The following is a 288358-nucleotide window of genomic DNA, read 5'->3' on the forward strand; positions in this document are numbered from 1 at the left end:
ATAGAGTATAAAGTATTATATTGTCAGATCTGCCTTACACTGAAAAAACTCAGGAAACAGAAATTTTGTCTGTCCTCCCTCTCAGGGACAACAACCATCCATTGTTAAAACTCCCCAAGTTCAAACTTTTGAAGTCGTGTTTAATATCACTCTCTTTTTCATTTTCTACTCCAAAGGTTGTAAATCTTTGAAAAATCTCCTATATCCTTCCTTCACTATCCATCTAGGATGTTCTCAAAGCTGTCTTTAATTTGCCCCCTTCACCAGCCAGCCACCTCCTAATCCAATCCTTCTGACACATTGTTGTCATATTAGTCTTCTTAAGCCATTTTGTTTAGAATTCCATTCCCCCACTCAAGAATTACTAATATCTCCTCACTTTCCTGTAGGATAAATTTCAAAGGTCTCCATTTATCTTAGCTTCCATTGCTCCCCTTTATAATTTTTTGTACAAGCAATAAAATCTTTCCTCTTGTCTTGATCATTCCAGTGCTCATAATCTCCAATACTTTGCTTATACTATTTTCTATCCTGGATGATCCTTGTTTTATCCCATTCTGATAAAAAGTCTAGTGTGGTTTATGGTTCTCAACTCAGCCACAATCATTAGAAGAAGGAAGTGATGATTTTTGTCTGCTCGCATAATAACACTAGTTCCATAAACATTTGCTAATGTCCAGCCTCTCTGTACATATGAATCTGGGCAAAATGCTTGATTAGGTATATAAGTACACTTTGTCCTACAAGACTAAGCCAACAAGGGTAAAGGTATTTTACTGAACAAAAACGTTCCATGATTTTAATACTTGCAGCAATCAACCATATTCCTCTCCATTTACAACTAATGTTACGACCAATTAGAGCAATGGAAAAAATTTTGTGTTCTAGAACAGAAAGCAACATTTAAAAGTAGCATAAAGTAAGCAAGAAGAAAACTCTCAGAGAATCATTTTGAGAAGTTATCTTCTTAAAGTATAATTTCAAAAAGTTAAAATAAGACTCATGCAAATTCAAAATTAATATGTCAAAGATTTTGTTTTTTATTTTATTTTACTCAAGTTATTAATTAGTAAGGGAAACAGTAAGATATTAAGACCAGCTCAAAGGAGAATTTGAATATGTATATGTTCATATACATATATATACACAGTCATCCACCACATAATGTTGCCTCAGTCAACAATGGATCTCATATACAACAGTGGTCCCATAAGATTAGAACCATATAGCCCAGGTGTGTAGTAGGCTATACCATCTAGGTTGGTGTAAGTCCACTCTGTGATGTTCTCACAATGACGAAATCACCTAACAACACACTTCTCAGAACATAACCCCATCTTTAAGGGACCCATGACTGTGCGTACATATACATATATATATGGAATTCGTATATCTGAAGTATTTTTGGAATGCTAAAGTCAACTTGCTAATACATATGAAACTGATTAATATTCTAAAACTCAACAAGGTAATGTTTAGGCTGCCCTTTTCTACAGAAATCAATTTTACTTCTACCAGACAAAATTCATTGGCATTGCTATGGATAATAATCACGCACTACAATCAGGTTTTTACAAGTTACCTTCTACCCCTACAGAAAGTCCATAGAAAACCAGTGAAAGGAGCACATCTGTTTACAATCAGACAAACCCCCAAGTGCACACTAGACAACATCCACCTCTCCACTGAAAGGACATACTTCAGTCTCTTGCCCATTTCCATGTCTTGGACAACTTTTCCTGATGATCCCCATGAATAACACTCCACCAACAGTTCTGATAGGGAAAAGAAAGCAGAGTGGTCTTGAGTTAGATCGGTCATGGCCACAGAATGGAAAAATAAAAGGGGCAAAGTTAGAGCTGATGCCCACTGAAGTGCCATGAATGGGCATGGGTGGCTATCCTCCCCCTACCAACTTATGACAGCTTGACATTCAACCCCCTTAAAGGACCTTTCTTACTGTCACTAAGACCTTGCAAACAACAACCTAGAGTCCTATTTGCAACTCCCTAAAAACTTCCCAACACAGTCAGACAATCGAGGTGCTTTGCCACAGTCCAAGATGTGGTGGAGTTCTTGCTGATCCTGTTCAGTTCAGCCTAAACCCAAGGTCACAAGACTTCTGCTCTCACTCACCATGAGACTTACAGACCAGGACACTGCATTCCTTCAGAGGGATTATGGATGTCCTAGGACATCAAGTAAGAGGTAGTTCCACACAGGGTGGGTGGGTGGAGCCCAATCAAAAGTCCTGAAAAGAAAGCCATAACTACCCCTGTCTAGGGGCCATGATCACTGCAAAGGAGCTTCTCTTCAAGAAGCTAACCTCAAGAGCAAGTAACATAGTTCCTCAACCCGAGGATACTCAAAAGGAGAGTAGACATCCTCTGGGCACTGACAACTCCTTTACCGCTCGTGGGTAGTGAGTATCTTGGCTGCTTGCTCAAGCGGAACACTGATGGTCTCCAGATGCCATCTCTTTCTTTCCTGGTGGTCCATCCCAGTTCCACCAAGCTCTTCCCTAATTAGTCGTAGTTTCTCCTTTTCTCTCTCAACCCTCCCAGCCTAAGGAATGTCCCCAAGTTTTCTCTTACCAGACAGTCTTCCCATCTATAGTCCAGTCACTTAAGTTCCTCCCCTTTCACTGAGGCTTAGAGTTTTGAAAGACAAATGCAAAGATTGCCTTCTTTCTAGTTTCTGCTGTGTTTTTCCTACCTTGCTGCAGGGAATGTGGAATGCCCACTTGACTGCGTGGGAGAAGGGCCAGAAGGACACTCCAGAAACAAAACTGGATTAGTTATTATTTCTACAGCATCATACCACAAACATTATTTCAAAAGCATGGATTAGATATGAGACATCAATGACCCGGTCAAGATGAGTGGCAACCTAGCAAACTCCATCCACAACTGCACTTAGAGCCAATACTTATCTTTCAAAATGCTGTTTATTCATTCATTCATTCACCCAATGATGTTAACATTTTGAAATTTTATTTTGTTAACTATTTTGTCTGAGTAAAGGAAGTGTGATGCACAAAATTCTAATAAAATAAGTAAAGAAAAAAACATCACTTTGGAAATGAGCATAATATTCAGAGCCAAGATAGGTCAGAAATAATACTGAATGAGCAAATGTCCAAGTTCAAGTTGTCACTTTGAACTGAGCAAACACTTGTGAGGAACAAAGAGCTCCTTTCAATCGCCTGTCAATGCCATCAGTGGTGACAGAAACAAACTTGTATCTCTATGCAGATAGGGTCAGATATGGAAAATCCACATGCCTCTGAACTGAGCACATATGGTAGTAAAAGTATTTTCCCATCAAAGCCTTAAGTACAAGTACAGTGAGACATCAAAGGAAGAAAATTTCAATGAAAATAAAAGCAGCTTTCCTTCAGGAGAAAACCGGTTGGTAGATAGAGTTGGGAAGTGGGAGGGACTTACTTGCAGGAATCTCATTCACAGAAGCTTAGAAAAGCAGATGAAGAACTTGTGATGAAAACTGCCATTCTCCCAATGTTTACTATTTATGCTATGGCTCATGGATGCCTTCACAAATTTGATTTTTTTAAAAAACTGTGGATTTCTTCTCCACAAAAATGCACAAACACGCAATTTTTAAAATTTATTTTATTTCATTGAAAATTGGTTTGTTCAATGACCTGGTATCAATATTGCATAGGAGAAAGAACACAGAATTGGCTTTGCCACTGACATAGGTGAGTTCATGTAACCTCTATGGATCTGAGTTCCTCATCTGTAAAATGAGGGAGTTGGACTAAATCACCTCTATGTGCCCTTCTAGAACTAACCTCATCTGTGCTCATAATTGAAGGCAAATACAGCATGCCTTAATGGAGGATCTTGCGCTGGAAGCAGGCATTCTTGGTACAAGGATGGCTTGCCCCTTGACTCACTCTTTTCTCACTCTTTCCTCCTGAGTGAGGTCCCTGGTTGATTCTTGCAGCTACCATCATGCTAACTTCAGAAGGACTCTGCATACCCTCAGGCCCAAGATGGACACAGGCCCTTGCCTTAGCTCTCTTGAATAATGCTTAGATAAGGTAGAAACATTTAAAATGGAAATACACAGAAAGAGCAGCATGCATCTAGAATAAATAGACTTATAAGCTGTGAATTACTCACTTTGACAAATCTCACTTTGTGATTCACAACAGGGGTCCCATTCAGTCTAAGTCCCCACATGCCTTCAGGGATGAAAAGGCAACCTTGAGCACTCCTCACCTGAAAGTGTCTTTATGGAAGCCTAGACTCCTCATAGTTCAGGGTGAGAGAATGAGAAAGGCCCAGTTATTTCTTTTATCAACTAAGTTCCTCCTTACAGTTGCTCTGGTCTTATCTGAATACTTTGCCTAGATGATAGAGACCAAGAATGAGCTTTTGGGAAGACCCCACCTTCACCCCCTCCCCCAGTTCAAAAGTCGTGCCCTGGCAGAACTCAGCATGATAGTCATATTATACTAAAACACAACACAGTAACCCCAGCTCTGCTACTGGAAATTAACAGAGTGTGAAAGATATATATGAAAATAGAACAATATCATAACAAGGTAATTGCTATAACGCAGATGTATTAGTCAAGATTAGAGTTGGTACATATAAGAGAAAACCTAAATAAGGGCAAGTTAAACACAATAAATAAACTATTATCTCTCAAGTAAAAGAAGTTCAGAGGAACATAATCCGAGGCTGCTAAGGTAGCCTCACAGTGTCAATCTCAGATTTTTTCATCTTTCAGCCCCACCATCTCTAATGCATGGTGTTTATTCTCAAGGGGACCTCAGGGTCCAAGGTGGGTGCTGGAGCTCCAGCCAATACCTCTGCATTCCAGGAAGTGTGTAAATACAAAAAGGGCCTGTGCACAGCTATCTGTCTTCCTTTTGAGAAGATTTCTTGGATGTCCCACCCAGCATCTATTTGTATTTCAATGGCCAGAGATTGGTCACTTGGCCACAAGAAGTTTTGGAATTGGGCACACTGCCACTCCAAATAAAATCAGAAATCTTTTAAGAGGGAAGGAGTTGAGAATGGATATTGGATTGGCAGTAAATTAGCCACTTTTGCTTCAGCAGGTGTGTACAAAGTATAGCGGGAACTCTGGAGGATGTCTGAGGCAGGTAGGAAAGGCTTCACTGAAAAGGGAGCATTTGAGCTAAAACAAAAGGAACAAAAGAAATTAATTACCTTCCCTGGTTGGTGAAGATCATCCCAGCCTTCACAAATAGGATGTGTAAAGCCAGAGCGCTCGGAATATAGCTTGTAGGGAAACTCCCCCCTGGAGCGGGGAGATAAAGCCGGAATGGGAGATTAGGGCCAAATCATGAAGACCTTGCACGTTGGATAAAGGAGTGTGGGTTTCATCTTGTGGGTAAGAGGGAGCCAATGAGCAATTTTAAGCATGGGAGTGACACAGTCTGATTTTCACAACTGAAAGATCATTCAGCACTTCCACTAGGAAATGTCCATCAGCGAGGGGTTCACATGGAATTCTGTCTCATCCCAAATGGCTCATCCCAATAGAGAGTCACTAACAGATGCTAAGGGCATCTCTGGTGATGGGAGAAAAAAGAGGGAGGAGCAAAGCAAATAACTGTGCTAAAAACACTTTCCAAGGCTTCCTTGTAAAGACAACACATTCACACACACACGCACAACAGACAAACCCAGTATAAACACATTCCATTCTGCAGAAGTTTACAGGGAATCTTGGGGCTCTGATAAACAGAAAGGAAGGAAAAAATTGAGATGAATAAAAAAATAACATTTAATTCTGATCTATTCTTTTGTTCTGTCTTTTATTGATCGGTCTCCCCACCACCACTTAAATCCTATCTCACTCTTAACATAATGGAGAGCCAATTTTTTAATCAAAAGCCATTTTTAGGATCAAAGAGAAACATATTTCTAGGCGGATAGTCCGTTAGTTATATCTTGTAACATCATATGGTGAGGGGTATTCAACTAAAATTAGAGATGATATTCATTGAAACTCTCAAAAAATCAAATGCCTTCCAAATCCAGGGGGGAAAAGTTGAATCTTTTTTCTTCCAGGATATTTTTCTCAAGTACTAGCGGAAGTGCTAATGAGAGACAGGCCTCTTTGCCATCCAGTGACAAATGTAATTGGTTACATGAAACCACAGAAAATGAGTCTATTTAAAAATGTCAGATACAACACTAAAGGAAAACTCTGTCTTGTATTTTTTCCTCTTGATCATGGTCTAATAGAGACAATTCAGAAATGATTTCTTCTGAACTGGTGATATTCATGATTGAAATAGTGTTGCTAATGATAACAATGTGTAGAATTATTACATGGAAAGTACTAATAATGCAAATCATATGGTCCATGGTATGGTTCCCCTGCAGATTTTTTTTTCCTAGGCATATTTGATTACTCAGAGATTAGCATACTAAAACTCAGATTTGTACTAACATACAGAGAATTGGAGTTTATAAGAACAAAATTAGACAACTAACCAAATTTTTACTTATGCCAGCTTTGCCATGTAAAATAATGACAACGTAAGAAAAGGAGCATTGAACCACAAATACTATTTTCAAATATTTTTGGCATCTTATGGTTTTGCTTAGATCTACCAAGAAATCGTGTTCTCTAAGACATAATATTAAAATAATTGTAAAGTAATACGAACACTTGCTAAATCAAAGACACAACTCTTAATCAAAATAAGATGTATGTTTTGGAATCTTCAAATATTACCTGACTTATTGACTATGCTTTCAAGAAAAAATTAGAATATTTTCTTTCTCCTATTTAGAAGAATTTTTTTTAACCGTCTTCATATCTTATCCTGTTTGTATATCTAATGGTTACAGGAGACTATTTCTTTCTTCTGTAAGAGATAACATTTCTAAAGATATATTATGTCACTATGACTACAAGTGATTTCAACTGGTTTTAAGGAGTAATAAAATCAGAATTTAAAAATTGCAAACAAGTAGAGGCAGTATCCTTTTTTCATATTAGTGAATTTTTAGAACTATGTCCCAAAGCTGATGGGTATAGAACAATAGGATTTTCTCAAAGAAACAAAGTTGTAATGGAGGAACATTTTTGACAATAGATTTGATGTCAACCAAATTATGACTATGATTACAAATGTGTCATAAAAGCAAAGACACAACTATAAATTTTTATAATAATTTAATTAGTAAAAATTGCATCTCAAGTCCTATAAAATGTACTTATGCATTATTTGTTCAAAAGACGTTCCTATATCATATTTAGCTGTACATTATATATATTACATGTTATATGTATATATAATATAGTATATAAAGGTACATATAAAGGAATATATACACATACATATAATATATTCAATACATGCTATATCAGACAGTTTTGCTAGCTCATGCTGCAATAACAAACAATCCAAATATCTCAGCCAGTTTACAACAACAGAGATTTATTTCTTGCTCCCATTACATGTCCTTCATGGGTTGGTTCCACCTCTACTCCACGTCTTCTTCATTCGGGGATTCTGGTCAAAGGAACAACTCCAATCTGGGATATACTGATCTTGGGCAAAGAGAAAAGAGGAATGATGGAATTCCACAGTGGCAGATCCCACAATGAACCATTTGTTAGCATTTCATTGTCCAAAACAGGCCAGCCCAGTGGGGTAGCGGTTAAGTTCGCACACTCCACTTCGTAGGCCTGGGGTTCACAGGTTCAGATCCCAGGCACGGACCTAGGCACCGCTTATCAAGCCATGCTGTGGCAGGCATCCCACATATAAAGGAGAGGAAGATGGGCACAGATGTTAGCCCAGGGCCAATCTTCCTCAGCAAAAACAGGAGGATTGGCAACAGATGTTAGCTCAGGTCTAATTTTCCTAAAAAAAAAAAAAAAAAACCATAAAGCAAAATAAGCCACTTGGCCAAGCTTGATATCAATGGGGCACAAAATATAATCTCTCGCCGGGAAGGGCAGAAAATTATTGGGAATAACTTTATTGCTTAAGAGATTTCCTGAAAACATATTTATCCAAACAATAGATCATTCAACTATCACCTTTGCAGGACAATAGATCTCTCAACTGGGCAAATCTGCTTGCTTAGCAAATGACTTCACTCATCAATACATCAGAAACGTGGGACACAAGCAAAGCAAAGCCCAGAGGAAAATTCATAGCTGGAGAATTTATATTTACAAATAAGACTCAAGTTAGGGAAAAAAGAATGCCAAGGAAAGCAGAATGGAAGAATCATAAATAAAAAAGCATTCGCTAATGAATTTAAAAAGAGAAACATGTAAAACTACTATGTAAGTCCAAGAACTGCTTCTTCCAAAATAACTTAAAAATATATAAACATAAACCATTAGGTCATCTGATCCAGTGGGGAAATGGGAGATACCACAAAAGTACAAAAGTTGGAAATGATGATAGAATAACCACAAACACAGAGGAAACTGAAAGATTCATAAATGACTAATTTGCTCAACTCTAAGCAAATAAATTTGAGATCCTGAATTAAAAGTTTGATTTTTAGGAAAATATAAATTACTGATAGTTCCAATATTATTTAAATTGTCCCAGGAGAGGGGAAGTCAAGACGGCGGCATAAGCAGACTCTGAACTCACCTACTCCCATGGACACAGCCAATTTACAACTATTCGTGGAAAAATTACCCCTGAGACAGAACTGAAAACTGGATAAGAGGAACTCCTGCAACAACAAACAATCCTAATTGAGGTGGAAGAGGCAGAAACTCCCTTCTGGAGAGGAAAAACGCCACCTTCACAAGCCGCCAGCTTCATGGCTGCCTGGGAGCAGCTCACAGGTACTCAGCCTTCCCTGGAGGCGCAGGACCCTGAGCCAGGGAGCGCTCCCGCTGTGGGCATTTTGTGGACCCAGCACAATCGAGATGAGTGGCATAATATCTGACTTTGCTGCTACTAAAACATTGGGGAGCACCCCCAGAAAACCTGGCTCGCAAAGAAACCAAAACCGGCTCTTAAAGGGCCCACGTGCAAACTCACCCGTTTCAGAAAGCAACCTAAAATCACCAGAAAGAAAGGTGCACAGTGCTGTGGTGAAAAGAGACTCACCTAATGGGCCCTGGGTGCATCTCAGTGGGAGGTGAGACCTCTCCAGGGACTGGGACATTGGCGGCGGCCATTGTTGTGGCCTGGTGTGGGCGTGCTGACACAGACGCCATTGGAGTTCTCCCTGAGGCCTGCTAGCCCAGGGTCTGCCCCACCCGCTAGAGCACCAATTTAATCCAGCTCAGCCAGGGCAGGCAGCCCACCCTAGAGACTGGCACCACCCAACAACAAGCCCTCAGGCAACTTGTGGGCCTGCATAGATTGGTGACTGGATTCTCTGCAGCCTGGCAACTGAGCCGACTTCAGTGGGGCAGGGTGTCCACAAGGAGCTGGTGGAGAGTATGAGGTGGTGGCGGAGTGGGTGGGGCTCCCGCCGTGGAGAGACTGGGTCCGCTTGGGGAGGTCCGGGTGCGCACAAGGGGCAGGACTGTGTTGACTGTGTTTGTGGACCTGTGGGCGGCAGGGCTTGTCAGCTGCAGAAGACTTGTGCTTCTCAAGGACCCACATAGGGGGTTTGCCCCACCTTCCAAAGTCTGAAACAATTGGGTGCTCCTGTGCCTGAGACCAGCCCCACCCAGCTGCAATCCTCAGAGAACTGACAAGAGACCTAAAGGCTGGAGGCTTATAACAATTGTAAGCCCCTGAGCCTAACAACCTGCCACGCTGGGGGCCCACACATTTAAAAGAAATACTGCAACACAAATGTGGTATTAGAACTTGCAGCCAACTGTGCTGGGGATCCCCACACCTGATAAAGAGACTGAAGGGCTCACAACAACTACAAGCAGCTGAGCATTACAACAGCTAGCCGGGAGCATAACTCGGCCTCCCTGGGTGCCTACAGGGAGAGCAAACAGGCCACAACAGAAGGACATACATAGCCCACATAGGGGTCACCCCTGGAACATGGAGAACTGAAGGAAGCACACTGCAGGCCTCCTAAGCCTTCGCTTACATAAGGTCACCTATCCAAGAGCAGGAGACGTAGCTGACCTAACTTATACGTAGACACAAGCACAGGGAAAGAGGTAAAATGAGGAGGCAAAGGAATACATTCCAAGCAAGGGAACAGGACAAAACCCCAGAAAAGGAACTAAGTGAAACAGAAATGAGCAACCTACCCGACAGAGAGTTCAAACTAAGAGTGTTAAGGATGCTCACTGATCTGGGGAGAAGAATAGATGAACTCAGTGAGAATGTCAACAAAGAAATGGAAGATATAAAAAAGAACCTATCAGAAATGAAGAATACAATACTGGAAATGAAAAATTCACTAGAGGGACTCAAAACCAGAGTAGAGGATACAGAAGAATGGATCTGTGAGCTGGACGAAAGACTAGAAGAAATTACCCAAACTGAACAGGTAAAAGAGAAAAGAATTAAAAAGAGTGAGGACAGTCTAAGGGACCTCTGGGACAACATCAAGCACACTAACATCCGTGTTATAGGTGTCCAGGAAGGAGAAGAGCGAGACAAGGGGGCAGAGAATCTATTTCAAGAAATAATAGATGAAAACTTCCCTAACCTAAGGAAGGAAACAGACATCCAGGTACAGGAAGCACGGAGAGCCCCAAACAAGATAAATCCAAAGAGGCCCACACCAAGACATATCATAATCAAAATGTCCAGAATTAAAGATAAAGAGAGAATCCTAAAAGCCACAAGAGAAAGTCAAGTTACATACAAAGGAAACCCCATAAGGCTCTCAGCTGACTTCTCAGCAGAAAGCTTACAGGCTAGAAGAGAATGGCATGATATATTTAAAGTGCTAAAAGGAAAAAACTTACAGCCAAGAATACTCTACCCAGCAAGGTTATCATTCAAAACGGAAGGAGAGATAAAAAGTTTCCCAGATAAGGAAAAATTAAAGGAGTTTGTCACCAAGAAACCAGTGCTACAAGAAATGTTAAAGGGACTGATTTAAGGGGAAAAGAGAAGACCACAAATAGGAAAAATTATCTATTTCCATGATAAAAGGGTAATTGATACAAATGCACAAAAAAAGAGGTTAGATATGATATCAAAAACATAACAGGAGGGAGGAGGGGAGTTAAAGAGTACAGCTTTCAGACAGAGGTCAAACTAAAGAGACCATCAATTCTATATAGAAGAAGAAAGGAACAGAGAAGGACTATAAAACACTGAGGAAAAAAAAAAAGTTAAAAAATGGCAGTAAGTACATACTTATCAATAGCTACTTTAAATGTCAATGGACTAAATGTTCCAATTAAAAGGCATAGGGTGGCTGATTGCATAAAAAAACAAGACCCATATATATGCTACATACAAGAGACACACTTCAGACCTAAAGACACTCACAAACTGAAAGTGAAGGGATGGAAAAAGATACTCCACGCAAATGGCAATGATAAGAAAGCTGGGGTAGCAGTACTCATATCAGACAAAATAGACTTTAAAACAGAAACTGTAAAAAGAGACAAAGAAGGGCATTACATAATGATCAAGGGAACAATCCAACAAGAGGATATAACACTTGTAAATATCTACGCACCCAATGTAGGTGCACCCAAATATATAAAGCAATTATTAACAGACATAAAAACAGAAATAGACAGTAACACTATAATAGGAGGGGACTTTAACACTCCACTTACACCAATGGATAGATCATCCAAACAGAAGCTCAATAAGGAAACATTGGCCTTAAATGACACACTAGAACAGATAGACCTAGTAGATATATACAGAGCATTCCATCCAAAAACCGAAGAATATACATTCTTTTCAAATGCACATGGGACATTCTCCAGGATTGATCACATATTAGGCCACAAAACAAGTCTCCATAAATTTAAGAAGATTGAAATAATACCAAGCATCTTTTCTGACCACAATGGTATGAAACTAGAAATCAACTATAGGAAGAAAATCAGAAAAGCCACAAATACATGGAGATTAAACAAAATGCTACTGAACAACGACTGGGTCAACGATGAAATCAAAGAAGAAATCAAAAAATACCTGGAGACAAATGAAAATGAAAATACAACATGCCAGAATTTATGGGATACAACAAAAGCGGTTCTAAGAGGGACGTTTATAGCGATACAGGCCTATCTCCACAAACAAGAAAAATCTCAAATAAACAATCTAACAATGCACCTAAAGGAACTGGAAAAAGAAGAACAAACAAAGCCCAAAATCAGTAGACGAAGGGAAATAATAAAAATCAGAGCAGAAATAAATGAAATAGAGACTGAAAAAACAATAGAAAAAATTAATAAAACCAAGAGCTGGTTCTTTGAAAAGATCAACAAAATTGACAAACCTTTAGCTAGACTCACCAAGAAAAAAAGAGAGAAGGCACAAATAAGTAAAATCAGAAATGAAAGAGGGGAAATTACAACAGACACCTCAGAAATACAAAAGATTATAAGAGAATACTATGAAAAGCTATATGCCAACCAATTCGACAATCTGGAAGAAATGGATAAATTCTTAGAATCATACAACCTTCCAAAACTGGATCAAGAAGCAATAGAGAATTTGAATAGACCAATCACCAGTAAGGAGATCGAAACGGTAATCACAAACCTCCCCCAAAATAAAAGTCCAGGACCAGATGGCTTTCCTGGTGAATTCTACCAAACATTCAAAGAAGACTTAATACCTATCCTTCTCAAACTCTTCCAAAAAATTGAGGGGGGGGGGAAGCTCCCTAGCTCATTCTACGAAGCTGACATTACCCTGATACCAAAACCAGACAAGGACAACACAAAAAAAGAAAATTACAGGCCAATATCACTGATGAATATCGATGCGAAAATCCTCAACAAAATACTAGCAAATCGCATACAACAATACGTTAAAAAGATTATACACCATGATCAAGTGGGATTTATTCCAGGGATGCAGGGATGGTTTAACATTCGCAAATCAATCAACATGATACACCACATTAATAAAATGAAGAATAAAAATCACATGATCATCTCAATAGATGCAGAAAAAGCATTTGACAAGATACAGCATCCATTTATGATAAAAACTCTGAATAAAATGGGTATAGAAGGAAAGTACCTCAACATAATAAAGACCATATATGAGAAACCCACAGCTAATATCATCCTCAATGGTGAAAAACTGAAAGCTATCCCTCTAAGAACAGGAACCAGACAAGGATGCCCACTGTCACCACTCCTATTTAACATAGTACTGGAAGTCCTAGCCAGAGCAATCAGGCAAGAGAAAGAAATAAAAGGGATCCAAATTGGAAAGGAAGAAGTGAAACTGTCACTATTTGCAGATGACATGATCTTATATGTAGAAAACCCTAAAGAATCCACCGGAAAACTTTTAGAAGTAATAAACGAATATGGTAAAGTTGCAGGATACAAAATCAACATACAAAAATCAGTTGCATTTCTGTACACTAACAACGAAGTAGCAGAAAGAGAAATTAAGAATACCATCCCATTTACAATTGCAACAAAAAAAATAAAATACCTAGGAATAAACTTAACCAAAGAGGTGAAAGATCTGTACACCGAAAACTATAAAACATTGCTGAAAGAAATTGAAGAAGACACAAAGAAATGGAAAGATATTCCATGCTCTTGGATTGGAAGAATTAACATAGTTAAGATGTCCATACTTCCTAAAGCAATCTATAGATTCAATGCAATCCCTATCAAAGTTCCAACAACATTTTTCACAGAAATAGAGCAAAGAATCCTAAAATTTATATGGAACAACAAAAGACCCCAAATAGCTAAAGGAATCCTGAGAAAAAAGAACAAAGCTGGAGGTATCACACTCCCTGATTTCAAAATATACTACAAAGCTATAGTAACCAAAACAGCATGGCACTGGCACAAAAACAGACACACAGATCAATGGAATAGAATTGAAAGCCCAGAAATAAACCCACACATCTACGGACAGCTAATCTTTGACAAAGGAGCCAAGCACATACAATGCGGAAAAGAAAGTCTCTTCAACAAATGGTGTTGGGAAAACTGGATAGCCACATGCAAAAAAATGAAAGTAGACCCTTGCCTTACACCATACACAGAAATTAACTCCAAATGGATTAAAGACTTGAATATAAGACCTGAAACTATGAAACTTCTAGAAGAAAACATAGGCAGTATGCTCTTCGACATTGGTCTTAGCAACATCTTTTCAAGCACCATGTCTGACCGGGCAAGAGAAACAACAGAAAAAATAAACAAATGGGACTACATCAAACTAAAAAGCTTCTTCACAGCAAAGGAAACCATCAACAAATCGAAAAGACAACCTAACTATTGAGAGAAGATATTTGCAAACCATACATCTGATAAGGGCTTAATCTCCAAAATATATAAAGAACACATGCATCTCAACAACAAAAAAACTACCAACCCAATTAAAAAATGGGCAAAAGACCTGAACAGACATTTCTCCAAAGAAGATATACAGATGGCCAACAGACACATGAAAAGATGTTCAAAATCATTAACTATCAGGGAAATGCAAATCAAAACTACAATGAGATATCACCTCACACCCGTCAGAATGGCTATAATTAACAAGACAGGAAACAGTATGTGTTGGAGAGGATGTGGAGAGAAGGGAACTCTCATACACTGCTGGTGGGAGTGCAAACTGGTGCAGCCACTATGGAAAACAGTATGGAGATTCCTCAAAAAATCAAGGATAGAACTACCATATGATCCAGCTATTCCACTGCTGGGTATTTATCCAAAGAACTTGAAAACACCAATGCGTAAAGATACATGCACCCCTGTGTTCATTGCAGCGTTATTCACAATAGCCAAGACTTGGAAGCAACCTAAGTGCCCATCCAGGGACGAATGGATAAAGAAGATGTGGTATATATACACAATGGAATACTACTCAGCCATAAGAAAAGATGAAATCCAGCCATTTGTGACAACATGGATGGACATTGAGGGTATTATGCAAAGTGAAATAAGTCAGAGGGAGAAGGTCAAATACCGTATGATTTCCTTCGTTAAGTAGTAGATAATAACAACAATAAACAAACACATAGGGACAGAGATTGGATTGGTGGTTACCAGAGGGGAAGGGGGGAGGGAGGAGGGCGAAAGGGATAATTCAGCACATGTGTGTGCTGATGGGTTGTAATTAGCATTTGTGTGGTGAACATGATGTAATCTATGCAGAAATAGAAGTATAATGATGTACACCTGAAATTTGTACAATGTTATAAACCAATGTTACTGCAATAAACACAAAATTTAAAAATTAAAAAATAAAATAAATTGTCCCAAAGCATAGAAAATAAAAAGAAGGAAAACTTCTAAATTATTTTTATGAGGCTAGTGTAATATTGGTAACAAAAATCCTAAAAGAAAGCCACAAAACTAACCCCGCTTATGAATATCAATACAGAACCCTACGTAAAATATTAGCCAAAAGAATATAGCAGCATATTAACATAATATTTTATGATCATTTATATCTTTGAGGAGACCCCCAAAATAGTATCATTCTTCTCCATTTGGGTTCTGAAAAAACTGAGAAATAAGACGAGGAATAGAGTGTAAGGAGACCAAAACATCATCTTGATTTCTGATAAAGGCTCTATAAGGGTCCCTAGCTGGCATGCAGGTCAAAAGGCCTGCAAAGTGAACGGCAGAATGAGACACACTTTCCCACCCAGTCAGAAGCAATGTTCTACACGGGTGGAGACTTGCCCAGGTTATATCACGGAGGAGCCAAGACCTCCTACTCTCTGTGGAAAGCTAGCTCCAAGAAGAAGAAAACAGAGATGAGTTAAGCACGCGTAGTTAATTCTTCCAAAATTTATCAGATAAGTCCCTCCGCTCTCCTTGGGTAGAGTGAGCAAGGGATTGAGAGAGGCCAGGAATGTTGAACTAATTGAGCCCTTCACCATGGAAAGAAACATTGGGAGTGAAAAATGTATTCCAGCTTGCTGTTGTTTTTTTTTTTTTAATTCATTTGGTTTGACCATTAGGCTACGGTCTATATCCCTCAAGAGATGTAGGAGAGTCTTGCTCCCACTCTCAGGAGGCTATTCCACCAATAACTGCTCTTTGGGTCTTTCTGGGACCACAAATGGACAAGATGGATTTTGCCCCCAGACAGCTATGAACTGGCTCAAAAGAATACATTATTTACTAAATCCAAGGCCATGCTGTGAATCATGCTCAAAGCTGAAATTTTATTTTATCTACATTTTATTTTCCATTTTAAATTTTTTCCTTGCTGTGCTGTTTAAAACAGACCATCAGAAGTTTGCGATGAGATTAAATGACAACATTAAGGTACTCCAATGGTAAAATGCAAACACTTATTGTTGGCCTAGAAGCTCCAGACTGAAACCGTGAGGATGCAGTCAGCTAAATCCATTTTAGAGAAATTGAAGAAATTGAATATGGACTGGATATTAAAAGATATTAAAGAGTTATTGTTAATTTTGTGAGGTGTGATAATGGTATTGTTGTGCTTTTTTAAAAAGTCCTTGTCTGTTCAAGATTCATACTGAAGTATTTAAGGTTAAAATAATATGATGTCTGGAATTTGCTTCTAAATGTGCCAGCAAAACAAACGAACAAGAACAGTCATATGAACACACTGTAGGTATAATAAGTGTCTGACTACAGATGTGTTCAAGGTATCTTGAAAGCCCAGGAGCCTAATTCTGCCTAGGAAAGACAGGAGAGTGATATTTGAGTGATAAAAGGTGTGTAGCAATTTTCTGGGCTGACAGGGTAGAGTTACCAGGGGAGAGAATAGCATTCTAGGCATAGGGTGTGGGATATGTAAGGACACAGAGGTTTGGAAAAGGATGTTGAAATAGACATGAGGGAGCTCAGGGCAATTCTTCAGTAGAAACTGCACAACCCTAGTGAAAACATTTGAAATAAAAGCGTTATTAGTCTTGATTGTGCAGAATTGAAACTAGAGTCAACTTTTCTCCCCTGGATCATGCCATTTCAGACCATCTTATATACTTTGTTAAATTAATCTCCTCATCTAGAATGCCGTTTTATTTTTCTTTTATGCAAATACTAGCTATCTTGCAAGGTAGGACTCCAGAACTCTCTTCAGTCAATTGCTCTCCTTACCCAATTTATAATTCATTGAACTCCTCCTCTTCTGACTCTTAAGAGTGTGTTATTCAGTAGGGCACTTGAGGATGAGTATTAGTATCAGGACAGTTTTATGCGGGATAATCTCATCTCCTTGGCTAGAAGGAGTTATCTCAAACCAAGCCTAGGACAATGCTTAGGAGGTTATAGGGCTCATCTGCAGGACATTTCCCCAAATATAAGGAGTGGGGCAGATGTGGGCAGCCAAAAGTTTACGCATCCATGCAATCCCCACACATGCTCTTTGGGGGTGATATCTCAGTTTTACCATCTGGGGGGAAAAAATCCAAAAAAAAAAAGGAAAATAAATGTGGTTCCTTGACCTCTCTGATTTGTTATAAAAATGGATGATGCCAGAACTAGAAGTTGAGATGCTTTAATAACATTGGAAATTCAACATTTCTTTTAAATTTTTGTTTAACTCTGTTGATTTCAATAACGAAATCTAAAGAAAACCATAAATGAAAACAAACTTTATGCTGACGATGTGACTACATTTTGTTTTTTAGGAACTAGACTGTGAAAAGACAAGCAAACATGAGACTCTTTTAAAGGTAGCTAAATTCAAGAAAGCAAAAGTGTAACAGAGAAACCATGACAACAGAGCAAGAGAATAGCAGACATTTTAGTTCCTCTGTTGAGCGGTACCCAGTATCGTGGAGAGCAACATCTCTATTGGATAATTTAGAGAGAGCTAAATCATAGGCCTGGGCCTCATTAAGGCTGCTAATGAGAGTGCAAAACAAAGATGTTAGTCTGGTTGGTTTGGGCTCAGAATAGGATGCCTTTGCAATTTTTAAGGTCACAGCACAATGCACTTTTAAAACTATAAACTTTAAAAAACTAACACACATGGTTAAGCCCAAAGAAAGCCAAACATTAGAGAAAAACAAATGAGTTGAGTGAATTAGCTTCTCTCTGTCAAGACTAAATACTTGCCAAAAGTAACATCAAACAAGAATATTCAGCAAACAGAAGAACAGAGCCGCAATGAAGGGAAAATGGGCTTCTGCCATGTTTAGTGGAAGTAAAAGAAGTCATGGTATTTTGGCAATAGCTAGTACATACTCCGAAGCTTGAAATATAGCAAGCTAATATTATCACTTGTTTACAAAACAGAAATGGTCTAAACCTTTATTTTGTTGGTATATTAGTTTCCTATGGCTGCTGCAATAGATTTCCACAAACTTAGCAGCTTAAAACAGCACAAATTTATTATCTTACAGTTCTAGATGTCAGAAGTTCTAAATCAGCTCCACTGGGCTAAAATCAAGGTGATGACAGGCTTGCGTTACTTCTGGAAGGTCTAGAGGAGAATCCATTTCAGTGCTTTTTTCAGCAATTCGCTGCCTGCATTTGTTTGTTTGTGGCCCCTTCTCCTTCTTCAAGCTGGAAGCATAGCATCTTCCAATCTCTCTCTCTGACTATGACTGTTGCTTCTACCCTCACATTTTCTTCTCTCTCTCTGCTTTGATCATCACATTGTCTTCTCTGACTCTGACCCTGTTTCTTCTCTCTTATATGGACCCTTGTGATTACATTGGACCCTCCTGGATAATCCAGAATACTCTCCCCAGTCCAAGATCCTTAACACATCTTAATCACAACTGCAAAGTCCTTTTTGTAGAGTAACGTAGCATATTCACAGGTTCCAGGGATTAGGATGTGGACATCTTTGGAGGGCCATTATTAAGTCTCCGACAGTGGGATAGATGCATGATATGGAAAAACATTTTTATTTATGAAAAATTCCATTCTTATTTTACTGGGGAATATAAAGTCTCCATTAAAAAATAAGAAGGAATGATTTGTAAATGTCCTGTAGCAGTATAATTAGCCCACCAAACGTTGTTGAACAGAGCAGTGAGTTTCTGAGAAATCCAATAAAATAGGAACATACTGTACTCTAAAGGGATATTTATCTGTAGCTAGTCCCAATCTCTACTTTGTTTCAATTTAAAGAGATAGTTGAACCAGAGCTCCCCAATTTTTCTTATCCTCGTGTACCCTGCCCTGACACTAAAAGCTTCTTTTTACTAGTGGTTTCACTGAGGGGGACTAAGGATCATATCGATGGGCTAAAACAAAACTTTCGGAGTTGCAGTTACATTATATATGGTGAATGATCTTGAAAGTCTTAAGATAAAAATATTATTTTAGTCTCTCTCTCATATATACATATATACATATATGTGTATATTATATATATGTCTGTATATATATATATTATATGTGTATATGTATATATATTTGTTGTATTATTGATGGCCTACACATCTACGTGTTGATGTTTGCCAGATTTTTTTTTTATTCATTCTTTTTATAAGCCAAGTGCCTCTATGAAGGCTGTGCCATCAGTGAACTGTCTTTTAGCAAGAATCTCCAAGTCTCACAGCTCAACTATGCTGGCTTTTAGGACCATCTATCTCTTTGGGTCTCTGCATAATTAAACTCCAAGAGGAACAGTATAGCTGTAGTATGGGAGTTAAATATGGCTTTGTCAATATTTAGCTATTGATTTTTAATTTATGCTTAAGATGAATCATTACGTGGATCTTTTTTCTTGACCTAAAGTGTTTGAAAAAAGATATTAATGTGGATCTCAGAGTGTACCAGAGCCATCTTATGGAGACTGCATTAAGCAATGGTATGTGTACAAGCATTTAGAATAATCTATACTTAAAAATTTACAAATGAAAAAATTCACTACTAAAGCCAGTGGAAAACCACAATTCAAAATTCACTGATATTTATGACTAGTGGTTCCATCTCTAGAATATATATTGAAGATAAGTCTTAGTTGTCTTCTACATTTTTTAAAAAATCTTTATTTTCTTTAAAAATCTTTAAATCTTATTTCTGTTTTCTTTTTTTTGTTTTTCTTTCTCCTGTTCCTTTTTACATAATCTTTGATCTACACGCCCTAGTTCAGAGGGTATCTAAACCAGGAGTTTCAACTTTCTGTGTAATGGAACAACCGGGAAGAGGGGAACATATCTTATTAATAAGCACAGGTCCTTCTAACATTCTCACAACATCCACCAGAAATATTTTCTCTTATCATAAAGATCCAAGCATTGCCCTTTTCTCTGTCTCATTCATGACTATTGTGGTCCCTCCATCCCTTCTGCAAAGTGTCCCCAACTACTCTCTCACCTCCATGAAAGGGTCCCCAACAACCATGACAGTTCCTAGGAGTTGTCTTCAAGTCTCCACATAGCTGATCTGGGCCATATCAGAAACACCACCTTTTCTCCCCTCTTCCTCCTCAATGACGTTGCCTAAGAAATGCTAGGAGGCCCTGTCCCACCTCCATGCAACTTCCTCCCTGTAAGAGCTGCATGTGGTTGACAGTCCCCTGAAGTCATTTCATGCCTATGGCACACTGCACCAAGGCTTCTCTGATCAAGAGGCAAATTTTCTCTTCTCCTGCTATATTCCTTAGTACTACACTCTGTCACAGGGGTTCCTGAGAAGTACTGCCTTGGGATCCCAAAATCTCTCATAAATTTTGTGGGAAAATTACTTTCTTCTGTTTCCTGCTATAGTCCTTCTTTCCCTAGGACTCAGACAAGAGTCCAAATGGATTGGGCAAAGAAGGGACCATTTCTCTGACACTGTCATCCTGAACTCCTTCCTCAAGCTTCTCTTCCCCTTCTAGACCAATGTAATGCATTTAGCACAAAAGTTGGCAGATAGGAAATGTTCAATAAATATTAGCCATTACTATTATTTGACAAAAGTCTCTCTCTCCTTCTGGTCATTTACATTCCTTAGAGTTCCATAATTAGCCTATTTTCCATAAGTCTCAATTTACATTTTGAAGCTTTCTTTCCATAAATTATTCCTTGCCATTCAGTCAGGAAGTTAAATAATCAGAAGACACTGCATTGCATCTTTTTGTGGCCAGCGCTAGAGCAATGAAATAGGTAGTCAGCCCCTGAAGGCTTTTATAATGAGTCCCCAGATGCCCCTGGAGTAGGTCAGGATCTATCAGTTAGGATAGTCTCTGCTGGAAATAACAAAACACAACTGAAACTGATCTAAACAATAACAGAGCTTTCTTGGCTCATACAACTGGAAAGTCCAGAGATTGGCAGGCTTCATGCATGATGGATCAGGACTCGGCCTCCATTTCTTCGTGATTCTCTCAATGCCATACTTCTCCTTTACTTTCGTCATGGAGGCAAAATATCTTCAGTATTTCCAGGCATCATATTCACACATTGTCTATGAGACCAAAAAGCACAAGTCCCCAGCATTCCATGGCCTTGACAGAGCTGGCTTAGGTCACAGATCCAGACTGGAATCAGTGACTGAGGCCAGGGAAAGGCAATGTAATGGGATGATTGATTAAGCTAATCAGGACCATCCAGGAGACTATTTATTTATTTATTTATTTATTTATGTGAGGAAGATCAGCCCTGAGCTAACATCCATGCCAGTCCTCGTTTTTTTGCTGAGGAAGACTGGCCCTGAGCTAACATCCGTGCCCCTCTTCCTCTACTTGATGTGGGACAACGCCACAGCGTGGCCTGACAAGCAGTGCCTGGGTGTGCGCCTGGGGTTCCGAACCCAGGCCGCCAGCAGAGGAGCGTGCGCCTTTAACCGCTATGCCCCAGGGCCGGCCCCCAGGAGACTCCCTTTAAACACAAGAGCTTCTTGGGGAAAGGGTGAATACTATTGGAAAGGGAGGAGGGGAGATAGATGCTGACTAGACAACAGAAAATACACCCTCCATGCCACACATTGCTCCAGTTTCATTTATGCAAAGGTCATATTATCCCCCCAAATGCCACTTTCTATTCCATTTCTTGGATGGAACTATGCTCAGCTTTGTTATCCAACCAAATAGACCACACAGGATTACACATCCCTCTATGTGCCTTCCACTAATATCTATATCAGGTTTCAATAAGTAGACCTATTTAATATTAGGGAAAAAAAATAAACTAATATTTTAACTTGAATACAAATCAGTAATTAATTAGAGCAACTAACCGAACTGCATGCTTTACCTCTAAAATTGGTAGTATTTCCCAAAATTTACAGTTTTAGAGAAAATTTTAAGTTGTTTAAGAAATTCCACGTAAGAGTTAAATATTAGTTCAAAATAATACTACAGAAAGAGTGTCAAGGGAGTATACGATTATCTTATGACTATTCAGAAAATATGAGCCATGAATTCAGAAAGAAAGCGAGAGAGATGTTGGATGGAGTCTTCCAGTCTTCTCCCCAACACGTTATCCTACATTTCTTTCCTCTCTTCATGTAGATCTCAAATTAGCCTCCTAAGAGATGATTTTTCTTGCTTTCATGATACAAAACAGTGCACCACTGTGGTAGCCATTCTCCAAGATGGTCCCAAATGACCCCTGCCTTTGAGTTTTCCAGCCTTGTGTAATCCTAGTGATATTAAACAGCATATAGAAGGGATGGTTTGTCAGTTCTGAGATTTGGTTGTAAAACACTGTTTTTACAGTGGAACACTGGCTTCCATCTTGGATGCTCTCTTATTCTCTCTCTCTCTCTCTCAAATCTCTTCTTCTGGGAAAAGCAAGTAGCACTGTGGAGAGGGCCACATGGTGAGGAAATGAAGTCTCTGACCAACAGCTGGGAGGAAAAGTGGCAAGCCAACAATCACGTGATGGAGCTCAGCAGTGGATTCTCCAGCCTCAGTGGAGCTTTGGGATGTCTGCAACCCTGACCAACCAGCTGGACTGCAACTCAGGAAAGACTGAGCTAGATCCTCCTGGCTAGGCTGCTCCTGGATTCCTGACCCTCAGAAATTGTGTAAGATAATACGTCTGCTGTTTTAGTTGTCTGTGTTTTGGGGTAATTTGTTAAACAACAATAGGTAACTAATGCATTCCTCACTCTACCTCTCACCCTGCCTATTAGTTCCCCTTCCATTGTCATTATATGTTAATTTAATCTGTTTATTGTGTTTCTGTGAAAGCAAGGATCTTTCTCTTTGGGTTGCCTTTGTGTCCTCTGTGCCTGGAGGAGTCAATAAACATTGAATGAGTAATGAGAGTCTAAAATTCTTATGTAAAAGGCAAAAGGGTTTCATTTGCATTTACTGTTTTTAAATTGGTGTACAATAGTCTAATTTTATAGCCATGTGTGCTTATAGTAGACGCCTTAGTAGAATGTTTGCCCACCCACTATGATCCCCTTACCTGTAGCAGACAGCCCCTCTGTACAAGGTACCATATGATCCCTAGTGCTTGTCATTGATTGGACAATTGCAGGACACCAGACCCAAGCTGAGCCAATCAGAAATTCTTCCTGGATATTTGGAATTAAAATCAAGAAAGTGAGGAAAAAAGCCTCTCTATGTGGCTGTCCCTGGTATCAATCTGGACAGGTTACGTAGTACTGCGGAAACACCAAAAATAACAACAGAAGTTTAGTTCTTTCTCACCTGTGTTCATCACAGGTTGGTTGGTAGGCTTTATGCAGAAGTAGCTACTCAAGGACACAGGCTGTTGGGACAGACACCATCTCAAACGTTGCCATCACCTTGCCAAAGGAAAAAGTAAAGCTTTGGAGAATCTAACACAAGAAAACAACTGCTCAGCCTGGAAGTAACACATTTCTCCTCACAACTCATTGGTCAGAACTGCTCACATGCCCTTGGCACCCCCGGGCCCTCAACCCCTGCCTAGCTATAAGGGAACTGCAATCTTACCAAGTGCCTCAAAGATAGAAAGTAGAAACTGTTTGAACAGCACTAATGACTCCTCAGTCTACAATATAAGTTGCATGAGCCATAAATGGCCATATTCTGTCATGTAGCCTAGGGATCAAAGAATGATGAAACAGATGCCCAGTGAGATGTGAGTCAAGAGATGGAGAGAGAATTCTGCCTGGGTTCCCAACTGTTCTTCAGGTCCTATTTCCACTTCCACTCAGATCTGGAGGCATTCCGGAAATCAACACTTCTGTGTGGGCTATGGTAACTTTGAGATGCCTATTTGGCTTTCAAGTGAAGATGTTAGACAGGCTGTTTGTTGTATAAGCCTGGAACCCATGGGAGTGGTTTAGGCTGGAGAACCGAATTTCAGAGTTCTCTATGAATGGTATGTAAAGCCATGGCACTGGATGCAATCACTCACGGAGAGAATTTAGATAGAGCAGCGAGTCAAGGACAGCGCTCTAGGATGCTGGACAGCTAGTATTAAAGGGGACAGGGAATGAGAAACAATGCTAGAATCTCTTCCACTAAATCTCCTGGTTGATTCCTTACCATTTCGGACTCAGTTCAAATGCTTCCCTGACCACCTAACCTAATTTAGCCACTCTTTCACATTAACATTTAATTTTCTTTTATTGCTTTATTTCATACTTACTTTCTTATTTGTTTGTTTATTATCTACCTTCAAGAAAGCAAAGATCTTTCTGTCTTGTTCCTAGCATATAGTAGGCACTCAATATATACTTATTTTGAAAGAATGAATAAATGAATGAATTTGCTGTGGCACAAATCCACTTCCCAAGAAATATTTTTGTACAACATACATTGTAAATGCTGGAAGTGATGACAATTATACATCTTCTTAGGTACAAATTACTACAAATCAAGACTATCACCCTCCCACCAAGCATGTTCTCTATGACTATCATATAGGGCAGAGCTACTAAAAGTGTGACGTAAGGAGCAGCAGGAGCAGCAGCAGCAGCAGCATCTCTGAGTTTGTTTGAAATGCAAATTCTAGGCCCCACTCAAGACCTACTAAATCAGAATCTCTGTTTTAACAGAGGTGAAGCCTACGCACACTAAAATTTGAGAAGAACTGATAGAGGATAATACTAGAAAAGATGATTTGATTTCAAAAGACCCCAGACCTTCAAATAAACAAATAACACGCACAAGAATTTTAACACAGTCTTTATTTAAGGATTGTACAGAGCACAATTTGCAGGGCAGTCCTTGTCTTAGTTGGACCTGGAAACTAGTGTGGAAAAGAAGATGTACACATAAAAGCTCCACGATAGAAGGTTACCTGCGACACGTGCCAAATGGATTCCATAGGCCTCACTACTTGAGTGGAGTCATTTCACATAGATTTATGGAATGCTTACCATGTATCCAGACCCTATTCTAGACTTAGGGAATACAAAAATGAAAGAAGGAAGAGGTCCTCTAGGCTCTCACAGTGGATGCTAGTGCTGTAGACAAATAAGCACCCAAACAGAAGGATGTAAATGCTGATACAGGAGTATAAAGGAGGGACCTCACCTTAACTGGGGGCATCAGGGAAAGCCATTGAAAAGTGAATTGCATCATGTGTTGGAGGTAGTCAGGGGAGAGTAGAGGGAATGGGGAGGGGAGGGAAAAGAGCATCCTGGCAGAGAGAACAGTGTGTGGGAAAGTATGAATGTTTCACCCAAGGGAGCATGGCTTTCCCGACACGGCAAGGAAAGAGAAGACATGGAAACAATGAGGAGGCTGCTGCAAGTAGTCCAGATGTGGAAGAGTAAGTGCTTCATCCCTGACAGAGGTAGTGGGAACTCATCTAAGCATAACAGTGTACAATCATGTACCGCACAGCAACGTTTCAGTCAACGACAGACCACATATACGACGGTGTGGTCCCATAAGATTAGTACAGTATAGGGGCCAGCCCAGTGGCACAGTGGTTAAGTCCTCATGCTCCGCTTCAGTGGCCTGGGGTTGGTGAGTTCGGATCCAGGGCATGGACCTATTACCGCTCAACAAGCCATGCTGTGGTAGTGTCCCATATGCAAAAGAGAGGAAGACTGGCACAGATGTTAGCTCAATGACAATCTTCCTCAAGCAAAAAGAGGAAGACTGGCAACAGATGTTAGCTCTGGGCCAATCTTCCTCACCCCGCCAAAAAAAAAAAAAAAAGATTAGTACCATATAGCTTAGGTGTGTAGTAGTCTATACCATGTAGGTTCGTGTATGTACAATTTATGACGTTCACACAATGACGAAACTGCCTAACGATGCATTTCTCAGAGCATATCCCCTTATTAAGCAATGCCTGACTGTACATAGGGTAGTAGACTCTTGGGCAAGTTAATCTCTCTGTGTTGCATTTTACCTATAGGTAAAATGGGGATAATAATATAGAGTGGCCAAAGGTCTGGAAAGACAGATTTGTTTTTAAATATTGAACCCCCTTGCTTAATTTTTCTGGCACATGTTTATTCAATGAAATCAGAGACATAAATCACTTGAGCAATGCACCACAAATGCATATGCAAGGATTGAAAGAAATGCTGCATTAGCGAACCATGCTCATTGGAATTTTGCACACATTGAGCTGTGCATTAGTAATGAGGGACAACACCTTGAACATATCATGTAATGTCATCATAATGTAATCACTCATTTATTTTGTGTATTTGTGTTTTCAGACTATGGTCACATGTTAAAACTGACTTCATTGGGTTGCTGTGAGGATTAAAAATTAGTTAATTCATGAAAAGCTCAGCACAGTGAGTGGCTTTTTCTAAACTCCTTGTGTTACCTACTATATTTAGGGAGTAAAACTGAAAAGCGGAGAGGTAAGGAAGGAGACGTACCAGTTTACTGCCAACAACTGGTTGGATGTGCTACGTATCACTGAGACGTTGAATACAAAAGGATCAAGGGTTCTTTTCTACGTGTTGGGTGAGATTCCTGATTCACCGGTCTACTTGTCTGCTTCTCCCCCTGGCTACAAAATCATGTCATATTCACTACTGCATTTCTGGACAGATATATACTGATCACCTACTATGTGCCAGGTGCCCAGGATGCAGCGGTTCACAAGATGAATACGACCTTTGTCTTCACGGAGTTGGGGTGTGGTAAGTTCGAAATACCTCTGGAATAGACATTTTCAGCATTTTGCTCAAGTGCAGAGTAGCAGAGGCTGGCCATATTAACGCTAATAAACAAGGTCAACTGAGACTCAACTTTCCTGTGTTTGTGGAGAACGGAAGGGAAGGGATGCAACCAGTAAGGGAGGAAGGGGAAAATGGGCAGAGGAAAAGAAAGGGGGAGAAAAGGAGAAGGGGGAAGGGAAGCCGGAAGTATATCAAGGGTGACTGAAATAAGAAGCGGATGAAATTCAAATAAAAGGGAAAAGGAAGTTCCAGCACAGCTACACCCTCCGAACGATCTCCCTGGATCCGGACCACAGGCCCCAAACCAGGGTCAAGAATCTTCCAATCCCCGGAACGCCGTGCGGCCCAAAGGCGCGGTCACGCGGCGCGGCGCTCTGACGTCAGAGGGGTGGGACTTCCGGACCCGCTGACACCTCCCGGGACCGTGATGGTAGAGCCGCTTCCTTCTAGGCGGGCAGGTGAGATAACTGTCCGCCGCCCTCGGGGTAGGGCTATGGGAGCCGGAGCCCTTCTTCTCCCTGGCTCCTCGCAAAGCCCGTGATGCCTCTGGCCAGACAGCCCGCAGGGGCGTAGACAACAGTGCTGCGACCGCGCGGTGGTTCGGAGCCACTGTGGCGGGGGGTTGGCGGGGGTGGCCTTGGGCTGCTGGCCCAGCGATCGCTCCTCTGGGCGCGGGAACGTACCATTGGTACTGCTACGTGCAGCGCGCCTGTCCGGGGGGCGGGTCTTATAGCGGCCCCCTTAAGGAATAGGGGCCAGGACGTTGGGCATCTGGCCGGGAAGAAGTGACTAGGAGGGGCCCAAGTCTGGACCGGGGACTCCAGAGATCCGAGTTTTTGTACTGAGCTTCTAGGCCTGGGCAAGTCACTGTCTTCCGTCAGTGCGTCTGTTTTCCTACTTGTCCATCAGCAGGGTCATTAAGGGCTTTTTTGGTTTGGACTCAGCTTTCTCAGCAGGATCAGTCTCGCTCCCCCTGCCTCTCCCTCCCCATGCCTCTCCCAGTTTGTTACAGCCAGGTACCCTTGAGAATTGACTCTTGGGCCGGTCTCTGAACTTGAAACTCCTCTAACCACACGTTTGAGGTTCAGCAGTAGTTGCTTTAATATCCCCAATGGAGCCAAAGTCAAAACGGAGCTTGCTCCCGTGAATTTAGAGTGCAGCGTGTTGAGGAAACCATTGAGGCTTCTTGTGGCCCCTACCACTTGCTGTGCATCTTGGTGTTTTATGGAGGTAGTCTGTGCCTCCATGTTTCTCACATGTAAAATGGAGTACATTCGTATCCACACGGTAAGGTTGTTTTTATTAACTGAAGTCATTCGTATAGCACTTAGAACAGTGCATTACACATAATAAGCACTCAATAAACGTCAACTATTCTAGAATGACCCCACTTCACAGCTTGCTTAATGTTCTTTGCGTCTAGTCTTCACACTGCTTTTCATTCACTCGTAAAGCCTTAATTGTAAACTCTGACCCTTGGGTTTTTCATTTTTCTATACAAGACAGGATGCTGATTGGGACACTTTATTCCTTGATTCACTAATTCATTTCTTCCTTCACAAGTAATTACTGGACACCTGCTTTGTGTCTAGTATGCCAAACACTGGAAGAGATTATAGTCTAACATCTGAACCCATAGTTATTAGCTATTTTGGTTCTAAGAGCAAATCCCTCTGGTGAAAGAGATAGACGTAATGAAAAGAAACCCAGAAAAGTTAGAAAAATCTCTAGAATCTTTATGAAGGTTTTTTTTCAACTTCTTTCTGAAACGATAAGTAGGAATGTCTCTGTTGGATTTTTCCCCACCTAAAGTGAAGGCCTGCCGACATTCTAAGGCCCTTCTCCCAGCATGTAGGATTCTAGGGAACAATCAAGGAGCACCTCTAAAATTGGTGTTATGATAACTTAGACCTTCAGGCTGGGTGACTTTCTCTTTCTTAAAAGATTCATCCTCTTTCAGCATTTTCTCATTTGTAGTATTGCTATAATATTTTAGAATTAAGTGCTAATTCCGAAATCTACTTTCTTAAGTATACTTCAACCAAAGGAAAATTAGTATGTTATTTTTAATGAGTATATTTAATATGTAAGTAGGGTAGTTTGTACAAATTTGTGAAATTCTTGGCTTTAACTGATGTCTAGAAGCTGAAAGCTGCTTTCTGGCACGTTAAAAGAAAACATTTTGTTTGTATGATTACAGTAAAGTTTGATGTAATAGTTGGCTTAAAACCAGCAAAGGAATTATGAAAAAAACTATTTTGCCTTTTTCAAATAGAGATAATTCTGCAGGTTCATCATCAATGTAGTATGTGCTTTAGCTTTGATATTTCCTCGGTGATGGTGATGGATTTTATATTCATCATATAAACTTCCTCTTGACTGAGTTGCACAGGTTTGAGAAGACTCTCACCGGAGGTTAGTATGTAGTCATTAAAATAGCAAAATTACACAAAATGTAAAAGTTGTAAAATTGGTGGTCTTGTGACCACTTATCAAGCAGGAGCAAGAGACTGTTGCACACAATCTTGGTGTAATGTGCATCATACTCATTCCTACTCTTACTTGCTCCTACAATATTATGCTATTTATTCTTTGGATTCTATAGTATTGCATAAAATTTTGGAATAATATGTGCCTGGGAAATATTGGAGTAGGAGTCAGAAGACTAAAGAATTGATTTTGCCATTTAAAAGCCCTATAACCTTGGACAAATAACATAAAAACCTTTGACCTTCAATTTCTTATTTGATTGATTTTACCGTGTACTTTGCAGGTGTTGTTAAGGTCAGATACGAAGAATGAGAATGTACTTCACAAGTGAAATAACTACAGAAAAAGAAGGCAGTTTTGTTGCAATTGTCAAGTCAGGATATAAAAATTGATTACTTCCTTTAATATATTATACTGAAGAAAGATGAGATGAATATCAATTTAATACAGACGGTCGCTGATTTATGATGTCAGCTTACAATCTTTCTACTTGATGATGATGCGAAAGCAAAATACATTCAGTAGAAACCATACTTCGAATTTCGCTCTTTTCCCGGGCTAGCAATATGTAGTACGATCCTCTCTCATGTTGCTGGGCAGCAGCGTCAAGCTGCTGCTCCCAGTCAGTCACGTGGTCACAAGGGTAAACGACCAATAAGCTCACAACCAATCTGTACCCATACAGTCATCCTGTTTTTCACTTTCAATACAATATTCAATAAATTACATGAGATATTCAACACTAATTTTATTATAAAATAGGCTTTGTGTTAGATGATTTTGCCCAACTGTAAGTGTTCTGAGCACATTTAAGGTAGACTAGGCTAAGCTGTGATATTCAGTAGATTAGGTTTATTAAATGCATTTTCGACTTAACGACATAGTCAACTTACAGTAGGTTTATCGGGAACCTTTGACCTCGATTGTAAGTGGAGGAAGATCTGTATTTAGAGCAGACTGTAAAAAAGTTTCTGTTTATGCATCTGTGTTGTATGTTAACTTACAGCTGTACATTTTGAAGCTTACATGTGGCTATTTGGTAAGATTCCCAGTTTTTCTCTTTCGTTCAACTTATTCCAATTGTAGTTAGATAAATACATGTCTAATTAGAGTTTTAAAAAACTTTTGTATTTTGAAATAATTGTAGATTCACAGGAAATTGCAAAAAAAAAAAAAAAGTACCAGGAGGTCCCCGTGTACCTAACCTCCCCCAGTGGTAACATCTTGCATAGCTATAGTACCATTTTAAAACCAGGAAATTGACGTTGATATGAGCTACAGAGTTTATTGAGATTTCACCAGTTTTACAAGCACTTGTTTGTGTGTATACAGGTCTACAGCTTCATATAACCACCACTATAATCAAGATACAGGACTGTTCCATCACCACAGGGTTTCCTCATGCTGCCCGTTTATAGCCATAGCCATCTCCTCCCACCCCAGTCCGTAGCCCCTGGCAACCGCTAATCTGTTCTCTATCTCTATAACTTTGTCTATTTCAAGAATTTAGTCTAAATATAATCATATAGTATGTAACTCTTTGAGATTGACTTTCTTCACTCAGGTAATTCCTTTGAAATCCATCTAAATTATGGAGTATGTCTATAGTTTGTTCCTTTTTATTGCTGAATAGTGTTCTGTGGTATGGCTGTACCACAGTTTGTTTAACCATTCACTTGTTGAAGGACGTTGGGTTGTGTCCAGTTAGGGGCTATTACAAATAGAACTGCTGTGAACCTTTGTGTGAAGGTTTTTGTGTGAACATGTTTTTATTTCTCTGGGATAAATGCCCAAGAGTACGATTGCTGGGTAATATGGTGTCTATTTAGTTAATTCATAAGATCATATGTGTTTTCTTCTTTAGCATCTTGATATGGTGGATTACAATGATTGATTTTCAAATGTTGAACATACTTGGAATAGGTCCCACTTGGTTGTGGTATATAATTCTTTTATACATTGCTGCATACTGTTTGCCAATATTTTGTTAAGGTATACATATGAGAGGTATTGGTGTGTAGTTTTCTTTTTTGGTACTGTCTGTGTCTGGTTTTGGCATCAGGGTAATAGTATTCTGTGTGGTCTTCAGTGATAACTCCTATTTCATTCCTGGTATTAGTAATTTGTGTCTTCTTTTTGTCTTTTTCAGTGGAGGTTTATTGACTTTATTGCTCTTTTTCAAAGAACTAGCTTTTTATTTAAATGATTTTTCTGTATTTTCAATTTTATTAGTTTTTTTCCTCTGATATTTATCATTTTATTCATTCTGCTTGCTTTAAGTTTATTTTGCTCTTCCTTTTCTAGTTTCTTCATTATTGATTTGGGACCTTTTCTCATTTCCAATGTTAGCATGTCGTGCTATCAATTTCCCTCTCAGCATTTCTTTCATTGCATCTCACAAATTTTGATATATTGTATTTTCATTGTCATTGAGTTCTGTGTATTCTTAAAATTTCCTTTGAAACTTCCTCTTTGACCCATGCATTGCTTAGAAGTGTGTTTTTTAGTTTCCAGGTATTTGGAGATTTGCCTGTTGTCTTTCTGCTATTGATTTCTAGCTTTATCCTATAATGGTCAGAAGACGTAAGCTGTATAATTTTAATTCTGTTAAATTTACATTTGCTTTATGACCCAGGATATGGTGTATCTTGGTGAATGTTCGGTGGGCGCTTGAATGTGTATTCTGCTGTTGTTGGATGTCAGTTACATCCTGTTGGTTGATGGTGGTGTTCATTTCTTCCATACATTGTTGATTGTCTGTCTAGTAGTTCTTTTCATTGCTGAGAGTTTCTAACTGTAATTGTGGATTTTTCTGTTTCTCCTTTCAGCTCTATTGGTGTTTGCTTCCTGTATTTTGAATGTCTGTTGTTCAGTGCCTTATATGTTTAGGACGTCTTCTTGGTGGATTAATCCTTTTATCATTATGAAATGTCTCTCTTTGTCCAGTAATTTTGTTTTCTCTGAAGTCTACTTTATCAGATAGGAATATAGCCAGTGTTGCTTTAAGAAAACATAATATTGGCATGATATATCTTTTCCCATTCTTTCATTTTCAAACTACCAGTGTTGTTATGTTTGAATTGAATTTCTTGTAAACAAAAGATAGTTGGGTCATGTTTCTTTTCAAATCCATTCTACCAATCTCTGCCTTTTGACTGGTATAATTTGACTATTTATATTTAACATAATTATTGATGCGTTAGGACTCAATTCAGCCATTTTATTATTTGTTCTCTGTTTATTTCCTCTGTTATCATTTTTCTGTTTCTCTTTTCTTCCCTTCTGGTAGGTTACTTGAATGTTTTTTAGAATCCCATTTGACTTATTTATAGTGTTTTTGAGTGTATCACTCAGTATACTTCTTTTTAGTGGTTGCCCTAGGTATAACAATTACACACATGTACATAGTATACACGCATAACCTCACACAGCCTACTTGTGTTGACATTTTACTACCTCAAGTGAAGTGCAGAAACCTTACTTACATTTAGGTACTTTTACCCTCTCCATTTTTAAATATAATTGTTATATCCCCTCTACATACATTGAGCACCACATCAAATGATGCTGTAACTTTTGCTTCAACCATCAACTATGATTTAAGAAACTCTTGGGAAGAAAGATAGTCCGTTATATTTACCACTGCTTTTACCGTTTCCATTGTTCTTCCTTTTCTGAAGTTAAATCTTATTCACGTATTCCTTTCTGTTTAGAGAACTTCCTAAGGATAAGTCTGTTAGTGACAGATTCCTTTAGTTTTTCTTCATCTGCATATATCTTTATTTCTCCGTCATTCTTGAAGGATAGTTTTGTCTGATATGGAATTTGGGATTGACAGTTATTTTCCTTCAGCAGTTGAAAAATGTGCCACCTTTTCCTGGCATCCCTTGTTTAAAAAACCTGCTGACATTCAAATTATTGTTCCCCTGTAGGTAATATGTCATTTCTCTCTGGCTGCTTTTAAGATTTTTTTCTTTGTTTTTAGTTTTCTGAAGTTTGACTATGATGTGTTTTGTGTTTCTTTGGTTTTATCCTATTTGGGATTAACTCAACCTCTTGAATCTGTAGGTTATGTCTTTTGCCAAATTAGAGAAGTTTTCATCCATTATTTTTTTAAATATTTTTCAGGCCCACAGTCTTTCTCCTATTTCTCTGGGACTCTGATTATACGAATATTAGATCATTTGTTATTTTCCTACAAGTCCCTGAGATTCTGCTCATTTTTTTTTTTTAGTCTGTTTTCTTCTTGTTCAGGTTGAGTAAATTCTATTGATACGTGTTCAAGTTCATGATCCTATTCTGTCAGTTCAACTCTACTGTTGAGCCCATCCAGCAAGTTTTTAAAATTTATTATGCTTTTCAATTCTATAATTACATTTGGTTCTTACTTTTTGAAAAGCATTTCATTTTATCCTTCAAGAAGAGCTACTTTGAATATCCATGTAATTTTGGGGCAAAAAATAATGATACCTTTAGATTATTTGTGTGTATAAACTAGTCATCTTACTTAAGATTTTAAACCTTCTCTGCAAAGTTATCTGTGTAATTAGCAGAAGCAAAAAGGTGTAAATTTTCTCCCTTTGTTCCAGGCAATTGCTTGTTGGAAAATCTAACAAAAGAGAAATGGGGAAGGAAATGAAGAAGGGATTTTAGGCCTTGTTAAATGGCAAATTGTATAATCTTACTAGCAGGTGGAGTGGGAATTTTGAAACTCTAGAAAAAAGAAACCAGGAATCAAAAATTAAGTGAAAAATTTACATTTGTTCATTAAAATTTTAAAGGAGTTTTGTGATACAGTTCCAGATTCATAAAGCTCCCTCCTTTCCCCCTTTTTCCCTTGAATAACACTGATGATTTTAAGTAGAACAGGTAACTTTCAGTGGCTATGCTTGAGATTTAGGTAATATTGACCCTTGATTTTATCACTTTGATTTCTACCCTTACCAAATAATTAAAAATTAACCATGGACCCAATTGCCAGATTCACTGACAGTATAGCATTGTGGTTAAGAAGCTCTTTCCCAGTAAGTATGAAAATTTAATATAGGAAAGAGATTGTATTTTAATTCAATGGGGAAAAGATGGTTTCTTTATTAAATGGTATTAGCACAAGTAGCTATCTATTGAAAGAAAACCAAGTTGGATCCTTATATAGGTGGATTAAAGGTTTACGTGTAAAAAATTAAAATAAACATCTAGAAAGCTATATGTAAAATATAGGCGCTTAGAAAAGAGTTAGGGGCAAGCCCCGTGCCTTAGCAGTTAAGTGTGCGCACTCTGCTACTGGCGGCCCAGGTTCGGATCCCGGGCGCGCACACGCACTGACACACCGCTTGTCCAGCCATGCTGAGGTGGCGTCCCACATACAGCAACTAGAAGGGTGTGCAACTATGACATACAACTATCTACTGGGGCTTTGGGAGAAAAAGGGGGAAAAAAGGAGGAGGATTGGCAATAGATCTTAGCTCAGGGCTGGTCTTCCTCAGCAAAAAGAGGAGAATTGGCATGGATGTTAGCTCAGGGCTGATCTTCCTCACCAAAAAAAAAAAAAAAAAAGAGTTAATAGCAGTATGCAAAGTTCTCTTACAAACCAATGAGAAAAAGATAAATAACCCACTTGGAACCTGGGCAAAAGATATGAATAGACAATTCACAGAAAAGAAAGTCCAAAAGGCCAGCAAACATGAAAAGATGTTCAAATACACTGGTAGTCAGAGAAATGCAAATTAAAGAGTGAGATATTTTATACCCTAAGACTTCAAGAATTAAAAATAATGGTACTACTTATTGTTGATAGGATTGTAGGGGGAAAGATACTTTCCTAGATTGCTAGAGGAAATGTGATTCTTATACTCTTTTTGGAAAGCAATCTGGCAACACTTATTAAAATTCAACTGAGGGCCGGCCCCGTGGCTTAGCGGTTAAGTGCGCGCGCTCCACTGCTGGCGGCCCAGGTTCGGAACCCCGGGCGCGCACCGGCGCACCGCTTCTCTGGCCATGCTGAGGCCGAGTCCCACATACAGCAACTAGAAGGATGTGCAACTATGACATACAACTATCTACTGAGGCTTTGGGGGAAAAAATAAATAAATAAAATTATTTAAAAAAAAAAAAAATTCAGCCGAGTAATTCCACACTTGGGAGTCTGGCCATTAGAAACAAAAGAACTGGTATAGGTGGATATATGTAAGAACATGGGGATTTAAGAGTACTTCTTGCAACATTGTTCCAGAACACTAGGAACTAGTTGAGTGCCTGTCAGCAGGGAGATGATCATATGAATTATGGTGTATCCACATTATAGAACCATTAAAAATAATGAAATAGAGTTATACTATTTGACTTGGCAGGATTTTCATGTGTTATTAAGTTTGAAAGCAAAATGCATAGATTTGTGTATAATGTGCTCCTATTTATCAAACACTGACAACTCATATTTATTAAAATGTATGTGAATGCTAATATATATTTGTGTGTGATTATAGAAGAATATGGAAGACTTTATATTGAGTAAATATAACTTTAGGAGTGTTATTCATGGAGGTGAGAAGGCGAGGTAGAGATGAGGATGGAAAAGATTAAAAAATAATTGACCATTTAAAAAAATCCCAGCACATATCTCATTTATCCATTTAAATGAAATTATGTATGTATATATATAAGTAAAACTTTTTAAACAAATAACATGAGCTCTGGAGTCGTTCAGACATCTGGGTTCAAATTCTGGCTCTACCACATTCCAACTTACTAATTGTGTGACCTTAGGCAAATTCTTGAATGTCTTTCAGGCAGTTTTCTCCTCACATGTTTTATTTGGGTAGAGGGAGGAAATAATAGTACCCATCTCATAGGATTCTTATCAGGATTAAGTGATATAATATTTATAAAGCATTTAGCACAGTGCTCTGGTTTATAGAAAGTACTCTTAAAATGTGAGTTTTTACTGTTGCTTCAGTTCTCTCACTCTTTGACATTTATATATTTTAAAAATTTCATTACCAGCCCCTAACTTTCTTGAAACATTCTCCTGTGGCTTACATGACTTTATCTTAATTCATGCCCATTTCTAATTGTTCCTTTTCATTCTTTTGCTGGCTTCTTTTTTTCTTGCCTATGGATATTCTCCCCAAATACAATAGGAGCTGTCAAAGAAGCTTTTGAGTTAGGTGACTGGGAAAATAATGGTGCTCTATAGGGCAACAGAGAAGTCAGGATGTAGGGTTGGTAGGGTTGATTTTTGAAATAAGGTGGTTTTTATTTTTGACAGGTAAAGTTTGACACATCAGTGAGGCATCCAGATGAAAATGACAGCAGCATCCGTCATCGGATATATGACTAAAGATACTTTCAGACAACTCCTGCCCCCAGTGAACATATCACACCTAGCTGTTGAGTCTTCTCACCTAAGGCCCCAGACATTACAGGTTAGAGATAGGCTATCCTTGCTGTGCCCTTTCTCAATTCCTGACGGACAGAATCCATGAATGTAATAAAATGGTTGTTTTAAGCCACTAAGTTTTGGGGTAGTATGTTATGCAGCAGGAATAACTGGAACACCCTTATAATATATATAATCTTGTTGTTTGTGAATAATAACAATGTTTTTCTTCCTATCCAATTCACACACATTTCTTTCTTTTCTGTGTCTTATTGTATTGGCTGGGACCTCAAGTACAATGTAGAAGTGTTGATAGCAGACTTCTTTGTCTTGATCTCAAACTCAGAGGGGCTTTCAGTATTTCACCCTTAGTAAAATGTTTACTGTATGTTTTTTTTTAATAGATACTTATATTTCATAAAAGAAGATTCCTCTATTTCTCCTTTTTTAAGAATTTTTTCATGACACTGTATTGGATTTTATCAAATGTATTTTGTGTATTGGTTGAAGTGATTATATGGTTTTTTTTGTTTATTCTGTCAGTGTGGTAAATTGCTTACATTTTGAATGTTTAAACAACCTTCCATTTCTGATATATACACAATTTGGTTGTTGTGTATAACCCTGTTATATATCACTGGATTTTTCTGCTAATATTTTGAATAGAGTTTTTGTATCTATGTTCATGAGAGAAGTTGGCCCATAGTTTTCCTTTCTTTTAATGTCCTTGTCAGTTATTGATATCAAGGCTTGCTGGCCTCATGAAATGAGTTGGTAAGTGGTCCCTCTTTTTCTATTCTCTGGACAACTCTGTAAGATTGGTATTATTTCTTCCTTAAGTGTTGACACTCATCTGGACCAGGAATTATGGATTTAGTGACCATAGTAGATAGAGGACTGTCAAGTTTTTTCTAGCTTCTTTGTGTTTATTTGTCTTGGAATTTGCCTGCATCAAATGTATTGGCATAAAGTTCTTCATAGTATTCTTTTATTATCTTTTTAATGTCCATAGAAGCTGGGGTGATATCCTCTTTTCATTTCTGATATTGGTTATTTGTGCCCTTTTTCTTGATGAGTCTTCTCAAGGGTGTATTTATTTATAGGCTTTTCAAAGAACAAACTTTTGGCTTTGTTAATACTCTGAAATGTAAACTTTTTTCCTATCCCATTAATTTCTATTCTTTATTATTTTCTTTTTTCTATTTTCTTTATTTGGATTCATTTAGTTTTTCTAAGATAGGTAGTTTTTCTTTAAGATATGTAGTTAGATCCTTGATTTCCAGACTTTTTTTCTAATATTTTGGAAAATATTTTAGAAAGCATTTTTAGACTAAATTTTCCTGCAGTCCTGCCTTTGTCTGCATCCCATACATTTTGATACATCATATTTTCATTATTTAGTTCATTATTATTTCTAAATTGCATTGTGATTTCTTCTTTCACTCATCAGTTATTTAGAAGTGCATTGCTTAATTTCCAAAAATTTGGGGATTTTCTTATTGTTTTTGTTATTTATTTTTAGCTTGATTCCACTGTGGTTATAGAACATACTCTATATTATTTCAGTTCTTTGAAATTTGTTGAGAGTTGCTTTCTGGCCCAGTATATGGTCACTTTTGGTAAATGTTTCATGTGCAGTTGAAGAGGATGTGCATTTTGCAGTTATTTGCAAAAGAGTTCTATGTACAGGTTTCCCCCACTATCCGAAAGTTTGCTTTACGCCACTTCGCTTTAGTGCCTGTTTAGTACCTACATTAATACATATTTTTACTAACTGAAAGCAGTCCAAAGAAGATTTTCACTTTTACCAAAAAAAAAGGGCAGAAAGCAAAAATAGCTTTCAGCATTTGTTTTGCAGCCAGCCGTTATTAGGAGGCAGCAGTCATCCCAAGCAGAGAAAGTGACACTGCCAAGCTCCTTCTCTGGGAGCTACACTCAGCATCTCAGCATCAATCCGCCATAGCTTTTGAACCATGTCTGTGAGCATCTATGCTTCATCTCCAGTTATTTTTCTTTGGTTTTGTGAGGAAGATCAGCCCTGAGCTAACAACCATGCCAATCCTCCTCTTTTTGCTGAGGAAGACCAGCCCTGAGCTAACATCTATTGCCAATCCTCCTCCTTTTTTTTTCCCCCTTTTCTCCCCAAAGCCCCAGCAGATAGTTGTATGTCATAGTTGCACATCCTTCTAGTTGCCCTATGTGGGATGCCGCCTCAGCATGGCCCGACAAGTGGTGTGTTGGTGCGCGCCTGGGATCCGAACCCTGGGCTGCCAGTAGCGGAGGGCGCGCACATAACCGCAAAGCCACAGGGCTGGCCCCATCTCCAGTTATTTTGGTTGGTTATCTTTTGGCTTTGGGAATGCTTAAAAATTTTTCCCATATAAATTAATGATAATTGCTTGTGCTTATGCCATTTCAGCTTATGAAGCTTTCATAGGAATGCTCTACTTTCAAATAGCAGGGGAAACCTATATGTCAAGTATGTTAACATGAATATTAATTGTTATTCAAATCTTCTATATTTTTGTTGATTTTTTTTCCTTTGCTTGTTCTATCAGATACTAAGAGGTGTGTTAGAATCTTCCACTATGATTGTGGTTTTATCTGTTTCTCCTTTTACTTCTGTGAATTTTTAATTTATATCTTCGGAGGCTAAAATATTAGGTATATGCTCATTTAGAATTGTTATGGTCTCCTGGTAGATTGACTTTTTATCATAATGAAATGTCCCTGTTTATCTCTCACATACTTCCTACTTTAAAGTTTACCTTTTTTTTTTTTTTTTGGTGAACAAGACTGGCCCTGAGCTAACATCTGTTGCCAATCTCCTCTTTTTGCTTGAGGAAGATTGTCCCTGAGCTAACATCTGTGCCAGTCTTCCTCTATTTTGTATGTGGGATGCCACCACAGCAAGACTTTTATGAGCAGCGTGTAGATGGGAACCTGTGAACCCTGGGCCACCAAAGCAGAGTGCGCACACTTAACCACTACGCCACCAGACTGGCCTCTAAAGTTTACTTTTAAAATCTGATTTTAGTATAGCCACACAATGTTTCCTTTGATTAGTATTTGTGTGGTATATTATTTTCCATCCTTTTGCTTTTTATTCCTTATGTATCCTTATTCTTAATGTGTATCTTTTATAAGTAGCATATGGTTACTTATTTTATTTTTATCCAATCTGATCATCTTTGCCTTTATCTAATTAGAATAATTAGTCTATTTACATTTAACTTATTACTGATATATTTGAGTTTAAATATATTATTTTCTGTTTATTTTTTATTTGTTATACCTATTCTCTATTCTCTGCTTTCTTCTTATTTTTATATTAATTTTATTTTCTATTTCCTCTTTTATGAATTTATTACACATTCTTGTACCATTTTTTTAATGATTACTGATTTTTTGAACATTTTTTTTTTCAATATTTGCTCTGGCTTTTCAAATTGTTTTCAATGGAAGCTTGTTTTGAAACAAGCTACACTTCCTTGCTAAAGCAGGATCAAACTTAATTTGAATGTACATTTTAAAGTGGAAAAAAAAAAAACCTCTAATTTAAAACAACTCCCAGACTTGTCTCTGTTATATACCAAACACTTAATATACAGAGATAACCAGCATGTTAATATTTGCTAGCAGGCTAATTAAAAAAAAAAAAAAACAGAACTTGAAATAAAGCTTCCACTGCCATTTTTGTGTGTATTTATACTTTTTATATTGTGTTTTGATAACAGTTACAAATTTTGTATCTCTTCCCTGGGCCTTTATCTTCACTTGTCCAGTCACTAAATATTTAACAAGTAGGTTTAGTACCAGTGCCCAGAAATAGCACTAATTAATTGCCTGGCAAGGCTCAGGCACATGCGAAGTGTATGCTCTGCTCTGTGTAATTGTGGGACAATAACACAGCCACCACTTACGTTTGATAATATTATGTATAAAGTTTTTGTCATTTGAAGAAGTTTTAAGAGTTTCTTATACACCTTATATATATGATAACTAATACAAGTTATTGTTAGATATGTTAGTACGTTAACTTTGAAAGAAAACTGTCTCACTCCCTCTCTTTCAAGTGTAATGTAGTTTAGTTGAAGAGAATTTGGACATTGTAACACCAGTTTTTAAAAAACTTTTATTCTTTGCAGTTCTTACATGGATAAATGAAGCAGAATTCTTACTGAGTAGCCAAAATAAAATGCAGACATTATTTGGATGCTAAAGCTGAATAAAACTCATTTGTAACTCCACTTTCAGATATTTTTGTTCATTAATACAGCCTTATTGTTCTCATTGGCTGACTTGATAATAAATAAATATTATAAATTTGAACCTCTAAAGTTTATGCTGATCAAATGCTGCTTTTCTATTTTATATATTGACTAGGTTTATATAAGATTTAATTGGAAAAATTCTTTTACTAAATAAAATTAGAAACTCATTAATATAAGCAGATGAACACCTATATCTAGGTAAGTAAGGCTTGCCTAACCTGTACAAATTGTATCCACACTTGGTTTCTATCCAGCCTAAGTCTTGCTACTTATCAAAATTGATGTCATTGAAGATTGCTTGTAGGCTGTGGCTGGAGATGGGGCCATCAGCCTTTAATAACATATAATTAGAACACATTGTCCCTTATTAATCTGACACTTGTTTGCAGAACTGAATTATGTTGGATTCTTAGGTAATGAAGAATTCAACGTCTCATACCTTAAGTTTTCCTTTGCTTTTTTTATTTGGCTATAGGAGATTCAGAAACATAAGAGTGAAATAAAGTAAAAAGAAACTTTATAAATATATATGTTAATTCTATGTTGCTCAGTTGTATTTTATTTGAGGTGTTTTAGAGTAGTAGTTATTTTTTTGTTTGTTTTCCAATTTTTATAGACTGTGTTTGAGTTTCATATCTACTTGAATTCTCATTAAATTTGTGGTTAATCAAACTCCCAAGATGTCATTTACTTGAAGTTAAGTATGAGTTGAATATAGTTGATGACTTTGGATTCTCTTCTGGTGTAAGTATTAAGTTTAGCCAGTGTCTTCTCTCACTCTTCTCATTTAATACTGTGTATAAAAGCTAAATCTAATATTGTTTCTAACACTTTATAAATGTCATAAGACCTCTATAAATATACTGTTTGTGATAGTTTTAGAGATTGGGCTATAGTGACATTTATTAGTAAACTAAAAATCAATCCATAAGAAAAGTTGAGATAATACTTTATTTAGTCAGTCAATATATTTTGAATGGAGAGGAATTCCACTTTTTAAGTGAGAATTTTTCATTTTCTAAGTAGTTTTATTTAAGAAAATCAGTTTTGGACTTTTGGTTACACATGGAGGTGGGAATATATATGTTTATTTCTTCTCCCTTTCTAAATCCACTAAATAATAGTGAAAGTAATAAAGGCATAAATGAAGAAAATGGAAGAGGCAGCGTAACATCAGTCTAGAGAAGTGAGATTTTAGAAATCTTTAGAGATTTTAGAAATAGTGTGTGGCATGACATGAATAACAAGTGTATAGATTATAGTAAAGTTTAGTTGGCTACGCTTACCACTGCCAACTTGTGATAAAGATGGGCACTATGAGTTAGAGGAAGAGGAGATTTCCTTCTTTGAGATGCTCAGGGAAGACCTCAAGTAGGAAGTAGGATTTGAGCTGAGTCTAAGATGGGAAAGATTTGAAGAGAAAAATTTGGGTAGACACATGAGGGATATATCAGTCTAGATCCAATCAAGAGACAGAAACCATATAGTAATTTACATGATTAACATAAAGAATTATTAAGCTATGATAGAAGAGAAACTGTAAAGCTACTATATAAAGAGAACTCTAAAAGGTACCCTAGGGCTGAGGGAAAGTGCCTAAGGAAGGACAAACTGGGAATGAGGGTTTAGGTCTCCTTGAGGAAGGTGTGGTTGCAGCCTATTGTATGGTAGAGTAATTTGCTAGGTTGCCTGGCTTAAAACTGGCTCACAGTCACTGTGTCAGCAGGTGAACCAAGACTGGTGGGCGGGTGTGCAGATTCAGTTAGGGTGCTGCAGGTGTGTGAGGCCTGGAGCGTTGTGTCTGTGTTGGGAGGGCTGCAGTAACACCCCTTGGGGCACAGGTGAATTGAGGCTGGTGGGTGGGTACAGAGAAAATTGGGGCACTGCTTTGGGTACTACTGGAATGGCAAGTTGGAGAGGCCTCCCCCTGTAGCAACCTAGAGCTATGTTGGGTGGGGCAGTTCCAGATTGCTGTTTGGGACAAAGGTCAAGTGGCTGGCTCTTTAAAAGGCCAACTTGGCAGTGCCTCCAGCGTCTGGCTGGAGGTATGTTTGGTAATCCTTGATTACCTGTTTGTTTTTAAGAGGAGGACAAAAAAACTGTGTGTGGGCTGAGGAGACAATGCAGGGAACAGCTGCCTGGACTGGGACACAGCCTGTTTTAGGACTCTTGCTACTTTGTAGCTGCTGCCTGAGTAGGAAGCTGGAGAAAGAGAAATCATGTAGCAGCAGGCCAAATGCTTAGAGAAAGCTGTTCCCTACAGGCACTAGCACTAGAGCAGAGTTTTCCAACTTGGACACTATTGACCTTTTGAGCTAAACAATTCTTTGTTGTAGGGGGCTGTCCTGTGCAAGAAGGATGTTTAGTAGCATCCCTGGCCTCCTCTACTCACTAGATGCCAGTAGTATCCCCCAGTTGTGACAATGAAAATTATCTCCAGTTATTGATAGCCATATGTCTTCTGGAAGCAAATTGTCTCAGTTGGAAATCACTGCAGTAGAGAAAATTCACAGCCTGAGCAGCAGAGGGAGGAAAAAAAAAATTAAGTGCTCCCGAAACCTGCGGAGAGAGTATATTGAAACCAGGAAAGAAAACCCCTTCCTCCCTCGCTGTCTCTCCAGCACACTCCTCTGACAAAGCTTAACATCTTGTCAGCTGGCAGAGGAAAAATTTTTTAAAGGCCCAGATCCATTTTTTCAGAGGAAGCAGTGAAGGATGAATCTGGAGCCAAAGCAGTCAATTGATAACTTGCACAAGGTGAGAGAGCGTTCCGGAAGTAGTCGAGGAATAAAACATTAGCAAAGTTACAGGAGCAGAAAAACGTGAGGGCACTGAGGAAATGCAAGGACAATACAGACTTGAGTGCAGGTCAGTGTAAAGTGGTAGGAGGAGAGAAAACTCTAAGGGTTTTACATTTTCGTGACTCTTCATGTTGTTTTTCTCCCCTTATTTAGAAATGGACTCAGAAATCAAGGAAGAAATTCCTGTCTGTGAGGAATTCATTTTATGTTGTGGAGCTGAAACCCAGGTTCTAAAATGTGGGCCCTGGACTGACCTCTTCAATGATCAAAGTGCCAACAAGCCTAAGCTGCTCATTTTCATTATTACTGGTAAGTTTAAAAGTGTGGATGAGGAGACTTCATACAGATACTTGTAACTATTTCTGATTTTTAAAAGTACTGTTATGGGTTCATCGTAGAGAATTTGGTAAATAGAGAAAACATTATGGAAGGAAATAAGATCACTCAAACTATTGATGACAACCACGGTTAATACTTTGGTGGCTAGACTTTGTGTTTTTCTTTATGCATTTATATTGTATATATTATATTGTCTATTATATATATATATATTTAATCACAATTGGAAGTGTACCATACATATAGTTTTGGAATCTGCTTTTTAAAATTTCTTAACAATATTTAGAATAATTAGAACTTTATCAAACATTTTCAACAGTTTTCTAAATAACTTTTTCTGCCTCATTTCAAGATGATTATAAGTTGACAGTAGAACGTTTGCTTATTCTGGGATTTGGCAACGGGGTCGCTTATGACTTCTCCTGGATGACTGTCAATAGAATGTTTGGAGTAAATGCTTGATTGGAGATATTTGAAGCACTTTTTAAATGTGAGTTTGAACATAAATATATTATCAGCCTTAAAGATTAAAAATGAAACTGTAATTATGTATCATATTATATATAACTAAGCCTACAGGGTATTATGATTGTCGTTCTTTTCTTATATTTTTTTTTGTTTGTTTTCCCTGGGTTAATGATTATCTCTTTTATTTGCCTAGTTTCCTATGTTTTAATCACTAATTTATCCTAAAACTATTCTCTAGAAGTGAAAAAAAATCCTCTCAATACATTTGAGTGATCAATCAGTTTCTTTTTTTTTTGGAGACGTTCCTCCGAGAACTCTCTCTTCTTTGGCTCTAGTGTGGATGGTTGTTCTCCAGGCTTGCTGCACAGGCCGTCCTGGGGATTCCTTTCACTTCTTTCTTGTGTTAGGTTCCTTGTTTCCTGGATCCCATATTTTCTTCTTTCTTGGTTTATCCCCTTGTTTTTGGTGGAGCACATTTTCTGGTAGCTTCCTAAGAAGAGGTGCATAGGAAGAAATCTTTTAAAAATCTAGCAGGTGAGAAAATGTCTTAGACTTCTAGATTGAGGATAATTTTCCCTTAGAGTTTGGAGGGCATTTTCGTTGTTTTCCAGGGGTCCCAGCTGCTTTCAAGAAGTCTTGATAGCATTCTGATTTTTGATCTTTTATATGTGAAGCTCCTTGCGCCCCCCCGACAAAAAACTTTTCAGATCTTTTCTTTGTTCTAAGATTCTGAAATTTTACAGGGAAGTACCGTGGTATGGTGTTTTCCATACATTGTATTTGGGTTTTAATGGACTCTTTTAAACCAGAAACTTGAATTCAATTCTAAGAGCTCTGTTTTCTCTTTTCATTTTTTATAGTCTCCTGTTTCATGGGTGCAATATCGTTTTCTTTGGCTTCTTGCATTGTTAGAGTTTTTACTGTGTTCCTTTTTCTGTTTGGTTGTGTTAGTGTTTGTTTTTCCTCATATGTTTGGTAATCCTTGACTACCCATTCATTTTTAAAAGGAAGACACAAAAAACTGATTGGAATCTTTGTATTCAGAGGTGGGGCTTGTCCACAGGTGTGTCTAGGGTGACCAGCCATCCTGGTCTGAGGGGTTTTCCAGGACATGTGAGTTTTGGTACTAAAACCACAATAGTCCTGGGCAAAAGAAGATGGTTGGTCACCCTAGGTAATCCTCACCTTAGGGTGATTGGGGATGGACCCAGCATTTCATTAGAGAGTTTCCAACTTTGAATATCTATGTCTATTTCTTGGATTGTTCAGTTTTCTCAGGAAGTCTTCCAGGATCCTGTTGAGGAGTGGAAGCCTGTCTGCTAATGTTCAGAGCTGAACAAGGGAAAGGAGGTTGGGAGTTTAGTAACACTTAACCTAACCTCTTCTCAGTATGGTACTTCTGTTCTCAGCTGGGCTTCGATTCCTGATCCAAAATCTTTTTGGTTTAACCTTTTCTGAAAATAAACTTCCAGTATTCTGCTACAATGTAACAGTTTTTTTGGAAAGCAATCTGTCAACATATATTAAAATTAAAAATGTGTATGTTCTGCCAGTAGTGAGGGAGTGTGAAATTATAGGCGTGACAAGTGCTATTTGATGGGCCAGAGATTTGGAGGCCATGGCAGAGTATAGAATTGAGAAAATAAGTAGAAACATTATCTTGGACTGGAGAAGGGGTATTCTTCTGAGGCTTTAAGGAAGGAGGTGAAGTTGGTTACTGAAATGGTGAAGTGTGAAGGTATGTCAGAGGGCAGTAAAGTAGTTCCTACCTCCTGACCTCTATTTTCTCTGTTGATTAAGAGTTGAGGTTATCTGTTGAGGGTAAGGATGGTGAAGGGTGGATAGGGACCTTGAGGAAAGTGGTCAGCATTCAGAGTAGCAGATATATAGAATGAAAGGATTACCAACCAAAAACAAGTAAATCGATTTTTATGCAGCACTGTGATTGAATTGCAGGTGCATTGGGGGTGAGGTCTAAAAGGGCAGAATATTGAGTTGGAGATGAGGTATAAGAGTTAGGATGCTTTGAATGTTAACCATTTTTAGGTAATGAAAAGATCTAGGCCTGTGGCCTGTGGTTCTTAAAGTTGGTGTTGGGACCAGCAGTATCATCTGAGAACTTGTTAGAAGTGCAGGTTCTTGGGCTCTATCCCAGACCTTCTGAACTAGAAATTCTAGGGGTGGGGCAATCTGTGTTTTACAAGCCCTTGAGGGGATTGCAATATGTACACTACTGGTATAGGGTGTGGCCATAGGAATTATTTGCTTAAATTTAATGTAGGTGAAGTTCTTTGAATTTGAACAAGGTAATGAATTATGGGACAAAGGTGTTGGCTCAATCAATCCACTTGGATTTTGAAATCACCTAAGTCGTGGAATGGCAAGTGAAACTATCATTTAAGGATCAAGGTTTTCCGGGAATGTGTAGAATAACTAAAAAGTTGACAGATGGAAGTAGATGGCTTAAGTCTTAGAGGAGGGGAGGTTGTTATAGAAAGATGAACTAGTCAGTGGAGCAGACAGCTCATTCTGCTTCCCTACCCGGAGGTGTCCATTCACTCACTCCTTTATACTAGATGCTGGGAACACTGCGTTACAAAGTCTTTGCTCTCACTGAGGTGTCTGAGGTGTTAGAGAATAGTAAGATCTCTACTGCAGAGGCTTCAAAGGAAGAAAGTCCACCACAAGGGAGAACCAGGTTTAAGATATGGTGAGGAGATGGAGGGAGCATTCAGTGAAGACACTGCGGAGAAAGGGGACATTAAAACATTTGTTGTTTTATAGTCTCCTTGTTGATAGTGCTTTGACATTTTAGGTTACATTAGTTTCCTAGTGTTCCCTTATGTTTGCCGTCTATTTGCATCGCTGCCCTGGGCCCTTTTCCTCAGAGTTCATGCACGAGCTGTAGGCTGGTGCCACACATTAGTTTGTGGGATTCACAATTGTGTTTTATTTTGGGGCCTAGTCTATTTATACAGTGGGGAAAATTAGGATGACAATATTTCAAGGACTGTTAAGCCACTGTAGACATCATGTTTAGTCCATCTCTGATAGACTGACATAACATTTCATTTTAAATCACTTTGCTTTTGCAGCTAGCAAAATTAATTCATCACTTTTAAGTTAGTAATGATAATGAGGAGTGATTTATTAGAATCTACGGATTGAGGAACTTTTAATTCAGTTTCATCTTTTCCAGTGAACCTTCATTGTAGAATTTCTAAGTAACAGTATCCTTGGAATTTCTTTAAGTAGTGAAATGAGCAAAAGGAGGCAGTTTGAGAACTCACTATAGAACATATTGAATTGTTATAATTCGTAAGTGGTCATGTGAGAATAATAGAATTGTCTGCTGTGTCTTGTGTTGTGAGTACAGTGATTGGAGATGGAGCAGACAAGGCTCCGTAGACAAGCCCAAAGTTCTGTCCAGGTGACAATCTTCTATATAGATGCTGTGCCACAATAAGTTGGTATATGGAAGTTTTTGTCCCCTACAAGATTAACTGGAAGGCATAAGTCTACAATTGCGATGTTGAATAGTTAGAGTTTATTGGCAGTTGAGATCTAGAGATGACCACCACAGCTTCTGTTATACATTGCTCAGGCATCTGACTGTGTGTATGTTCACGTGTATGTTTATAACACATTTTAATATTCTTTGATAAAATGTTTTACTTGCCTTTCTGTACTGGAATGTTTTTGAACATCCCTACACCTGTAGATATATAAATATATGTGATTTTAGTTGCATAAACAAGACGCTTTTAATTTTCTTTGTGGTTTCCTATCCAGGAAGTTTAGTTTATGGTTCATAAAGTGTAACATAAGCCATGACATTTAAGTGGTGAAGTATGCAATGACATTTAAACATTTTGCATTTCATTTTCGACTTTTATTTCTATTGTAAGTTGGATCTTCATGTTACTGGCCATTGTGGACTCTTCTGGTTTTGTATTTTTTTGGTGGGCAGGATTGTCCCTGAGCTAACACCTGTGCCAGTCTTCCTCTATTTTGTATGTGGGATGCCACCACAGCATGGCTTGATGTGTAGGTATGTAGGTCTGCACCTGGGGTCTGAACCCACAAACCCCAGGCTACCGAAGCCGAGCGCGCAAACTTAGCCATCACGCCACCAGGCTGGCCCCGCCTCTTCTGTTTTTTAAAGGCAAGCTCCTTTATTGCTTGAGGGCCTTTGAAGCTGTTCTTCTTCTGTGCTACTATTCTATTCCCTCAAATCTTTACAAAGTTGATTTCTTCTCATCTTTTGGCTCTTAGCTAAATGCCACCTCCTCTGACATTTTTCTCAGGCCACCCTAATCTCTTCCTTTCTCTGTCACATGATCCTCTTTATTTCCTTCGTATAAGTTATCACACTCTTGAATTATTTACTTAGTTAGTTATGTGTATATATTCTCCCACTAGAATATAAATTACAAAAAGGCCCTTATCTATCTTGTCCCTAACACGGTGACTTCCATATAGTAAGTGATCAATAAGGACTTGATAACTAAAAGAATATACAAAAGAAGCTATAGTCCTGAATAGAATGAATGAACATGGAGTAGGTGGCATTATCATTTACTTGATGATGACAGAATAATGAATCAGAAAACTTAAGGGGATTTGCTTAAGTCATTAAGGGAAAGAACTCAGACTTAAACCCAGAGGTAGGGAGAAAATTTGTTTTATAGCAGTTTTATTATCTAGTATTCATTGGTCTTTTATATTCTGTCATTGTAACTGTTACATCTAAATCATGTAGTTGTCATCTTTGGGTTCTCCTTAATGTTAAACGATCTTTTAATTATAATAATAATTACAGTAATAATTGCTAACATTTAGTCAGCCTCTGCTATGGGCCAGGTATTGTGCAAGTGACTTTCCGTTCATTATCCCTAATGATAATGCCAACTACTTTGTAGAGCTGTTGTAAGATGAACTAAAACAAGGTGTGCAGAAGATTCTAGACCAGGTAATTTATGTTCTTTTTTAAATTCAGTGTTTTTGTTTTGTATATTCTTTCAGTCATCAAATATTTATTGAGCACATATCATCTGTGTGACTTTGGGCAAGTTATTTAACCTCTCTGTACCTCAGTTTCCTTATCCATAAGATGGAAATGATAATAGTATTACCTCATGTGAGGACTAAATGAGTTAATATACGTAAAGCAGTTAAATACACCCTGGCATGTAATAAGTTATAGCACTTAAAAATGTTGACTATTATTATTTTCTAGCCATATGAAGAAAGCTATAGAACTTTGCTGAGAGACATAAAACATTTGAATATGAGTCATAACACATTTCTAGAAGGTTATACGCAGTAATGTAAAAAATATCAAATCTTTCTAAATTAAGGTATAAATGAGATGAAATTTCAATCAGAATTCCAAAGAGATTTTTAAAAATTGAAACTGGTGAAAATAATTCTAAAGGTTATGAGACCAGCCTAGAAATTCTAGGAAAAAAAAATAAAGAGAAGGGATCTTCCCTACCAGGTACTGAAACATTAAAAAAAACAGTGTAGTAATTAAAGCAGTATGGTGCTGGCAGAGGAGAAAAGGAAAAAATAAGTGGAATTATTTGGAATCAGAATTAGCAAGCTAATGTAAGAATTCAGTATTGGATCAGACCCATTTTAAATCAATGCAGAAAGAATGGATTATATAATAAATGGTCTTGGAACACTTGGCTAATCACTTTGAAAGAGATTGGACTACTATTTTGTACTTTATACTCAAAAATATTCCAAATTTATTGAAGATTTAAATATAAAATATGAAACAGTGTCATCCACAGCCACCACAGATGTTATAGCCACTGTGCAGATACACCCCTCCTCCCTTCTTCCTCCTCTAGCTGCACACTGGCCAGTCAGCTGACCAAAGAGGATATGGCTACATTCGAGCAAGTTTTCACCCTATTTAACAAAGATGACACTAGTACCATCACAGGAAGGAATTTGGAACTTGGGTTGCTAGATCAGAAGGCAACAGAAGCACAATAACAATATAGATGATAAGGTCATCATATGTTACCGTCTTGAGATCAATGACAAGTTTGAATAGCTAACATTTGTACAGCCCTTCTGTATCGAGCAGTTTAAGTACTTTATATACATTAATTCACCTCGTTCTCACGTGAGGTGGTATGATTATTATTCCCATCTTATGGACAAGGCAACCAAGGCCCAGAAAGGTTAAATAACTTGCCAGAGGTCACACACTTGGTAAGTGGCAAAGTCAGGATTCCAACCCAAGTAGTCTGGCTCCAGGTGGTCTGGCTCTAGGCCATTAACCACTTTGCTACATTGCCTGTCTAGGAAACTGAAAGATCTGATAATGAAGAAGAAATCAGTGAAATTTGACAAGGATAGCAGAGGTTACATCCATGTGGCAAAACCATGGCATGTAATTGCAAAGAGGAGAAAACTTAGTAGCATGAAGAAATAGATAAATTGATTGGAGAAATAGATGTTGATGAAAATGGACTAGTATCTATGAAGACATTATACAGATGATGATTGCAAGATAAAAACCCTGTTTCACTGTCCTTTCCCCCTAAAGATGTATCAGATTGACTCTTTTTTTAAAAGATAATTTATTCATTCTGTTTCTCTATAGCAAACCCATGTCAAAAATACCTTCTATATACACACAAGAAAAATCTACATGTATTAGTTGGTGGTCTTTTCCCCAAAAGATCAAACTATACATCTGTTTACAATATAAGTACTTGTGATAAATGACAAGGAAACACTTAGTAGACTCCTTAAACTTCTGTTTGTGACTGATTCTTACACTGATTTGTTTTTATGCAGCTTGGTAACTGAGCATAGTCAAATCTTGAAGGGCCTTACCGGCAGTATTAATGATTTTAGACTATCCAGGTGACAATGGGAAGCCCCTGCAAAGTGTTTAAGTAGACACTGCTATGATTTGATTTGAGGTTTGAAGATCTCTCTCTGGGTACTCTGGAGAATGGATTCCAAGGGGACAAGAGTAGATAGAAGACCCGTGAGGAGGCTGTTGCAGGAAACCCAGTTGGAAGTGATGATAATAACGGCGAGAAGTAGACAGTTGAAATGTATTTTGGAAGCAAACTTTACAGAACTTACTGGTGAACTAGATGTAAAGAACAGGAAGAAGCCAAGAATGCCTCCTGGTGTTAGGACTTGAGTATTTGGTGGTTCCATTTATTAAGTTGAGGAACAGGGAGGAAGAATTTATTTGAAACAATTAGAGAACAAAGCATGAACAGAAATTTTCTAAGTGATCATTCCCAGACTTAAAATATAAACGATATTAAAATTGAGGTATATATGTAAACGCAGAGGAAAGTTGAAGAGAAATAGATCTTCTTTTCCAATCTGCACATTATCTTGTATGAGTTTATTTCTTTGGTTAATTTAAGGTCTGCTTTTCTTTTCTTAGGTAACCCAGGTTTTTCTGCCTTTTATGGGCCATTTGCAAAGGCTTTGTACTCTTCAATGAACAGACGCTTTCCAGTGTGGGTTATCTCTCATGCTGGGCATGCCGTGGCCCCCAAAGACAAGAAGATTCTTACAAACTCAGATGGTATGTCTTCATTAACATCTGGTTTCCTTTACAGTGAGTGGGTGTTCATGTTTCTAAAAAAGCCTGCTAAGGTTAAGAGTTACACCAGTGGAAACCTCTGCTTGTGGCATTGGGCCCGTGATGCCACATTTGGCTAATTTTAGGATTTTTAAAGTCATTTTCTGTAAAAATTTGGGCAGCTCAAACAATTTATCTAGGACTTGCCTTCTCTATTTCCAACTAGTGATCAACCATATATTTATTGATCATGCATTACATTTCCAGGGTTGTACTAAGAGGAATGGTAGAGAAAAAGTATTATAAGCCATGGTCCTTAGCCGTGGTCCTTACTGTAAAGAAGCTCTCACTCTCACATTTAGAGAATGATTAAGTGATAAACTCTGGCCTGAAGATCATGTGTTTAAGTAAACAAAGGAGAGAACACAGTATGGGTTTGATAAGACTTTGTGGAGTAGATGGGTTTTGACAGTTGAGTAGAATTTGGATTTGAGGAGTGAAGGTGAGTGCAGTGGTCTGACAGGCAGAAGGAGAAGCGCAACAGGGAGAGAGATTGCCTAGGTGTGCTACTGCTAGGCAGGGCCAGATTGGGAAGAACCTTGAAAGCTGGGGAGAGAGCTAGGGCTCCATGTGGTAGATTGCTGGAAGCCTTTAAATGGAGGAAGTAGTACCATAGAGATGCAAATTACCTGCTTTTAACTTATGAGAATTCCAGCATGTTCACTATTCTAGAAAATGAAAAATGAGAGGGAAAAAGAAAGATAAAACTTAACTTCTCTGTAGGCATTCCATTCAAGGGCCATTTGTCCTGAGGGTAGCCCTTAGTTAATTTGAGGTGGGAGAAAGGTGGCAATGGCATCACTGCCTAGTGTTCTGGTATGCCTCTCCTATAGTATGAGCATCTTCTTGTTCTTACTGAGTGTCTAATCAAAGGGGAAACCATGTGTTGGGAGGGAGGGAGAAAGGGGCAGATGATATGGGAACTTTCTGTCCTAATCTGCTGAACTTTTCTATAAATCTAAAATCATTCTAAAAAATAAAATCTGTTAATAAAAAAACAAATATTACAATTTAAAAATAACAATATTTACATTTTACTCTTTATCAGTGTATTAGTCAGCTTGTACTGCCATAACAAAACCATAGAATAGGTAGCTTAAATAACAGGAATTTATTTTCTCACAGTCTGAAGGCTATAAGTTCACGAATAGAGTTTCAGCATGGTCAGGTTCTGGTGAGAGCCCTCTTCCTGGCTTGCAGATGGCTGCCCTCTCTTTGTGTTCTCACATGACAGAGAGAGAGAGAGAGAGTCAGCAAGCTCTCTGGTCTCTTCTTATAAGGGCACTAATCCCATCATGAGGCTCCCACTCTCATGAACTCCTCTAACCCTAATTACTTCCCAAAGGCCCCATCTCCAAATACTATCACATTAGGGGTTAGGGCTTCAATATAAGAATTTTATGGGACACAGACATTCAGTCCAGAACAATCTTAAATGGGAATGTTATGTATTGACATCCCAAATCTGATCACAAGTGTAGGTCAGCGTATACATGTGACATTGCACCTGAGCAATAGTAAAACATACAAGCTACCTCTTAAAACATTTTTACGAAATATTTGTACAAGTTTTACTAGCTGCCTTTGGTCTATCCTCAGAAGTATTACCTGACAGTTTTTGGAAGCTAGTTTTTTGAAGCCTTGATCCTATTGAATAGTGAAGGAAAAGTTTCTGTTCCAAGTGGAATTTCTTTCCACGATCATGAACATCTGCAGGTGTGCTAAATTTGTAAGAATTCTTTTATTTGAAGAAGGGGGTGACAATTAAGAGATAATTCCTATTTTTATTCATATTCTGTTTTGGCTGTTAACTGGAACATATGGTCAAGACAGTATAGTTACTACAGAATTTAGGAAATAAAATCACCCTCTTACAACAGAGTAGCTACTCTTTGGTTCTGTGGTTAGTATGGAATTTGGTGCTCTTTTCTGTTCCCTCCTGAAGCCATAGCTCAAACTCTTTGTGTGTCGTCTCAACTATGAACATCTCAACTCCCTGGCTCTTGACCTCTCCTCCTAATTCTCACATATGGTAGTATAGATCAGCTTCCTGAAATGTTCATTCTGGTTCTAGAGTCCTGTGTTAATTTTAAATTAACTTTGACATCAGATGCCAACTCTTGAGAATGGAATTTAAGCCTCCTTTTTTCCTAATTCTATTTACTCAATTTAATCATTTTTGAGTACATGTTGTGAACTTGTCTCCTTGCCAGCACTTAGGGAAAAAATACGCCTGTGCTTAAAACAAATCTGTTGCACTCACCTTGTTTATTCTTAGGTAATGTCACCACCAGACTTTCCATGTCTTTCTTTTTAAGGCGTCACATGTAAGATTACCCTTGTCTGGGCAAACTCGACTCCTCTCTTCCAAAACAGTTTCCACTCTCAGTGCTCAGGCCCTTGGTAAGCAAGACCACCCAGGCTTTCTTTTGGCAGTTTAATTGCTCAGATTTCTTCTACTATCACCTCCACCTACTTTATCTTTGTTACTTCCTAATTGTCTTCTATTTATAATTATAGATCTACAGATTCAGTGCAATCCTTATTATAATTATATTTAGAATTATAGTTCTACAGATTCACTGTAATCTCAGTATAAATTCCTACCAAAATTCCAATGGCATTTTTCACAGAAGTAGAAAAAAAAATCCTCAAATTCATATGGAACCACAAAAGACACCAAATAGCCAAAATAATCTTGAGAAAGGAGAACAAAGCTGATGGCATCATACTTCCTGATTTCAAACTATATTACAAAGCTGGTAATCAAAACAGTATAGTACTGGCATAAAAGCAGACCAATGGAGCAAAATAGAGAGTCCAGAAATGAACCCACACACAGGGTCAACTAATAAAGGTGCCAAGAATACAATGTGGAGAAAGGATTTTATCTTCAATAAATGGTTTTGAGAAAACTGGTTATCCACATGCAAAAGAATGAAATTGGACCTCTATCTGACATGATACACAAAAATTTAACTCAAAGCAGATTAAATACTTAAATTTAAGACCTGAAGCCATAAAACTCCTAGAAGAAAACGTAGGGGAAAAGCTCCTTGACTTTGGTCTGGGCAATGATTTTTTGGATATGACACCAAAAGCACAAGTAACAAAAGCAAAAATAAACAAGTGGGACTGTATCAAACTAAAAAGCTTCTTTACAGCAAAGGAAACAATCAATAATATGAAATGGCAATCTATGGAATGGGAAAAAATATTTGCAGATAATATATCTGTTTAAGGAGGTAATTTCCAAAATACATAAGGAACTCATGCAGCTCAACAGCAAGGAAACTAATGGCCTGATTAAAAAATGGGCAAATTTTTCCAAAGAAGATATGCAGATGACTAACAGCTATATGAAAAGGTGCTCAACATAACTAATCAATGCAAATCAAAACCACAGTGAGATTCACCTCACACCTGTTAGGATGGCTATTATCAAAAAGACAAAAGATAACAAGTGTTGGCAAGGGTGTGGAGAAAAGGGAACCCTTGTGCAGTGTTGGTGGGACTGTAAATCGGTACAGCCACTATGGAAAACAGTATGGAAGTTCCTCAACAAATTAAAAATAGAACTGCCTTATGATCCAGCAATCCCACTTCTGGTTATATATCCAAAGGAAATGAAATCAGTCTCTCGAAGAGATATCTGCACTACCATATTCATTGCAGCATTATTTACAACATATGGATAATTCCAAGCTGTGAAAACAACTTAAGTGTCCATCAGTGGATCAATGGGTAGAGAAAATGTGAAATATATATACACACATATATATATATACACAAAGGAATATTATTCAGCCGTAAGAAAGAAGGAAATCCTGCCATTTGAAACAGTGTGGATGAACCTGGAGGATATTATGCTAAGTGAAATATCAGACACAGAAAGATAAATACTGCATGATTCCACTTATATATGGAATCTAAAAAAGTCAAACTCATAGAATAGAAACTCCAGAGAATAGAACTGTGGTTGCCAGGAGCTAGGGGTGGGGAAAATGGAGAGATGTTGGTCAAAGGGTACAAACTTTCAGTTATAAGATGAATAAGTTAGGGGAATCTAATATATAGCATGGTGATTATAGTTAATACTGTATTGTGTAATTGAAATTTGCTAAGAGAGTAAATCTTAAGTGTTCTCACCATAACAACAACAACAAAAAGTAATCGTTCCCTTGGTCCTGAGCCTGTCGATGGTAGTGCCCTCAGTTAGGAATGCGTGCGGCACTCGCCTGAGCACACGTCGCTGGTAGCGAGCTCCACAGACATTTCCCCCTCCAGGGCCCCTATGTATGGCTGGCCGGCTCCTGTGGTTCTTGTTATGATTGCAGGACGCACTTCAGGAAGAAATCCTCAGAGAACTTTGAGGAACGAGGTTTATTACTCACAGTTCCTGGAGGGTCACGGCACTCTCGAGGGTGACATTTTCAGAAGCACTGCCTCACCAGTAAACACTGGTGAGGAAAACCAGTAGAAAATATCCGTCGTGTGTCTGAATTTTGGGGAAATATCTTTAATTCTTGTTTTAAATTGACATCTTATTATTTGTAACTTTATTTTGAGTATGCTTATTGCTTAGGCTGCTTGTGTACTATTGAGTTAATAACTTAGTAATTAGAGCCAAGGTTCTTTGCTACCTAATGAGAAGAGTGCCATCTAGAGGCATTAGCCCACAGGGCCACCACAGGGCCAAAGGAAGCTGTGGTTTCTAGAGGGGGTGAAAGGGCAACTCATCATCATCAAGGATTTATTGACAGCCTACCGGGTTATTATGTGTGGAGCTGCAGAGGTAGACAAAATAGAAGTGCCGCCTTTTAGGTTAGTGACTGTCCGTCTGTGTTCTGAGTAACCCAAATGTTCTGTGAAGGGCAAGCGGGCCTCTGGGCCTCACTAGCACCCCCATTCAACCCTGAACAGTCCTGCTTTCACCTCTCTTACATATTGGAGGTCATGTTTGCAAATGCATGCTATAGTCGATTGCTTTGGATAGTCAGGACAGATACTTTATTCATCATCCAAGATTATTGTTCTAAAGTACAGGTTTTCTGACATGCAAAATATGGTGTGAAAAATATGTACTCATTGGGAGAAAGGACATAAGCTATAACCACACATCAAATGTTGAAAGTATGTTTTGCTTCATATTAACACATGTTAAAATTATGAACAGTTGGAAATAATATTCTAGTTGCACCACATTATCACAATTGTAAATTGAGTATAATTGAGAGAACAGATGTTCGCCGGTGTCAGAAAGGGGTGATTCAAGAAAAAAAGTGTGAAAAGAAAATTTGAGAAATTAGAAGTATAAACTCTTTCTGGCTTTGATTTACTATAGAGTCAGCTTACTTGATGGCAGATTCATTATCAACTATTTTAAGTCATTTGTTCAAAAAGTGTAACATAAAAGCTGGAAATCATAGCGGTTTAGTTTCAGCTGATAAAACATTATCTAAAAAAGTTACACAGTCTTTCAACTAATGATGAATTTTGGGCATGCTTATCCAAAGAAATAAACCACTCCCATTCCAGTACTCAAAACTGAAAGAAAGAGAGAAAAACCAGTAGAGCTTTCTCTCTGGCCAGGACTGTGATTGGCAGAGGAACATGGAGGTAAAATGGAATGACTAGATGAACCCAAGGCAGGGACAATCAGTCAGTCAAGTCTCGGGGCTCACAGTCACTAGAAATAAACAAGTAAGTCTCTAAGTAGGTGGGAAGAATCAGACAACCAAAGGGCAGAGCAAGAAAAGAAATTAAGAATCAAGCAAATTGTTAGTCTCTGGGACCACAGAGATAAGAAGCACAGCAGGATTAGAGAGAGTAGCATTGCAGTCAACGTCCTTTAAGACAGACCAGATCATTGCTCCTCCCTTCAAGATCCTTAGATTATCTTCTCACTGCTTACACAATGGAGTCCAGACTCCTTGGTGATGTTCAGTGTCCTATTTGACCCACTCTTAACCTTCATTTCTAACCTTATTTGTTCCACCTCTCCCTGTAACCACAGGTAGCCACAGAACTCATCACTGTCCAAAATTACACCGCACACTTTCATACCTTTTGCTTTTGTTATTTGCTAAGTCTTTGCATTATGTTCTCCTTGCTGAGTCAATCTCTTCCTCTCTCTCTCATTTCCCATAGTTTCCCCATTGAAATCCTTAGCAGATCATTGGTTTTAGTCAAGTGTAAAGCATAATTTGATGACCCTGGTTTTCACCGTCTGTTTAGAGAATAATAATTAAAAATTATTTATTAGATATGTATGGGGTTTACGAAGTTTTTTGTTTGTTTTTTAAGTAAAATAGTGGTTTCAGTTAGAGTGTCTACCTCCTGTCCCCTCACTGCGTTGCAAACCTTGAAGGCTAACAGAGTTGCACCAATGTGTAGATACAGGGAACTACAAAATACTTAGGGAGCCAGCGACAGTTGAGGCCTAAAGTATGAGAGTGTACTTTCACATCAGCTTAGTAAACTCGGGACAGTCTTGAAAGGAAGACCCTTGGATCAGTGAATTAAGTAAGTGTAAAGAATTGGAGACAGTTCTCATCCACTGCCTCACTGATGTTTAGCATGAACCTAGATAATTGGGGCTTTTGTATTCCCTTGGGAGTAGTGAAGAAGGGAATGGTGGTTTTCCCTATAAAATTGATGTAAGATAGCTAGGATCAGCATGTTAAAGCATTCTTAATTAAAAATTTTTCTTTTATTTTGGGAAGTTTTTTAAAGATATAGAAAAGTACAAACAATTGTATAACAGCCCAAGATTCTGTTACTCACTACTCTGTTGATAGTTCACACTGCCATAATTGCTTCAATATTTGTTTTTAATCAAATAAAACAATACCGAAAAAGTTTCATTTTTTGGTATCGTATCTCCAGTTCTACTGTCATGAATTTAGAGTAAATTTCACGTCTCTTTATATTTTTAGTTACATACATAACGATGAACAGCATATGATATTGTTTTGTGTTTTTAAAACTTTACCTAAAGAGTAAACTGTATATTCATCTTGCTCAAAGCATTCTTTAAAATATGAAGTGCTATTTTTAGCCTTTTAATCTCTATATGTAAGTTGTTTAATTAAAGGTATATTAAGGAATAACTTTGGAGTAATGATGGGGGCAGGACGGAAGAGTTTACTAGTTGAGAAGACTCTGGTGTAAGATTTAGAGAGTTACCCCCTACAGGGTCAGTCCTAGCCAAAGGCTCATGTAGCGCTAATCTCCAGTCTTTAGTTCTGTGGTCATAGATGACTTGTAAATACTGCTTGTGTGATAATATATAGTAAAACTTATGCATTTATATTCAATGTATAGCTAGATATACATATGTGTGTATGTATAGTTAAATTTAGACCATTATGATTGCATTCAAATATGAAAAGTTATACATTTATAGTAATGTGCATGTAGTAAAGAATACTTTCTAGGCTTTTATCTTGGGTTACTTGGAGAAAGGCACAGTACTTTTTATGAATCTGAAGAGATTTCTATTGTGATCCAGTGAGACCCTGTTCTTTTCTCAAGGAAATGCTTGATATATACTTACTTCAGTATTTTGTAATTGTGTTTTTATCTATTTCTGTTTCCTCTTATTAGACTGTGAACTCCTTGAAGACAAGGGGAGTAGATTGTATTTATATTTGTATTTTCAGTATTACCATGGGCCAATTAGTCACTGTTTTCTGTCAGAGTGTCAATTTCCTTCATGTGAAATGAAAGAAAATAATAGTTATCAGATTTACCTGTGTCCTGAAGCTGTAAGGGATGCATAATATTTTAACACAAAATTTATAAAATTTTAATAACTAGATCAGTCCGTTTGAACAACTAAATGAAAAGTAAATGTGAAGTACTGATGTTACTTAATTCCTCTATGAACTACTTAGGAATAGATTATATGTACCTTTTGAAATAAACTCCAGAATCGATAAATGAGCTGTAAAGTGAATTCCATAGAAATGGCTCTAAGAGATAGAGTCAGGTTCTAAAAGGGAACTGTCAGTGTCATATTCAGGATCATGTATTGATAAAGGTGTGGTGAATTGGATTACCATCTATCAATTCAGGCAGTTTTCAATTTAGAAACAGATTATATTCCAAATGTGCTTAGTTAATTATAATTTGGAGTACATTCTCCCTATAGAAAGAATGGTATAAATCATTTCCATATTATCATTCTTCTGATTTTGATACAATTGAATGTAATTTTTTACTGCATTTTAGGGAGACTAAGTTAATGATTCCTGGCATTTTTTTGGAGTATATTAAAATAATAATAGGCATGAAAATATATAGTCAAGTAGACAGTCTTTCAACCTTTAATTTTTCTAGTAAAATAATGTCCAGATAGCACAGTTAAATTTTCTATCATTGATTATTTATTTATAGAAAGTACTTTGCCCATTAATCTCATTACTTCAGCAAACACTAGCAGGTAGTGTGTTTATCTTGGAAATCTACTGAGCAGTCCCAAAAGTAAAGCCAGATTTATCTCTGAAATATTCATTTGAATAATCATTTAAATTATAATATTCGTTGAAATTCATCTGAAATATATTTTAGGACCTTATCTCTGGTGTCAGTGAAGTTTTAAAATGCTTATTGCATTTACCTCATTTTATTTCTCTTTGCTTTAACTATGTAAGTGTTCTTGGTATGTATTTGAGGGAAAACTTAAATGACAGGCATTAAAATGATAGCAGTCGTAACTTTCATTTCTCCAACAGTTTATGCTAGACACTTTGTGTTATGTGCTTTAAAAGTGTTATGCAAACAGCATTCCTAGGAGGCTAAAATTATTATCTCTGTTATAAATATGAGGAGACTGAAGCCAGGTTAAAGGATTTGCCCAAGTCACCCAGTTAGTACGGTGCTTAGCTGGGATTTAGACCCAGATATATCTTGTCTCCAGTGCACATGATCTTTGTAGTACACCATACTGTCCTAATGAAAGGAAGACTTTGACGTTTTCAAACGTTGTATATTTTGAAAAGTAACTTGGTTTGCAAATATTATAGGTGTTTGTTTTGGGGTATCAGAGAACAGTATGTTCACATCTGGGTGGAGTGATGAGAGAAGATACACTGAGAGTAGAGGAGTATATAGACTACTCAAACTTAAATATAATATTAATTAAACATTTGTATTTGGAGCCATCAGGAGCCCTACTGAAGTCAGATTTCCAGATTCTATCTCTTCCCAATTCTGTTATATGCTGAACTTCTTTGTTAAATGGAGAATGAATTCTACGCTGACCTGAGAAGATTAGGGCAGACATGTCTTACCCGGGAGATCAGTACCACCAACAGCACTAGGGAACTAAGCCTCATTGATTCAATAAAAAGCCCATCAATAACTGTATGCCAGGCATTGGGGAACAGAGATAAGCAAGCATGAACTATAAAGCAGGAGTAAATTAGGAGTAGTGTAGTGAGATAAACGGGGAATGTTGTGGAAACTGAAAGGAAAGCGACTTTACTCCTCAACCCACTGAATCATGAAAAGGCTTCTCAGAGAAGATAACACTTGTTGAGAGTCTGAAGGATGAAGAGTAGTTAGCCAGACTAACAACAGGACCTGAGCATGAAGGAAATAAAAACAGCATGTACAGATAAAACGGAAGAGCAGTCCTTCATAATGAGTTCTGGGTACCTTTTGATTAAAAATTATAGTTTGCGTTAGTAATTTGCAGGAGTCAGGAAGGCGAGAAATTTAGTATTCCAGTGATTCAAATTTTAGGAAGCAATTGACTACGTTGTGGTATTTTTAAATAGTACATGCTGTCATTGGGATTGTGTATATGTTCATAGGGAAAATCCATTGAAGTTTTCTATATTTATAGACTATCAGAGCTGGCAGCATCCTCAGAGATCATCTAGTCAGTTCATAGTTTCACTCAACAATAATATTTACTGTGCTAGTTACAGAGGACACAGAGATGAAGAGATGGACCTGGCCTTCAAGGAGCTCACAGAGCTCACGGCCTAAGAGAGAAAATAAACAGACAATTATACAAGTATGATAAAGTGCTATAATAAGAGTGGGGTACTGGTTAAGCACAAAGTACTTCTTTTTCTTGAAGATTAGCTAAATAAAGTTTTAATTAGCTCTTGAAGAATCTAGAAAACAGTTGCATTTGTGAAAGAAAAAAAGGATATTTCAGGTCAGGACTATGCTGGTTAAAAGGAACAGTTTACATCATTTCTGTTTAAGTCTTTCAATCTGAGTTCTTCAAACAAACAAAGATTATCTAAAATAATGAAGCAGTGTCATGAATTTTCTTAGTTGTCTATTAATAAAGTAAATTAGCCTAACCAGTGGTTCTCAAAGTGTGGTCCTGGGACCAGCAACATCTCCTTGAAACTTAGAAATGCAAATTCTCGGGCCCAAACCCAGACCTACTAAATCAGGGACTCTGGTGGTGGGGCCCAGCCATCAGTGTTTTAATAAGCCCTCCAGAGGATTCTGATGCATGCTCAAGTTTGAGAACCATTGGCCTAAGTTAACAGGAGTTCATGGAATAGTTGAAAGTTCATGGGCTTTGAGGACAGAGAGACCTGGGTTTGAATCTCACCTCTCCCACTTAATAGGTATGTGACTGTCAGTCTATCACCTAATGTCTGTAAGCTTTGATATTTTCATCTATAAAATTGAAATAATAATACTTCCTTTCCAGGGTTGTTGTGGGGATTAGTTCATAAAATTTAAACAAAGTGCCTAACACTGTAGCTAGCACATTGTAGGCTTTAAATAAATGGTTACTACTATTGGTAGTTATTTTTTAAAGATATTTTTCCCAGTGAATTTATTACTTTCACTTATTGAATGAAAACATGCTCATATTTTTGCTTTTAGATCCAAATGCTCAAGAAATTAAGGACATCTATGGACTCCGTGGTCAAGTAGAACACAAGCTAGCTTTCCTGAGAACTCATGTGCCAAAGGAAGTGAAACTTGTGATCATTGGCCATTCAATAGGCAGCTATATTTCCCTGCAGATTTTGAAGCATGCCCCTGAGCTCCCAGTAAGTATGCCTCAGGAGGTGACTCTAGGTGCTTGGTTATGCACTTAGACACAAGTCTTCCTCAGCTTTCCTTTGCTCTTTTGTCTCTTGTTTAATTGATAAATAGAACAGAGAGAGGGATACTTGGTAGCTCTCCTTGTCCTTATCTCCACATCACGCAATTTCCATAACATTCCATAACAAAAAATAATGCTGAAGGAGGTAGGAATTTTCCAAATGAATGCTTTTTAATCTAGGGTTATCTGGAATTCTTAAGTTATGTATAACTTGTTGTCTTTTATAAAGAAATATTTAAGAGCAGTCACTAGCTAAGACCTAGACAAGAATGTGTCTTTATTGAAAGAGTATTTTGCAAACGTTCACGCCTCCTCAAAAGGAAGAAAATTTGTCATCATCATCATCGTTGGTAGGCAAACAGCTGTCCTTATGGAACACTGAATCTTTATTAGTCATAAGTCTGGATGCCTATCTGTTCTATAGCTTGGCAGCTTTGTTGAGACACTCATTCATTCATTCATTCACAAATACTCACTGGGTGTCACTATGTTCCAGATACTAAGTGAGACACTAGAGACACAAAGACCTATGTAAAGTGCCCAGAAAAGCTAGTGAACTACAAGAAACTTCAAAACAAAACAAAAACTTGTACTCTCACTAATATGTACCATTGAAGTGACCCGTTGAATGGATAGGTCGTAAATTATTTCTTCAACATAAATTATTTCTTCATTCAACAAACGTATATTAAACACTTTGCTGTGTGTCAGGCCCTGTGCTGTGTTTTGAGGACATCCTAGTGAATAGGACAGTTTTTGGGGTAAGAGAGTCTGAAGTCTAACGAAGGAGACAAACTAACCCATAGGTGTGATAACTACCATCTTAGGTAAGTACTGGGTGTGTAGGAGCATGAAGGCATGCTATTTAACCTAGTAATCTGAATGCAAGATATGGAGTGATTACTTCGTGGAATCTGTCTATCTTAGGGTTTTGACTTTTCTCACTCCATGTGATAAAATATCTCCAGTAGAGTCTTGGAGCTTACTAAGGATTCATTCCTTTTCCTACCATCTTGACGCACTTACTTCTTACTCATAATCAATCGCCTTTAGGAAAAGTATGACTATACCCTTCCTGGGTGTGGTTTTTAATACCAAATGGAGGTTGTTAATTTTCTCTTATTGGGTATAAGAAAATGTATTTTTCATTTCTAAGTGTAAATTCAATAAATTCAAGATTTCACTCCATTCACTGTATTAGTGCTTCTACTCTGATTTTTCTCCCTAGGTAAGGTGTCTAGGTCACAAAGCAGACTTAATTTTTGTTTTTAGCATTTTGCATGGCTTCTAATCTCTTTGTGCCTTCTAAATCTCCTCTCTAGTACTATGTTATGAGCTTACCATCTGTACAGTGTCCAGCCTTGCCACTTAGTGGTTCTGTTTGCACAGTTGCTGTGAGCCCTGGCTCTAGAGCCAAGACACTTAGGTTCAAATATTTGCTGTCGTATTTTGTTTGTGTGACCTTGGACAAGTTATTGAATCTCTGTACCTTTGTTTCCTCATCTGTAAAATGGGGATAATAAAATTTTCTTCAACATTTTAAGGATTTAAATGTTCAAAGGATTTTTGTGAGGAATTATATAAAGAATTAAGAATGGTGCCTAAAACTTAAAAGTTTCCTATAGGTAATTAGCTATTATTATGATGATGGAAATGACAGTGGAATCATTGGCTCAGTCATTAGGTTAACTACTGTATTAGCTACAGCTGTGTAACAAATTGCCCCAAAACTTAACAGCATAAAACAATACACATTTATTGTCTCACAGTTTCTGTGGGTCTGGGATCTGGCCACAACTTAGCTGGGTCCTCTGCTTCAGGCTCTCCCGTAAGACTGTAATCAAGCATCTTCCAAGGCAACATCTCATCCGAAGATTTAAATTGAGAAGGATCTGCTTTCGAGCTCACTCACATGGTTGTTGGCAGGACTCAGTTCCTCGAGGGTTGTTGGACTGAGGGCCTTGGTTCATCCCTGGCAGATGGGTGGAGGCCACCATCAATTCCTTAACATTTGGGTCTTTCTAACTTATCTCATCAGAGCCAAGTGTGGGAGAAAAGCCTGAGAAAGAGTCTGCTGGCAAGATGGAAGTCACAGGCTATAACCTAATTACAGAAATGATATCCCATTACTTTTACAATATTCTGCTTGTTAGGAGCAAATCACTAGGTCCATCCCCCCCTCAAGAGGAGAGGATTACACTAGAACATGAATTTTAGAAGGTGGTATCACTGGAGGCCATGTCAGAAGCTGCCTACCCCACCACTACTACAGTTAGGATGTCACTTGTGTGGTGTACAATTAATCATGTAGACATACAGATATATATAAAAATTAAAATATTGAGTTTATTTCCCAGTGTAGGAAGTGACTTGGTCCTGTCAAATAAAATCTAGCAAACTGATAAGAAATACAAGTTTTGGTTATTAGTTGTTCCAGGTATTTTAAAAGCTTTAAAAACATTTTAAAAAGAGTACTTGCATATTTGAAATAATAATAGCATTACTATTTGTGATGGTTAATTTTTTGTGTCAGCTTGACGGAGCTAAGGGATACCCAGATAGCTGGAAAAAAATAATTTCTGGGTGTGTCTGTGAGGATGTTTCTGAAAGAGATTAGCATTTGAATCAGTAGACTGAGTAGAGAAGATCTGCACTCACTGGCCTCGTCCAATCCGGTAAGGGCCCAAATGGAACAAAAATTTGGAGGAAGGGCAAGTTCTCTCTCTCCTCCTGACCTGGGACATCCATCTTCTCCTGCCTTCAGACCTTGGAGCTCTGGGTTCTCTGGCCTCCAGACTTCGGGATTTGTACCAGTGGCACCCTTAGTTCTCAGGTCTTTGGCCTCTGACTAGGAGTTACACTGCCAGCTCTCCTGGTTCTCAGGCCTTCTAACTCAGACTGAATTATATCACTGGCTGTCCTGGGTCTCAGCTTGCTGACGGCTTATTGTGGGACTTCTCAACCTCCATAATCACGCGAGCCAATTCCTATAATAAATCTCCTTTTATATATATATATATGCTATTGGTCCTGTTTCTCTGGAGAACCCTGACGAATACACTCCTCTATAAACATAGGGAAGAAAATAGTCATTTCTGAGTCCTTCACAGTTTATTAACTTACAGATCTGTCCTTTTGGTTTTTGTTTGTTTGTTCTACATCCATTCTGCATGTAATATACAGTTTCTCTTGTGCATATTTGAAAGCAGTTGTTCAACACATTTGTTTTGAACCCATCTCTCTTTTTTGGCTTGTGTTCACAGTGTCTATTGGGAAAGAAGTTCAATGCATCTTAAGGTAAATGTAGCTTCTTACAGCTTCTTCAGCTTGATAACTTTCTAATTATTGGTCTACTTTCGTGTGTTCTTGCCCTTGCACGAATAGTGGTGAAAAGGGAAAAGGAACATGAAACGGAAGCTTAACCTAGTCTGTTTTTGGAGACATAACTCATACTGTGATTATAGAGTTTTCAGAGAGGCATATGAAACTGTGTTTTCTTAAAAAGGGTGTATTCTAGAAAATAATGCTTGCAATAAATTGTCCATAAAGATCACCCGGGAAGGAGGGTGAACATCTGTATGTTTTTTTTTTATTATTCAAAAGCTTTATCTGGTTTCAATTAACTACATTGTTGAAGTCCCGCCACCCCTCTTTAAACACCTGGCCCAGTTAATATGAGTGGTGTGACCCCTGGTGAAGTGTTGAAATTTCAGTGTCTCTAGGCTACTCTAAGACAGCACAGTGCCTGCATGCCTGAAGTTAGCATGACACGCTCCATTTAAGATGCATTTGACAATCAAATAAGTTTGTGTAAGCCAGAGTGTTGCAATCCCTAATCGTTTTGCCAAAAAATAAGGTAGCTGTTATGTTTTATAACATCTGAAGTGTGATAATAAGAAACTTGTGTTTCCATCTCTTCTGTTATTTTTACTGGAATTTTTGACTCCTATAAGATTTTAAGGACATATGTGTAGTTTAGTAGCTGGTTTATTTGGTTTTATTTTGGTTCAGTTCCTTGCAATATTTTTGTAACTAATTATAGGAAACTTTGGTCTTAAAATAATTTTAAGAGACTTATTGCATATTTCAGACATAGTGTCTGACCTATATTTTAATATACTAAAAAAAATAATTGGGGGCCAGCCCAGTGGCGTAGCAGTTAAGTTCACGCACTCTTCTTCGGTGGCCCGGGGTTTGCAGGTTTGGATCCCGGGTGCGGACCGATGCACGGCTTGTAAAGCCATGCTGTGACAGCATCCCATATAAAGTAGAGGAAGATGGGTATGGATGTTAGCCCAGGGCCAATCTTCCTCAGCAAACAGAGGAGGATTGGCAACGGATGTTAGCTCAGGGCTAATCTTCCTCACAAAAAAAATTAAAACGTTAAAAAAATTCGCTCTTTTAAAAATCTGGTCTTAAAAATTTTTTGTTTCTTTAAGCAAATTTGGTACCTAGAATTATAGGAATTCTTCATATATTTTGACAGTAATGTCCAGAATAAAGAATTTAAAAAGAAGCCTGAGAAAATAGGTAATTGGAAGACTGTTAAATGGTAGCTGTCATGACTTATAATAATAAACACAATTTTAGACTCATAGGATCTTAGAACTGAGATGGGCTTTAGAGATAATCTAGTCCCATCTTTCATTTTATAGGTGGGAACTGAGCAAAAAGTGGCTTACCAGGATTCAGCCTCTGTTCTGTCTGAAACCAGGAATGGGGTACACTTATATTAGCTGTGGGTATAAAGAGAGACTAAAAAGATATTTGATGGCTCTTTCAACCTTTGGATGACAGCAGAGCCTACAGATAGTATGGTATGTTCCTGGAGTGTAGACAGCTAGCTTCACGCAACTCATTACGTTGCAGCTGAAGGAATAGGAGACTCCATGAATACTGCTCTAGCAATTTGGGGTGAGGGGATGACATGGGAACAAAAAAGTAGTAGTCTTATCCTCACTATCTAGAATCTTCTTTCTCTTAACATCAATCCTCTGTACGTTAAAAATGTGCCATCTGATCTTGCCAATAAATTTGCGTGAAGTTCAGTTTTGGGAATTGAAAGCCCTTGATTCTTAACTGGGCTCTGCACTGAGTCATGAGGTGAACTTCAAGTAATTTAACTTTTATTTTCTTCTAAGAATGTATATAGTATTTAATGATAACACTTCTTCCCCTTCCAGGCGTATCAGAGCCTTAAACTTAATTTTTTATATTATTTGGCTTTCTTTGGGGAAAATGCACAATAACATAGAGCTTCCTTTGTCTGTTTGGTTAGCAAAAATATCTTCTCTCTAAATGAAATTTCCAGATTACTTAAACTCACTTCTTTAAGCACTAGACTATTTTATCCAATTGGATAAAAATTTGTCTAAAATATGTTATTTTCTTTTTTTTTTAATTTTTGTTTATTGCAGTAACATTGGTTTATAACATTGTATAAATTTCAGGTGTACATCATTATACTTCTATTTCTGCATGGATTACATCATGTTCACCTCTCAAATACCAATTACAACCCATCACCACACACATGTGCCGAATTATCCCTTTCGCCTTCCTCCCTCCCCCCGTCCCCTCTGGTAACCACCAATCGAATCTCTGTCTCTATGTATTTGTTTATTATTGTTATTATCTACTACTTAATGAAGGAAATCATACGGTATTTGACCTTCTCCCTCTGACTTATTTCACTTTGCGTAATACCCTCAAAGTCCATCCGTGTTGTCACAAATGGCTGGATTTCATCGTTTCTTATGGCTGAGTAGTATTCCATTGTGTATATATACCACATCTTCTTTATCCATTCGTCCCTTGATGGGCACTGAGGTTGCTTCCAAGTCTTGGCTATTGTGAATAATGCTGCAATGAACACAGGGGTGCATGTATCTTTATACATTGGTGTTTTCAAGTTCTTTGGATAAATACCCAGCAGTGGGATAGCTGGATCATATGGTAGTTCTATCCTTGATTTTTTGAGGAATCTCCATACTGTTTTCCATAGTGGCTGCACCAGTTTGCACTCCCACCAGCAGTGTATGAGAGTTCCCTTCTCTCCACATCCTCTCCAACACATGTTGTTTCCTGTCTTGTTAATTATAGCCATTCTGATGGGCATGAGGTGATATCTCATCATAGTTTTGATTTGCATTTCCCTGATAGTTAATGATTTTGAACATCTTTTCATGTGTCTGTTGGCCATCTGTATATCTTCTTTGGAGAAATGTCTGTTCAGGTCTTTTGCCCATTTTTTAATTGGGTTGTTAGTTTTTTTGTTGTTGAAATGCATGAGTTCTTTATATATTTTGGAGATTAACCCCTTATCAGATGTATGGTTTGCAAATATCTTCTCCCAATTGTTAGGTTGTCTTTTCGTTTTGTTGATGGTTTCCTTTGCTGTGCAGAAGCTTTTTAGTTTGATGTAGTCCCATTTGTTTATTTTTTCTATTGTTTCTCTTGCCCGGTCAGACATGGTGCTTGAAAATATGTTGCTAAGACCGATGTCGAAGAGCGTACTGCCTATGTTTTCTTCTAGAAGTTTCATAGTTTCAGGTCTTACATTCAAGTCTTTAACCCATTTTGAGTTAATTTTTGTGTATGGTGTAAGGTAAGGGTCTACTTTCATTTTTTTGCACGTGGCTATCCAGTTTTCCAAACACCATTTGTTGAAGAGACTTTCTTTTCTCCATTGTATGTTCTTGGCTCCTTTGTCAAAGATTAGCTGTCCATAGATGTGTGGGTTTATTTCTAGGCTTTCGATTCTATTCCATTGATCTGTGTATCTGTTTTTGTGCCAGTACCATGCTGTTTTGGTTACTATAGCTTTGTAGTAGTTATTTTCTTATCTGCCTTCTTCAAGAATGAATATTGACTATGGAGGAATTAGTGATTCAAGGACATCATTTTGATAGTGTTACTATACTACAATCAAAGGGATTTTGCCTCTGTCCTGAAATTTTTTAGATGATAGTGCTTTTTAAAAAAATTTCTCTTGTCAATTTATTTTGTAGTTTTTCTATCTCCTCACTCAGCATTAGGTGCCACTTCTCTTACCTACCTAAAATTCGTTGCTATTAATTTGCTATGAGTAGGGAAAACAGATAACCATGTTAGAATTTTGTCTCAAGTAAGAATGAACAGGTTTAAATGAAGATACAAGAGTAAAATTGACAAAATTAAGTACATGGATTTGTTATTGCTCAGAGCCTTTTTTTCTTTTGTTTCTTTTGGGATCTCAGTGGAGTTTTAGATACTCAAAGTTTTAGAGACTCAAAACACACCACAAGTATAGCCAAGAAGCTTGAAAAATCTTACTGAAAGAGTTAAAATAGCATGTTAGATCATGTATTTGTTGATTCAGGAGTACATCTCATCTACATTAGGGAAAAAAATAAATTCAAATATTCTGCCAACGATGAGATTATTGAGACTATCTGTGGTGCACTTAACACTATTCTGATGAACCTTCATGTCTGTAGTCAAAGTTAGACATGCTTATGAGAAACATTAATATAATATCACTAAACTGTGTGCAACAGTTGAGATAATCTAGAGGGATGAGGAAGAATAGGCAGTAATTCATTTGTCAGAGTAACTGTTGTCAGAGTCCTGTCCCTAGATTAAGTGATGAGAAACAGAAGGGAAAATGAGGAAGTACCGTAAGGCTCTGAACGTTTTGAAGAGAGAGGTGGCTTCTAATTGGAAAGACCAGAAAAAGCTGCATGGAAGAGCTGGTATTTGAACAGGGAAAGGATGAGTCAGTATTTAGAAGGATTTAGAAGTAGAGAATTTGATGTTTGGGGGAGGGGTCACCATGCATTCTAAGCAGTGGGAATAGTATGAAAAAAAGAGAAATGGTTTTTATCACTGGGCACATGAAGAGAGCAATAGGTAGTCTGATTGTGTGCAGCATTAGTGTGCATGAAGGGAGCAGTGGGGTATGAGAACCTAGGCAGATAGAAGTGGAGGGGCAAGAAAGTTCAGACTAGGGGGTTTGGACTCTATTTTCTGAACAGCAAGGAGCCACTGAAGGATGTGTGATGATAATAGTCATGCATCAGGTAAATTAATCTCTCAGTGAAAAAGAGAATGAAATGGGGAGAGAGTGTAGAATAGAAAATGAACAACCAAGTAATAGGCAAGTTTACTAGTCCAAACGAGAAATAATGAAGACCGTATATGGGATTTGCCAAGGAACATTGTTAAGAGAGAAAAGAAACATGTATATTAGGGAAATGACTTAATTTGTTGGGAAGGGTGGTGAAGAGGAGGAAGAGGCAAAAGGTATAATAATTTTCCAAACTATTGGCTGCAGTCTGTTAGTGGATCCTGAAATCACTTCAGTGGGTTGCAGCCAGTGGCTCAGTCAAGATATGGCAGACTGTGCTACAGTAACACAGTATCAGGGGCATTTAACAACAAAGATTTGTTTGTTGTTCGTGATGCAAGTCTTTTGAGGCTAGGCTGCACCCATGTTCTCTCCATGCACTCTTAACTCCAGATTCCAGATTGATGGAGTAGCTTCTATCTGGAATATTCCAGTCTCATGGCAGAAGATAGAAAGGAAATAGTGGACCACGCACTGCATTTTAAAACCTGGGAGTGACATTTGTCACTCCTCACACTGCATTGGACAGAGCAAGTCATGTGACCAAGTCTGCCATCAGTGAGGCTGTAGAATATAATCCTCTTCAGAGAAGGGAAGCTATGTTTGTGAACAATAACACAGCATTTATAAAAAACTATAGAATAGAAAATATTAGAGTGTATTGTGTTGTAATAAAGGTACGTACTGTGAAACTTTTGTTTCACTTTTTTTTTTTTTGTGAGGAAGATCAGCCCTGAGCTAACATCTGATGCCAATCCTCCTCTTTTTTGCTGAGGAAGATTGGCCCTGGGCTAACATCCGTGCCCATCTTCCTCTACTTTATATGGGACGCTGCCACAGCATGGCTTGACAAGCGGTGCGTCGGTGCACGCCCAGGATCCGAACCTGTAACCCCAGGCCGCCGAAGCAGAGTGCACGCACTTAACTACTGCGCCACCAGGCAGGCCCCTTGTTTCACTTTTTATGAGTGTGTGTTCATATCCTAGGTTACAATGTAGAATGTATATCTTACTGTGGGTCAAGGTAAAAAGAAATTGAAAGCCATTAACCTAGAGTAGGGTATACTACAGAAGCTAAGACAAGAGAAAGGCGAATGTCAGGAAAGACTTAGATAGGTGGTGTCTTAAAGATGGTCACAGATTCTTTGCCATTCTTCTCTCAGGAGGTGAAGTCTCTCCCTTCCCCTTTGAATCTGGGCTGGGCATGTGACTTGGTTTCACCAGTGGGAATATAGTGGAAATAATGTTCTGGTGCTTCCAAGCCCAGGCCTTACAGGAGACTGGGAGCTTCCATTTCCTCCCTCTTGGAAGCCAGCTGCCATACTAGAAGTCCAGCTACCTCAGACCACCATGCTGTGAGAGGCCCCAGCTGGCCACGTGGGAGGATCATGAGCCAGCAGATGTGAGTAAAACCTTGGACCTTCCACCCTATCCCATCTGCTGCTGAATGGAGCCGAGTGAGTGACACCAGCCATTGCCACATGGAGCACAAGGCCAGCTGAGCCCTGTTTGAATTCCTGACCCCACAGAATCAGAAAGAATAATCATTGTGGTTTTAAAACATAAGTTTGGGAATGGTACATTATGTAGCAGTAGATAACTGAAACAAAGTTACAGAGTTGAGTGTAACAAAGGTTGAAGAGAAAGAGAACTTAAAGCTTCTGGTATTAGTAATTGGAAGGTTGTTGATGACCTCGAAGGGAACATTTTAGTGAAATAATGGCTGAAGGAGGTTATAGGAAGTTAGGTGATAAATGGGTAGTGATCCAGGAATTGGCCAGGAAAGGGGAGAAGACAAGATGATAACTTAAGGAAGAAGCTGGTTGAAAGAACATGTTTTTCCTGTAAGTGGGAGAGAATTTAACATATGCTGAGGGGAATAGCCCACGCAGAGAGAGGTTGAAAATGAAAGAGAAATAAGAATGTTTGTTGGAGCAGATTTTCTTCTATTTGTCTTTTAAGCCTGCGCACTTGAAAACTAGGGAAATTGAATTTTTCTTAATCTTGGACTGTGTCCTTGCAAAAGTGTTTTTTTGACTTCTACTTGGTTCTTCATTTGACATATGTGCCTTGTACTTAGTTCTTCATTTGTGTCTAGAAACCTGAAACGGTTTTTAAAATTGATGTATTGTCATTACTACCAATTATACCCAGCATTCATTTGAAATTTACAAAACATATTCACATGTAACAAGGTCATTTAACAATCTAATTTTTCCCATTTTACAGATAAGGAGACTGAAGTTCCAAGGAGTTATATATCTAACCTATATGTCGGTTAGCTAGTCAGTGGCAGGACTAGGACTCTGAAGTCTGACTTTTTCTAACTTTCCCATTATCTGCTTTCCAGATAGCAGATACTTCCAGTGCAGTAGTTAGGAAGGTTATGATTACAGACAGTTAGAGTAAGATACTTTGACAAACCACCAAAACCTATTTGACCGAAACATAAGATTTCTACTGTTGTTTCTATAATACTTGAGTTCTTCAGATGTACTTGAGGGTTTGTCAGGAAGCAGGTGAATGCTTTGGGTGGGGGGGAATTCGGAGAGAGCTGGGAGAAATGAGAACATGTGTGAGTGTTCTGGAGCAGAGGAGATAAAAAGGGAGTTGGTGTTGAGGCATGGGCCCAGAGCAGAAATTGAACTCAGAATCCTAGAATTGAGCTGGGGGCAGAATGGGAGATTAGAATGTGAAAGGAACTGGAGGATTTTGCAAACGCTGTGCATAGTAGGTTCACAGTTGTGTCTGCGTGACCTATTAGTGAACCTTGGTGTGTGAAAACCGCAGGGGTGAGGCAATCAACAACCACTCTGGTTTGTGAAAGACTCTCCATTTCAGAAAACAATAAATTGCCTGCTCTGAGGACAGTTTGTATTGAGTATGATGAAATGCTATTTTTCCTATCACCTGTGTATTTATTTAAATATATATTTATCTGTTTATGTGTGCATACATTATCTTTTCTGAATTACCTAAGAGACTACCTTGCTGAGAACTAGACACATGCAAAGTTTCAACTTTTCAACTTCAGCCATTTTTTAGATATCTGCATATTAAAAAAAAATCTTAAAATTGCTTTCAAAGTGGAAAAATTGTGTGGGCTTTTTTCATCTTTTCATAACTCAAAAACTATTTAATATATTTTTCTCAAACTTTGCAAAAAAAAAAAAATCACCTTTGGGCTGAAACCAAGCGTGGAAAATTTCACCACAAAGGGCTAATTTTTTGGAAAGCTGCAAGAAAGTGAAAACAAGGGTTTATAATAGAACATTCTTCATGCATGTTAATACTTAGTACTTTGTCTAAGGCATTTCATCTGAGAATTTCTGAACACTGTTCAGATTTAAATATTGAGCCATTTTAGTATTTGTATATCCATGATATACAGTCAGATATGGAAAATTCCCCCCATACTCTCAAAGATCCAGTATATTGGGAGTTAATGAGATGTGTTTAAAGGGACAGGTAGGGCAAATGAAGTGAAGTGGCTATAGCCAGAGAAAACCTTACGCTTACTACCTAAACCCATTTTATCACCACCTCTTCTTGGCCCAGGAGTAGTTGTGAGTAGAATAGATGACACTAGACACTCATTCAAATACCTAAGCCAGTAGTTGTCAAAGCAGCATCAACATCACCTGGGATCTTGTTAGAAGTGCCAGTTATTGGATTCCACCCAGATCTGCTGAATCCAAAACTTGAGGGCTGAGACCCACCATTCAGTGTTTTTCCAAGTGCTGCAGGTGATTCAAGTTTGAGAACCATCAACCTGAGCTTTCCAAAAGCTTGGAACATAGAATGTTAGAATGTATTGAGATGCTATGGACAATTAAATCTGTCCTTAGTCTTTCCATAACATGTCAGCTCTGTCTTCTCATATCATCCTTTGGAAGCAGGAGGACTACTAATCAAGTTCTCTGAAAGAAAGGTCTTCTTTTCTGTATTCCGTGTATTCTCGCTCTTTCCACCTGTGACCTTATCTACAAGGGCAGTGACCCCTCCCCCCTTTAGTAAAGGTGCTGATATCCAGCTTGTTCAGGGAAACAGCAGTATCAAGATGTATTTTCTCATTTCCTTGAGTTATCAGGGTCAAACCTGGGATGGGACCGTATATTTCTTTCTCATTTCTTTGAAGTCTTGGTTCGAAGATTTAAGCGGCAAGGTAGCAGAGGTCTCTCAGTGGAAGCTGACTTAAGCCCTGCTCTTTTGTGTGCAAGTTCTCAGTCTTATGTTTTGCAGCATCCCTCTGCATTCCAGCAAACTCCAGTGTCTATATTATTGAGTCTTTAGGCACTAAAGTAGTTGTATATGTGGCACTGTAACAAATTTTGAGAATATTCTCCTGGTGTCAGAAGTCACCAGTCACTTGTCTGTGGGCCTTTAGCTAATCAGTGGTGCCCCAGCTTGTTGTAAGGAGGGAAACTTGGGCCTAGTGTGGGAGAGGTGTTTAAGCAGTTTAAGGGTATATTCAGTTGCAGCCCATCTCAGTAAGGCAGGAATATAGCTGTCTAAGCTAACACAGATGGAAAGGAAAAAGAGACGCCTTTTTAATTGTTCATTTAAAATTTTTATTATGGAGGATTTCAAATAGTAAAATAAAAATAATAGTATAATGAATTATCCAGGTTAGTATAGCTACTAATATTTTGTTATCTTAACCTCATTTTTTTTTCTTCAATATTTTCAGATAAATTATAGCCCTCATAATATTTCACCCTTAAATATTTCATTGTGCATGTTTAAAAAAGGACCTTTTCTTATATAACTACCATGTCATTATCACACCTAACAAAATTAATAGTAGTTCTTTTTTTTTTTTTTTTTTAAAGATAGCATCTAAGGCAGTTCATATCAGATTTTCTTTATCCCCAAAATGTCTTTTCACAGTTGGTTTGCAAGATCTTTCTTTAAATTAAAGAAAATTTCTTTTCTTTCTAATTATAATTGTTGGTATATTTGTAAATATCAGAAAGGTAGGAAAAAAGGTTAAAAAAGTATCTTTGAAGATTGTGCCTTTGAAGATTGCTGTAGTATCCAGAGAGACTTATACTAAATGCGGCACAAATTGCTTCTAAAATGCAATAAGTAGCTTCTTACAACAGAATATGAAATTGTTTAAGGAAAGGTATGGATCGATCTGATTATGATTTGTTATAAACTTAGTGTACACGAGTTCATGATTTTATATAGGTCATTTTAAAACTAATTAACTTATCCCTTGAGTTTCCATCCTTAGGTCAGAGGGGATAATGTAGCATCCCTTCTCAATTTTGTTTTTATTTAATATGAAAGAAATGAAAATTGGAGCTGTTTTTACACTATTTGTTACAATGTAAAAATTTATTTAAAATACGTAATTCTCTTGTAAATATTTTGAGTAATTAAAGATTAAATTATTATTAACTATTTTTACTATAATTAGTAATTATATTACTATAATTATAATTTATGGATCTTATTTAATTCTTTCAACAACTTTTTGAGGAGGCTATTATTATTTTCATTTTATACATGAGGAAACTGAGACTTAGCACAGACAAAAGTAACTTGCTCAGGGTTAGACAGCTAGTAAGGGGCTGTGCTGGGATTTGAACCCACGTGTGTTTGACTCCAAAGTCCATATTCTTGTCACTAGGCTAAAAGGTTAACTTCTTATTATAAAGAGTTTGTAGAAATCAATAAAAAGAACATCAGCTTCTCAGATAATGATGCAGAGGACGTGAACAGATAATTCACTGAAGAAGAGCTAGCTAATAAAATCTATCAAAAAATGTGTACCTAGCACAATGTGTGACACAGTGCTTAACGAATTAGTATATGATGGTATTTAAGAATGTCTGTTTATTGAGTATCATAGTACTTAATAATGTTTGATGAGTGTACCTCAACAGTTATCAAAATGAGCTGCTACTATTGCAGTATTTAAAAGAAAAGGTTCAGTGTTGTGTGTGTATACTTCTATATACATTTTTAGAGAGTGTGAACAGATAAACATCAGGTGGCTTATAGTGGTGATCTCTGGGGGTTAGAGGTAAGGGTGTATTGGAGGTGGAGACTCTACATTGTTTCTACTTTTTTACAATGATCAGGTGTTATCAGAAAAGAATAGTTCTTATAGAAAGAGTTCATACCCTTTGAAAGTACTAATTCTTTCCTTTGGAATCTATATTAAGAAAATCTCAAAGAGAAAACAGTCATGTGCAAAAATATTATTTTTTGTAACAAAAAGTTGGAAACATCCTAATGTCCAACTCCAAAAGAAAGGTTAAGTAGAGTATGGAATGTGCAACTATTAGAATTATATTTTCAAAAAACATTGTAATACATAAAAGTTAATTATAGAATATTAAGAAGAATGTTAAAATATATAGAGAATATAAGAGTACAACTATATCAAAAGAAAACATACATTAAAAAGCTTGAAAATAAATTACCAAAATGAATATAGTGGTCATGTTTGAGTGGTGAGTTTTGGGGTGATTTTTTTTCCTATTTTTTGATTTCAAATTTCCTTTAATGGCATATATTTCTTCACTATTATAATCATTTAATGGTTTGCATTTTCTTTCTTTCTTTTTTTTTTTTTTGTGAGGAAGATTAGTCCTGAGGTAACATCCATTGCCAATCCTCCTCTTTTTGCTGAGGAAGATTATGGCCCTGGGCTAACATCCATGCCCATCTTCCTCTACTTTATATGGGATGCCGTCACAGCATGGCTTGACAAGCAGTGCGTCAGTCGCACCCGAGATCTGAACCTGCGAACCCCCGGCCTCCGAAGCAGAGTGCGAGAACTTAACCGCTACTCCACCGGACCGGCCCCTTCTTTCTTTTTTTAAAAAGCAATTTGATTGTGTGACTTCATAACAGAAAGTTGGTTCATGAGAGAAGTAGTTTTTGGTAATTTGTTACACAGCAATAGATAACAGATACCAGGGGAAAGTAAAAGCGTAATGTCAACTTCATGGTTTCTGTGCAGGAAAACCCACCCCTGAGACCAGTAGTGGCACTAAGTCGGTAGCAGCACTTTGGCAGTAGCAGCTATCCTAGCCTCTTACCTCATCTTACTTACTCTTCGTACTCTACTCAATTAGCTAGGCTTTTGGCCTTCCTTGTGATTTTTTATTAACCCTGCCCCACCAAAAAAAATTAATTTGGGGTGTTGATAGGTATGCCTTTTGATGACCTGCCTCATGATTGTATTTAAGTGGAAAACAAAATCACAAGTTGGGATTAGCATCATCATTCATCCTACTGCTAGGGTGCAAAAGACCTTATTCAAAAAAATACAGCCTATTCAAATCTCATCAAACCATGAGGTTCATAGTGGCTAGGACTTTAAGAGGCTCTGGGGTATGAGAGAATGGCGCATGCCAAGGCAGGGGTGTTGTCTTTGTGAATACCCTTGCAATTCGATGGGTACAGGTCTGAAAAATATAGCTTGTACCTTGCTACATTTAGAGCTTGTTATGCCAATGAACTGAGTGTTCACAGAAGAGCAAATCCGTAGAGCCTCAGTGGATGGACCAAAGCAGTCGGAGAAAGGATAACATGGAAGAGAGTGGAAACAGATGAACAAAATTCTGTGAAATTGTTTTTTTTTTGTGGCTATTGTTTATTCCAGCCAGAAGATTCTTTTTAGGTCTATCTGTTTGCAGAGAGGAGAAATATGAATGTGATCTTTAAGGAAGGAAAAGCCTCTCTAATATGGTCACCCAGTGTGCATGAGGCTGTTTTACCCTCCTTCTTGACCGTATGGAAAATCTGTGAACAATATGCAATGTAGGCCACAAAAAATTCTCTGAAGTGGAAAAAGCCTAGCAGGCACTAAATGAAAGATGCTTCGCTGGAAGAAAATGTGGTTGCTTTGAGAGCTCACATTCCAAGCGAGTTCAGACTAATTGTATTTGGATGGGAAGAGGCCAGATTATCAGGTATCAGGGAGGGATATTGATGAGTGGGTAAAGACTGAAGCCAGCATCATTTCTGGAAACCTGTCTCCAAGAAGCCAGGCAGTAAATGACTTCCCAGTCGCAGCTGTACAGAGACCAGCGGGAGCACACATGAGTGAAGTCTGTGGACAGTCCAGAAAACTTCATTTCAACAAATAATTTTAATTTATCTCCTCAGGTGTGGCATGGGAGCTTCTGTGATAAGCCAAAGTGAGAGTTAGAGATTCAGCCTTTTCCTCTTTCATAACCTCCCACCCTCAGGAAAGTGCTGAGGAGCTTCTTGTGCCCTGTTACAGAGAAGAAAGGCTCTGAGGGCTTCGTGACGTTATGTGAATGTGATTGACACTGATTCAGAAGAGATTTCGTAAAAACTTAGGGACAGATTCTGCTTATCTGAATGCCAGGGGAATTCTCAGGTCCTCTGAGGGAGATGGCCTCAACTTGTCCCCTTCAGTCATGGTCCTTGCGCCTGCCCTGTACATGCCTCGTGCTTCCTTCTGACTGTGAGTATATCTTGTCTACTTCCTTTCTGCTTTTTCCTGCCACCACCTAACAGATGCCTTCTGTCCATCTTTAAAATCATCTCAAGTGCAAACTCCTATGTGAACTCTTTCCTGATTCTTCCCAGTCACTTTTACTGTCTTTCCTTTGTAACCCCTTTTCTCATAATTCTTACATATTTCCACCTTGGATTATAGGCATTACATATTTATTTGATCCTATTAGATTTTTACCTTTCCTTTTTTAAAATTGAGGTATAATTTACATACAATAACTCTTTCTGTCCCTGCTTCAGTCTGGATATTTTCTCCTGACCTCTTTTCTGGTTCACTAATCCTCACTTCAGCTATGTATAAACTCCTTTTTTTTTTTTTTTTGGTAAGAAAGATTAGCCCTGAGCTAACATCTGTTACCAATCCTCCTCTTTTTGCTGAGGAAGGTTGGCCTCGGCTAACATCTGTGCCCATCTTCCTCTACTTTATATATGGGACACCTGCCACAGCATGGCCTGACAAGCTGTGCCTAGGTCCGTGCCTGGGATCCAAACCTGCATGCGAACTTAACCACTACGCCACTGGGCTGGCCCCTGTATAAACTCCTTTTAAACCCATCTGTTGCATTCTCAATTTCAGTTGTTCTATTTTTTGCTTATGGAATTTCCATTTTATTATTTTTATAGTTACCAATTCCTGAAATTCTCTTTCTTGTCATTTAATTTCTTGATTGTATTAATCACAGTTATTTTAAAGACTGTATTCTCCTTTGTACTGTCAACAATTTTTTAAAAGTACAATTATTCTTAAAAAATAAAAATTCAGAGATGACATATTTGAAATCAAAATAAAGATTGTGACTGATAATTCCACTAATTCTCGTGTGGTTGCATTGCTTCTTCCTTCTTTGTTTTTGGTCATGTTGCTTTGTCCCTCAGTATTCTTGTGTATTAGTTAGGATTCTCCAGATAAACAGAACCAATAGGATGTGTGTATATATAGAAGGAGATTTACTCTAAGGAATTGGCTGTCACAATAAGGTAAGTTGATAAGTCCCAACATCTGCAGTCAGCAGGGTGGAGACCCAAGAGAGCCAATGCTATAAGTTCTAGTCTGAAAGCAGGCAGGCTCCAGACTCAGGAAGAGTTGATGTTTCAGTTGAGTCCAAAGGCAGAAAAAAACAATGTCCCAGCTCAAAGGCAGTCAGCAGAAGGAATTCTCTCTTACTTAGCCTTTCTGTTCTGTTCAGACCTTCAACTGATTGGATGAGGCCCACTAACATTGGGGAGAACAATGTTTTACTTGTCAACCAATTCTAATGTTAATCTCACCCAAAACACCCTCCCAGACACACCCAGAATAATATCTGAGCTCCCTGTGGCTCAAAGTGACACATAAAATTAACCATCACAGCTTAGTAAGATTTTTTTGAATTGAGTACCTGACATTGTATATGAAAAATTGTTAAGACAATATGAGGCTCTTATCTTCCTCTAGGGAGGATTTACCTTTGCTTTCGACTAGCAGTTAGTAAGGACAGATCACTTTAATGCCATCAGAAATTGGGCTGAATCAAAGCTATCTTTCTGAGGCTGGTCTGTTTCCAATTCATCACTATTTCTAGGAGGTAGCCCTCTAGTTGTTCCCACTGAGAGCTTAGGGTGCCTTCTCTTTAAGGGGCACCAAACGCCCAAGTTTTGACCCTCGAGCCCCACAAGATTTCCAGGAACTCTGTTCAGCTTCTTGGCATCTTAGGTACTGCTCGCGAATCAGCAAGTAACTAAGAGCTACTTCAGCACACCTCTCTGTGTTTCCTTTTTCTCTAGGATTTTAGCCGTTCAAATCCCCTCTGCCTTTAAGGCTTTCAAAGGCACTTTTAAAAAATATTTTCCAGCTTTTCTAATTGTTCTTGGCAGGAAGATTGCCCTGCAATAAGCTAGTCTGCCATCCCCACGCCCCATCTCCACCATTACCAGCTGCTGCCTAGCCGCAGGTGCTTCCAGCTTTGCTGTGGAGAAGCAGGCCATTTTGAGGGTTTGATTCTTTATGTGACCTGCCTTTTCTCTAGACCATTTTGGAATCTTTACTTTATCCCCTTTATTATATTTTATAAAGATATTCCTTGGACTGTTTATCCTTTTTAGTCTGGAAACCGGCATCCTCTGGTACTGAAAACTTCTCTTGTATTTTTTTTCTCCTTGTTTTCTCATTATTCACGTGTTAAACCTCCAGAAATGATTTTCTTGATTTATTTTACTTTCCATTGTCCATCTCTTTTGTTCTATACAATAAGAGATATGGGATATTTTCCTGACTTTATCTTCTAATTCATCCAATTAAACTTTTGATGTCAGCCTTTATGCAAATAATTTCTAAGAGGTATTGCTTGTTCTTTGTTCCCTTTTGGTGGTATCCTTTTTATTCCATGGATCTCTCTCCCTCTCTGAGGAAAGGAAATTTTGGAGTTTTATTGTGCTCTTGCATTGTCTGTTCGTTCTGAATTCCTTCTTTCATGTTTTATGTCGATCTGTCTGCTGTAATTGAAGCTTTCCTCAGAAGTCTGACATTGCTTGGTTATCTATTCATATTTAAGAATGAGCCACTAAAAATCCTAGGAGGTTTGTGTGGGCGTGAACCTTGTCAGCTAGTCAGCAGGGGATTGCACAGGTGTCCTGACTTTTGTGTGTGTAGTATTCCCCAGTGTCACTATCTGTATGTTTTTTCTCTAGACCCAGTTTCTCCAGAAAAAAAGCATCAAAACTGCTCCCTGAGGGCAGCATCATTGAAGCAAAATAGCACAAGGGGTTGATGTTGCGTATGAGAGTGTCAGCTTTTAGTATTGGGCTTTCATTTAATTCCCCTTTTCATCATGGCCTTTCCCCCTGCCTTTCTCTATGCCCGGTATACCCAGGTCAGAAGCTCTTTCCTTCAATTTCTATACAGAATCAACCTCCAGTCCTGCGCTGGGGTTGGGGAGGAGGAGTTGCTCGGGGGTATTAGATGAGGCAGTCGTCTGGGGGGACTCACTGCCCCTCAGGCAAACTTTCATTCATTCAGTATGCTATGTGCCATGCGCTGTCACTGAGCCCTTGTTATGGACTTGAAGGTGCCCATGAACAAAGCAGAAAAGAAGCTTTGCCCTCTCAGAGTTCACAGTCTGCTGAGGGGAGTTGGTAATAAACATGAAAATGTGCGTAAATGAATGTGTTCAGAGGTGATACTACCTTGATAAAAAGAATGGAGCAAGATAAAGGGGATTGGAAGTGCCGTAGCTGGGGGATAGAGGGCAGTGGTGGACTGCACTGTATTTTTTAACATTTTATTTGGAAATAATTTCAAACTTACAGAAGAGTTGCAAGAATAAAAATAGTACATAGAATATCATATACACTTCACACAGATTTACTATTGTTAGCAATAATAAAAAAAATAACAATATTTTACCTTATTTGCTTTATTATTTGCTCTCCCTTTCCTGCCTACCCCCATCTGTCTCTGTCTCTCATATGTATATCTGTATATACATGAGAGGGGGTTTGGAGAGCAAATGTGTGTGTGTGTGTGTGTGTGTGTGTGTATAAATAATATTTATTTCTGAACTATTTGGGAATAAGTTGAATATATCATGGTCCTTTACCACTAAAGGTCTTTTGAGGTGACTGAACTTTTTAGTTGCTGACTACAATTTGAACTGGTAAGAGAGTATATGATTCCCATTTCCTTCACATAGCATTTTCAGGTACCATGGGGCATTTTTAATTAATAAATTATTGATCTATCATATTCGTATGCCAAGTACTCTTAAGAGTTGGCAGAGATGTTTACAGGCTATCAGAAATGCAGTCCAATCCCGTTAGGGAGGGTGAGGGCCTCCCCAGAGCTGTGTGTCCCTGTCTGAGCTCCCTGGAAGCTGACTGCTCGGAAGTTCAGTGTGGCAGTGGTAGGACTCAGGACCTAACGCGAGTTTCTGCTGAGCCTAGGAGATATCATGGCACCACCAGGAGGGATGCTGCCCTCAGAAAGCTGGTGTGTCTGGGTATCGGGGGGAGCAGGAGCACCCCCTTCAGAGACCTGTGAAGGAGAAGATACATTTAAGATACATCTTGATTTTTTCCTGAACTGAAAGGGGGACAGAGCCTTACCTGTTCCCTTATCAAAGCCGGTATTGGAGTTTATGCATTTCCTTCAGTTATTGGGACCTGACCTTTTGCTATGAATTAACTGCTTGTTTTCCCAAGTTTTAATCTCAACCTCATGGGGTCTTAGCTGCCCCTCAACTGTTGGATTTGCTTTTTGCCGGATAAAATGGAACAAGAAAGCCATGCTTTGCCCCTTCCTTTTGACTTCTGGGAAGCTAGGAGTGTTTACTGGGATAGCTGGCAGAAATCCCCTGTTGTCTGGTGCATGAACGCAGCGTGTGCCTCTGGCCATAGGCCTTTCCATGGTCTCACTCCCCCGTAGTCCAAAAACCTGTGACGGATACCTTTGCCTCGTCTTCATACAGGTATTAAAATGGTGTCTTAGTCTATGGAACTGACATGTGCGTGTTTCACGGTGTCTTTCTGCCAAGTTAAATGGGGAAGGATCTTTTTTACTGTTTTCCCCAAATAACCCTGAGCTCTGTCATCAGCACTTTGCTCGCGTAGGTACTCAGTGAATATTTGTCAAACAATTTCTCTTTCCAAGGCCGTTTTCAAAGATTCCTAGGCCAGGAGGAAGAAGAGGTTTTTCGTGCCCATTTTATATGTTTCTACTATACTCCTTATTTCCCATTGCATGGTACCTGTCATGCATTATTATAAATATCTCTCCCATTAGACTGTAAGTTCTCTAAAAGCAGACACTCTGTGTTGTTCACCATTTTGTCTCTAGCACTCACCACAGCATCTGGTGTATTGTAGGTGTCAGTATGTCTTTAATGAATGAACAAATTAACAAACCGAAAAACAACCAATGGACCTAACGAATGACTCTTCCCTCTCAGTCATTCTTGGCTTAAGCTTTTAAAGACTGGAGTTTCTAACTTAGAAAAGTCCCAACCCCATTGTCAAACGATTGGAGTTTTTTGCTTCCTGACCCCCAGATAGTACTCCAGCTCCAAGTTTAGGGAATTGCCAAATAGGAGTTTTTTGGTCAGCAAAGCTATCCTTTCAGATTCTTTGTAGCTTTGTCACTGGAAAGCTGATACTGCCAAAGGCCATAGTAGTCAGGTGAGAATTATGTAGCTGTCGACATGAGGATGGGTTTGCTGCTGTCACCATCACTCGATTCTGAGGCTACCTGGAGAACACTGTTCAATTCAGAATAACAGGCGCTCCATAATAGATTGTTGTACAGCAGAGCAGCTTGTAAAGAATAATCTGCAGTGAGCCTGTGAGCGTCATTATTTTCTCTTTGCATTCTTAGCGATTCTGAAAAAATGACTCAATGATTAATAATAATAATAAATTCAGGAAAAATAAACATCAAAATACTCTCTAATTTCTAAAAACATACCCTGTATAAAAATCCCAAAGTGTATATTTACTTTCCTGTACTATTCAAGAAAACATGGTTGTGCTTCATTATCAAAAGTTGACTCTGGTAGATTTCAGATAAGAATGTGAAATACATAAAAATGTTTCCTTAGAGTAGAATGAATTGGCCAGCCTAGAAGTTCTTTCTTTAATGAGACTGTAACATAAGAAAATGTTTTGTCATGTACACAGATTTGGAAACCTTCTCTGCACAGCTGAGCTATAAAATTGGGTATATTTCCTTGACCTCGGTGATTTTCTTGCCAATAGGTTTCTATATGAATAAAAAATTTTTATTACTGTGGCTTATCCTATCAAATTTGGACTATAGATTTCATTGAATTCGTCATTATGATATCTAGGAAAAGTATAAGTTTCACCCAACAGGTAATAACTGTTGTTCTCTAAAAGCAAGAGAGGAAAACCAATCTCATCAACTAACTATTAGTTGTGATAAACAATCTTTGGTCTTCTTATATTTTTGAGAGGCAATGATGCGTTCAGAGTACATATTAGAACTTCCTTATTGTTTCGGTACATTCCCATGATTTCAGAGTGCACTTTAATTCTCAATTTATTATTGATATAGATCAACCAAAATGTAACCCTGTAGTTGCTCATGTATTTTCAGAGTTTCCCTTGCATGCAGTTTTGGTTAACATGGGTCACAGTAATGGATCATTTATACGAAGTAATGGGTTGCTTCCTCTTTCTGCCAGCTGATTTGATCAGTCTGAAGTTCCTTATATACTGTGGGTTACATAACTAGTATGGAATCTGTATGGTACATTGTTTAGTATGACAGTAACTGTATTAACCATTTATATTCTCTGAATTTTTGAGGACATTTTAATAAACACAAAGAAGCCCCTTATTTTGAAGTGAATAAACTTGAAACTAAAATGAGCAATGAGTTACCATAAAGGACTAAATTACCAGACTTCTTGGAAAACAGATCATTTTCATTAGTTGGATTGTTCTAGTTAACTGTGGATTGGCCAGGGGGGAAAAAAACCAAAAACATTTATTTCTGACTTTCCCATTTAAAATATTCGTAATGTGTTTTAGCATATTTTTCTGCTTTCATAAACAGAATACAATAGAACATAATTTAGTTTTACTTTCCTAATGAAGAATTTGTAGCACCTGAGAGTCCTGGTTCTATTTTCTCTTATCCTCTACGGTGGTATCATAAATACAGAAGGTTTAGGTTAATGTACTGACCTCACATTATTCCCTGGAATTATTTTTTTAACTAAATCCCTGATAGTAGTTGGTTTGGTAATTTACTAGTATGGTTAAAACTTGCCTTGAAGAGAAAATAAGATTGAGAACTGACTGGTTAAATTCCAGTTAGTGGAGATTGCACTATTCCATAACAGCTAATTTTCTAGGTATCACTTATAGAACATAGTTGAGGAACCTGATTTTGCTTATGCAAAAATACCTTTGTACTTTCAGAATAAAAAGCCCAAAGAACATATGAGCCCCAAGGCTTAGAATGTCTTATTTGAAGCTTGCTACCTCCCTTTTATTCACAATCCCAAGCAGCTGGTTTCAAAGAAGAAGCAGAACTTTGACATCCTCATTGTCAGCACATGCAAAGCTACCTAATGTTTCATTGTAGCACAGTCTTCCGTTGTATGGATGTCTCGTAATTTATGTACACATTCCTAATTATGGACACATCTCCAGTCTTTCACTATTCCAAGTAATTCTGTTTTCCCGTTTTCCCGACTGCATTTATTGAACAACTCTTTTCTTGCCCACTGATACTTTTATCATAAATTTAATTCCCATATGTATTCAGGTCTCTCTTTCTAGGCTCCTTTTTTGTTTCATTGAGCTATGTGATCCTTTTCTGGTAAACAGTTTTAACTGTTGTAGCTTCATAGTATGTGTAATATTTGGTAGCGCTAATCTCCTTTCTCTTCTCTTTCAGAATTCCTAGGTTATTAGTGCAATTTGTTTTTCAGATGAACATTAATATAATTCATCAAATTTCAAAATGAACATTTTTTAGTATTTTAATTGAATTGAATTGATAAGTTAGTGGGAGAATTTATATTCTTTCACAATAGAAGAACAAGGAAATGTCTCTTTGGGTTTTAAAATTTTCTTTAGATAAGTTCAGTACATTTTTTTTTTTACGTTTGTATTTAGCTATTATTTTTGTACATGAGATTTTTCTAAATGTTTTAAACATAAACTGTAAATATGGTAATTTTGTCTTTCCGATATTTATAACTCATTTTTTAATCTTGTCTAATTTCATTGATTTAGTACTTCCTGGACAATGTTAACAATGCAATCAGAGTAATCCTATTAAAAGGGAAGTCAGACACGTCACTCCTGTTTTCAAAACTCTTCAAAGGATTCTCAGCTCACTCAGAGTAAAAACCAAAGTCCTATTAGACCCGACATCCTCTCTCCCCCCTGCTGCCTCTGTGATAAATTGTGAGCTGCTCTCCTTCCCACACTCTGCTCCAGAAATCCTGCTCTCCATGCTTTTCCAAACACACCACGTTATGCTTTATCTTACGGCCTTTGCACTTGCTGTTCCCTCTTTCTGAAAAACTCTTTTTCCAAAAATCTTCCAGCTCGCTCCCTAACTGCCTTTACACAAATGTCACCTTTCACTGAGGCCTTCCCTAATACCTACCCTTTAATAGTCTACCCTATTAAAACTATACAACACCGTTTCCGGCAATTCCTAATCTTCTTTCATTATTTTATTTCTTCCCTACCCCACCATAGGACTTGAGATTTACTAACATTATACATCTTTTACTCAAGTATTATTTATTGCTTAAATTATCATATATTTTTAAGTTATTAATCATTGTGAATTACTAACATACATGTTTTACTAGTGTTTTATATCATTTACTCATTTACTTAGTATTTACTGTCAATTATATTTTTATTATTTATGTCTTTCTCATGCAAAATAAAGAAGAAAAATGGTGTGAGAGGGATATGAAAAGTAAAAAGCACAAAATAAGATTTTAAATTTATATCTCAGATTTAGCTCCAAAATATTAGCAATTATTTAAATGAAAATATAGTAAATATATTAGTCATATTAGTTAAAAGACGAAGATTTCAGATTAGATAGAAAAAAATTCAACTGTATCCTTAAATATAAGTCTATAGAAAGGTAGAAAGTAAAAGAGTGGCAAAAGTTGTATCTTGCAAATTGTAACCAAAAGAGAGCCGGTGTAGCTATGTTAATATTAAATAAAATAAGCTCTAAGGGGAAAGCATTACTAGAGATGAAGAGAATTCCTTCATGATTATAAAAAATTTTGCTCTGTCAGCTACTAATAGTCAATATCAGGAATGAAAGAGGTAATATCACTGCCGGTGGTCCAGAGATTCAAGTATAATAGCAAGATATTATAAATAACTTTATGCCAATAAATTTGGAAGTTTAAATGAAATGGACAAATCCCTAAAAAAAGATAATATCAAAACAGATTGAAGAAGAAATAGAAAGTCTAAATGGTTCTAAGCCATTAAAGATATTGAGTCAATCAATAGTCAGAACTTCCCATAAATATAACTCCAGGCTTCACTGGTGAGTTCTGTCAAATATTCAGAGAATAAATCATTCTATTGTTTTACAAAATCCTCTAGATAATGGAAAAGGAGACCATACTCTCCAACTCAGTTTTCTCAAACTAGCAAAACATTTATATCCAAACCTGGAAAAAAATAATATAAGAGAAGAAAGTCACGGGCCGGGTTCACTCATTAACATGCAAAAGTCCTACACAAAATAGTAGGAAACCAAATATAGTAACATATAAAAAGGATGTATCATGACCAAGGTGGGTTTATCCCATGAATAGAAAGTTAGTTTCATGTTAGAAAATCAATTGATGGTTTACCACATTAATAAATGAAAGGAGAGAAATCATACGATCATCTCAATGGGTACAGAAAAGGTATTCAATAAAATTCAGCATCCATTTATGATTTTTAAAAGTGTTTAGCAAACTAGGAATAGAGGAAATTTTTTTAATCTAACAAAGCATATCTCTAGAAAACCTTCAATACACATTATGCTTTACAGTGATTGTACTGAAAATTTTTCCTTTGTGTTCAGGAGCAAGAATTATTTCTATTCAGCATTGTATTAAAGTTTTGGCCAACTCAATAAGGTAAGAAAAAGAAATAAAAGATAATAAGGAATTGAAAGGAAGAAACAACACTGTCATTATTTGTGGATGATATGAGTAGGTGCTTAGAAAATTCAAAAGAATCTACAGACAACTTATTAGAACTAATAAGAGGCTGGACACAAAATCAACATGCAGTTGTCATTTATATTGTATATATAAGCAACAACTATTTAGAAAACGAAATTTTGAAAATATCCTATTTATAATAGCATAAAAAATAAGTAATCTGACAAAAGTTGTGCAAGATGACTACATGTAAAATATATGAAACATTTTTAGAGACACTAAAGATTTATAATAAATGGAGAACTATCCCATGTTCGTGAGTTGGAAAACTCAATATTTTATAGATATTACTTCTTCTCAAATTAATTTGTAAATTTAGTACAGTCCCAATCAGAATCTCAACAAGATGTTTGTGGAACTCAAGTAGCCAATTTCAAAATGTTTATGAGAATGCAGAAAGCCAAAAATACCCAAGGCATTTTTGAAGAGCAAGAAGAAGATGGGGTTTAACTTACTCTACCAAATATCAGAATATATCGTAAAGCTTTAGTAAATAAGACGTTGTGTTCCTGGCGCAGAGTGAGGAAAGTAGGCCAGTAGAACAGATTAGCGAGCCCTGAAAGGACCCATTCACACATACACAGGATTTACAACAGAAGTGTCACTGCACAAAAGCAGGGAAAGGGCAGCTCTTGCAGTTAATAGTGCTGGGACAGTTGGGTTTCCATGTGGAAAAAATTAAATTAGACCCGTATTTCACACCACACAAAAAAATCAGTTTCAGGTAGATTATGAACCTAAATGTGAAAGACGACCATAGAGCTTTTAGAGATATTACTGAAGAATATTGGCTGTCAAGGAGCCTGCAGTGAACTGTGGCCGACCTGGCTTCCTTACCATAGTGTGCTCCTATAGCTCCAGGTGGAACTGATGAATGAGAGCCCAGTTGAAGCTGAGAAGTTGGTCTCTTCATTGTTGTCTTTGCTGCCACTGCAGCTGCTGACAAGAAACCTTCTCTTCAGCCTCGAGGGAGAAGCTTCCTGTGGGATGGGGAGGGGAGCTCCTTCTTAGCTCCTCAGCTGGGAGGCCTCAGTAGAGCAGTGAGAAACCCTGCCTCTCAATACCAAGGTGGCTTTGTGTAAAGCCACCCCTCTTTGAAATATCTCAAGTCTTGTTAAGTCCAATAGAACATTGGTAGCACTTACAGGAATAAAAGGACTCATGATATTAGAATTACCCAAAAGATAGGGGGAGAATTCTGAATTTGAAGGTGTGAAATCAGTGGTTAATTGTAGCACCACTCCAATTGCTCGAAGGTTTTCATCATTTCTACCTCTCAAATTATGCTGCATGGTATCCAAGTGAAATGCCAGATCCTTGAATTAAGCTGCTAACATTAGACAATGTGATAAAAATTTACTCTCTATGTGAGCTCCAGACACCCACTGAAATGATTGTGCTTTCAAAAGCAGAGGAGGAAAGTCTAATACTTAATTGATGCCGTGTTGTTTAAGAATTCCTATTGATCAACATCTTTAATACTTGGTATTGTTAGACTTCTTAATTTTTGCCAGTCTGAAGGGCATATTCCACATTTCTAGAGAGACAGCAGTCACATTTGACTTTGAGCCATTGGGAGCAGTCCTGAAGAATATCTTTAAACAGAAAGGCAAAGAGGAAGTCATGGCATTCCCACTATATATCAAATACCAGAATGGGGAGACCTGTTCAAGAGCCCTGGAGACATTGGAAAACTATTAGGTTCCTTACTTGTGCTTCCTGCAACTGAAGATAACTATAGTTATGATGCTTGTGCTACATACTCTGCTTACCCTGTGTCCTCAGCACCCTAGTGATTACAGCTGAATCAGGAATACTGTATCCCTGTGTTATGCTAGAAGGGGAAGAAGAAGATGACCAAATATCAGAAAAATCCTGGGATTCCAGAGCTCATCTCATTCCTTGTCTATCTGTTGGAGTTCACACTGAAAGTGGCATCCAGGAAGAATGATTCCTTCAACTGTCTTTTTTTTCCAGTCAGGCTTCACAGAGATCCCATAACCTTTGTATGTATCTTTATATATAACCTTTGTATAAACATTGCAATAGGGGCAGCCAGCTCTGATTGGATGATTCTGGATCATCCCTGTTCTGGAGGGATCTGCATCACAAGTATCCATGAATGCCTCCTAAGGCCTTTATTAAGCACAGTCCATCCAGCATCCCCTCTGCTTTGTGCTTGAGAAGATGCCAAGGTGGCAGAAACTCCCCTATTCTGGCTGCAACCCTGCATTTGTTCAAAAAGCACATGAGCGTTTTATAATGTTTTGTTGCCAGTCCATCATTTTAAAAATCATCCGAAAAGGCTGTGGCTCCCTGCTCCCAAACAATGATTTTATTCACCGTCAAGGCCACAGGGAACAGTACATTCTTACTTACGTGACAGAGGAGGAGATCTAGTAGAGGTCAAATTATTTTGACCAAAAAAGAAATAACTAGGGCCAGCCCCGTGGCTTAGCGGTTAGGTGCGCGCGCTCCGCTGCTGGCGGCCAGGGTTCGGATCCCGGGCGTGCACCGACCACCGCTTGTCGGGCCATGCTGAGGCTGCGTCCCACATACAGCAACTAGAAGGATGTGCAACTACGACGTACAACTATCCACTGGGGTTTTGGGGAAATAAATAAATAAATAAAATTATTAAAAAAATATATAAATAAATAAATAAATAAAACATGATGTCTGGGATTTGCTTCCAAATAACCCAGTGAAGGCTGTGGAGGACGCTGAGAGCCTGGTGGGTGCTCACAAAAAAAAAAAAAAAAAAAAAAAAAGAAATAACTAAAATATCTCAGCTATTGTTGAGAGAAAAAGAAAAGTCTATAGGAAATGGCTGAGAACTTAGCTGACAGATATGACCAAGGAAAAGCAAGAAGATATCGTGATTAGAAAGAAAAGAGCCTTCCACAGTTTTCACCCTCAAATCTCTGTTCTCTATTAGTGAGAGAGACATGAAAGCAGAATTACAGGTGATACCTGATCAACTTTAACATTTGGGCAATGCAATCAAACAGGTTACTATGAAAGAGGACTATAGACGGTAGAAGATGAAAAAGAGACCCAGTCCACAAAAACCCACCTTTACTCTCTGGTCCTACCAGGAAAAGTGCATTCGGTTCATCCAGAAGGAGGAATGTAAATACAGAAGGGAAATGGCACATCACTGATACCTGAAAGCTAAGGAACAGACTCACAACTGAAGTTAAACACAACCAAAGGCTTCAACCCACATTGTACAACAGATGAGAGGTAGCATTAGCTAATTTCTAAAAAAGCATTTTGAATGAAAAAATAATATCTTCATGATTTGAGGTTGGAGAAGAAACCACAAAGAAGAATAACTATAAACAAACTGTTAAATTCAACTGCATCAAACTTAAAAATTTACCTCCATTAAGAACAATATAAGAAGAATAAGAGATGAATAGGTGAGCCAAGGACTGCAGCATGACAAAGGACTGGTAGCCAGGATAAAAAACAACTCCTACAAATCAATGAGAAAAAAAAGATAGGTAACCTAATACAAAAATGTGCAGGAGACTTGAGTAGGCACTTCAGAGGATATAGAAAATGTCCAATAAACATATAAAAGCCATTCAACCTTATTAATCTTCAGAGAAACACAAATTAAAGTCATAGTGAAATACCGTTATACACCAGGTTAGTCAAAATTATAAAGTTTGGAGTTCCAAATGTGGCGAGGATATGTAGCAATATGAACTCTCGTGTCTGTTGGTAGGGAGGGTAAATTGGTATAACTACTTTGAAAAGCTATTTGGAATCATCCACTAAAGCTGAACATATGCATACCAGATGACCCAGTATTTCTACTTTGAGGTGATCAAGTCAGCAGAAATATATACACACATGCACCAAGAGACATATATAAAAGTGTTCATAGTAGCATATTTGTAATACCTCTGGATTGAAAACAACCCAAATGTCTGTCAGTAAAATAAATAAATTGTGGTATGTTCATACAATGGAAAACTATATAGCAAAGATAATAAACTATTGCTGCATATATCAACATGGGTGAATCTTATAAACAATGTTGAGTGAAGGAAATAAACACAAAAACATACTGCATGATTACATTTATGTGACATTCATTAACACACAAAAATTAACAATAGTGTTAAGGGATATATATTAGTCTGCTTGAACTTCCATAACAAAATACCATAGACTGGGTGGCTTAAACAACTGACATTTATTTTCTCACAGTTCTGGAGGCTGAAAGTCCAAGATCAGCACGCCAGCATGGTCAGTTTCTGGTGAGATTTCTTCCTGGCTTGTAGATGGCCACCTTCTCCCAGTGTGTTCACCAGACCTCTTCTTTGTGTGCACTTGGGAAAAGAGAGCAGGCTCTCTGGTGTCTCTCCTTATAAGGATACTAATCCTGTCTATCAGGGCCCCACCTTTATGACCTCATCTAACCTTAATTACCTATCTCTAGATATAGGCACCGTGGGAGTTAGGGTTTCAACATAAATGAATTTGTGGGAGACACAATTCAGTCTATAGCAGGATGATAAGTATTAATTTAAAGCAAAATAAGGAAGTGATTATATTAAGGAATGATAAGTATTGATATAAAGCAAAGAAGTCAAGATTGAGGTTACCTAAAATGTGAGCAGAGGAAGGAGTTGTGATTGGAAGATGCCATGTTGGCAGTGTTGTTTCTTGACCCACATAGCTATTTATTTTACAAATTATTTGTTAAATTGCACATTGATGTTTTATGCACTTCTCTGTAGTTATGTTATACTTAACAATTAAAAGGTTTTAAAAAAAGTAAAACCATTGTGTCCCTTCTCACTTCCTGTTTTACAATTTGTTAACATTGATGATTTATGTTACTCTATTATTAATAGGGATTGTGCTTAATTTTTTTGACTTTTCTGATTCCCCATAGAAATTATTTTTATATATTTAAAAAATATTGATATGGTAAATTTAAAATGTTTTAGTTATGCTCTTTTTTCTTCAGAAGCATTATTAAAATATGTTTGCTGAAATTCTGATGAATTGAGTTGAAATGATATTTTTGTCCTTAAGCGTCTTTCCATGTAGGTAGAGATTTCCAGCTTCACTTGTCCATGGCCTGCACTTTATTAAGGTTGGATCAGTTGTTAGAAATATATTTGGTCCTGTTAAAGACTCTCTTAGGCTGGTGAGATTAAGGAATAGAGGAGCTTTTCAAAAGGGCACTATCTCCAAATATAATGAATGAAAGAAATGCTGACTAGAAATATAGTCTTTTATGTAGCTCTACTTTCTTCTGGTGTTATTAGTCTGATCAAGTTGATATAACTGCTAAAATGGTACATTAATTCCTACTTCCAGCAATGCTTCAAAGGGATTATGAGTTGCTGTCATAATCAAGAAGTTATCTAGGAACCTGATTTTCTCCTCACTTTGAAAATTAGCCCCAGCAACTCAAGGGGCATCCATTTATCCTACCCAGATTGGTTGTGGGCTGAGGAGGCAGTGGATAGTGGTTCTTCTCAGTCTGAACAGATCTTTAGTCATATTTAAAACCCACTCATCTGTCGATACTATACAGAAGAAACAATAAAACAACAAGTTATCCCTTAAGAAAATTTCTCATAAAAGTATGTTTTTTGTTGTAGATAATTCGCTCCTTTCTGCTGTTTCCAACAATTGAGCGAATGTCTGAGTCACCCAAGGGCAGGATCATCACTCCACTTTTGTGCTGGTTTCGGTATGCTCTCTATGTCCCTGGATACTTACTACTTAAACCTTGGCCTGAGAAAATCAAGTCCTTGATGATCAGAATGGGCCTTCGAATGATGAACCTGCAGAGTGAATTTTCGTTCCTGAGTGTGTTGGAACCATTCTGCCTTGGTAAGCACATGTAACAATGTATATGTTTGTTCTTGTATCAGAAAGTGTTAAGAGAGAATAATCTCAGACAGTGGATGAATATCAAGGAAGGAATTATTTGTTGGTCTTTTTCTCCCAAAAGTTTAAAACTAGAAATAAAGGGAAAATAGTTAGAAGAGCTCTGTATGACAGATACAAAAGCCTCATCAAGTTTTAATTTTAAACCTTATCTTTCTGATTCTCCACTCTAGCTACAGGATGGTAAGAAAGACTTCTTCTGTATATTGTGTATACGGAGTCCTTACAGGAATCCAGGATGTGCCCTGTTAGCTCAGTCTGAGAACTTTGCAAAAATCAGGAAAACCCAAGGAGACCAGGCTCAATATTCCCGTAGAATAAACAGGCTATGCTTTTATTTTCCTCTTTGAATGTTTTTGGAGAGGTTTAAATTATAAAAGTAATAAATAATAGTCATGGTAATATAAAACTGGGTGCTTTGCTAATTATGTTTTCTGAATGTGCCAGGGAATGTTTTTGGTACTTTACTTTTTGGCTTCAAATGTTGTTTTTAAGTGTAATCTGTCTTTTTAGTTAATACTAAATTCTAGTGTATTTATAAATAATTTTCATAAAATAATCCTACTTTCTTAATCTATAAAATGGGGATAATAATATCCCATACCTCAAAAGATTATTGTAGGACTAAATATGATAATATATGCAAAGTATCTATCTAGTATTTTATTTACAATAAGCCTCCAGTGAATGATATAACAGCAGTTGCTGGAGCAGCTAATGGCACCATTCTAAGCTTTCACCTGTAGTCCTCAGAGGAACTAATGAGGTTTAGGTATTGTTACTGTCCCCATTTTATGGATGAAGATACTGAGGTACAGAAAAGTTAGGTCTTTTGCCCAAAGTCACACAACTAGTAGGTAGTGTTCAAACTCTGGCAGTCTGCCACTATGGTAAGCTTCCTTTCACCATAGCTGTTGCTATTGTCTTTTTGCCCCAGTCAGTCATAAAGGCAGGACTCCTAAATAAAGTTGCTGTGCCCACCTGTATTAAGAGTGTCACATGATCATGTGCACAGTGAGTCCAGCAACAGGTCACAGCCCTGCCTTTACAATTGTACAGCTACAGATTGTCTTGAGGGTGTTTTTCTAAATATGTAGTGAGAAGCAGTCAACACAAATACAAAGTTCAATATATTTTTTGTATTTGTGCATTTTATTCCCCTCCATGCTCTCCCCAACCCTCATTCTTTATTATAGCCTTAGCATAACGGTAGAAGAAGAGATAGGGAGAAGGGAAGCAAGGCTAAGGACAGTCATAAAAGTCACCAAAGATTGAAGTTGGAGATGTCCCTTAAAGACCTTCTGGTCCAGCCCCTTATCCTTCCCTCACATCATAGAAGAGAAAGAGATGGCCTAGTAAGTGAAAATGGCACTGACTGCATATTAGAAACCCTCAGCTCTCATCTTGGTTTTGCCTAGACTTACTCTGTGGCCTCAACTTCGTCCCTTCCCCTCTCTGGTTCTCAGTCCTTGATCACATCAAGAGTTAGACTAGATGATCTCTAAGGGCCAATACACCTTTGGAAATTATTTGAGACAAAATGGAAATCACTTGAAATTCCAGCAAACATATATAAAATTATTCTATCTGTACTTCAATAAGTCACTTTATTTCCCTTTACAGTTTTTTTTCCCTTCTTTGGTATTTTTCTTTTTACCCTATGGAAAGGATTTAAAAAAGCATTCTCCAGTTAGGGGCTTCATTTTCCTCCAAGGACTTCTGCTTCCAGGAAGATGGAATAGATATACTTTTCCCTGTTTCTCCTAATAAGTACTAAAAACCCTGCATATTATATATAAAACAGATATAAGAAGACTCTGAAAGGTGGAGAAGAGACCCGACCTTGTAGGGACCTTTGGACCCAAGGAGAACACAGTGGTGAATTCCCTGGGTTTTCTTTTTACCACATATGTCTTAGACTTGGAGCCAGCAATCCAGAAACACCAAAGGGTACAGACAAAAAAAGCCCCAACAAAAGCCTGCACTTTCTGGCCAAAGGACCAGGAAAATGGCAACCTTTCTCAAAGAAACTTTTAGATAATAACTGCTCTAATCTAGCCACGCACCATAGTAAAAACTGTGCCCTTATCCCTACCCATGCCAGCAAAGGCAAAGTGGGAAGCCTAGACTTCACCCCTGACCGAGCAGTAATGAGGCACTCCTCTCCTTCCTCACTAGGGTAGTGTCTGGAAGAGTCTGAGTGGAGAGTCAGGACTTTCACCACTACCCAGCAGTAATGGGGTCACTACCCCCACCACCCCTGTGAGATCAGTGGAGGTCATGTGAGGAGACGTAGAAAGGTACTCCTACCCGTCTCAGCCAAGATGATAACAGGGGAAGCCTAGTGGGGAGTCAGAATTTCTACTCCTACCCACAGAAAATGAGGAGTCCCTCCACCCCTTGGGTGTCAATAGAAACCAAGTGGAGAACCTAGATTTCTACCCCGCCTGGAGTAGTGAGGTGGCACTGCCCGCCTCCCCCACCCCCAGTTCACCTGCTGGATGTGTCAGAAAAAAAACAGCTAAAATAGAAAGTTGATCTGGACTATCATGACATAATATCCAAAATGTCTATGTTTTAGTTAAAAATCACTCATCATACCAAGAACCCAGAAAATCTCAACTTGAATGGAAAAAGACAATAGATGCCAACACCAAAATAACAGAGATATTAGAATTATCTGACAAAGATTTGAAAGCAGCTATTATAAAAATGCTTCTATGAGCAATTAATAAACGTGTTTGAAACTAGCAAAAAACTAGAAAGTCTCAGGAAAGAGAAGATTTAAAGAAAAACTGAATGGAAATTTTAGAACTGAAAAATATAATAACCAAAATAAAAAACTCAATACATATGGGCTCAGCAGTAAAATGGAGGGGACAGAGGAAAGAATCAATGAACATGAAGATAGAACAATAGAAAGAGACTTCCCAAATTTGGCAAAAGACATAAACTTACAGATTTAAGAAGATGGATGAATTCCAGACAAGGTAAACTTAAAGAAATCCACACCAAGACACATCATAATCAAATTTTTGAAAACTACAATAAAGAAAATGTCTTGAAAGTAGCCAGAGAGAGAGAATGCATTATTTATAGGGGAAGATCTATTTGAGTGACAGCCAGTTTCTCATCAGATTCTATAAAGGCCAAAAGAAATGACATATCTTTCAAACATAAAAAGAAAGAACTGTCAATACACAATTCTATATCCAACAAAAATATTCTTCAGGAAAGAAGAGAAAATTAAGACATTGTCCAATGAAGGAAAACTAAAGGACTTTGTAACCATCAGACCTATCCTAACAGAATAGCTATAGGAAGTTCTCTAAACAGAAAGAAAATGATAAAAGAAGGACTCTTGAAACATTAAGACAGGAAAGAACAACAGAAAGAAAACAAAATGTGGGTAATTACATTTTCCTTCTCCTCTTGAGATTTCCAAATTATGTTTAACAGTTGAAGCAAAAATTATAACACGGATATGGTTCTAAATGTATACAGAAGAAGTATTTAAGCCAATTATATTATAAATGAGGGAGGGTAAAAGAACATAAAGGGAAGTAAAGGTTTCTACACTTCACTTGAACTGGTAAGATGTCAACACCAATAGAGTGTATTAAGTTTTATATATATAATGTAATACATAGAACAACCACTTTAAAATCTATACAAAGAGACATATTCAAAGACACTATAGGTAAATCAAAATGGAATTCTAAAACATATTCAGTAACATGTAGGAAGGCAAAAGAAATAACACAGAGAAACAAAAAACAGGGAACAAACAGAAAACAAATAATAAAATGGTATACAAGCTCTAGCATAACAATAATTGCATTAAATGTAAATGGTCAAAAAATCAATTAAAAAACAAAGATTGGCAGAGTAGATTAAAAAAGATAACCCACATATGTGCTATCTTCAGAAAACTTGGGTCAAATATAATTATTTAGGTAGATTGACAATAAAAGAATGAGAAAAGATGTATCATGCAAACATTAATCAAAGGGAACCAGGAATGGCTATTAATATCAGTTAAAGTAGACTTCAGAGCAAAGAAAGTTACCAGGGACAGAGAGGGACATTATATCATAATAATGAAAGAGTCAATCTACCAAACAGACATAGTAGTCTTAAATGTGTATGCACCAAACAAGAAAGCTGCAAAATATATGAAGCAAAAATGGGTAGAACTGAAATGTAATGGACAAATCCACAATTATAGTTGGATACTTAAACACCCCTCTCTCAACAATTGATAGAACAAGACAGAAAATTAGCAAGGATATAGAAGTATCAACTAACAGGATTTAATAGACATTTATAGAATACTCCACCCAAAACATCTGAGTTTCTGATGGGCATTAAATAGGCAGCTACTTGTGTTTTCCTTATGCCTCTTTAGAAATATTTTCTAAACCCAAATCAGGACATGGAATATAAGAAAGTTTTATTTGTTTTTCTATATATATTTAATGATTATATAATACATTACTAAGAAGAAGGACCTGGCCACCCACTTCCAAAAAAATTAGCCATGAAAACCCTATGAATAGCAGTGAAGCATTGTCTGATATAGTGCCAGAGGTGAGCAGATGGTGCAGAAAGATCGGGCAGGGTTCCGCTCTGTTGTACACTCCTAGCTCTGTTGCTAGGAGTCAGAATCGACTCAGCGGCACTAACAACAACAAAAATATGTTACAATAGACATCTGATCAAGTGTTTAATGTTTTTAATTAAAACAGGTAATTATATAAAAATTTTTTCCAATTTTTCTACACCAGAGTTATAAATACCCTCTTGGCGAAGCAGGCTCCATAAGCTGCACTTTAGAGAAAGGAATCTTCCTTTCAGCTGCAGTGATTGACCTCCTACTGTGTCTTCCAGCAGCCCCAAGTGCAAACATCAAGGAGCAAGAGCAAGACAGTTGGGACACAGAACACATTCCCCTCCCTGACTCAAGGCAACCAGAGCCTTCCAGCCACGTTGTTGATTGAGGAACCCTGGGATCCCTTTCCCAAGCAACCATAGTAGAGTTATACTGTGTGCAAAATAGACTCTAAACCAGACTGAACACTCAGCCACATTGCTTCATCTCTGTTCCAAACAACCAACTTGAAAACAAACTTTTGGAGCACAGCTCTCCTGTTTCTGATATCTCTTCCTTCTCTGATTTTCTGGGTCAGAATAGTTCTCTTCGTACTAGATTAGACTTCTGATATTCAAGTAACCAGTACTTCAGTGGTCTCTTTTTTTCTCCCTTACCCACCCAGTCTGTCCCTTGGGTAAAGGGAAAGGAGGCAAGAATTAGCTGCCTTCTTTCTTCTTTGGGTTCTTAATTCATTCTCTACTTGGGTACTTAGTCCAATCTCCTAGTAGTGATCCTAGGCTGATCCTTAACCAAGCAACTCAATCATCCTAGCCAGCCTCTTCCCACCTGTCCCCTTTGGATCTTGCGTCACTCTTGCCTCCTCTTGCAGCAACTACCACAGAAGTTTCCTTTGCCCAGACTTGCTCTGGCTTGACCTGGCCATTCCTTAGACAATTGAAAGAAGGTCCCAGCTGAGAGAGACTGATACTTATAAGACTCTGGCCCTTATTGGACTCCTCCCCCCAGCTTATATCCCATGAATGGTGAAGGTAATCAATATTCAAACCGAGCATTTGAGACAGTGGCATGCTTTTCAGGTTACACAAAGAGAGGGGTTTCAAGGGAAAGGAAGACCATGTCCGAGAGCATTCTCAGTGGTCATATCTGTGCCATCCAGACATTCCTCCTGCAGACCTCCTTCTCTGTGGCTTGTCACCCAGATAATGACCTTTAACATGCCAGCTTGACTTCTAGGAGGCCTCGCGGTGTTTGCACATTATGTAATGTCTGTGCTTCTGTAGAAATCTTACGGAAACAAATGGAGGAAGTTTGCCAGTCCAAGTAGTGGATAATAAATCCTGCCCTATCTAGATAGAAACTGATTTTCTATATCCTTTAGTTTATACACATATTTTTTTGTGGTGGTAAGGTCTGAAAAATTTAAGGAACCAAAATGTTCAGGTATTTCAAATGCTGTTGCCCTTTTGGCAAAGGTAGCACTTCCTATAGGCTGAGATTCTGTATATTAGCCTTCTTCACCAGACTGACTGAGCAAAACAGCATTTCCTATCTAGCATTCAAAGAAGAGTAGCCCTAATTCAATTAGCATACTTTATAAACTTTACCACAGTGTACATCAGTTCAATTTATGTAACTAGATTGTTTTAAATGTTATTTTTAAAGAAAATATATGAGTTTTTTTTTCCTTTAAATTCTGGAATGTTTGCTACTACATATTTTTTTAAGAATAGATGTTCTTCTGTTTCATGAAAAATAGACTTTTCACTGAGACAGCTAAATTGGATTTTCTGATCAAAGCTAAAAGCAAATATATTTTAGCTTAGCAGTATCACAGGTCAAGATAATTAACTTTAAAAAATATTCTAGGGTCTTTTCGTTAGTTAGGCCAAATTGGTGTTTTAATTCCTTTCAGTTACCTAACTAGAAAAACATAGCTAAGAGACAAAGGACATTCCTGGTAGGTTACATTACTTTGTTGCATACATTCTTGTAAAAGAAACTTCCTTAATCAATATGGAAATAACTTTTTAAAACATGTACAGTAATATGAAATGAACTGAACTATTCAATGAGTTAACACATAAATTTCACCAAAGACTCACAAATTTCTTCTCCGAATATTTTTAACTCAATCCCAGAATAATTTTTTGAATAAGACAAAACCAGACTCTCATGTTACCTATTCTCTCATTTACATGTGTAGCTTAGGAAAATCTATTTATAAAAGCCAACTGCAGCTTTAATGATTCATGAAGTTTAGCCTAAAATTCAGCAATGAAGGAAAAGATTTTTTTTTGTGGTCAGTATTAGCATTTAGGGTAAAAGGTGATTAGATACAGTACTAGAATATCATCTCAGTTTAGAATTAAATTACTCTTTTTTTCTGAAGAAATTTATATATATATATATTTAAATCATCTGCGGCTCTAAAAATTATATTATTTTTGAAAAATCATATACCTTGAGTTGTGTTTTTCGCTTTGGTGAACTCATTGTCATGTAGATAAGATTATCTGTTTGCAGACTAAATGGATGGTTATAATAATCAAAGTCTTGGCTCATGGAGAAACACATAATACATTGTGTGAATAATAAACGTTTCTCTAAATTATATTTTAGAAATTTTAGAATTACTTTTCTCGGTCTGGTTTTCACATTGTTAAAAGCAACATTTGGCACCATTAGGAAAAGTGGAAAATAATCTGGAAAAAAATAAACTACCAAAAAACTCCCCTTTGTAAGAAGACTTCCTGTGGGTTTCTGAGCATATCTAGTCCTGCTTAATCTTTGGACAGACTCTCCTGGTTTATGCTTCTCAGAGAGCCTAGCCTTAACTCTGCCTGAGCAGCAGTGTCTACAGGGAGTTCTGCTGGAGTGTGGGATACTCATGTCTCCAGGACCAGCCAGTTTCGTAATCTGTCCTCAACCCCAAGAATTATGCTACCATACAGCCATGCTTGGCTCGCACCTCCCCAACTCCCCTACATTCAGCAACATCTTGCCAGCCTCAGGACCTGTCAGAAGATGTGCTAGGAGGGGCAGTCCCTGGAAAGGCTCTTTTTCAGTCAGCTCCTGCCTCTGCCTCCTCTCTAGTATGTATAGATGTGGCATGATGCCACCCTTCTCCCCACCTCAAATACCAGAATCTGATAGGAGGTTAAGGACAATGTCACCCCCTGTGCGGGACCAAGAACACCCAGAAAATTCAAAGGCCACATGTTTATTTGTTTGTATTAACTAGAATTGAGTTTGGCTAAAGATAACAGAAAGCTAAGTTATAGTGGCCTAAACAGATAGCGATCTATTTGTCTCATGCACCAAGAAATCTAGAGGTAGACAGTCCAGAGGTAAATAATGTCTCATCAGTGCCATCAAGGATGTGGGTTCTTTGTAGATTTCCACTCTTTTGTCCTTAGCACATAGACCTTTATCCTCATGCTCATCATCTCATGATCACATGGTGACTTCTGCCGCCGCTCAAAGCCTCGCATCTGACAGAAGGGAAAGGTGGAAAAACCAGAGGGCTTATTTCTGGTAAGGCTTTGGCTTATTTAGAAAAAGAAGTCCTCCCCGAGGAACTTCTGCCTATAGATTAGGAGCCAGAACTGTGCCACATCCCTGGCTGTAAGGGATATGGAGAAGTCGTGTGTTTTGACTTTCCCACGTCTCTAGTAGAGGAAATGAGGGGGGTTTTTATTGGGTTTGGGTAGGTACCTAGTATTTACTACATCCCCACTTCAAGATGGTCTTGGGACTCGTCTTCCATGGTCTTAATCACAGCATACCCCACCCACCAAACACCTGGCTAGTTAACTCCATCCATACTAGTTAACTAGTAACCTAGACAGTTAATTCCACCCTCTCCCCACCATAACTAAAATCCACCACAGCCATGTCCCTCCAGAATGTCTTTGGGCTTCACAAGCCCTGGCAAAGCAACCTCAGACTGGAGTCTGCAGTGTAATTATGGCAGGCCCTCTGCAAAGCATGTCTAGATGCATATCCACAATAGAGTTCATCTCGGTTCCCATGATTACTGTTAGTACACTTTTTATTTTAGAGACAATTTAAAATAAAACTTTTTGTTGTTTCACCTCTATTTGTGTGCTTGCTAATGGCTACTCTCCCCAGACACCTTCCCACCATGGAGGTGAGTATACTAAACCCTTTCTCGAATCCAGCAAATCTTGTAATAAGCATTTTTTTAAGAGATAGATTTTTCCTTGTAAACGTTATGGTATACTTTGGACATATAGAATCTATCAGCCATTTTAAAGAAAACTTCTTGTTCAGAATGGACTGGGAGTAACAATCACATTTTACACTGCAGTGTACATATGTACATATGGGAGATTTCCTACCTCCAAAATTCACCTGTCCTAATTAAACTCTGCCCATCTCCTGTAATTCCCTTTCCTTCAGCACCAACAGTCCTCTCTCCCCGATACAATGGCAAAACCAAACTGGGATGTTTTACTATGGAACCTTAATAGTGGCACTAGACCACATACCACCAAAACAGCAGGACAACTTGGCTTCCAGCCCTCAAGTTCTACTTCAGAAAGCTATTCATGCATTTCCCCCAAACCTATTGTATCAGTAAGTGTGGTTCTACTTCCCTCTGCATTTTCCCTTGCTGCTGTGACCACTGCTTTATGTGGCCTACTTTATGGCCAGTCTCAACAGAAACTCTAAGACTTACCCTCTTGCGTGCAATGATTTGTCCCAGTTTTATACCAGTACCTCTGAGCTTCACTTAACCAATGTCAGTGTGCTTCAGCCTCTAGTTCTGACCTCTCTTGTGGTGTCAACTCTGGCACCACTTCAAGGAAGGCAGCAGGTTTTTCTTCCTGACCCCTACCCGAAACAAAATAAAACAAAATACCAGCCCAGTCCCTTGCCATTTATTTTACTTAACAACCGTTACTGACATCTGCCATGAACCAAGCACTCGGATAAGAGCTGGAGGGAATAATAAACGAAGTATAGCTCCTGCCCTTATGTTACTTCCAGCATGGTAGAGGAGACAAATGTGAAGAATTTTAATATATCACAGTTAGGGCTATCCTAAAAATAGATACAGGGCATGAGAGGTACCAAAAAAGGAGAGATGAGTTCTACCTAGATAATTAAGGGAAGAAAAGACAAATAAATTCGGTCTTGACGATGAGTTCGGATTTTTCCGTACAGACAAAATGGCATCAAGATAGGTGATTGAGTTCAACAGAAGGCAGCCTTCTATTGTAGATTATGTGTACTTGGAGAATTTAGTGATACCATTTGACCTGTGAGATGGACGTTTGTCTTCCAACTTTAGCCCTCACTTGTTTCATTCCTGTAGCCAGTCTACTGTGAGTTGAAGTCCCTGCAGTAAAAACGAAGCAGCTTACAGAAGATGATGGTAGCAAATAAAATAAAATATTAGATTCCTCAGTGGATTTTTAAACTTGTATTTAGATTTATAACGAAACAAAAGTCAACAATTAGCCGCCTTCTAAATCGTTCTCTTTCCTTCATGTTTTTGTTTCCATTACTCCTGCTACCAGATATTTCCTTCACTGTGGTGCTTGAAACTCTGAATTCTGTTGGGTTTCCAGGAATCCTATTGACAGTCATTGCCAAGAGAAATGTGTTTTCGCCTTAGGAAATTACACTTCTATTTGGTATTATTATTTCTGACCACTGTGCTGTGTTATGAGCATGTCTGAGGAATGAAAAAGATGGCTTCCCTGGAGCAATTACTGGAAAGGAAACTGGTATTCTACTTAAAAAAAAAAAGTATACTTAGATGGGAAATTACTGGGGGTGGTGGGAGGAAGAGTTGAAATAAAGATGGGGTGAGGTACATTCCCTGATGAAAAATTTACTTTTAGAAATACAAGATTCCTTACCAGTTATTTGAATTTTTAAATTTTTTCTAATTGAAGAATGACACTACAGAAAAGTGCTTAAAACATAAATATTTATCTCCATGAATTATCACAGAGCAAACTCCCATGTAACTCCCACCCAGCTCAAGACTCACCATTGTTTAGATTTCAGAAGCCTCATGTGTACCCCTGCATATCCAAAAATCTATTTCTGAGCTCATTCAGATTGTTGGCAGAATCCAGTTCATGTGGCTTCCTGACTGAGGTCCCCATCTTCTTGCTGACTGTCAGCCAAGGCTCCCTCTCAGCTTCTAAAGGTCTCTCTCAGGTCCTTTCCACATGAGCTCCGTCTTCAAACCAGCAGTGGTGCATTTAATCCTTTTAGTGCTGTGAATCTCTGATTTCCTCTTCTGCCACCAGCCAGAAAAAATTCAGATTTTGGACTCCTGTGATTAGGTTAGGCTCACCAGGATAATCTCTTTAAAGTCATCTCCACTATATAACATAACCTAGTCATGGCTGTACTATGTCATCATATTCACAGGTTCCACTTACACTCAAAAGGAAGGGGATTATAGAAGGGCAAGGGTAATTTGTGTCATCTCAGAATTCTGCCTACCTGCGACCACCTGTTTTCTGCTGCACTGAAATGCTACCTTTGTCAAAAATCAGATGTCCATATATGTGTAGTCATTTCTGGAAGAGTTTATGTAGAATCAATATTATTTCTTTTTTAAATGTTTGGTAGAGTGGACTAATGAAGTCATCTTTCTCTGGAGTTTTCTTTGTGAAGAGGCTTTAAAGTACAAAATTAATTTCTTTAATAGATATAAGACTATTCAGGTTATCAATTTCTTTTCAAATAAGCTTAAAATAAGTTTGTGTCTTTGTGTGGACTTTTGTCCATTTCATCTAAGTTGTTGAATTCTTGGCATAAAGTTGTCCACAAAATTACCTGATTTATCCTTTTGGTGTCTGTAGAATCTGTGGGGATGTCACTTCTCTTTCCTAATATTGGTAATTTTTTTTATGTCTTATGTCTTCTCACATTTCTTTCCTTATCCATCTGGCTAAAGGTTTATTAATTTTACCAAACTTCCTTTTGGTTTCATTTATTTTCTCAATTGTTTTTCTGGTTTCTTTTTCATTAATTTCTGCTCTGAACTTTATTATTTGCTTTATTCTGCCTACTTTGGAGTTAATTTGCTCTTCCTTTTCTAGTTTCTTGAGGTGGAAACTGAGGTCATTTGAGGCTTTTTTTCATTTCTAATATAGGTTTTTAGTGCTATAAATTTCTCTCTGAATACTGCTTTGGCCATGACCCACAAATTTTGATATGTTGTGTTTTCATTTTCATTCACTTCGCAATACTTTCTTATTTCCCTCTAGATTTCTTCTTTGACCCTGAGGTTATTTAGAAATGTGTTATATTGTTTCCACATATTTGGAGATTTTCCAGATCTCATTCTGTTATTGATTTCTGATTTGGTTCCGTTGTGGCCAGAGAACATATTTTGTAGGATTTTAATTGTTTTAGTGGATTAAAACTTGTTTTATAGACCAGGATATGGTTTATCTTGGGAAATGTTCTGTGGATACCTTAAAAGAATGTATATTCTGTTCTTGTTGGGTAGACTGTACTGTAGATGTGAAGTTAGGTCAAGTTGGTTGATAGTGTCATTCAAGTTTTCTATATCCTTATTGATTTTCTTTCTAACTGTTCTATCAATTATTGGAAGATGAGTGTTGAAATCTCTGACAACAAATATCGATTTGTCTATTTCTCCTTGTTTTCTATCAGTTTTTACTTCATATATTCTGAAGCTCAACCATATTAGGTACATAGAAACATTTAGGACTTTTATATCCTCCTGATGAATTGACCCCTTTATCACTACAAAATCACCCTCTTTATCTCTGGTAATATTCTTTGCTCTGAAATCCATTTTGTCTGATTAATATAGTTATTCCACTTTTCTTTTGACTATTAACGTGATATACCTTTTTCCATCTTTTAATTTTGAGCCTATTTATGTCTTTATATGTGGACAGCAAATAATTGAATCTTGCTTTCTTACTCTGCCTTTTGATTTGAGTGTTGAGACAATTTACATTTAATGCAATTATTAATAAGGTTGGGTTTAAATCTACCATCTTGATATATATTTTCCATTTGTCTCCTATGTTCTTTGTTCCATTTTTGCTTTTTTCCACCTTTTTATGAATTAACTGGGTATTTTTTATGCATCCATTTTATCTCCTTTGTTGGCTTATTGGTTGTAATTCTTTGTTTTGCTGTTTTATTGGTTGCTTTAGAATTTATAATATACACCTTTAACTTTTACAGTCTTCAGATGGTATTATACCACTTCCAGTACATGGTAAGAACCTTACAGTGGTAAGCCATTTCTCCCTCCCGGCATTTGTGATGTGGTTGTCATACATTTTACTTCTTTGATATGTTGTTACTATTTTTGCTTTAACCAGTCAATTATCTTTTAAAGAGATAAAAATCTCTTTATAGGAGAAAATGTATTTTAAATTTACTGACACAGTTACTGTTTCTGATGCCCTTTATTTTTTTATGTAGACACAATTTCCATCAGACATCATCTTTATGCTTGAAGTATTTCTCTTAATATTTCTTGTAGTACAGCTCTGCTGGTGGTTAATTCTTTCAGCTTTTGTATGTCTGAAAAAGTCTTTGTCTTCCTTTTTGAAAGGTATTTTCACTGGCTATAGAATTCTAGATTAGCAGTTATTATTTTCTTTGATTACTTTAGAGGTGTTACTCCACTGTCTTCTAGTTACATTATTTCAGGAAGAAATTGGCTGTCATTTTTAATCTTGGTTCATCTGTAAGTAATGTATCATTTTCCTCTGCCTGGTTTTAAGATTTCTCTTTATTGCTAGTTTTAAGCAACTTATTGTCTACCTTGGTATAGTTTTCTTCATATTTCTTGTGCTTTGGGATTTTTTGAGCTTCTTGGATCTGTGGATTTATGGTTTTTAGAAATGTTGGAAAATTTTCAGCCATTCTTCAGATGTTTTTTCTGTACCTCCCTCCTTCAAAAACTCCAATTTAAAAGTGGATTTTAAAGTGGATTTAAAAGTAGATTTAAAAGGTATATGAGACCACTTTGAAATTCACTCACAGTTCACTGATTTCTTTTCTCTTTTTTTCCCCCTAGTTTCTTTCTCCCTGTATTTCCTTTTGGATCATTTCTATTGTTGTCTTCAATTCACTGATTTTCCTTCTATGATGTCTACTCTGCTGTTAATCCCATCCAGTGTATTTTTCTTCTCTAGAAGTTTGATATGGGTCTTTTTTGTTTCTTCCATAATTCCACTTCACATACTCAATATTCCTTGCTTCTTGAATATATGGAATAAGTTATAAAACTTTCAGTATCTGTGTCTACCAATTTTTTATAACAGGTTAATTTTGATAGGATTCAAATGTCATAAAACTCACTCTTTTAAAGTGCACAATCCAGTGATTTTTAGTATATTCTCAGAGCAGCGCAACCATGACAACTGACTTGAGAATATTTTCATTACCTTAAAAAGAAACCCCATACCAATTAGTAGTCACTCCCCATTTCCCCTTTCACCTAGGCCCTGGAAACTACTAATCTACTTTCTGTCTTTATGGGTTTGCCTCTTACAGACATGTCACATTAAAGGCATTATATAGTATATGGCCTTTTGTGACTTGCTTCTTTCACTTAGCATCATGTTTTCAGGGCTCATTCATGTTGTAGCATTTATCAGTACTTCATTGTTACTCAATAATATTCCATTGCATGACTAGATCACATTTTGGTTTTCCATTCCTAAGTTGATGGACATTCAGATTGTTTCTACTTTTTGGCTATTATGAACAATGCTGCGATAAACATTCATGTACAAGTTTTGTGTGAACCTTTGTTTTCAATTCTCTTAGGTTTATATCTATAAGTGGAATTGCTGAGTATGTATGGTAACTCTATATTTAACATTTTGAGGAATTGCCAAACTATTTTCCAAAGTGCCTGTACCAATTTACAGTGCCACCAGCAATGTGTGAGGATTCCAATGTCTCTACATCCTTGTCAACACTGGCTTTTGTTGGTCTTTTTTTGTGTGTGTGTGTGTGAGGAAGATTAGCCCTGAGCTAACATCCATTGCCAATCCTCCTCTTTTTGCTGAGGAAGACTGGCCCTGAGCTAACATCTGTGCCCATCTTCCTCTACTTTATATGGGATGCCGCCACAGCATGGCTTGACAAGCAGTGTGTCGGTCCACGCCCGGGATCCGAACCTGCGAACCCCAGGCCACTGAAGTAGAGTATGCGAACCTAAGCACTATGCCACCAGGCCGGCCCCTGTCTTTTTTCTTATAGACATCCTAATAGGTGTGATGTGGTATCTCATTGTGGTTTTGATTGCATTTCTTTAATGACTAACGATGTTATGCATTTTGTGACGTGCTTATTGGTCCTTTGTATATCTTCTTTAGAGAAATGCCTGTTCAAATCCTTTGCCCATTTTTAATCAAGTCATCTTTTTATTGTTGATTTATAAGAATTCTTTGTATATTCTGGATTCTAGATCCTTATTAAATATATGATTTTTCTCTCACTCTGTAGTTGTCTTTTCACTTTCTTGATGGTGTCCTTTAAAGCACAAAAGGTGTTAATTTTTATGAAATCTAGTTTTTTTTTCCTTTCATCACTTGTGCTTTTGGTGTCATATCTAAGAAACTGTTGCCTAATCTAAGATCACAAAGATTTATTCATATGTTTGCTTCTAGGAGTTTTATAGATTTAGTTGTTACATTTAGAACTATGATCCATTTTGAATTAATTTTTGTATATGGTGTGAGGTGGTGGTCCAATTCATTCTTTTGCATGTATATATCCACTTTTCCCAGCACCATTTCTTGAATGTTTACCAATTTTATTATCTTTGTCATTTCTGGGTCAGTTTTGATTGATTCATTTTTTTCTTCATTTTAGTTTATGTTTTCCCACCTTGTATGCTTGATAACTTTTTATTGGATGCTTTACATTGTTAATTTTATCTTGTTGGATGCTGGATATTTCTGTGGTCACATAGATATTCTTGAGCTTTGTTATGGGACACAGTTATGTTACTCGGAAATAGTTGGATCCTTTCTGGCCTTGCTTTTAAGCTTTGTTAGTTGGTACCAGAACAGCATTTAGTTGAGGGCTAATTTTACCCCACCACCAAGTCAAAACCTCTCTAAGTTCTATAGTTGATACATTAATTATAAGATTTTCTGTGGGGGGTGGTGGAAACAGTAACTATTCCCAGTTTGGGGATTATTCCCTGTAATACTTTCAGATGGTTCTTTCTCCAGCTTCTGGTAGTGTCTCAAATGATAGTACCAATCAGTACTTAGCTGGAGCTCAAGAGGAACCCTCTGGAGATCTCTGGTGCTTCCTTCCCACCCTCCCTCTTGCTGCAGCTCTCTCCTCTACACTACTTTGCCCTACGAAAACCCACTGCATTGATCCCCGCAGAATACCAGCTTTGTGTTCTGGTTTTAAAATATGTTCAGAATTTGTTTTAATTAGATGTGGTAAAGTTACAGACATGGAGACAACTGCCCTTGGAATAAGGAATAACAGTTTTTTATTACTTACAATTCCAAAGAGGAGGCAGAGTGGGAGGAAGGCGTGGGGAAAGTGCAAGTGTGCTAAGGGCCTGCCTTGTTTGGATGGAGAGATTATAGACACTCTCAAATCCCAGGCCGCAATAGAAAAAAATACAAGTTTTACATTTTAGGTATGGCTAACTACTTGATGAATAAAAATGGGATTTATGCTTTGAGACTATTAGTGAAAAGAAATGTTTAAAAGGTAGAAGAGGAAAACTCATCATTCACACTAAAAGGGGTGGAAAAAAGAGTCAGAAATAACAAGAAAGCAAAACATACAAAACAAGATGACTAGAGTGAGGCCAAATATTTTTTATATCAATATGTGTGAATATGTTAAATCCCTTTATGTAAGATTTTCAAATTGGGTTTTTAAAGAAGTCCACTTAACGATTTCAAGAGATGTACTTAAAACAAAAGGACGAAAGATTGAAAATAAAGGAGAAAACAAATATACCAGGCAGATGATGGCAAAAAAGAAAGCTGAGTAACAAGAATAATACCAATCAAAATGGAACTCAAGCAGTCAGTATAAGGGACTAACCCTCATTAAATACTCTTAGAGACCCTTTAAACCTATTTTAAAATAAACATTCTTTTTAGTTGTGTCCTTTTTGAAAAATTGCCAGGATAGGTTCATGTTAGTAAGTACATGCAGTTTCCCTAGTATATATGATTAATCTGTGAAAATTTGTGCTTCTAATCCTTAAATCATAAAAACACGTTGATCAGGTCCAGTTACACACTTCATCTGCTGTAGTGTCTGACATTAGCCCTCATACTGCTACGTTGCTATTGAGAAAGCCCGGTGAGGGTGAGAGGAGCTTCTTCTGCAGGATGTACTCTTGTTTCCAGAGGCAACACCTGTTGCCTGACTCGCATGCCTCTCTTAGCCTCACTGATGTCACATCAGATAGCGCTTGCCGAAAGAAAAGCAGGGAACAGGGGAATTTACTACCATTAATTTGACATTTGTGTTTGTTCTGTATATTCTAAGTGTTTGACTTTTTTTTAATGTAGTTAATGTTGCCTACCTTGGGAGCCAAGAAATGATGGAGGTGGTGAAGAGAGACAACGAAACCATAAGGGAACATTTATCTAAGGTAATCACTGTAGTACTGCAAGTAAGTAGATGGGCAAAAATATTTACTGAGGCTGAAAGGCTAAAATTGGTTAGAATCTGTAAGACCTCAAGGATTTGTAGATTTCAGAAAAAGAGTTCTGCTTCTAGTTAAAATTAACGCAGTCCTTGAAAGTTGCATAGAAAGTAAGTAAAGCTGATTACATAGTTATTTAAATATAGTTTACCACCTGTTTTTGTTGGGTTTATTTTTAGAATCAATACTTCCCTCTAGGGTCTTGTACTGAGAAGACTTTCAATAATATTTATAGAATAAATGAGTTATATTAAAATGTTAGTAAAACATTGGAAAAGAACTAACATTACTAAGACCTAATCACTCAGTGAGCCTCTCTTATTCGCCGCTGCTTTAGAGTAAGAATGTCCAGCTCTGATGCCAAGACCAGTTTTCTATGCAAGCTGGTGCAGAAGGGGAAAGATTGAAATATTTAGCATTTATGAGTTATTACTGCAAATGCTAGACTCTTACACAAACACATTTGGAAGTACCGATCTCTAAAACTGTGAGGGGACCACAGTTTAGAATATGTCCAGGCACCCTAGAATTTAGGTGGCTCTGGTACTCCCATGGCATCATTTGTCTGTCTGTCCGTCCTGAATAAGATAGAGCTGCACTGTCCAGTATGATAGCCACTAGCCACGTGTGGTTATTTGTGGCCAGTCTGAATTGAGATGTGCTGTAAGTATAAAATACACATCGGATTTCAGAAACTTAGTACCAAAAAAAGTAAAATATTTCATTAATTTTTTGTGTGTGTGTGAGGAAGATCAGCTCTGAGCTAACATCCATGCCAATCCTCCTCTTTTTGCTGAGGAAGACTGGCCCTGGGCTAACATCTGTGCCCATCTTCCTCCACATTATATGGGATGCCACCACAGCATGGCCTAACAAGCAGTGCATCGGTGCACGCCCGGGATCGAAACTCGGGCCACCAGCAGCGGAGCGTGGACACTTAACCGCTATGCCACAGGGCCGGCCCCTCATTAATATTTTTATATTGACTAAATGTTGAAAATGTAGTTACTAGAAATTTTTGAATTACATATGTGCCTTTATATTTCTGTTGGACTGTGCAAATCTAGAGCTTTACAGTCAGTGCTGAACATGTGCCATCTGCTGGGTGCAATGAAAGGAGCCCTGCTGAGTGGCCAGCTCTTCCAGGGCCAGGAACCTGCAATCTGCAAGTAAAATCTTAGATACCCTACTGGGTTTACAATCTGTTCATAAACTTTGAAACATTGGACTGAAACTTGCCCTACCGTGTTAATTCATATTTCTGTAACCTCCCGATACAATTATCTTAAAGCAAGAAATGTATATGTTCTTAAAAAAATATTTCCAGAATATTGATCTGCAGTAGCTTCACTCAGAGAGGACTTTTGAAAATGCCAGTCTCTGTTTGTCTAATGGCCATAGTGGTCATTATATTTCTAAAATAGCAATTGGCTAGAGATTGAAATTTGGAAGCCAGAAGGAAACCCTCACTAGATGAATGGGGGAGGTTGGGGCCTCATAAGGATCCTCTCTCCAGGGCTTTCAACTGTTTCCAGTCATTGAAGGATGTGAAAATACAAGAAAAACCATATTTTATTTTTCATCTTAATGATAAGTGAATTTGTTTCAAAAATGTATTTAAGTTCTCAAGGCTGGAAGTTCATAAAAACAACTCAACCGCCAGTTAATGATAAGACTGGCAGATGCTTACTTCCAAAATTCACACCTGCTGAATGACTATATCCATCATGTGTCAAAGCCTGTCTTACCACCTGTGGAAGCCAGCTGCTATAAAATACTCATCATTTCTGGATTCTGTTTGTATGTTATGCTCAGAAAGAGGTCAAAGAAAGGTGCTAACTTATTCCTGTCCTAAGTTAAATCCATATGCAAGTGTAATCATTCCCAGATGCAGGTCTGCTCATGGTAACTGTGTCAGGACTATAAGTTTACTGAAACTTTTATGGGAGAAGTATGGGGGTATAATGGCAGATGGCAGACGTTTCAAGGTTAATATTAACACTCAGTCACAGGAATAGACTTTTCCAACTACAGGAAATGGTTTTGTTTTGTTTTTAAGATAGCATTAAGTGTACTTGTGGAATTTGGGAAAGCAAAGCATTGTTTAGTTTAATGATGCAAAACTACCTTGCAATTAATTGGTTATCCATTCTGCCAGCCAAGTTTGAGCTCTCCACTAGAATAATACAATGCCAATTCCTAAGTGAAATGAGATCTAGAGAGACAGGAAGTTTACTGCAACTTTTTGTTTCTGTAGTGAAAAAAGAGGAAATATGTTGTAATTTAATATTGGTAGAAGTCAAATCAACGTATGTCCCTGTCGGCTTGAGAAAATAAGGAAACTTGAAAGGACACACAGTTCCAGGCAGATAGTTGGCGTTGCCTTCTGCCTGCCAAACAACCCTGATAATTAGTCAAACTTGAAACGAATTCCCAAGACTAGACACATCCCTGTTTTAGGTGGTCTAGTCAAGGATACTCTGTCCCATTTCAGCCCAAACATAGGCGTTCAGAAACTTCATACCTATCCGGGACTGTCCAGTGTCAAGATTTTTTTTTTTTTTTAATTTTATTTATTTATTTATTTTTCCCCCCCAAAGCCCCAGCAGATTGTTGTATGTCATAGCTGCACATTTTGTTGCAAAAATCATTCAATATATTTCAGTTATTCAACTTTTAAAACAGTTCTGAAACATGTGTCTTTGTATCATCCAGTCAGGAAGCCACAGGAAAGTTAGTCTAAGAGTAGTCTCTCTACTACTTCATGTGGATGGCTTTCAGATTCTTTCTCCTCACCTCAAAAACTATCATACTATAATCGGCAGGCTTTGGTTCTAAATTCAGATTTTTTACTGCTGCGTTTCCGTTGTTCACATGAAAAGAACTTTTTATCTTCTTGAGGAAAATGGACCTTTTTAACTGAAAAATCTACTGGGCTGATTGTCTGTCTTCCTCCCTTCCCAGGTCTAGAGACTTTATACACAGTATTGGACAGTTGTGTTTATTTGCAGTACTTAAACACTGCTTGAAGTTGTTTCCCTTTCCTGGAGCAAATATATCATAGTTGTTTCCGGAAGAGTATACCATGCCTGTGGCATCTTAGGTTGTGTTCTTTCTTCACGTGACTAAATCCTACCTGTCCTTTAAGACTTGGCTCCAGTGTCATCTCCCACAGGGCTTCCCTAGCCCCTGGTTTTGATTAGATGTCCCTCTCCTTGGCTCCCATGGCTCCCTATGCAAAGTTATAATATTGCATTTATGACACAGTGTTTAAATGGTCAGCTTTCCCTCTCACCCACCTTGAGGTCAGAAACTGTGTTTTTCTCATCTTGATATCCCTAGGGCCTAGCACAATGCATGATACTTGGTGAGCAATCAATAAAGGTATAGTAGATGGATGGATGGAGAAGCCATTAGAGTATTGAATTGAAGCCTTTTTTGTGTATGAATCTCTTTGTCTCTCTCCTAAAGTGTATGGACCCTTTCTTAGTATACTGTTTTTAAGTGCGTAAAATAAATACACGAGATCGTTGCAAAAAAAAAAAAGATTATATTGAAGTAAACTCCTCAAAAGATCTTAAACACAAATTTGTGATATATATGAGTCTTTATTAACACATTAAATAATGAGATATAATAGCAGTGTGAATTGCTATTGTAATTTTGTAGTGATAAGCATAATTTTTTAGTTATCTGCAACAAGTTTAGTGTGATTTGAAAATATCTATAATTTTATAGCTGACAAAATATAGGCATTACTACTACTAATACTACTGCCTGTATTCATAATTGAAGGAAATACTAAATTATAGTTAGAGGTTAGCAAAAATAAAGATGTAATTCTCTTCCTATCCAAGTTTCTATTACCACCAGCCCCACCCCCATGCTACCGCTTCTACCCTTGAACCTGCCTAGACATGTAGGCCCCAAGTGAAAAAGCCTTGCTTTAGAGACACTAGAAAAGGTTAGGTGGCTTGGGCACTGGCCTGAGAACAAGAAGCCATGATATGTTGCGTTAAAGAGACTAGATTATTTTGAGTTGTTGGGGAGCCATTGAAGGGTTTAAGCAAAGGAGTTTAATAATCAAGGTGATATTCAAAATGTTTGACAACCATGTGCCGTAGCCACTGACCCATCAGAACATATGCTGTCTGTGAACAGCCAGTTCAGAGGTACCAGTTCGTATCAGTAAGCCCTAGTAATGTGGCTAGAGTAACAAATGAGAGAGATTATTTTGGGGGAAATATGTGGCAGAATATTGGAAAAGAGTGAAATTTGATGTGAGGAGACTGTTTAGAAGGCTTTTATAAGAACTAAGGCACTGGGGTTGGGGGTGGGGAAGGGGTAGAATTTGGAAAGGTTTAGGAAGTAGAATCAAAGGCACTTAGTATTAATAGGATATGAGAAAATGGAGATAGAGGAGCCTAGGCTTATTTCTCTGTATTTGGATTTGGTAAAAAGATAGGCAATATGGGAGGAGCAGCAGCAGCAAGTTATGGGAGATGGTTGAGAAAGAAGTTCCTTTTGATACTTTTGTTCGAGACACCTGTGGGACATCCGAGTGGACACATGTCTGGCAGGTAGCTCGATGTATGGGTATGAAGCTTTGAAGAGTAGTCTGGGCTGAATTTTGATTTGAGAGTGATGAGGATATAGTTGAAGCCATGAGCATAGAGAATAGTAACCTTAGGAAGTATGTAGTGTAAGGAGAGAAGACATCTGAAGATTGATCCTTGGGGAACATAACTTAAAAGTTGGGAGGAAGGAGAGCAGCTAATGAATAAGATGGGAGTGGAGGGGAGAAGGACGGGAATAAGAACCAGGATGGAATAAACCAAAGAGAATCTACTCTATGTTTTCGCCACCCCAGTCCCAATTCTGGGAGCCTCTGGGGTATGCTCTGCTTTATGAGGCACCTGGTGTGTCTGAGGCAAAGGGGAGGTCAGCATTCCCTTGTTCTGTCGTTGTTCTAAACTATAAGGGGATGTATGTCTCATTCATAGAAAAGTGAATTAGTGTTTGGTTTAGAAACTTGAAGTTTTCATTTAAAACTCACTTAGGAGGGAAATTCTAAACTGCCGTGACCATCTTTGGCCTGGGCTTGTGGAAGCAGCTGGTGTGTGCTACCGCCAGACCGAATCTGAACATCACTATCAGGGGGGTCTGAAATTGTTCCCAGCGAGAACACATGAGACGTAGCTTTCTGAGGAAGGTAGGCAGCGGAGGAGGAGCTGCCTGCAAAGTGGTGCTGCCCCTGCCTCCGGAGGGCCAGACCAGGGCAGCAGTGTGGTTTGGGAAAGGTGCAAAGTGTCCTCAAGAACAGGAACCCCTGTGCTATGGCTCTCTCCCCATCCTCCTTAGCCCACCTGAGCCCGGAGGTGCATGTTGCCTTTGGGAACAAACCTTGTGCAGTTGTTTGCAGATTCGGGCATGCAAATCCTTCAGACATGCACACGTCCTGCTTAGCAGAGCATAGGAAGCACTCCCTGGACCAGCTAACCGGGACTGCCTTTCCGCCGAGCTGCGGTCTGAAACTGATTGCGTTAGTTCTGCCTGTTTAATTTGAAGCCTGTTCAGAATGTCGTAATAGATAGGTTTGTTTTTATCTCAGTTATCATGACTTTGAGAGCTTCATTGCAGGCACTTGTGTTAGCATACCCTTGAGTTCTCTCATGGAGCGTGATTGGTAGGAGGGGGAGCGTACTGGGGCGCAGAGTCTCCAGAGTCTCAACCTGAAGTTCAGACTCCAGCTCCACCACTTGCTTACTTATGTGACCTTGGTTAAGTTCCTTGACCTCACTGTGCCTTCTTTTTTCATCAATAAAATGGCTAACTATTAGTATCTATTCTCGTATAATTGTTCCCAAAATATAATGCTATAATTCATGTAAAGTCCTTGCAAGAGTGTCTGGCATATTATTATTATTATTATTATTATTATTATTATTATTATTATTATTATTATTATTATTATTATTATTAAGTTAGCTGTATCCTAGATATGCCTCTGAGTACTTTAAAAAGACTGTTGTCTAACTTTTCCTCCCTCCCACATGCCTTCCCAGATATTTTCATTCTGTAATGAAAGACTTTGGTGATATTAAATATGTAGCCAAGAAACCCTGGAATGCCCCAATCCCATTCTAGATCATAGCCACTGCTCCCCGTAAGATGCCTCGGGAGATGTTGTATAGGAACAGTGGTGATGGAAAACACAGAAGTACTTAATCTTTACCAGGACTTGGGCCTAGTACCCTAGTGCAGAGAATTCAGACAAGCTGGACTTGGCCGTTTCTCTAAGTTACTTAAGCCAAGACCCTTCCAGCACATTTGCCACTTTCCTGAGGCGTATAACCAGGGAGAAACAGAGACACAAGAGGATAAAGTTGCTCCGATGCCTCATCCTCTGCTGCCTCAGCAGAGGACAATAGATGCCGTGTGTCAGCTTCTCCCTCCAGTCCCAGGTAAGAAAGAGACAAAGCTAGTTAGGAGATGGCCCAGTGATTTCCATTTGGGAATGAGTGGGTTCTGGCCCTTTACACTTGAGTCATGTAGAAAGGAGAGAGCTTTGATGCATGGTTGTTCCAGCCACTGGAGAGTGTTCCAGGTAGCCACTTGGCCCTCCTTCTCCTCCTCTCTGGCCACTGCTCCCCTAGATGCCTGCAGAGGGAAGCAGGGCTCCATGGCCGTAAAGGATTGTTTTCAGCGCCATCCTCAGCCATTTTTCTTAATCGTTGGGGATTTTAATTCTCATTTTCTTAAGAATGGTAATTGAGCCAGTTCTAGATAAAAAGAAGAAAGGAAACAAGGTAAATTAGAAAATGAATTTCCCACACTGCCTTCCTTTCTTTGGCAGTTCTTCCAGTTCCTAAAAATGGTTGCTCAGAAAGATGTCAGTGAAATTTTAAAGCTCTGTGGCTACTATCCCTCTGTTCCTGAGAGGGTAAGGTTTTTAGATAACTGAAAGGAGAGGCTTGTGTTACGGAATTGGTTTCCTTTAAGGTTGCAGGGTCGAGGCTAAGTGTCTGATTTCAGGGGGAAGGGAGAAAGAGCAGCCCGTTGCTGTCGTGCAGCCGGTTCAGGATTCCCCCCAGAGAGGGAATGCATTGGAGGACGTAATGGTTTGTACCCTGAGCCTGGGAAGGCTGGAAGGGGATGAAAACAGGGAAATGAAGGCAGGACAGGGAAACCTAGCTGGGAGGTAGGACTCCTAGATGTGTGGATACTAATTTGACCCCTTGGTAAGCAACTGGCTCCTTTATATCTGACCTTTTTGCTTCTTGGATCCAAAAAAAAAAAAAGAAAAGAAAAGAAACTGGTCAGGTGGGGGTTATTTCAGAGAAGGAAAGAAGAAGTGGAGAAAGCAGGAATGACAATTTTTCTTGACTTCTCAAAGTAGGGCAGAGAAAATGTGTGTCCTCCCTGAGCGTCTACCCCGTTGCTCTTTGGTTACTTTCTCAAGGCTGGCTGACTGTTACCCTGCCATGCAGCGTGATGGCTCAGGGCACTCTTTCTAAAACAATCAACATGAACTTAGCGGAGAAGCCTGTTAATTTAGCACCCAGGGAGCTACAGCTCTTTATGAAATGCTAACAAAGGAAGCCTCACGCAGCCCAGGAAAACAGTGGATATTATCTCTGATCCAGCCCAGGAAAACAGTGGACATTATCTCTGATCCGTGAGAACCCAGGGGCTCGCCCCATGAGCCCCACCAGGAAGGGAAGTAACAGTCTCAGAATGCTGATGCTGTCCTTCATTTTGGAAGATACTTGACCAAGAACACCCAAATGGCACTGCAGCTTAGGCTCCAGGTCTCATTTATGAGTAAAAGTGGCTGAGAATCCACTCTGTGAGCAAGTGTGACAGGTAGCTTGGAGACAGGGGGTGTGCTTCACTGTTTATTTGGTTGATGACTGATCATGAACTTCCATCCAGTGTCTTTCTCCACAGTCATTTCAGGGGAATACAGGGGAATATATATATATGTATTGGATGATAAATAATGTTAGTATTTGCTTTAGGCTTAAAAAAATCTTTAATACTTACATATTTTCTGAGCCTCACATATCAAAAACAGCTTATCAGAAGAAAATATATTTTCTCAAAAACTAATTTAGGTCATGTGGCTTCTCTTCCCTCTGACCTGGGCAGAACTCCCCCTGTGGAGAAGAATGTAGACAGATTTTGCCCCCACTGTTACATAGTCTAGGATTAGGAGGTCCCTTTGTCCACATCATCATCACCATTATAATAGCACCTGCCCTTTAAGAGTGCTTGCTATATGTTACATACTTGATATGCTTTGTTTTCTAATCCTCGCCACCAGCCCACAAGGTAGCTATTTCTATCCCCACTTTACAGATGAGGAAACAGACATGGAGTGGCTAAGAAATTGGTCCAGGGTAACAACACTAGGAGATGGAAGAACCAGGATTCCAATCTAGGTGGGTATGGCTCAGGGCCCGAGCTCTTAACACTGCACCCACTGCACCATGCTCTCTCCCTGTACCTGCCTAATGAGCTTGAGCAGTTTCACAAATTATTTTACCATAATAGAATTTAAAGGGTTTATGAGAAGCCTTTTCACTCTGAGCATGATAGCCCCAGAAATGCCATTTATCACCCTTCTCAGGTCTACGCTATATCATGAAATAGATTGCCCAAAGGCCACTTGAAGGAATAAAGTTCATTTTGGTTAAGTACTGAGAAGAACGAGTTTGTACCAAATTTGGCGATATGGTGAATTATATACTAAGGAGTTTCTAAAATTCAGTTTATCCATAAGGTTAACAAAAGAAAAAGTAAATAAATAAAATTCTAAAACTATGAAAAACTTTCTTTTATTAGACCTGCAACTCTTAAAATGCCTCTAGTCCTACTGGGCTGTTGAATAGAGAGAAGTAATTCAAATAGAGATTTTTTTTCCAGTTTTATTGAGATATAATTGACATATATAACATTGTATTAATTTAAGGTCTATAACATAATGATTTGATATATATATATATTGCTAAATGATCACCACAATAAGTTTAGTTAACATACATCACCTCACATAATTACAAATTTTTTTCCTTGTGATGAAAACTTTTAAGGTCTACTCTTTTAGCAACTTTCGAATATACAATACAGTATTGTTAACTGTGTCACCATGCCGTACAGTACATCTCCAGAACTTATTCATCTTATAACTAGAGGTTAGTACCTTTTGACCACCTTCACCCAACCCCTCCACACCATGCCCCACCCCCCGCCTCTGGCAACTACCAATCTGTTCTTTATTTCTATGAGTTCTTTTTTGTTTACATTCCACATATAAGTGAGATTATACAGTATTTGCCTTTTTCTGTCTGACTTATTTCACTTAGCATAATGCCATCAAGGTCCATCCATGTTGTTGCAAATGGCAAGATTTCTTTCTTTCTTTATAGCTGAATAATATTCCATTGTATATGTATATATGCTACCAGATAGAGATTTGTGTGTGTGGCTTTTTCATGTTTAATATTTTAAGATGTTGATGTATCATTGAAAGTGATTTTTGTTAGTTATCAGCCTGATTAAATATATGAACTTGGGTCATAAGATGGTTTCTAATATTTCTTCTGTTCTTACAATAAATATTAGTAATGCATAAAAGCCAACAACTCAAAATGTATACTAAAACAAAGCTTTGTTGACTCCCTCAAGGCAGAAGTTGGGTTTTCCTACGTTGGGCTCCTACAGTATTTTGTTCATACCTCTCTCTGCCTGTTGTGTTTAAGGGCCAGTTGGTACATGCCTGTGTTTTTCCCTAGTCTGGGAGCTTCTGCAGGACAGAGCTGTCTTACTTCAGAATTTCAACCACTTAGCCAGTGCCTGGTGGGAGATAGCTTTAGAGTCATTTTTGGTGGAATTGCTGTGAATCTATCAGTTTCAGCAGCCAAAAGAGATTAAAAAAAAAAAAAAAAAAAAACCTACATGAGAAAAGACAAATGTGGCTTCTCTATGGTGGAAAGCTGCAGCAATTTGCAGGATCATTTTAGGGGGGACATGTCTCCTTAGGGGCAGACTGAAGAGTTAAAGGAAAATACATCTGTGAACACAGAGCCTATAGTAACCATAATTCCACCTTACTGCAGAAAACACATGAGGAAAAGCAAAAGCACAGTCCTGGGAAATCAAAATGTAGAAGAATTGAGAAAATTAAATTTTGTGTTTGATAGAGAAATTGATTATTTAACATGACAACAATTTGGAAACAGAATAATTTCCATGTCAATAATGTGTACTTTTTATCAACTCTTATGCATATCAAAGCAAGTGCCAAGGAGAAATGAACTACAGGAAATAATTTATTTTCTTAAAAGCCTTTGAATTTAAACATCTGCTGATAGCCTGAGATTCTTAGGTGACAATTCCATTATTTTCACAGCAGTTGTCACCCCTGTGACCTGCAGCGCCCCAGAAGAACTACAGAGACCTTGAGAGGGCTTTGAGTAAAGCTGGGTGGGTTTGCTCTTGTCGCTGATTGTCATACGAGGTTAGTTTTCATATCCAGTTCAAGACCTCCCAGTCTTTAGGTTTTGTGTTTTCATAACATGGGTTTGTTAATTGTTAATTGTCAATAGTAGTAAAAGGTACTGATTAGGAATGTTGTCTCTGGATTTATAGCCTAGCTTCACAACTCACTAATTGCTTGAATTTAAGGAAGTTAATCTCTCTAAGCCTCAGTTTCCTTTTCTATAAAACAGCGATAAAATACCTTCTTCAGAGTATTGTTGTAGAGACTCAGTGAGCACAGAGCTGAGCACAGAGCCTGGCACGTTATTCTCAGTTTTCATCAGTTCAGTATTATTTGCTGCGATTTAGTTTTACATATCAGCATATTAATAGTATACACTCTTAACCACCATGCTTTGGTATCCAGTTCTTTCTTTCTTTCTACTTCACCTGTCCCCCCATCCCCTACCTCTACCTCCACGCACTCCATACTTTTTCAGTTTCCTATTTAGGGTTACAGGTGCAGAGTCCTCTGTTCAGATCTATTGCCTGTGACTTATAATCCATAGGGAACAGGAAGTATCTTAAGCTGGGCTATGTAAAGGCATTAGAATAACCACGTGTTTTACTTGTAAGCCAAGATTTTCATAGAGAGCCTTTCAATGAATATAGCCTGAAGGAGAACTTTTTAAAAAAAAACAAAACAAAGACCTTACCCCACCATCACTTAGAAATACAGCCCACTCTGAATGGTTACTGGTCGTGAAGGGTTGAGAAATAGAGTCAGATGAACATATGGGAAATCTAGAATCCTCACTGTTAGACTGTCTTGAACGCTGACGTCACTTTGTATCGAGGTTCCTAGTACATGCCTTGGGCAGTGCATGCCACAAAACTAATGTCTCTTGATGCCTGAAGGTAGGTATAGGGTCCGTGTAATCTATGTTTATTGTTCCTGCTCAACTGCCTCATGCCTTTATGCCCGAGGGAATGGACATTTCCCCAGCGCTGAGGCTCATCAAGCTGGACTTCTCACTGGAAACATTTCAAGTTGTAATTGCCTCACTGAAAAGTAAATGCTAAGTTCTCCATAGAAATAGTCTTTGATGTTAGCTCAGAGCCGGTCTTCCTCAGCAAAAAGAGGAGGATTAGCACTGATGTTAGCTCAGGGCTGATCTTCCTCACAAAAAAAAAAAAAAGAAAGAAATAGTCTTTGAAATGTCAGGGAGAAAGCAACAGCAGGTGCACACAGTGATGCTGTCCTCCTTGTCAGAGACTTTATTAGGGGAGTCTTGTCTACCTTGCTTTCCTTCTAGTTGACCTTTCGTATTAGGGTTTTTCACAAGACTTCACCACAATAGCTCGTGCTAGAGGGAGGGCTCCTAGAGTGCCTTTCTCAGTGTCCACGTGTTTTCAGGCAAGAGAGTGCACTGGAGAGAGGAACAGACCAGACAGACACGAACCCAAGTCTGAATTTCCAGATTTCTCAGCACTGTTTCATACTCTGAGGAAATGCTGAACAGTTGTGCATAATGACTGTTCCATACACTATTTCCTGGATATAATTTAATGTTGATGGTAAGAGTAGAGAGTGGTTTAGAGAGAACCTAAAGTTATTAGCCCTATTGGTGGATCAGGAAAGCCTGCAGACAGCTTGTACCTCCAATAGTATTTTAAGGGGAAGCTGTATCAGGGTGGTTGCTGAGAGATTCTGAGAAACTCATTTTTCCACAGCTGACCAAAATAGTCACCCACTGGTGTGAGGTTGCAACGTTTTCAAGCTGGAGAGAGACTGACACCAGTAGGAAAGAACCAGTCAGCTGCCGGGCTCTCCTATTCTCCAGGAAACAGAAAGAACTTCATACTCTGCTAAGAGCCATGGCAAAATGAATTTTGGTTTTAGGGGCTTTGGAGTGGCCAGAAATGGTTGTAGGGAGCAAAAATAGGAGGATGGGGAGAATAAATGAAGTGAGAAATCTATGAGCCACGAGTCCTTTGAGCATTCAAACTAAAACCCCAGGTGACAACCAAGAAAATCTCTGTGAAGTGATTCAGAATAAGTCTGCAACTCCAGGTTTAGTTGTTAGTAATTGACTCTCTGGAGTACTACATTAAATATTTTCCTCTTTAAAGTATTTTTTAACTAACCATCTCTTTAAATATTGGTTAAGTCATAATGTTATTATAATAAAGGCCAGTATTTTTATAAGAGCAATCTTGCCTATTCAAATTCAGGTAATGGATTTAATGATTGATATAGAAAAATTTTCCAGTGGGCAATAACACATATTTCCCATATCCTCCTCCTGCTGCTGCTTGATCCCCTGCAACCTCTCTTCACCATTGTAGCCAGAGTAAGTTTCCGAACATATAGACCTGATCGTGTCACTTCATTGTGTGAAGTCTTGTTAGCTCCTGTGGACTTCAGAATAAAGTACAACCTCCTTAGCATGGCATAGAAGGCTGTTCATGACCCACTCTTTCTCTGCCTCTGCAGTCTTTCCTCTCCTTACCCTGTATTCCAGCCATTTGCAATTACTTCCCATTCCCTAAGCATGCCATGCTCCTTCATACTGTTTACTTTGCTTTATTTCCTACTTTTTACTTTGCTTGGCATGCTTCCCCAACTTGAAGACTGAACTCAGGCATCAGCTCTCTGGGGAATCTTTCCTGCCCACTGGCTCCCACCAGCTGCCCCTCATTCGGGCTACTTGTCTTGTATACATGGTGCCTCCAGTACTCCCCTCCAACAGAGACTTAGTCTTATTATCTGTTTTCCAGATTCCTAATACAGAATCGATGCTCAATAATATTTGCTGAACAGGTTAATGAATAAGTGTTTGAGCAAGTGAGCAAATTTGGTGTATTATAGAAACTACGAGTGACTGTAACTAGCCACTTAAGAGGAGAGCTGGACATAACTCTTTTTTCCAGTGATAACAGAGGTCATAGGGTCCTTAAAACTTAGTTCTTATTTTTTGTAGATGTACCACTACATACCCTTCTGAATAAAATTTCACTCTTTTTTTGCCTTGAAGAACAGCAGCCTAGAGCTAGACATATATATATGTATATATACAGTCATGCACCTTATAAAGACATGTATATATAAATATACAGTCATGCACTGCATAAAGACATTTCAGTCAATGACAGACTGCATATACGACGGTGTCCCGTAAGATTAGTACCACATAGCCTATGTGTGTAGTAGGCCATACCATCTAGGTCTGTGTAAGTACACACTATGATGTTCACACGATGATGAAATCGCCTAACATTGCATTTCTCAGAATGTATCCCTGTCGTTAAGTGACTCATGACTGTATATGTACACACATATATATTTGTTTATATATATGACACGTCTATATTCATTTATAAATGTATGTGTGTATACAAAAATACACAATACACACATACATATTTACATATACATATGTATATACTCATACATATATACACATGTGTACATATATATACATATTTGTATGTGTATATACACATATATACATGTATACATATAGGTATATGCATGAACGTGTGTATGTGTGTATCATGGGCAGGTATAAATCAATATCCAGATAGGGTCTTACTAATGCCTCAAAGGAGGCTCTGTCTCCATCTAGCCTGACAGCTGTCACCTGAAGTGTGATTATAACTCCTCTCACTGAATCAACATACTCGCCTGCTGCATGGAGCCTATTCATGGAATGTCCACAGACATTCTCAGGGTTCTGATCACATTTCATCTGCTACATTAAGAGGCCTGAGTGTCTGATTCATCTTTGCATGCGTTCAACAAACGTGTCCCTTATGCCTACCATGTGGCTGTATGAAAACTATTAAGTGTGTAATAAATGGTCACTGGTCACTCAGGGATTGTCTCAATAACTCTTCCTTGTCCTCATCTGCCATCTCTCCAGTCTCCATCCTAACCTCGATATACACAACTTTGCTGGTGAATCGTTTTAGTGAATCATGGGTGGTCTGTCACACAAGGCCCTCCCTACATGGGTTTCTTTCCATCCGATTTCTCTTAATTCACTCCCATAAATCATGAAGGCTCACTGCCTTGAGAGAGCCACTCTCCAGAGGGAGCCTTGGGACTAGCTTACAGGGGCTGTTTTCAAAACATTGCAGGTTGCTGGTGTCATAGCTGTGCTGGGAGGGGAAAGCGTTTTCTAATAAAATGTTTTTGTCTTGTCTTTTAGCTTACATTTTACTATGGTACTGTAGATGCCTGGTGTCCAAAAGAGTATTATGAAGACATGAAGAAAGATTTTCCAGAAGGAGATATTCGGCTCTGTGAGAAAAAATTACCTCATGCATTTATCTTAGGTTTTCACCAGGAAATGGCTGACATGGTAGCTGACTGGCTAAAGGATGATCTGTCCAAAATATAAATACTGACACAAGGAAACAAGCACGGACAGCTAGTGTCCGTACATAGAGGCAGTACATAGAGGCAGTGTGTATAATAGTATGCTTAGTAGGTAAATGTTTAATTTTAATATTTGATATTAGAAGAGAAAAAAGTGAGAACCTCTTAGGTTAAACACTCCAAGATCCCAGCTCCCCATGCTACAGGCTGAAGAAAACACAGGTAATGAACTATTCCACAGATTTAACAACACATTGTCCAAGACTCAGGGAACACAGTGATCTAAACAGGGGCTCTTATGTTTGCATGAGATGCCCAATGGCACCATACAGTTTATTCTGATAGGTAGGTTCCTTGCAGACAAAAGGAAGTCCAAATTTAGTAGAATATGCTCTCCTAGAGGACATTATGAAACACCTACTAGAAAATGTAGAAGAGATCAGTGAATATTAAGTGTATCTAGTCAGATATGTGAAGTGTATGAGATCAAGAGAAGGATGCACTCATGTTTCAGTAGCAGGAAGTGATGAGCAGTGGATCTTGGCAGTGGACCTGGGTCTCCCTTAAGGACACAAGCTGAAGATCAGCCCAGGCTAACTTTGCACAGGTCTGGGCTGAGATCATCAGAATCAGACTGGATCCCAGGACAGCCTGCAGACCCACTTGTTACTACCTTGCAGCATGTCACAAACCACCAAGTCAGCCTTTTTTCTGGCCACCAGTGGCACAGGCCCAAGCAGAGCCAACATCAGGGGAGGTACCGCTTGTCTCCATCTCTGAGAAGTGTGACTTCCTGATCTACCTGCATTAGGCAGAGAATAAAGTTTGCCAGACATTCCTCTGGTCAACGAGGTAAGAGTTGTTGAAGGATCCTGACTATGCCTCCCACCACCAGATAGCCAGCAAGCTCTGTCTGAGCCTTAGCCTGCTGGGCTGTAAGCTCCCTGCAGGCTCCTCTTCTCCAGAGCCAGGAGGGGGAGTCTCTGGGCTGTCCCAAATCAAGTCTGTACCTGCCATGTGCAATTGCCCCTTTTGTGATTTTTTTCAATAAAACTCGAGGACCAGCAACGAGCCAAGTACCATGCCAGGCACTGAGGAGAGAGTTCTTAGCTATGTTATGACTCTTTTCTTCTGAAAATCTTCTAGTAATTTTTGAAAGAGCATTTTTAATTGCTGAATAGAGAATTACCGTAAATGAGTTCTCCATTTCTGCATTAGTTTTGTTAGTTGGAAAGAAATTATTTTGCTAAAGGACCAAAACAAGCCATTAAATTATGTGAATTCACCTTCTCTGGACGCCTTGAGGTCCAGTAAGAAGAAGCATGTTCTCTGGCCTGGAGCTGGCTAACAATATTGCTGCCTTCCCTGAATTGACTCAATCCTGGGACTTTAGGAAGCAATAAATTCCACTGACTGCAGTGATGGTTGATGATGGATCAGAAACATTCAGTTTTCTCCTGAAGGAAATCTTTCATGGCATTATCATTCCTTAAGGACAATGGGATATTGTCCTTCCTCTCAAAACCTAAAACCCCCTGATGAAAGATTCAGCTCTGATATGCTGCCAACCCAGTGGCGAGTGTTGAATGAGTTACTATCCTTTGGCATAGCTTCTGCATCAGAGCAAGTGACGTCTCAGAGGGGAAAAGCCAAGCTCCAGGCAAGGAGTACTCGGCCCCAGCCGGTAGACACAAAGGCTGTTGGCACAGAGCTGCATGCACAGTCCTCCTTGGCATTTGCGTGGGCATGCCTTCTAGAAATCTGATGTTAGAAGCTAGGACTCATGGCTCTAAAGTGCCTTGCATACAGGAGATGCTCAGGAGTACTAACTGGACGCACTTATATAACTTGTACTGAGTTATGTACTGAGTTATCTTATGTACTAAGTATATCATGCCTACTGGAATACAGAATAACATCCCCAGCTTTTCTTGCAGCGTTATTTTACAACGTTACTCTGTATTTCTGAAGTCCACATGTATAAAATCGTCTTATTTTATAGGTTTTTCAGAGCTTAAAAAGTAAAATGACAAAGTAAACTGGTTCTTATTTCCTGTTTATCATCTAAGCACCAAATGAATTTTCGAAATAAATGTTTTACCAGCACTATGACCTTGCCTGGCCTGGTCTCTGTGTTGGAGGAGGAGGGTACCCTCTGAGCAGTCCTCCTGAGTTAGACTCAGGTCAGAGTCTCCGTGTTAAATTGAAAATCCACTTTCTCAATGCTTCTGTTAGAGAAGAAAGAATCAGATTTCAGGACATTGAAGTTCATTTTATTTCATTAGGAATTAAACAAAAGACTAAATGTTTCCATGCATGTATATGAGGTGATAAGGTCTGTGAACTCTGGAGGCCTTACCATCTGTGTGATTTTTAGGCAGCTTCGTCTAATTTCTCCATGCCTCAGTGTCCCCATTTATAAGATAAGATTAATGATAATGTGTACCTCATATTGTTGGAAGAATTAAATAGGATGATAAAATTAAAGCATTTAGCACAATGTCAGACCAAGAGTATCTTCTCAATAAAGATTGGCTACAATAATTATTGTTGTTATTCAACATCATGATAAAACATAAATGAAAGACTAAAATTGATAAGCAGTGGATTAAATCCGTTTCCCAGAAGCATTTCTGCCTTTATGTCCCAGTCAGCAGCATGGATGGTCCTTGTCAAAGATTTCACTCCGTATGGGGTTATCTAACGCTGAGTGAAAAGCCTAAGTTGGAGCCATGACCAGTGCCCACGGCTGTTCCCAGTCTGCTCTGGGCCACAGGAGAGAATCTCCGGAGGCAGCCCCCTATCGCTCTCGTGGCCTGATGTCCAAGGGGCCAGGGCCATCCACTTTTCCACTCAACTTTAGAGAGCCAGTGACTTCCAAAGGCTTGATTTTTCCTCATCGTACGTTATATTAAAAACTAAATTTAATTCTAGATTAAAGGAGACTACGGAGATATGACAACTTAATGCAACACCTGATTCTGGATTAGATGTTTTTGTTATAAAAAACATTGTTGAGACAATTTGTGCAACTTGAATGGGGTCTGACGATTAGCTGGGAGTAAGAGATGGATGTTAACTCTGAGGTCAGTGGTTGTATTGTGGAGAAGTAGGAGACTGTCCTTATTTGTGCTGAAGACACACTGACGTGTCTAGATGGGGCACCATGTCAGTCTACTCTCAAATGGTTTAGGGGAAAAGAGTGTTCTTTCTACGTTATTTGCAACTTTTTTGTAAGTTTGAGATGATCGTGAAATTTATAAAAATAATTATTAAAAAAAACCACTGTGCTCTCTCCTGCATCTGTCTCTCGTTGCTTCTTTTCCATAAAGTGCATTTCTTCTTCTAAGCAGTTAATGGTAGATGCTCTGTAAAATGGTACTAAAGGAAAAGGATAGCAGAGTTGTTTTCTTTTATTATCTCTTCTCTTTGGTGCAATGGAGGACCCCATGACATCTCGGTTTCTGCATTGTTTCACCCAGCCTGGGACTTGATTCTTGTAGTCTTAGCATTTCTGGTTCATTTCGGGGATGGAAGGAGGAGGGACACTTGTTCACCTGGCTCAGCTTTCTGGCCTCAGGCCATGCAGACCTCCTACACACACACCCCGGGATGCTCAAACATCACCTCGAGGAGCATACAGTCATTTAGAAAAGATGCAGGAAGCAAAGCATTTCTTACATAACCTGAGACATCATCTTTGTTCCTGGCCTTCTCTTGCAGGAGAGAAGAGGATATACTTGGGCTGCTCCTTCTTCCCCTGGAGGATGGGGTTTAAGGAGAGGTCTGTGGCTGGGACTAACTGTGCTCTGTGAACAAATATATCTCTGAGGCCTTAAGGCCGAAGCTCTCCTGCAGGAGTACCGAGGACAGAAAAGCTTTCCCTTTCCAAGGAGACTGAGATTCCTGCCTGTGCCCCATAGAGATGTAGGTGAGTGATCACATTGGTCCAGGTGGGGAGCCACTGTGGGACAGGGATCTGTCCTCTTCCACCAGATCGAAGACATCTGCAGGGAAGACTGGTGAGGGCCAGAGGTGGCTCTGGGTTGCCGTAGTTCTATAAAGAGAAAACTCCTGGAGGGAGAGGAGGCGGCTTCTCCTGGTGCCACAAGGACAGGTAGAACTTGGGTGGGTTTGGAAGAAAGGAGAGCGGGTCCAGAGAAAGAGCCTGCTGCTCACCCTGCACTTGCACGGTGACTCATTAAGGCCTCACCATCATGAGGTTATGATTATACTCATTGTACAGATTACTACTGAGGGGCAAAGGGTTAGTGACTTGCTCAAGATCTCAGAGCTACTGAGGGACAGCTGAGATTCAAATGCAGGCCTCCATTGCAGAGCCATCACTTCATCTGCTTCTTTCCATGGCATCATGCTGCCTCCTGGAGGCAACGGTGGGCAGCCTAGCAAGACTAGAGTGTTGGTAAGGGAGGGGCAAATGAGGGCCAGGTTGGCAGGTGAAGTAAAGAGTAGATAGTTGGTAGCAACTGAGTGGTTTTAAAAGAATGAAAGATAAAACAGACCGGTTTTCAGGGGGTGAGTGGGGTGCGGCAGGCAGTGGATTGCAAGGAGGAAAGCCTGCATGTGGGAGTCAGAGCTGAGGCTGCAGTCACACACTCTGACTCTTCCATTGGCTCCTCTGAACTTGGACTGAGCTCTGAAAGCTTTGGAATCAACTGCTCCAGCTTTGAGAGTGCCTGTGCCTCTATCTGACCCCCTAGAGACTTGGCCCAAAATACCAACTGCTCCTGCCTCCCAGAGCAGTCCCTCTCTCCCCACTTCCCTCCCTCTGAGCTCTCATGGTCCCCTGGCCATGTCTCTATAAAGTACTTACCATTACTGCAGGAATTACATTTTTACCAGTCTGCTTCTCCCTGCCCATGCCATCAAACTCCCTCCTGCCCTTAAAAGGAGAGTGCTAGGAGATGGGACTTGTGTCTTAGTCATCTCTGTATTCTCAGGGCTTATAGAATAGGACCTGCCACATGGAATAGTCAATACATGTTGTTATCTAAATAAAAGTTTCTACCATACCTAATAGGCAAGCTCTCAAGAAACACGATTCTCTCAGTGGGTCAAACCGTCAGGAAATAGCGTCTCAGAGACTCCTCATCCCTCGAAACTGCGGGTGTGCATGGAATGTGAATGGACTTGCTCTTCTTTCCCGTTAGCATTTCCCCAGCCGAGCTATGCACAACTGGGTCAGATGGATTCGAGGATATTGACTGTTGGCTTTCTGGCACTGGGGGACTGTGAGAAAGCAAGGCCACTCCACCTCGTGGCCCATTCTTCTTGTCCCCTCCGGCTGCAACTGTCACTTCCATTCTTGAAAACCTCTGGAGGTTGGGTATTAGCAACTACCACATATGTGGTTATTATTTGTTGAGCGCTAACCCCATGCAGCACCCCAAGTGGGAATTGCAGCAACAATACACAAGTCCGTGCTCAGGGACAGCAGAGCGTTTTCATTTTGTATTGCATTCCTCAGACATTCTGGCAAAGGGGCCTATGCTGACCTCCCTACTTTGGGACAGACTTCCTTGCTGGGTAAGTCTATGGGAAAATTCCTCTTCCCTGGGATGGGAATGTGACCCTGTGACTGGGCGTCCATTACAGCCAGGGGGTGCGGGAGCACCTGCAGGGCCTCCGTCCCTCACAGAGGGACTAGAATCCCGCCTCTGCAAATCCACCCTGCTCAGGCTCCGCAGAACATCTGGGCTTCCTCCTACTGGCCACTGCTGAGGGGCTGAGCACCTGCATGTCATTAGGACTCGGCAGACGCCCACAGCTTCACGGTCAGTGGCTACACACTGGTGACACATTGCAACAAACGAGTTTCTCCCCAGATCACTGTTCCTTCTGAGCAGAAAAGTGTAGAATTCCCAGGGGCACAGGAACACAGCACATCCATAACCAGGTCAGGCAGCACTGTCCTCGGTGGGGCAGCAGCTGGCAGCGTCTTGGCCTTGGCCTGCGTGGAAACGAGCAGGCTCCGGGCATACCAGGGGGAGCGGAGAAGTCCATCTCCACCTTGTTGTAGCGTCAGTCATTGCAGGGCCTTGGAGACTTGCTCTCATCAGTGTTTGGGAAATAGGATAAAACTTAAATGCCACCCCTGACTTTCCTTTCTCCCAGTAGAGAACTGCCCCTTCTCTACTGAATGTGTAATTCTCTAACCACAGTATGCCGGGGTTGATCAAGTGGAGACTGAAAAATGAGGAAATGAGGAACTGACTAAGGATTGTTATAAACAAAGCATGACAAGACTTGACACTTTTCCATGGCAGGGTCATAAAGCTTCTACGTTTATTGTACTTACGAAATGAGTTAGTTGAAAGGTAAACATAATTTTTCTTCCAAAGAAAAAGACTCCTTTATTTAGTAGTAATGAAATTAAGAAGCAAAAAGGGAGCAGACTTTCTTGATCTGCCTTTCACCAGAGAGACACACAAGACCGCAGGGACTGGCATTAACACACTGCAGGATCATTGGATTACAGTGGACGTGTGCTGCCATCGCTCTGTGGAAAGGTGGGTCACGCTGGCCCGATCCATCCCACAGAGGAGCTAATCCTGGTAACAAGTCATTAGTGAGGGCAAGTCCCCTTCATATTCCCACAGCTGCTACTCTGTCACTAATCCTCTCCCAGAAATATTTAAGGAACAGATGAAATAGCTTTCTCCTTCATCTGTTGTAGGAAAAGTCAAGTGCAGGAGCCAGGAGGGCAGAACGCTGTGTGGTTGGTCCTCTCCTGCCCGGTCTGGGAGAGATGCTGAAGGAGCCAAGGCCATGTCACTAAGCACGGGTCTTTGTCCTTGTCTAGAAGAGGACTGAGCAAAAGTGCCTGTCAAATCTGCTGCAGGACTCTGTTGGTTTCCCTAAAATACAGTTGGCCTTGCAGAGGAAGCTGCTACAGTTGGGCTTCACGCCTCTGGATTTCAGAGGCTCCAGAGTGTGAGTGCTCATGCTCAGAAGTGAGATAGATCCTATAGCAGCCTGAAGTGTGGGAAAGCAGAAAACCTTTCCACTCAAACTGTGTCTGGAATGACAACACTCACTCATCACAAAGGACAGGCTCATTTTCCAAAGAGAAAATGTTTCCCACTGCATGTTGGCTGCTTCTCCCCTGAACCCAAACGAATCTTCTACCTTCCTATGCAGTGGCTTCATGCATTGTGGGGCTGCACACAGTGTCCTGTGCAGTGTCACACCAGCACAAAGACCCAGGGAGCAGCCACACCATACCTGAGGCCCCCATCCTCGTGGACAACTCCACATTACAGCCTGAGGTGTTTCAAGGGGGAATGGTCAGCAGAGGTTAATGGACCCAGAACTCTCACACAGCTCCCCTGTTTTCATGTGGTTATTCCTGATGCCTAAATGGCTGACTAGTGTTCTCGGTGTTGAGGAGCAGGAGTAGACTAACGCGGAAAGGCTGAATAACAAGTCAAAGATTAGTTCCCTCAAGACCAGTCGGGGCAGTTTTATCAATAAAATATTTAATGAACTTATCTGTACAAAATATTAAAATGGTTAATGAAGAGTATACAAGCATGTTTAACAAATATGTACTGCTATATAATTGTCAAGAAAAATAGAGATTGCTGTTTTACAGTTTATTTACATTTCAATATGTACAATCTATTTAAATTCAAGAATACATATACACAGTGGATTTGTACCTGCCCTCGAAGAGCCCCCTGCTAGCTGGCCTGGGCATGGGCAGCATGCACAACGTTGGCTCGTGCTGCCCAAATGGCCAGGCTGGGCAGCAGGGAGACGGCCTGACCTCCAGCCCCTAAGCCTCAGAGTTCTGCTCTGGCCAAACAGAGCTAGAAGACTGCTAACACAGGAGATTTCAGCTCTCGTGTTAAATGAGTTTAAAAACCTCACCCCTTTCCCATCTTACTCCCGAGCCAAGCTGAGAAACAGTATCATTGCAAAATGAAAGGGCTTCTAACACCCCAAAATAATTAATTTTGTTTTAGCTGCTGAGGGAATGTCGTGTCATTGAGCTGTGATGGCATTAGTGTCACTTCGAGTTTTGCCCATTTCCTTAAAATCACAGTATGGGAGTCAGAGTAAAGGTCTTGGTAAGGGGCGGGGCACCCGTCATGTCAGATGCTGCTGCCGACCCAGGGCCGCTTAAACGCGCCACGCTGTAAGCTGGTGCGGGAGTTCTGCAGACACCTTCACAGTGAGATGAGATGCCTCTTTATATATTTAAAAAAAAAAAACTCTTTCCAAACTTATCAGAATCCCCTATTGTCATCTGCTGAAGGGCAGGGTGCAGTCAGCATGTCAATCCTTGTAAAAAAAATGCCTTAACTTTTCATTTGGGTTGAAATACTCCCAGCTAAAAGGCCTAAAGTGACTCAGTTACGATTCTTTGTCACAGAAAACATAAAAGCTGTTTGCACTACAATATAAAGTGAAATACAAAAAAGAAGACATTACGCTTAGGATGCTCATGTTCAATCTGTGATTTATCGGAGGTGGAGAATGCCAGAGAAATTCCTCTTTCCAGAGTCTCTGTTCCTGGCTTGGAACACTTGACTATTGCCCAGCCAGAAAACACGTTTTATCCTGAGCTTTCTTTCTCCCTGAACTGTATCATTATTTTCTAAACAAAATGCTGAATGGCTGACTTTGCTCTGACTCTGACAGGCTCTGACCTGGAAATAGAAATTGCAAAGAAATAAGCCCTGCTTGTCTCAAGCCTTCCAATCAGCATGCTCACCTCAAGCCAGGTTGCTGCTGCCACAAGCCACGTGGGAAACTCGGACACATGGATCTTTTTCTGCCCTTGGCAGCCTTCAGTCACTCAGAGATAAACGTGCAGACAAGAAAAGGCCTTCAACACACCTTGTCACTGCTTTCCAGACTCACCCCACCGAAAAATCCAGGCTAGGGCTGCCCACGTGTGAGAGGTCACAGAGAAGCCAGCTCATGGGGAAGGTCTGCAAGGACGTAAAACAGGTACAGACTGTGTGCAGCTCACTGGCCCAGATGCTGCCCTTGCCCAGCCTCCAGCCCAGGGAGCATCCTCAAGGGAAAGTCAGCCTTGAGGGATGGGTTTGTGTTTACTTCTAATTCCACAGGACTCCTGTGAATAAACCTTACAGGGAGTCTGCTTTTTGTCAGCCACAAGCACAGTGCAGCCCCAGAAGGCTCTGCCAAGGTTCTAGATTCTGGCAGCCAAGCATCTGAGCAGAGTCTAGTCTCAGCACAGGCATCTCACCCCTGCCTCTAGATGCAGTAACTGGATATGGTTGTTGCCAATGCTGTTCAGATGGAGCAGCAGAGATGATTCGGCAAAGAAGACGGCAGCCACTTACCACCTCCTGCCTGGCCAGATCTCCAGCCACAACCGCACCATGCGCCTGTGTGCCAACAGCTCAAAAGGTAGTGAAATTGACGTGCAGAAGCAAAGCAGCTGGCCTAAAGATGGCTGGGACTTGACCGTCAGAAGCTTTTCCTTGTTTTTCTAGACAACTTATTTCAGCATCCTGTTACTGACTGAGAAAAAGGATAAAAAGTTTTTGTACTACCTTCTCTCAGCTGACCCTCTCTGGAATGAAGAGTTTCTACACTAGCAGAAGTTGTTCATCAGGCAAAAAAGAGTGGAAACCGTGCTTCACACAGCAGCACACTGAGCTGCCTGCCAGCAGACTCACCGGACCACAGAAACACCTCTCTCGGGATGTTTCCACGAACACTGCAGCCCTCTTGCCATTGTAGGGGGATGTGTGTGAGAGAAACCAGTCCTTTCTTTTGCCAGCACAGATGCACACACTCACACAGATGCTAGAAGGGGCCCACAAGACTGCTCCTGGGAGGTCTGCACAGGCGAGGGAAGAGGACCATCGCCCGCTGGTTGTGCTGCTCGGAGGCTGTATTTGTACTTTTCAACAACTATAAGCATGACTTGAAATGCAGAGCAATTTTTCAATGACCTCACACTCTTCAACTCCACCCTTCCTGGGATGCTCAGCTGTAACTGCTGTCACCGTGAAGCACCAACCCAAACTCTGCCCAGCCAGAAGGCCTGTGGCCAAGTCCCAGGCCCGCTTTAAGCACAGCACCCACACCGGTGATTGCAGGGTGGGTGGGAGGAAGCCAAGCTCTGGTGAGGCTGGGTGCGTGAACATCATAAGCAGAGAGCATCCCTGAACGAATGATCAGAGCCCACGCAGCAAATGTCAAGCCCTCAGTACCCCCACCAATTTCCTAAACCAACTTGCAACCTCTCCCTGCAGCTACGTCCACGTAGGGGACTCTCCACACACTGGAAGTGTGGCCCTCCTGAAAAGAACAGGCTTCTCTCACCTAGATCCTCACGGGCATTTAACTGTTTGTACAGTTCTAAGCTCTGGGCAAGATTAAAGTCCAGAAAGGCACAAAGGGAGGAAGGCTGCTCCAGCCTAAATGGCCAGAAGGCTCCAGGTGCAAAAGGCCGAGCTGTCTGAAAAATTAGCAATAACGTCTTTTGACTCCTCCCTTTTAGTGTTTCTTAATGTTAAACTCTGCCACCATTTTCCAGGCCATTGAAAAAAGAGAAATGGGGCCGGCCCTGTGGCTGAGTGGTTAAAGTTCGACATGCTCTGCTTCGGCGGCCTGGGTTTGCAGGTTCGGATCCCAGGCACGAACCTACACCACTTGTCAACCATGCTGTGGCGGCGACTGACATACAAAGTAGAGGAAGGCTGGCAACACATCTTAGCTCAAGGCGAATCTTCCTCAGTAAAAAAAAAGGAGAGAAAGAGAAGCTCTTTTGATCCCTGCCCCTGCGTCACTCCCCCGGCAAGCTGGACCAGATGCGGGCGTGGCGATGAGGTGGCTGAGGGGGCGGTGGGACTGCTGAGGACCTGGTGGAGCAGTCCACCCTTAGACAGGCTTGCTTGCCTTGTCCAGGGACTCTGGGACAGTCCCAGTCCCTGTCTGGGCTGCCAACAAGGCACAGCCTTTTCTTTCCTCTGCTGCTCCCATAGAGGCACCAGCAGCAGGCGAGAGCCTTCCCAGGACTTGTCACAGAACAATCCCAGCCTGAGTGTGGCCCTACCGACCCCTGTGTGAGCACAGGGGGAACTCGGGCTGGGCTGGCAGTGCCCCTCAGCTGGGACACAGGAAAGGTCGTGGCTTTGGTGAGCTGAGCACTAACCCCGAGATCCTGGCCTCCCCCGCACTTGCCTTGCCCCAGGTAGAAATTGAAGCAACATCCCCGAAGCACCAGCAGAGGCCAAGAGTATAATGGACTCTCACAGGCACACACACAAGCAAGAGCGACAACACTTGTGAGAGGTGGCTCTGGCACTGGGATCAGAGGGAACCTTTCCAGGAGCAGTCACATTTGCTCTGCCTTTGCACTGTGTGAGTGGGCTTTTTGGACAAAGTAGAATCCCTGAACCATGGGCCTGGAGAGCTCCCCCTTTTCCCGGGGCAGATATTGCAGCTCCAGGCAGGGAGGGGATGCCCATTATTTGCATATGCAGCTCAGAAGACACCCCGCTCAGCCTGGCGCCCAAGCAGCCTCCCTGTGGGTAGGCAGCAGGCCATGCTGGGGGGCAGTTCCCTCCTGGCACGCAGAAGCCCAGAGAGGACTCAGACTCTGGCGCTGCTCAGGCACACTTCAGAGGGTTCTAGTTACCTCCCACTCCCTCCCAATGTTTCTAACTGCGGGGTTCACTCGTCTGCTTCCTCTCTTTCCTTCCCAGTCCAGACACCCTCTGAGGGGACAACGCAGGTCCTTCGCTCCCTCTGACAGACTGCTGCTTTCCAGAGCCTCGGTCCTCCCAGCCCACCTGGTATCCCACTTGAGGCCCCCTGGCCCGCAGCCCACTGAGAGGGCCCTGCTTTCCAGGCCTGGGGAAGGCTCTGTATCCCTCAAGACATGCTCTCAGGAGAATCAGCAAGGCCCGCGATGACGTCTGTGGCCCAGAGACAGATGTAGTGCGTTCTATTCCTCTCCCTGGGTTTTCTGGAGACCAGATTCAAGCAAGGGAAGAGTCTGACTTTTTCTGTGCACAAGCTGCTCTTGGAAAGAATTCAGTTTTTCTCCCTGCTTTAAAAAGAAAATCAGCCTACAGTCCCTGGTTATTTTCTGCCATGAGTTTGAATGAAATTGCACACACTATATGACTTGTAGGATTTGAGTTACACTCCGATTACATCCACAGGGTGGTCACTACTCTCCTGAGCACTGATAGCAAGGTCCCTGCTCCCGCTGACACCTCCACAGCCGCAGGGGAGAAGTCACTGCTGTGGGGTTCATGGGTTTGACTCAACGATCACACCATCCACACCTCCTCTCTTTCCCCTGACGCTTTAGCAATAAAGTGCCAGGACAGTGGGTCTAAGGGGATCACGTGCATAACGAATGGCAACTCAAGCCTGTGTGCCCAAGCTAAGACGACGAAGCCTGCCACCCCCTCCAGAGGACCAGCCCCGTTGCTTGGAAAGCCAGAATTCAACCAGGCAGGCATTTGGGCATCAGTGGACGTGGCCACCTGCCAGCATAGGGGTCTCCCTTAATACGGAAGTCTGCCTTCCAGCAGCAGTGACCAGTCAGTCTTGGTGTTTGGCAGACCCAGCACCAGCCCCCTGGGCCCTAGCTGACCTGCCCTGTGCTCCCCAAGCAGGGATGCCAAACCCTCCCCTCCAGCAGAGAGAGTGATTGAAATGATCTCAACTAGTAGTGCACGATTCTCCCCCAACAAAATGGAAAATTCGATTTACTTCAGGAGGAATGCTTTGGTGACCCCAGGTGGGGGTCTCGGGGAAGAGCTGCCTTCACTCACAGTCCTGACACACTTTATCCTGCTTGTCAGCAGCCAGCTCTACCATCGGTGGGGACTGGAGATTCCAGCTGTGTGATTCGGCCCTGCTCCCCACTGCCTAGAAGACAGGCAGGCAGTGCAGGACACTACCAACCGTGCTGGCAGAATCCTTTTCTCTACATCTTCGTAAAGCTAGTCAAACCACGTGATAGCAGCAAAAACCTGTCTGCCTCCACTGGTGGTGGCCCTTTTGCTGTCATTTTTACAAGTGAAACACATCCTCTCCATTCACCTACTTTTAACTCTGAGATGCCAGACGGGTGGGCAGAGTAGGAGCAGGGCACTGGTGGTCCCTGGTGGTACACGCAGCTCCAGAGGAAATCCAGGAGGCAGTCCTTTTATTTGGTAAACAAAGAACACACTGAGGGCATCAGGGGCCATGGAAGGAAAAGTCACTGGCTGAGAACAATACGCCCCAGCTGCATCCTACTTCCTACGTCAGTTCCAACACACCTTGGTAGAAGGAGGAGGTCATCAGGAGAAAACAGAAAATGGACATTTTTTTCCTGCCATGAAAAGCTCAGGGTAACTCAAAACATTTCTTTCAAAAAACCTGTTTTTCTTAGTCACTGAAAAAGTATCAAAATATTTGCTTTTGTCCAAAGATATTAAATACCCTAGAACTTCCTCAAAATAATATTTAGCTATAGTTTTTCATTAACTCCTTTTCTAAAACTTCTAATACTACAACTTTTAATACTTTAGTGCCATTTTTTAAATTCTTCATGGTGACAGGTATCAGAGCAATCACCATGCATTAATTAGAATTAATTCTAATTCTAATATTAGAATCATAGTTCAGAAAAGCCGAGTGAGGCTTCTCTGGCAAGATCCACGAATGGAACAGGACCATCCTTGTCCAGTGACTGACACTGGATGGACGTGCACCAGAGCAGCCAGTTCTGGACTTTTTTTGTTTTAACCTGAAGAGACTGTTGCATTTTCTGGTATTTACAGCTACTCACATCACCACAGCATATAAATTCAAATTATAAATGTGTTTTCTTTTCCTGTGGGAGAATTTTATAGCATAAAAAGGACTCAGGTGGGGCCCTGATCTAAATCATATTTCTCTCTCAAGAGTGTAATCACTGAGAATTAAAATTTGTATAAGTCGTCCTGGACCTTAGCATCCAAGACAAGAAGGGGGGGATGCCTGCCTCTAGGGGATCTGAAGGAGAAAGCCGGGCACAGCCTTAACCAGGAGCACCCACAGGGACTGCAGGGTCTTTCAAAGAAGCCCTCAGAGCCCCAGACAGGTGGAATCCAACTTCCTCCTCCCAACCATTTACACAAGGCCACAAAGGGCTCCCAGGCAGAAATGAACCAAATAAAACAACGAAGGCTGGCATGTTCGACCTCCCTTTTACATGGACAGGCAATCCTACCATCAACAAGACTCTCTGGGACAACATACCGGGACTCGGGGTCAGGCTTCCACCTCGGCTCCTGCACACCAAGGCCCAGCCCTTCTGAAGGGGTCACAGCAGCCAAGCTGCAAATGCCCCTTCACAGAGCAAGAGGGGAGGGGCAGACCTTCCTGCTGCTCTGCTCACAAAAGCACTTTTCTGTGGCTTCACTTCCCATTATCACACTGCCAAAACTACAGCAACAACAGAGTGAAAGCATGTAACAGCTGACACAGACTTGATAGCTAAGCACAAGCACACGTGGGCTCACTCTGAGTATGCCATTTGGAGAGGCTGTGCCTACCTGGCAGAGAAGCCTGAGTCCTCTGCAAGAGCCGGCCCCCGGACACCTCCCTGCCTCTTTCAAGCCCTGAGAAAGAGGGCTTCGCCAGCTCCTTAGGAAAACTTCCTGGCAGATCTCTGGAAAAAGCCATAGCTGCCCACCTCTCCCCATTCCCAGCCATTGCACTAGCTTCCTCCTGCATGCCCCCAAGGCACTGCCACCACCTCGGGCTGCCCAGCTTATGAGCTTCAGAACCTGGCAGATGCTACCCAGCCCCCAATTTCCCATCAGCTCAGACTCACAGTTTAAAGCCTCTCCATTTCGCTTCCCCGCAAAAGAAAAATATTTTCTCCAATTTCTAGATCATTCCCAATCGGAACTGATAAAAAGGGTGATGCTGATCTTTGCAGAGATCTGGGAAGCTCCACAAAGCATTCTTTCAGACAAATGTTCCTTCTCAAAACTGAGGGAGCACGTTAGATTTTAAAAGTTAAAGAAAAGAGGGAAGGCCTGTAGGAGCAACTCCTTCCCAGAGTAAGTGACCTCGGTGTGACGTGAACCCTCAGAAAGGGCACTGCAGCCCTTCAGTCGGACCCAGGTGCAACACAGGGAACTCAGCCACCCAGCCGGCCAGGCCCCACACTCGGCCAGAAACAAAAAAGCAAGTACCTCTTTAGTTCACCCATTCTGGAGCCCCCAATTCCCTAACCTGTTTCTACCTGATTTAGTGCCTGTTATTCTAACATTGACACAAACACCATCATCTCCCCAAAAGGGGGCAGAGGGCGCAGTGGTGATCTGTTGGCAGACTATACATGGCTGTGACATTCAGTAGCGGCAGGTCATCTCTTCCCAGGTCTTTCGGACGCTTCCACGGAAAATGTGTGCATGAGTGAACGTGCGGGTGTGAGTGTGAACGTGTGCTCTCCCTCTTCCGTGCGTGCGCGAGGCCACAGCCCGACGCACATCCACGCTTGGCGACGACAGGCCTGGCCCACTGCTGCTCTTCAGCAAGGGGTCCTCGGCTGCCGGTTCCCTGGCCCGGCCTGGCCCGCCTGCTACCTGCAGCCGCACGCCTCCACCACCATGTCCTCGTACTGCTTGTACACCACGTTGTTGGCGGCGTCGATGTAGAGGATGCTGATGGGGCTGAGGCGCGCGGGCACGCAGCAGGAGGCGGGCGCCGCGTCGGGCGCCATGGAGTTGAGCAGCGTCTGAATGATGGCGTGGTTGGTGGGCTCAAGGTGCGAGCGCAGCGGGAAGTCGCAAACGCCCTCGCAGTGGTACGCCTCGTAGTCCAGCGGCGCGATGATCCAGTCGTCCCAGCCCAGCTCCTTGAAGTCCACGTGCAGCGGCTTCCGGCTGCAGCGGCTCCGACCCCTGCGCCCGTGGCCCCGGCCCGCGCCCCCGCCGCTGCCCTGCGCCGCCCGCGTCCCAGCCAGCGCTGTCCGCCGCCGCCTGCGACCGCCGATGACCGCTTTCGGCGAGCGGGTGCCGGGTCCCGGGTCGGGCGGTGGCTCCGCGGCCAGCGGGGCCCCGAGGTCGCGGGCCTGAGCTCGGATATCCCGGAACAGGCTCTCCTTCCTCTGCGTGCGGGAGGAGACGACGAGCAGCGCGCGCTCTTCCGCCGCGGCGCCGCCTCCACCCCGCGAGCCGAAGCCCAGCAGCTGGAGTGCCAGCGGGCCCCTCGCCGGCCCGGCCATTCCGCGCAGCAAGAGACAGAAAGCGCGGGTGGCGCGCGGCTCCCGGCGGTGGCGCCGCACTGCGTCCGCCACGTCGAACACCTCCCAGCGCGCGCCGTCCAGGGGCTCGGCGGCTCGCGAGTGCAGCAGGCGCGGCGCGCGGGCCGCCCCGGGGCACGTGGACAGCAGCAGCAGCGGCGGCGGAGTCGCGCTGCCTGAGCCCAGCTTCGGAGACTCGCGGCGCAGCACGCGCAGCTCCGCGCCCACCACCTCGTCGGCGTCGGAAAGGCTGGACACGTCGAATAGGAAGCTCTGGCCGGTCTCGGCTGCCGATTCGTCTGCGGGGGATGGGCAGAGACAAGGAGAGAGAAAGCGGAGTGAGAGCAGAGCCCGCACTCCCGGCCGCGGGGCCTCCTACCTGCAAACAGCCCAGCTGTACGGGGACTGCTCATTATTGCCCTGCTGAGCCCCCGGGAGAGCCGCGGAGCCCCGGCTGTGCGAAAATGGAAAATTCATGTCCCCCCCGAAACTCGGCTCCTTCTGCTACCTCTATTCCCCAGCCCCGCCTGGACATTCCAGCCGGCCGCGGACTCCCATGCAGCCTGGGGCCCTGCGCTTCGTCCAGAAGGGGAACGCGTCAGCAGGGCTGCAGAGCCCCTCTGGTGCATCCAGCCTCCTCGCTTTGCCGAAGGGGAACTGAGGCCCAGAGAGGGCTCTGGCTCCCCAAGGTCTCATGGCCGTGAGCGCTGCTGGTCGCGATCGGGAACTCCAGGCTCAGCTACTCCCAGCGTCTCCGCGACCTCCGATGGAGGGGGAAAGGCGGCAAAGGAGCGCCAGGAACCCTCTGGGAACTGTTTGGGGCAGCCCGGGACTGCCTTGCTTCAGTGAGGGCAGCGGCCCGAGTGAGGTCTCGCCTCCAGGACCCGCCGGTCCCTTCTCTGGCTTATCCTTTCCCTCCTTTATGACTTATCTCCGGCTTTGAGATTTTATTTCTGGTCGTGGGGACTTTTTTCTTTATGTGCTCAGGAAAAAAAAGAGCTGAAATTCCACCAAGCAGCAGATAAGGAGCTCCTTTTGAAGAGGGTCATATGGTTTCGTTTTGCCCCAAACTCGGAGAGACTGCAGACTCCCCCGACCACTGGAGATTTGCTCACCAACCGCGGACGCCAGGCCCTCGATTCCTGAGGTCTGAAGTGTGGGCGCTGCCGGTGGCCTCTGGAGACCTCAGGCAGCTCTGCTCCACGTTGTGGCTCGGGGTGGAGGGGTGGAAGGTGACAGGAGAGGCTCTGGGCTAGTGCGCCTCCCCCCATTGCTTCCTCCCCAGGACTTGCTTGGTGGAGCACTTTCTCTGAGTTTCCTCTGTGGCCTTTCCCTGCCTCTGCATGCTGTCCCTGTATCCCCCAAGCCCCAAGAGGGAGGAAGGAGAGGCGGCCTTACTAGCCTCCCAGCCTAGCAGAGCTCCCCAGGACAGGATTTAGCTCAGGCTGAGGCTATGCCAGGCCTCACGCGACCTAAGAAAGAGCACTGGTGCTTCTGCCAGCTGAGCGCCCTGCACAAAGCACCTCTCCCATAGCTTGGGAGCCCGCAAAGCAGCATTAGGCCTGGGGCCTTCCCTGGCCCTGTACGCCAGGACTCCGGCTTCCTGTGAGTAGCCCAGCATGCAGTCCAGGGGGCACGCCAGGCCCTCAGAGAATGCTTGAAAGTTCCCACTGGACTATAGGGCCATTTGGGCCCAGGATGTCCCTGCACCCGAAATAAAGATGTTTGTGTGTAGGCGTTGTGTGTGTGCTGGAGGGGGTGGCTGCCGCCTCTGTCTGCTCTCCCAGGCTATCTCGGGTGTAAGGCCCTCAGGGGCTCCCACGCAGGGCCCGACGGGGGCAGCGCTTACTTTCCAACAATATTCGCCTTTCTTCTCCTCCTCCCTTCCACACTGGGTCTCTGGCTGGATAGAATTAAGGCCGAAATTACTTGCATTTCCGCCTGAAATTAGTTAAATTTTCCCTATCTGTCTGCTCTAATGACTTCAATAGAGATTAATAAAATCCAGATGACACACAGCAACCACCACGGCCTCACCCACGTCCTACCTTTGGAGGGCCCAGGGTGGAGTAAGGTGGGGCGCTTGGTCAGAGAGACGCCTGCATTCCTGCGCGGCCGCTGGCCCTCCTTTCCTCCCCACACAACCCGAGTCTTCGACCTCTGGCTCTCCCAGGGGCCCAGCCCAAGGCAGGGCACCCACAGCTACACACGTCCACCCAGACGCAGCCTGCTGAGAAGGGCCATCCTTCTACCTGGTTATGCCACCAGCCTCTCCGGGTCATTCACTTTAGTCTGATGCCTGCCTCTGTCCTGCATTCCCCTGTCTTTCCCCCAATTTGTGCGGCCCCCACGGGCCTGGGAGCTGCAGAGATTGCCGCAAGCGGCAGCCGCCGCCACTACCACTGCGCGGTCCCTCTCGGCCGGACACCTCCTTGCTTCTCTAATCTCCAATTCAGCCTGCCTCCTCGAGGGGACCCGCCAGCCGGCAGGGCCCGGGCAACTCGGCAGAGAGACCGGGTCAGCCCTCTGGGGCCGCGCCCCGCGAGCTGCCGCGGCTCTCGCCACAGTCCAGGCGCAGCGGGTTCGGGTGCGTGGGCCTCGGCGAAGTTTCCTTCTACCACCTGAGGCTGGGACGTGCGGGGGCCGCGCCCCGAATGGAATCGATCGGGGGCATGGCTTCGGCTGCGGCCTCAGCCTAGGACCGGACAGGATGGACGGGCGCAGTAGAGACGTGAGTACCTTGGGTCGCCTGGTCTGCGAAGCCGGTGATTGTGTCCGCGCGGCCGTGGCGGCCAGAGCCCGAGGTGGAGGCGGAGGCTGCCCCGGCCGGAGCCCTCCCGGACAGGCTCCGGTAAAGCGACATCATGAACTGGTGCGGCACCACCGAGCCGTTCCTGAAGCCGGAGCCGGCAGCGCGTCGCGCAGCGCGGGCCCCGGGAGCCGCGGCGGCCGGGGCAGCGGAGGCACCCGCAGTCGTGGCGAGAGTCCGCCCGCCGACACCGCCGCCGCCCCCGGGACTCCCGGCCGTCCCTGCCCCCGCCGCTCGCAGCACGGCGGCCGCTTCGAGCCCGTCGCGAGGGCGGCAGGCGCTCAGCAGCCAGAGGCACAGCGCGGCGGCCGCGCTCAGGTCCATGGACTCCGTGGGCCAGGCGGGAGGGCGACGCGGGCTCCGCGGCTCCGGGAAGTCCCCCGGCGCCTTTTGAACATAATGTTTAATAATGGGGGAAGTGTGCGCAGCAAGCCGCGGCCCCCCCTCCTCTCCCACCCCACCCCCGCCCAACGCCCGGAGCAGCGCCCCCTGCTGAACACTCTAGTGGCAGCGCTGCGCCCCCCACTCCGGCCTAACGCGGAGTCCAGGGCAGGAGCCTTCTCCCCCCTGCGTAGTGCTTCGCCGCCACTCTCGCCCAGGGAGTGATACCGGCCGGAGGCTCCCGCCACAACCCGGGGCCCCGCCTCCCTTCCCCACGGCAATGCGACCCCCCTCCGCCCACGCTTCGCCCGAGCCAAATGCGACGAAGCCAAACGCGCTCTCCGGAGTTACAGGCTCCGGGGCATCGTGCGTAACCGTCCAGCATCTTTCCCACTCCTCCGCGGAGAAGCACAGGGCCCCTCCCTGCTCCTACTCCGGTAATGCCCCAGACGCCAGAGGTGGGGCCGAGGAAGGGCTCGGCCCCTACTGTTCGTGCCGCGACCCCCTGGCCAACGCGCAGAGAAAGGCCACAAGGGCGCACAGAGGACACAGGGGCGCGCGCAGCTGCCACAAAGGGGCGTTTTTGATCTTCGGTTCTGCGGTTCCCCACCCTGCCACAGACCCACCCCAAAGATCGGAGCGGGTGGCCGGAACAGGGGAAGGGACCCATAGGGAAGAGAGGGCGAGCGGCTGAAAGGGCAGGCCAGAAAGATAGATGGACATGGACCGGCAGTCGGAAAGCAAAGGATTCGGCGCGGAACGTGCGCTTAAGCGGGAGCCAAGAGCTTAAAGGAGAGCAGGAGTTACGGAGGCAGCCTCGGGTGATGAGAAGTCTCCCGCGCGGGAGTGGCGCCCCGAGTTCATCTGTGCGTCGAAAGTGACCTTCCGCCCGCCTTCTAGGGAGGCCAGCTAACTGAAACGGGCCACTGGGTATGTTGGGGCGCGGCCAGAAGCCAGGAGGGCTGGCAGCGAAGAGCCTCGGGGTAGCGCCTCTGTACTTCCTTCCCCGGCTGCGATTATCGCAGGGGCGGGGGATGGGTGGAGAGGACGCCCGGCGGCGGCGGCGCCTCAGAGCGCACTCGCGCGGGTGGCGGGGCACTTGGGCCCGCAGCCGGCAGGGGTAGGTCTCGGAGGCCACGTGTCAGGGGGGCGCGCAGGGGAGGGAGGTCGTCGGCGAGTTTTGGCTCACTCCACGGGGTGCAAGAACAGCGGATGGACGAGGCCCTGTCTGGCGGACAGAGGGCCTGAGTCAGACAGACTCCCGAAGCAGGGCAGGCGCGTCCTTTTCCGAACTGGAAATCTAGACGGGTTAGTGCGTCACGGTCACTTTGAGTGGGTGCTAGGGGTCAACGCGATGCCACAGGACCCAAAGCCGCGTGAGTCCCGACCCTCTCCCCGTGGCGCCACACTGCGACCCATGGAAGGGGCCCGGCCTGGGGAGCTCCTGGGCCGACTGCGGCCCAGGCTCCCAAGTTCCCCTGCACCAGCTGCTTCGTCCCAAGCGAGCTCCTCTGTCGTGGCCATCGCGGCCACCGCGGATACGCGGCATCTGCTCAGCTTGGGACTTTGGGCCATTCACGACTCGGGGACATACGGGGGCAGGAGGAGAGGCCTGGCGAGGTGTCGCTCCGCGAGGACTCCGGGTGGAGAAGAAAGGCCCGAGATTAGCCTGGGAAGGTCTGAGCAGGAAGGGTGGTGTGCGGCTGGGATGACCGGGGCTGCATTGTCACCCTGTCTTTGGGAGAATACAGAGCCGGCGACAAGGCCACCACCACAGGTCTCCCTCTCTGGGTGGTGGCGGTACAGTGCGACCCTGCAGGGACCCGCGCAGGCTGTCTGGCAGGGACGCCCCCTAGAGACGCCGCCCAGCTGAAGCTGGTGGTGGGTTCCTGCTGTCCTCGGCTCCTTTACACCTGCAGCCACACATAAGTCCCTTGCATCCTCTCTCTTCAGTTTCTCTAACTGTGTAAAGAAGAGAATGGAAAAGTCCTGGCACACACTTCATACAGTGGGTACCAAATAAATGTTTGTTGGTTCCATGATACCCCTGCCCTGAGGCCACTTTGGGGCTTAGGAATTAGGGATGGGGTGGAATCCCTGTGCCCTTGCTGTCCCTGTGGGAGCAAGCCACTTAGCTTCTTTGAGATTGGATGTCATTTGTGAAATGGGAGGATTCCCACCTCGGAAAGTTTGTGTGTGGCCAGAACAGGCCGGCACAGAGGAGGCTCAGCGCCCCCACCCCCCAAACCCTCAGTCTGCTCTTCGACCCAAAGATGATGATGGCCGGGAAGGAAGCAGCTTATAGACACTGGAACGCTCTGAGGAGACTGCCTGGGGGCGGGCTGGTGTTGCTGGAGCCCCTGCCCACCAGTGTGTGTGCTCCCACCAGGACTTAACTACTCTCTCCTGTGTTTCTTGGTCTGTAAAGTGAGGCAGTCATTCATTCATTCATTTGTTCAGTTATCCATCTCTCCATTCATTTCTTCTTTCCAGTAAATACTTTCTGCCGGTAGCCTTCCATGTGTTGTGGATTCAGCAATGCACAGGACAAATGCATGGAGCTTTCGTGAGGGCAGGAGGGACAGTAAATACATGAATACACATGAACGTACGGTGCATGTCAGGTGGTTCGGAGCAAAGCGATGGGAAACCCGGGCTGGAGGCTTTTTATCAGCAGAGGACACTCTGGAACCGAGCCCGGAGAGGAGTGAGGCACAGGGATGCCTGGGCCGTGTTGATTCCCTCTCCTTCCCCTTAAACAATGACAGTGACCATTTGTTCTCCTCCGAATGCTGGGCATCAGCCAACTGCTTGTGACACGACACGACAACTCGTGTCGTGTCACTCTCACCACTGCTCTATCCTATGACGTAGTTGTTATTATTCCCATTTTATAGATAGACAAAGTTGAGTCACAGAGAAATTCAACACCTTGCCCAGAGTCACCGGGTGAGTGACAGAGCCTGGAGTCACCAACTGTCCTTGCCCAACCCTTGGCTGCCCACAGGGGAGGTGGGAGTGCGAGAGGCTTGGTCTGCAACACCCTCCCCAGCCCAGGTGGAATGGCAGAGTGTTCTTGCCATTTCTCTCTAGCTCTCTGGGAAATTCTTGGCAGAGAAAGGAACTCTCAGGTCCAGGTGAAGACTATGAAAGTCTCGCCTGGGGACTCCTTCCTGCCACCGCCATCAGCTGGGAGCTCAGGACACCTGCCATGGAACGCAGTCTGTCCTCACCAGCAGCAGGGCCTGCCCATGGCTCGAGAAGCCACACACACTCAGAGCAGGATGGGTTAGCAGGAGCATGTGGTCCAGCTGCTGAGTTTACATGATGACCTGGTGGTCTAGCAAGTCAGGCCCACAGGCAGGACCTGACTTGACCCAGGACTCTGGATGCCCTGCCCAGGGCTTCCATGAGGCCCCTGAGGGAGCGTCAGTCCTGAGTGAAGATGGGGCCCTTGACGGAGAGAGAAACGTGAGACCAGGAGCTCCCAGCCCTCCATCCCCGAGCCTCTGTGAAGCTGAGGCCTCCTGTGAGCAGGTGGCCCTTGTGGGGCCCACAAGGGCAGGCCGGCCCAGGCTCGCTTGGGGCTTCCTCGTGGGGGATGTAGGAGCCTTTGATAGGTGGGCCAGGCAGGAGGGAGCTGGCGCTCCTGACCCGGAGACGTGGAAGTTGTGCACTACGTGCTGCTAAGTGCATTTTGAAGAGAAATTCCTCTGTCCTCTGTGTTGCCCCAGCAGTCACTGGAAGGCTGTGGTTGAGGCACAGAGGCAGGTGCAGGAAGTTCAGGGAAGGCAGGGAGAAAACTGGGGACTACAAGTTCAAACTCTCATTCTCCATCAGTCTGATGAAACCGCACCCCCCCAACACCCAAAACTCCAGACTCCAGCTGTCATCTTCTCAGAGAGAAGAGGTGAGATTGGCTCCAATAGGAGGAGAAGGGTAAAAGCAGCCTGGTTGGGGGGGGGGGTGGTTCTTGACTTGGGTAGGGAGGCGTGGTTCCCACATTCTCACCCCCAGATCCTTCTCTTGGAGAGCTCGGGGCCGCTCATGCACCCCTTGCAGAAGCTGTTTGCTTTCTCTGAGCCTCAGGTCCCTGATTCAGGTCACAGAATCCCAGGATCTGAAAGAAGCTTTTGGGTTATTTAGGCCAACTTTCCAATGCCGTGCCTGGATCATAACAAATTGCTACCCAGGCTGTGCTTGCATACCTGCAGAGATGGGGAGCTCCCTATCCCAGGCAGCCTTCTGAGAGCTCTGAATGTGAGGAAGTTCTTCATGCTGCACCTATGAGAGCCACATCTCTCAAAGCACCTTTGCTGTGGGAGTTTATGTGTCATCTGGGAACATGAGCCTGGCACACTGGGTTGATGCCACTTAGGAAGTGAGCCTTGGATTCTGCCAGCTAGAGCCACCTTGCAGTGACTTTCAGGCACTGGAACTTGCAGCGGCCCCAGCTGCAGTCTGCTCAGCCTCCAGCAAGCATCTCCTGCCTCACCCAGATTCCACGCCCCCATGGTGATGATGAGAGCGTGAGGTCCCTTAGAGATGGCCAGCCTGCTTTGTCCACACAAAGAAGCCAAGGCCCTGAGGAAAGTGATCAGCACCTGTTATTTGGCACCATACCCTTCTGGGATGGCGGGTCCCCTCTGTGACCCTGTGCCTTTGCTCTCCACACAGCTCAGAAGGTCTCATCCCAGCTCTGCCTTGGACACCACACCTGTAGGTGAGGTGTGATGAGGGCTCAGCCTCCACTGCTCGCTGTCGGGGTTCTGGGTCCCTGCAGCCATGCGCTATTTTGGAGGATAAAACAGATGCCCCCCAGCTATGATTGGTTGATGTTCCTGAGAGTCAAGAGACTGGAATTCAAATCCTGCCTCTAACCTTGGGCTGCACGTCCCTGGGCCTTCCTAGCTTTAGATCCCCGAATGCACAGTGAGACTGACAGTCAAATGCCCACCGAGGGTCCACCTGTGATAGGTAGAGAGCGTGAGAGGATGGGGCCCAGTGCAGGGACCCAGCCAGGAAACTGTCCTCGGTCTGGACCCACCATGGCCCTTGGCCTTTGTGACTCAGAGCTGGAGAGAGGGTTAGAGGTGAGGAGACAGGGGCTCTGCCCTGAGGATGGTCTCCCTGGGACGGTGGGAGAGGGAAGATGGTGATGACTCCCGTAGAAGCAGCCACCTACTGGCCGTCACTATATCTGGTGGTGCTGGGCTCCACTCAGCCGGAGCTGTGCTGCCAACATCTCCCCCAGAAAGACCTGGGTTGGGGCTACCTGGGTCATGGTGGGGCTCCGGCTCAGCCCCATGTCTGATGCCCAGGCTTGGGCTTCCTCGGGCTCTGAGGAATTTTCCATGCTCAACCCAGCCTGCCTTGCCCCAGGTTACCTGGGGCAACAGCTCTGGCATCCGCACCAGGGTCGGCTACAGCCCGACCTGAGCCACTGGCTCGGCCTGCCTCTGGGCCCCGGGCTGCTGCATGGGGGAAGGGAGGGGGCAGAGAGCAAGAGAGCCAGGTGGCTTCTTTTCCAGAAGTTCCACAGGGTAATTCTCAGAGCCTTTCGGTTTGGGACAAATGGCAGAAGGCTGGCAGACGCTGCCATCTGCTGGTTACTGGTTGTAACAGTGTCACAGTGTGGCTGAACTCCTGCCCGCTGGGATTTACAAAACCTGGCCAGTCCAGAAGACTCAGGAACCCCTGCACCAGGACCACTGCCCTTGACCCAGCTTACCTGGAGCTGTAAGGTGTCCTGGGAGATGAGGGGCCAAGGACCACACACCTCCACTGAAGTCAGGAAAGAGACGACAGTATGGGGTCATGGTAAAGGCCTGGCTTCTGGACCATCTTTGTGGTGCACTTGCTTTGTGGCCTTGGTTAAGTTCATATACCTGTCATCCTCCCTCTCCCCATCTTTAAATGCAGACAGGGATTCCTGCCTGTTGGGGTGTGCTGAAGAGACTTTAAAGTATGTAAAGTCCCTACCACAGTGCCTAGCTCAATAAATGGCGGCTTTTATTGTTTTCTGGGTAAATCCTGGTTTAACCAGTTGGAAGGCTAGGTTATCTAACCTGTCCATCCAGTCTCCTCTGTATGGCCGCTGTCTTTGAGGCATTTCCCCTCTGTCAACGTGTGCATCATGAATATCAGTAGTCTGAATGTTCTGGAGTTGGGTCTCCCCATTAGATTTTCTTGGAGAACTTTGTGGACACATAAGATTCTTTAAAAACCTCCTTTTGGAATAAAAACTGGTGACTCTTAGAATGTGCAATGATGTGGAATGCCCAGTCCTCCAATCCTGGTCAGACAGGAGCCCAGGGTTTCTGTTCTGGACACACAATAACTAGGGGACAAAACTGTCTTCCCCTGAGAAGATAGAGGCTGACAGGGAAGGAGGAACCAGAAGATGTGTCCCCCAATCCAGGATGTGTGACCTTGCAGCTGCCCCTGAGGATGGGAACATAGGGACCAAAATGTCTCGTGGTTCCCACAGCAGAGCGTCGAGCAGGAACTTCATGGGGCTGACTCGGCGACCTGGTGTCATTGGGTTGGGTGGCTGCCCCAGGTCTTCTGGCCCACATGGCAAAGGCCTCTGTGAGATTTGTCTGCAGGAGGCAGTCTCTAAGGCCGCCCTGCGAAGGATGAGGGTACCTACAAAACAGGGGACTTGGCCCTAGGCCATGGCAACCCCCACGTGCTCCCCACTTTCCTAGGTAGCTGATCCACTTCTAAATAATATGGTGATTTAGGGCAGTGCCTCCACTGGGTTCTGTCCTCCCCAGTTTCCTTTCTGGCTCAGGTAGAGTTGGAGGACTCTAATCAAAATGCTGATCCTGATCGCTGGGGGAGCAAATCTGAACGAACTAGTAAAGCCAGTGGGTGACAGAATCAGAATCCCAAAAGCTACCAGCAAATCGTTGCAAATGAAAAGCGAGATGCCATTTTCTTTACCTCTCAACGTTAGCAAAACCGAAGAAGATAAAATGCATTATCGGTGAGAGGATGGACAAACGGGCATTCTATACACCCTTGGCGGGAATGTAAGTTCATAGAGATTTTCCAAGAGCAATGTGACAGCATCAACTTTTGTGTATGTGTGTGAGGAAGATTAGCCCTGAGCTAACATCCTTTGCCAATCCTCCTCTTTTTGCTGAGGAAGACTGGCCCTGGGCTAACATCTGTGCCCATCTTCCTCTACTTTATATGGGACGCCGCCACAGCATGCTTGACAAGCCGTGCGTCGGTCCATGCCCGGGATCCGAACCTGCGAACCCCAGGCCACTGAAGCAGAGCACGTGAACTTCACCACCACGCCACAGGGCCAGCCCCACATTGACATTTTAAAGAAGGAAACCCTTCTACTCAGCATTCTCACATGCATGTAGAAGTGTAATTTGTTATAGGTATACTCACATAAGTAAAGATAAATATATAAGGATTTTAAAAATTGAGGTAGTAGTGATGACTGGAAATGACCAAATAGCATTTAATAGGGTAATGACAAAATAAGTTATGATACACCCTCACGTGGATTGTTCTTCCCCTAGTATAAGATGGAGTTAGATTTCACTGCATGGCACAGAAAGATGCCTGAAACAGATGATGCTGAAAGACAGGGTGGGCAGAGTAGAGGGAGGGGAAGGGGCAGGCTCAGCCGTCTACACCGAAGGTCAAGCCGTGCTGATGCGCATGTGTGTGTCTAGCTGTCACTGTGTCTGTGTGTGTCTGTCGCTGTCTTTCCACCCAGGCTCTGTAGCCCAGCCTCTTATCTCCTCAGAGATCCCTCTCTCTTCTTTCTGCTCTGTCTAAAAACAAACTCACATTTGTACATCAAAAAACAATAAATCCACCTTGGAGAGCTTCATTATCAGATATCAATATAAATTAATTCCCATGTAGCACTCAAAGCAGAATTGACAGATCAAGACAATAGAATAGAGTCCAGATGCAAATAAAATGTTTGTAAATATTTAGCATATAATAATGGTGACAATTCCAGTGTAGGAAAGGATGAATTGTTCAATAAAGCTTACCAAGGAATGGTACTGGATACTAAGTATTTAGGGCCAAAAAAATGACTCTTATGACATAAATCAAAATTAATTCCTAGTGAATCAAAGAATTGATTGTAAAAAATATATTTGGAGGAAATATGTGAATATTTATACAGCCTGGGGTAAGGAATACTTTTCTAAGTATAATTTCATTGTAAAAACCACCAAGAGAAATGTCCATGGTTGGAAGTACATAAAAATCTTAAAACATGCATGTAAAAAATTCTAAAAACAGAATTGGCCTTAACCAAATGGTACAACTTAACATCACCAATCATGGGGCACACTGGCATTACATGCCCTCTGGTGTGATCACCAATGTACTACTCCTGCCAAATATTAACCTGCATTGAACCACGAGTAATAATTAGACAAACCCCAACCGAGGAGTAGCCTGCACAATTGGTGTGGACCCCTCAGAGATGTCAATGTCAGGGAAGATGAGAAAGCCCGGGAACCGTTAGAATAAAAGGTACTAAAGGGACAGGACAATTAAATACACTGTGTGACCCTCAATTCTTCATTGGGGGTGGGAGGGGTTGGGAAGAGGAAGCAGTTGTAAATAAAAGACTATTGGGAGAACTGGGCAAATTGAGATATGATTGTATGTTAAGTAATAGTGTTGTGTCAATGTCGAATTTCCTGAGTATGATTATTGCATTGTGGTTATGAAAGAGAATGCTCTGGTTCTGAGGAAGTACGTGCCGAAGTATTTAGAGTGAAATGTCATGATGTCTACAAGTAACTCTTAAATGTTTCAGGAAAATCAGGGGGGAGGGGGGGTAAGGCAGACGTGACCGTGTTATCAACAGGGCAGTGCACCATGATGTGCAGCCCGCTCCCCTCTCCAGGACTGGAGTGCTGGCAGTTCTCTGCACAGTCCTCCCTGGGACTTGCCTTGGCTGAAGAGAGCTGCCTCACCCCAGGTCAGGCCCCTCCTGGGTGATCCATGTGGGGGTATAAGGCCCGCCCCCTTGTCCCATTTCAGGACGACTTGAAGGGGCCATCCCACCCCCCCTGTGATGAGCTGGGGCCTCTGCTGTGGTTGCACCAAACTCAGCTCCCTCTGCCCTGCCCTGCTTCTTTCACTGCCCTCTGGTGATCTTCCCACTGGCTAGTCCATCTCAGCTGGAACCCAATCCATGAGTCCAGGTGAAGGATGTACAGATGAGATATGAACCCTTCCACTTCTCTGTGAGTTTGAGACTTTTTCAAACTAAAAACTTGGGGGAAACATAAGGGAAAAAACAGATAATATTTATCATAAAGGTTTAGTATCCTTAATATATAAAGCATTCTTACAAATCAACAAGAAAAAGACAAATGGCCCAATGTTTTAAATGTGCAAAGGAAATAAACAGGAGAGTTACAAAGAAACATTGTAAGACTAACAAACAGGTGAAAACATGTTTAACCTTACTAGCAATCAAATAAATGTACTTCTAAAACAAATATTATTTTTCACTTGACAAATGTGAGATGATTTAAGAAAATGAATCCAGAGCTGGTGAAGGTTTGGGAAGGTGCACTCTATTCAGTCTTCCTGGGGACAGTTTGCTGGTAGATATGAAACCCATTGAAAGTGTATCCCTATGCACCCAAGGTCTCCAACCTTCTGCAGTCACCCTGTCCTTAAGGATCCAAACAAAACGGCTGGATTTGCTGTGCCCCAGCCAGTGGGAATTCCTGAGGATTCCACAGTCACCTTTCAATACAAGCTCCCTCCTAATTCCTGCCAACGTGTCACTTTCTGGGTCTGTGGTGCTCTGTGAACCCTGCACCCCACACCTAACGCCATTTTCTTCTCTTATTTCAAAGACCACTTCCCCAAGACTATCGTGCACAGTGGGCAGTGAAGCTTTGGGGCAGGGGCATCCTGGAGAAGCATCACAGAGCAGCACAGGACTCAGGGCAGCCACTGAACACCGCCGCCCACCGTGGGTCTCCACGTGGTTGGGGGCACCTCAGCCGTCTCTCCCACAGCTCTGGAATTACCGGCAGACAACTCACAAATTTCTTTTACTTTATAATGCAAAGAGATGAAGTCTGTGTCTCGTTTGTCTTCTCCCAGTGTCCCGAGACCCTCCCTTACTCAACTGTGTACACACTCAGGAAGTCATCCAAGTGTTTCCTGACACGTGAGCACTTTTCTCCCAAACTTCCTCCTGGTGTAGCTGGCTCAAACATCAGCTAGCCTTTAAAAGATCACCCACCCATCTCCCAGCCCCACCACCTTTCCATCATTTACATGTAGCTGAAGGACTAGGTAAGTCAGTCAGAGAACACTGGTACATAGCAATCTAAGTAACCATTTAAAATGATGGTTTGGGAGGTAATTTAATGTGGAAAGATATTTACAGGGTGGTAAATGAAAAAGCAAGTGAGAAAGTAGTACAGCCAGGAAGATTACATATTGTTTAAAAGAAGATATATCTTATATACAGATATAGAAAAAAATGTCAGGAGGGCAGGAATAACAAAACCTTAATTGTTATGTCTGGTATAGGATGAGAGGTGATTTTTATTTTATTTTACTATCCATATTTTCCAGTTTTTCTACAATGAGCATGAATTATTTCTATATAATAGTTCTAGAAAATCCTCTACTTCACAATCTAGCTTCTGGAAGAGGGTGCTACACTCTCCGTCCCCACCCCCTCACCTCCAGTCCCCTCCTCGGCCCACTCAACTCTGCCCTCATCTTCCTAGGTGGGCATCGCTCATCACGCCCAGGGCCCCCTGGAACACTCTCTCCCTTTGTTCATTCTGAGTCCACTCCCTTCTTCTTGGGGAGAAGGGTAAACTCTTCGGCATGGCACACAAGGCCCCCCAAGTGCAGCCTCCTCTCCCAGCAACCCCTCCCACGCCCTTTTCTCCTACTCCTCAAGCATGCTGTGGTTTTCTTGAGGCCCCGCGCCTTGCAATGCTGCCCAGAACATACGTTATCTCTTCTCTTCCTCCTCCTCAACCATCCCTACCCCACATTGAGCAGTTTTTGTGTCAGGCCTTGTTTAAGTCCTTTACTACTGTACCAACAAGGAATCCATTGCAGAAATCCCCACTTAGAGTGCTTTAAGCACTCACACAGGGAGAAGTCCTGAGAAGGACTCCAGGGCTGGTATGGTAGTTCAGATGCCATCAGGTCCCCAGCCTCTTCCATCCTGAATGTGTAGGCCCCAAATTCATGTTGGCTACTCATAGTCACAAGATGGCTGCTGCCTCTCCCAGCATTATATCTCCTCTCCAGACAGAAGACAGGAAAGGAGCAAAGAATTTTCACCTAGTGAGGTAAACCCTCCACAGGGACTTCTGTGTATGTGGCCAGAATTATGTCACATGGCCCCTTCTAACTGCAAGGGAGGCTGGGAGCATGAGTGTTTTACCTTTCCAGCCTCAGTGGTAGTAAAAGGCAAAGAGGAAGAGAGTTGTGAATGGCTTTTGGGTAGCTCATCTACAGTGCCTGCCATACATTTCACCTCATTTCAGTCACATTTTATCTCATTTAATTCACAGCAGTGCTGTGAATTAAAGGTTTCTGTTATGCCCATTTCACCAATGAGAAAACCAAGGCTCAAAGAGATAACTAATCCACTTCTTCATGACCTGAGTTTGGCACCCCTTCTTCCTGGAAGAATTCCTGGATGCCCCAACCCCAGGCTGAGTTAGTTATGTGCTCTTCCCCGTGCACCCTGGGCCTGCATCCATGTTGACATCTCCAGCTGTCCCTAAGTGCTGTGTGAGCCCCACCTGTGTCTTCTGCATCCCCAGGGCCTGGCAAGGTCACAGGCCCTGAGCTGTGCCCTGGAGTGTCTGCTGAGTGACAAGCGAGGCAGTGGCCCTGCTCCACTGGGGGTGCCCAGACCGCTGGAGCACTAAAGCATCACTTTAGAGGGCAGAGACAAATCGGCAGGTCCCCCAGAAGACTCATCCTGCCAGAAACAAGGCAGCGTCAGCATGGCGCGGCCAGAACTCAGAGCAGACTCCTGCAGGCCGTGGTGTCTCTAATTGACCGCACTGCCTCTGAGGCCCAGCCACTTCCCTTGGGGGGGAGACTGAGGCCTGGAACGTTCCTCCCAGGGCAGCCGGAAGGGGGAATATAAGATCCTCTGCAATGTGGTTTGCGTTACTGCAGCTTTGGCCATGGAGGGGGCTCCTCGAGTCAGGCAGGAAGCAGAAAATATCAGATTTAGAGCCCACATTCCATGCATTGTATACAATTATCCGCTGGAGACACATAGGGGTACGCAGGACCCCCAGAGGCAGAAAATGGGATTGCTCTCCAGGACGGGGTCACTCCTTCATGGGGAACCAGCCTGCCTTCTTGGCAGGCACCAGGTGTGCCAAGTCCCCCTGCGGTGTGAACCTCAGAGACAGGGGTAGGGCTCATTTACCTACAAGGCATTGGTGACAGGCATGCTGCCAGCCCCAGCAATGATGCAGAGTCCCCTTCTTTGCAGCCCTCCACCTCTGCTCGCCCTGAAACATAAGTGCTTCCCTAGACCCTCCTGGGCTGTCTTCTCCACAGGTCCTCACGGGCAGGCTCAGCCCTACTCTCAGCTCCCACAGCTTCCTATCTGTGAGCCCCAGCCCTGGCCCGCCTCCTGAGATCCAGAGCCACAGATCCAGTCACTTCGATGGCCCCTGGCCCTCAGACACCACTTGTCCAAAATGGAACTCGTTATCCCACCAAAAATGTGTCCCTTCTCCAGGTGTCCCTGCCCCAGAGAATGGCATCACCATCCAGCCACTCCCAGGAGCCAAACCATAGCAGCATCCTAAGTCCTCCTGCCCACATTCGCTCAGGTCCCGAGTCTTGGCCAATTCCACCTCCTAAGTCTGTCTCTCACCTGTGCCCGTTCTCCACCCAGGTGGCCATCACCCTAGTTCATGCCACCATCATCTCCAGTCTGGAGTGTTCTGCAGTTCTGCTCACCTCATCACCTTCAGCATCTTACGTTCCAAACCACTGTCCACAGCACAGCTGGCTGGGCCACTCCTACGTTCACAGTCCCGCGATGGGCTTGAGCCGGCCTCAGGATCAGCATGAAGCCCTCAGCTTGGTGTACACAGCTCTCCATGCCCTGGTTCCCCCCGTCCCCTCCCCTTGACCTCTCGCCCTCCCTTGTTCCCTGAAGTCTGTGTTCCTTCTCGTCTCTAGGGCTCTGTGCATGATATTCCTTCTACTCTGTTCTATTCCTTCTTATTTTTTCAGGTTTACCTTGGACTTTGGCTCCTTTAGAAAGCCCTCCCTGATCCCCTCCCCACCTCAAGTATAAGCAGAAGGAAGCTTACTGACAGCATCGACTGTGCCTTATTCACTGTGTATTCTCAGTGCCCAGCACATTGTGTATGGTCGGGAAACATCTGTGCAACGGCCCTTCCCAGGAGCTGCACTGTGCCAGTGCTGCAGTGCTGAGGTCCGTGCTCTTCCTGCCTTCCTCTGAGGTGAGGCACGTCAATTTAAACAAGACAAGGGGACCCTGTGCTACCACGAACCCTGCCTGGCAGACAGATGGGCAGGTGGGCAGGCAGAGCAGACAGCCGACCGGGTTTCCCTGCAATACCTTCATTCGCTCATCCTTCCATTCACTATGGTTCATCTGGTCTATAAATTTGAAACAAACCCAATAAGGCACATAAATGTATGTATTTATTCAAGAGACACATTGGGGAGCGATTCATTTTTCAAAACTTTTTACCGTAGAATTTCCTCATGAAAATCTGACTCAAATACAGGTAATAATGATGTTGGTCATGATGATGATGGTGGTGGTGGTTGGTAGGTCGAGGTTCATAGGGACACTGTTCTGTCCTTCCTCTAGGAAACATGACAGACATTACCCCATCGAGCACTCTGGCACCACAAGCCCCAGCTTCTATTGTTCTCTCTCACCGGGGCTCTCACAGAGAGAGCATGGAAGGGGGCAGCGGTTTGTACTTTCCTCCTGGCCCTGTTTCCAGACTCAGCTTTTCTTCTCTGGGCCACTTGGGCAGGTGACACGACCTCTGTTTCTCATCCCATGGAGAGGTGAGTCCACCATGAGAGGGTCTGTTACGTTCTGCGTGCCTCTGCCTTTAAGCCCCCTTCTGAGGAACGCTGGCCCCTGGACCCCACTGCCCCGGCCCCAGCCATGGACCCAAAGGCACCACTGGAGGCAGGCCAGACCTAGAGAGTGAGCAGACAGCAGAAAGAGCCAGAACCTTGAGGAGAGGGCAAGAGAGGGGAAGCTGGGGGCAGCAGGTCCGTAGGCATGCTCTGAGAGCACAGGGCTGGAGTGTCCTGTTCACTGAGACCTCCAGAGCCTCCACAGGGTGGGGAACAGAGGCCCAGCTCAGTAGATATTACTGAATGAATGAATGAATGAGTTAATGAACAAATAAGTGAAAAGGCCTAGAGAGAGAAGAGAGGAGTTTTGTGATGGAGTCCAACTAGCAACAGAAGCCAGGCAGAGAGTCCTGTCTTTCAGTTGCTAAACATCAGAACAACGCAAAGGCTCACACTGTCACACGTGGCAGGCCCTGGCTCAGTGTTTTACATCAGAGTCCCAGGGCGGTGGGGCGTGGCAGGGGGGCTGGTTCTTTGGGAAAATGCAGTCAAGCAGAAACCTCTCCTCCTCCTGCCAGAGGGTGGGAGGAGCTTGGGAGGGGCGTCATCAGGAAGGAGGAAAGGAGCAGGAGGGCTCCTGGAGGGCAGGGTCTGCACAGAGAGGGAGAGAGTTTCAGCAGCTCGGTGCCAGGGAAGTTGTGGGTGACAGACTCTCTCCTTGACCAAACTTGGGGCTCCTCTGAGCCGTCTTCTCCACCAGGCCTTGGCCTTGACCTTGACCCCCACCCCCCTCCCCTCTTTGGCCTGCCTGATCCAGTCTTAGCAAGAATTCTGCTAATTCTGTTTAGAGACAATCCCCACCCCGCCTCCCACCGCCCCCCTACCCCTACCCCGCGCATATCTGAGTTCTTCACCCCCTACTTTGACGTCTGGGCCTTGGCCTGCCTTCAGCAAGATTCCCCCTGGCCTTGCTGTCCCCTGGGTCATTTCCCATCACTGCCCCTCACCCTGCTCCTTGGGTATCCCCCCCACTCGTCCTCGCTGTCTTCAGAGTTGAGCCTGACCTCTCTCCTACTGCAATATCTCCAGTACAGTCTTCCTTACCGTCTTAACAAGCGTCAGAATAACATTTCTTTAGCAGGGGAGAGGAAAGACAGTTTTTTCAGCTTTTGTTGGGAAGGGCCTGTTAGCCTCTTTCAGGAAAGCTGCTAGAAGGCCTCTGGAGTCAGGATGCAGTTTCTTCAGCTCCCCCTCCACAAAGGGGTCTCATTTATCTTGTTTGCTGGGTTCTATGTCACCTCATTTGACCCTCCTAACATCTCTCCGAACATCCCTGGAGCCATGAGCACTGGCTGCATTGCTTCCACAACACTCTCCCAAAGACCAAATAATATCTCGTGTGAGCCGCGGCTCTCCGGGCACGCCTGAGAGGCAAACGGGCGCATGCACTAACAACGCCGGGGCAGCGGGCGCAAACCAGGACCATGGGTTTCCGACACGAACACCTCTCTTTCCTCGCGCGCCTGCCGGCCGCCCAGTTGACTCAGGACACTCGGCACAGGCGCGCGGAGCCCGGGAGGCGGGGCGCGCGGGGTCGCGGCTCAGCTCTACCCGGGCCTCCCGCAGCGCCGAGTTCGCGCACGGCCCTCCGCGCACGGCCACCGCCGAGAGTTCCAGAAAATCCTGGAAATCCACGGCCCCCAGTGGGCCGAGCCCGGTGGCCACTAGGTGGCGGTGCCGGGCCGGGCCGTGCGCGCGGGGCGGGGACGCGGCGACGCCGGCGCCTGCGGGTCCCGTGACCGCGCGCCCCGCCCGGAGCTGCCGCCGTGATGCAGTCCCCGGCGGTGCTCGTCACCTCCAGGTGAGCCAGACCCCCGCCCCGCGCCGCGCCTCGGTCAACGAGCAGTCCGGGGGCGCGCGGGCCGCGACCCAAGGCGCCCGACGCGGAGGAGCAGGCGGAGGCGGCTGGCCTCGCCGGCGCGCTGGCGGTTTCTCTGGGCTTAGCCCTTCCACCGCCCTGCGGGAGAGGGTGGCGGCGTCGAGTGTCCCGTTTTACAGCTGGGGAAACTGAGGCTCCTAGAGCGTAACGAACTCACCAAGACCCAGAGGAAGCCCTGGACTGGTTGGTCCTGCGCAGGCGGGCAGAGGGGGCTCTCCTCTCCCCTTCCCTGCCCACCCGCGTTCATTTCTTTTGGCCCCAAAATCTAGTTATGCATCCTTTGGTGCTCACCGTGTGCCAGGCCCGGTGCTTGGCGCTGGGGACGGGGGTGAATCAGACAAGGCCCCGCCCTGCCGGGGGAGACGGGGATGACCGCAGACCTGCCGGGGACAGATGCTGGGAGGGGGTAGTAAGTCAGGTTGCCATGGGAACACAGTGAGGGGTGTAACCCAGGCTTCTGGGAGGGGGTGAGTGAGGCCATGTCCTGCAGGACGAGTGGACGTTAACCAGGTGAAGGGGAGCGAAGAGGTGGCGGCTGCTCAAGGAGGTGGCTCAGGAGAAGTGCAGGTTAGAGCAAAGGCCTGGGAGGGGCTCTGGGAGGCAGAGGATGCAGGGTGGGCCCACCCTGAGCCAGGCCTGGAGGACCCAGTGCAGGATGGATCCTGGAAGGGCTGGGGTGGACATGGTTTTACTCCTTTCCCCCTTTTAAATATCTGTGAAGTAACTCACTTCAAGTATTTTCATACAGTCTTATTTCCCCTACACAAATTCTTGGGCTAAGACACCAATTTATTTCGTAAGTAAATGTGTTACCCAGCCCAACTGTTATTTTTCCGGCTGTAATTTGAACTTCCCTGTGACTTCACGTCTAGAAAAACACGATTCTTTCAGTAAACTCTGATGTCAGAACCTGCTTGGCCTCCTCGGCGTGATACAGTGAGGCTGCAGGTCATCTCTTCATTGGCAGAAGAGGTTTCCCTAGTGCCGCATAAGTCACCTCCTCTTTCTGTGCCTCAGTTTCCTTTTCTGCAAAAAGGAGGTTTGAGATTGGCAGGTGTGAGCAGGGCCAGCAGCAGATGCCCCTCCCAGCCACGTGCAGACCCGTGGGGTGTGACTTTGGTGCTGGGTGCTTGGGAAGGCGCTGGGTGGCTTCCCTCACTGCCCCAGCCCGGACAGGGCTTGTTCACAGACACGGGTGCCAAGGGAGTGGTGCTCACTCCTTGCTGGCAGGAAAACCCCAGGAGGGGCCTGCAGGGTAAGTCCAACTGCCAGACACCAGCCGCCTCACAGGCTCTTCACAGTTGGGCCCCAACTCAGCTTCCCAGCCCAGCTTCCCCCCTCATCACCACGTGCATTCATGCCTTCAGTCATCCAGCAGATCTTTCTCGAGGGCCCACTCTGCCCGGTGCTGGTCTGGTTCTGGATACAGTGATGAATCAAACCAAGTCCGTCTCATGGAGCGTTGGTGGGGACAGGTGGACAGTATGTGATATGTCGGCGATGATAAATGATATGAAGGAAAGTAAGACAGGAGTGGAAATAGAGTGACAGGAGTGAGTGCTGTTTTACTTGGTGTGGTCCAGGAGCGTCATTCTGACTGAGTAGAACTTGGGCAGATCCCTGACAAGCTCTCTGAGGGAGAGAGCCACGAATGAGAACTCTTGAGAAACAGTGTACCAGGCAGACAGCAGCAGGGGCCAGTGTCCTGGGGCAGGAGGGTGCTAGGGCACCAGCAAGGAGGCCAGCGTGGCTGGAGTGGAGTGACCGGGGAGAGTGTTGGGTGACGCGGTGAAGAGCTGTGGGCTTGGGAGCAGGGGACAGGCAGGACAGCCTCGCAGGTCACGGTAAGGCTTGGCTTGCATTCCGAGCGCCAGGGGACCTGCCTTAGATTTCACGAAGGTGCTTTGCTGCTGTGTTGAGCAGACCGTAGGTGAGCAGGGGCAGCCAGGAGACCATCCAGGAGGCTCTTGCGGTCATCCGCATGAGAGCTGAGGGTGGTTTGGACCACGGTGATGGGGGTGGAAGGGTGGGAAATGTTTGGGTTCTGGATATATTTTGAAGATTGAGCTTTCAGGGTTTGCTGATGATTAGGTGTGGGATGTGAGAACAAGAAAGAGGAGTCAGGACTGACTGCAAAGCTTTTGTCCTAAGTTCCTGGAAGAGTGAGGCCGCATGTTCTGAGATGGGGAGACTGTGAAAGGAGCAGGTGTGGGGAAGGTGGGAGTCAGCATCAGTCTAGACACGTCAGTGTTCAGCTGCCTGTGGATGCCAAGTGGAGATGTTAGGCAGACAGCTGGGAGGAGTGTGGCCTCGAGGGGGGAGTCCGGACTAGAGATAGGGATTTGGGGACCATTGGCCCGTAAATGATATTTAAAGCCTTGGACGTGGTTGAGGTCACCTGGGTAAGAGTGCAGCGAGAGAAAAGGTCTAAGGGGGTTGCTCTGGCGGGATGGGGGACCATCCAGGGAAGCAGAGCAGGAGCGGCCAGGGAGGGCAGAGAAGAACTGAGAGAGAGTGAGGGTCCTGGAAGCCAGTGAAGACAGAGCTCCAGGGAGCAGAGAGTGAGGACCAAGTGCCGCTGATCTAAGAGGAGAAGCGAGAATTAAGCTTTGGTTTTAACAGCGTGGAGGTCCCCGGTGACCTGGGCACGCACAGTTTCTGCTGCAGGATGAGGACAAAAGATTGGTAGGAATGGATTTGGGCTCAAACAGGAGGAGAGGAACCGGAGACATGAATACAGGCCGCTGTCCTGAGGAATTTTGCTGAAAAGGGGAGCAGAGAAACAGAGCAGTAGCTGAAGGGGAGGTTCAGGCTGAAAGACAGCTTTGTTAAGAAGTGAGAATGATCAGTAATGAGGGGAAACTGATGTTGCCAAAAAGAGGGGAGACAGCGGAAGCCATGTCTTTGAGAGAGTAGGTGAGAGGGGTTGCCCTTAGGTAGGAGCCAGCAAGTCTGTCCCCAGTGGCAGGGGAGGCAGATGTAGGCGATTGAGGATGTGACTCAGGAAGTCCACTGATGGCTTCCCTCTCCTAAGGGAAATAGGAAGCAGGGTCCTGGGAGGGGGGAGACAGGTGTTGAGGGTTTGCTGAGAGAGGTGACTTAGATGCCTTGCTACTCAGTGGACGGTCCAGGAGCTGGTTAGAAATGCAGACTCTCAGGCTCCGCCCCAGACCTGGTGAATGTGAATCTGCATATTGACAAGATCCCAGGTCACGTGGACGCGCTTTCCAGTTTAAGAAGCCTGGTCTAGGACAGGTGGGCGAACTGCGCCCGTGGGCGAAATCCTAGAAGCCTGGTCTAGGACAGGTGGGCGAACTGCGCATGTGGGTGAAATCCTGCTGCCAAATTTGCTTTTGTACATCAGGTTTACGTATCGTCTGTGGCTACTTGCCACAGCGGCCGAGTTGAGTAGTCTAAGGAACAGAGGCCTTGTGGCCTTTAAAGCCTAAAATATTTGCTGTGTTTCCGGCCCTTTACAGAAGAAGTTTGCCTGGGGCGTAGAGGCATGGGAGAGCGAGTGGATTAGGCTCAGGTGCGTCAGAGTCACCTGCAGGACTTGTCAAAAGGAAGATCGTGGGTCCCATCCCAGGGCTCCTGACTCAGTAGCCCGAATTTGCCTTTCTAACAAGTTTCCAGGTGACACTGATGCTGCAGGGACCACGCTTTGAGAACCCCCCATCTAGACCAAGGGAGGGGAGCCAGGTCCCGCTGAAGCTTGCCGGTTGTAGGTTATGGCACGAACTTCAGGCAGACCAGGCGACGTGTGCATGTTTATCCTGGTCACGTGCAGCTGCTGGCGCAGGTGCAAAGGAGGCGGAGAGCTGGAGAGTTCAGTACTTAGTTTTCACAGTGATCCTAATTCCTGCTTCCTTCCTTTGTCATGCACTGGAATAGACAGCCTAGGCTCTGGGGCGACTGCCTGGGAGTGAACCCTGGTTCCCCCTCTGACCCCTGAGACCGTGGGCAGGTGACCCCCTCTTTGTGCCTGTTTCCCTGTCTTTAAATGGGTCTGAGCAGTAATGTCCCTCTGTAGGGCTGCGGAAGGTGGGAGTGACTTGACAGGTAAGGTCCTTAGAACAGCCTGCAGTAGTGCCAGCTGCTCTCCACTCACCTTTAACCTTTAGTCCCGCTTTGCTCTCCCACTCTCGACAGCAACACCCGTGTGCAAAGCCAGGAGCAGAAAGGTCTGTACTCAGGGTACAGCCAAGAACGCCCATTTGGTTACTGGCAAAAGGAAAAGAGGGCTGATTATATGGTGTTTTCCATCTTGCAAGGGTACATTTGCGCTCATTTAGTACCGCCCTGAAGGCAGGTTCGCCCGGCCTTCCTAAGAGATTCCTGCTTGTTATAGCGCGCCTTATACTGTATGGAAGTGTTCAAGTGTGTAGAAGTGTGTGTGGTCATTGGATGTGTATACACACTTCATATGTAGGCGTGTGCCCCACTTGGTGACAGTGGCATCACATTGATGACTGTCACATGCCTAGTATGGAGATGAGAGGAATCTGCGTGGAAGGAGTTCTGGGGGACAGGGTGTCTGATGGATTGGGACGTTAGTCCAGAGAGAAGGGGCCTTGCCCCAGGCAGAGTTTTAGCCCGAAAGCCCCTTGCCCCCAGAGCATCCCCTTTCTTGTGTTCTGAAAACCCTGCCCAGCACGTGGTAGGTCTCGACCTTGACAATGACGTGTCCTGTCACAGGTGTTTGTGTGACGTATGTTTGTATGCACGGGTCTGTATTACCCCTTACACAGGATAAGGAATACAGTTAACATTTTTTCTCCCTTCAGAGAAAATGTTTCATAACTTGTTTGCCCTCCATACAATTTGGTATGTTTGCGTCAATTTACAGATTATCCAAGAGCTATAATGTTTGGTGTGTGTGTGTGTGTGTGTGTGTGTGTGTGAGGAAGATCAGCCCTGAGCTCACATCCATGCCAACCCTCCTCTTTTTGCTGAGGAAGACCAGCCCTGAGCTAACATCTATTGCCAGTCCTCCTCCTTTTTTTCCCTTTTTCTCCCCAAAGCCCCAGTAGATAGTTGTATGTCATAGTTGCACATCCTTCTAGTTGCTGTGTGTGGGACGCAGCCTCAGCATGGCTGGACATGTCAGTGGGCGCCCGGATCCGAACCCCGGGCCGCCAGTAATGGAGCACGCGCACTTAACTGCTAAGCCTCGGGGCCGGCCCGGCTGTAATGTTTGGCTGAGTATCTCCTCTAAGCCCCACACAGCAGCCCTGTCAGTGCCTTTTGGGGCCCCGCATCCAGTGCCCCTCGCATCTTCCCCAAGCCGGGCAGGTGCTGTAGTAGCTCTGCTGCCCTCGGGTGGGCTGAAGAGATGTGTCTCTCTCCAGATTCCTGGCAGGGTTTCATTCCTGCGTAGTGCACACACAGCCAGGCCCTTTCCTTGGTGGGAGTAGAGCCCTCGGGATGCCGTTCCCACAAATCCTGCAGGAGCTCGTGCCGTGTGCCGAATCTGTGTAAGATACCTAGCTGTACGTGATTTTCCACAAACCCCATCTTCTCTGCTCTCAAATGTTTTCCTGCTGGGAACAGCCTTTTGTCTGGGAGCTACCCAAAGGCAGAGCCCAGGCCTGGGAAGCCAGGCTTTATGAGGAGCAGGTGGATGGCTTGGAGCAGTGACCACTGAGGACGGCCAGTGGAGCAGCCTTGCACCGAGGCCCGCTAGGCCGTCCCGAAGTCCTGCCTGCGTTTCACTCGAGAGGCCTGCCAACTTGAACCTGAGCTTCCTTTGCCTTCTTTCCCTTCGGCAGGCGAGTTCAGAATGTCCACACGGGCCTGGACCTGACCGTGCCCCAGCACCAGGAGGTGCGGGGCAAGATGATGTCGGGCTACGTGGAGTACCAGATCCTGGTGGTGACCCGGCTGGCTGCGTTCAAGTCGGCCAAGCACAAGCCCGAGGATGTCGTCCAGTTCTTGGTGAGCTGGGGGCTCTGCCAAGATGCTTCTGAGGGTGCACGGGTCCAAGGGAGGCAGACACACTTGCCACCAGGGGGCGAGTAGTATCAGGGAGCGGGCACTTCTCTAGCCAACACTCGCTCGAGGCCTGGGCATGTCGAGCCGAGCAGTAAGGACACAAGAATGAACCAAATTCTTACACTCCGTGGGGAGGCAGACTTGTAAAGAGACAGATGCAGGTGGTGCCAGGCGCACACAGGGGCTGTGGGAGTGTAGAGAAGGGGCACCTAACCCACCCCAGGGAAAGGTCCCGGAAGACTTCTCGGGAGAGGTGAGGGCCGAGCTATGTTTTAGGGAGCAGGTGGAGCTAAGCAGCAGCAGAAGGGTGTGCCAGGCAGGGGGCATAGCCCAAGCAAAGGCACGGAGGCCGGACACAGGGTGTTGCTAGGGAACTCTGAGCAGTTGAGTATCGTCTGGGGTGAAGCAGAAGACGAGGTGATGGCAGGCAGGACCCGGGCGTGGAGGGCACGCAGCGAGCCTGACTTCTCCTGCAGCCAAGGAGGAGTTTGAAGCGGGAGTGACGTGGCCCTGTTCGCCTCTCTCTGGCTGGTTTGCTGGGAGAGTGGAGTTGGATTGGAAAGAATGGGGCAGGGACCCGAGTCACGACGCTAATACAGTAATCCCCCAGGTGAGGGGTGGGAGCAGGCCAGTCGTCATTGGTATGGAAGAGAGGAGAGACTTGCAAATATTTCCGAGGTAACAGGCACATAATTTGCTGGCTGATGGTTTCCGCCGACTGAGGTGAAGAGCACCGGCAGGGACAGGTTTAAGGGGGCCGTGTCAGCTGCGAAGTGTCCACCCGATGGATCCACGGGGATGGGTACGTGAGGCTGGAGCATCGGATGGGCTCAGGCCGAGGGGCAGATTTGGGAGGCATCAGCTCGCAGGTGATGTTGGAAGTCTGGGAGTGGATCAAGTTGCCCAGAGAATGGATGTGGAGGGCAGAGGGAGGGGCTGAGGAGGAAACCCTGGGGATACCAGCAGCTCAGGGCCAGTCAAGGAGAAGGAGGAGCTTCCAAGCAGGCAGAGGGAAGAGAAGAGGGTGTCGTGGAGTCCCAGGAGCTAAGGGAGGAGAGAGTTTTAAAACCAAGGTGAAATGAGCGCAAGTCCTGCGGTATACAGTCACTTGTTGCTTAACAACGGGCGTACGTTCTGAGAAATGTGTTGTTAGGCGATTTCGTCATTGCATGAACATCGTAGGTTGTACATACACAAACCTAGATGGTATAGCCTACTACGCACCTGACTATGTGGTACTAGTCGTATGGGACCACCGTCGTATACGCAGTCCATCATTGAGCGAAATGTCGTTATGCGGTGCATGACTGTATCTGAGGTGGATGTCCGTGGGCGTCAGGGAGAGGCCCCTGAGGAGTGCCCGGGCCAGTTTGCTCGTCCTCTGCAGAGGGCCGGCCTTACACGTGAAGGTGTGCGTGAGGACGTCCTTAACACCTCCACGCATCCCACAGGGCCACTTTTTCCTTGACACCCACGCCCTGTGGGGTGTGTGCGTGCACAGGTGCCCAGGCGTGCAGGTACTCCTCAGACATTTTGAACCCCCTCTAGAGGGCAAAGGAGAGCACATTTACTCCCCAGGACATCTGAAATCTCTTAGAAGTTTCATGAGTTAGCTAAAAAAATGAGCATTTTGCATGCAAAACACCTTAAAAGGATATAGGTGTTTTAATATACAAATGAATTTAATTCCTAACCGGAGAGTAAAACCAGCCCCCGGGAAGGGGCACTGTATTTGTTTGCAGCTTAGCAGACACCATGTGTGCTGACTTACATCAAAGGGACGCGAGGTGGGCTCAGCACAGGGGGCACCAGATGAACAAGAGCTCCTACCCACTGCGCTCAGGGCCTCTCCTGTAGCCACCTCTCGTTGCTGCATAGGTAGCTACCTGAGAAGCCCTTGTTTGGAACACTGGTGAGCATGGGCCTTGGATGAGAGGTGGCTCCCCTGACTGAAAACTCCCCAAACTCAGTGCCCTGGAGACCCATGGCCCCCAGAACCCCAGTCCTAGTGATGTGTCTGTGTGACCAGCCCATGTGGAGCGGTCATGCCAGCAGAGGGCGCTCACCCTTCCAGCGTTGGGCCCAATCCCTGCCTGGCTGGAGTCACGGGTTCTCAGGACCGCTGGGGGTTGGAGCCTGCGTCACTTTTGTGAAAGAATCTTCTTACCTTTCTGTAGGGCTGTTCTCAGGAGAGCTCCAGGGCCAGGCTCTATGTTGACAACTGCAGGCTTCAGTTCCCTGACCTAGATGACCTCCTGTGGGGCTGGAGTTCTGAAGTCCCCCGGTGCCCCAGCCACCTGCCAGTGTCTGCAGCCCTCACAGGCTGGGGTTCTGGTGATAATGCTGGTTAGCCAAGGCCACATGCTCCAACATAGCTGGGCAGTGGGGTTACCAGGTCTCCTGCGTCTCGCTGTATCCAGACGCCCCGCAGTCCATCAGCTACACCGGCATTTAGTGATGTGCCGCGGGCACGGCCCTGGCCGGGCAGTGGAAGTGGGAATGTCCATGTCTTCATACTCAGTGCTCCCACAGAGGAGTTGGGGAGACAGGCCTAGCATATGGGGAGAGCACAGAGGAGTCCCAGACAAGGGGGGACACCCAGCCATTGGTGGGGGGTGTGATGCAGAGCGGATGACTCTTCTCTGAGCACCCATATTGGGTTACACAGACCACAGCGATGACACCAACTGGCTGTGCTGCGGCTGCTCGCTCCACGCGAGACCTGGAGCCTCCTGAGACAGAGACCATGCTGGGGGTGGGGGGACATATGGAGTAAACGCACAGCCGGAGCTTGAGAAGTGAGGAGTGAATCCTGAGCTGCAGTAGGGGTTCTGGGGAGAGGCCGAGAGGAGGCCCTGCGGGAAGCTGAATGCTGCTCCAAGGTGACTCAGATGGCTTGAAACCACCTTCTAATGACCAGTGGAAGCCCTGGTCTGCTTCCCCGAGGTCTCCATACATGGTGGGGTCCTGTCTGACAACAGGGCTAAGAAACCAACTTTGCAGTATGTGGGTCTTCACCAGTTGAGCACTATGAGGACTGTCCCTGCTGGAAGGCTGCTGCTAAATCACGGGGAATGATCCAGAGATCCGCGCTGAGAAAAGGTGACTCGTGTTGTTGCAGGAAGATGAACTACCAGCCGGCCAGACCATAAGGCCACCCCGCTAATGCTCTGAAAGCCCAGAAAGGAGGTGGTGACCGTGATCACCTGCAGGCCAGGCCGGGGTCCCTGTATCAAATGTGACAACCTGTGACAGTGCCCGGAGCCCACCAGGACTGCGTCTTTCCTTCAGGCCACTGAGACTTTCCGGTTGAGCCCAGCATTGACTGGGAGGGTGAAGGAATGGGGCCTGAGGCAGGAGCTGGGCGGAGGGTCACCCAGGGTGCACTTCTTGGGGCAGCCGGTCCTGGAGAGGACTCTCCGAGTAGCCAGCCCTCTGGGACCTCCGGTTGGCGTGAGAGAGGACTGCTCTCTGCTTTGACTGTTCACTCAGGAAACCACATGCTCCTCTCATTCCAGGTCTCCAAAAAGTACAGCGAGATTGAGGAGTTTTACCAGAAACTGAGCAGTCGTTATCCAACGGCCGGCCTTCCCCCACTCCCCAGGAAGGTCTTGTTCGTTGGGGAGTCTGACATCCAGGAAAGGAGAGCTGTGTTTGACGAGATTCTGCGCCATGTGTCAAAGGACGCCGAGCTGGCCAGCAGCCCAGAGCTGCTAGAATTCTTAGGTACCTGAGGCTGGGTCCCAAATCCCTGAGGTCTCCCCGGGCCCAGAACTAGGCCTCGCTGCCCTGGCTTCGCCCGAGTGCGTCCATAGCTGCCCCCTGCATCCCGGAAGCTTCAGGCTGTTGAGGCAGGTGGACCTTACTTCCATCCTTGGGCGGAGTGGTGGGCAGGAGACTGGGGCCCGGCCCTCCAGGACTGACCACCTAGGTGCCAGATGGGGCTCACACAGGAGCCTTCTTCATAGTCTGATCCCACCCGTGCCCCTCCTTGCCAGCCCCATACCCAGAGCTCCCCCTGACCCATACACACAAACACCCCTCTTCACCTCCTGCCAGCCAGACCTGGGGGCCTGCAATATCCAGAGAAAGCTGTGCCCTCACAGCCAGGCTGGTGACCTGGCCCCTGGGGACACTTCCCCCAGCTTGTACCCCCCAGAGATGCTTGTGGGCGTAGCTCCAGGCAGATGTTCAGCCCAGGGTGATCTGGCACCGCCCCCCCCACCCCACCCCCAGTAATGGGGACCTTGAGCCCTCACAGTCCCTGTCTAGCCTCCTCCCTTCTCTTTCCAGTTTTCTCATCTGTCAGGTGGGGACAACCTGGCTGACAGGTGGTTGTGAGAATTAAACAAGCCAATACGTGTAAAGTGCTTAGAACATAGCCTGCCGCATAGGAAGTGCTACGGAAGCCGTGGCTGACGTTCTAGCCCCCACTCAGCAGCCCCCTGAACTCAGAACACGCCGGGTGGGTCCCAGTCTTGCACGTGCGCCCCAGGGCAGATGAAGGGGTCCTGTGCCCTCCGGGTGGGGAGGGGTCCCATCGAGAGCTGCTGGACTCCCACCTCGTACCTTCTCCCCTCTTTGGACCACTCCATTTAACTCTTTTCCCAACTACTGTGGCTCTCCTATTTCCGCAAGACAGATGGGAAATTTTCAAAAGAAAATTAACCAATAAACCAATTTTTAAAAAATGAGGGGTGGGAATAAAACCAAAACCAGTGAGTGCAGAGGCTGGGGCTGGGTGAGGCTGCTGGACAGGCTTCTTCTGTCCTTTTCCACATCCCACGTGGGCCTGTGGGCCCCGGATCTCTCCCGCCTCCTGTTTGCCTCTCTCGGGGGCTGTGTTGACTGTGATAAGGGGGCTCTGGCATGTCTACAGCTAGAAGAAACTCCGGACCTCCTGGTCCCCTCTGTTGTGGAGAAGCAGGATAGGGTGATCTGACTTGCCTAGTCTCTCTGTGCCTCAGTTTTGTCATCTGTAAAATGGAGGTACAAATCTCTCTCACGTGAGATTTTTGCAATATTTAAATGAATCTATACCTGTAAAATGCTTATTACATGAAATTGATGGTTCATGAGATTTTGAATGGTATTTTCACGTTTGAACTAATAAAATTACAAAGGATAATGCAGCATAATCATTTACCACTTAGTTTTACATATTACATCAGTATATATATTACATCCTATATGCCACACACTCTGTAAGTTCTTTACTTAAGGGTGGTATTTTTAACAAGTGACCACTGTAGAAGGTATAGTGTTTGGATAGAGAAGAACCAGTAGTCTAAACCCATGCTTCTCAGGGCATCTGTGGGGAAGAACTAGCTTTTGTATCCCAGTCTGTCACAGATAGATACTGTCACAAATACAAAATCCCGTGCTTGGATGTCGTGACAGTGCCAAGCTTCCGTGGAAATTTTTGGACGTTTGCTCTTCCTTTCTGTACTTACCTCATCAGGGACACCTGTCTGTGGACCATGCTTTGTGAACCACTGATGTAAGCCATTTTGTACTGGAGCCGTCACAGTTTGTTCCAGAATCTTCCATGTGCTCACTGTGCGCTCATCGCCCACACCCTCAGAGCAGGTCTCCATCCGTGGTTTGGTTGGCAGAGCTCCCTGACACGCCTCTCAACTGTAAAACATTCCTGAAGCTGTTGGTTCCATGGGAACCCCCGTATCTGGCTGGCTTTTCCAGCTGTTAGCCCGTGGACAGAGGCTCGGTCATCCGGTGATACTGACAGGCTCTAGGCTGCAGAGGTTCAGGAACCGCTGCCTCTCTCTTGCTCTGAGGCTCCCGCTTGTAACCGCTCCGCTCCAGGCGTGACTGGTGCCTGTCAACCCTCGGGGGCCGCAGTGGGCACTTGGAGCCCGGCTGCCCCTGTCCACCCAGACCCGCTATCCTGGTCCCAGGATGCTGGGAAGCCCCTAGGCTCAGGTCCCGGAGCTGGAGCTTGATGCAGTGCAGTGCCTCCTGGTCCCCTGGCAGTGGATGTCAGGTGCCCTCTTCTGTGTCCCTCCACAGGCACCAGATCCCCCGGGGCTGCAGATCTCACCAGCAGAGATTACTCTGTCCTGGACGCACACAGCCAGGTGGGGGCTGATGGGGAGGCTTTTGACTTCTTCAAGCAACAGGACCAAGCAGAGGATGAGGGTCTGCCCATCTTAGGCCTGAAGGGCGAAGATGCAGGGAAATGTGAGGAGGAAGAGGAGGAGGAGGCCCTGGACCCTCTGGGCATCATGCGGTAGGTCTCCCCATTCTGGGTGGGGCCCCCTTCTGGCTGCTCCAGGCTCTCTAGGGACAGCTCCTCCCTCCCTCCAGGGAGGCTGAGAAAACCTGTCTCCCTGGGTCGTCGCCCCGCATAGCCTGGTGTGCTCAGAAACTGGCTCCCTGCTCACCCTCAACATCACCCATGTCTTTGGGGCTGGCCGTCAGGTACCACGTGCTCCTCTCTGCTCACAGGGCGGGCCCCCGCACCCCAGCTCTGCACTGTGGCCTGGCAGAGCTGTCCTCCGCCCCTGACAGCTCAGTGGCCCAGGCTGCCTGAACCCACCAGCCAGCCCGGGCGCCTGAGTTCTCTGTGCAGCTCATCACTGACAGCCTGTGACGTGTGGCGCGTCACTGGAGCTCCCCGGGCCGTGTTTCACTGTACTTAAAGCAGGGGTATTTACCTCGGCCTCCCCTCAAGGCAGTTGTAAGGCCCCAATGAATCACGTGGGTGGAGGGGACTGGTGACCCATAAAGCGCCAAGTGTGTGTGATGCAAGGAGGAAGAGTGAGCTCTGGGGTCCCCTAGCCAGTGGACTCTCTCCCCTTGACACACACACATGCACACTCGTGCACACACACGTACACTGGCTGGAGAGAAGGAGGCAAGCCAGCCGTGGTCTTGGTGGTCACTTGGTGTCCTGATTCTGTCACCTTCTCATTCCTTCTCCTTCCTTGGCCCTCTGACTGCCTTTAGCCAATCAGTGACCTGCTCCTGAGCCCCCACTGTGGGGACCACCCTTTGCTTGGGGGAAGGGACTACAGGCTGGATGAGATGAGAGAGCCAGACGTCTGCTCCCAAGGCCCCTCTGATGGGCACAGGCTGAGGTATTTGGGCAGGACCTCCCAACCAGAAGGAGATCGGGGGGAACCAGACAGACTCGGCCACCCCAGGGCCCTCACTTTTTCTTCTTGGCTCAAACATGCAAGAAACAAGGTGGGAGCTGATGTTTTTGAGCACCCACTATGCGCCGGGCATTGTATTTTGCACTTTGCACACCATGTCTCATTGACACCTGCCCTGGAAGCAGCTGTTGTTATCCCATTTTACAGATTAAAGAAACTGAGGCCTGCAGAGGCCAAGTGCCTTGCCCGAGGTCAGACAGCTGGTGAATAATGGTCCTGGGACTCAAACCGAGTTCAGGATCCTGGACTGTGGAGCCCGACGTCCAGGGCTTGAGTCCTGGCTCTGCCATTTACCAGCCATAAGTCCCTGGCAGTTTACCCGGTGAAAACAGGGTAATGATAGCACCTATCTCTTGGGGCTCTTGTGAAGATTGAGTGAGTTATCGTAAATGTTAGCACTTCGCTCTTCTCGTCTGCCATCTTTCTGCCCCACCACCTCCGCAGAATCAGCCCACAGACCCAGGGTGCCATCCCCGCCACATGATGAGAGCACCTTAGAGACTCCCTGAAGGTCAGTCAACAGATGAGGGAGGCCTGGCTCGCAGGTCCTGTTCAGAAAGGAATTAGAGCCGATTATTCATCAGGCAGGGGCAAGTTCAGCTTAAATGGCGTGAAACGTACAGTCCTGGAAGCACTACCCACTCTGCTCCAGCCTTCCTCTCCTGGTGGGACGTGAGAGGAGTGGGCACTCGGGAGATGTGGGGCAGGTGGCCGTGAGCCAGCCTAGAGGGATGAGGATTCACACTAGGGAAAGATGCCAGGTGCTCAGGGAGACAGGACCAGAGCCAGAGTTCCTGCAGCACCTTGGCGCCCAGCAGTCAGGCCCCTCCTGGCCTGCCCCCCGGTGGGCCTTGTCCTGGAGGGGGGTCAGCAGTCCTGTGGGAGCAGCAGCGAGGTTATGTCGGGGGAAGTTTGTAATGGCCTTATCAGCGGTGCACAACCCTCAGGCCCTTCTCGGGCTTTATTTTGGTAAGGATAAGGCTTTGTTTGAGCTCAGGCTCTGTTGTTCTGAGTAACCGCACGCAGTGCCAAGCCTAGATGGACTTCAGTGGTTTGTGCCAGCCTTTGGCTGAAGGACATGCTTAGCAAAGCGGCTCCTTTTTTGGGTAGGAAAATGCTCTTTGGGGTTGGCAAGGGCCACCTTGAATTTCCTACTGCCTCCAGTAGCAGATTGTCAGGAGGTGTGTCAGCCATCCGGGGACCACCTGCCCCCCAGCACTGTCCCCAGCTCTGCACTCTGGGGGCCTCGTTCCTGAATCCTAGGAGAGCTTAGCACCTAAAAGGGATCCCAGAGGCTTAGGACCTTCTGCCAGTTTTTCTTTTAATGACCGATGTGACAATAGTCAGTGCTATCGCCTCCATCAGGAATAAGAACTAACATTTTTTGAGAGCTTATTAAGTGCCGGGAACTGATTACCCTTTACGTGAATAGATGTTTTCTATTCGATTTCACTTTTTTAAAAAAGGTCATGACGCACCAGATTGCTTTCAGGATCCATTGTGGGTCTGGTGTGGGAAATGATGCTCTAGGCAGCCAGTACTGGCGTCAGGCTCACATTGTGTGTGAGGAAGCTGAAGTCAAGTAGCTCATCCACATCCATACAGCCACACATGGCCGAGTCGGGACCTGACGCCACCTCTCTGTCCTCTCCCTCGATTCCAGTCTCTCAGCAGACTGGAAGGTCGCCAGGGCCTAAAGAATATCCCCCTTTCCCAGATGGGAAAGTGGAGGACAGAGTTGAGTGGGGGCTTGTCCAAAGCCTTGTGCGTGTGTGGCAGAACCATGTCTGGAAGTCGAGTTTCCCCTTGGCCTCCCCTGGGACACCCAGAAGGGCCTGTTGACTTTCTTGCACAGTGCTGCCCACCCCGCTCTTTGGTGGGCAACATTCTGTTCTTTGCAGGTGACTTACGCTTTGCGTGTGTATTTCTCCGTCCTGTGCCCTCACTTCTTCTGCAGACGCGCAGCCCTGCCTTTCCCAGCTGTGCGCTGCACCCCACCCGCAAGCACTCATCTGGGCCTGGCTCTGGCCTTTCTGGAGCAGCCATGGGCCACATTTCCAGCCAACAGGCGTCGGTCCTTCCTGCCGTAGCCGCGGCGGGGCGCTGTCGCTCCGCTGCAGGCCTGCTGGAAGGGTGGGAGCCGCCAGCACAAAGCCCTGAGCAGGGACTGGCCTGGCTTTTCTTTGTCTGTTAAACCTGGTTTTGATTAAGGAAAAGATGCATTGCTACACCATTAGAAAGTGCTTAAAGGTAGAAAAAGCCCTCACCCGGCCCATCCCGACACTGCTGCTCTCCCGTGTGCGGGGGCTTCTGTGCGTCCCTGTCCCCACGCAACCCCTGGAACTGCAGACGTGGCGCATATGCCTTCTTATCCTCTGCTTTTTCACTTGGTGTCCTCTCACGAGCGCTTCCCGTGTCGGGCATGGTTTTCGTATTTAACTTTCTTTTTTTGGAGACTTCAGAGTTCTGAGAAAGATGAAGTTCTATCATGATAGTTCTGCCTTCTGCTGGAAAAATTTTTAATTATAACTCAAATAATATATGATTGATATAGAAAAATTGACAGCACAGTTAAAAATTGCTTCGCTGTGGAAGTATACACTTTTGGATATTCATGTTTTGTTACCAAAATGAGATCATGTTATATGCGCCATTCCGTAATTTGCCTTTTTCAGCTTATGTGCTGGGTCTTTCCAGGTCAGCAAATAGACTTCTGTGTTCTTACTCAGTGCTAGTCCCTCGGGTTGATGTGCTGTAGGTGGCATTGCCAGGCTCCTGCTTGGGGACCCGGTGGTGTTTCTGTAGGTTTTTGCTATTAGAGGCAATAAGGAACTTTTTCATGTACGGAGTGTTTATTCTCTGGAGCATTTGCCCAGATCCCTGCCCCAGAGCACGGCCCCAAAGCCTCCCTCCAGTGAAGGGTTCTTCAGGGACTTAACCCCCTCTGTGGGGAAAGCCGTTCGGCTCTTCCAAACCCTGCCCACCCGCAAGGCCTGTGGCCCCCCACCTCTTTCCCCAGTGTCCAGGGAGCACCCTCTGGGCCCTGGGTCCCTGAGGACCCTCAGCTTCCCGAGGGACAGGCTGGTTCCTGCACAGACATGCCTTCCTGTAGGGCACAGCTTCCCACTCTCTGCTCAGAGGAGGGGAGCCAGTGCCCACTGCCCTGTGCCGTGGCTACGGTTGGTGAACCTGGACGTTTTTTGGGAATGTCCATCTTGTTTTACTGTAATTATTTATACACATTTTACTTTACCTTCCATAAAATAACCATGTATGTTTTAGTATAAAAATAATATTTTACTCCCTGTATTTGGGTGAAATCGCTGTTCTGGGATGATTCTCCAGGTTAGTGCACCAAGTCTGCCCTGAATGAATGGACTCTTAGGGGCGGCAGATATGACAGTGCTTTCCACTTTTTTAATTCAGTAGTGAAATCTTTGGTTCAAGAGAAATGTCATACTGGGCCAGCCCCGTGGCTTAGCGGTTAAGTGCGCACGCTCTACTGCTGGAGGCCCGGATTCGGATCCCAGGCGCGCACTGATGCACTGCTTCTCCGGCCATGCTGAGGCCGCGTCCCACATACAGCAACTAGAAGGATGTGCAGCTGTGACATACAACTATCTACTGGGGCTTTGGGGGGAAAAATAAATAAATAAAATTATAAAAAAAAAAAAAAGAGAGAAAAATGTCATACAGACCCCCGAATGTAAGATGGAATGAAGTAGAATTGGCCCGGTTGGACCCAGTGGGGACTGGCTCTCTGCCCCCTCAGCCTCAGCCTGCCTCTCACGTGGCCCTGGGCGCCTCTGCCGAAGGTCAGGGCCCTCAGAGCATGGTTTGAAGACCCCTGGGAAAGCTGGCTCACTTGGGATGTGTGGTCCCCAGAGCAGAGTTAGAGGCAGGCAGTCCCAGCTTCAAAGCCCAGCTCTGCCTCTTAGCAGCTGGTGCGCACTGGGCAGGCTGCTGAACCTCTCAAAGCCTCAGTTTCCCTCTCTGTAAATTAGGGGTAAAGCCCAGGCCCAGGGGTTGTAAGGATAAAAAGAGATGAAGTGCAGGAAATTTCCTTTAAAATGTTACCACGATTTCAGATTTACTTTGCTCTGAAGAAGGCCTTGAGTGTCTAAACAGTTGAAATGTTGGGTCTTGACACAGTTGAAATGGAAAAGGCAGCCTTCCCCTTTCCTATTGTTATGCAAATATCAGCACCACATGATGTGCATGCTAGGCCTCTCCCTCACCACCAGGTGCACCCATCACACCTCCAGAAGGAGGAGCCAGCACTCTCCGGAGGTGGCAGGGTGTCCCCCACAGCCTCTGTCCTGAGAGGAAGGGGCTTGCTTGTCTGTCCTTGATGGGATTAAGTGGTTACTTGACTCCTTGAGGGATGGAACCTTGGGAGGTCACGCCTGCCATTACCCTGCCTCGGGCTGCCCCAGTGTTCCTGTGGCAGCCCCCGAGTCACAGCTTTCTTAGAGTGACAGAGCCTTTAAACTGTAAGGGACTAGAGGTCAAATCCAACGTCTTCGTGGTCACAGTTGAGGGCCCTTCACACGATCACGCGGTCAGGGCCACTGTCTGAGCGGGAGCTCCCGCTTCCTGGCTGTCGGCCCGGGACTTTCCCGTTACCCCCAGCCTGAGCGCTCACCTGTGGCAGCTGCTGACTTCACGGCCCTCGTCTGTTCGCTCTCCAGGCTGGGTGGTATGTGGTGAGTGTTCCCCGCTGCAGGGACTGCCTGAGTCTCACTGGTTGTGTCAGCATTTGGAGGGTCGTCGGGGTGTGGGAATAAACAATGAGGACTAGCTGAGGCTGTTTATTTAGAGCTGGCCATAGCAAGGGAGGGGTCAGCCACCGTGACCTGCTGTTGGCAGAGACTCACAGGCAGGCTGGGGGGTGGGCGAGGTTTCTGGTGGAGAAAGGGAAGGCTCAGGTGCTGCACCTGGAGGCTGCTGACCAGAAGTGGGGCACCCTGCGGCCTGTGGGATTCTTGGGGGAGCGTATTTGGCTGTCTCTGGCTGGTCCTGTTAAGGGGAAGCAGGCAGTTACTGGTCAAGTCCTGGCCACTGGGGCCGTAGCTGCAGAGGTTGCGGGTTGGCTTCCTGGGCTGGTTGCTGCAGGCTGTGGGTCAGAGCGCTGTTTTACATCTGCTGTGGCCGTGGCCCGTTAGTCTGTTCAGTCTCTCAGGGCCATTTTGGGTGTGACCAGGGTTGGGTGCTGGCTTTCGGGCAGTGGGTGGCAGAGCCCCTGCAGCTGGACCATCCTGGTTTCGTGGTGGTGCTGCTGCTGTGGTGGATGCAAGAAGCAGAAATGTCGTCACCCACAAGCCAGGAAGGGAGGGGGCCCACTGAGGTCCTGATCCCTCGGGGTGGGGCTCAGTGGCCTGGAGAGTCAGGCTGTGGCTGTTGAGAAACAGGTCCTTGGTGTGACTACAGCAGATGATGAGTGTCTACGCAGCAGGGCCCATTTATGTTTTAGGGCGCAGGATGAAGTCTGCTGGGTTGAAACATGATGTGAGCCATCTACCATCATGTACCGTCAGCTGTACCATCTAATAGGCATCATCAGGCAGCACGTGTGATCACAGGCCTCTGCTTTGCCCTGCGCCGACAGCACGTGGGCTCCACTTTACAGCTTCCTTGTTCCCATTGAACAGATAAGGAAACAGAGGACATGGAATGACGGGCCCAGGGTCATAGCAGGTTCTCCTGCACCCCCTCCAGTTCTGCTCCCTCAGAAATGGCAAGAATCGCCCCAGGCCCTGCGGGATGTGACCCGACTTCCCCTCAGACCCTCCACCTCCTCCCCCCACACACCGGGTGCCCAGCTGTTGGGCACTTTGAATATGCCGAGCTCTTCCCACCGTGGTGTTTTCACAGGGCTGTCCTCTCTGCCTGGAGCACAGCTGTCCCGACTCTGCTCATCCTTCCGTCCAGTCCTCCCCTGAAGCCCCCATCAGGGTGAGGCTGGCTTGGACCCGTGGGGTGAATGCCTCTCCTCGCTGATTCACTCGACTCTTGTGATCGGATCACTGTCGAAGCCCCGTTGCCTGGTGCTGCTGCATATAACATTGTCCTGGAATGAACTTCAGAAGTTTATTTATTGGCACTCTGAGAATTTTGTCTAATTGGAACAAAAAGGTGAATTTAAGATTAAAAAATGAAAACGTGCTTTATGTGAAAGCAGGAAAGTTGTATGATTGGAGGTTGATTTCCATGTTTGGTTGAGCATCACCCTAGTTTTGAAGATAACTAGCAGTCATGTCTGTGAGCCTCAGCTTCAGAAGGATTGACCGTCTTCTCTTTGGTCTAGGAGAGGCCCCTGGAATTCAAGTGCACTCAGGTCCTGGGCAGTTGGTGTCCATCAGTGGTCTGCTACAGCAGGCAAGCTCATCTGGCAACTTGACACGGCCCCCTGGGTGGCCGGAGCAGAGGATACTCTCATGTGTCAATCACTGTCACCAGAACTGCCTGAGCCACATGGAGCAGGGCTGCTTCTTGGCCTGTCAGGGCTGTCTGCCACAGCACCTGCTGCCTGTCACTCATGTGCGTCCGCGCCCGCCTGCAGAATGTGGCCTGGTCTGGACATCTGTCTTCTATCAGGCACACACAGCAGGAAAGCTGATGTCTGTCCATGCACATGTGCGTGCTACAGGAACACACTTCCACACGCCTGCACCCATCCAGGGAGCCCGCCACCTGCCTCATATAACCTGTGCTGTGGTAGAACCTCACAAATTTAGATGACTCCCCCCGCCCCTGCCCCCAGTGCTCACCAGGAAGTCAGGAGCTGCACTTGGTTCATTGCAGACATCTCTATTTGAGGCTCAGTTGCCCCATCCCTGGTGACAAGAGTCTAATAGTAGCGGCCTTCCTTGGGTGAAGGGAGAAGAGGGGCATCCTTCATCATGTCCGTGCAAAGAGTGGGCTGGCAGGCACAGCAGAGCTGGGCGGTGCCTCCTGTGGACACTGATGGAGAAGTGGAGAGGGGGCAGCGGGGGCGCTGGGGCCATCGCCTGTGTGGGCAGCCTGAGTCCATGCTCACACGATCTACGGGAGGGGAAGAAACTGGGCCTGGAGTCTGAATGACTCACTCACCTCACATGAAATGCCTGTCCTTGAATCAGAAATCTGCCATCGTCCTAGATACGTCCCTTCCGCCCGCTGATCACTTCAACAGTCCAAATTAATAAGTGCTTTTGCCTTCTGACGTCCTCCCTGATCTCATCTGCCCCTCACACGGCAGCTGCTCCCTCAGTCCAGGCCCTGATCATTTCTCCATCGCCCGTGAGCAAAGCTTCCATGGGGGGCCTGGTTCACTGCCCCTCCCCTCGCAGCACTGTCCCTGCCAAGGGGTTCCTTGTCATCCAGAGTCATGCGGGTTCCTGGTCACACCCCCTGCAGACCCTCACAGAATGATGTTCTCCACCCTCAGCACACCTACATCACTGCCCACCTCTATACCGCCTCCTCTGGGAAGCCCTCTGGCTGGGTTAGCTCCTTCCTCTGTGCTCCAGCTGTTACAGATTTATTGCCCTGTGTGGTCATGATTGGTTTATGTGTCTGTGACTCGGCTCACTGTGAGCTTCTGGGGACAGTGGCAGGTCTTACTCATCTCAGTGCCCTCAGCTCCCAGGACAGGTTCTCGCACGTGGGAGGTGCTTAATGAGCGCTGGGTCCTGGAAGGCGCTCAGAGTGAATGGATGAGCTGCTTACAAAAAGGCCGAGGGGCTGGTGGAGAGACCACCGAGATGACTGAGAGATGTTTGGAGGAGGAGCGATGGAGTGGAGGGACTTCCTAAATATGGGTCTCCGTCTCAGAGTGAACCTGGGCCCCCCTCTTTCTCCACTCCTTTTCCCCTCCTCCCTGGGGGAGGAGGTAGAAATAAGTCTGGATAAGAGATGGACTGTCACTCTGTCCATCTGTTTGTCTGTCCTTTCTTTCCCCTCTTCCTTCCTTCTACCATCCATCCATCCTTTCATCTGATATTTATTGAGCGTCTGCTCTGGACCAAGCACACTGCTGAGCCCCAGAGAGTGAAGTTTTGGGGCCACCAGGACGAGCCCCTGGGGCTTTCAGCTGTCAAAGCTCCGTATTTCCTGCTTGTTCTTTGTATGCCCTGGAGGCAGGATGGCTCGGGGAGGGGAGGAGTGGGGTAGCGTACAGATGGCGCCTGACTGGGCAGCCCCACGGGCCGTACATTCACATTATTTCAATTTAAGACAACAAAAGATCAAAAATGTCTCCAGAGAGAAAAACAAGAACCTCCATCCAATTTGAGAGGAAAACTCACATAGCAGGAAGGTCAGGCCTGATTTGTGCTCTCAGAACAGAAGTTGGTAGGAGGAGGAGAATCGCTGAGATCTCTGATGGCTTCTCCAGAGATAACCAGCCACGTTCACTCGCGCTCGCTTCCTTTGTTCTTCAGACCGTTCCCTTCTCTCTGTGCTTGCTCTGGTGTCTGGTCCCTGGGAAGCCTCTCTCTGCTTGCCCGGGGGCCTGGTGCTGGGATGGATGCGAGTCTGTTTCCCCAGGAGCTGTGTCGGGGCCTGCTGGTTGCCCAGCCGGGTGGACCTGCGGGCAGTGGCTGCAGGTCAACAAGGCCTCAGCCCTGCCCTCCCTGGGAGCTGCCGCCCCAGGCCAGGGGCTCTCTGCCGTCACTGCCCTGGTCCCTGCCTGATCCAGGAGCAGGGCCAAGCAAGGGTGGCTGCAAAGGGTAATTGAGGGGCAGTAGTGGGGCAGCGCCCACAGGCCCCGGGCTGCTCCAAACCTGTCTGGTCAACGGATTCCACAGGGACTCAAACACAGCTTCCCGCCCCCCCCCCCCAGGGTTCTGGCGCAGTAGGTCTTGGCTGGCCATCTCCACTGGCCTGCCCCCAGGGCCATGGCCTCTCTTTGGCACCCACTTCCCAGAGGTCATGAGAGCTGAACTGGCTCTGCCTGATCAGTGAAGCAAAAGGGGAAAACATCCCAGTAAGAGCAGGCCGCCCTGACTTCTCGAGCTGTGTGAGGAGGCACCACTGAAGTTTCCAGAAAGCACTTGCCCTTGGGATGGAGCAGTCCAGGCTGCTCTCACCTTGCCAGCATCACAGGCAGGGCCTGGGGCTGGCGCCAAAGCAGAGGTGTGTCTCTGTTGGCCTCTGACGTGAGCCCATCTGGCTTGTGCCTGGTACAGAGAAAGAGCAGGGACAGGGGCACGGGGTTTCCTGGCACAGCCCCTGCCACTGAGTCTCTGCCTTCCGTCTCTGCCTTCAAAATGTGCACTTTCCCCCACTTTCAGGGAAAGTGAGCGTGTTATCCCCACCCATCCTGTATTTCTGTCCGCTCGTGGGACACTTTGAGGGGACCATAGGACGGGGCTCCGGCCCTGAGTGTGGAGGTGTGCTCCGTCCCGTGACCTTCCAGCAGGGGCATTCCCGGCTTTTGTAGCTTCTCACATCTTCGCTGGGCGCTTGAAATTCTACAGACATCTAAATCCGGACCATGGGAATGGTCGCCTCTGAGTGCCCTGCCCTCCAGCCCCGAGGGCCACCTGCTGCTGTTTTTACCTGCTGTGGGTTAATCTGTACACGGTTTAGGGCAGAACCAGCCTCTCGGTGTAGTTTAGCCACACAGCGGTGCCAGCATGAGCTGAGATGGTGACCTCAGTCCAGTGGAACTTCCCTCCAGGCAGACAGGCGAACCGGAAATCCCATTTCCAGTAAAAAGCTTATTCTCATTGGTCGCAGGAACCTTAAATGGCTAATTTAGGCATCAGCATCAGGGGTGGATCACCTTGTTCAGCTAAAACCAGGTTTGCTTATTTATTTATTTACTGGTGATGTGCGCAGACCTGCAGAGTTCACTTCCAGGAAAGTCTACATGCAGTGTATCTACCACCCGGACCAGGAAATAACATGGTCCAGAAGCTTCCCTGGTGTCTCCTCCCAGTTCCCGCAGGCATTTCTGCCCAGACCAGGACCTCGGCCAGTCGGTGAATGAGACAGAAGGGGATCTTAGGGGTGACAGAGCCGAGTGGGGCTCTGAGAAGCCAGAGGGGCTTCCTGAAGGAGGTGGTGTTTGCTCAGTGGGACTGAAGTGTTTTCTAGAATGATGGAGGTTACACCACTCGGGGCGGGGGGATGTGTGTGAGGGTATAAAGAAGCGTTTACCAAGGGTGCTTTCTGCTCTCCCCTGGGGCCAGGCCCTGAGGTTTGTGGCCTCAGACTGCGTCCTCCCCTGTTTCCAAGTGGCACGGAGTGACTCTCTGAACCCGGCCCCAGGGAATGCTGAGCTCGGGTGGCCCCGCAGCATCGGGAAGGAGAGCATGTTCTCTGACCTGTGACCACACAGGCAGGCCTGAGGCCTGCGTGGCCTTTCACAGCTGGAAGTTGTCTGGCAGTCAGTCGTGTAGTCCAGACACCCACCTGCTCCGCCTGCACATCTCAACAGCAATGGTTCCCTGGGCCCAGGGCCTGGCTGCTTCCAGAAGCAGGGTCTCACTGCCTCCATTATCAGGTCCTTGGAAAGTTCCTTTTTGACACATCTCAAGCCCGCGCAGCACCCCTGTGGATCTAGCCGGCAGGGCTCTCGTGAGAAATCTTAACCTTGTGTTTCGTCTGTGATTCTCCAGCTCCAAGAAGCCCAGGAAACGCCCCGAAGTGGCCGTGAAGCCCAAACCCTCGCCCCGGCTCACCATCTTTGATGAGGAGGTAGACCCTGACGAGGGGCTCTTCGGGCCAGGCAGGAAGCTCTCCGCACAAGGCCCTGCAAAGGGCATACCCCGCAGGGACCGTAAGTAGAGCCCAGGGTGTTCCCACCCCTCTTGGTGTCCGCTCAGTGTCTTGGCCGGCCTCTGTGAGTGGCTTTGGACCTGCCACACGTCTTCTCCTTGTCCTGTTTCCATATGATACAGACTCAGCTCACGGAGATTTTCTGCAGGAGAAAGCTAGTCTCACACCTTGTTTCCCCACAGCCTGGAACTTTCTAGGGCTGTGTGTTTATTCTGATCATTCCTTGGAAGGGAGGGTAGTTTTCTCTGTTCCTTTGAGAGGGGTGATTGTGATTGGTGTAAAAGTGCCTTTGTTATATCTGTGGCCAGATGTGGGCACCGGTTGGAAAGTGGGTGCTGACCTGCCCCGGGCGTGCTGTGGCTCTAGGATTTGGATCCTAACAAGAGGTTTTGTGTCGCCCGCATAGGCCCACTGGAGGGTTCTGTGCAGAGATGAAAAAGGGAAAGACGAGCAGCCTTGGGACTTCTACACTTGTCCCTGGGTCAGCCCTTTCCTCACCCCTGCCCAGGTCCTCATCCAGGGTGGGGAATTGAAGTCACCCATTAATTCAGCCAACACCCACTGAGGGCCAGGCTCTGTGCTGGGCCCTAGAACATATTGATGAGTAAGACACAGTCCCAGCTTCAGGGCCTCCCATGGAAGACAAGACATCTCTTGACAATTACAGGATAGTCTGAATCTGTGACAGGTCTGAGCCGAACGTCAGTGCCTGTGGGGACACCAGGGAGGGCTTCCTGGGGTGGGGGTCAGGTGGGGGCTATAGATGAGCTGGATCCTGAAAGGTCACCAGGGTTTGTCCCACCTGCTGAATAAGTATATTCCAGGTGAAGAGGCCGCGGTCGCCTTTCCTGAAGGCAGCATTGAGCAGTTGAGACGGCAGAGGGTGGGGAGTAGACCCAGGCTCCTTGTAGGCTGGGATTGTGGTCAGAACAACGTCCAATCACCACTGCGTCACATCCCAGCAGGCAGCAGCCCCTGGCCAGTGGTTGGCACTCAGTAAGCACTTGTTGGAAGCCTGGGGTGCAGCCCTGGGGCTGAGCTGAGAGATCCAGTTGGAGCAGGTCGTGGGGAGCCTAGCACAGTGAGCTGAAAAGACCATTTCCTCCTAAAAGCAGTGGGAAGTCTGTGAGGACTTGAAACCGAGAGTGGCCCAGCATAAGGGGGCTGGGGGGGTGGGGCTAGGCAGACGGGGGCCAGGCCTGGTGAGCGCCTGTCCCTCGCCCCCACCTGGCCTCATTCCTGTGGTTCTCCTGTGCTCTGCTTTGTCCCTGCTCACTCTCTCCTGGCTGTGCCAGGAGACTGGGTCCGGCCATCTCTACCCTGCATCCCAAGGCAGCTGAAGATGGGCCAGGACTTCCTCTGACCACTCTGCTGCTGCCTTCTCTGCAGCCCTGAAGTTGTTTGACGATCCTGACCTCGGCGGGGCCGTCCCCCTGGGTGACCCCTTACTGCTGCCAGCTGTCAATGCAAGTGGAGGCCCCACATCCCGCCTGGGCCTCAGGGAGGCCTCCGAGGAGCTGTTCAGGTACCACCTGTCCCCAGCGATGCTTTGCCAGCTGTGAGAGTGGCCTGGACAGAGCCAGGGACCCGTCCCCCCATGGGAGCGTTTCACCAGCGTTGGCCTCCGAAGAGGGAATCCAGGCCTTTCAGAGACAGGGGGCTGTGGGTGGGAGCTGACCAGGAGACCACGAAGGGGATTCATTGAGGGGGGGTGGGTGATTAGCAGCTCAGCAAGTTCCAGAAAGGGAGAACTTCGTGCATACAAGTCTTTTTTTTTCTTTTCCACATTCATATTTTAATGGTTTGTATAAAGAATAATTAAATTACATAATTCAAGAGCAAGGGTAACTGGCATGAACAGCCTTGGGAACAAATCAAACTGACTCTTGGTAGCATGCAGCTTTCCCAGAGGGAGCAAAGCACAGATGTACTGGACAGTGGCCGGTCACTGTAGGGTCCCACCAGTGGGCTTTACAGAGGGGAGAGCGAGGCTTAATGTGCCATGTGGAGATTTATTGACAGAACGAGTGCAAAACATGTGCAAAAAATAGCCACTGCTTATAGAAGGCTTGCTGTGCATCAGATAGTGCACTGGACTCTTCACATGTTATCTTGTTTAATCCTCACGACAGCTTCTTGGGTAGGTGCTGTTATCTCCATTTACAGTAAATAGAGGTGGGAGAAGTAAGTGGCCCAAGGCCACAGCTCCCAAGTGACAGAGCCAGGACTGGAACCCAGGTCCGCCTGGCTGTGTGCTGTCTTCCCTCCTCCTTCCGGACTCTCTGAGCTCCGGGGGAAGGAGAGGCTGGGAGAGCCGTCTCCCACCCACCCCAGGCCAGCAGCTCTCCCTGGGCTTTTGCGTGTCTGCAGCTTTCTCAGTATGCTTGGCACTGAGCATCTCTCCATCGCATCATCCACGTCCCCCAAAGTGCAGGCTGTTCTTGGCGATTTACAGGACGCCGAGCTGTCTCTTTCCAGGGACAGTTCCGTGGCGCCGAGGCATGCAGTTCCAGGAGGCTGTCATCTGCACCCTCGTTAGCGGCGGCGGGCTATTGGGCAGCCCTGTAAGTGCCCGTTGAGCCTGAGTCACAGTGACAGCTTCTTGTCTTTACATCTCCCTGCGGCCCCGGGCATCTGTTCACTTGCATCCTGTGTCCTCGCCCCTGACGTCCCAGCAGGCTGGAGAAGCAGGGATTATTGTTATGTCGTTAGAGGAGAAACTGAGGCACAGAGAGGCGGAGTACTAGAGTCAGCCCCAAAGAGCAGCAAGGCCCAGCTGGGCACGTCCCTCGCAGGGAGCTTCTGTGTCTCCAGGACTCAGTGTGTCCCCACGGGACCTTCCTGGCATCATTTATTCTAAATCCATGATGCCAGCACTTTCTGATGTATGTTCTGCAGAACGTGGGTGTGGGGGGTGTTCAAAGGTGTTACCTTCAGAGGGGTTCTGTGGCCAGGTGACTGGGGCAATACCAGTGATGAGCAGGACTCTGTGGGCCTGGATGCCTTGAGGGGGAATCATCACACAGCATTTCACATCCTTATTGGTCCCTGGAGCCCTTGCCTGTGATGCGTCTGAGCACCCGCAGAGCACTTCGGAATCACTGCTTCAGAGAGTGAGTCCCGCAGCCCTGCCTTCACTCCACAGACACCTGGTTATGAGAGAATTAGCTTCTTGAGAGCAGAAACCATATTTTCTTCTTCTTTGTGTCTGCCCTCTGACTCTCCAAGCAGTAACGGGCTTCCTTACAATAAACTTGCTAATATTCATTCCCCAATGCTTTTACCACCTGTTCATCCCATCCCTGGCATCAGCCATCCCGAGGCAGCATGGAGGGGCGTGCAAGCAGGCTTTGGAGTCTGAGAGGCCTCCGTTTCCTCTTGCTGTGCGGCCACGCCAGTGCGGGGCCTCCAGTGTTGCTCTTTAGCCGAGTTCCGTCCTCTGCAGTGAGCTGGGGAGAAGAGTGAGACTAGGGTATTCGGAGCTCCCTCCAGCTCCTTGGTGGTTGACCTCACACCACAGGACCTGGAAGAGAAGGGACCTTGCGTTAGTGGGACCTCTTCTTAGCCATGACTCAGGGATCCCAGGTGGAAATAGGGCGCTTGGAAAGGGGTGCTCTGCAGCCACCTATATCCTCAGTGTGCCTGCCCCGCCTCCCACCACAGCTGGCCCCCACCTCCCGACTCAGGGCAAATCCAAGAGTCGTGGCTTTGCCAGGCAGTACAAATCCTGAACTTGGACACAAGCTTTTAGCTGCTGCTTTGTTTCCCTAAGGGCCCCTGTTTGAGGACAGTCCAGTCCCTCTGAGCTTTTCCTGGGCACTAGGCCTCCAGTGGAGGATGCAGGAGGAGCCTGCACCTGTCCCAGGGAAGCTCAAGGAAGGGCTGCCGCGTGGAGGGGGCCAGGGCGTGTCAGAACCAGGACACATCTGAGCTGAGGTTGCCAGGAGCAGCAGCCGTCCCTGGATGATGTCTCCGGGGATGGCCTGGAGCTCAAGGCAGCTGCTCTCTCTTTGAAGGCCTGGCTTGGACCGGTCCCTCTGGGTCCAGACTGGAAGGACACCTTTTGCTCGCTTCTCTGCCTCCACAGAGATTCTGAATTCTCCCTTTGGAGTGTGTGCCCCATCACAGGAGGTTGACCCAGGAAGCAGGCAGGGCGACCCCGAGCTCCTTCAGCAGCTGCTGCCTGGCAGGCAGCCCCTCAGGGAGGGTGTGCAGGGAACCTCCACACTCATGCAGGCGTCTGCCAGGCCCTATGGTGCCGGGAGTTGTTCTGACCAAAGACACATCTTCTCCACTCTTGTCTCTACCCAGCCCTTCTGTCTGAGCTGGATCCCATTTATGGATGGGGAGACTGAGGACCAGGGGGGTGGAGTGGCTTGAGGCCACTGATGAAGGAATAGCGGGGTGAGGAATAGACCTGCATTCTCTGGCGCACCGTGCTGCGCTTCTGTGTATACAGTGCTCTGCAGTCCTGTGGGTAGTGCTGCTGCTCCCATTTTGTAGATAAGGAAACCAAAGTCTGGAGAGACCAGATGGTCTGTGCAAGGTCCCCTGGGTCTCCTGCCTCCAGCGCCTGTGCTCTCCCTCCTTGTCCCCAGCATGGCTGAGTGAGGCATGTAAAGATACTCTTAGACACACGGAACCTCTCTGCCCAGGTGTGCAGCACCTGTCTGGATCTCTCTGCTGGTCCCTGGTTTAGGAAGCTTGGAAATGGCCAGGAACCCCCCTTTAAGAATTCCAGAACTGGCCCTTGGATTTCAGTGGGAATTTTCCATGTAACTGCCAAAGCCCCCAGGATACTGTTATCAGACCCTTCCCCCAGCCCTGGGTCTCCTGCTATCGCCTAGTTCCAGACCAGCCTGGCTAGTGCACAGCTTCTCTAGGAGGGCCCGGAGAGAGGCTGCCCCGCCCCTGGGAATGTCATTGGAGCCAGGAAAGCACACCGCCCACCCTCTGCCCAGCGCGGGGAGGGCGTGGAAGCGCCAGTCAGTTCAATCTTTCTCAGCATCTTATGGAAGCTGGGACATTACTGAAATAACCTCATCCAGCCCCTCACAGGTGGGGAAACTGAGACCCACGGAGGGAAAGGGCCCTGTCAGTGGTCACTTATTCTGCAGCTCTTCTTGCTTTAGGTCTTCTTTGCATCCCTGTGTCCCAGGTGGGACTGGCCTCTGTCAAGGGACAAGAGAAGTGACAGGAGGTGTCCTGAGGCCTGACCCCAGGAGACCTGCCTGAGGGTGCAGGGCTTTGGGAGGTTACCATGGAGTCCCAAGAGAAGCTCCTCCCTCAGGAAGGCAAGATGGGGTCTGGGTTGGGTCCTCCAAGGTGGCAGCTCCAGCAGTGTCAACTGGCAGGTGATTGAAGGGCCTCTGGGGGCCTGCAGCCTCCACATACAGAGGGACCCTTGGCCCTGGAGAAACCCCAGCCAGACCCTGGAGAATGTGCTTCAGTGCATTGGTACCCCAGGAGTGCAGACACACCGTGGAGACCCAGCCGTACCCAGCCGAGTCATGCTCCTCCACAACAAGCCATGGGCCCCAGGCCAGGCCCTTCATCTCTCTGTGCCTCTGTTTCGTAATATCTGCTACCAGATGGTGTTTTGTGATTATTAAATGCGTTAATGAATGTGGGAATGCCTGGCCGTAGTAGATGTTCAGCACCTACTAAAGCACAACGTTGATAGCGTGGATTGAATGGGGCTTCCGTTGTGCATCTGGTCTTCAGGAATTGAATTCCTGCACCAGGAGCTTCCTCAGGCAAAGAGGGCAGAGTGGGGCTGCGGCCTGCCTTGCTTAATTGCCATTCAGTTTCTGTGGCTGGTCCCGTGTGACTCTCACCCTGCTGAGGCCTTCAGTCTCACTCACTGATGGGCCATCAGGTCCAGCACCGTGACGGAGTCTTGCTGGGCCCTGGCTGAGGCCGCTCCAGCCCTCAGTGGGCTCTGTCTAGCGCCTGTGTGGCCCACAGTAGAGCATGTGGGCGGGTGTACCCCACCCCACCCCACCTGCCCACGGTCAGAGCCCCTCATTCTTCCTCTGGCTGAACTTGGCCTAGATGAGAGCTCAGCTTCTGGAGTCAGACATCCTGGTTCCGACTCAGGTGCTGCCACGTGCTGACTGTCACCTCAGGCCGGTGGCTTGGCCTCCTGGGGCTTGAGCATCCGTGTCTGCAGGGTGGAGGTTCAGGTGTGCCCACAGGTGTGGGGATAAAACAAGATAATGTGTCTAAAGTGCTTGGTACAGAGCAGGAGCTCCGTGTCTGGCAGCTGTTACTGTTGTTTCTTGAGGGTTGAAGGAAGAGTCACCACAAGAGGCCAGTGTGTCTAGAGTGGGGCCACCTGAGCCACAGCTCTCTGGAGGCTGCTGAGGGCTGGCTCTCCTCCCGCTGTGCTGTGGGTTTGCAGGGAAGGAGAAGCCTGCCTTCAGTTTCTCCTGGGGGGCAGGATGGTGGGAGGGCCAGGTTGGGGTGGGGCCTTGGCCCTTAAGGGGGGGTGGTCTGGGCCCCGTCCCCCTGGGGGTGCTGTTGCTGGGGTCCTTGCTGCCTTTGCGGGAGGTTATGATCAGGGCTTCTCCCTCTGGTTCCCTAGAGTCGAAGAGGACTTGGACCAGATTCTGAACCTGGGGGCCGAGCCCAAGCCCCAGCCTCAGCCTAAGCCCAAGCCGCCAGTGGCAGCTAAGCCAGTGCTACCCAGGAAGCCAGCTGTTGTCCCCAGAGCAGGCCCCTCTGAGGCCGTGGCCGGGCAGTGGAAGCAGCAGCAGCAGATCCAAGCCATGGACGAGATGGACATCTTGCAGTACATCCGGGACCACGACACGCCTGGCCAGGCTGCCCCCAGCCTCTTCTGACCCTCCCACCCCTGTGCTGGGCCTGGGCCAGCAGACCGTCTCCTGTGGGGGGGCGTGTGGTGAGGTGGGGATTTTGCCCTCAGGCCCAGGACCTCTGTTCCCATGGGAGGGAGGGTGGAAGCCCAGGACATAGGACCCCTATACTGCCTTGTTCCGTTTTCTCCAACCTGTGGGGTCACGCAACCCTGCAGGGTGCAGAGAGCGAGGTCACCATAGGAACCATAGGAATTGGAGCCCAAATTGTCTCAGCCACATGGATGTGGAGGGGAGAGCATGTGGGGATGCCTTGCTAACCAGGAGCCCAGCCCACAGGATAGAGTGAGACCGAGGGGCCAGGGAGGCTCCACTCGGGGCAGGGAAACTTTGTGCCCACTGGCTCTGCAAGCCCCAGCACAGGGAGGGCCTGGCCAACTTGGGGTGGGGGTCGGGGGTCCAGAGTCTCTGGGAAGCATGGCTTCTAGGGACCTGCAGGCTCTAGGAGGGTCCCTCAAGAGAAGGATACTGAGTGAGTGCCTGGGAGAGCCTGGTGGGGTGAGGTGTCCCTGAGCCACCTCTGCTTACCAGGTGCTAAGCAGGGTGCTTTCCCACGTGTCCACCTTGAGGGAGACGTCAGGCCAGCCCTGCCACTCTCAGGTACGGATGGTCTGACAAGCCCCACGTCTTCCTCCCTCTTCCTTTCCCAGGGAAGCCCTGGCCAGACCGTGGCCTTCTTGGGCCTCTGGCCATAGGACCCATGTCTGCTGTTGCAGCTCCGAGCAGAGTGGTCATAGCATCCTCTAGAGCTCTGCGTGGGCCTGTGGCCTGGGGTGTCCCTCCTCCTCACAGTGGCCCTAGATGGGATGCTCTCCAGCTGCTGCTTCCAGGGCCTCATCTGTCCAGTGGCAGATGCTGCCAGGCCTTGCCTGTCCTCCAGGTCTGGCCTTGCTCACTGGCCTTCCACAGTGGGAGCCGCCTTCACAGGGAGAAGGAGCCCTGTACCAGGGCAGGGCCAGTGCCTTAGACTTCTCCCGGACCCCACGCGCCCCAGCACACGGTCTGGGCATGGCATGGTGCTCAGGAAATTCTCAGTGAATGAATGATCTTTAATGGAGCAAAGAATGTCTTTTTTTGACATTTTGCCTTTTTTTGACATATTCTTCATGTTCGGAACTAGTTTTTGTATTATTTTTATTGTTGTTGTTTTTTATTTTTTTGTGTGTGTGAGGAGATCAGCCCTGTGCTAACATCTGCCAATCCTCCTCTTTTTTTTGCTGAGGAAGGCTGGCCCTGGGCTAACATCGGTGCCCATCTTCCTCCACTTTATATGGGTCGCCACCACAGCATGGCTTGCCAAGCACTGCGTCGGTGCGCGCCCGGGATCCGAACCAGCAAACCCCGGGCCGCTGCAGCGGAGTGCGCGCACTTAACCGCTTGCACCACCGGGCCGGCCCCAGAACTAGTTTTTAATGAAATGCAACCACTGTTATCCCTTGGCTTGCCCTGCCTGACAGAGGCATTGGAAGGGGGTTTGGGACTAGGACCCCAGACCCTTTCCTGATCAGGGCCAACAGCCAACCCTGAGGGAGGCTCCCCTGTCCTGGGCTGGTTGTTTGCTGCCATCAGAGGTTCTAGTGCCCTGCTCCCAGCCTGTGCCAGTACCTGCAGGGCCCGTGGGAGCGCTTCATGTGATCTGTCCTGCATCGCACTCACTCTTGCCAGCTGTCCAGTCCTGAAAAGGCCGCCCCCTTCACCTGTGCCTGAGTGGGAGGAAATAGGTGGTTCTGGTGCCAAGAGCTGAATTACTCCTCCTCCTCCTCTACCTTACCGGCTCCGAGGGCCCGCTCTCCCCAGGACCCTGAGCTGGCTCTGGGACAGCCTCGGCCCCCAGCACAAGCCACTCCTCTTCCCTTTCCCTGCCAGGCCTTCACACCCTCACCCCATAACCCAGCCCTGGGCCCTGCACCCTTGCTGACCACAGAAAGGCCTCGAAGGAGCAGTGGTGAGGCTGGGCCAGCTCTGCCTCGAGCTCTCTCCCCTCCCTGTTCTCCCCTCTATGCCCCATGCCGGCTCCCTGCTCCCCTCCCCCCACCTCCCACCACCATTTGATATAGGAGCAGAGGGCGCAGCCAGTAGGTGCTTGAGGGGGCTGTTCCTCTGATGGGGGTCACAGAGGAACGTGTTCACCCACTGTGGCTTGCCTCCTCCTCGGTGGCCTGGTGCTTTCCAGATACCTCAGCAAGGGCGTGTACTTGCCCAGATATTGATGCTCGAACTGCGGCTTGTTTTTCACTACAGGCCTGTGACCTAGTGGCCAATCGATGACACCCAGTGCAGTAAAGTCCATGTCAGTGACTCATTCCAGCATTTGTTGGTGGTGCTCTTTTCTGTGCCTGGGCTGATGGGGGACGATGGGGGGACTGTCTTTATAACAGTGGGCTCAGCAAGGGGAGCTGCCCTTGAAGGACCCAGGTTTGCCCAGGCTCTGCACAGCCTCCCAGGCTGCTGCTTGATAGGGTGGGGCGAGGGCAAAGGGAGGATTACACTGTGTAAACTGAGGCAGAGGGACCAGAGGTCCAGGCCTGGTGGGGGTCATCGGGTCAGTACCTGCTCAGCCAGGACCTGTTTGGGAAGAGGACCCTTCCCGTCTCCAGACCTCACCTCCCATTCCGCCTCCCCAGAGTGGGACTGGCCCTGTGGCCCTTGCAGCTCTGATCCCAGGCATTTCAGTCGAAGAAACCTGTCCATCTGTCCACAGACCTATCCTGCCAGAGCTCAGGGTCTGAGATGCTGCTTTGTGCCTGGGGTCCAGAGGTGCTGAGCAGACAGCTGTACAACGGACAGCCACTGGAGGACTACAACGGTCCCCAGGATCCAGGGAGGCCCCGTGCTGGGCAGCCTGTGAGCCCACCCTGGGCTCCCCCTACCACTGGGCCTTAGATCTTGTAGCTAAGCTCAAATCGGGGTCTTGGCTCCTGAGGACAAGCAGTTGGGCCATTCTGAGAAGGACCACTCAGCCCACGAGCCTGCAGCGGAGAGTTTGCCATGGAAGGAAGTCAGGTTTGATTGGGGCAGCAGCGTTGTTTGTTTTGAAGCTGTTGTGAGGCCTGTGGACGGGATGTGCCGTCTGAGGCAGGGTTCCTGCTCCCTTCCAGCATTGTTTCTCTCAGGAAGCCAGAAACTCCGGCAGTTCTCCTGCAAAGTCCCCATCCAGAGCCTGTGCTGGCCAGGCCATGCGGTGGGCTCGCTGGAGAGCGCCCCCCCCTTCTGAGCCCTGGCATGCCCTGACCATGTCAGTGCAATGTGCCTGAAACCCAGCTGGCCGCCACGTGCCTGGGGGCTGCCCCCAGGCTGGAGCCCTCACACTGGATGCAGACAAGACAGCAAATGTCTAGCAGCTCTTGGGGCCCTGTGGCCTTAGCGCCCAGCTGCCACCTTGGCGTTGTGTCAATACACTCTGTGATTTAACACCTGGTGTCAGGCTTTGGTTTGTCTCCACGCCTGTGATCTCCAGGGAGACCTGGTATGGAAAGTCATGCTCAGTTCTCCAGCTCACCAACCGTCCGGCTGAGTGTACCCTGGGAAAGAGAAGGGCAGCAGTTACCGTACCCTGGATGGTGGCCCTGGCCTGCGACAGGCACCTCCCCGTGCTGCTGCGTCTACATGTGGGTTGATGGCTGCCCAGGGCAGGCATGGTCAGCCCTCAGAGCCCCTTTTAGGGAGTGACCTCTGTGTCAAGTTTGCAATGGTGCCTTTCAGTGCAAACTCTGATCGCTCCAAACCATCCCCTGCCCAGCACCCTGAGGCCTCACACTAGGGAACAGGTGACCAAAGGGCCAGTGGAGGAATCAGCCATCAGGCTCCGTGGGCGTGGAAGGATCTAGGTTCCAGTCCAGCTCGGCTGTGTGATGCCCCTCACCCCGCAGTGCTGAGTGAAGAGACTTCCCTGGGCTCCCGTGAAGGGGCCAAGTAGACTGTACCATGTCATTCGAGCCCGAAGGAGTTTCTGTGGGCTGGTGACTAGTTCATCACTAGGGACCCCTGCCCAGGACAAGCTGGGCGCTAATGGGAAGTGGCAGGTTGTTGGATTGGTGGTAGGGGCACTGCCAACTTCAGCTCAGCCCAGCCTCCAGCCCCAGGCACTGACTGTTGATTTCCAGACGTTGTGCTACATGTGACACAGCAGTTGGGACCCTGTGTGAATACAACCTGGAGTACAAATGCTAATCCGTCTCCTCACTGACCTCTGGCTCTTGGTTTCCATGGCTCTGGCCACTGATGAGAGCCAAGGGGTTTCATTCTCAGGTCGCGCTCAGGATAAAGCCGCAGCCACGAGAGCGGGGATTGTGGGCTCAGCGCGTGGCCTCGGTAGGCGGGAGTCCCTGTGAACAACCTACCGAGGTGCTGACGCTTCTCTGCCTGCTCAGCAAACAGCAGCGGCCTCTAATCGCTTTTCCAGTAAAGCCGAGTTAGCTCCCCCAGGCCAGCTGTCCAACCGTGTCGTCCTCTTCCTCACACGCAGAGCTCATCCAAAAACACTAAGCGTTTACTGGCACCTAGTGTGTGCAGGCAGTGTGACATGACGAACACGGAATCGTGGGGTGAGGCATAGGACAGCAGGACAGATGCAGGTCAGCCCTTCTGGTCTAGAAGCTCCCCATCGCGCAGGGCGTCAGTCACAGTTGGTGAGTGAGCGAATGCAAGCTGTGGGGGGCTCGCCAAGTGCATGAACAAGACAGTGCAGAGCGGAGGGAGGTGAGCACTGTGTAGGAGGCACAGCGCTGGTGCTCAGGGGACGGGGAGGGAGCAATAGGGCCAGCACGGCCAGTGAACAGTTCCTGAGCACCCACTGGGTGCAGTACCTGTTCCGGGCATGATGGAGGATGCAGAGATGAAAAAAAATGAGCTATTAAAGGCGGATCTACCAGGCTAAGCCTCTGGTTTCAGTTCTGTTCTCTGGGCCTCCTGCCCAAACCTCAGACACAACCAGCAGAGGCGCCGCCTCCTCCGTGCAGTCCTCTCTGCCCTGTCATCCTTGCCCCTCTGAAACCCGCCAGCACATATACTGCACCGCATGCCACCTGAGCCCGGCTCTTGGTCACTGTATTCATTTCCTAGAGTGGCTGTAACAAAGTTCCACAAACTGGGTAGCTTTAAACCACAGAAATTTACTCTCTCCCAGTTCTGGAGACTAGAGGTCTAAAATCAAGGTGTTGGCCGGGCCATGCTCTCTCTGAAGGCTCTAGAGAGAATCCTTCCTTGCTTCTTCCAGCTTCTGGTGGTTGCTGGCAATCCTTGGAATTCGTTGGTTGTAGCCGCATCCCTTTGGTCTCTGCCTCCATCTTCACATGGCTTCTCCTCTGGGTCTTCTGTGTCTGTGTCCAATTTCCCTGTTCTCATAAGGACACTAGTCATTGGATTAGGGTCCACCCAGAATCCAGTGTGACCTCATTTTACCTCAGTTACATCTACAAAGACCCTGTTTCCAAATAAGGTCCCAGTCATAGGTTTTAGGTGGACATGAATTTGGGGGGGACAGTGTTTCACTCAGTGCAGTCACTAAGGGTCTGGTAACTTCCAGGAGGCTGAGTTACTTGAGAAGAGAAGTGATGACACCACATCTCCTGTATTTGCTTCAGGGCATGGTAAAGACTCTTTCTGAGGGCCTCTTGGGTGCCACCTGGTACCAGGTGGTACTGTTATCATACAAGATTTGGGGTATGCTGGAATCACCCTGCCAGCCTTTGTACATCGCTTGTGACTGATGGTGGGACGGACACACCACATATGTGACTTGTGGAGTCCCGGGACCTTCCCATGTGGCCAAAGTGTGGCCCGACCCCCCTGGGCCATTGTGCCCACCCCTGGGCCGTGACATCCCCTTCCCAGGGCAGTGGCAGGCCCAGAATGGGTCTGGATTACCTCCTGTCCCAGAGGTTGGCTTTCAGGAGTAAGCTGGGGCAGGCAGCGTCCATCCTGTCCCGTCCAAGCCGCAGCCTCTGTGCCATCCCCGGGAGCTGTGTGAGTATTTCAGCAGTACCACACCTGTGTGAGGAGAAATGGAGTAGGGGAGGGAGCTGGGAGGTAGATACCTCTGTTGGACACTTACCGTGTGCCGAGGTTACAGTTCTCTCATTTGCTGCCAGAAATGTCGAAACCTCTGAATCAAAAGTTGCCACTCTAATGAATAGTGAAACTTCAAATCTTACTAAAAATGACTCTTTAGAGCAGCCTGTGGCACCAAATGGAGCATCAGTGGTGCTCAGAGCCGTCCTGGCTGACAGTGGGCTTCTCCCCTCCCAGGGGGCTGCACAGCTCTGGAGGAGGCCTGTCCTGACAGGCCTTCAGCACCTCCTGCACAGAGCCCTGGCTCAGGAACGGCCTGATGGCTTTCCCAGGCAGCTGGCTGCTGGGGCTGCCCTCCCACCATCACCCCATCGTCCTCTCACTGGGCCTCTGAGGAAGCTGGAAAAGGCTCTGACAAAGCTGGCGGCGGAAACCGGCTTCCAGAGCGTGAGAGCTGCTGGCTGACTCCCGGGCACCGAGGGGGTCTCCCTCTGCCTCTGCTTTCTCAAGTCAGGTTTCTTCCCTTGGCGAGATCTCTCTTGACTTCCCCACGTGTGTGTTTCTGTTTTTCCTTTTGGTTTAATAGCCACTTTGCTGATTTCCCCCTAAGAAGTGCTCTGGGTCCCAGAGGTGATTTTTTTAGGTTAGAAAGTAGAACAGCTCACTTGTCCACCTGTTTCTCAGACCATCGGGAGCAGTGGGGAGGCCACGCTTGACGAGTGCCAGCCCGAGGGCCCATTTTACTGCTTAGACGGTCTAGGGTCTAACTAGGCTCCGTCTGGTTGTGTGGGTGGCCCCAGGATTGGAACCCCAGCCTCGCAGACTATAAATCCATGGGCATGGGAATGGAAAATGCTGTCACCGCTTGGTGAAAAAGTTTGCCAGTTTTTTAAAAAGTTGAACATAAACTTACCATCCAACCCAACAGTTCCACTCCTAGGAATATACCCAAAGAGAAAAGGAAACATGTCTACACAAAGACTCATATGCAAATGTTCATAGAAGCTTTCTTCATCATGGCCCAAAAGTGGGAACAATCGAAAAGTCCATTGGCTGGTGAATGGATAAACAAAATGTGGGATAGCCACATGGTGGAGTATTAGTCAGCAGTGAAAAGGAATGAACTGCTGACACATGCTACCACAGAGATCAACCTCAAAAACATGATGCTAAGTGAAAGAAGCCAGACACAAAAGACCCTGTATTGTATGATTTCATTTATCTGAAATTTCCAGAAGAAGCAAATCTACAGAGACAGAAAATAGATTCGTGGTTGCCTTGGGCTGGAGGTTGAAACAGTGACTGGAAATGGACACAAAGGATCTTTTTTGGGGTGATGGAAATGTTCTAAAATTGGTTTGTTGTAATGGTTACACAATTCTATAAATTAACTGAAATCATTTAATTGTCCACTTAAAATGGGTGAATTTTAAGTTAAATTATTAAATTATACCTCAATATAAAACTGTTAAAAAAATTAGTGATTGGAAAATGAAACAAACGAAAAAGCCACGGGCAACAGAGTGCAGTGGCTAAAAGTGCAGGCCAGTGCTGGCTCTCTGGCCTCCTAGCTGTGTGGCCCTGGGCCGGTTACTTACTCTCTCTGTGCCTCAGTTTCTTCACCTATAAAATGGGGATAATAATTGTACCTGCTTTATTAGGGTAGCTATAAAAAGAAAATGAGTTAATATTTGTAAAGTTGTTTGATCAGTACCTTGTGCATAGTACACATTATATGTGAATAATTAAAATTCTGTTGAGTTGTTATTCAGTTGTTTATTGTGCTATAAGGAATTCTAGGGTTCAGATGCTCCTTCTCTTCATCCAAGAGTGAGAGCCAGACCTTTGGGTGGAAAGGGAAGCCGATGGGGCTTGCTGTATGGAGGGTGGTTGTAGGTGGCTGTAGAGGAGAGGCTGTGCCATTTTATGCCAGCCACTTGGCTTCCCTGAGCCGCAGTCTGCCGATCTGCTGAATGGGGTAACTCAGCCTGCTTCTGCTGCCTCATGTGGGGTGGGGATCATACAAAACCATTTGAGATCCACAAAGGGGGCCTGGCACTGAGGGGCCTGGTGTCTGGGGGGCTCTGGGATGTGACCAGGGGCCTAGATCTGGATGGGCTGTAGAAAGCTACAGGAGAGTGAGCAGATGGAACGTGCTGGAAACAAGCTGCTGGAAAAGACGTCATTCTGATGAGGATAGTAATAACACCAGTGGGGTTGTGGCAGCAGGGAGCTCATCCCAGGACAGCCCACACTCCAGACCTAGTACAGTTTCCCCAGCACCACGGAGACAAGGAAATAAACACATTGCTTCCCTCTTCTGGCCTCTGACCTTTTGTTCAGAGCAACTGGCTGAGCAGGGCTGGGAAGGGAAGGTCTGGTGGAGAGAGGCTGCTGGCAGTTCTGGCAGCCTGGTGGCCAGACTGTGAGGGGGGTGTGGAGGTGCCTCGGCACGGATGCCCCTTCCTCTTTATGCTTGGGCATCCGTCAACTTCCTCATCGTCCTCCTGTTCACTCTGGGCAGGAGTCGGGCGGGGGCCCTGCGTTCCCCAGCATTCCCGCTTAGAAAAGAAGCCACACCTGCAAAGACACAAATGTTCATAGCAGCGTTATTCATAACAGGCCCCACTGCCAACCAAAGGAAACAGCCCAAATATCCACCAACTGTCAGTGGATAAACAACAGGTACATCCATACAGCACAGTACTACTCAGCAATGAGAAGGAAAATACTCATAGATATAATGGCCCAGATGGATGTCAAAAACAGGCTAAGTGAAAGAAGCCAGACCCCCCAAAAGCTATATACTGTATGATTCCATTTGTATGAAATTCTAGAAAAGGCAGAACTATAGTGAAAGCAGATCAGTAGTTGCTAGGGGCCAGGTGAGGGGAAGGGGAGATTGACTGCAAGGGGGCATGAAGAATCTTTCTAAGGTGACAGAAATATTCTAAAATTTGAACATGACTATAAACAAAACTCACTGAACCATACACTTAAAATGGGGGAATTTTATTATATGGAAATTATACCTCAATAAAGCTGTTAAAAAGAAACCACAATACAAAATTTAACATACTCTAACCATTTGACCCGGCAATCACGCTCCTTAGCATTTACCCAAATGGGATGAAAACTTATGTGCAAACAAAAACCTGCACTCAGGTGTTTATAGAAGCTTTACTCTTCCAAAACTTGGAAGCAACCAAGATGTCGTCCAGTAGATGAATGGATAAATAAACAATGGTACATCCAGACAATGGAATGTTATTCAGTACTAAAAAGAAATGAGCTATCAAGCCATGAAAAGACATGGAGGAACCTTAAATGCATATTGCTAAGTGAAAGAAGCCGATCTGAAAAGGCGACATACTGTGTGATTCCGACTCTATGACATTCTGGAAAAGGCAAAACTATGGAGACAGTAAAAGGATGAGTGGTTGCCAGGAGTTGGGGGAGGGAGGGATGAATATGCAGAGCACAGAGGATTTTTAGGGCAGTAAAAATACTGCATGTGATACTATAATCATGGGTACATGTCATTATACACTTGTCCAAACCCATAGAATGTACAACACCAAGAGTGGACCCTAGCGTAAACCATGGACTCTGGGTGATAACAATGTGTCAGCGCCGGTTCATCAAATGTAACAGAGGTACCCTCTGGTGGAGGATGTTGACAGTGGGGGAGGCTGTGAGTGTGTGGGGACAGTGGGTGTATGAGAACTCTGCACTTTCTGTTCAATTTTGCTGTGAACTTAAAACAGCTGTAAAATATAAAATCTATTTTTAAAAAAACGGAACCACAGGGAGGAGGCTCCTTAGCCCAAAAGATGCTCCAGGTCTGCCCTGCCTCCCCAGACCATGCCCCACCTTCAGTGATCTCCCCCAGGGCCTCCAGGGTGCCCTGGGCTCCAGCTGCAGCTCAGCAAAGAGTTGGCTGTTGGTGGAAGGGGTTTCCAGTCCAGCAGATGGACAAAATGGAGGGTAGGAGCTGGGGGGCACCCTATGAAGGGGAGGACCTGCCCCCGAGTCCTCTGGGGACATGAGGGGTCAAAATCCCCAGTCAGCCTGGAAGCCCTGGGCCCTGACTGGCCTTGGTTCATCGAAAGCTTATCTCTCCCTCTCCATATGATTTCCATCTTTCCTTTTTGCCTCCTGTAGTTGCCCTGTGTTGTCCAGGACAGGCAGATGGAGAGGATTTATTGCAAGGTGGCTCAGTGCCTTTTGGAGGTGGGTAAGATCCCCTGAGCAAATCCATAGAGTGGCACAGCCCAGCCTTCTCTCCTCTCTTCCCTCGTGGAACGAAGCTGAGGGACCTCAGTATCAGGAAAACATGCCCAGGGTGCTCCCGAAGCCCTCATCAAGCTCCAGGAGGTTGGCTACAAGGGACCTCAAAAGAATGAGCTTTCCTAGGAGGAGACCCAGAGGTCCACCTGGACCCCTGGATCAGGCTTTGAAGTCTCAGTCCTGCCAAAGGTCTCCACCAGCTCTACCTCTGGGTTGGAAAGTGCATGGAACTTTGCTTGCTGCGATCAAAGAGCTGCTGTGTGGTTCTCAAAGGGCAGAGAGCCGAAGTCTACTCACAAGGCCCTGTCCCAGCAGTAGGTTGGCTCCTGGTGTGGGGCAGGGCCCCGGCTCTGCCTCCCAGGACAGTCTCATCCTGATGCAGGCACTGGACAGAGAGGGGGAGGTGCTTCGTTTTGTCCCGTGGTCATATGAGAGGGGACACACTACACAGCTACAAGGCAGGAGCTTCATACACAGCACTTCATTTCCCATTAATCTAAGCCCGAGTTGCTGTTATTGCTAATAAGTGAGAGGTGAGGGCCTGCTGATGCCCCTGCCTGTTCCAGAAGAAATCTTCTCTTGGCTTTGGTGTCTTTGGGCTCCGCTTGAAGAGGACTCCTTTAGACCTGAGGCTCAAGGGTCCCAAGTTTGAGGAGGGATGAGGAGGGAGCCCAGAGCCTGAATCCAAGAACCGGGCCCCCAGGCTCTCGTGGAGATCAGAACAGCAGAGTGACTGTAAAAATGGGGAAGTACATGGACCAGCTCTCCAGCCACCTCCCCAGGCCTGCCTCCCTCCCCCTCACGTCCTCATCCCCACCTGTCACTCATCAGTAATCCTTCCTGGGCCTGCTCTTTGGAGGGGCTTCACTCGTTGATAATTATTTCTGTTTCATCTATGAACATTAATCTGCTCAGATTTTTCTAATTCTTTTCAAGTTAACTTTGATCATTTATATTTTTCCAGAAATTTGTCTACTTCATCCAAATTTCAAATACATATCATATTCTCTTATAACTAAAAATTGTCAACATATTTGTGGTTATAGTCCAATTTTCACTTCTAGGAGTTTTTTTAATCTCTTTTCTTATTGGTCATATTTGTCAGAAATTTATTGTATTAATCCTTTCAAAGAAGCAATCTTTGGTTTTAAAGATCTATTTTATTATTTTTTCTAGCTAATTTGTTAATTTTTATTTCAAATTTGTTATTCATTTCTCTTTTTAGTATTTTTCTTTTTTAGTTCTTTTTTTAGAATCACATCAATCTTTTAGTTACTTTTTTTTTTGTTGCTAATTTTTAAAACACTTAAGGCTAGCATGGTTTTGGTCACCTCCCATAGATTTTATCATGTAGCATTCTCATTTTCATCAATTTTCAAGAAGTCTAAATTTGCATTTTTTAGTTTCTATTTAAAACTGAAAAGCTATTTTAAATACTAGTAGTGTTGATATGTTTGTACTTTTGTTTCCAAGGTTTTATCACTATTTTTATTTTTATCACTTTGTAATTCATTTCTAGTCTCATTGCACTGTAGTCTGAGAATGGGAATCTGTGTCACTTCTACTTTCTGTAATTTAAAAATCTTTCTTGATAGCCTAGAATATGACCAGTTTTTATAAATGTTCAATGGATATTTTAAAATATATATTGTGTGTGGAATATATATAATTTCAAAATTATAAATTGTATTTCTTAGAATTCTGTATCCTTATTTACTCTGGGTTCACTTGACCCATCATTTCTGAGAGGGATGGTAAGTATCCCACCGTCATTGGTAGTTCTGTCTAATTCTGGGAGTTCCTTGGTGGCAGTCCTGGCTGAGGGTCCCCGGCAATCTCTGGCCTGGTCTCAGGTGCCGAGGGCTCCCATAAAGAATGACCTCACCTTAGCCAAAGGAGCCAGCTTAGCAGGAAGGTGCTGCTCATGGTACTGGACTCATCTGGCTACTGTCTCCAGATTTATGCTCCAAGTCCACTTTCTTTGTGGCTCAAGCCATTGACTTCACAGAGGTGCCTGGTCTCAAGGGCATGGGCATCCAGTGGACACTTACAGATTCCCCTCCAAATGAGAGGGCAGGGAGCAGAAGGTCCTGCCCACAAGCAGGGGTTGCCATGCCAAGTCAGCAGGCTCCACCTGCCACAGAGACAGGTGCCCTGGGACACCTGTGTCTCTTGGATGGCTATCAGTTCTCTCTGGGCTCCTGCCAATCAGGCCAGCAAGAATTGGTGATTTGTATTTCCTGTGGCCAGGCAGACCCAGACATAGCTCTTCTCAGCAGGCCTGACCTCTTAGGCTCCTGAAAAACAGGTGCTTTTCAAGACTTTAGCATTTATGAGGTGCATACCTGAACCCTTCATGCTTAGGACTGTGGGAGAGGGCTGGTGGGGAGAGACACTGCCTGACCAGTTGGGGCCACATGAGTGAGGCACAGGGAATTCCTCAAAAGACTCTTAATTTTGAAGGGTAGGGAACTCAACTGGGTTGCAGAGGGCAGAGGCAGGGACTGGAGGATGCGGCAAAGGCTGGAAAGTGGTTTCCATTGGGGCAGCAGAGTGAGCAAGGGCAGGGTGCCAGACATCCTGGAGAGAGTGGGCAGATGAGCCAGCGAGAGTCAAGAAAGCGCTTGGTGAAAGACTGAAAGCTTTCCCCTAAGATCAGGAACAAGACAGGATGCCCACTTTCACTACTTCTATTCAGCCTATAACAGAAGTTCTAGCCAGGGCAAATAGGCAAGAAAAAGAAATAAAGGGCATCCAAATTGGGAAAGAAGCAGTAAAACTATCTCTATTTGCAGATGACATGATCTTATATACAGAAAATCCTAAAGAATCCACAAAAAACTATTATAGCTAATAAATGAATTCAGCAGAGTTGAAGCATACATTAACATGCAAAAATCAGTTGTATTTCTGTACACAATCTGAAAAAGAAATTAAGAAAATAATTCCATAGATAATAGCATCAAAAACAATAAAATACTTAGGAATGAATTTAACCAAGGAAGAGAAAGACTTATACACTGAAAACTATAAAACGTTGTTGAAAGAAATAAAAGAAGATGGAAACAATGAATGGAAAAACATCCCATGTTCATGGATTAGAAGACAATATTGTTAAGATGGCAATACTTCCTAAATTGATCTACAGATTCAATGCAATCCCTATCAAAATCCCAATGCCTTTTTTTTTTTTTTTACAGAAATGGAAAAGCTAACCCTAAAATTCATATGAATTGCAAGGGACCCTGTTTAGCTAAAGCAATTTTGAAAAATAAGAACAACGTCGGAGGACTCACACTTCTTGATTTCAAAGCTTACTACAAAGCTACAGTAATCAAAATTGTGTGGTACTGGCACAAGAATAGAGACAGAGATCACTGGAATGGACTGAGAGGCCAGAAATAAACCCATGCATCTATGGTCAATCGATTTTTGACAAGGGTGGCAAGACCATACAATGCAGAAAAAATGGTGCCAGAGGAGATATCCACATGTAAATGAATGAAGTTGGACCCTACCTCACACCATGTACAAAATTAACTCAAAATGGATCAAAAACCTAAATATAAGAGCTAAATCTAAAAAACTCTCAGAAAAAAACATAGGAGTAGATCTTTATGACCTTGGATTTGGCAATGGATTCTTAGATATGACACCAAAAGCACAAGCTGGGAAAGAAAAAATAAATTGAACTCCAACAAAATTAAAAACTTTTGTGCTTCAAAGGACACCATCAAGAGTGTGAAAAAATCAGCTCAGAGAATGGGAGAAAATATTTGCAAACTGTATATCTGATAACGGTCTAGTATCCAGAATATATAAAGAACTCTTACAATTCAACAATAAAATAAAACAAATAACTCAATTTAAAAACACACAGAGGACTTGAATAGGGATTTCTCCAAAGAAGAGATACAAATGGCCAACAGGCACATGAACATATGCTCAACATCATCATCATCAGGAAAATGCAAATCAGAACCACAATGAGATACCGCTTCACACTCAACAGGAAGGATGGCTATAATTTTAAAAAAAAGGAAAATAACAAATTTTGGTGAGGACATGGAGAAATTGGAACCCTCATACACTGCTGGTGAGAATGTAAAATGGTGCAGCTACTGTGGAAAAAAGTTGGGTGTTTCCACTTGTTAAGCCATGCTGTGGCGCCATCCCATATAAAGTAGAGGAAGATGGGCACGGATGTTAGCCCAGGGCCAGTCTTCCTCAGCGAAAAAAGAGGAGGATTGGCAGATGTTAGCTCAGGGCCAAGCTTCCTCACAAAAAAAAACAAAAAAAAGTAAATGTAGAATTACCATATGATCCAGCAATTCCACTCCTAGGTATAGACCCCGAAGAATTGAAAACAGGTGTTCAAACAAAATTTGAGCAAAAATGTTCATAGTGCCCCATTCATGATAGCTGAAAGAAACAACCCAAATGTCCATCAACTGGTGAATGGGTAAACAAAATGTGGTTTATCCACACAGTGGAATGTTATTCAGCCATAAAATATCAGTACGTGAAGTACTGATAGATGCTCCAACATGGGTGAACGTTGAAAACATTATACTGAGCAAATGAAACTGGACACAGAAGGCCACGTATTGTATGATACCATTTATATGAAATACCCAGAATAGGCAAATTCAAAGAGACAGAAAGCAGATTAGTGGCTGCCAGGGGCTGGGGGATGGGGGAGTGAGGAGTGCCTCCTTAATGAGTATGCGCTTTCCTTTTCGGGTCACAAAATGTTCTGGAAGTAGATAGTGGTGATAATTGTACAACATTGTGAATGTACTAAACACCACTGGGTTGTACACTTTAAACTGGTTAAAATGTAAGTTGTATGTTATATGTATTTTACCACACACACAAAAGTGGCCCTAGGGCGTACTGGGGAACTAGCCCAGCAAGGAAGGGTGCCTCGCCTGACAGGCCAGGCCGAGAGGCCCTGGAGTCACTAGATGATGGGGAGCAGGGGGTGACTGAAACCTGGGGGGCCATGGAGGATGGAAGGCGGGAGGCAAGTGAAGGAAGAGGGGGCAGCGTGTTTCTACAGCTGATGTTGAAATCCCGATGAGAGAGACGCTGGGAGCGAGGGCCTCCCAGGTTTAAGGACCGTGTGTGTTTGCGTGTTTCCTGGGAATGATATGGGCTGGAACTTGTCCTTCTTGGCTGCATCTAAGCTGAAGACAGGCTCTCCCTGGTTTGGCAGGATACACATGGAGCTATTGCCAAGACATCTGTTTCATTTTCCTTGGCAACAAAAGGTATTCTGAGAGATAGACTTGCCTTAGAACTGGGAACGTCCACATTCTTTCTCATTTTCTCCTATGGGAATTTAAACAGAAGCTCCCAAGCTCAAGTGTAGAGAGCGTCAGACCAGAGGAGCCTGAGCTACGGAGAATCTCTCCCAAAATGAGAGAATTTGGGGAGAAATGAACAGGAACGGGGGGACAGGAGGGCAGGCAGCACAACCAGGCAAGGCCCAAGAGTATCCTGAAAACCTGGAGTCTGGAGCAGAGTCCCTCTGGGGGGATGGGGGTGGAGGAGACCCCTCTCCTCTGTGGCCTGCTTAACTTCTGAGATGGAGAAATCGGAGGACCGGTCCCGGAGACGGGCTGGGTTTGAATCCCAGCTTGCTTACTCTCCGAGTGACCTTGGGCGGGTCTATGTTCTCATCTGTTAAAGAGGGGAATGATATCTACCTCATAGGTTTGTTGTTGGGATTAAGTGAGGGAACGCACGTGAACCGTGAGCAGAGTGTAGCACACTGGAGGGGCTCAGCAAATGCCTCGAGTCCTCCAGAGAACGGGGCAGGAGAAGCCACTGTGGCTGGGCCTGCCCATCTCATTCCTCAGTATCCTCATCTGGAACACGAGGGGGCCTGGCACTGACTTTTCTCTAATTTTGAGAACTCTAGACCCAGGGCTGTCCTTGGGGACTGTTTAAAAGTAAGGTGGCTTATACAGGGGCTGAGAGAGGCAGGGTGTAGACTAAAAAGCAATTGATTCCTCAGCTGAGGGTCAAGCAGTTAAATGACCGCTGAAGGGCAGGCAGCCGCCTCTCGGGCCACCCTAGAGACAATAAGACCCCGTCCCACTCGAGGCCAGGTTCCCTGGGAAACAGAGGCAGAAGAGGTGGCCCCAGCTACACTGCTGCCTTCCAGCACCTTCTCTGAGTTTCTCAGACCTGTAGATTCTGATGAATTGTTATTTAAATATTTAAACATCAACAAGGCCAATGGTAGTCAATGCCCATAAAGAGAATCTGCAAGTCTCACTCAGGAAGTTTGGCACCTTCCGAGGACAGGGGCCTTGGAGGGCCCTCTGGGGGGCAGTGTATTCAGTTCCTACTGAGTGCCGGCACCCTTAGGCCCAGCACAAGCCCACTGTGCATCAAATATCACTGTCTCCATTTTAGGGAGATGAACTTACATGTCTGAGGAGGTTACACAGCTGGGAAGTGGCTGAGCTGGAGTTTGAACCCATCTCTGTGCTGCCACGTAGACCTGGGTTGTCAATAACACTTAGTCTCCTGAGTGGGCCAAGCATGGCAACTTCCTAGTTTTTGGGGGTTTTTTTAACAGCTTTATCGAGATATAATTCACATACAGTACAATTCACCCACTTAAAGTGTATAATTCAATGGTTTTTATTACATTCACAGAGTTGCACAACCACCACCACGATCAATTTTAGAACACTTTCATTACCAAGAAACCCCATATCCTTTAGCTAGCACATTCTAATTCCGTCAATCCCATCGGCCCTAAGGAATCATTAATTAATTTTCTGTCTCTGTATATTTATCCATTCTGGACATTTCATATATATGGAATGATAAAATATATGGCTTCTCGTTACTCGCTTCTTTCACCTAGAATAATGTTTTCAAGGTTCATCCATGTTGTAGCATGTATCAGTATTTCATTCCTTTTTATGGCCAAATAATCTTCCACTGCATGGCTGTACCACTTTTTGTCTATCCATTCATCGGTTGATGGACATTTGAGTTATTTCTACCTTTTGATTCTTATGAATAATGTTGCTATGAACATTCATATACAAGTTTTTGTGTAGACATACATTTTCAGTTCTCTTGGGTATATACCTAGGAGTAGAATTACTGGATCATATGATAATTCTATGTTTAAATTTTTGAGGAACTGCCAGACTGATTTCCAAAGTAGATGCATCATTTTACATCCCCATCAGCAGTGTATGAAGGTTCTGATTCTCCCTAACACATCCTCCCTAACACTTATTAATATCTGTCTTTTTGATCATAGCTATCCTCACGAAGATGAAGTGATATCTTATTGTGGTTTTGATTTGTGTTTCCCTGATGACTAATGATACTGAGCATCTTTTCATCTGCTTACTAGCCATTTGTATTTCTTCTTTGGAGAAATGTCTATTCAGATCCTTTGCCCATTTTTATTTGGTTTATTTGTTTTTTTATTATTAAGTTGTAAGAGTTCCTCATGTATTCTAGATACAAGTCTCTTATCATATATTTGATTTGCAAATATTTTCTCCCATTCTGTAGGCTATCTTTTCATTTTCTTGATAGCGTCCTTTGAAGCACAAAAGGTTTAAATTTTTATGAAGTCCAACTTATCTAGTTTTAATTTGATAGTTTATGCTTTTGGTGTCATAGACTTCCCAGTTTTTTAAAGCAATATTTAACATAGAGAAATATGCCCATATCAAAATAGCAAGAGCTGTTGATTTTTTTGTTTGTTTTTTCAAGCTCAGACTTTTAAAAAATTATTTTATTATATTCCACTTCACTCCCAAAATAATTTGATGCCACTTATGAAAATTCAAATAATGCAAAAGGATGCCATAAATAAAGAATTCTAGGCAAAATTGAAGTATCCATCTGAGATGGAGCCAAGCGTAAGATCAGTGTGTAGAATTACATACACAGAGCTTCCTAGTGACCAAAGCAAAGAGGAAAATGCAATAATTATAAGATGCACAGGCCCGTGAGATAAGAATATATCTACAGCCTGGGGAGGTGTCACTTTTCCTGACTCAGACACCAGAAATAAATTTCTCCTATGGCTCCTCTTAAAGGGAGAATGTGTTTGGGTTTATCACCTAGAAGAGAGCACGTCTACAACGTCCCTGATAACCTATCTTTTCACAGCCCAATTTCCTTCCTTTTCTGTTTCCAGACCCACATCTCTTCCTGCCAACAGTTTTGCCACATGAAATCATCCTTGTTGCTGTAATCTTTTAAAAACACAAATATGAGCACCTCGCTTCCCCTCTTGAATTCTTCAATAGCTCCCAGTTGCCCTCAGGATAAAATCCAAATTCTTTAACATGACTTATGTGATATTTCATGATTTAACCCCTGCCTACAGGAGACATTCATTTTGAACACCTCCCCACTCTGGATCTCAGCTTGCCAGGGCCTCCACTCTGAAACCCTCACTCAGATCTATGTTCTCTTCGTTTACTTACACTTTTAACAAGTATATGTGTTTTTTGCAAGATGACAGCAGATGAGAAACACCAAATTAGAAAGAGTGGGAAAGAGCTGCTATAGGCAAGATGCTGAGACTGACAGTTTATCAGCAGTGGAAACCATTGAGCGATTATAAAAAGCAAATCTAGATACTCAATACGTGGAGTAATCTGAGGTCATATAATGCAGGCACAAACACTTCTGCTCCTCCAATGACCCTGAAGACCAGCCTATTGTCTAATATGGCAGAATTTGGACCCTTCACAACGGTAAAGCTGATGATAAATTCTTTTCATTGTACTCTGTTGTAAAAAGGTATGAGAACATGCAGTGCTGTTTAGAATAATTTTCTTATACACTGGTTACTGTAAAACAAATTTTTAAAAAAGTATTTGTTCTTGATTTAATAAAATATTACTTATAAAGAAAACTTGACTCTCCAAAGCGATGCTCTCTCGTGGGTTTTGTTACCTGAATTTTGATTACAGAGGGAAAGAATGACCGCCCTCTAATTCTCTGCACCGATCTTTAAGAAAATAAAAGTTTTTAGCAATAAAAGAGAAATATATATTCATTATAAAAAATACAGAGAAACTGAAAGAATAATGATTATACATGATCCCACTTTCCAAAGTGCTAACATTTTGAAATATTTTCTTCTATATTTTTACTGTGTATTCATATGTGTGTGATTTCTTTTTTACAACAATGGCATCCTATTGGGAGGTTTTGTGACCTTGTTTCCATGTATCGTGAGGACTTCAGTGTAATAAATGTAATCAATATCGTCATTTGAAGGACTGCACCTGAGTTCTTGTTCGGCTGTCCCATGCTTTATGTAACCGTCTGTTGGACATTCGGGTTGTTTCTAGTTTTTCTCCTGCCCCTCTGATCCTGTGCTCCAGGGTGACTTTGAGGCTGATGCTAGAACCTTCCCTTTAGTGTACTGGGCTCTCTGTGACTTGAAAGCATGATGCATCCCCTGGTAGGGCCGTTGCGACTTGTAATAATGGTGCTTTGTGGCTTAATGAGAACAGGGCTCTATTAATCCCTCTTTGTCTGACCTCAGCCAACCTCGTTCTCAGTGGAAGCAGGATTCTTAGGCTCTTGGGACCCTATTGAGCTGTTGTCATAGTGACTGGTGCCAGGGGCAGGGTCACTGGGCCAATGTCCCTAACCAGACCATCTCTGTCTTAACGACACACACAGGTCATGGCTATGCAAGCCAAACTCGGAGAGAGACATGACTAACCTCGCTGCGACAACAGCATTTGGTCTGAGGCTGGGGGACCCTGAAGGCTTTCTGGGGCCTGGCTTAGCTCTCCCCAGAAAGACAGCTCAGCCCACCTGCCCAAAGAGCCCCAGGGGTGCTCTGCTGTCGCCCACAGCGCTGGGACCAACTCCAAATCAACGGCCCGGGCCTCTGAGGGCGTGCATCTCAGAGGACGCTGCATCTGAAGTGAATCCTCACTGCTGCAGAGCAGGGCCAGAGGAACCCAGACAAACAGGCTGTTTGCTACCTCACACGGTGAAGCTTCTTACCTGATATCAGGGCTGGAAGGACCTTGGAGACGTTGGGTTCATCTCCCTGTAGTACAGATGTGGAAACTGAGGCCCAAGGACCCAGATCTCATTCCAAACCATTTGGCAAGTTGGGAGCACAATCTGAACCAGGCAAAGCCCACTCCCATCTCTGGAAAGGAACATGTTTGGAGTCTCTTGCAAGACAATTGATATTTTCACAGTAAGTTCTTTAAGTCTGATCTTTAAAAAAACAAAAAAAAAATTCTATTACCCAAGTAGTCCATGAGTACATTTTCCTTGCAAACAAAGAAATAGAACATTGCAGAGAAAGCTCAAAGCCCCTTTGGCTTCTGTCCTCAATCCCAGTGCTCTCCCTAGAGACAGACTCTCGGTTTGGTTTGCATCCAAATCTGATTTTAAAGTACCCAAATCTCATTTGCTTGACTTGGGTGGCTGGGACAATTGGGATGACGCAGGCCTGTGTCCCCACAGGGGCATGAGCGCAGGCGGTACGCTGTGGCTGGCAGGATTGCTCAGGCGGGATGCCCCGGCCCCGGGGTGGCTGGGAGTGTGGGACATGCTGGCACTGCCGTGTCCTCACTCAGCCAGGCCTGTGACAGCTCCTCCATCTTCTTGCCCCAGTTCTTGTTCCAGAATCCCAACAGCCGCTGCTACCAGCCTGGACTGGATGCTGGAGTCTGAGCAAAAAGATGGAAACGTTTCCGCCAGAGTTTAGCAATCTCTCCAGGAGGCCACAGGCCCCAAGGGGCAGCGCTCAGCCTTCGGGTTCCTCTGCTCTTCTCGGGTTTCCACCCCTCACCCCATTCCCACCACTCCCCACCCCCAACCTACCTTCCCAGCATCTGTCCCCCTCCCGTCCAGGCGTCTGGAAACCTCTGCCAGGGAGAAGCTCGGCTGACCGTCTCAGTACCCCCTGGAGAAGGAAGAGGGAGGTCTAAAAGAAGAGTTTAAAGAGCACAAGGATAGACCCAAAGAAGTTAGTCTTACGTGAGAGAAATTCCGACACTGAAGACAAGTGACAGGGAAGAAGGAGGCTTTCCTGGCACACCCACCTCACACCCTGGGGTGGCCTCAGGACCCCCACTTTTGGCTCCTCACCACATGGGCTGGGCCCTGATTCAGGCATTGAGGCGGTGAGGCCTCTGTGAAGGAGGCTGTCAGGCTCTCTGGCCATACCCAGGAAGGATAATGACAGTTGTGAGGAAACAACAACCACAGTGTGCGGGCTGGAAACAGGAAGCAGGTCTTCTTCCCTGGAGTCCTCCCAGTCCTAATCTTTGAGAACCTTGTACAGTTTCAGCGCACACTGTTTAGATTTTTAAATGCATAAACATCATATCTAGCAGTTTTCTTTTTTTTTTTAAATCAATGAAAATCTTTATTTTTTTCTCAAGCAAAAAAATCTCACTCAGGGCTTTAGCATATCTGACACGTAAAATCAATAAGAGAAGTTTTTTCCAGGCAAGGTATTTTGCTGGCAAAAGTACTCTGATGTCTGTGGAATCCCTAAGGATCCTCCAGCCCAGTTTTGATCACCTCTCATTGAAATCAACTTCCTTCTTTTACAGCTGAGAAAACCGAGACAGAAGGCCCAGGGGTTTGCCGAAGCCCCCAGCACGGCAGCGGCAGAACCAAGATTACCCAGGATGCCCAGAAAACTGGCCAGGGTCTAAAACGGGCACAAGACCTTCCTTAGGTTGAAAAGGTAAATTTGGACAAAATCAGAGCTTATGAGGACACTTCGCTAGTCGGAGGCTGTGGGGGAGTGGAGGGGGCTGATGTTGCCATGGTTACCCCGGCCCAGGAAGTGACCTTTTGCTCCAGAGTTCTGGAACAGATGCCTGTTTCCTGCTGCGCTGGGAGAAAGTGGCCAGAGCTGAGGCCAAGGGGCCAAAATCCTATGTTCCAAGGCCACGCCATAAACATGGAGCAGCCCAGGGGCCCTGCCCCTGTGGTCCTCCCTCGTCGAGTGAGATGAGCAATGATGCAGGCTCAGCCACTTTGCATGGCCATGAGCGGAGGCCCTGAGCTGGACCTTAAACACACTCAAGCGGCCCAAATCCCACCCAGACTCCAGTGCGGCCCCTAGTGGCTGCCTCAGGTCTGCATTGAGCTGTCACCAATGGGGACCCACCTGGGCCCAGCCCACGGAACACAGAAGTGAAAAGACACCAGGCTCTGAAGGAGCCCAGACGTGTGTGGGGACAAACTGGGAAGTGGGCACTTTAAACACAGTGGAAGGGATACTTTGATGGTGGGGAGGATGGAGTACAGAGAGGGGAAGAAGGGACCACTTTGCCTGTGCATGTGGGCAGCAGGGGGGAGGGAGATCAAAGTAAGCTTCCTGGAGGAGGTGGTATCCTAGCTGGGGTCTTGAAGGATGACTAGGAGTTTTTCAGGAGAAGAATGGGAGGGAGGGAGGGAGGAGGGAAGGGAGAGAGATTGGGCATTCCGCACTGACAAAGCAGACAGTGTCCAAAGACAATCCAGGCCCAGGACAGGAACAGAGAGTATCTGAGTGGCCAGAGGTGGGGCTGGAGAGTTATTGGGGGATGCAGGGGGAAGTTATGAGGAGCTTTAGATGTTTGGGTCACATCCAGTGGGTCAGTAGTTTTCCAACTACTGGTGCCCCTAGGAACTCGAGGTTTGTGGAAGTGCTTCAGGGCCCCGAAGGGGTAAGCAGGGGGGAAGCTCTGGGTCACCCCTTCCTCCATTTTATATTCTGGGGCTCCACACAAGAGAACCTTTGAACGAAGTTCCCAGTGATTAAAAAACAACGTGAGAAATCCAGTCACAGCCGTGCTAGAAGCTCTTGGTGACTAGCCAGGGCTCTGCCTCCCGGCTTCCACCTCTTCTTGGCCACTCAAAGGACTCAGGGCCCTGAAAAGGCCTCTGCTGAGCCCCAGAAGGTGGCAGGGATGGACGTGGCCATCACGCTGCCCACCTTCCCTGCCCAGCAGGGTCCAGCCGCTGGCTCCTCAGCTCTGATGTTGGTATGTCTATTGTCTCATTTGTGTTCATGTCACAGAAGAGTCGGCAGGAACCAAAGTATAGAAATAGGAAAGAAAACAGCCGAGCTGGGACGGACAGCAGCACCGAGCCAGCCGCGGCCCCTCTGGGGGTAGTCAGTCGGCCAGACACGGGCTATAGGGGGAATCATGCTGCTGCAAGGCCCAGCTGAAACCCTGCCTCCTCCATGAAGCCCTCCAGTGCCCCGTGGAAGGACTCCCTCTTTCTGGGCCTTCCTGTCTCAGGTAGAGCATGAGTAATTGTGATGATGAAGATAGTGGTTCTGTATGATGTGGAACCCCAGAGCTACCACTAGTCCACAGGTCACCTCTGTGCAAATTAGAAGAAGGCAGCGCTTCCTCCGGGTGGGCACAGCTCTGCCGCAGGGCATGTGGCCCCCACTCACTCCCTCAATCATTGCCTTTCTGCAGGGCAGAGCTACACCTGCCAGGCCTGAGAAGTCGACGGCTGGTATGATCTCTGCCTCACAGATGGGAAACTGAGGCTGTAATCACACTGCAGCGCCTCCTCTCACGGCTGCAGAGGTATCACCCTGAGCCGACTGCTCTGGCTGCGAGAAAGTCTCCCGGGCATGCCAGGAAGGGGTGTGCTGGGCTCCCTGTCTGTCCTGAGGAGGGCTTCCTTCCAGGCAGCTGCGGGGGCGCTTGGCCAGGCCCAGACAATGCCCCGGCCTTGTTGGTCCACGCCTCAGCCAGAGGACAGCCCCTGCTGCCAAACACTGCAGCCACACCAGAGGCAAAACGTGGGGCGGGGATCCGGCTCATTGTCCTGCGGCCTTCACCCCAGCCTAGGGAAGGAACAGTCTCTTCCTTGGGTCATCCAGGCCTTCCCGGCCAGCAACCCACACTAGCTGCCTCATAGTCACTGACTAAAGTCAGCAAGGATTTTTGGTGGCACCGCCAGTCTTTTTGGGCCCATTCACCTCCTCCAGGATCCTCTCTCTATCGTAGGCATCCGTAGACTCACATAGACCTGTGGCCCGAAGCACCCTCACTTCATCTCATTGAGCCTTGGCACTCTCTCTCCTCCCCTGCACCCATGGAGACATCGCTAATGGACCACTGTACTTCTTTCCTTTTAAGCCTGGACTGAACCTCAGAATCCTTCTCAACTCAATGCTCTAGGTAGCCACAACAGAGCTATTTGGGTCGGTGTATAAGATGAAACCTATTTTAGCTGTCCTGATGTGATTGGATGCCCAGGATTAGGGATGAGGAAGCTGGAGACCAGTAACAGGAGGGAATGTGTGCAAGCCTCACAGCTGGTCATCAGCAGAGCCGTGACGAGAAACCAGTGTCCCTTCCACCTCCAGGCCCAGGCTCTCTCTTACGGACCTTAATCCACCTCTTTTGAAACAGAGACACTACCACTGTTAGGGATTTCCTACCGAACGTGGGGTTGTGTTTGGGGGGACCCCATAGTTAGTGCTGCAGGGCCCTAGGGCCAGTCCACGTGCATTCCTTCAGTGCCCGCCCTGGAAGCCCTCATCCCAGGTATTAGTGCATCAGAAGGACCTGCCACACCCCTATGCCCGTGGCAGCTCTGCAGGCGGGCAGGGGCAGCAGGGTCCGCCTAACCTTCCCGTTCTGGTCCCTGCACACGCATGGCTGAATGTGACCAGGGCACGAGTGGGCCAGGTACGGAAGGAGGGGCCAGGCACGGAAGGAGGGGCCAGGCAGGGGCCAGGGCCTGGGCTGACTCCCAGTGTGGGCTTAGGGAGTGTTTGCTGAACCAACAAGACCCCCTTCTAGACTCACACACTTGGAAAGGACACTCAGAGGTTGACTAGTGGGGCCAGTGTGGTCTCGGGGTGTCCATAAAGGCTTCTGGGAGCTCAGAACTCAGCCTGAGCAGAGGTTTGTTCATTCATTCATTCACTCATTCCTTCATTCAACCAAAGCCCACTAGTGCCAGGGATTGTTCGAGCTGCTGGGGCGCAGCAGTGAACAGAACTGACAAAAACATCCCCGCCTCCTGTGGAGGGACAGACAGTGAACAAGATCAACGTGTGTTCAGTGGTGATAAGTGTTGGAAGAGATAAGGCAGGAGAGAGAGGCTGTGTTCGGGAGAGGGTCACAAGTTTAGACAAGGGGCCAGGGAAGGCCTCGCTGGTGACAGACGATTGACTAGCCTAAGGAAAGTGATGGACAAGCTGTGTGCATCTCTGGGGAAAGAACAGTCTAGACAGAGGGACCAGCACCTGTGAAGCCCAGGCAGCATGAGCCTGGCGCACTACAGGAACAGCAGGGACCCTGTAGTTCAGGGGCAGGAAGAGCCAGGCCACTGGGTGAGAGTGGCGGGCTGAGGTCTGGGGGCTGCAGGGAGAGAGTGGAGGGCTGAGGTCTGGGGGCCCTGGGGAGAGTGGAGGGCTGAGCATGGGGGCTGCAGGGAGAGAGGGTAGAGGGCTGAGGTCTGGGGGCTGCAGGGAGAGAGTGGAGGGCTGACCTCTGGGGGCTGTGGGGTGAGGTGGGAGGCCTAGAGGCAGGATGGGGGCCGGATCCCGCAGGGCCTGACGGGTCAGTGTCAAGTCTTAGGATGTGTAATATAATGACTTGTCATGGGTTGAATTGTGACCCCCAAAAAGATATGTCTACATCCTAACTCCCAGAACCTGTGAATGTGAGCTTATTTGGAATAGGTGGTCTTTATAGATATAATTAAATTAAGCGTCTTGAGATGAGATCATCTTGGATTATCCAGGTGGGCCCTAAATTGAATAAGTGCCCTTGTAAGAGACACACAGGAGAGACAGAGAGGAGAGGAGAAGGCCATGTGAAGGCAGGGTAGAGACTGGAGTGATGCAGCCACAAGCCCATGAACACCAGGAGCTGCAGAAGCCGGAAGAGGCAAGGAAGGATTCTCCCCGGAGCCTCCAGAGGGAGTGTGGCCTCGGGCCAGGGCTGTGCTGCCCTTGACCACCTGTGGGTCTGCTATGGAAACATGCCCCTGGACCCGCCAGTTGCTGTTGGATTTTACAGCCTCCCCCACAGCCTCCCCTGTGGCTGTGTTCCTGCTCAGAAACCTCAGACAAGATCACAGAGGGCTCCCAGTGGCCCGAGGGCAGCAGGCCATGTGTACAGCCAGTGCAGGCAACAGACTCCCGGCATTAAATCCTTGGGCAGCTTCCTATGCTCAGGGATCCCAGATTCTGAGCGACCTGTGGCTCTCTGGGGGCTGAGGGCCACGCTCATGGTTGAAGCTTGTTGCCGCCTGGTGGTAGGCAGCTTCAAGCAAGACGTGGTCCTTTCCATAAAGCAGGAGAGAGGGTGTGCAGGGAGTAAGTGCCCGAGGAGAGCTGTTTCTTGCCCGGGGAACACGACAGGTTTCTCTTCCCTTCATAGCTCCCATGGAGGAAGGGGTTGGTGGCATCACAGGGACACGGGCGCAGATGGAGCCGTCCCTCTTCAGTGGCTGGGGCAGGCTTTGATTCTGCCTCCTGCCTTGTGAGAGCAGCTGTAAACCATAAGAGGCTGGCTGGCTGGCTCCAGGCCCCCCAGTGTGACCATCCTGCCCTGTGTCCTGGGGCTGGAGGCTGGTGTTCCTCCCACAGGCTCTCTCTCCACTGCTTGGAGAGGTCGTGCTTGCCAGCACTCAGGGGGTTTGCAGGGTGGAAGTGGTGTAATACAGAAGGAGAGAGGGAGAGAGGGACAGGGTGGGGACCCTGGGTGGCCATGTGGAAAAACACAGGTTCTGCTCTTTGTCCTGGTCCTTTGTCCATTTCCTCTAATGCAGAGTGGAGACAACACGCTGCACTTGGCAGAGTCCGACAAGGATTACAAATCGGTACAGGTGAACTGTCTAGCTCAGGGTCAGCGCTCAGCAGGTGGTTGGTAGGTGCTCACCGTATCCACACCTGCATTGACTCTGAATCTAGACATACAGGTCAGCCCAATTACCCAGCAGGCTCTGTCCATCTGTCCAGCTCTGTTTATGAGAGGACCTGTCAGGTGGGGAAGGAGCGGAGTGAGGGGCAGTGAGTTGATGAGTTGGACACAGCAAGGACCTGGGAGATGGAGCTATGAGAGGAGGGAGGCCAAGGAGCCACTCTACGGTGGGTGGCAGGGCCCCACAGGCCCTCTGTGACGTCCCAAGCCCATTGTCACCTACAGAAAGCCCTAAGATGCCATCGACACCCTTCCAGAGAAGGTGGCTCCCGGCCTCCGTGAACAGGGAATGGAGGATGCCACTCACCCACCACTGGTGTCTCCTAGACTCTGGAGAGCTGGGTAGAGGGGAGGCCCATAGCTGAGCTGGAAGTCAGGAAGATACAGGGGAACGAAGATTAGGCTCAGGTCTGGGGCCTTGGAGGTGCCAAAGGACACGTGCAGAACCCAGAGCCTGAGGTCCAAGCCACTCAGACAGAAGTGCCAGAGCCAATGGGCTGCCCAGTCCCTGACTCAGCAGCCCCATCTGTCTGCCTGGAGAGGAGGGCAGAATCCAGCAGGGGCAGCCTAAGAACTGCTGAGACCCGATGCATTGGCTCCATTCATTCATTCATTCATTCAGATGTTGACTGGGTGCCAACCCTGTTCCAGGCACCTGGTACACAGCAGTGAACTCAGAGTCGCTGGGACCCACCGGTCCAGCTGGAGCTGCTGAGGCACCAGCACCCACAGGAGCCTCAGTCACTTTTCTCTCCATATCTGGGGCATGAAATCCCCTCCCGCCCCTGCCCCCATCGTTTTCCTTCCCAGCTGTGAGGAGCACAGATCCTAGAGGAGGCAGAGGCTCCACCGCCCAGGTGTCAGAGCTCCTCCTGTCCTGGGCCTTGGGGGGTGGCCTTTTACTGGGTAGGTGAGTGATCTGCTGGGAGGATCCCAGTGAGCGCAGCATCGATCCCCTCACACAGGGATGACCTAGCTGGAGGGAGTGCCTTCAGGCTCAGGCAAATCCATGCTTCCCCTCTTGGGGCAGTCAGCCGGCCACAGCACTTGGTCACCAGTTCTCAGGCTCCCCGGTGCTAGGGATTAGAACAGCGTTCCTCACAACCGTCCTCCTCTGGACCCATTACGGGACCACTTTCAATGATAGATTGACTGTGAGTGTTACTTTTTGTGTGTGTGTGAGGAAGATCAGCCCTGAGCTAACATCCATGCCAATCCTCCTCTTTTTGCTGAGGAAGACCAGCCCTGAGTTAACAGCTGTGCAGGTCTTCCTCCACTTTATGTGGGACGCCGCCTCAGCATGGCCTGACAAGCGGTGCGTCGGTGCGCGCCCGGGATCCGAACCCAGGCCGCAAGCAGTGAAGCACACGCACTTAACCGCTACACCACGGGGACAGCCGGTGAGTGTTATTTTTAAAGTAGCCTTTATTGTTTGTTCCAATTACAAAAGCAATATATACTTGATATAGAAAATCTTAAAAATTTAGAAAATTAACATCACTTATAATCCTACCACCTATTATAAACTATATTTTGGTCTCTGTCTTTTTTTTAACGTGTTGAAGAGACATGTCCACTTCCCTTGGTCACCAGCTTGGGGTGCCCTAGTGTTCACAGTCTGGCCCCTAGGACTGGTACAAGAGTCTGTCTGAGGGGTCCCGTGTCCTGGAGCATTGGGTTGGGGAGATCATGGGACGACAAAGCCTGGTCCTGGGCTCAGCGGTCAGCCTCTCCACACTTGGCCGCTTGGATTGTGCCCCTCAAAGGGGTCCTATTCTTGGTCCACTGGCCCTGACACTTTCTGTGCCACTGACCTACCATGGGACCAGGGTCACCATCCCTGGTGGCACCCAAACATTGTGCTCTCCAGGCATTCTCCCCCTGGACCTTCCCTCAGGCTCCTCCCCCATTCCCAGCCTCACCTCCATCCTCTGAAACATTAAATGGCCTCCTGACATGCCTACCATCCTTGGGAGAGCAGGGGATGGTGCCAGCTTACATGCCCTAGAGAGTGTACCTGGAGGGAAAGCATCACATCTTACTCTCCCTGCCATAGATGCACATATTTCTATATGGCCATGTCATTCGTATATGTATATAAGCTTTTTAAAATTGGGATCATACAATTGCCTTGCAGCCTGCTTCTTTCCCTTAATATTTTACAGTCATATTTCCTTTGTATGAACATTCTTCAAAAACACCATTTTAAATGGCTGTGTAATCATATAGCTGTATTGTAATATATTTAATTATTCACCTATTTTGGAGCATCTGGGCTTCTATCTTTTGCTATTCAACATTCTCTTTATTGATCATCTTTGTCCATAATTTTTTGTTCTAATTTCTAATTATTTCCTCAGAGAAAATTCCAAGACATTCAAGTTTTCTAGTTAAATATCCTTGATACACTCTGCTAAAGTGTTTCTAGAAGGGTTGCCCCTGGCACATATGCCACCACCAGCCCAGGTCTGAGAGGGCCAGTGTCGTGGGTCTGCACCAGCTTATGGTAACACCTGGGAAGCAAATCCTATTATCTAAAAGGCAAATAATGGTATTTCAAAATTATAACTTATATGATTATCAATGAAACAAAAATGTTGATAATTATTAAGCCATTTTAAATTTGGGAGGTCAATTATCTGCTTTCTTTGCCTGTTTTTTTAAGGTTTGATGGATTTGTTTAAAAATCATTTTATGAGTTCTCTACACATTGCCATTGTGACGTTTGTGGCATATGTGTTTTACTAGTGTGTTGTTTACTTTTATTTTTGTTTTTGATGGTTTTTAGCACACCGAAGCTGTATACGTTTACACTGTCAAAGCCATTGGCTTTTCCTTTTGTAACACTGTTCATTACTTAGCAAGTCTTTCCCGGGAAATAGCTTTTTAAATGGGTCAAGAGGTTGCCTCTTCCTCTTCTTGGTTCTCTATTTTTGGTAAATTTCGAACAAACATCCTTTTCCCAAATCCCATTTTCCCGGGAACATCTGGAATATGCTTGCTTTTATTTCTTCTTCCCCCGAGGCCAGCGTGTTGGGATGGGAAGAGGCTCACAGTGTGATGATCTGGTGGGGAAACTGGAGGGGTGAGGTCTGGGCTCCAGAAGTGGCTTGTTCTCCACCTTCGAGGTGGCCGTGCTCTTTTCTGAAATGAAAGTGCTGTCCAAAAACCTCTTAAATGTGATGTATCTGCAAGTGAAGACCATCTGTGTGTGGGCCTCAGATCAACTCCAAGGGCTTATTTCTGTGCTCTTGGGCAAGACGGTCCTGACTCCTTAGTAGCCAGGATGCCTGGGTGCTTTGAGGGTCTGTGGGTCCACACATGTGGTTTAGCCATTTGTCTCCACCATAGCCCCACAGGAACCTCATTCCCTTGTGGCCCACATGGCAACGCATTGCTGAGCTTCCGTAGTCCATGCACTAAAATGGTACACTGTGGAGAGTTCACTCAGCTCAAAGTCGACATCCTTGAGTTCTAGACCCAGCTCTGCCTCCTCCCCAGTGTAAGACCTTGGAGAGTTTCCTTTTTGTGGAAAGAAGACCATAACATCCAACTTGCAGGGTGGGTGTGAGGATTAGATGATCATACCTTGTGCGATGCCTGGCACACAAGAGGCACAGTAATGCTTGTTCATCTGATGATAATGATGCTGCTGCTGCCAATGAGCGAATTAGATTTGTGCCCACTCTCTCTCAGAGAGGGAGCAACATGGCAAAGATGACCAAAATGTGGGGCTGGGAAGAGAGCCAAGATAACTCCAGGACTTTAGTTGTGATTTCTCTACTATTTGGAGATACTAAATTCTCGGTCGTTCAAAGCATCAAAGGATTTTAGAAGAGGAAGTTGGGTGTTGTGGCTAAGCAAAGGGGCTTTGAAGTCAAGAGCTGAGTTCCTAAGTTTCCGGATCTGCCACTTCGAACTGGATGACCTTGGGCAAGTTACTTGTCTTCTCAAGCCTTGGTTTCCACATCATAAAATGGTGCTGCTAGCTGTGCCCCTCTTATAGAGCACTGTGGGGACTAAATAAAATAATACCTATAAACTTAGGGCGAATATATAGTGATCTTCCAGGCCAGGACACTTTTGAGAGCGAAAGAAGGCAGTATTAGTAATTGTCCAGCAGCCCGGGACTGTCCCAGGCAGACCAGGGCCTGCGGTCACACTGTGTAGAGGGCTTAGCTCCGTGCCTGACTGAATGTGCCCTCAGTGACAGCAGCCGGTGTCATTGAAGTGTGTGTGGGCCTCTCCACAGCTAGTGGCCCATGCTGGAAACAGAAATGAACCATCGATGTCTCAACAGAGAGCCCTGGGTGGGTTAGGAGGCAAGGATTCACAGCCATGACTCTGGGGGGACATCCAGGAGCAGCCAGAGCCTCACCAAGCCCTCTGCACCCTCTGGGAGATTGTCCTTCATGGAAGGAGGTGGTGAGGGAGCAAGTCCCTTTCCCTGGGTCACCGCAGGGAGGCCCTGCTTGGACTGGCCGCTCTCCACTCTGCGTCCCACGGGATCAAGTTAAAGCCAGCTCTGGACAAGGTGAAGGCTTCAGTTCTGGCCTGAGTCTGGCCCTCCCCTCCTCTGGTTCTCTGGGGCCCCTCTGGGGCCCTCGCAGAACCACATCTGAGTAGCTCCAGAGGTCACAGCCTTTTCTCCTCATCCTTGAGAGGGCCCCTCCTCCCTCGCCCCCAGCCAGCCGGATAGAGAGTGAACAGACATATGGTGTGTGCAATCCCTCTCAGGCCCTAGGCTTCACGGCCCCCCCCCCAACCCGAGCCTGTTAGCATAAACACATTCCTGAAGCTGTGCAGGAACCAGGAGTGACTCAGGCCTCAGGAATGCGCAATCTGATCCCCTCTCTTGGGGGGCAAATTCCTCATCCTAAGGTGGGCAGCTGGCTGGCCAAGCTGAGAAGCCCTGGAGGCCCTCTGCTACAGCCGGTGTCTGAGTCAGGGGTCTGGACCGGCTCTAAGGGAACAATCTCTTACAGTTGCAGCCTCTGGACTCTGCTCCTCCCCTTCAGACCCCCAGAGCCTTATGACTTTCGGGGGAGGGAGTGCGGGGTTGGAGGGCGTGCTCAGGGACCTCATTCCACGTTCAGGTTCAGTGCTCAGATCGTGGAGCGAGCAGGCTGAGTCAGCAGAGGCAGAAGGCTGGGAGCAGAACCGTGGCGGGAACAGAAACCCCAGTCCCTCCCAGGCTCATCCTGAGCAGGCGAGGAGAAGAGATGCCTCTAGATCGGAGGCTGAGAGTAGTCTCCCTCCTACCGCCAAGCTGGGCCAGGGAGTCCTACCTGCCTGGACTCCCAGCGTGGCCCTCTGGGATGCTGGCTGCTTTCAGGGGCAGCAACTGGGAGGCTGCAGCTCTGGTTACTCATTCCCTGCCTGGCCCAGCCTAGGCCGGGGATTCTCTGGGGACACAGCTCGGTGTCTTTGTTCAGTGCCGCCAAGCAATTTAATAGAGAATCTCCTAAAATCACAAAAGAAATCCCCCACTTGATGGCTCTGAGGTTGCCCATTTGCTAGAGGAGCAAAACACTAGTTAAGCCTAAGTCTGTGAGCCAGGTACCAAATATGGAAAGAGTTGGAACTCAGAGTAACGGAACACAGATAAGAAATGCGGGACCTTTGGCCTGAAGCAGAGACCTGGGCAGCTTGGTGTGGGGCCCAGTTCTGGGACTAGAAAAGGAACAGTCACTCGCCATCACCATATATGGAACAGTGAGCTGGCCAGGTCCAAACATTGATCTACCTGCCTTCCAGCAGCCCTCAGACAGGTCGGGGAGATCTTGACCCCTATGGCATAGTCTGGTGCGTGCTAGCAGTGCTGACCCAATGGCCAAGACAGGGGGAGCTAACCCAAGAGTGTGGCGGCCACACCCTTCCTCTGTTGGAGGACTCCCAAGGAAGGTGAGCCCACCTCCTCGCCGTGGAAGAAGATGTGGCCCCTCCTCGCTCCTCGGCCAGAGTGGTGGTTGGACTTGCACTTGACCCACCTTCTCCCTGGGGCTTTGAATCTGGAGGGAGTGATGCAAGGCTTCAGAGAGAGGCTGAAAGGACTGGAGAATCCAGCAGTGTCCATCTGGGGGTGGCAGGTCCTAGCACACTGTCCCCCTGGGGGACACTGTCCAGCTGTGCTCAGCTCCCTGGTTCCTGCCTGTTCCCAGCCTGGTTCTCCGGCCTTCCTGATAATCCGGTGAGCCGCCCGATGTCCTTCCATTAAAATCCTTTTCTAAGTAAGTTTGCCAAAGCTGGTTCTTGTGGTTTGCATATGAAGGCCAAGTGCCACAGATCGGCATGTGCCAAGGCCTGGGGTGTGAGAGATCCCTGCTCAGGACAACTCAGAGGGATTATCCACAATGTCAGGACCCCGTCTTGATTTCATATGGCTTGCTCTAGAATCCCTGCTTAGTTAGGGTATGAGCAGAGGCTGAGGGTCACTGAGAGAGTCTTGGCTCTGGGTGGAGGAGCTGGCCCTGGGAGGTCTCAGGTTAGGCTGAGAGTGGCAGGCAGGTCAGAAAGTGAGGGGACATTGAGGCAGGCAGGCCTAAGAATCCAGGGCTGGTGAGTGGCACAAGGCTGGGACTCCTCCTCGCCTGGTCAGAGCAGGTATCTCCATCCAGTCCATAGCTTGGCAAGCACAGGGATCAAAAGTGGTGAAGGTGCAGAGGCAGAGCAGGCAGAAGTACTCAAGAACTGGGCAGGGAGGTGGGCAGGGCAGCTGGGCAGGATCCCAGATTCGAGGGCTCACACCTGTCTCGGCCACCAGCTCCTTGTGCCTTGTCTCTCCGTAGGGCATGGAGGCCTGAAGCGTGGGCTCCCAAGGCAGGGCACAGGTGCTAGACGTTCTGCCCCTGCTGAGAGGGACCCTCCTGGGTCCGAACCCAGGGGTGGGAGGAGACCCAGCATAGTGGGTGCGTGTTCCTGTTTGACATTGTTCCTCTCTGGAGCAGGATGATCTGAGCCCAGCGGGCTGAGGTCACGTCTGAGTAGTGACAATCATCCCACTCTGCACCCTCCCAGCTGCCCCTTAGCTGACCTCTTAGGTGCTTGTGAAAGCTAACAGGAGAGGGGGTAGGTGGGTCCTCTGATGGCAAGGATGGTGGGGGCAGAGGAAAAGGTTACAATATAAGGGGCTGACAAGTGAGGGAGAGAGAGGCCCATCTCTGGGGCCCTCTTAGCTGGAATTGGAGAAATTCAATGACGATCCCAGGGCACCCACAGAGCACACACTTGCCTGCTGCCCCCACCCCCTCCTCACTGGTTTATGCTACCCAAGAGACCAGCCCTCCCCCCAGGACCTTGTTTCCCACCCATCCCTCTCTCCTGGCCTCCTCCACACTCAGGTTGACAAGCACTCCAGCACCATCCTTGTCGGCCCTCCTTCCTGCCCTTCCATCCTGCGCTGGGAAGGCTGTGTCTCCCAGGGCTGTTCTGTGCTGCCTGAAGCTTCACCTCCCTTCAGCAGACGGGGAGCCCTCCCCTTCAGGCAGGCAGTCAGGCAGGTTGGTGGACAGAGCCTACAGTGGCCCCATGATTCCCCCCACCATGTTCTGTCCATAATTCCCTCCTTTTGGGTGTGGGTGGAACCTGTGGCTTGCTCCTAGCCAATAGCATATGGCAAAGATGAAGGGATTTTGCAGGTGTCATTAAGATCCAAAATCAGTTGATTTTGAGTTAATCCAAACAAAGATTATTCTGTGTGGGACAGACTTAATTGAGTAAAAGCCCTTGAAAGAGGGATTGGGCCCTCCCTGAGTTGGCAGCCTCTCTTTGCTGGCTTGATGGAGTAAGCAGCCACATTGAGGAAGACCACCTGGCAAGGAACCATAGGTGACCTCTAAGATCTGGGGGTGCCCTTTAGCTGACAGTCAGCAGAAGAGCTGGGCCTCAGTCTTACAGCTGCAAGGAAATGCACGAGCTCAGAAGCAGATTCTTCCCCACTTGAGCCTCCAGATGAGAACGCTCCCCAGCTCACACCTTGGTTACAGTCTCGTGAGCCCCTGAGCAAAGGATCCAGCTAAGCCATGCCCACACTCCTAACCCGTGGAAACTGAGATGAAATTATAAAAATGTGTTGTTTTGTTTGTTTGTTTTTGCTGAGGAAGATTAGCCCTGAGCTAACATCCGTTGCCAATCCTCCTCTTTTTTGCTTGAGGAAGATTAGCCCTGAGCTAACATCTGTGCCAATCTTCCTCTATTTTGTATATGGGTCCCTGCCATAGCGTGGCTGGTGAGTGGAGTAGGTCCGTGCCTAGGATCTGAACCTGCAAACCCAGGCCACCAAAGTGGAGCGTGCAAACAACCACTACACCACAGGGTCAAAAGTGTGTTCATCTAAGCTGCTAAGTTTGTGGTAATTTGTTACACAACAAGAGAAAACTAATACCAGCAGTGAGGTAGAAGGGTTGGGATGTCAGGCTGGAGCTTGGAAAGGGAGTGGGGTGGCTTGCCTTCTTCAGGGTCAGAGCCCTGATTCCAAGCCCCCAGAGGCCCAGAGTCAGAAGCTGGACAGAGGGCTGTGATGTGAGGGCCCTCAGAGAGGCCTGCTTTCCGGGTTTTGCTGAAGAAAGCCTGCATGCTGGGGAAGGGTGTAGACAGGAGTGCATATGTGGGACACTTACCTGGGGGTGGGGCCTCTCCAGTGGTGTCCTGGGTCCTGGTCCAGTACCCTTGAGCTGAGCTAGCAGGAGTGGGATTCCTATTTGCAAGGCCTATGCATAGTGAATTTGCATGATGGTTCTCCCTAAAAACTCATCACTTGCCTGCCTGGTGTTCACTCCCACCAGTGGCACCTGGGCTCCCTCTGCCCCACACCTTGTCAGCACTTGATAGTATCTGTCTTCGTAATTGTTGCCAATCTCATGGGTATAAAAGTATCTCATTGTTTTAATTCGCATTTCCCTGATAACTAGTGAGGTTGACAACCTCTGCGTGCACTTGTTAGTCATTTGGGTTTCCCTTCCTGTGAATTCTCTTTTATATCCTTTGATTCCTTTCAAAATTTTTTTTTGTTTTTTACCCCAGAGGTGTCCAAGGGCCTCCAGCTTGGTCCAAACCCAGGGGCAGCCCCTCAGCCCTCCCTTCCTTATCCCCTGGCTCTGCCCACCTCTGCCACCAGGCCCTGTGCCTTCTGCGCCAGCCCCTTGGCTCTGTGTCCCCGAGTGTGGGCTGCATTCTGGGGTGGAGCGTGGGTGTGGGTTCAGGGTGTTTCTGCCCTAGATAAGGGTCTGGAGAGATTATGATAGAAGCATATTTATAACTGTCTCTCCTGTTGATCCACAACCTTTTAACTTGCTTTTTTTTTTAAGCCAGGAGGGCGAGAGAGGTGGTCTGCTCCCTCCCAGGCCTGGCCCTGTCCTGTATTGGGGGTTTTCTGATGGGACTTGTGGGTGGGTGACTGGAGATTGATTTTCCTCCTGTTGCAGGGACCCAGCCAGCCTGGTGGACCTCCACCCCTCAGAATGACTATGGTCACAGAGAAAAGGGAGAAAACACAAAAGACCCCATTGAGCCTGCAGGGCCAGCAAGGGCTTCCAGGGCAAACAATGGCCCTCTGTGTCTGGTTTCTCCTGAGCGCCGGAAGCCCTGGTGCTCGGCTCACCGATGAGTCATGCAGGATATCTCCTGGGCCTGCTTTGTTGTGTCCAAAGATTGCTCCGCTCGGCCTGAAAGGGCAGATGATATCATCGGCTGTTCTGGGGAAGCCCTGTCACTGGACAGTCCCGGGAAGCTCACCACCCACTAATGGCCCAGAGTCCAGGTCTTTGGCCTTGAGAGAGTTCCTGGAGGTGGGGGGTGGGTGCTGGGCAGAGTCAGCCAGGAGGAAGTCCCTCATGGAGCCCAGGGAAACCCCTACTTTGTTCTCTCCAGACACAGCACGTGTATGGTGGCCACCCAGCCCCAGCTGTGTCCTGCAGGGTTTCCTGGACTCACGAGAAGCCCCAGACAAGTGCATTAGGAGCGTCCCAGGGAGGGCTGACCTGGGACCGGCAGGAAGCCGAGGCTGGCGTGGTCCCCAAACCTAGCTCAGCCTGTGAGGCCTGGGAGGGGATGAGGGCAGACTTTCCACTTGGCTGGATTGGATGGAGATCTCAGAAACAAAAACCACATGATACTGAGGACATTTTAAATTTTGGAACTTGGACAATACTGTCATTTGTTGTTGTTTAAAGTATACCCACTGGTTGGTACAGAGCATGGCTCCAGAGTCTCACAGCCACACACCCACTGACCATGTGGCCATGAGCAAGTTACTTTACCTTTCCAGGCCTCAGTTTCCTCCTCTATAAAATGGGGTGGTGGTGCTGCTCATAAGGCTGTGTGGGCGGGCATGAGTTTACTGTGCCAGCTGCCTAGCGCATGGCCAGCCCTCAGCAAATGGTGGTTTCCTCCCTTCCCTTCATTCCCCCAGAGCTTGGAAGAGGCTCTTGGTTGGGCTTCTATTCTGGGTCACCTCCCAGAGGCTCATGGCCTGAACATGTTCCTTGGACCGCCTACCTTTCCTCCGGATGCAGGTGGTGAGTGAGGCCACCTGCCAGAGCCTCCAGGGAAAGAACGGCCCCAGTCAATCCAAAGCCCAAGAATGGTGTCATTGCTGCCTTCTGCTGGGGATCCACATCGGGTTGGTTACCGTGGTGAGCGATGGCTCAGAGGACAGCCTGCAGAGAAACACTGTAGGGATGGAAAGTCCAGGCCAGCAGGGCCCAGGGAAGGGGTGTGGGGAGCCCAGGGCTCAGCCCCTGGAAACCGTTGAGACCCAGGCCCCTCCTGCACACACGACCCCGGTCCTGCCTCCGAGGGCAGCCTGGGAGCAGCTGAGGAGCCACAGGTGGGATGCCAGGCACTGGGCAAGGGAAACCATTCTCTGTGGGCCCCTCCCCACCTCTGCCCTGTGCTGCTATCCTTGGACTCGGAGCACTGCACCTGAGCCCTCTTCCTGCACCCTTGCCAGGGATCAGCAGGTCACCTAAGGGGAAATGACGCAGTGCTGAGTGTTCCGTTTCAGAGGTTGCCAGCCTGGTGGATCATCATGAGAAACTAGACATGTTACCGTGGCTTTGGCAAGTCCATAGTCACCTCCAGCCACAAAAACACCCAGAGAGTTGAAGAGTCACAGTGGAGAGTTTTGAAGACAGAGGCCACCTGGGGGCAGGGCCTGGACACGACTTTTCAGGTGGTTCTGACATGGCCAGCATGTGTGTTATTGAGCTGTGTTACACAGTCTCTGGAAGGCCTGGCCCCACCCGGCCCCAGTGCTGGGGACTGTTGCTTGGACAATGCGCTCTCACCACTGCTCTACCCCCCACCCCCCCACCCCCGCCTCCTTCTGCCTGTGTGGAGCAGCGGCAGCTCTAAGGGGGCCATATAGCCCAGGGTTCAAAAGCGTGGTGATTTCAGCTTCGGCACAAGGCCTCAGTCCATTTGGACCCTGCTTGTATCCATCTCTTGCCCATCTTCACCTCCCAGTGGACCCTCCAGCCATAGAGAAGCACCCTCATGCTTCCCAGATTGGCCCTCCCAGATGAGCCCAAGGGTCTTTCTTCCCATCACCCCTTCTGCCCACGTCCGAGCTGTATTAAAGCCACTGACATGTCACAGGAAGTGCAAGGAGAAAGGAAGATTGGGTGGACTAGAACTTCTCTTAGGGAGAATGCTGTGTGTGGTTCAAAGGAAGTCGTGGACAAGACACGTGGGGAGGAGGTGAGACCCCCCAAGAACCTCACTCGACCCCAGCAGATGGCTGGGGAGCTTTCTAAGGAGGCTGGGCCTGCAGGCCTTCAGTCTTTCCGAGCAGGCTGGGTGTGGGGCCAGATCTGAACTGTTGAGGTCAACAGAAAGCACCCTCCTTTCTACCTTCTTCCCACTCGGCTCTCAGCTCCTTCCCAATACATAAATATTAAGTCAATATTAAAAGAATATCAACTTATAATTTTCCCAATCCTTAATCTCCCTGGAACCCCATACCCTTAGCCTGCACTGGGCCGCCCATGTCTCAATCCAGGCCCGATGGCACACCCCTACTCACTCTGCAAACCCAACTCAGCCGCACTTCCTTTGGGAAGCTTGGCACACAATAGCACTCAAAAATTATTGCTTTTCGTTCTTTCTCCAGTACGTATCCCAGCACTCAGCCCACAGTGTGTGCTCTAGAGTGTCTGTGGATGACTGCAGGGCCCCATCACCGAGTCAGCAGTGGACGTGTCATTACGCCCACTCTCAGCCTACGTGCACGTACTTAGGTGTGCAAGCAGAGGAGAAATACGTGTGATGGTTTCAAGTGTCTGACGCCAGATTCATGCCCTCTCCTGCACCAGACATGCTCCCCTTTCTGATGTCCATGTTCCTGTCCTGGCCCCAGCAGCTTCTCAACCCAGCTCAGCTCACTTGGAGTCTGTCTGCAAATCCACCCACACCCTGTTGTCTTCACCCAACCTGTGATGCCGGGCCCCAAATTGAGGTTCCAACTCTGTCTACTCAGGACCCTCCTGGCCTCCCCGTAGCCTCACCCTGCCAGCGAACCCCAGGAACAGTCAGATCAATAGTCCCCAAGCCCTGCTTTTTTCATGACACAGCTCCACCTTCCAGACACAGCAGCAGGCCCACTCCTACCCACTGCCTGCCACATAGGCCCTTATGAGCGGCCCATCTTGTGCATCCAGCCTCTCTAACACGCACCCTCTGCTCCGAGCCTACCGGCCTCTCTGTGGCCCCTGGACAGGCCCTGCTCAATCCCACGTCTGGGCCTCCACCCCTGACTTTTCTCTGCCCGCCATATTCTCTCCTCCCCCTCCTGCCCAGCCCACCAAACCTCTGCCGTCCCCAAGGCCCGGCTCAGTCACCCACGTGTTACCCTCTCTGGCCAACACGGCCTCCATGATTTTGCCCTCCTCTGCACTCTGTGGGCTTGATTATTCCACAAAGATAGGCTCCTTAAAGCCTCGGTCTAATTCATGCCATTGAGCACCTACTGTGTGCAGGACACTAGTCTAAAGAGGCCCCCGGAGTCAGACCGGCCATGGCCTGCTGCATGTGGACTCTGGGCACAAAGCTTTCTGGCATTGGTGTTGCAACAGAGCCAAGGCCTGTGGGGTCACTTGCATGACACATGAGTCCAGGCCTGGCTTTCCTCCGGAGTGTCAGATGGAGCTGGAGCCTCAGGCAAAGGGGCTGTCCAGAGACTGTAGACCCCAAATAAATCAGTGCCGGGAATTCCCGGGACCACCCATTCTGGACAACCCAATGGGAAAAGACTCATTAGTGGGAATTCTGTCCTTGTCATTCGTTTTCCACTGAACAAAAGGATATGACTGGGTGTCCTTCGGTTCTTAGAAAGCAACTGCTTCTACATGGAACAGAAACAGAAACTTCAGCCTGCATTGTCCCTCTGGTGACAAGTTGTGCTTCCCAGAAGGCGGGAAAGGCCCAAGAAACAGTGGAGACTGTGCGATGGGATCGGTTTCCATTTCTGTTGTGGAGTAAAAAATCTGCAGATTGTGGTGTGTGCCCCAGACTCACACTGCGGGCGCCATTCAAGGCCTCCCTCTCCTGCAGAGTATCAGGGGGCAGCAATAACTGTTGGCTCCTGCTATGTGCTGGGCACTTTACAACACGAGGAGATAGGGAATACTGTCGCCACTTGAGAGAAGGTCAGATGGCCAGGAAGTGGCAGAGCTGGGGCACCTACCCAGCCCTGCCCTGCTGTCCAGAGCCTCTAAATCAGGGAGGTCCCAGGCCAGTGGGGGAGACAAGACAGGGAAGCAGGGAAAATGGGATGCCTGTGCTGTGACTCCAGGGGCAGGAGGGTCTGTGCAGGAAAGGCTTCTTTGAGGAGGTGAGGTTCCAGCTGGTTCTCTGAGGACAGGAGAAGAGGAGGAATGGGCAGAGTCCAGGTGGAGGGGAGAACATGAGCAAAGATTGAGTAGAGAGAGGCTGGGCCTGGAGGAAGATGGGATGAGAGATTTCAGGGCCCTCCCAAGTAGCCTGGCAGGAACTACTTGGGCATCCTTTTTCAGAAACAGCTATCTTTTTTTTTTTTTTTTTTTGCTGAGGAAAATTCACCCTGAGCTAACATCTGTGCCAATCTTCCTCTATTTTGTATGTGGGTCGCCGCCACAGCATGGCTGAGGAGTAGTGTAAGTCCATGCCCAGGATCCGAACCTGCGAACCCGGGCCCCGGAAGTGGAGCACACCGAACTCAACCACTATGCCATGGGGCTGGCCCTGGAAACAGTTATCTTTTAATGAGTGACCCCTCCTTGAGTGCAGCCATGGGGCCTAACAGCCGCTTACGCCTTAAATTAATTCCTCAGCTGCTCCTGTCGTCCCTGAGTGGGTGGGCCTTGGCGAGGGGCAGGGGCACAGAGAACACAGAGGAGGCAAGGACCAGGGCCCCGTGTGGAGGAGCAGAGGATGGCAGAGGCATGTCTTGGCTTCTTCAGCAGTGCCCTGCCCCTTACCTGGCAGTGGAATGGGGCCTCCAGGGATGCTAAAAGAGGGGCTCACTACCTTTGGAGACCTACAAGGTGGGAGTGGTGTGGCTGGTGGGGAGCCAAGGAGCCTGGCAGATGAGGGCTATGTGTTGAGGCCAGACAGCATCCTGGAGTGTCAGAGCTGGAGGAGGAGGGAGTGGGCACCTCTTGGCCTTTCCTGACTTTGAGTCAACTGATGGCTTAAAATAAGCCCAGGAAGCTTTGGACTGGACTGCGGAGTTGACACTGTAGTATCCCTGTGCTTCCTGCCCCAGCCTGGCCTCTCTGGGCTGCAGGACTGAGCCAGGTAAACATCCTTCCAGGCCCCTCATCCTTGGAATGTGGCCTCAGCTCAGCAAATGCGTCCCCTGGGAGTGTGAATAGCTACAGACCCAACCCCAGAATCCATTGTTCTGGAATTTCCAGAGAAACCAAAACAAACTCCCAACAATACGAGAGAGAGGACAGAGTGCGGAAAGGGCGGAAAGGGCCAGTGGGGCCTTTGTCCTTAGGCATCCAGACGTTTATGTTTTCCACATTAAAGAGCTGAGAAATGGCTCTTTTTATGCCAGTAATAACAACTACCATCCCCTCCATGTTCTCATATAATCCTGGCAAAAACCCAAGCAAGGCCAACATTAGCATCCCGTTATAGAGATGAGGGGACTGAGGTTCCAAGAGGCCCCGTGACTTCCCCAGGGTGCCAGAGTTAGTAAACACTGGAGCTGGGGCTCGAACCCAATGCCTCTGCATCTTTCCAGTTCAGTTCAGTGGAGCCAGCTGCCCCCATCCAGGGACAGAATCGGACTGAAGTGTCTTGCCTGGTTCCTTTGAGCTTCCCAACGTGGAGTCAGCCAGATAAGGAAGCAGATTCTTTTGTGAGGTGGCCAGGAGACCAGACTTGCCCAGCACTGCCTGTCCCCACGTGCTGCTTTGTGAAGGCCAGGTGCCAGCTAAGTGGGGCTGGCCAGGCCATCGTCTTCCCACCAGCCCAGACTGACCATGTTCTCTGTCTATACCACACATTTTCCCAGCCATGCAGTACTCATAACTTCTCACTGATGTCCTGGCCCTTTGGGGCCTGGGAATGAGGTCTCCCACACTCCCTCTCCAAGGCCAGCTGAGCCCCGCTTGCCAAGCCTAGGATCCTTTGCAGTGGTGGGAAGAAGGAAGCAACGGATAAACCGCTTGTAGATGATTAGCAACTGGTTGTATGTTCTCCAATACCATAAGATTTTCATGGGCTAATATTTTTAGCAGAAAAAGAAAAACTGCTGAACTCATAAATTGTGATTTTGCATACTCGTGTGTTTCCGAAACTCATTGCTAGATAACTAAGAGCTTGTTCTTTGATTATGGCCATTTAGTAAATGGAATTCTAACAGGGTTTCTGGAGTCTCACAAGACTTGCCGTTTGCACCAAGAAGCTGTGTGTGACAGCATTTCCATCTGGCAGATGGCCTCACTGGAACGCACTCAGAAGTCTCGAGAACGGAAGCGTAAACAGAAGCACAATTAATCAGTGCAATTGTTTTCCCTGCCGTGAACATGACTTTTCTCTGGATTTTTGAGGGCAGCACGCACGGGAAGGACCTGGCTTTGCATTCTCCATGGCATTCAAAACCATGTCCAACGTGCTTAGATTTCTGATATTGGTCTTCCCGCTCACTTTCCATCTCCTCAGAAACCCTGTCTCGAGCCAGGCCGACACGCAGTGCAGCAGAGCCCTTGGCTCCCTCGCTCCGATAGAGGCAGGGGGGTTGTGTCCCCTGAGAAGCCGGAAGTTACTGGCTTTGACTGAAGGCTGTCTGGAATCCGGCTTTGGTAATTGTTATTTTTATGAGAAAATTACTTGTTTTTGTTCCTTGCAGACCAGAAAAAGGAAAACAACTCAAGCCAATAGCTGAACAGGAAGGGGAAGCCCACCAGCTCCTTACTGAGTTGACGACTGGGAGTTGTGGATTTGGTGAAGCCTCCAGACGCAAAGGCCCAGGAGGCAGTGACTCCTGTAGAACCGCTGATCTACCCTGAGCTAGTTGTTTTCTGGGAACCTCCGAATAATAGGTTTTCAGTCTACAAAATGGCAACTCAAAACCTGCCGAATGATGTGAGTCTCAGGATTAAAATGAATGAGTCAGGGTTTTAGGGTCTCCCTGGGAAGAACTGTTACAAAGCAGACCTCCTAGAGAGACCCAAGTCACAATGGGTGAGGGTGGAGTGTCCCAAGGTTGAGGAGGACAGGGTTTTTCTGTGGGAAGGATGAGGTTAGGGAAGCCAGACAGGATCCTGGACATGCTCGGCCCGACTCCTCAGGACCCTAGGGCCTGGCTCCTGGACCCAGGGCTGGCAGAAGCCCAGGGGCACAGGCTGGCGGCACCTGAGACAAGGTTTCCCCTGAAGTGTCCAGGCTCCCAGACTGCCCCTCAGCTCAGTGGCCGGGGAGGAAGGGGCCTGATCACCCAGTTTCAAATTAAACTTCAGGAATTGGGGCTGGAGAGAGGTTTTTGCGTGTTCACCTACACACCTAACACTATGAACCCAGCACCAGGGGAGAGAGGCTTTGGGGCGGGGCCATCTTTCTATCTGGGACTTGGGAAGCGAGGGAGTAGGGGGAGGGCTGGCCAGGATGCTGTGGCCATTGAGACAACCCTGACTGTGGGTGAGACCCTGAGGAGAGGGAACTGATGGAGCCTCAGCCCTGCTACCCTGTATTAGTTTCTTGTGGCTGCTGTAACCCATTACCACAAACTTGGTGGTTTAAAACAGCAGAAATTTATTCTCTCACAGTTCAGAAGGCCAGAAGTCCCCAGTCAGTTTCACTGGGCCAAAATCAAGGTATCAGCAGGCCTGCACTCTCTCCAGAGGCTCTAGGGGAGAATCTGTTCCTTTCCTCTTCCAGCTTCTCACGGCTGCCAGCATTCCTTGGCTTGTAACCACGTCACTCCAATCTTCAAATCTCTTTCTGCTCCATCTTGGCGTCGCCTCCTCCTCCTCTGTGTAAGGACTCCCTCAGTCTCCCTCCTACAAGGATGCCTGTGATTGCACTTAGGGCCCACCTGGATAATCCGGGATAATCTGCCCATCTCAAAATCCTTAAGTGAATCACATTTGCCAAGACTCTTTCCAAAACAAGGCAACTGTATTCGTTTCCTAGCGCTGCCACAACAAATTACCACAAACCTGGTGGCTTCAGACAACAGAAATTTGTTCTCTCACAGTTTGAGGCCAGAAGTCTGAAACCAAGGTGTCACCAGGGCCAAGTTCCCTCCACAGGCTCTTGGGGAGAATCCTTTCTTGCCTCTTCCAGCTTCTGGTGCTCCTGGCATTCCTTGGCTTGTGGCTACATCACTCCAGTCTCTGCCTCCATCTTCACATGGGCTTCTCTGTGTGTATCAAATCTCCTTTCTTTTAACAGGACACCAGTTGTTGGACTTAGGCCCACCCTAAATGCAGGATAATCTCTTGTTGAGATCCTTAATTACATCTGCAAAGACCCTATTTCCAGATAAGATCACATTCACATGTACCAGAGACGAGGACGTGGACACCTCTTTTGGGGGGATATAATTCAACCCACTACAGTAACACTTAGGTTCCAAGGATTAGGACCCACTGTCTTTAAGGGGACATTATTCTGCCTACCATATCCCCTATGTTTTGATTGCCACCTGCAGGGTCTGGCCCTGGGGACTGTGGAGTCATGGATGCGCCAGGTGACAGGCAGGCTACATGGGCACCTGCTCCCTTGGGGCATGATAGGGAGCAGTTAGAAGTGCAGGGGGCAGGGCTGCAGCCCTGGAGCAGTGGCTACCTGTGCCTGTCCACTGACTCCTGGGCGGGCCCCATGACCCCTGGGTGGGACAGCCTGGGAGCTGATCCTGGGACTCCAGTTCCCCACTGGAAGCAAGAGGAATGAGCCAGCAGACGTTGTAATAATTCACGCCATTTACAGAGGACCTTCTATGTTCCAGGTACTTTTCTGCATGATTTTGTTTAACCCACATAACAATTCTGACCATATAACAGATGAGGATACGGAGGTTTAAAGAGCTTCAGTAACCTGACCCAGATCTCACAGCTACTAAGCGATGGAATCAAAGTAAGAACTCACGTTGGTTAGAAGACAAGGTCCGTGGTTTTTTCGCAACATCATGCTGTCTCTCCTTGTGACAAATTTAGAGTTCTAAATCATAGGCGTAGGGTGGAGGAGGGCTGGGGAGATCATTTCAAAGTCTAAGGGCGACACCAAGACCCGAATCAGGAGTCTTGGTAGCCCGTGGCCTGGGTCGTGGATGGCAGGGCGCAGTGGGAGGGGGTTCTGGTGGGAACAGAGGTGTTCAAGAAAAAATGCTCGTGACATTTGATAAAGAATGCTTAAGGCAGACTTTATTCAGGGGGACTGTCACAATATGTATAGGGGCCACTGCAATGGGGCTTTGCAGTATGGGAGAGAGTTTGGGCTCAACTCCAAATATAAGGAAAAGTGGGAATTTATAGCCAAGAAGCAGGGTGGCAGGGGGTGTCAGTGGATGGAAAATCACTAAGAGGAAAGAAACACCATGGGGAAGGGGAGTTCTGGCTAAACCGACCTAACAGGATTCTCGCTGAAGGCAGGCCAGGGTGATCACACATCACCTGGGGGCTGGTGGGGGTGAGGAACACTATCAGGTATTGAGGGCGATCAGATATCAAGGATGAGGGATCCTGGTAAAACTGACTTAGCGGGATTCTTGCTAAAATTGGACAATACGGAGATGAACACGGAAGCCCAGAAGCCAGGCCTAGGTGAGAAGAGAGTTCAGAAGAGCCTGACTAGAATTTGATCAAAAAGAGAATCTTAGTCAGGGCAGAAGTGGCCTCAATCCGGAAACCTTGGTGTTCTGAGCTGGAAGGAGGCAGCTGAGTCCAGAAAGAGCCTGGTGGGAACCACATGAGTTGGCAGCAGAGCCAGGCCTGAGCCATGCTTCCCAGGCCTCTCCCCAGGGCCTGCACTGCCTGCTCAGGGATTGGCTTCAGGACCAATTCAGCACTTGACAGAGGGAAGAAAGAGTGTTGGGTGAAACCAGAAGCCCCAGGTCTCAGTCCCAGTCCTGGCTCGTGTCAGCCCCGTGACTTTAGAAAATGGTTTAACCCCTCTGGGGCGGGATTCCTTGGAAATAAGATGAGGAGAGAGTGGAGCAGGCAGCTGGGGTCTGTGAAGTGGTCACAAGTCTGCCATCCTGTTCTTCTCAGCCGCTCTGGCCTGCCGGAAGTGGAGACAGGCAGATGGGACCGTGTGACTTAGTGATTTGTGTTCTGTCCCAGTCCCCTGGGAGCAGCACTGGGGAGGTCGTGGGCTCCATCTCAAGCACATGAATTGACACCCGCTGTCAGCATTGGGGTCAGCTTCCAGCTTTGCCAGGGGACTCAAGGACTTTGCAGGTTCACTGCCCCCAGGGCCCTCAGGCTGGTTCCAGAGAAAGATGCTCCCATGTGGTTCCGGGGATCATGGGCCCGGGGCAGGATCCCGGGAGTCTTTGTGGGCCAGGGCTAGGGTCGGAGGGGCAGAAGAGGAGTGGGAGGGTCTCTGCTGTCTTTTCTCCTCAGCAGGAGGAGGTTCTAGGAGTTCAAAGGACTCTGTTTTTTCCCAGTCTGTGGCGCCGGTCCCAGTTTCGCAAATGACCCTTGGAGAGAACCAGGGCAAAGAAGCTGGAATAGCTCAGGCACAGGAAAAAGGACACAAAGGCAAACAGTGTGGGGAGTGTTCAGCAGGAAGAAAGGGGACAGCCAGCTGCTGGGCAGGCCTCAGGCCCCAGGAGTCTGGGAGTGCTCGGGTGACCCAGGGCCCAGAGACGGAAAAACACAGAGAGCAGGGGAAGGGGAAGGCCTGAGAAAGGGGGTGCAGCTGAAGAAGGGGCTTCCGGTGTGCAGGGCTGAGGAACAGCTGTCTCCAGTCAGGCCTGAGTTTTCATCTTTCTTTATCGAGGGGCAGCAATTCCAGTCTGTTCTGACCCAAGCTGACTTAGCACATGTCGAGCCCTTGCTGCATGCAAGGCCTGGGCTAGGAGGGAGTATGGAGAGCAGGGGATGGGGTGCCAGCCTCTAAAACCTGGGCCCTACCCGGTGGCCTCACTGCTCCTGTCTAGCTCAGGTGAGCCCTGATCCCGCCTTGAACCCTGCTATCCTTCCTAGCTCTCCTGTGGCTCTTTAGGGTGAAATCCAAGCCCCCGGCTGCCATCCAAGTCCTTCCATGCTCTGCCTGCTGCCCTCCCCGCCTTCCCTCCCTCCACCCCTCCAGCTCAGAGCTGCTGGCTTCCGAGCCTCCAGGCCATCGCCCACCTTGCTCCTCTCTCTGAAACACCATTTCTTCTCTCCTCCTTCAGCAGAATCTTCCTAACCTCTGGGGACTCAGTTCAGGCATTGCTTCCCCTGGGAAGCCCGCCCTGCTCTCTCAACCTGGGCAGCCCCCAAACGCCCTCCATGGCAAGCCAAGAAACACCGTAAGGCGATGAGACATTTACCCATCTCTTTCCCTCCATCCTGAGCTCCCGAGGCCACAGTGGAGTCTCTCTGTGTCTTTACCCACTGAGGACCAAGCTGGGCCATGCTGAGAGCAGGTGTCCACAGAGCGTTTCCGGATGAATGAGCCGAAGAGCTCAGGGTCAGTGACCTGGGGGTGATCTTTCAGAGGCGACAAATGGAAGAAAGATGTTTCACCTGCTCTAGGGGTCTATAAAGCCGGAAAAATATATACCTCAAGGATCATGATGGAATGCCTTAAAATGGAAGCAGGACTCCAGATTCGGGTGTCTCGGCCAGAAAAGCAGGGAGAAAAGTCACTTTCAAACACTGCCAGGGAGGCAGGTGCTGGGACGAGAGGAGCAGGCTCTAGGGGGTCAGGAGCCCTGGAGGAGCTTGTGGCCAGGGAGCAGGGGCATGGGACTGATTTGGGACAGGGGCCAGGGGCAGCCCCTCTCGTAAAGGGCCAACTTTTGGCTTTCCTCACTCACATTGAGGCCAGAAAGCCCTGGGCGGGGGTCAAGGCCAGGGCAGAGCTCCTCCTTAAAGACCATGTTGAGGATCCTGACCCCAGGGAGGGAGACTAAGGGATGGGAAGCACCTCCTGTCAGCCTTTCCTGAAAGTAAAGGGAAGGAGAGAGGGAAGGGCGCAAATGGGGAGCGGGGCAGGTTTAGGGCATGTGTGGGGTTTGGCTCCTTGGCTGCCCTAAAGCTTAGCCCCCAGTCTGGCCTGTGATTTGAGGGCCCCACTGCCCACCTCCAGGGCACAGGCAGAGCTGGGCCAGTGGCTGGGAGACAGTGGACCCTCTCCGGGGTCAGCAGAGTCAAGAGGGACCTCAGGGGCTGCAGGGGCTGGTGGCCAGGAGTGGCGTGGTCGATAGTCTTAGGGGCAGAGTGGCCAAGTAAAATGCAGGTTAAACTTGAATTTCAGAGAAATGAATAATTTTTTAGTCTAAGTATGTCCCAAAAATTGCATGGAACACACTTAGACTAAAACAATTATTTGTTGTTCATCTGAGATTCAAATTTAGCTGGGTGTCCTGTATTTTTATTTGCCATGTCTGACAGCCCTATTTAGGAGTCAGCCTGGTCTGAGGGGCAGCATGGCCCACTGACCCCATTACAGTAAAAAGTTTCTAAAACAAATACCACCCCAGCAGCTTGCACAGAAAAACAAAACATGTAACTTCCTGAGAACACGTTATTGTCCGAAGGTGGAAGTCTGTGATTTTGAAGGAAAAAGCAAAGTTTTCTGCTGAGGAAAAGTGAGTCACAGGTAAGCCGAAAACATTTCTTTGGGGGCTGACCCGGTGGCATAGCAGTTAAGATTGCATGCTCCACTTCGGTGGCCCAGAGTTTGCAGGTTCGGATCCCAGGCGTGGACCTACACACCGCTCATCAAGCCATGCTAAGGTGGCATCCCATATAAAATAGAGGACGATGGGCGGATGTCAGCTCAGGGCCAATCTTCCTCAGCAAAAAAGAGGAGGATTGGCAATAGATGTTAGCTCAGGGCTAATTTTCCTCAAAAAAAAAAAAAGGTAAAAAACTTTTAATAAAATGAAAATGTTTCTCTGGCTTTTGGGGTCGAGTGGACATGGAGCCCCTTTCTCCCTCCTTTGCACATCCATTCATTCAGCTTCCCTTGGCAAAGCTCTAGGCTGGTCTGGGCTAGGCCCTGACTCTAATCTAAGTCCACCAATACCCACCAACCACGCCATGCCTGGCCTCCAGCCCCCTGGGCCCCTGAGGCCCCTCCTGACTCTGTTGACTCTAGAGAGAGTCCACTGTCTCCCAACCACTGGCCTAGCTCTGCCTGTGCCCACGGAGGTGGGCGCTGGGGCCCTCAAGGCCAAACTAGGGGCTAGGCTTTACAGTAGCCAAGAAGGCCCCTTGGGGCTCCGAGGCAGGCAGGCACTGAGCCAGATGTAGAGAGGATGGGGTATATCCCCAGGGAGGTCTCAGCCCTGAGCTCTGGGGCTGAGAGCTGGAAGAGGCCACCTTGGTCTGTCTGCCTCCCCATCAGTAGAGGGCTGTTTGAGAAAAGCATGGTGTCTTACGGCTCTCCGTCCTGTCCCGTCCCCAGCACAGGGCCTCGCCTGTCCCGCTGAGTGTAGAATGGATGTTACCCTGGCAACTGCAGCCCTAGGCCCTGGGGACAGGCTGCCACCGGACAGGCAGAGATGTGTGCAGGGTGTGTGCAGGGTTGCTGGGCCTGGGGGCCTCCTAGAAAGACTTCTGCCTCCTCCCTCACCCCCTGGTCTGGTCTGTACCAGCAGCAGAGCGCCTTGTTAAAACCTACACGTCCGATCCGGATGCTCCTCTACCCAAAACCCTGCAGGGCACCTATCTCAGCCTGAGTGAGGGCCGAGGCCCCACAAAGGCCGCAGGGCCCACATTCTGCCACCATTGCCTCCTGACCTCAGACCCCAGGAGCCTCCCCTGGCAGACTCTGCTCTTCCCACGGGGCCCTGAACAAGCAGGGCTTCATACTTGCCATTCCTTTTTTCTGGAATGCTCTTCCCCCACAAGGCTCCCCACCTTCAAGTCTTCCCTCAAACATCTCCTCCTCTGACCTCGTGACTGTTTAAGCTGGCAATCCCCCTCCCCACACACCAGCACTAGCTGTCTTCCTAGCACCTCACCTTCTATGATTTACTTATGTCTGGGGCCACTGTTGTCTCCCCACTAGAACCCAAGGCCAGAGAGGGCAGGCATTCACATCTGTTCCTGGGACAGTTGGCCCCCAGCAGGTGTGGCCAGGTGGGACGGGCCTCGTGGCACAGAGCAGCAGACCCCTGGAGGAGCAGGTGGGGTAGAGACTGGATCTGCCACCTCCTGGGGGGCTGACTGTGCAGTGAACGCCAGGGAGCCCCTTGTAGCTCCACACTGGGGAGGAGGGGCCCGGACACGTCTTCAGGGTTGACTTCAACCTCTTGGGGGCCATCTGTGTGAGCTTGCACCAGTCGGCCCTCCTCTCTTTGCTTTCCCGAAGCTGCTGCAAACTTGGGGCCAGGTCCCACTGGCCTGGAAGGGACACTGGGGGTCCTAAGGAAGGAAACCCACTTGCCCCCCATAGACGGATGGGGTGAGAGGGCAGGGTCACAGGTCAGTGAGTGACCTTTCTAACTTGGGGTCAGTCCTCCTGGCAAGCTGAGCACAAAGCCAGCCTCTCCTGTCTGCAGGAGGCTGTCTGGCCCCCACGACATTCCAGGCATTCTTTGGGGTCTTTGTGGCCTAGGTCTGTGTCTGGGGGGAAGTCAAGCTGTGTGCAGTGAGGAAGTGTCTGACTGACTGCAGACCCCTTTGTTTGGCTGCCAGCACAGCCTGCCTTCCTCAGGCCCCACTGTCTGGCCCGACTGACCAGCTGGGGTGAGGGTGGGGGTGGGGACGGAGGTCCCTGGGGCTCGATTCCTCCCACCGCCTTGGAGGCACGGAGACAGCCTTCCTTCACAGTGCCCTGCTGGGGCTGGCCTCAGGCAGTCTAGCAGGGATCAGGTTGAGTGCCCCAAACTTCTGCCCCTTGTTCCAGAAGCAGCACCTTAAATGGGATGCAGCCTGGTCTGTGGAGAGAGCCTGAACTCAGGGGTCACCCACACGGGTTTGAATTCCAGCACCGCCACTTACTCAGGAGGTGGCCTTCTCCCAGTGACGTCAGCTCTCCAGATCTTACTTTGGTCATCTGTAAAATGGGCTAATAATACTCACCAGAAAATGTTACTGAGAGGATTAAATGAATATGTGACGGTGCCCAGAATGGTTTCTGGCACATGCAGGCACCCAATAAATGTGAATTCCACTATGACAGGAGATTCTGAGAGGGAGACAGAGCAGAAGAAACTCAATCCTTGTCCTCAGGGGCTCAAGGGGTAGTGGGGCAGCGAGGAGGAAGAGAAAAGGGAACCCTGGGACAGTCCCAATAGGCCTCACAACTGCGTGCGGCTGCTGCTAAGGGAGAGGGGCCCGTGCCAGGGGCCGGCGTGCTCCAGGGGAGCCCGTTCCAGCTTGTCGTCCTGGACCAAGAGCTGAGGCACATGAGGCGCCACATGACTCTGAGAGTGCTCGTGCAGCCGGGGCAGTAACGCAGAGAGCTGGGGGGTTACCCTGCTCTGGTGCATGTGCTCCAGATCCCCGGGCAGTTCAGAGGCCGGGCCGGGAAGGAGGGACTCACCTGCCCAAGGAGGTCAGCCCAGGCACTTGACTTTCTGAGAGCCCTACCCAAGAGCTCCAGGGGCCACGGACAGTGAGGGGCACGGGGCCAGTTACTGGGGAGCAGCTGCAACTCAACCCCAGGGAGAGCAAGTCTGGCTGCCACAGGACACAGGAAGGGCTGCCTGAGGAGTGAGCTTCTGGGCAGTGGGGAAAGGGGCAGAGCTGCTGAGTGTGGCTAGGAGCTACAGAGGGTACCTGTCCTGGGGAATAGGCCACAGCCAGCCCTGAGGGCCCAGAGTTCCTGGAGGAGCATTTACTAGCTGCATGACCTAAGCTCTTCCTTCATTAGTGAAATAGGATCCTCATAACCCAGTGCCAAGTGGCCTTGTGTGTGAAGTCACCAGCACAGAGCTCCCATCAGCAGACCGCGTCTGCTCTCACTCTTCCACGGAAGACCCAGTCTGTGAGCCAGAGCAGCTCCCTTCAAGCCCTGGCCCTGCAGCCAGCTCACTGTGTGGCCGCCAGCACGCCTCTGGCTCTCTTGGGCTGCCCTTGCTCCCTCTGTGTCCTGAGAGGAGTGACAAAACACTTCCTGCTCTGGCCTGTGTGGTGGCTTTGGCTTGTCCCCAGAGGGTCTTGCTCTGTGCAGGTGGAGCAGGGTCGGAGGTACCACTTCACCGTCCAGGGATAACTGCAGCTGGTATTCTACGTGCCCCAGCCGCGGGGGTGCCGGGAGAGTCCCATGGGGCACAGCTGGCCTGCCTGGGGCAAGGAGGCAGGTGCTCCTTGCTGCCCATTCTGGATGTGTCCGGGGCTGCAGATGCCTGCCAGGTCACACCCCAGAGGGCCATGCCTGAGTCAGGTGTGGTGTGTGACAGGGAGACCCACTCCATCAAGATCAATAATTGTGCGGAGGGGCCTGGCAGGGGCCAGGGTATTCAGAGGGATTCCTCTACCACGTGGCAAGTGGACTGGAGTGGCAGGAAGCAGTGGCCTTGGAAACGTCTGGTCAGTCTCATGGAAGAGTCGTCACAGCAGGGGGGGAGAGCTGGCTGCAGGCCAGGGGAGAGTGGTGAGTGAGTGTGCAGTGTTTGCAGGACCCTGATGTTCACAACCCTGAGCTGGGTGTAGCATTTTCCCCACTTGAGCCCCTATATATAGCTGGGACTGAGCAGGGGCTAGCCTTGCTCTGGGCCTCACAGTCTTGGGTCTCTCAGTTGGCTAACTGAGCAGGTGGGAGAAGCATCTGTCCTTGGCTGGACACTGCAGCTCTGTATCTTCCTACAGAGAACGCTGGGCCTGCTGCTGGGAAGAAGCGGGAGTAACTAGCTATCTGGACCTCCAGTTGTGAAGTGAGCTCAAGGCAGGACAAGGTCACGGTCTGAGGCTGGGCCTGCAGCTGCCGTCCCTCTCCTCTTTCCGAGCACCCAAAGAGCAGGGTGTGGCCCTGATGGAAGCAACACTAGGTTCCCCGTCTTCACTTGGGGGTAGCAAGTTTGAACAGAGCAGGACACGCTTTGGGAGAGAAGTGATGTCATTGAACTCCAGCAACCATTTGTGGAACCCCAGATGGACTGTGCCTTCTAGATCAGAGGTCTCAAACCTAAATGTGTGTATGAATCACCTGGAGGGCCTGTGAAAACACAGATTCCTGGGCCTGACCCCCAGAGCTTCTGACTCAGTGGGTCTGGGGGGAGCTGAGATTCTGCATCTCTCAGATGCTCCCAGTGGTGTTGACACTGCTGACCCCCCAACCACACTGAGGAGCACCGTCTAGATCTTTGCCACTCAGAAGGCGGTGCTCAGCCCAGCCGCAGCAGCATCGCCGGAAGCTTCTTAGAGATGCAGAATCTGCCCCTCCGCCAGCCTCTGGGTGGCAGATTCTGATTGAATCTGCATTTTAGCAAGAACCCAGGTGATTCCCAGGCTCATTCAAATTCCCCGGGCAGTGGAGCAGCACTGTCCATTAGGACTTTCTGTGATGATGGAAATGTTCTGTACCTGCACTGTCCAGTACAGTAGTCACTAGCCACAGGTGACAGCTGAGCATTTGAAATGTGGCTAGTGTGAGTGAGGAGCTGAATTTTTAATTCTATTGAACTTTAATTAATTTAACTGTAAATAGCCACATGTGGCTAGTGGATTCCATTTGTCAGCACAGGTCTAGAGTATGCCAGCTCAGAGGACCCACAGAGGTTGTCATTGTGCAGATGGGGAAAAGGTTCAGAGTGGGATCAGAACCGGCCTGAGGTCCCTCAGTGAGTCAGTGACAGGGTATTTTGTTAGGGCAGCCAGAGTTGACTGAGACACAGGGGAAATTGATTTGACTTTAAAAGCTAGAGGAGAACCAGCCTCGTCCCATAACATTTGTTGTCCCTCCTCCAGGAAGCCAGGGGGCCCTGGAACAGAGCCCATCCTTCTGCTGCACAGTGAGGCAGTAACTGGGAAGGGGAACCCGCTGACATTTACCTCCATAGCTGAGAACTTTGCAAGACCCAAAAGGGATTTGGGGGCCTGATCCTTAACATAGGCAAGAGTTATCAGTGTGTGGGACTGGGCAGGAGGGCCTGGGGAGGGCAAGAGATTTAAACACAAGGTGAAGGCTGTGTGGAGGAGAGAAAGAGAGGTGCAGAGAGGGATGAGGAAGGTCTGCAGAGAACCTTAAGGTTTGGACCCAAGCAGGTCTGGCCTGAAAACCCATAGCACCCCCTCTACCCACCACACTCTTCCCTGAGACCCTTGGGGGTCCCACTAAAGAGACTGGATTTGGAGCCTCAGGCCTGGGGTTTGATTGAAGGATTTTAGACCAGCAGGTTTCTGTGATCATGTTTATATTTCAGAAAGATCACCTGCCATTTGTGTGGATGGTAGATCATACGAGGAGAGACTAGAGGCTTAGGACCAATTCAGAGACAACAGGTGAGAAGTTCAAGGGCTTGGATTGGGTCATTGGCAATGGGGATGGAGAGGAGAGGACAGAAAACAGAGGTATGAAGGAGGCAGAAATGGAAGAAGTAACCCCAGAATTCCAGAGTTCACAGAACTCCATGGGAGGCAATGGAGGGAGGAGGAAGGATAGAGTGGAGAGGAAGAGATGGGGGGAGGGAGAGGGCGGGCGGAGCTGAAGGTGACCCCCGGTTTGCGGCTTGGATCCTGGGTAACAATGGTGCCACTCAGAAGGACGAGACACAGCAAAACGCTGGGGAAGGAGAGGATGAGTTCAGCTCTAGAAGGTCCGAGTTTGAGGCCTGTGGGCAGCTGGGGGTGTCCAGAGGGCAGGAGCGGTACTGGTCTGGAGCCCCACAGAGCATGGGGAGGGGGCAGAGATTTGGCACCCCTGTGCTGCATACATCTGCTGCTCTCAACAGGGCTCACTCCTTCAGTCCCCTGAGGTTCCCGAGGGCTCTGCCTGAGGCCGGGGGTGATGTTCTGCGAGCCGACCGGTATCCGAGCCCCTCTACACTCCACGCGCACCAGCTACGGTGTCTGCCGCTTAGAAAGGCCCGTGGAGGCGCCACCTCCCTGTGCCTCTGACTTAACCAAGCCTACCTGGTGCCCACTTGTCTGGTGGCCAGAGGAAGGGATGAAGTCAGGCCAACACAGTGAAAGTTCTGCCTCCAAAGAGGCCTCTTCAACTTCTTTCCAGTCGGTGAAAAGAGACCCATAAATGGCTCTCCACACAAACAAAAAGACTATTTCTGGAACTAGAGCAAGAGTAAAGTGGCAGGGTGGTGAGGATCAAAGGAGGGACAGGCCTGGTTACCAGCAGCCCCAAGGCTGGAGAGTGGGCCAGCTGGGGCCATGGAAGTGGGTCAGCTCCGTGTAAGGGAGGCCTTTCCAGGGTCACAGCTGTCCACCCTGCAATGGACTGCCTGAGAGGCGATGAGCTCCCCGTCACAGTGAGAGCCCAGCCCGGGGCTGGAAAGCCGCCATTAGAGAGATTGCAGAGGAGTTCCCGGCCTTAGGAAGAAGGCAGGACAAAGTCTCACAACCTTTGTTTTCCCCAGATTCAGCCATTCTATGAACCTAATTCCCCCAGCGGGGCTGAGGAGAGTTTCCATTTGTCACATGGATTTGCCGTCCTGGGGATCCCTCCCCTCCTATTCCAGTCCTCCGCCACCCCTCCCAGCTGATTAATCAGACTGTGCATGTGCAATCAATCACAGCAGGGTGGGACCTGATGTTAACTGGTTCCATAGGCCAGTGCTTCTCCAACTCTGATGGGCGTAAGAACCTCTTGAGGATCTGATCCAGCTGGTCCGGGTGGGGCCTGAGACTCTGCATCTCCACCAAGCTCCCAGGTACTGATCATGCTGGTCCCACTTAGAGAAACAAGGCCGTAGCTGCCAGCGAGACCTGTCGGGATTCTATGACAGCGATGGGGAGGTGAGCACTAAGAAGCCCTCTGTGCAGGATTTCAAAGGAATGGACTCAGTCCTTTCCAAAGCAGAGCTAAGTTCAATCCCGCTACTCTCCATCTTGGGGGCCGTTCTTGGTCTCTCCTACTCAAGAAGCATAAACCTGCCAGCTGCACCATGGCCTGGGGACCCCTGTGCAACCTGCCCCCTAATCTGTCTCTGGTGAACTGCTTCTGTCTGGAGGAGCCCTTTGCTGGATGAGTGGGGTGGCTGAGGCCCCATCACACCAGGGCTCATTTTAGGGGCTAGCCCAGCCCAGCCGGGGCCCTAGACAGAGGAGTCTCCTTTCTCTGCACCCCTACTGGCTGCTAACCAGAGAGGCAGTACTCTGCAGAGTCCTTCACTGGGAACCAGGAGGCCTCAGCCTCTGGCCCGTCCTCCCTGGGCCTCAGTTACCCCATCTATAACGTGGGAGTGAGCTGAAGGCCCTCTCAGAGGTACTTGGCTCTGCACCCACTGATTCAGGCTTCTGGGGCTCAGAGCAGGTGGGGATGGGCCATGGAGGACAGGTAAGTATGAGTGGTGGCCCGGGCCGCCAGGGCAGGGCAGGCTGGCTCCATCACGATGCACACGCCTTCGCAGCCTCTCTCTGCACTGAGGGTTCTCAGATATTTTTAGGAAGGTTGGCACCTCCTGGGCTGTGATTCATTAATGCAGCTGACAAAGATCAGCATCTTTGGAAATGGCAGTAGGAAGTTGAGAAGGTTCCCTAGTGCTGCTGTGTGTGTGTTGGCGTGGGGGGTGGGGGCAGGCACAGTCCTGGTGTTTCTACCGGAGCTGTGTGTCCGGGAGGGGGGAGGTAGAGGCTGGAGGGAGGTGAGGGGTGTGTGTGGGAGTGGGCAGGGGTCCTGGGAGTGTGCATTTTGAGAGTGAGGGGCTTGGTGCCCAGGGCAGGGCTATTGCACCATGACAAAGCAGAACCTCTTCAAAGTGTCCCAAGTGTCCTGGAAGGATGCTCCTCTGTATGTGTGTGTACATGTGTGTGTGTGTGTGATGGAGGGAGCAGATGGGAACATTGTAACATCGTGGACCAGCCTTCAGGGCCTCTTTTGCTCTATTTCAATAAATCCTTGTTGTAGTCCTACTGTAGTCAGGCACTGTGTTGCAAGGCCCATTTACTTACTGCTCTCTTGTCCATTCGTGCATTTATTCTGCACACATGTATCGGGTACCTGCTCTGTGTGGCCCCAGTTCACCCTGGGGACGGGGTGAACCAGACCCGGTGCCTACCTGAGGGATCTTGGTGCTGCGGGAGAGAGGGGTCCTGTGTGGCCAGCTCTGAGCAGCAGGACAGTGAGGTCACCATGGGGGGCGTGGTAGGGAGCATCCCAGAGCAGTGGGTGTTGACAGGACTTGGAGATGTGACAGAGAACAACGGAACCGCTGGGCTAAAGCAGAGGCGTGGTGAGGCAGGGTGTGTTTAGGGGCACCGGGGAGCCAGCGCGGTCCCTGCAGAGGCCTAGAATGCCATGCTAGGTGGGGTGTTCTGGCTGCTCTCTGAGTTCACTGCCTCCCTCTGCCCCCGTCCAAACATGCCCTATCCTTGTGGGGACTGAAGAGGCCCCTGCCACCCCCAGACCCCATGGCACCAGCCCCCAACCCCAGGGCTCCAGCTTCTACTTTTCCTTCTTCTTCTGTCACCGTCACACCACCTCGCTTCATTGCTGCTATCAACCCACAGGCCCCAGGGAAGCTTCGACGTTAAAGGAGAGACCGGCGTCTTGAGCTACGCTCCATGGGCACTGGCACATTGGGACTTGCTGAAGGAGGCAGGAGGGTAAGGGCAAGGGCCTGGAGACCTAGCAGAATTCCTTCTTACTCAGGGGAGGCTGGTCTTTTTGTTCTATTCAGGCCTTCAACTGATTGGATAAGGCCCACCCACATTTACTCAAAGTCTACCTATTTAAATGTCAGTCTCATCCAAAAACACCTTCCAAGTTGACACTGAAATTAACCATCACAGAGAGAGCGGGCCTGGCCATGGCTTGGTCCTAGCCCCTGGGACCTTCTATGAGCCCTGGAACCACCTTTCCCATTTCCTTTTTCTGGCCTGTGCTCAGAGTTTACAAAACTGTCCCCAAGAGCCAGCCTGACTATGCTAATTTATGAAAGATGCCAAACATCCATGGGGTCTGGGCTTCGGGCTGCCAGGTGGGAACAGGTAGGGTGCTGCTCCATGGGCGAGCTGACTTAGACACCAGTATCCACGCCACTGTGAATTCAGAGACTCAGAGTCCGACGTTTCTCTTTCCCTAGAACAACTTCCAGGATGCCTTGTAACTTTCAGGAGCGTATTCGCCATTTAAAAATAGCAAGTGCTGCACAGGCCAGGCGTGAGGGAGGCCGGGAGTGGGCTTCCCTGGGCAGGGCGAGAAAGGCTGTGTGCGGGCTGGTGTGGGGCTCGGGCACAGGGCTTGGAACCAGAGGGGCCTGGGGACTATGCCATTCCTTCCTTCCTTCCTTCCTTCACCCCACAAGTGCACCCTGAGCTCTTCTCTGGGCACCGGGAGACAGCGTGAACAGGGTCTGGCCCCTCCCAGAGGTGCTTAGGAGAGGACAGATGTGGCGACAGTGGGAGTCAGCTCAGGCCTCATGGGAGCTGTGGGGTTGGGGGTGCTGCCACTCTGGAGGATTAGGTTGGGTCCCAAAGGAGAAGGCTGTTGAGCAGGGCTGAGGGGACCTGCAGCCTCTCCAGGTGCCACGGGTGCGCTGTGGGGGGAGGACGGCAGCCCCCACTTTCTGGAAGCAGTTCCCACAAGAGCAAAACAAGCAGGTTGGACTAGAGGAGCTCCAGGGCCCCAGATTCAAGATTCGTATGTAGAGCAAATCTTCTTCCTGCGCTCCCAGATCCTTCCTCTGTACGTGAGCATGTGGGAGTGTGCAAGTGCACGTGAGTGTGCATGAGTGTCCGTGAGTATGCATGAGGGAGCACTGCTCTGTGTCCAGCCCCAGCTTGTACTGAAGCAGACGTGATTTAACACGGTGAATTTAAGCATGTCTGCACCCGCTGCATGTCCCAGCTCCCTCACACCACAAGTCCCAGGCTGCCCTCAGACCTCCCCCTGTGACACGGGATTCCTGAGCTGGGAGCACCTCTGACTCCTGCCTCCCTGTGGGCCTGAGTTCCCCGAGTTCTACAACAGTCAGTGGGCCCCTCCTTCCCTCAAAGCCTGGGGGCCGTCGCTGCGTCTCTTGGGGGCAGGGCAGCACCATCCCTGCGGCTGCCGTGCTCCAGTGCACTTATCACTCCAGGAGAATATACTTCCCGTGTTGGAAGTCAACGAAGCCCCTTGTACGTGCTGGGCCCTGTCCCTGAATCTTCTCTGTTCCTGTGGTTTGCCTCCCCATTGGGCCACCAGCTCCTTGAAGGTAGGATTCAGGGTTCTTCATCACCCCCACCCCTTGGCGCCAGCCCAGTGCCTGACACGTCCCCTCACTCAGTGTTCGGGATGGCAGAGCAGTTCTGGGGCCCCGTGTCCCAGGCTGTTGCCTGCCTCTCACCTGAACCGAGACTGATGGGTGATGCCCACTGACCTCAAAGAAGCTCAATAAGGGGGCCGGCCCTGTGGCTTGGCGGTTGGGTGTGCACGCTCCGCTACTGGCCGCCCAGGTTCTGATCCCTGGCGCGCAACAACGCACCGCTTCTCAGGCCATGCTGAGGCCTCGTCCCATGTATAGCAACTAGAAGGATGTGCAACTAAGACATACAACTATCTACTGGGGCTTTGGGGAAAAAAAAAGGTGGAGGATTGGCAATAGATGTTAGCTCAGAGCCGGTCTTCCTCAGCAAAAAGAGGAAGATTATCATGGATGTTAGTTCAGGGCTGATCTTCCTCACACACACACACACACACACACACACAAGCTCAATAAGGGAGGCTGCAAGTGGTTGGGAAATGAGGAAACTGAGGCACAAAGGCACCAGGTGGCCAAATAGGAGTGGGGGGAGCCACAAGCAGGCTTAGCCTCCTTGGAGCCCAAGCTGTCCTTTCTCCCATTCTGTCACCTCTCCATTATCTTGCCCCACCTCCCCTCAACTCTTGTGCCCAGAGCCCTTCACTGCCGTTCCTTCCCCCGCCTCTTCTCCTTCACGAAGTGTCCCACACTTCAAAATGGTCTCATCTCCCCAACACTGCCCCCATCCGCCAGCTCCCACGTCCAGCCAGGAGGAAAGCAACCAACTTGACTAAGTCACATGGACCCAGATACAGCAACCAATGTCCAAGGGGACCCTCGCAAGGTAGTCTCAGCCCAGGGGATGGTCTGAGTCTGGAGTGGAGAGGGAGATGCTTGGTGAGTGGACAGCCAGCTGCCTGGTGGCCTCTGCTTTGCAGAGCTCAGGGTAAGGCAGAAACAGAGCCAGGTTACTCCAAGGCTGCCCACAAAGCCCTGGGGCCCCACTTGCCCTCCTCAAGGCTTTGCTGGCCCACTTGTGCAGCTCTCTCTCCTCTGGTCACCCTAAACCCCTGCCCACCCACCTTTCATGTGGACACCTCCTTCCTTCCTATTACCATCCCGGCATCTTGCCCACAGCAACATTCTGCACCCGGGGCCAGGTGAGAGCCCTTGTGGAAGCGGGTGAATACCTGGAAGCTCCGTCAGTCTCAGAAAGCAGGTCTCCTCTGGAGGCCTCTGAAAACCTGTGCAGCACCCTCCCCGCCTCCCTCTGCTCCTTTCAAGCCTTTCTCAGAAGGACCTAAAGCCTTCCAGAGGGGAGCCTTCAGTTCCAACTGGTGGACGAATCATAGCTATACTCCCTCTCTTCCCCATCCCACCGAAATGCCTGGAGAAATGCACAAGCATGGAAAATCCCTGTCAACACGGCAAAGAGCTGGTCAGTGCCGAGAGATTGTGTTGACTTTCTGGAAAATGGCAAGAGCATTATACTGAACCGACGGACAAACCAGAGTAAGGAGGTCACAACCTAAAAGTGACCCCAGAGAGATGAGCAACAGAGACTCTCCATAGAGTGTCAGGCAGGGGGCTCGCCCTCATGTTTCAGAGTTCCAGAAAGAGAAAATGATCTGGCTTGAAGACACTGGTCTTCGGTCTGAAAGGCAGGATAGCCTGGAATATCCTTATGAAATTTCAGAAGGCCAGTTGATAAGAAGATCTTAGTTTCCAGAGAGTGAAAAACAGGTCACCTGCAAGGAATGAGAATCAGGTTAGCATCAGAATTTGCATCAATGGCACAGATGCTAGAGGCCAGTGGGTTCAGAGGGAAAATGATTTTGAACCTTTGATCCTATAACTAGACAAACTATCAATGAAATACCCTTTCAGACAAAGATTGTTGGAGGGTGCACTATAAGCAAAATGAAAAAGGAATCTAAGAGAGAGGAAGGCATGGGATAAAAGAAACAGTGGAACTAACTCCGTGCAGTGCCCTGAAAGGAGATCCCAGCCGGGAGCTCACAGGACCCCAGAGAGCTGATGGTCCAATTGAGACCCTTCCACAAATCAGATGATTAAAAGTCCAGGTGGTTTTAAGGATATGGAAAAGAAGAGGAAGAGTGTGTTACTTTTTTGAACGAGAAAAAAGGCAGAACAAGAGGCAGCCAGGAAAGAGAAAAAGCTGTTCATGAAGTTGTGGTGTATAAGCATACGCGGCCAGTCGAAGTGCAGCAGCTAACAGGTTTGAGAAACTGATGGCCCGTACGGTAAGGGGACCCCGCTGATCCAAAGTGCGTGTCTTTCTTATCCAAGCAGCCTAGGTTTTGTGACTCAGGAATACAATTCCTTCTCTAAGGGACCGACTTGGATAATGTTTGTGTAATCATCATACTGTAAAAGCTATGTTGAAATCAACCTATGAACAAAGCCCAGAAGTCATAGTTCCTGAATAGCTTGTAAATGATATAACCTTGATCACATAAAAGAAGTCGATAGAGTAAAAGAACTTGATAGTGTCCTTGGTAAAGTTAAAGAACTGATCATGTAAAATAAGGCAGAACATGGAGCTGGGAGGCTGGGGGAGGAGAAGGGGAGGGGCAGAAACCATTTTCCTCTTCTCCTTACAGAGCAGGCAGCCCGGAGACACTGTGCAAAGCTGATGGAACAAAACAGGTCAGGGTTTAAGCAAATTACTTAATGTTAGAAGGATAACAAATAGGACTAAAAACAATCTAACAAAACTAGGAGAGGAGCAGAAAGCCGAGGAGGGTAGAAGTGCACTAAACTGATCACTTTTCATACCGGGAAGTCGATATATACTGTCCAGTTCACAAGCCACAAAACAAAGGTCTAAGCACATTTAGAACTATGGAGCTAACCACCAGAACTTAGATAGAAAGAGTTAGATTGGTTTCTTCTGGGTAGTGGACTGGGGTATAGTCAAGAGACTCACTTTGCACTTAACACCGTTCTCTTCTCTCTGCATCTCTATCCTGCATCTGCCTCAGTACTGAACTGAGGGAAGAGGAGAGTCTGGACAGGTGACGGGGTGAGTGTGCAGATGTGGGGTGGGGAAGGGGCAGGAAAATTGAGTTTCCATTCCTTTCTGTGAGTGTGTCTGGAGGTTCCTTAAGAGCAGGGAACCCATTGCCTTATACCAAGGCCAGAGCTCACAGTAGGCGCCCAAAGAATTTACGTAAGTGGATAAAAGGAGAAGAGGCAATGTCAGTGGTAGGCCCCTCCCACACACAGAGGAAAGGAAGGGAGGGAGGGAGGAGGGAAGATCATAATATGCAAACCCAAGTCCCCCCAGAGGCTCTGCTGGGGCTAGTTGCTTCCTGACCTGTAGCCCATGTCTGGGACACTTGCCTTCATGGGGCCCTCACCACGTGAAGGTGCCTGATGCTATTACCTCTCCACGTGGCTGCTCCTATAGTCCAATTGGCTTCGTGGGTGTGTGATCTGTGCAGTCACCTGGGCCTTGTACGTAGAAGGGCTACACACTTGGTTTAATGCTCTGTTGTCACCATCCTGTAATTCCTAATAATTTCTGGATAAGAAACCTCACATTTTCATTTTGCACTGAGCCCTGCAAATTATGTAGCCAGTCCTGCCTACAGTCCTATAACTGGTCTGACAGCAACCATCTCGCATCTTAAGCCTTGTCCCCTGCCCCAGACCCTGGGCTCACACAACAGAGATGCAAAAACAAGTTAAACATGGGCCTTGGTTTAGAGCAGCTCCCAGCCTAGAATGGGGAGAAAGTCAAGAAAACAATAAATGACAATCATACCACAGTGAGCTTAGTGGGACACTGAGCATAAAGAGCGATTGTGGAGGGAACGTGGGATAGAGAACAGTTCGCTCTGCAGGCCCATGTTTGGTACCTGAGAGATCTCAGGCTGAGAGAGGGGATGCATGTCAGGATGCATGTGGATGCACAGAGTGCAGGGCAGGCAGGGAACACTGAGGCTTTCATATGCTGAAGAGTAGTGTGCTAGGCTGGGAGACGCAGGAAAAGAGGCTGCGGGAGTGACAGTTGGAACTGTGTTAGAAAGTTGGAACTGTGTCCTGCAGGCAGAGTTTTAAGGGAGGCAGGGAAGTGATCAGATTTCTGTACCAGAAGGATCACTGTAAGGTAAATGTGGATTCCAGAATGGATTCCATTTGCCAACTCAGCTAGGCGTTCTCAGTTTACACAGGGGAGAAAGGCACTGTCCCATACTCTGTCCAAGCGTTTCCTAGCGTTGTGGATTTTGTTAGGACAGAGATGCCTGTAAAACACTGTGTGGATTTCTGTGCACGTTAAAGTGAGCTCACATCCATGTGTGGATGTGCGTTGGAAGTGTGTGTCAGACTGTTGGGATGCATATCTGGGGACATAAGTGGTAGGAGATAATTCTCCACGGATCTCATGTTTCTGCACACCTTGTAAAGTGAGATGCTGATGCCCTTTGTTCTGGACTATCTTTTCAAGGATGATGTGGAGCAAACAGCCTTGGAAGATGGAATTAGCATCTCCCTCCTGAGCAAAGGGCAGACGTGTCTCCTGCTTCCTATAAGCTCGGAGTTCCTCCCCTGCACTGTAAGCCACCGCATGCAGGGTGTCATCCAATCCTCTGCATGGCAGCTTGCGGGAATTAGGGCTCAAGGAACTGGCACCAAAATGCTGATACTCTGGCAATTGTGATTGCTGTTAGCGATAAACCGTCCTTCATCCCTGACCCAGGCATCCCGTGTTTTCTACCAGCATCCACGAAACTGTGGCAGATGACCCTGCAAGCTTGCCAGTAGGTGAAAATCTCCCATTCACAGTTCCTGAAATATGTTTGTAAATATGTGTGTTTCAGTGAGTCTGGCTTTGACCACATTTGTCCATATATGCGAGGATTAGAGGGTTGTGGTATCTGTGGGAAAGCGTGTTTCAGGGTTTGTACTGACGGGGAAACCAGCCCTTGGATGTTTGAGTCTGTACGAGAAAGCGAGGAGCATGTTTCTCATGGGGGACTGTACCAGCTCTCCTCACTGAAAGACAGGAAGCGATGGGGACTGTGGAGCCTGGAGCAACAGAGGCCCCCTCCTCCACCCACCCACCAGCCTCCTGGGCTTATGGGGACCCTGTAGTGACCACCACAGGAAGAAGCCACAGAGGACCGTCAGGTAGAATAAGTAGCTGAACTCTTAATAAGCACCCCTGCTTTGTGAGATAAGATCTTCTTCCCCACTCCATCTGAAACTCACCGACTTCTACAACATTCCAAACCTCTATCAACGCCTAGCCCATCTCAGGCCAATGGAATCAGACTCTGGGTCATAAGCCCCAGCCCTGTTTCTTTTAAAATCTCTCTAACTGTTTCTCCTCTAGCAGCTAAGCTTGATGACCTCTCCTCTGAGGTGCCTATTGATCCCTTTCCAGCTAGGAAAATGGGATAGGTCATTCGTGAGTCACCTATGGTGTCCTGTGGCTACAGCAGGGGCCTGAGTCCATCCCCACCGGATACCATCTCAGGCCTCCTCCCATTTCCAATTACTTTGCATGCATCTCTTGATTGAGTTGGCTTGGTGGGGAGAGAGGTTGGGTGGAAAAGAAATAACACCTGAGTATTTCCTGCTCTCAGCTCTGCGCTGGCTGCTCTACCTGCATTATCTTCCCTGCTTCCTACAATAATGCCCTGTGGTCCATGCTGTTACCCCATTTGAGAGGAGAAAGCCGAGGCCCCAAGGAGTTTGGCGGTCGGTCCGAGTTCACAGAGAGGCAGAGCCCAGCAAGGTCTGGAGGAGGAAGGGGTGGTGAGGAGGGACAAGACAGGAAGAGAGAAGAGAATCCTCCATGTCAGAAGGTGCTGACTATGCTACATTACAAACTGCAAAGGCACCAGATGGCTTTTCAGAGGAGGATGGAGCCCAGGGCATTGGCAAGAGGAGGCTGAGTAAATGTTTTGAGAGGTAGGTTAGCTGGAGTCCCAAACCCTGCCATGGATTGAGCCAGAAGTCCTCCACAACTGCACATTTATGCTCCTCTGCATCATCTAGAGATCAAACTACCCCCATTCCAATAGCCACACCACCCCTGAAATCCACAGAGGGGTCCATCCTGGCAGCTCAGCCTCAAAAGCAGCTGAGGAAGTCTTGCAGGCACACAATGGCCTCGTTCCCTCCTCCGGCTTCTCCCAGCCCCTCTTATTAACATTCAGGCAGCTCCTCACACTATTCATCGAAGGCCACAGAGGAGTTGAGATCTGATCTAGCATGGCTGAGCCGCATTAAAATCAATTAAAAATGAGAGATAAGCCTCTTCTTTCCGATTGAAAAATCCACAGGAGCAAGAGAGACACATAGCCCATCCATCATCCAAGATTCTGCTTTCCTTGGCTTTTTTTCCTAAACAGCTGCAGATGAGCTGGCTGAGCAGGAAGGTCTTCTTGTGACAGGCCCTGGCTGGCTCTCAGCTGCCCACAGGACATGCCTGCTATCCTGTGGCATTGCCCAACTGCCGGCCTGACAGCCTGACCACAGTGGGAGTGAGCACAGAGCAGCCAGGGGACAGTCCAGAAACCTGTTTTTAAGCCATCTCCAGAGGCCTCACAAGGCTCCCCTTTCACTCCTGGGCCCAATATATAGACCTCGGGAAGCCATGTATTCTAGGCTCGTCTTAGCTGACGAGCTGGAGAGCTCGTGGAGAGCTGGGCAGAATTAGGCTTCTCTCTCGTTCCTGTTTGCAGAATTTTTACTCTGTGGTTATTCCTGTGAATTCAACTCCTGTGAAGCTGCAATTCCTGATTTTTCCAAGAAAAAATGGTGTGTTTGTGTGTTCTCTCCTGGGGCCTGCACCCACACGGAGCCTAGCACAATAGCAGGTACTGAGTAAACATCTGTCCAACGAATAAAAAAAAAAATGAGGCTAAAATACATCTGCCATCCACCAGCCATAACAATCAAACAATCAAACAACATTTGCTGCCAGTATGGGTATTTCCAATCCTAACTTCTTTGTCTATTTGTTTAACTGGTGGCCAAGTCTTCAGTCGGCCTCTTGACATGCTGAGCCAGTGTTCATGGAGGCACACCCAGCCCCAGCACACTGTCCTGCCCAGGATGGCGGGCCTCTCGGAGCAGATGGGCCCAACCTTAGTCTACAAGGATGAGTGGACTTGGTTAGGCAAGGCTGTGGGGGAGAGCAGAAAAGATCTTAATTGCTGGGGAAAGGAGTCTGGACTTGCTCTGTGCAGGGGACTCCTCTTTATACTACAGATGGCCCGCCCACCCCCCAAATGACTATGTTATACTCTCCTCTGGGTCAAGGGTGACCCTAGAGAGGAGGCTTAATGGGCTACGAAAAAGAGTGTCGTGATCCAGAGCCACTGGGGTTTTACTGGCTGTTCCAACATGGAGGCCATGACTGGATTGTATTTAGAATACAATTCTTCCCAGTAATTTATGGAAGGATATTGACTCCAGTGCACAATTGTTCCAAGTAATTGGAGCACTTTGCAATTCATTCCATTAGGAGCTTAACCTGTAACATGAGCTGTTAAATTACCACTGCAAGGAAGGAGGCCTCAGTAATGATCCCTCTGGACCAAGGACGTCCACGGACCATAGGATGCATCTCCTTGCAGGGCAGGGGTTTTTCTCACTCCTAATGGTGCAGGTGTGTGAAGAGTCAGCCAGTTGGAAAGAGATTGTCTCTTAAAGGAGACGAAGTTCTGATTATTTGCTATAGTGTGGTTCAGAGGAAACTATCAAATGACAGATGCTCAGCACTTAGGACGGTGCAGGATATTTCAAATGCCAGGCCAGAGGTAAAGGAGAAGATTCTTAATCACCAGCTCTGAGACTGGCGGCCTGGAGCATAGCGTCCTTAGACTAACTCACTTTGTGACTTTGGAGTCCAGGGCACTTTGCTCATTTACTCATTCGACAAATATTTACTGAGTGCTTTCTTTCAAGGCCTTTGGAAGGAGTGGTCTTAAAAATATTTATCAACTAGAATGGCACGACCAATAAACAATGAGAACGACAAGCTGACTAAACAGAATGGACGTCAGCCCTGGAGCTGATGATACAGCAGCAAGCACAACATCCTAGGGCCTTGGCGGGAGAGGTCACTGGGGCTCCTCAGATGGGCTGCTTCTAAGCTGAATCCTGCAGGACCAGAGGGAGAAAGGAAGGAGACAGGCATTTCAGGCACTAGTGGGATGCAGACTGGACACCACCTAGACAAAGTCCCAAAAGAAGAGAGTCTCTGGGACTTCAGGAAGCTTCCAGTAGCTGAGCAAGGCTAGTGGGAAGTAGTGATGCTGGGAGGGAGCAAACCACCATGAACTCTGTATGATTTAACAATGGTTTGGGATTTAATTCCTTAAGTTGATTTAGAATAGTTGAAGGATTTTTGTGTGTACGTGTATGAGGAAGATTAGCCCTGAGCTAACATATGTTGCTAATCCTCCTCTTTTTGCTGAGGAAGATTGGCCCTGGGCTAACATCCGTGCCCATCTTCCTCTACTTTATATGTGGGATGCCTACCACAGCATGGCTTGATAGGCAGTGCATATGTCCGCACCTGGGATCTGAACCCGAGAACCCTAGGCTGCTGAAGCAGAGTACACAAACTTAACCACTACGCCACTGGGCTGGCCCCGAGTTGAAGGATTTTTAATCAGGGAGAAATAGGACCAAATATCTTTCTAGTGTTTTTAGAAAGATCAATGTCTGTATTCTAATTAACAGGTGAGTGTAAGGGGCCAGAGACAGGGTGACCAGACACTCCCCAAGCGAGAGAAGATAAGCCAGTGTTTAAGGAAGAGTTGCTTTTAGGTACACCATTAGTATACAGGGGTATGGATCCTCCTGATGTTGGCCTTATGCAAGACATTTTTCAGTCTGGAAACCGTAAGTGGTGCTTTAGTATGTGTTACAGCCCAGGCAATTGGTTTCACGAACACTATGGATGGGAGTGGTAAGTGGGCTCTCCCTGATTACCGCAGTCAGCCGTATCTAAAGTACGTGTTTTCAACACAGCTGTTCTACCCCATGACATCTTGTTAATGACTCAGCTGCCAATGAAAGAAGGGCCTTATTCTAGGTCAGCAGTTCTCAAACTTTTTGATCTCTGGACCTCTATTTTATACTCTTAAAAATTATTGAGGACACCTAAGAGCTTCTGTTAGGTGGGTTATTTTTTGCTTTTAGCACCATTGAGTGGATTGTGACTCCTAGAGACCCTGTGTACAGCAGGGCAGAACCCTGCCCAGTCTTTTTGCACTATCATCTCACCTTCTGGCAGTCTATCAGACAATGCTCCACTGCCATTCCTAGGGTTTTCATGGCCAGTTTTTCAGAAGTGGGTGGCCAGGTCCTTTTTCCTAGTCTGTCTGAGTCTGGAAGCTCCACTGAAACCTGTCCACCATGAGTGGCCCTGCTGGTATTTGAAATACCAGTGCCAGATCTTTCAGCATATCAGCAACACACAGCTGCCACGGTATGACAACCGACAGATGGGGTGGTGTGGTTTCCTGACCTGGACATAAACCTGGGCCACGGCAGTGAGAGCACTGAATAGTAACCACTAGAGCATCAGGGCTGGCTATAGGTGGGTTATAGCTGTCAATATTTACCATATGAGAAATCAAAGCTGAGAAAATTTTTAATTATTTATTAATTTATTTAATAACAACAGTTATAAACCTACTATATGTTAACATGTATATTTTCATGAAAAATAACTCTATTATCCAAAACAAAAATAATTAGTGAGAAGAGTGGCATTGTTTGACAGTTTTGCAAATCTCCTCAATGTCTGGTTTAATAGAAGACAGATGATCACATCTGCTTTTGCGTTCAATCCACTGCAAAATCATGCACCATGTGGATTCTGGAACACTGCACTTTATCATAGGAAAGAATGAGAGTGAAGAAGGCACATGTCTTAGTATGGCTATGAAAATAGTTTTTACCGCCTGGACCCCCTGAAAAGGTTTCCGGGCTCCACAGCGGCCGTTGCTCCAGACCTTGTCCTGACAGATCTGCCCTGTGGAAGAAGCCAAACCAACCTGCTTGTCCCCCATTGTTTCCTGTGTCATCCACTCCCCTAGACTGTGAGCTCTGACAGGACAGGGCCACTCCCAGAGGAAAGGGGTGGGCGGACCCATGTCCTGGAGACTGCCGAGCACCTCTTGGACAGCATGTCAGGCTCCCACAGCCCCCGCCCCATTAAGTGCATCTATCTGGATCCCTCAGACTGGTTCAATCCCCAGACCATCCGTGGTTGTATGACCTAGAACTCCTCCTAGGCACCTCCCTCCCCTTCACCCCTAAAGCCATTTCATCACCAGGGACCCTCAGTTCAACCTCAGGAATAGCCCTCAATCTGTCCATGTCCACTAATCCCACCTGGTTCTGGACACCCCATCCCTCTCCTGGGCTCCTGCCACAGCCCCATCTACTAAAATCTCCCAACCAGGCTCCACAGGAACTAAAGAACCTTTGAAAAAACAGATCTGAGAATGTTACTCATTTGTTTAAAACCCTTCAGGGGCTCCCTTGGCACTTAGGCTGAGTAGTAAATCCTTCAGTGGTAGAGGCCCCTTCTGCTTTCCTAGGCCCACCTGTATGCCTCATTCCCTCACTGCACTTCAACCCCTTGGCCTCCTTGATATATATATATATATATTTTTTTTTTTTTTGGTGAGGAAGATTGGCCCTGAGCTGACATCTGTTGCCAATCTTCTTCTTTTTCCTTGAGGAAGATTGGCCCTGAGCTAACATCTGTGCCCATCTTCCTCTACTTTATATGGGACACAGCCACAGCATGGCTTGACGAGCAGGGTGTAGGTCTGTGACAAGGATGCAAACCCTGGGCCCCTGAAGCAGAGCGCACAAACTTAACAACTATGCCACCAGGCCGGCCCCAACCTCCTTGATATTTTTGTGCCTTTGGCTCTCTCCCAACCCAGGGCCTTGGCTCAAGCTGCTTCTCTCCCTGGAGTGCTCCTCCCCACCTTCCTCACCTACTTTACCTGTACCCACCCTTCAGCCTCGGACAGTCATCACTCCCTTCCGGAAGCCTTCGCCAACCTCTCCGGCTAGGTCAGTTCTCTACTGAGGCATTTATAGCAACTTTCATAGTTGCAATTTAGTAGCTATTGGTGTAATTATTTGATCAACATCTAGTTCTCCACCAGACTGATATTCACTGAAGACTAGTGTTTTAGCTATCTATTGTTGTGTAACAAATTTTCCAAAAATTTAGCAGCTTAAAACAACAAAACTTAAAATTTCACAGTTTCTATTGGTCAGAAATTCGAGGGCACCTTAGCTGGATGATTCTGGGTCAAGGTCTCTCATGAAGTTGCAGCCAATATGTCGGCCAGGTCTGTGGTGATCTGAAGGCTTGACTGGGGCTAGAAGATCCACTTCCAAGATGGCCACTGGGCCTCTGCATAGGGTGCTTAAGTGTCCTCACAACATGGCAGCTGGCTTCCCTCAGAGAACAAGTGATCCAAGAGAGCAAGGCAGAAGCCACAATGTCTCTCATGGCCTCATTTCAGACATTCCACTCCATCATTTCCACAATATTCTACCGATGACACCGGTCAGCCCTAGTCAAGGTGGGGGGGTGCTATGTACAGATATGAATACAAGGAGGCAGGGGTCATCAGGGGCCATCTTGAAGGCTGTCTACCACAGCTGGGAATGCCCTCTGTCTTGCTCACTCTTATATCTTCAGTGCCTGGCACATTGTAGATATTCAAACAATAGTTTTTGAATGAATAAAAGATTATTTGACTAGGTTATCTAGTTCAAACACTGAGGGTGGGTACAATAAGCCTGCCCACCCCCCTTAGCATTTCCAGCAAATTCTCAGGGATAATTAAGTCCCAACTTTTGCCTTGCCCTAGTGGTCCCAAAGCCTGGGTATCTATGTCCTACTCAGAGCAGTAAGAGAACATAGTCAGGCTACAGCCGGGCCCTTAGTCAGCTGAGGCCTCAGATGTGCATTTCCTGAGGATACTCTCTGGGCAGCTGTTCATTCCTCAGACATTGGATCAGAGAAGCAGCAACTGAGAGAAATGGAAAGTCGTGGTTTCACCTTATTTGCTTGTTCCATGTCAGCTGCCCTCCAACTCGTCTGTGGCGAGGGTGGGGTGAGCTGCATAGACTCCTCTGTCAGGTGCCTATTTTTAGTGGCTCTGCCGAATTACAAAGCTCCATCACCGAGGAGTGAGGGAAGCAGCTGACACTGGAGCCTGCAATCTGGATATCTCCCTGAATGTGTCTGCCGCTGAGACACGGCTCTTCAATAATGCATGCGGCTATTAGCGCCAAGCTGGGGACAACTTGCTCCCTCCCAGAGATCAAAGCTGCCGCCTGGGAGCCAAGTTGGCGATCAGATTTCACGGGCGCCTTATAACTGCTGCCCCTCCATGCGATATTAGAATGGGCTGTGTCACGTCCAAGGATGAAAGCAGTAAGGATCTGGGAGAAAATCCGGCTTCTCAGAGAAATCAAAACCCTTCCATTTCATCACAAATGGATGCACGACACAGCTAATAGCTCCTGTGAGAGGAAACGCTGCGGGACCAGCTGTCTACACCAGCAGCTCCTCTGCGATGCTGTGTAAAACGTGTGGGATGCAGGACGAGGGAACCCACTCAATTTTCTTATGTTCAGGGCATCTCCCAGACCGTGGGGCCCTGTCTCAAATCCTTGGAAGATTCGCCTCCATCCTGCAGCATTAGCAAGAGTTGAAGCAATCCCCTCGGAGGTGACTGGGTGGTTGAAGCGGGGACCACTGAGGAGGAGGTGGCTGCAGCCAGCAGCTGACATAACATTAATAGCTCCTCATTACTGTGCACGATCGTATGTCCGGCACTTTGCATACAGTGCCACTAATCCTCACAGCAGCTGGCAGTGTATTATTAGATCTTGCTGCGATGAAGAAGCCGAGGATAGGCGCTTAAGGGATCTCCAGAAGCAAAGCCAAACCCAGCAGCACAAGGGAGGTTTCCTGGAAGGGCGGGCCTTTTCAGTCACGTAGGAAATGTGGAGCCTTTAGCCAACACCACTGTGGGGCTTTCCACAGTCAGACCCTGGCCTTCATCGGGGTATCTTTCCATGTCTTCTCCAGGGAGCTCTCTCCTGTGCAGCCCACAGGAGCTGGCCTGGGTAGAGTAGGGCTGAGAAGCTGATTTCTTCTGGCCACTGACTCTGAGGCCCTGGGTGGGTCATTTATCTTCTCTGGCCTTGCTTTCATCATCAGTGAATTGGAGGAAACACCGCCTCCTTGGTGGCAAGGCAGCATGGGAGACGTTCAATCAATGTAGTTAAATGGACTCTCCTGGCTTGTCCTATACACCACACCAGGGGCCCACCTCAGCCCTTTTGCCCAGCCTTTCCTTCCTCTGCAGTAGCTTTCTCTGATCCATCTATATCCCCAAACTATGGGAAGCTTGGGTCAAGTCTCCTCCTTCAAGAAGAGCATCCCCATGTCAATATTCCCACCAGCCTGCAGCTTGGATGGGCAGGACCCCCACCCACTATCTAATTGTCTCTGCTTTGTGAGATGAGTTCACATTGCACCAGCTTGGCCAGGAGCTATGTGGGGCAGAGTGTGGGTCTCTCCACCTCCCCCTCCTATCTGCTTGCCCCCCAGACCTGCCTGGGCATCAGGCACAAGGCAGGCCCAGCAGGGCTGATGGTGGGTTTGCAGACCTGGCTTCAGAGTGATGGGCAGGCTCTGGGTAGCAGGACAATCAGCCCTGTCAGTTTCCCTGCCCCGGTGGACAAAAGGGCTCCTCCAGCAGCAGAGAGTCAGAGGCAGGCATCCTTGATGCCCCTGGAGAATGGGTCCTCAATGCTGGGCTTCCCCGCCTGGGCTGGAACACATCCCTGTCACTGACAGACCCAGAGGCAAAGATGCCATCTGGGAGGCTCACCTGCCTGACTCTCTTTGATAATTTTATTTAATTACGTAACTTTCTCTCCCATCAGGCCGCAGCCTCTCAAGGGGTGAACTCTATCTGGTTTATTTCTGTGTGCTCAGGGCCAGCACAGCATCTGCATAAAGGAGATGGTCAGAGTTTAGAGTGTTAGACATAGTGGGGAGCTAACAAGGGACTGGGATTGAGGTCTGGAGATGTGGGAGGGCATCTCGGGCAAAGTAGGAGACCCAGAAAAGAGGGTTGGTAAGGCAGAAGGGAACCTCCATGACTGGGCTCTGTCCAGGGCACGTATGAATAGGCATTTGCAAGTCACAAACATTGAACAGAGTTCCTGGCCCCAGTCTGTCCATTTACTAGACTCAGTCTCATCTGCTACTAAAGTCATCTTTCTGCTTTCCACGTGCCCAGCCCCATGCCCAGGAAGGGGTGTGGTGCACGTGCGTCTCCTCCTGCATCTGCTACCCTGTGGGTTCTCAGTGGTGTTGAAGTGAAGACATAAGCCGGGAAAGTCTGTATGATTCTGACTGAGCTGCAGGCAGCACAGTCCGAGTCTCATTACATCCCTTTGAGAGCATGTCCTGCATCCAAGGCTGCCTGGCATCTAACCTAAAGTCTTCCTGTGGAAATGTAGATAGCTGTCGGTTTGGAGATGTCCCAGAGCCCTCCTGTCCTCAGCATGGCTGACAAATCCCTTTCTGATTGCAACAACAGTGCTTTTCCACACAGGGCTGTAGAGCAGACACCATCCCTCCTAACCGCCCGGTCAACACTACTCACCAGTCATTGAGGGTCTTCAGCGGCATCCTCACCCTTCCTCCCCCCGCCCTCCCTCTGGCTGCCTCTTAGCTCTGCTCCTTGCCCTTTGATACTCACACACCATGCCCAGCCGAGAGCCCGTGACTCACTCTCCCTGGGGTAGGCACGGTGCCTCGGGGGGTGCTGGGCACAGGCCATTTCCACTCAGCTCAGTCATCCACCTCCCAGCTAGCCCCGCTGTCCCTTAGACCTCTCTGCGTACCCAAAGAGGTGTTCTTTTTTTAATTATAATTTTTGTTTTGGGATAATCGTAGACTCACGTGCAGTTGTAAGAAATTGTACCGAGAGATCCTGTGTACTCTACTCTCTCTCTCCCAACGGTAACATTTTGCAAAACTATCGCACAGTGCTAAAGCAGACTACTGAGATACCGACACTGATGCAGTCAAGATCCAGAATGTTTCCATCACCACAAGGATCCCTCAAGTTGGCCTTTCATAGCCACACCCTCTGCCCTCCCTCCACCCCCTCCTTAATTAACCCGGGCCACTACTCATCCAGTTCAGAGGTTTTCTAAGCTTCTCCCTGCTCGGGCCCCAGGCTCATCAACCCCATTCCAGCTGCTGCTCTGCTGCCAAGTCAGATCCCGTCTCCTCAGCGGGGCTCCCATGGCTCTTCTCATTCGACCACCTCCTCTAGTCTCCCACTCACACCTGTAGGCAGAGGCGGGCGTGGTGTGTGCCGAGTGGAAGGAGCCTGGCCTGAGACGGCGCACCTGGCTTCTCTTTCGAGCGCCGTCACTAACTCCCGGGGAAACTCAGCAAGCACAGCCTCCCCCTGGGCATGTTTCCTCACTCACAAGGGGACCTTACAGTCGATCTTCTCTGTAGAGCCCCATCACACAATGGACCAGCTGTTGTGAAATTCCCTACGCTGCGCTCCAGCTTCTAAACCACAGGTGGCAGCGCCCACCCCATGCCACAGCTCTCCGTCCACCTGAGGAGAGTCAGATTTATCCTGTCGGGATTCTGTCCCTCGGTTCTCCCCACCCCTCTCCACGTCCTCCCGCTGAGCCGTCCATCTGCAGCTGGGTGCGTCAGGACAGGGATCTGCCCTGGCCAACAGCTCCCTCGAGATCACGTGGGAATCAACTCAAGTGTGCTCCTGCATGTTCTTCTGCTTCCGAAGCTACTTGTGGGTTGACATAAAAGTTTTGGCTCACTTATCAGGGACAGTAAAAGGCGCCTGTGTTCTCCAATGCTGCACCTTACCCCGGAGCCGGGCCCGGGCCGCTCTGATGTGCTGAGGGCCTTGACTGAGCTGTTAGTTCTGAGGAGAAAAGTGTAAACAGACCTCCCTTTCCTGAATGTAAATTTTTCCTCCTGATGGACGTATTGGCTCAGGGGTGCCTCCAGCTGTGACACAGGAAGCAATCTTTTGTCAGGAAGAGGACTGGAGTGACGTTAGGATGGAGCCCCAGCGTGAGCCCCTGATGCACTGTGTGCACCAGGCCCAGGCCTCAGCCTCCTTTCCCTGCGGAGAGGGGCTTGGACGTGGAGCTTTCCAGAGTCTGGCCGATGGCTGTGCTCACTGACACTCAGACTCCTGGTCACTGGCCCTAGTGAAGGGGCCCACGCTCTGATAGAATGACGATATTTCTCTCCTCCTAGGGTGGTGGTGTAGAGCTTACGCTGTGCAGAGTTTGATGTCTAATGATTCCCTTCAAGCCAGTGACGTTGGACTATCTAGATCTGCCTGGGGGCAACCTGGAGCATCTGCCAGGTCACCACCACATTGGGACTCAAGTGAGCACGACTGAAGCACTGCCCATGGGTGTCCCCCACCCCCTGGGCTGAGGGTTTTCTCACGTGTTATTTTACAGTCTTCCTTCTCTTCTAGTGAGGAAATATACTCCGGGAGGAAGAGACCTCCTGAGTCACATGGCCTGTACTCAGGAATGGGATTCAGACCAGGTCTGCTGGCCACAGTCCAGGCCTCCCCCTGCCTCACCTCAGTGGCTCCTTCTGCCCGGAACTTCACTCAGCCTTGCTCCCCTTTCAATGCTCAAGATAAAAAAATCAATCTTTCAAATCTCAGTCAAATGCCCCTTCCTCCAGGAAGCCTGCCTGGTCTGCTTAGCTGCACCAAACTTCTCTCTCTGTGCCATGTAACACCTTGTCTGTCCCCTTCTCAGGCCCCTTTCACGCTTGTTGCGGCAGAGTTATTCGTACACTTGACTTTGCCACCTTGAGCTCCCAAGGGGACCACAAACGGTGTCTGAGTCTCTGTCCCCAGGCCCCTCCCCACCACACCCAAGCACTTGGTGAATGAACAAACAAGGGTGGCTATGGTCTGGCTCACACTTCCTCAAGGCCAGAGGCAAGGAATTAAGGGTTACGGACTTCAAACCATGATCTGTTTAGCCTCCAGGGAGACCCCAGCAGGGGGAATGCTGGATAAAATTACTTGAAAAGGGAGGAGCGTCTGTGACACAAGTGTGCTTATCGGCAAAGGGCTCTGGAGCCAGAGAGACAGCTGAGTGGCAGGGAGGATGGCCTGGGTCACTGCCGTGCTCTGGGCCAGCCACAGGTCCTGTGAACGGGCCCTCCAGTCTGCTTCCTCAGGCCCGCCCTGGCCTGCCCTCTGCTCAGGGCAGGAACCTGGGGGGTTGTTGCTAGTCGACCCCTCTTGTCTTCTGCTAGAGTCCTGTTTCCAAGAGTGAGCTAGTCAACAGCTTTCTGGCATTTCTAAGAATAAACGTGATGGGGGTGGTCACTGCTTTCTAGATTACTCAATGTTTTACTGGAAACACACTGGTCTTTTTTGCACAATCACAGCCAGTACCCACAGTCTGTAACCACAGAACGTTCTGGGCTCACCCTCCTCTCTAGCCTGGGGGAGTGGAGCTCAACATAGAGGCTGTACCCACAGCAGCAAGAAGAGTCCGGGCCTGGACCAGGGCCGGGAGCTGTGAGACCTGCCTTTCCAAGACAAGGCTCAGTGACTAGCAGCTGCATCCTGGGCTGGACTGGACTCCAGCTGGGACCTCCCACATGTGGCTCACTTGTCTGTGCCCAGGATGTCCAGGATGCCTGAAGAAGCATGGCTCCAGCCCTGCTCTTCGTTATGTGCTGAGCCCTGAGCTCAGTGCCAATCATGGAGGGGACCAGAGGACATGAAGACCACCTGGGCTCTCTAGGGGCTCATGGTGCTGGTGAGACCAGCCATCCCAAAGAGACTCCTCCTGGGACCATGCATGTGGTGCTGACTATGGATGAGGAAAGTTCACAGAGACAGGAGCAATCCCAGGGGCCACACACAGGGAGTGTCTGCCAAGGGGGTGGGAGGTGCGGGGAGATGGAAGCAAGGCCTAGAAGGATGGCTGGATGGGAGGGGGACAGAGGAAGTGTCTGCATCCAGAGCCTCTTCGGGGGTGTCTGTGGTCCCTCCAAGGGCAAAAGAGTGACAAAAGAAACCACATCCTGGAGTGTGGGGGCTGGGTGAGGGGAGGCACTCGAGGAGGCATGGGCTCCACTTTAGGTCCTGCCAGTACCCCGGGGGCCACAGCCTCCCCAGTTCCAAGCAGCCCCCCAACAACATGGCCCACTATGACTCCTCCATCCAGCCCTGCCCCTCTGTCCATAGGAACTTTGACCTTGCAAACACATGCCTTGCCCCCTTCCAGAGAATGACATCACCAACTGTGCCCTCTCTCCTGTCACCTGATGCTCCTGGAAGCTCAGAATATCCCTCAGCCTGGACATTGTCCCCCTCCTGGTGAGCTAGACAGGTCCCACTCCCTCTGCCACCCTGGCGCAGAGAAAAGAAAACAGAACTGGAGTCCTACAGATACCTGAGGTTGATCCCCGGTTCTGACACCTATAGGTGGGCAATTCCTTGACCTCTCTCACCTTAATCCTGATCTGTAAACTGGGGCTAACCATGCTTCTCTAGGGAGATGGAGGAGGACCACAGTGAAGTGTCTGCACTGTGCCTGGCAGGTGGCTGGTGGTCACTAAATCTTAGCTTCTGGTTTTTCCCTCCCTGTCCAATCCTTTTTTCCTCCAGTAAGTGACTGGGGACAGAAATCCTGCTCTCAGGACCTCCGCCTGCAGCCTGCCCTCAGAGGATGTGGCTGGTCTTGGTTGCGTGACCACTTTGTGCTGGGAAAGCACATCTGAGGCCCAGTGCCCAGGCCCACAGTGTTGGTAGAGAAAGGCTGTGGGTGGAGCCATTGTCGAGATGGAAACCAAGATGTCCAGAAGGGGATGGGGGCCAGGGATAGACTGTGGCTCAGCCCTCCCTTCTCCCCTAATCCCCAGCCCATGAGGAGTGGCCGTCTCCATGCTCTGCCTCCTGCATGGGTCTGGCTCAGGAGCAGAGGTAGGACAACATGGGCTGACCAGGCCAGGCTGGCAGCCATAGCAGGCTGGTCTCTGTGCCCTGGGACTCCCTGCAGCCACCCCCAGGGAAGCTCCAGACTCGAGGACAGAGCCTTCTATTGTCTTCTGCTTCACTTCAAGGATGAGAGGATGCACCGGGTGGGGCCACTTGAAAAGTTCGAGCCACCAGCCCCGTGCTGTGGCTCCTTCCTACACCCCCTGTGGGGCCTGGGATCATGTCCCAGGAGGCATTTGAGGACTTCAGTCACCGGCCGAGACATGGACGCAGCCGGACACTGGGGCAGGAGGGCAGGGCGCTCCTGATGCCTTCAGGGCTTGCTGAGACAGGGCCGAGAACGTTTTCTGACAGAGCCCCAGAAATGCCTCAACCTACATCACTCCTTCACTAGATCTTCCTGTGCCAGAGACAGAAAGGCAGTCTGACAGACCCGTGGGAGGAGGGTAGGGAAACAAATCAGCGAGCCCAGTAGGCCAGTCCCAAATGCCAGGAGAGATCTGGGAGGACGAATTTGATGTGGACCTTGCAGAAATGAATTTGAATATTGTGAAGAAGACCAAAAAACAAGGAAGAGTAAACCACAGGAGCAAAGGCCCTGAGGCTGTCACTTCGGGGCTGGCGTATCTGGTCAGCTGGGGAGTGTGGAGAGAGAAGCCGGGCGGTAAAAGGAGGTTGGAGGCAGGCTGAAAAAGACCTGGGTGCCGGGTTACAGAGTTCGAATTTATTTTCTAAGCACCAGGGAGCCATCTCTGATCGGGGAACAGTGTGAGCAGAGCTGCCATGGGGAAGAGGCCCCGGGTGTGGGGTCTGGATGGGCGGGCAGCACCAGGGCACAGCCACCAACCCTTTGCCTCCAGCATGTGGCCAGAGGAGGGGTGCAGCCAGACCAATGGCCTTGACTGCCTGCTGGACCCACCCAACTCAGCGTCCACACAGGTGCCCAAGGCCGACCCCACGCTGGCTGTGGAGAGCCCTGCTCCTGGCCCAGAGAGGACGCAAAGCCGCTGTTTGGAGAGTAGAGACCCTGCTGAACATGGAGAACACGGGAAAACCAGCAACACTCACAGATAAGCCGCTGCCAGACCCGGGCGCCAGGAGCCCTCCCACCTCTTGCCTGCCTCTCTGTCCAGCTCTGGCCCATCTACACAGGAATGGTGCCAAATCCTTCCAGCCAGCCGAGAGCCAGTTCCCGCCACCCTGGCCTTCACCCAGCAGAGCCGGAGGCCCAGTGCCACTCCCAGGCCCCAGCTCCCCCTGGTAGTCCGGGTCTGGCTTTTGTTTTGTTTTTTTGTTAACTTTTTATTCTGGAATAATTTTAGATTTACAGCCAAGTTGCAAAGACAGTACAGAGAGTTCCCGTACAGCCATCACCAGCTTCCTCCAGTGTTCACATCTTACATAATCATGGGACATTCGTCACACCTAGGAAATTAACATCGGGACAATATTATTAACTAAACTGCAAACTCCGTTTGAATTTCACCAGTTTTTCCACAATGGACTTTAACTGTCCTTTTCGTTTGTTGCAGGATCTAATTCAGGTCACCACGCTGCATTTGGTCATCATGTTTCTCCTAGTCTCTGCCCATCTGTGACAGTTTCTCAGTCTTTCCTTGTATTCATGACCTCAACAATTTTTTTATTTTCTTTTATTGTGGTGAAATATACATACATGTAACATAAAATTTGCTATTTTAACCATAAGTGTACAATTCAGTGGCATTAATTCATTCACAATATTGCATAACCATCACCACCATCTATTTCCAGAACACCTTCATCCCCCCAAACAGAAACTCTGTAACCACAAAGCAACAACTCCCTACCCACCTCTCCCAGGTAAGAGGCTCAGAGGGCCCCCTGCCCCAGCCTCGTGCCCCGGGAAGAGGCCTTGTTGTTCCTGACCAGTCAGTTCTTCTCGACCCCAGACCTACACAAAAAGGCCTGTGGGGGTCGCTCTCTTGTGGTGCCCATGGTGGGCACCCATCCTTGATCCTTAGCAAATCGTGTGCTTGCTAAGGATGGAGGGGAATCAAACGCCCCCACCTGCCCCTCTTCTTTTCTGGGAACCGTCCTAATTTGGCTTCCACATACCCACCGAGAGCCCCTGGCTGAGCCCCAAGCAGCCTGTGCTAGTGCTTCTCTTCTGGGGGCTGATGTGGGGCTCTCCCCTCAGAGCACCCCACACAAAGGTTCCCGCTAACCACCAGCTGCATCCCTTGTGTCCATCATCGCGGCTCCGTGTGGGGAGTACCCCTACTGCAGTCCTGGCTTCGGGATGCACTCCTCAGCAGGCTGGCTGCCTGGAGTAACTCCACAGCCAAGGGCAGGCTGAACACAGGATGGCCTAAAAGCCAGGTGTGTGTGCCAAGGGCCTGGTGCCGAGCAGATCACCCTCTGCCACCTTATAACACGCCTGGAACATCAATGTGCCTGGTTTCCCGCCTCAGATTTGGGCACTCAGGACCTCGCCGCCCATTGCCAGACTCCTGTCATCAGGCTCCGGCCACCTGTCCAGACACTTGTGCCCTCTGACCAGACATGTTGCTGCCTGCCATGCGTGCTGCTAGCCCACCAAGCCCTTGCTCCACCTGCCCGGTTGGCCATCCTCTTATCGCCTGCTCCTCCCCTGCCCACCCGGGTCTGATTCTAGGTGAGGCTCACCCCGGGGGCAGCCCATTAACCCTCTGTGCTGCTGTCAGGGTGGAGTAGCCGTCACGTCCCGAGCAGCTTGAGCTTAGTCAGGGGAGAGCTGGACCTGGGCCTGCTCCTGCTGACCCCTGGAGCAAAGAATGCGCTACCTGCTCAGCAAGGGGAGAGCCTCCCCCAACCCAAGGGGTCTTCTTCTGGACTCTGTGGCCTGCATGCAGTGCTGCTTCTTGCCACTGGGAGGGGTTGCTGGGTGGTTAGCCCCTCAGGGCACCTGTCAGTCACAGTGGGGCCAGCACAGGTCCCATCATCCATTCAACACGGTTCACTGAGGCCTACCCTGGCCAGACCCCGGGATGGACAACAGCGACACAGAGCTAGGAAGGCCGAGCCAGCCCTAGGGCTGCTTGCTGGCTGTCTATGCCACAGACAGGGGAACCAAGAGTCAGCACAGGCCTGTCTTCCAGGAGCCTCGGAGGCCCCACCCTCAGAGACATCCCAGGCAGCGGCAGCTTTCAGGCCACAATAGCCACTGCCTGGCCTGCCAGAGCGTCACCCCGAGGCAGGTGGCTCAGCAGCTCAGACCACAGGCTTTGGAATCACAGGCTGCTTATTTGCTGTGTGACCTGGGGCAAGTGACCTGACTTCTTTGACAGTCAGTACCTCATTTGCAAAATGGAGACGAATATTCCCATCAGCGTGAGGATCAAGTTGGCTTAGTTTGCAGAAGACACTTCCTCCCCTTCCTCTTACAAAAAAGATCCCTCTGTAATTCCTCATGGCTTAGAGAAGAGAACCCCAAACTTCTTACCAGTATATGCAAAGCCTGTTTCTATCAGAACTCGATTTAGCTTTCCCAGGACAGTGGCCAACTCATCCCAGTTTGCCCGAGACGTTCCTGGTTTTAGCACTGAAAGCCTGTGTCCTGGGAGACGTCTCAGTCCCTGAAACCAGGACAGTTGGTCACCCCGTTTCCCAGCCTCCTCACCTACAAACCTCCACTGTGAAAGCCCAGATTATTCACGCCCCAACATGGCCATCTCTTCTGACCTCTGGCCTTAAATGCTGTTCCCTCCACCTGGAATGCCCTTCCTCAGCTTTGCCTATCAAAAGTCAATGCAGCATTCGCAGCCAGCTCCTCTGTGAGGGCTCCCCAGTGCCCACACTGGAGTCAGACCCCCTCCTCTATCCCCCAGGCTCCCTCTGTGGCTCCAACATGGATTCATCTACCTCCCTCTCCTCGCCAAACAGTGAGCAACACGGGGCAGACACAGCTGGTGTTACACCCCCGTACACAGTAGGTGCTCAATAAATGTTGTGCTCCCCTCACAACCTCCTCCAGCTGGGTTCACGGCCCACCGCATGACTTTGCTCTGGCGGATGGGCTCAGCAGGAGGACCAGCCCCAGGGGTGGCTCAGGACAGGCCTCACCCTGGGCGAGGGGACTCAAGCTCCCAGGTGGACTCGGCTCTGTCCTGACACTACCCCCAATGGTCAGAGCCAAGACCCGGGCCAACCTCTCCCTACATCCCTGCCCGACCTCATCCATAGGAGGCGTTAGCAAGCTCTTGTTGAACAGGTGCCATGAACCAATGCATGGGCTGTCTCTGAGGGCATGGGGGTCACCAGTGGTTTCCCAGAGGAGTAGGCACTGAATGTTGGGTAATGGGGAGGTTAGGTGGGGGGTTTCGGGAAAGGGGCCCTCTAGCACCCTGGCCACAGGGCAGGATGCAGAACCCTGGGGGGAAGTGGCAGCAAGAGAGGTTCCGGTGAGTGAGTGAGCCTCGCTCAGGTCAGGAGCCCCCATGGGCCCAGCAGGGAGCTCTTCACTCCAGCCCACAGGGCTGCCAACAGCTCGGGTTAAGGACTCTCTCAAAAGTGGTCCATTAGCAGAGGGTGGTAGGACTCTGAGCATTCTACTCAAATCCCAGAGCGGCCAGCCAGAGGCCGAGGACGGACCTGGGACAATCCTAAAACAGCAACTGGGCTTTAGGGGAGACGGCGGGCTATGAAAGGAGCGGGGGCATAAAAGGAACTCCTGTCCCCAGCCAGAGGGGCAGCACGCAGCCTCACAGCCAGCAGGACAGGGAGGGGGGCCCAGGCCAGGCCGGCACTGGGGGGAGCCAGCGGCACTGACCCTTCCCCACCCTTGGCAGGAGGACAATACAAGGCAGGGCAGGGCAGAGGCGGGTGACCGGCTGAGGCCCGGGATCCTTACTTCCATTGGGGAGACTTGCCTTTCACAACACGCCACAGCAGCTGGTGGGGCAAACAGTGGAGGCTTCTGGCAGCTCAGCCCACAGAGACAGGGCATGGTAACATGGGCACGGCATCTCTCTTTGGTGAAGCTTGAATTGACAGGATGCAGGGCCGGGGTGAGCATGGATCCCTGAGTGTATGAAATGTCGGAGTCAGTAACTGCCACTGAGGGCGATGGAGGCACGGAGGAGGCGAGGCATATCGATGGCAGCAGCCACGCTTGTTTTTGATTCTATGCCAGTCACTGTACTATGTACTTCACTTCCATTATTCATTCAACAAACGTTTATTGGAAGCCAATGAGGCACCTGGGATATGGCAATAAACGCTGTCACCATGACCCCTCGATCCTCTCACTTATCTCTCCCCCCAATCACAGGGGCCAGCATTAGAACCCCCATCGTACAAACGAAGACACTGAAGCTCAGAGGAGCTGGCCCAAGGACACACAGCGAGTTCATGGCGGAGAGATTTCCACCCTGATGCCAGACACTCATGATTGCGCTTCCCACTCCTGCCCTCCAGGGCCTGTCAACCCCCAGCCCAGCTTCCAAGGCTCCAGGGACCTCCTCCGAAACTCTGAGGATGTCAAGGCCCATTGTGGGTTGTGTCCCTGCAGGTTCTGGGGAGACGCGAATTGCAGCAAGACCATGACACAGAGACCCCCGCCCCCCACCAAGTGTGCCACCCTCGCAGTATCTAACCTGCGCCCCCAGCCCACTTGCTCTTGGAGGATATTGTCGTGTTTTATTTGGGTGTGCAGGAGTCAGGAGCTGTATTATATGTTTTCCTGCGGTGTTTTGTTGAGAGGGGAAGAACTGTTTTACAGATGAGGAAACTGAGGCCGGTGCACTTAGCTCAGCGTCACACCAGTAGGCGTTGCTATGGCCAGAGCCTTGCTCCCAGCCCAGTGTTCCCCCAGGACACCAGGCAAGCAGCCAGGCGGGTCTGGGCCGCCCTGCTCTTGGTCCAGCCCCTCTGGGATCCAAAGGCCTGAACTGCTTCTCCTGCTACCCCCAGGGCTTTCTCTCAACAAAGGGAATAACACTGAGAAGGACTGTCCAGGGATGGGGCTAAGGCAGACTCTGGGGCTTTGGCTCTTTAGGACTCTCAGATCCCCCCTCAGGCGGCTGCAGGGGGTCACTCCCCAGAGCACACTCCCTGAGGGGTGCTGCTCCCCCCTCAACAGCCCCAAAGAAAAGGCTCCTCCGCGCTCCATCCCTGTTCCCAATAAAAGGGAAAAGCCCCTCCAATTGGCATCCAGGCTGAAAACAGTTCTATTTTCTGCTCTTTTCCTGTTCAAAATAAACAGCAACATAAAATTTGAACAGAAGGATAGGAATGATTTCCACGTGGCCCCTTACTCGGTGAGATAAGATATAATTAATGGCCTGGAGACTGTGAAGGGATTATCCGGGAGCAGAAGGTGCCTCCTTTCGCGCAGGAACATGCCCCCTGGAGATGCTCCAGGAGCTCCCGTGACTACTGTTGGTGCTGTGTCATGGGAATGATGCCCTCGCTGTTCTCTCTGCCTGGCAGGCTCTAGCTGGGTAGAGGGCAGTGCCCGTCAGAGGGTGGGGGCTCCCAGGATTTCCACAGCACAGCTGGCCCCTGAGCTGCCTCAGGGGTCTCCCGCAAACCCAGGGTCTGACCTGGCCCTTGGGAGCATAATGGCGTCCTGCTCTGCTGGGCTCCGGCCGAATAGGAGCATCTCCTCATTCTGGCGACTTCTGTCCTGACAGCTTCTACACCCCACCCACAACCAGAGAGATCTTCCTAAAAACACACATTTTATCGAGTCCCCTCGCTGCTAAAAGCCCTCAGGATAAAGTTCAGGCTCCTTAACATGGCTTAAAAGGTGCTTTATGGTCTGAGCCCAGTTTATCTTCTCACCTCAACCCCTAGCTCTCCACATCCTGGCTCTCTATGCCACAGTGCCTTTGTACGGGCTGTTCCTCTGTCTGGACTGTCTTTTCACTCCTGATTGTGCATATTTGGCTTCTCCCCAAGAGCTGTCCCTGGGCCCGGCCTGCTCTGGAGAGCTCTCCCAGGGCGCCCAGGAGGCTGAGACACCATCAGTCCCCGTACCTAACACACCAGATTGCAGGCGTGGGTCTTCACACCATCATACGGCAGCTGCTCACAGTGTTCCATTTATGCCACACAGAAGCTCCACGGTTCTGTTACAAGAGCAATGCCTCCCTGAGGCCCACGAGTTTGGGCATCTTTAAGGGAAAAGACATGTGTGATGCCACTCTGGGTCCCTAGCACCAAGCACGCCACCTGGAACAGAGGAGGTACTCAGTAAGTGTTTGTTGATTGAAAAATTAAAGAATGAATGAATGTAAGTCTTGTACACCAAAACATCAGTCCCGTCACTTCTTCCCCTCTCAGAGCTAGATTCACGAGTGGGACGGGTTCCACCTCCTAAGAAGCACCAAAATATCGCTGGAATGTAAACGGGACAGAGGAGAGTATACTTAAATGGGGCTCTTGTAAAGAATAAACTGCATGTGGTTAGAAGGGATATTTCAATGAGCTACGTGAGGGGAATCAAGTCACAAAAGACGGCTGTTCGTTTGTCTTCTAAGGAGGCCGACTAATTGGAAGGCTTTTGCTTTGCTGAGTAGATTTGTAGGGTCAGGTTCAGGGTCAGAGTGCTCAAATCACAGAGGAGACACTGGACCCTTTCCTCCCTTCCCCTACACCGCCTGCAGACTGTCCAACCAAGACACCCATGACTTCCCCAGACCTGCCCTTGGCCAACTCCACCAGGCCATCAAGGCCCAACTCCCAGGCCTCCTCCAGGAAGCCTTCCCTGATGCCTGGATGGAAATGGTGAGCCTCCCTCCCTGAACTCCCTTCTGGCTCTTATGCCACGTTGTGGGTGGCCCATACCTCTGCTGGGTCTCATACTACTGAAGGGCAGGGCCGTCTCCTTCACCTCTTTCCCTGCAGAGGAATACAGCTCCAGTCTGATGCCATGGTTAAGTAAATATGGGAGAAGCTGGGTTAAGTCAGGCTAAATAGGTGTCTTCAAAGGGGGACTTCTCAGAGCATGTGCTGACACGACTTGTGGATCTCTAAGAGTGGACCAGGATATGCAGCGTTTCTTAGACTTATTTGACTATGGAACCCCTGGTTCAAACAATGCTTTGTTCCATGGAACACACTTTGGGAAATAGTAGAGAACTCTGTCAGGTTATTTTAACAGCCCTGTCATTTTATCAATAATGAATCAAGCCCAAGAGATGTACTAGCAGAGTCAGGACAGAATCCAGGATACTTCCCATCTCATCTTGACCTCAGAGGAGTCATCCAGAGTGAGAATGAGTCCTAAGCTTCAGGCCGAGGAGATCAAGGTGGCAATGTGACCTTGGAAATGTCCAGGCTCAGCTTACCTGCCCAGCTCCTGGGGTCCCCTAGGCGAGGCCAGAGTCATGGTCTGTGTCCTGGACCCAGCTGGGTGCCCATGTAAGGGCTGCAGGGGTTGGTGTGAAGCCTGTGGGAGTCTACTGGTCTTGTTCTATAGGATGGTGGCAGAAACATAAATGTTGCTCAGGCCACTGCCTCAGCCATCCCAGGAGACCTGGGAGAGTCCGTGGCTGTCCTGAAGTTCTCCTCCCTGCCCAGGAACCTCGAGAGGCTAGACAAGGACAGACTACTATTTAATAAGAGGTCAGACATTTCTCTTTTCACAGTGTCTTGACTCCTAGCTTTCTGCTGGCCCCTACCAGAGAAGTCTCCAGAGCCTACTCTAGGGGGCCACACAGGCAGGAGGTGACAGTCTCACGTGGGCCACGTGGGCAGCCCAGATGCCCAACAGCAGAGGGTGGTCTGGCCAATCTCGGGTGAATGCCATAGAATCCTAGGTAACAAGAGGCAGAAAGGGTGGGGGCGGGCAAGAGGGAAAGGCAGGCCGCCCCCTGCAGTGAGCAGGGTGTGGTGGTTACACACAGAGGTTCTAGCTGACACTTCTGGGCAGAGTGGCTGTGGGAAAATTCCAGACCTGCTTATGCCTTAGTTTCCACGTGGGTACAATAGGATGACAACGATAATCCCTACGTCACAGGACTGTTAGGAAGATTAAGTCAGTCAGTCCCTTAGAACAGCCTCTGAGATGCAGTAAGTCTGGTAGGTGAGGACTTAGCATTCTCGAGAAGCAGCCTAAGGATCGGGCCAGGTCCCCGTCCTGTGTGACCTGCACATGTTCCTCAATCATTTCTCAGTTTCCTTAGCTGGAAAATGGGGCTGGTGACGCACCTATAGACTAATTGCGAGGTTGAAGCGAGCTGATTCATGAACTTGAACTGTGCCTGCCACATACCAGGCACTCAAGCATGTGAACTATTATTTTATCAGTGACATGGGAAAATGGGGACATCAAATAATATGAAGTGAAAAAAATCAGGGTGCAGACTGGCCTGGACGTTGTTTCCCAGGCCACATGAGCCAATTCCAGCACCTTCTCAGGTGGAGGGAGGCCAGGCAGGGGCGGGCTGTGCAGAGCCACTCTTGCAGGCCTGGAGCCTCTGTCCTCACAAGGCACGTGTCCCGGATGCTCTTCTTACCGAGGGTGTGTTCCCTGTCCATCGGCCATCTCCCGGGGGCGTGAGGAAGGCTCCCTTCTTTCATGGATTTCACACCAAAACCCCAGAGGCCTGACCATTGATCCCAAAGCCCCTTCACCACGTCCCCCAGGGGTGCGGGGGGCATAAGCAGGACTCTTGGTTTTCCGCACCAATGACTCAGAGTTCCAGTGAAGATCCAAATGAGCCCCAGCCCAGTTAATTCTCAACACTCTAACGTGCTTATGCTCATTCTAACCTCCTAGGTTTGAGCTTCCATAAGGATTGGAAGTCAGGGTAGAGTGATGTCGTTAGAGGCTCATGTGTATTCGTTCTTTTTTCTGTAAAGTTTTGAAATGAATGATACGTACACACACACACACAACTTTAAGATCTCTTATTTCTCTGTCTCCAGCTGAATGTGCAACCTTGAAGAAATCCTACTCTCCTTGAATGATGTCTTTAAGGATTTGACATTTAGCAGAGGTTTTTATGAGCACATTTATTAGTCATCCATCAAAGCAACCACATAAATGGGTTGGGGGCTTATTCTCTTTTAGCAGACAGAGGGTGAGTCACCTACAAGACGCTGATATGGTGTAAATGTGTGGAGAGAGATATATACACACACGTCTATATCAGTCAAGCTATACTTATCCCCAGTAATAGAGGGGAAAAAAGAGATATTAGAATCAGAGCTAACTTTTTAAAAAAACTTACTGTGTGCCAGAATCTATTCCAATCATTTTATAAATATATCTCATGTGGTTCTCAAGGTAACTGTAGGAGGTAAACACTATTATTGACTTTTACCTAATGAAGAAACCAAACCTCAGAAAGGTTAAGTGACTGGTCCAAGGTCACACAGCAAGCAAGCAACAGACTTGGGTTTTCTGGCTCTGAAGACCATGCATTATCAATTGCATGGTCCTGCCTTATCATGAAATGGAATCCACATAAAACCCCTACGCTGTGTTTGAGCAAATAACATGACTATGGACTTGGGGGACAGTGGGGGGTCCTCAGTGACAAGAGTCAGTTCCTAAGAGTCTCCCATAATATTCCTCCAAGAAAAGAGAATGGACTCTAAAGTCAAGCAGATCTGGATCCAAACTCCAGTTCTGCCCCTTACAAGCTGCGTCCTCTCCCCGGGCTCCCAGGGGCCTCTCGCTGACCCATCCCCAGAGAGTATCCGGACAGTCAATTGGGCCTTGCGTTCAGATCTGCCGGGTGACATTTGGTGCCTGGATGTGCCCTGCAGAAGCTTCCTCCATCTGGCTCCCACCACACGTCCTCTGAGAGGAGAGGCAATGCCTGTCAGCTCCCAGGAGCCCCGTGGTCACCAGGGCCAGGTGAATTTGAACTGAGCTGTAAACCATGGAGTGGGGTTACTGAGAGTGGCCAGTCTCATAGGTCAGAACACCTTCATTTCAACAGACTCACATCCCAGCAGACAGTGCCCGCATGAACGGGTGGATACATCTGCTAAAAGCCCTCACTCCTACCAAGACCTCAGCCCCGGTACCCACTCCCTGCTGAGGAAAGAGGTGTCCAGGAGCTGGCACCTCAGACCCACCCGAGGTCACACGGAGAGGCTGCGGGACAGCAAGGAGAAGGCTCTCCGCGTCCTAAGGCCCTCTGAGCTCCCGTGCTCTATGTGGAGAACGTTTGTTTTGTCCTGTGGAAAGTCCCCAAGTGGATGGGCTAACAATCGATTCCAGCTGGACCTCTCTGCTAACTCTGCCATGTTTCCCATATTTCCATTCAGTGATCCATCCCTTGCCCCTTCCAGATCAGAAAGTGACCTCCTGGGCCTCCTTGGGACACGATTGTCTTCCCAACACTCAGATCTGGGGCTGCTCCTTCCTGTAAAGGAGAGGAGTCAGCCAGCCGCCCATTGTCAGCCCCCTGAGCCCTCCCCCTCTGCTGGCTTTCCTGTCCCACCATGAGCCTCCCTGGGGGCACATTTAAACTGAAGACAATTGCCGCAGATAAAGAACCACTGGCCTCCTCCCCATGTGGTTAAAATTATCAGAAACTGAATGGGTGGTGCTGACCTCAGCCATTTCCTGTCCTGATCCACTTGAATGTCCCTCTGGGAGCCTGTGACAGCCCCCCCACTCAGGCCTTCAGGCTAGCCCAGGACTCCTGCTAAAAGAGCTACTGCACTGCTTGCTTTTCCTGGCTCCACATCATGTAGACACAGAGCGTGGGGGCCCGGGGAAACCAGGGGGTGCTATCGTGTCTCCCAGGAGGAGTAGACGCTCAGACCACTTCATTGTAGCCACCACTCCCATTGCCAGGGCCACGGCCACCATGAGACACCTCCCTGGAGACGCACAGGAGGCCTCCCTGCCTCCCTCCCCCGCACCACTGCCTGCCCACAATCATCTCCATGCTTGCCTCTTCCACACTCGTGGAAGTTTCTCAATTATTGCATTCTTGCTGTTGGACAGATCCCAGCTCCTGTATTATTCCATTGCATCCAGAATGTTTCGAGGAGGGAATGTCATGGACCCTTTTTTCCCACCCCCCCAGAGAGATGTGCTCAGAGGTAGGTCCCCAAGGAACATTGGGTGAATGTGTTGGATGAGAACCTGGACGTGCCCCTGCATCTGTTCTTCCCCGCGGCAGATGTCCGAGGAGAGCACCTCACACAGACACCAAGTGAGAACAGTGACCACGTCTTGCAGGGCACAAAACCCCTCATGGCATCATCTCCTGGAGGCTGCTCAAGGCTCCCATGGGGCAGGCGGGGCAGGGATTATGCCCGGTTTGCAAGAGGAGTGACCTGGATTGGCAACAGGAGTGACCAGGTCGGGGAAGTGGCTGGCTCCACTCACACGGAGCCAGGACTAACTCTCAGGCCCCTGACCTCCAGCTGAAGGAGGTCAGCCAGCCCTCCTGGTCCCGGCTGGCCCAGTTTACAGAAGTAAGCCTGGGATGGGAGCAGAGGGAAGGACACAGACAGCAAAAGCAACAGCCCCCTCACAGGGCCCCTGGACCCCTCCCTGGAGCGCTCTCCCTGCTTTGGCCCTGCCTTCCTCTTCTGTCCAACAGAATGACCTTCCTGGGTTGTAGTCCCTCTCTGCTGAGGAATGGAAATATCACAGGCGGTGGTGTCAGGCAGGCCTGGGTTGAAATCTTGGTTTGTCAGGGACAGTCACAGTTTACAACTGTTGTCCTGCTGTAATAGTAGCTCAGGGCTCGTTTTCCCCCTAAAAGTGCCCAGTCAGGGCCATACATTGTGCGTCACCTTACTAAGGCAGAAGGCATGGCCCGTGGGCAGCTGGTGGGACCCATCTAGTTCTGTGATTAGAGAAGGGAGCAGAAACCAAGGTGTCCCCTTGAGGACACTGTTGTGGGGGCTGGCTGCATCTGCAGGGAGATTTGCCAGTCCCAGGAGGAAGCCCTGGCCCTGTCTCAAGACGCTTGGCGAGAAAAAAACAGCAGGAAAGGAAAGCTGAATCTGAACCCCCCGAGACAGGCTGGCGTCTGGAGACAGAAGGCACCTGGGGACAGGGCCACCACCTTGCACACCTCCAGGGGGCGCCCCTCACATCATGGTCTCAGTGAATGGTGTCCCCTGGAATTGTACAATTCCCAGCCTGCCCAGCTGTCCAGGGCAGCTTGCCTACTGTGCCCCCTGAAAAGCAGGATTTGGTGGGCTGAGGTCGATCACATCAGAGGGCAGGAACAAGTAGGGAGCAGGGAAGCTACAAACACAGGAGTGGTGAGAACTCTCAAGAAAGAGAGAATCATTCTCAGTCAGGGCAGGAGCTCCTTTAAATCCATTCAACTCCATTCAGATTAGTGAACACTGACTGAGCCATTACTGTGTGCTGAGCCCCGGTGGTGACTGAGGGGGACCAGGCACTGCCTTTAAGGAGCTCCTGGGCCAGGGGGGAAGTGGGCAGGCCCTCCCTGCCTGTCTCACAGGACAGAGTGGGCTCAAGGAGGTGCCGGGTGGGACAGAAGCAGAGGAGGAGGTCCCAGGGAGGGTATCTCGGGTCAGCTGGTTCTGGCTTCATGGACAGAGATAGTCTACTCGGGCCGCCTGAGTGATGGGGGTGCAGATACACAGGCCGTCTTCTCAGCCACAGAGCCAGGCCTCAGAGAGCTGCGTCAGCACCCAGGATCGCCAAGGTCCAGGAATCTGGCCGCAGCCTGCAGCCAATTCGTGAAGTCTTCAATTCCAGGCTGAGGAGTTTGAACTTGATTCTGGAGGCAGCAAGGAGCCACGGGATGTTTCTGAGCAAAAGAGTGACTCAGTCAGATTCCTTAATCGCCTGGAGGCACTGGGCCCTGCTCAGGTTGTTCCCTGCCCCTCCCGCAGATGGCTGGCCGGGGATCTCTCCTCAGCACTGCTGTCAATGAGAGGGGGCTCAAACGGGAAGTGGCCCGAGTCATGGGCAGTGTAAAAGTAGGGTAGCCGCCAGAAGGAGAGAGCACTTGGCCCAGGCCGAGGCAGACCTGTTCAGTCTGTGGGAATGGCTCTGTCGCTGCAGAGAGGGGCTTCCCAAGGGAGGAAGCTTGAGGCCACTTGGATGTGTACGGCTAGCCTGGGAGGACCCACGAGTTCTTATGAACTTTTCCACTGCTGTTTCCTCCCGCAAGTAGGTTTCCTACGACCATTTTATAGCCATAAAATGCAGCTGTATACATTGCCCTGGGTTATGAGTATCCTAGGGCTGCTGTAACAAAGGATCACAAACTGAAGGACTTAGAACCACAGAAATCTATTTTCTCGTAGTTCTGGAGGCCAGAAGTCTGAAAGCAAGGTGTTGGGAGGCCTGCACTCCCTCAAAGGCTCTAGAGGAGGATCCTTCCTTGCCTCCTCCTGCTTCTGGTGGCTCCTGGCATTCCTTGGCTTGTGGCTGCATCACCCCAACCTCTACCTCCATCTTCACATGGTGACCTCCTCTTCTGTCTTCTCCTCTTCTGTCTCTTCTAAGGACACTTGTCTTTGGATTTAGAGCCCACCTGGAGAATCTATAATGATCTCATCTTGAGACCCATAACTTAATTACATCTGCAAAGACCCTTTTTCTAAATAAGGTCGCATTCATAGGTGCTGGGGCTTAGGACGGGGCGTATGTTCTTGGGCGCCACCATTCAACCTGTTACACGTGGTCTTTGGAATCAGACACAGCCAGGTTGAAATCCTGTCTTAACTGCTTACTAGCTAAGTTGATCTTGGGCAAGTTTAGTAATCTTCCTGAACATCATTTCTTTTTCTTTAAAGTAGGAGTAATAACATCTATTCATGAGGTTGCTATGAGAATTAAATACGATAATGATCGTGTGGCATATGGTACACAGTGAATGGTGTCCATGACAACAATGATGGTGAAGGTGAC

The 288358-nt window shown here is 46.5% G+C and overlaps 3 protein-coding genes and 1 pseudogene across 5 annotated transcripts; 3 read left to right on the plus strand and 1 right to left on the minus strand.

Moving 5' to 3' along the window:
- Positions 1 to 27444: 27444 nt before the first annotated feature.
- LDAH (lipid droplet associated hydrolase) lies at positions 27445 to 131265 on the plus strand. 2 transcript variants are annotated; one of them, XR_015553678.1, is made up of 8 exons: positions 27445 to 27527; positions 44166 to 44321; positions 52255 to 52398; positions 63322 to 63491; positions 95502 to 95736; positions 112963 to 113045; positions 121461 to 121543; positions 127796 to 127877. XR_015553678.1 is itself a non-coding variant. In XM_014782152.2 (7 exons), exons 1-7 carry the CDS (start codon positions 27497 to 27499, stop codon positions 127985 to 127987), a joined length of 1011 nt encoding a protein of 336 aa, XP_014637638.1. In that variant the 5' UTR covers positions 27445 to 27496; the 3' UTR covers positions 127988 to 131265. The 2 variants fall into 2 exon arrangements, 1 of the variants encoding a protein (XP_014637638.1); XM_014782152.2 differs by lacking the exon at positions 121461 to 121543 and having other exon boundaries at positions 127796 to 131265.
- LOC147916016 (nuclear pore complex protein Nup88 pseudogene) lies at positions 89440 to 91547 on the plus strand (annotated as a pseudogene).
- A 9857-nt stretch (positions 131266 to 141122) lies between the features above and the next one.
- GDF7 (growth differentiation factor 7) lies at positions 141123 to 147347 on the minus strand. Its single transcript, XM_087437107.1, has 2 exons — positions 146954 to 147347; positions 141123 to 144513 (listed from the first exon to the last, which is right to left on the minus strand). The coding sequence occupies exons 1-2, from the start codon at positions 147345 to 147347 to the stop codon at positions 143552 to 143554; spliced, it is 1356 nt and encodes a 451-aa protein (XP_087293233.1). The 3' UTR covers positions 141123 to 143551.
- Positions 147348 to 148005: 658 nt separating this feature from the next.
- Positions 148006 to 196556, plus strand: HS1BP3 (HCLS1 binding protein 3). 2 transcript variants are annotated; one of them, XM_087437108.1, is made up of 7 exons: positions 148006 to 148334; positions 169212 to 169377; positions 172953 to 173160; positions 175462 to 175681; positions 187217 to 187377; positions 188766 to 188901; positions 193963 to 196556. In XM_087437108.1, the coding sequence occupies exons 2-7, from the start codon at positions 169279 to 169281 to the stop codon at positions 194219 to 194221; spliced, it is 1083 nt and encodes a 360-aa protein (XP_087293234.1). In that variant the 5' UTR covers positions 148006 to 148334; positions 169212 to 169278; the 3' UTR covers positions 194222 to 196556. The 2 variants fall into 2 exon arrangements, with proteins under 2 accessions (XP_087293234.1, XP_004418351.2); XM_004418294.3 differs by lacking the exon at positions 148006 to 148334 and adding an exon at positions 163307 to 163362.
- Positions 196557 to 288358: the final 91802 nt, after the last annotated feature.

The sequence above is a fragment of the Ceratotherium simum genome, chromosome 11, assembly GCF_057802395.1.
Source record: "Ceratotherium simum simum isolate JZ-2026a chromosome 11, ASM5780239v1, whole genome shotgun sequence".
NCBI lineage: Eukaryota > Metazoa > Chordata > Mammalia > Perissodactyla > Rhinocerotidae > Ceratotherium > Ceratotherium simum.

What these genes read in the sequence shown, in the direction of transcription:
- LDAH (XM_014782152.2), top strand. Translation starts at nt 27,497, where the DNA reads ATGGTAGAGCCGCTTCCTTCTAGGCGGGCAG. An exon ending in GCTTCCTTCTAGGCGGGCAG is followed by an intron (nt 27,528 to 44,165) that starts GTGAGATAACTG and finishes CCCCTTATTTAG; the next exon opens with AAATGGACTCAGAAATCAAG. An exon ending in GCTCATTTTCATTATTACTG is followed by an intron (nt 44,322 to 52,254) that starts GTAAGTTTAAAA and finishes TTCTTTTCTTAG; the next exon opens with GTAACCCAGGTTTTTCTGCC.
- GDF7 (XM_087437107.1), bottom strand. Translation starts at nt 147,347, where the DNA reads ATGGACCTGAGCGCGGCCGCCGCGCTGTGCCTCTGGCTGCTGAGCGCC. An exon ending in CGCAGACCAGGCGACCCAAG is followed by an intron (nt 144,514 to 146,953) that starts GTACTCACGTCT and finishes CATCCCCCGCAG; the next exon opens with ACGAATCGGCAGCCGAGACC.
- HS1BP3 (XM_004418294.3), top strand. Translation starts at nt 163,331, where the DNA reads ATGCAGTCCCCGGCGGTGCTCGTCACCTCCAG. An exon ending in AGGATGTCGTCCAGTTCTTG is followed by an intron (nt 169,378 to 172,952) that starts GTGAGCTGGGGG and finishes CTCTCATTCCAG; the next exon opens with GTCTCCAAAAAGTACAGCGA. An exon ending in GGGCATACCCCGCAGGGACC is followed by an intron (nt 187,378 to 188,765) that starts GTAAGTAGAGCC and finishes CCTTCTCTGCAG; the next exon opens with CCCTGAAGTTGTTTGACGAT.